Here is a 288,358-nt window from a genome sequence, read left to right on the forward strand (position 1 = left end):
GATCACTTCTAAGGAGGTGTTGCCATGGGGATTGCATTCCAGACTGGACACTCAGGCAATTTGCTTCCCTTTGCCATGGATCCTTTCCCTTTCCTCAACTTGGCCGCCAGGAGGCTTCAGGCCCCTTCTTGGAACCCAGACAGGGCTTCATGCTGTGAGAATTCTGACCTTCCCTTTTACTGACACCCATTTGCTTTTGTCCTGATTCCTTCAACTAGTTTATTCTTTTGTGATGCATATGCTTTTTCAAAGTTCCTGGAAATCCTCTGTGGATTGAGGTGTGGGTAAAAATAGGCAAAGAGGGAAAATGAATTATGGAGTTTCTTTCTGCCTGACAGTTCTGTGTAATGGAAGATCAGATTTGGGTATGACTAGGGATTTCTCTTTCCAAAGTATGTTGTAGCTTGTGTTATTGGTCCTTAAATTTAGATCACATGCTTGGACACAACGGCAATAGGCTGGGATATTTGGAATAGACCTGCTAGATGGGTCACCATAATTAAACAGTTTGCCAAGAGCCAAGAGATGGCAGGGATGCGTGGGAAGCAGCATCCATTCCCATGATAAAAAAGCTCTTGACTTACACTTGTAACCCTGGCAGTGGGGAGCTGAGGCAGGAGACTTGCTGAAGGTTTGTGGCCAAGCTGAACTACACAGTGAGCTCCAGGCTGAAATACACAGTGAACTCCAGGCTGAACTATGTAGTGAACTCGAGGTTGAAAATGTTTTATTTGGAGAGCTATAGATAACTTTATTAAATATTCATAAGACTGAAACTGTCATCCAGATTGTTATTTGTGTGTGTGTGTGTGTGTGTGTGTGTGTGTGTGTGTGTGTGAGTGTGTATGGACGTGTGCACATATTTGTGCAGGTGTTCACATGGGAGTGCCTGTAGAGGCCAGAGGTCAATGTCTGCTCTCCATATTTGTGATGTAAGGTTTCTCATTGAACCTGGAGCTCAAGATTCATTTAGGCTGCCTGGCTAATGTGTCAGCCTCCACCTCCCCTGCCTCCCTTGTACTGGGGTGACAGACGTGACGCCAACCTGGCTCTTAACATGAATGCTGGGGCTCTGTACCCAGGACCTGTGACCGCATGGCAAACCTTTACCAACTGAGCCCTTTCCAAGTCTCCCTAGATTATTTCTCAAATCATAAGTGAAACATGTTTTTTAGAAGGGAAAATTTAATGTATACTTTTTGGAGACAGGATCTCATGTGGCCCAGGCTGATCTCAACTTTTCTGTATAGCTAAGGATGATCCTGAACTTCTGATTGTCCTGTCTCCACCTCTCAAGTGTTGGGATTACAGGTGTGCCCCACCACGCCTGGTCGACGTGATACTGGGAACCAAGTCCATGGGTTATACATGCCAAGCAAACACTCTGCCAACTGAGCTACATCCAAGTCCCAGAGTTTAATGATTTATTGAAAAGAATTACAACGATCTTAATCCTTTCCTTCTGTGTTTGTTCCCTATTGTGGCTGAAGACTGATGTCCTGTGTGGCCCCTCATTCTCCTTCATTTTGCATTTCTGTGTGAGATCATGTGTGTATGTGTGTGTACATATGCATGCACATGCTGTGACACACATGTAGGATCAGAAGACAAGTTGTGGGAGTTTCAGGCTTGATGTCAAGGGGCTTTACCTGCTAAGCCCTCTTGCCAGCCCCTCATTCTCCTGTCCAAGCAGATTGCTTGGTGATACACGTGGTGTCCCTGGATGTTGATTGAGGCATCCTAACTCATACTTGGTCAAAAAGACATGTTTTGGCTTCCTCTTTGTGATGTTGTGTTTCTACTGTAATTCCAAGTTTTATGAAACATGCATGTTTTGGTTTTCTCTTTTGACATAGTTTGGTACCGAGCAGAGCAAGATAAGGCAGTATTTCTCACTACTGTCCCATGAATCTGGAGACTTCATGCAGCCAGACTGTGGGTGAAGTATTGTCACCCTGACAGATGACCTGGCATAAATGCTGTAAGAGGAGGGGCATTTGTCCTGCCTCACGGCTTCAGAGACATTGGTCCATAGTCAGCTCCTTCCTCCACTGAATTGACTCTGATCTGAGGCAGAAATGTCACGATGTTAGGAGAATATGGCAGAGGCTGTAAAACTCATGGTGGCCAGAAAGGGGGAGAGAGACAGAGAGAGACAGAGAGAGATAGAGAGAGAGGGGATTTTCAAAGACATACCCCCATAGTGACCTACTTCCTGGAAGCAGGCCCCATCTACTAGCAGTTTGTTTAACTATGATTTTTAATGAATTACCCCATTGCTTTGATCAGAGGTCCCGTGTTCCATTTATCTCTCAGGAGTCTGACTTGCTGGGGATCCTGTCTTTAATATGGGAGACTTTTCAGAGACACTTATTTCCAAGTCACAACACACTTATTCCAGGGAAGTGTCTCAGGTTTATCCCAAGGTTTCTAGAAGTTAATTAAGTAAATCAAGACCTCTGAGTAAAACCATTTCAGTCTCTGAGTGTGGAACGGCACACAGATGACATCCAGATAAGAAACCAGGCTCGTGTGTCCCAACATTGGAATTGCTCTGTTTCTGAGCAGGAGCGAGGGAAAAGGCCCTGGGAAACAGTTCCCTAGCCCAAGCAACTGTAGGCAGCATACTGGCAATGAAAATATCGGAGTAAGGATGATTGAATTAATCATGACCCACCCTTTCCAGTCTTTCGGGATCCACATGCATGAGGTTAAGCTGAAACAGACTTAATCTGATTATCCCCTGACTTGAGAGACAGGGTCAGGTTGGGACATGGTTTAGAACTCTGGGCTTTCTCTGCAGAACCACTTCTCTCTTTATTCCATGCAGTGAGACACATTACGTGCGTTTCTTTGGTTCTAAACCAGGTAGAAGAAGGAGGCAGGAATCTGGAGTCTCCTGTGGAGACCACCGTTTCTCAGCCAGCCCTGACGTACGGAGGCATGAGGTCTGCTGCATGCTTGCAGGGACCACACAAAGGAACAGAGAGCCGGCTGCCTTGCCCTAGCTGTTCCCTTCTAGTGGTGTATGTCTCCCTGACAACAATTACAGATGTATTAAAGGATGTGGAACAGAAGTTAATTAAAAACCAAGACCAAACTGTCCTTAAATAATAGCACGGAAGGTTCTCTTCGTATTATACATGGCTCTGGTCATTCTTCCCAGCCATGGGGCTGAGCCTCCAGGTTCAATGCGTGAGAGATGCTTAGATACAGGAGATCTCATCACACATAGCCTGATCTCCAGCAAAGAAAATAGAAATTTGCCACACCTCAGGAAAATGAGGGCCCAGTTAAGGGTGCCCACAGGCCTTGAGGAGTGTACCTAGGGAGGAGAGACTAGAGCTAGATTTCAATTGGGATCACTATGGCAATGTCTGGAGATATTTTGGGTCATCACATTAGTGGGGTAACATACCATTACCTGGCAATTCGAAGCCAGGGATGCTGTTCCACCGCAGAGACCTACTGGTAAAAATCCTCAGTAGTGTCAATGCTGAGGTACGTTGGTCCAAGGGGACATGTATTCCTTTTCTTACATAGAACATTTACTGAACCAAATAAATAAGAGAAGGTAGGGAGCTGTCTTGTTTTTCCTATATAAATGGTCTGTATATGATAACTGGGATATTAACATTCTAGACTCACAGAAGAGATGAATTTTCAGCCATACTTTCCACTATGGCATCGAGCAGCAAAGCCAATGCATCATCCTGATTTGGAGAACATTCATCGCTTCCCCGGGACTGGGAAGAAAGAAAAGAGAAATGGAAATCAAGTCCTGGCCTCAGTATGTGACAGACACACTGACATTTTCAATTTGCAGCAGCCTTAATTCTGTGTTTGTTGAATACATTTTTCAGGTGCTCTCACAACTATCGATGCAGTCATGTGTGCAGTCATATCAATACACAGAAGAAGGGAGCAGTTTTAGTGTGAGGCGGTACTGCAGAAAGCAGTTGCAGTACTCTGAGTTTTGCTAGACAGGTTCCCAATTTCCTTTGTGTCTGCTGAGACATGCATATTTCTTCTTCAGGTTCTGATTCAGTAGAATCTGACCTGCATGAGCAATCTCTGTGCAGCTGAGAAAGTTTACCCAAGCCTTCCAGCCATAACTAGGGAGATTGGTCCCTTCCTGTGGGTATGACTTCCCTCACTGCTCTGACAGAATCCCTGACAGAGACAACTGAAGGGGACAAGGATTTGCTCTGGCTGTGGTTTATCATAATGGGGAAACATGGCAGAGTTCATGGCAGCGAGAACAGGAGTCAAGGACTCCTCAATCTCCACACTCTGGAAGCTGGCAGCCCTCTGGCTTTCAACCTTTCCCCCTTATTGTCTGGACTCTCAGACTATGGGATGGTTTTCACTCCTCAGTTAATCTTCCCTGGAAACACCTTCATGGACACCCAGAAGTGTGTCTCCTAGGTGATTCCAAATCTAGCCAACCTTCACAACAAAGACTACCCATCCCAATATACAGTGTGTATAGTTGACAAAGTGGATGAGATCTTTTTTTCATTCATGTTGACTCTCATCTTGGTTATCTGAGGAATCACCCTGTTTGACAATGACAATGACCGCTGTGTGGTATAAATCAAGTAGGCGTTTGTGTGACAGTTGGCTTTGTTCTTTGCACTCATATTTATCAGCTTTAGAAATGTTTTTCATGACTGTAGGAACTGCTGTCTTCTTTTAGTCCTGAAGTCTAAAGTCCTGAAGCTGGTACTGGAAATCTCTGAGATGACTTAGGACCATACTTGCCATCCCAGGTGTGGGGCAGCTTGGCATTATTGTGGTAATATATAACTGAGCTCTGAGTTCTGTGAGACTGAGGGCTAAGTAGCAACTAATGAAATCTCACAGGACAGCACAGCACAGTGATGAAAGTTCCCACCTAAGAGCTGCAGCTCCATCATGTAGTTAACTGTGTGAGAACTGAAGAAGTTGTCCCTTTTAAGGGAGGTCAAGTCTTCATTTAACGCCAACTAGGCTGCCATGAAGCTTAGAAAGGGTTCCATAAATCACAGCTTTGAGAACTCGGGAGATACCCTTCCTTGTTTGTTGGTGATCTGCTCTACCGCCTTCCTCCTTTACATTGGTGAGAAAGTTGGGTAAGCAGTGAGAACTAGACACCAGTCCTCTCACAGCCTGACCATCTTTCCCCCACACCCACTGAGAAATTCATCAATTTCTGTTCTACTAATCTGTGTGTCTGTTGTCCATCAAATGGCAGAAATCCCAGGCCCTTTGAGATACCAAAAGGCTAATGTTTCTTCACTCCCAAGCTACTTCAGGACATACATGTTCTTTGGGTGACCTTAAATAAGTCACTTTTGAGCCCTATCATCTCTGTTCACAGTGTTCACAGCAGAGCAGTCCTGGACATGCCCATCCATTTTCTCCTCCTCCCAGTATTATTAGGATTCCGATGGCAATAAAGGGTCTGTTCTACAGTAGTATTTCCCGTCTATCTCGCCCTGTACTCCCCGATGGTTGTCTACACGATTTCCCGTCTTCTGTGGGTAAATATGCATGGGTTGGCCTGAGTTTGGCTGTGAGAGATCTTCAGAAGTTTTAATATTACTTTGTCCTATCACAGAGAACCAAGAGCTCAGCCTCTTTCTTCTTGGGGACTGGAAAGAAAGTGTATTCTGTGGTCTTCAGAGACAAAGCCTGACCAGATTATGAACTTTTGGATGGAAACAATGTTCTACTCATCATTTTCTCCGTGTGAGCCATGTAGAAAGTGTTAAACAGATGGCTGCTGTACAAATGAGGGACTGTGGGAAATGGACGTGTACGAACCCTCTGCCTTTTACCTATTTGAGATGTTAAATGTTCTTTGGAGGAGGTGTGTGATAGGGAGGTGTGTGAGAGGGATACCAGGCAGGAAGTACAGTCATCAAACAGTAGGCATGCATTCTGTGAGTCAGCCAGAATCTCCATGATAGACAACAGGAAACCAAAGCCTTAGATGAAGCATGACGTATAATTAAACAGTATCAACTTGTCTCTACTCTAAAATCTGCCTTGAATCCCTAAAAATACAAAGTCAGTGAAAATTAATTTAAGCTGACTTTTTCTTTAAACAGCCATATTCCTATAGCTGCCTTTCATGTCATATAATTAATGAAATCAAATCAAGTAACAAGGTTGGCTGACAACCACAGCTATGGATGCAGAAGACACCATATTTACCTTTCTCTTTCTCCTGATGTTTGGAGTTTGGGGTTATTTGCGAGGACCTAGGGATGACTGGGTTGTAGGAAGCTGAGCTTGCTCTTGGGAAGTTGTGGGGGTTGCACAACACAACTGAGGCAATTTGTTAACAGAGATACCGCAAGGCAAGAAGACTGCATGAGATCCTGCAGGGCAAGAAGACTGCATGAGATCCTGCAGGGCAGGAAGACTGCATGAGATCCTGCAGGGCAAGAAGACTGCATGAGATCCTGCAGGGCAGGAAGACTGCATGAAGCTGAAGATCAGTTAGTTTGGCACTTTGAGATTCTTATATGTTTTTGTTGTAATCCAGACTGTAGTCCATCTCCAAGAAGATGCAGGAAAAACATTGAGCAAATTCATACGTTCTTGTATTTTTTTTAGCTGTAAAATTGTCATTATCATATTTCATGCAGGGAGAACATATTACACATGTACATATATATGCATGCATATATCTCTACCTTTCAAGAATTAACAGTTTCTGGGAATAAGAGTTATTTTCTTGATACGAAAGCAGTATTAATGTTACAAGACTCTGCTCCTTTGCAATAACCAGTCTTGAGGAGAATTTAATTTCTATATCTCTATTTTCATATGGTCGGAATCTCAGGCATATGCTTGGGTGTGGTGGCAAATGCCTGTAATTACAATATTTAGGAGGCTGAAGCAGGAGGATTCCAAGTTTGACATCAGCCTGGGCTACATAGTGAGACTGTCTTAAAAACAAAACATTGTGAAGTAATAAGATCCATTGCTTTTGCCAATAATATTTTTTATTCAATTTGGCGTGGTTATAGGGTGGTGAGCTGGAAGCAGTCATTTTTGGTCACTTTTTAAAGGCTATGTAAAAGATTCTCTCTCACACCCAAACACTCACATACACACAACCACACTCACACAGAATAATACACTCACACACAAGACACATACACTCACACTAATATACATGCAGAGTCACGCACACACACACTCATACACACTAACACTTTCATGCCCCCCATACCCTGCCACACTCAGTCACAGACACACATCTGTGGGGTTTGAGAAGAGATATGGGACTTGTACCATATTTTAAAATCTTTGCTTTTTTTGTAATTTGCAAATCAACCCAGTAGGAAAATCCCTAAACATCAAAGATAGTTTCAACGTAACTGACCTCTAAAATGAGATTAAAGAAATATCTCCATGGAATACAGATATAATGGTACAAACGTTTTGTTTAAAGTGAGCTCAGTATAAGCCACAGTCTACACAGAGTCATCTAAGGCACTTCCAGGCAAAGTGCTCTTGCAACTGGCCTCTGGTAAGGGTTGCTGCCACACCCGTGACCCCTGGGACTGAAACTTGTCTCAGCTTCTGCTCCATTCTCTTGGCCCATGCTTCACATGGGTCAGCCACGGGCAGCACAAAATCCTGGCAAATTATATAATGAAAAGTGTGTGTCCTCAGTGTCTGCACTGCAGGGTGGAGTCTATGTTCACATAGTCCTTGATACTGTGTTGCACATGTGGTTCCTCTCACTGTCCAGTCTGTTTTACTTGGGGACACCGGAGCAGCTGGACACATTACCCACACTATAGTCTTCAGTGGTAACTCTGAGGTACAACCTTGGCATCCGAACTGGGCTGGAGGGTCGGGCTGTAGCTCAGTGATAGGGCCCAGGTTTAATGCCCAGTACTGTAAAGGTTAAACAGCTGCATAAGCTGGCTGGACTGACCTTTTGGGGGAGAAGACGCTTACAGAATCATTAATATAGTCCTTTGTTCATTTCTTCATAGAGTCAAAAAACATCTGAGCCTTGCTATGGCCAGACAAGGCAACTCTGGGATGCTTTTCTGCATTTCTGCCTTTGTTCCTGGTTCCCCTTCTCTCTGACTTCCCTTTGGTCATGTTCATGCCTGCCCTCACCCCTGTGCTCCTATGGAAAGTCACTGTTGGTTCTGAGTTCGCAGGTGGTTTTTCTGTTTTGTTTTGTAGATGAGGCAGCCAGGGCATCTTCTGAGTGGAATCTGTCCCAGATACCAAGGCTGCAAGCTGTAAGGCCCAGTGAAGTGTGCCTATCAATTGGAGGACCCAGCACCTGGGTCTTTTTTACCTCTTCTCCCTCCTCTCCCCTCCTCTCTCCCCTCCCCTTCGTCTTTCTTCTCCCTTTTCCTCTCTCTATCTTTCTATCTCTTTCCGCCCTCCTCCCCTTTTGAGAAAGGATTCTCACTCTGTAGCCCAAGCTTTCCTCAAATTCACAACAATCTTCTGCCTCGGCATCTTAACGTTGGGATCACATGTGTGAGACCCCACACCCGGCTTCAGACCTTTCTTGAGGTCCACCGTTCAGGCCCCCTGAAGCTGGTTTTCCTGGCCTAATTGTTTCCAAGTTTTGAGGCAACAACAAGCTCATCCATGTATGACTCAACTGGCCACTGGATGTCACTGTTGCCCCATGGATGCGCTCTGGACACACTCTGGCACCAGCCTCTGCAGGTCTGCTCCTGCGTTTTCAACTCTCTGGCTTTGTCTGGTTTGCATTTTGGACACCCCGGAGCTTCTGGAAACAAGGTTGAACTGTCAATGAGCAGATCAACGAGGAAATGAAATTCCTCTTACCAAGGAGTAACATGAGTGGTGGTCTGATTTGGACAAGGGGGTATGGGCACACCCTGGCAAACCACCCTCAGAATAGCCAGGGACAGCCATCCCTTTTCTTTGTTCCCACATCTAGATTGTTGGGAATTTCTGCTGCACAAAAGCTTAGCACCACAGGGTTGGGGAGAAGGGGCCCACAGGGTGCGGGGAAGGGGCAGTTCCTGGAGCAGACTGTGGGGACTTTGGCCTCTGAAATCTCATAACATCCTAGACTTTTCCTTGCCTATATGCAGACACCACACTCATTATGTGGTCCTTCTGGTAAGGCTGGGAGTCTGCCAAGTTCAACAGTGGCTGAATGTAGTAAATAGAGTGCCCTTCCTTAGAAATAATACGTAAAATGTAGTCTCATTATTGAATCTGGTTTTATACCTCCTTCCAGTGAGTGACTGCAGGGGCATGACCTTGAAAGCTCTACATTTTAAAGCTGGGAGGAAGTTCTACTTGGCATCATTCCTGGTCCACCTCTACACATTTAGTGTGGACTCATGTGGACTTAGGCTCACCCAGGATGGGGCATCACTCCCACCACAGGCTCACCCAGGATGGGGCATCACTCCCACCGCAGGCCTCCTCTTACTTAGATCCCCAGCAGGAGGTCTCAGGTGCCAACAATCAGTCACTGAAGACAGAGGGCCAAAGTGAGGCATCCTTGAGTTTCCACAGCCCCAAGGTGCTCAAGGCCAGATACTGCCATCTATTCCTCAAGCTCAGGCACTTGGCTTTTTCCTTAGGTTCATTTCTGACTCAGAATTCTTGTGAAATGCCTGGGACAAGCTGTCATCTCCGGAATCTACAGATACAAGCTTAGCTCATGGCTGGGCTTCCTTCCGGCCTTGTAACCTCAGGCAAATCACTTAGTCTTTCAACTTCAGTGTCCCCTTCTGTGGAAGGAAGACAATGAGAATCATTACATCAACCCTCAAAGGCACTGTTGAAGATGAAATGGAATACATACAGGGGGTGTTGCTATTTTGTACTTGGTTCCAAAATGCTAGCTGCTATTGTAGACAGGACAAAAGAACTCTTACGTTGTACCAGTTTCAAAGAGGCCTCGAAGAGCCTGTGATCAGACCATGGCATTGACTCACATTGTAAGCATTTGTTTTCAATTTTTAAAATTTTATTTCATTTATGTGTGTATGTGTGTGTTTGTATGCCACATGTTGTAGGTGTTTGCTGAGGCCAGAAGAGGACATTGGATATGGGTGCTGAGAACTAAGCTCAGGTTCTCTGGAAGAGCAGCAAGTACTCTTAACTACTGAGCCATCTCTCCAGCCCCATAGTGATTATTCTTTTTTTTTTTTTTTTTTTTTTTTGGTCTGGCATGAGACACATAGAAAGACTTTGCCTGTTTCAGAAGCTGGTCATGTAGAGACAGAGACACAGCAGTGTTACCCACATAGCGCCTGTGCAGTGTGGTGGCTAATCTTGATGGGATCTGGAATAAACGGAAAGCCCTGCCTCTGGGAAGGCCTCAAGGGTATTTTCTACTGTGTTTTGCCTGTTCCCTTCACCTCTTGTGGGCTGGTGCATATGCTCTATTGCTGCTGCTGTCAGTGCTGCTGCTTCCATCCTTCTCTGACGTTAGAACCTCGCTTCTTTGGCCTTCTAATACAGAATGAAGGCCAGCAACTCTCCAGGAATCCTCCAAGCCTCAGCACCAGATCAGGACACACCATCTCAGGCCTTAGCAGCTGTAGTACCCTCAGCCTCTCCAACGTGAAGAGCCACTGTTGGATGAAACTGTATTGTGTAAGCCAACCAAATCGATCCTCTTCCAGTACGTATTCATTCTATCAGCTCTGCTCAGAGGAGTGGGCTGAGCAGATAGAGAGCCCCGACTCATACATATGGATAGGTTAGTGTATTGTTAGCTTTAGTAACCACGTTGGCTAGTCTGTTGCTTTTAGGTCTGGGTGAGGCAGCACATTAGGAGAACAAGAAGAAACTGGCGCTTTGCTGTCCTTTTTGATGGCGGCCCCAGATAACCAAAGCCTCCCAGGAAGCCTTCCTTCTTTTTAAACATACGATGATGATGGCGATGATGTGTGGGCACATGTACCATGGCAAGTGTGCAGAAGCCAGAGTACAGCTCTTAGGACTCAGTTCTCTTCCTTTACTGTGGTCTCCAGGGATAAATTCAGGTGCCTGAGCTTGGATGGCAAGTACTTCTGTGGTGGACCACCTCACTGGCCTGAGAAACCCTTCTTAAATGTCCCACTACTCTCCGATGGTACCAAGCTGAGGATCAGGTCTTAATGTATGGGTCTTCATAGAACATTCCAGATCCAAATCATAGCAATTAAGTTGTGTGAGGTATAGAGACTCAAGTTGAAAGGATGAAAATTTAGTGTAAAGATGTATCTAACTGAAATTTTAACTTGTGTGTTTAAATTTATTTTGTGTGTTTTCCACAGTGCTCCTCTGGAGGAGAGGACAACTTGTAGATGTTTGTCTTCTCCTTCGGTATTTGTGCCCTGGGGACAGAACTGAAGTCACCAGGTCTGGCCACAGGTGCCTTTACCCCCTGACTCATTTTCATAGTTTGTTAGATTCTTTCCTTTAATAGTGCAGGGATACAGACTACAGAAATGCAGTGGTAGCTGAATAGCTATGCCGCTGTTTGTGGTCCACTGATAGATCTGGATTGTGGGGCCATCATATAACAACATACCTGAAAAGCAGTTTAAACAAATGGGACTTTTCAACTCCTTCATCACATACATGTTTATGTTTGGAGCAGAGCAATGAACTCAAGATTACCAGGAAGACGGAAGCACGTTCATAGTTCTCTGAGTGCAGCTCCTGTCACGCTTGCTGGGAGTCTGCATAAATCATCTCAGCATTTAAAGCCACTTAAACTTTCTATATGAATGCACACTGCGTAGATTAAAAAATATGCACAATCAATTTTCTTTTGCTCAACTAATTACTACAGTGGTGCTCTTTAAACAGTAGGCAGCAGCACCCCAGCCACATCTTTCTTAACAGACACTGAGCCTTGAGCTACCGCTTCGATCTCTCCTTCTAAAATGTTTACTGCAGACAGATCTGAAAGTTTGTTTACCAGCACCACGTTTTACAGCTTATTTAACCAGTGCTACCAAGACCCCACAGTGTACATAGCGTGTCAGACCCAGCTTACAGATAGAACCTCCCCTGCCTTTTTTTTTAATTTGACAGAAATCAGTATATTATCTCAGTGACTGGTTTGCTTGAGTGGAATTCCATCTGCAGAAATCAGGGCCCCGCATGGTGTTTCACAAGCACCGAAATGAACCATGTTCAAATTCTGTACACTAGAGAAATCCCATAAAGATAATGCTGGGGCTGGAGAGCCATCTCCTACGTCCATCTTCAGCACCTTGGGGATGGCCTTGGGGATGCATGGCCTTGGGGATGGATGGCCTTGGGGATGGATGGCCTTGGGGATGGCCTTGGGGATGGATGGCCTTGGGGATGGATGGCCTTGGGGATGGCCTTGGGGATGGATGGCCTTGGGGATGGATGGCCTTGGGGATGGATGGCCTTGGGGATGGATGGCCTTGGGGATGGCCTTGGGGATGGCATTAGGTGGCTGCTCTTCTGCCATGTGTGAAGCTGCTCTTACAGGTGACAGTTCACATAGTGGAGGAGTGAACATTCATGTAGCTTGAACAAGTAGACTGGTGCACTGGCCCAAACTCTTGGAACAAAATGCCAAGTAGCTTTGAGAGCTGTGACCATGCCCAGTGGCCTTCAAGGAAGTCTTAACTAGATGATCATATATATATACACACACATATATATATATACATATATATGTATATATATGTATACGTATATGTCTATTCTTTATTAGCTAAGAATGAAGTGATTGGGACTATAATAATTTTAGGTCATTTTTTAAAATTCACCGCAGTATTAGTTCACATGTTCTGTTGAGAACTTAGTAACTACTTGTGTAATTGACTCTCCCCCAAACCGCATCAGGAGTGTGTTTTGGTACTCAGCTGTATATGAAGCAGTACAAAGAGTGACATTCGATTCTTTGATTTCCTTCTTAACACAGACGTTAGTAGGCAGGAGAATTTATAAGACTCATTACCCCACTTCTTGTCAGTTTTCCTTGTTAGGTTTCCACAACTTTTTTTTAAACGTCTGGGTGCCAGTGCTTGCTTATTTTCAGCAGCTCCTACCCCAGGACTGTAGCCACCACCAAGCCAAACTGTTGGAGGTATCGCTCTGATTAACACCTTCCTCTCGGCCTTTTCATGCTGAAAGGCTGTGCATTTGGGAGGCCGTCCTGATGTTAACTAGTCGCTGGGGAGATGGGAAGGCAGTTCCCTGCAGACATTATCCCTGGAAAACACCAGAGCCGAGTGAAATGAACACGGAAAGTCAGTCAAAAGGGTCCAGTGAGTTAATGAGGGGTTAAATGGGCAGAGATTTAAACATGGGGGTTTGTGTTCTGAAAGAGCACCATCATTTTTCAGGTTGGTAATTGAGGAGTTAAGCTTTTAGGAGCTCAAAGAATAACAGTTAGAAACACGGAGAGCCCCACCAGCAGTTCTGACCTTTACCTCCAGGGCCCAAATCCAGACAAGGGTCTTAATTAGCTGCAGAGAAATCTAGAGCTTTGGCAAGAAACCAGCAGACATTAAAGAAACAAAGCAACCCGTCAATAAAGAGCTGTATCCCAACAGAAAGGTTCAGCACAGGGAAACATTTGTGTGACCTTGTGTGATGCTCTCCCTGCTTTCTCACTTGGGTTTCTTTTCTCATTTATTTCTGAGACTGTAATTACAACGTTCCTCCCTTCCCCTCCCCCTCCTTTGTTTTGTTTTTTGATATTTCCATTTCACCTAAAGTTTGCTTCTATTTTCCTCTTCAATTGGTCCCCTCCCTCCCTCTTTTCTTCTCTCCTCTCTGCACACCAACTTAACTTTAGTCTTTTCAGTGCTTTTCTTTTTCTTACTTTTTAGAGGGCCTTAAAATGCACTTTGCAGCATTTATCGTACTTTTCATATAAAATGAACGTATGCTTATTATACAAATAAGGTCAAACAGGACAAAGTTCACAAAATTGTAGAGAGCCTCCCTCACACACCCAGATTTTGTTTTTCTGTAGATTTTATAGTGAGTCTAATAACATACATACATATTTAAAATACTTTTTACATTAGTGTGTGTGTGTGTGTGTGTGTGTGTCTGTCTGTCTGTCTGTCTGTGTACACTTCTACCATGCAGGACCCAGGAATAGACCTTGGATCATTCATAAGGCTTGGTGGCATGCATTCTTGCCTGCTGGTCCCCACCGCTCCCAAAAGACTTCTTAACAAAGAGAAGTCACAAAAAAATTCTGTAATATGCCCCTTTTTACTCACTGGTACACCATGTTGTGTTTTTGTATTGGATTTATATAAGTAGCATGCCTTTCTTTCTGTATATTTTTCAAATTTTAATTAAGTTTTCATTAGCATATGACATACTGGTTTTAGAATTTCATTTGAAGAATTCCAGTACGAATTTGAATCCTCTGAAAAGGATATCTAAAGCCGATGAGTGGAGAGGCTGTATTCATAATATCTGATTTTATTTATAAGCATAGTGTGTCTGTGTTGGCTCATGTCTTTGTGAACTGTCTTGGGAACGTGGTGTAACTAGGACACTATGTTGATCCCAGGAGGGAGAGGAGATAGCCCAAAGAGAGACACTTGTCTCTCTCATTGAATTTCAGAAGTTACTTTTTTTGTTTTGTTTTTTCACTTCCAAAATTAGTGTGTTTAGTACATGCAGGAGTTCAGGAGTCTGAGTTCTTCCAAGGAAAGATCAATGGCTTCTTTCTACTAAAGGAATGGACACAGGGACAAAGAATTAGACCTGGGATGGGAACCTTGCTCTTACAACTCATTACCTGCCCCCCCCCGCCACGTGTGTGTGTGTGTGTGTGTGTGTGTGTGTGTGTGTGTGTGTGTGTATCTAGAGAGGGTCTTGCTATGCAGCTCTGGCTGACTTGGTATCCACTACACAAGTCAGGCTGATTTAACATCTCTGCAATACTTCTGCCTAAGTCTCCTGAGTGCTAGAATGTTTTGAAAAGAGTCATCATGATTGGCTCCATGCAATTCTTTAAAAAATGGAGGATCTTCAAAACTACTTTTCTTCATCCCAGATGTGAATAAAATCCTTGGTGTAGGAGAGACCAGAATGGAGACAGTTTGGGTCTTGTTCCCTAGGGAAAGGCTGCTTAGCCTGTCTTACAACTGACACAGACGCCAGCCTTGGCCTCACGGTTTTCCACAGGTTGTAAGATGGTCTTAGGCAGGGTGGAGAGGATATTAGACTCCTACCAAATTTGGCCAAAGTGTAAATGAAAGTAGTGACAGTTGGAACATATGTAGGCAGGTGACAGCAAAACACAGGCCCTCTGCTACAGGCTTCGGGTGCTATCTGCTGGCATTGTTGGTCTGGGGGCTGGCAGAAACAAGTGACCTGCTGAGTGACTACATCCTTGCATGTTTTGTGTGCTAGTCACAGGTACATTAGGTGAGGTGCAGAGGTGGGCAATGGATGACTAAAGATAGGTCAAGGGACTTCGGTTCTACATCAGACAGTTCCAGTCACCTGTATAGTCTTCACGTGGATGTGACTGTCTCCTCTCATGGAGTTTTCAACATGGGTATCACTGTCCTCCCCCTAGAATCTTCAACATGGGTGTGGCTCCCCCCACCCCCGCCACAGAGACTACAGTTCGTATTTGTACTTAATTCCACTTTTCATAACCCTAGGCAAAGAAGCAAACCTTTCCGTTTCTTTAGGTCTTCTCCATGAGGGCTCCCATGGCTGGAAATCGTACATTAACAGATGCAGAAGTTTTCCGCTTCCTCCTCTGCAGGGATAAGGAAGGAACTTAGTAACAGGTGAGGGAAAGATTGCCTTTTCTCCCCACAGAAGTTCTTTTCTTTCCTTTTTTCTTCTTTAAACAGAATTTCCTGTCCTTTAAACGCTTTTCCTTGAATTACAACAAGTGTATATAACTTAACATGGCATAAACTAACACATTAGCCATATCTGTTGTCTGGTGGGACATCCAAAAGCTAAGAAGACTAAGAAAACGAGGGTGGCCCTTCTGACTTCGAAGCTAATGCTCTTGATAGTTTCGTCTTGATTGTTTTCCAGCTTCCCAAGACACATAGTCTATTGTTTTCTGCAGCTAATGATCTCCCTCCTCCATGCCCCTCCCCCACCCATCTTTTTTTTTTTTTTAATGTGTGTTCCAAAATCCCAGATCATATGTTGGTGTGTTTCCTTTGTTCTGAAAGACCTGGTCTAGAGTTTCATTCTATCAAAGTCCAGTGATAAGAAACATCTTGCTTTCTATTCTTACTTTGGAGACTGTGTTTAATTTGCCTTTATTCTGGATCACTTTTAAAACTCAAGGTTGAGGGGCTGGTGAGGTGGCTCCATGATGCTGAACGGAGATGCAAGCCTGGAGACTGAGGCCTGTGACTGAGACCTTGCTGTTCTCTGGGACATCAGCTGTGGTTGGGGATATTGCTCATTGGTAGAGATGGCTTTTCTAATATGCACAAGGTGCTGAGTTTGATCCTCAGCAACACACACGCACATACACACATGTCTTTACATCAAAATTAAAATTGTTGTGTACCCAAGGACACCATCAATAGAGTTAAAAAGCCAACGCAGGGAATAGGAGAAAATATTTGCAAACCAAATATCTAAAAATAATTGATATTCAGAATATATTAATATTTCCTATAACTTAACAATTAAAAGGCAAGCAATATGATTCAAAAGTGGTTTTGCATAGACATTTCTCCAAAGATCTAATAAGCATATGAAAGGGTGCTCCACACCACTGATCACTAGGGAAATGTCAATCAAAACCACAAGAAGACACACTCCACACCCATTAGAATGGCTAATTAAAAAGCCTCCAGCAAATTACACCTGTTGGTGAGGATGTGGAGAAATGAGGACCCTTGTGCACTGCCAGCAGAGATGTGAAACAGTGCAGCTGCTGTGGGAAGTCAACGATAGCTTTTCAAAAAACCGAAAGTGGAGTTACCACCTGGTCTGGGCATACAGTCAAAGGAACCATAAACAAGGACTAGAGCAGGTACTTGCGTACTCATGGTCAAAGCAGTATTCCTCAGATTAGCCGGAAGGTGGAAGCGGCATGTGTTCATAACATGAAAAGATAAATAAAGTGAGGCATGAATCCATCATGGACTATTATCTGGCTTTAAGGCAGAAGGACATTCTGACATGTGCTACAACATGAATGAACCTTGACAACAATATGCTAAGGGAAATAAGCCTGTCCCTAAAGGACCATTACTGTGTGCTTCTGTGCATGAGCTGCCCAGAGTAGTCAAATTTACAGAGCAGAAAATACAGTGTTGGTGTCAGATGTTGGGGGGGGATGTTTCTTGCTTAATGGATATAGTTTCAGTTTGGAAAGATGAGAAAGGGCAGAGAGAGGGTACTGTGGGTAAAAAGGGCTTGTTGAGCAAGCCTGAGGATCTGAGTTTGGATCTTGAACACTCTGTAAAAGCTAGGCATGGCAATCTGTGGCTATAATCCCAGCGCTGGAAGAAGTGTGTGTGGAGACAGGAGGATGCTGGGGCTTGCCTGGCAGGCCGCATAGCTGGAAAGGACAGCTTCCTGCTTCAGCGAGAGGCTCTGTTTCAGAGAGTAAGGTGGAGAATGAGAGAGGACACTTGCCACTCTTGACACACACACTTGCCTCTCTCTCTCACAAACATGTGTATACCACACAGAATAGGTCCTAGAGACATGTGGTAGAATAACAAAGGGACTGTACTGAAGCCACTGAAAATGTAAACTTAAACTCTTTTTTTTTTTTTTTTTTTTTTTTTTTTTTTTTGGCTTTTTGAGACAAGGTTTCTCTGTGCAGTTTTGGAGCCTGTCCTGGATCTCGCTCTGTAGACCAGGCTGGCCTTGAACTCACAAAGATCCACCTGGCTTTGCCTCCTGAGTGCTGGGATTAAAGGCGTGCACCACTGTCGCCTGGGGAAAATGTAAACTTAAAAATGGACACAACTGTAATGTATTTTATATTTACTTTGCTACAATTTAAGAAGCAGACAAATACTTAACATGTTTTTGGTATTTTCCTCTGTTCAGTTCTAAGGCATCTAGTGCCCCGGCCAGTGGGTTCTTCAACAGGAACCTGAAGGGAGGGCCGGCGAATGAGAGGGACAAGAGACACAAAGAATGAGAGCAAGACAGGATGGCTGATCAAGCTCCAAAATTTTATTTTCCTCTTAAGGCATATATAGACGGGGGCAAAGGGGGGTGCAAGCAGGGAAGGGACTTTAATCATGGCTTGTTCAGCCAGCAGGGAATGTTGCTATGGGGATTATCTATCTACTCTTGCCTAACCGCCTAACTGCCTAACTGCAGCTCGGTCACCTGATTTCTGAGAAGAGGTTCTGGTATCTGTGGGAAGAGGTTCTGGTGTTATGGAGACTTAAGCAAGGCCTAGATCTAGAAAAAGAAGAGAGAAGCCCAAACATGACAGCATGTGTGTCAAGGGTCACTTAGGCTTATGGCTCTCGTCAATCTAGCCTTCCACAGTACTAGAATCAGACACCCCAGGGCCTGACTCCTCTCCAAGTTCACGATGTGTGCTGGCTGCTCAGCTTTAGATGCAGTGGTGAGAGGTGACTTCAGTGTCCTGGGTCACCAAGTGGTCTGTGCTGCTCCTTCCCTCCTACCAGCATCCCAGATCAGCTATTTATTTTACGTTGTGTTATTTTCACGTTCTGCTATGATCTTTGATATTACCAACTCTTCCTTTGAGCAATAGATACTTGTAATTTACATCAGAAAGCACGGACAATTTATGTCAAAAATAGTCTGACTTGAGTTCTTATAAAAAAGGTTTTTTAAGCTCTCTCTGTCTTTCTCTCTTTCACTGTCTTTGTCTTTTTGTCCTCTCTGTCTCTCTTTCTTTCTCTCTCATGTGTGTGTATGTGTGAGTGTGTGTGTGTGAGTGTGTGTGTGTGTGTGTGTGTGTGTGTGATTGTGTGTGTATGAGTAAGGTGCCTTTGGAGGCCAGAAGAAGGCATTGGACCCCCTGGAGCTGACATTCCATGTCGTTGTTAGCCACTCACCCTGGGTACTGGGAACTGAACTCTGTTTTTCGGCAAGGGCAGTATACACTCTTAATCCACTGAGATATTTTCCCAGCCCCTGACTTGAATTCTTTTTTTCTTAAATACTGGGTCTCCCTATGTAGCCTTGGCTGGTCTGGAACTTTCTATGTAAACCAGGCTGGCTTTGAACTGTGCTCTCTGCTTCTCTCTCTCTGTGCTTCATTCATCTATTTGTTACATAGATGTATTTAGTGTCACTTACCAGGCCCTGTCTGCACACCCTGAGTACAAAGTGAATAAGACAATTGTCCTGCTTGCGTTCTGATAGGAAAAGGGATAGTGTCCATATCAACACACAATGGAGGACAGGAAACAGGGAAGTGGCGTACAGTGTGGCATCCAGAATGGCCATGTCACTGAAGGATGGTTCTCAGAAAAGTTGTCCCTGGAGGTGACGTTTGGGCCTAGACCCAATGCTGAGAAAGCAATCCCAGATATCTGGGGAAGACAGTTTTATAGAGTGAGAATATATAGTAAGTATAGTATATAGTAAGGAGAAAGTATATAGTAAGGAGAAAGCTGAGGTGAAATCAGTTCAAATCTAAATGTTGTCAGAGAAACTCACACTCAAGTAGGTTGAAGAGTAGTTCAGCATATATCATTCCTCATCTGTGCAACTGCTTAAAAATGATTTGATGAGGGACGGGGGAATGGGTCATTGACAAATTGCTTGCCACTAATGCGTAAGGATTGGAGTAGCACCCACATAAAAGCCAGGTTCATATGTGACCCACCTCTAATTGTAGCACTCAGGAGGTAGAGATGGGGTCCCTGGGGAAGCTGGCTAGCTAGACTACCTGGAATTGGTAAGCTCTGGGCTTCAGCAAAAGACCCTGCCTCAATAAATACAATGGAGAGTGATAAAGGAAGGTCCCAATACCAACCACACTGCAGACACATATACATGCAAAAAAATAAATAAATGAGAAGAAAGAAAGATGAATGCAAATATCCAGACATCTGCTCAGACCAGCGCCATCAATCTTCAGCAGTGAAGTCAGGAAGCATCCCCTCAGACTGGCTGGTTTGGTCAGGTCCAGCAACTGGAGCACAAGTCTCATCCAATTTGCTCTGCACGTGTCAAGTAGGCAAATGAGGAGGGTTGTGACCATTTGCTTAGGACTTTATGGCCATGACTAAAATAAACGCCTTTGTGCTTGAATAGAGGACGATTTTCCCCACACACCCCAGCTTTCCTGAGTAGTCGGAGGGCTTGGACTTCCCAGTTAGAGCATATCAATCAAATTTTTCCTATATGTGCAAAATATCACCTGCTTTGTGTGCTTAATAGACAAACATCACATGAATAATCATGGAGATAGCTTAGAGAAAAGATCAACCCATCTGTGCATTCAGCTTTTTTTCATTGGTAACAAAGATCAACCTTGAATATGCTCACACTCCATGTTTCTGATTTATATACTACCCAATTAGTGCCCCATTTAATCTGCTCACCTGTCGTTGCTTTGTTCTGAATTTCATGGCTCTTTTGTTTTAAATGCACTCTTGCATACATTTTCCTAGTCAGGTTGATTGCAGCCACCCCTTGGTTTGACAGAGAGGTTGGAACATTGCCATGGTGTCAGAATTGCCTGAATAAAGGAAAAGGGGTCCTGTAATTATTTTATTTTCTCCCCAGCATGTGATTTGTTATTGATGACACACGGAGAGGGTGCTTTCTCCGCTAGGCTGGCTGAGCCCTGTGCAGTAGCATGAGTGCCCTGTCACTGTGCTTGGAGCTACAGCTTGTTAGGCAGCTAGCATGGGAAAAGAAACGTGAACTTTTTAATATGTTGGAAATGGCTCTGTACTGACTGGCGTTCCCACATGCTTGCTGAAGTCATGGCTGAGGCTCATGGGAAGATTGGGAAGCTGAAGAAAGAGGAACACCATTTGAGCCTCTAGAAGGAGTGACTACAGAAGCATACAGTGGGATTTTTCACAAAAGAGCCCACTAACCTACATGCTTCCTCTTTTGTCTCCTCCCTCACCTCCGTACCGCCACACTGGACACTGCTATTATATATATTTAATAAGAGAGCTGTTCTTTGAAGGCATCCACACCTACAAACAAAAGACCAAACATAAAGGAAGGGGATCTCTCCTTCTTTCCATAAAAAGAATGCATATCACAGTGTTTACATAGTAGGCCAATTATTTGAAAAACTGGGTTGCAAGGAAAAAGTCACTCTCTGGCAGGGACCTTACATGACAAGTTTTGTTCCACAGTGGATTAAAACAGTTGAGAGGAGATGCTAACATAACTTCAACTACAGCAGTGTGAACACACCACTGTAATAATTCATTTAGAATGATGACACCTGAGACCTAATTTAAAAGTCCTAGATGAATACCAGCCTCACATTCAACCCCGAGGGCTGCTGCAAACCTACCTAAGAAAGTCTAAGAACCATAGTGAGTCTAATTGAATTGGACTTAAACGGACCATTGAGATGGCCTCACAGAGCTCGGGGGAATTCATATTGTCTATACTGTATCAGAATCGCAGCTTGAGCTGAATAACTGGTTACATTCAATCATGTTACTGTAACTCACGCTTGAGGTAAAGGGGAAACCTTTTGCTATCAGCAAGACTGGATGGAAAACAATTTCAAATCACTTTAAACCCAGTTGGCAACTACTTTGCCAATTATGGAATCCAGTGGGAAAGGTGTGTGCGAGGGCTCAGGACTAAATGATTTATGTCAGGCATCCGGGCCTCCCGAGGCATGCAGGGGAGTGTGTGGAAGGAGGGGCATGTGGCTAATTATTTCTCCTAAGAATACTTGAGCGAGGTAATTTGTGCTTGCAGATGAGTCGCACTGCAGGCTGGATAAAAGGCAAGGTAATCACAGAAATTCCTAAGATCCCATTTAGAGGTGGATAAAGAGGAAACCTCAGGATTCAATTCCATTTCTCATCTCTTCATTCGGAAACATTTGGAGATATAAAAAAGAAAGAGCAAACTTAGTGCTCTGCTCGAATGGGCAAGTAGGGATCCAAGTCCGTAATTTGTGCTTTACTACTGCAGCCGGCTGCCTTCAGATGGGGACCTCTGCCAAAGATGATAGCTATCTTTTGTCAGATGGATGGGTGCCAATCTGGGGTCCTTTAGGACGACCCCAAGAAGCAAGCTCACTCTCTTTCTCTTGATTTTGAAGTCCCACTTTATTTTCTGATGACCTGGGTTGCAGACAGAGATGAGAGTTTCTACACTATTTGGTGTTTGCCATTTCCTGGGATTCCGTTATGAAGCTTTCCAGCTGAGAAATGATCCCGAAAGTTAGCAGAAGGCTAAAGATCACCTCCCAGACCCTCAGTGCAGGATTCCAGCATAGAAACTTACGACGGACAGATACACACAGATTCCTGCAACGGTCTTTTCAGATCCTTGTACATTTTGGGGGTGTTTTTGGTAATCTGGATTATGAACACCACTGATTATAGTAAGTACAGCACCAGGGTGTGTGCAGGTCTTGTTGAAGCCTCCCGTGAGTGTGTCAGTGGTAGCCTGGCTCTCTTGCTTTCCCGTTGTCTGTGTCTTTCAGCAGCTGCCTACCATCATTACGCTAATATAGTGGATTAAACTTCTGGGCTAGCTGGCAGCTCCAAAGATGTCTCTAATGGTTTCAAATGCACACATCTCTAGAAAACACTTCTGACCAATGAACCCCTAACTGCAAATGACACAGGCAAGCTTCATTGAAAATGACACCACTGGAGGGAAGCTTGCTATCATTTGGGATGTTTCCTCACTGGGGAAAGAAGGCCATTTCAGCAGTTACACCAAAGGGACACTGCCATGCAGCATTTCCCTCTGTAAGGCACAGAATAGAGCAGTGGGGGTAGTTAGCACTCCTGCATGCTAACTATGTACCTAGCTGTGAGATGCCCAAATAAGAATCGAAGCATATCCAGAAGATAGAGAAATTACAGTCCTTCTAATTCATCCTCACACAGAATGGGAATGTGTAGACATTTGATCATCTAAATAGTAGTTCATATCTGGAATAAATCATATTTAAATGAAGAACTTGTGAAAGTGGAAATTAGGGGCCTTCAGATAGAGATAGGTACAGTCTAGGGAGAATCTTCAGACTGGTCATTGACAGAGCCATCTTCTAATTCTTGGCTGCAACCATAGTGAGTTTTTCCTGTTGCTGGGTCTCCCTTCCTCAGCTTGCTCTCTTAACATGGAGGTAGACCAGATGGCTTAATGGAGCTTGGAAATCATTCCAAGGACTCAATTTGCCAATATTTGTGTTAGACAATGTTGAGATGATAAGAATATATTAGATTTGATCTGGATCCTTTTGACTTTTGTAACTTAGTAATTTAGTTTAACATTACATTAAACAAATAATTTTCAACTAGTACATTTTTTTTGTGGGGACAGATAGAAAGCACTTAGTGCCATGGGAAGATGTGAGCAAGTTTGAGCAGCCAGAGAAGGCTTTGTGAGGTTTGAAACTGTTTGGGCTGATCCTGAGGTATAAGAAGGGGCTCACCAGGGAGATATGGATGATGTAGGAGGATAGACAAGTAAATAGCATGAAATACTGTGTTACTGTGTAACCATGATAACCCCTATTGATGAAAAGACAGCTTGCACCTCAAATAGAAGAAGAGTTTATTCTGGAGCCAAATATGAGTGACCATGGCTTGGGAATACCAATTTAGATGACACCAACTATCATCTCCAATGTGGTAACAGGTCTAATGAAGTTCTTACGGTGACAGAGAAAGGAAGTTGAAACCTCAGATACTGCTCAAACACATTGGAGGGTGCATTAGCAGCGACTTTTGGTGAAGTGGGAAGTTATCTATTATTGGCCTCAGATGCTGTCTGGTGGCATTCTCAGTTCCTGAATTGGCGGAAGCTAATGGCTTGCTAAGAATACATTGTATAAAGGTTGTGGTAGCCATAATGATGCTATGTCAGGCACATCAGACACAGGGACAGATGGGCTTTTGAAGACCTTAAAAAGAGCCCTGGATTTTTTGTTTCTGGTCTGCCACATTTTAGGTTTTCATGATCGTCAAGTTCAGCCATTTGGCCTTGTAGACTCTTTGACACAGGTACAGCTCCCTACAATCCTTGTCCTGGATCTTCAGTTCATAACTTTTGCCTCAGCATGCCATGAGCTAGGATTACAGGTGTGTGCCCATACCATTTTAGTTAATACCATCTTTGAAGAGTCTTTAATCAGAAGGAGATTGAGACTGGATTATGGAATATGCAAATATGGACAAGTGGGAGGGTTACAGTGGATGTGCTGACATACCAGCCTCACTTTGAGTGCAGTGAGAAACCACTGAAGCACCCCCACCGCAGAGTGGGGCTGACTCAGAGGAGCTTTTCTCCAGACCAGGCATATTTAACCTTTGGACATTGCAATGACATTGGCGTCCACAAGTGTCTTGGACCATGTCCATAACTGTCCTCAGATGCATGTGGCCTGTAGACCAAGGTTGGATATACTTGTTCAAGACCTAATCTAGAGCTTTCTGTATGGCCGCCAGACCCCTTAGGACTTGCTAGATTGCTTTAGTACTCAGGTATGAGCTAGAGAAGATGACAACTCCAGAAATTCACCTTTAATATACTGCTTGTTGAAATTTGAAAATTAAAGATGAAATATTTATTTGGGTGCTCTGGTGCCTTTTACCTTGACTGCCAGGGCTCAGATCAACCTGAACTAGATGCTGATTCGTGTTCTTTACTTCTTTGTAGGACTTAACAGTGGATTATCAAATAAATTAGGGGCTGTTCTGTATCTGTTCAGAGTTTGCCCAGGAATTAACCTGCCCCCAGATTCACTAATTCCTTAGCAAATATTGGTTTGCCAGGTAATTCAGATCGCCCATTGACGGGAGTCTTGAGGGAACAGAACAGCAAGCATGGGTGGAAGGGAATGGTTGAAAGCCTAATGAAGCTTGGGAAAGACAGTAAGGGAAACTTTCCTGCCATCCACCCCTTCCCTTCTTCCTTCCCACGTTTTCTAACTCCTCTGCCATTTTTCTTTCCCTGTTGTTTTCCTCTGGTTGTGTATTCATTCACCACATTTTGACCTATATGCCAGGCATGATACAGAGCACTGGGACACAAATGTACCTAAGTCAGATTCTGGTCAGTCGACCACCCAGGAACTGGTAAGGAGGATTATCAGAGTGTGAGCTGAACACTGCTGGAGCCCAGAGGAGTCTCTTCACACCCAGTCTCTTGGGAGACATTGCCTGTTCTGTCATGAAAGGCAGCTGTGGGAAGCCTGCATGGTGTGGGCTGTGTTCTGGCAATGACACCACAAGAGAGTGGCTAGAGGAAGGGACTCTGTTAGTGAGGTTTCTGTTCCTGTGACAAAGTATCTGGGCCATCGAGCTAATAAGGGAAAATGTTTATTACAACTCATGGTTTCAGAGCTTCAGTCCACGGCTGTTTGACCCCGCCTGGACCTGCGACAGCACATTGTATCATGAGGGGAGTGTGGGATCGAGGGAAACAGCTCGCCTCATGGCAGCTGAGAAACAGAGGAAGGGCCAGGGCCCCAATATCCTCAATAGCATAGATCAGTCAGCCGACTTCCTTCTCTTAAGTGTATCCCCCCCCTCAACACCACCAAGCTGTCACCAGGTGCCTTGGGGAGCTAGCCAGGATTCAAATGACAGCAGGCTCCGAGGTTGAGGGTTCTTACTCCCAATGCCCCTCCCTCAGGCTTGTGGCACACACGGCAATCCTAGCATTTGAGTGGCTGAGGCAGAAGGATTGTGAGATTGAGGCCAGCTGGGGCTGTCGAGCAAGATTCAAACCAAGTTAAACCATCATCGGACTTGGAAAAAAATATCTTGTGAGGGCTGGTCATGGCTGTGCCTCTCTCCGATGTGATCTCAGCTTGCTCACATTGCCACGCCTGTACCACCTGCTTACCTACACCCTATATGCACACCTCTCTGCCCGAACCCTTCTTCCCACCTTACCCAGTGACTCCGAGGGGATCGGGGGATGTGGTGGCGAGTGCCAGCTTCTGTGTTGGCATCGCCTTTGGGACTCATGTTCTGGTAACTTTCCTGGCAGCAGTTTGAGAATGACTCTTGTTGAAACCCAGTTTCACAGTTTCCTTGCTGCACTTTGGAAAGAGAGCCAGGGCATTTTATTTGCTACCCACTGCTTAACTATGGCAACTCTCAGCACAATTAAGGTCTTATTGAGGGAGAAAAGGCTTTGATCACCTTTAGTGACTCTTGGAAGCCCCTCTAAGTGCTTCTGCTAATTCTCACCTCTTTTAATAGTGTGGATACGTTCAGTGACCCCTGTTCCACCCTCTCACAGATGCTGCCCACAGTTCCCCAGACACAGATGTTCACAAACTTAGTGATCTTTAAAGCTATTGTTAAAATAATATCTGGGATATGGATAGCACTGGGGATGTGGGTAGAGCTTGTGGGGAGACAACAGGACCAGAATCATGTAATTCTAAGCCTCATTCCCAGTTTGGAGTAGGAGTTCTTCCTTTACTCTTGCATGGTAGACTATGGACTGAGAAAGATGACTTCAAATGATGGTACTGAGCCCAGCGTTGTGACGCATATCTGCAATCTCGTCGACGGCTCTGGAGGCTGGGGCGGAAGGGATTTGAGTTTAAGACTATCCTGGGATACATAGAGACTTCATCCTGAGGCGGGGGTAGGAAGACAGGGCTGGGAGCTGGGATAGGGGAGAGAGGGCTTGCCTGTGTTTCTATATTATAGATCTGATTTCCTCAAGCACTGAAGGGTGTAGACACTCAGGAGCTTCCCTACGTTGTACAACTATGAACTGTAACATAAGTGACAGCTGGCCAAGACCCATCCTGTGTACCCAAGCAACCTCCCATTTTTAACATGATAAAAGCACAGCAAACGGTGCTAAGGAAGGTCATACTGTTTGTCTTCTAGGTGCACAACCCAAATCCTTCCATGTCTGCAAGTGAGTATACTAGTGTTTGCCTAGGAAAGAATGAAGTCTGAAGCTGGATTAAAGGCGTGCGCCACCGCCGCCGCCGCCACCGCCACCGCCACCACCACCCAGTCTGAAGCTGTTTTTAATGGACACATGCTGAATACGAAGTTTTTGAAGATGAGATGCTTACATACTCTAACACACACAGACAGCAACCAAGATTTTAGAAGATTGGCTCAATTTATATCAAGAACCACTGTCTAATCAGATATGGAAAGAAAGACCACTCAGGAGGCTGGGGCAGGAGGATTACCAAAAGTTCCAGGCCAGTTTGTACACAGTAAAATCTCCTCTCAAAAAAAAAAAATCACCACTGATCTGTAGTTTTCAGTCGTAACTAGGTTTTTCAAATGCTTGTTTTCTGGTAGCGTGGACTTAAAAAAAAAACTAAGTGCTCATCATGATGGCAGATTTTCTCATCATTTTATCAATGAAAAACCAATGTAGATGCTACAGTCCCTTGAAGCTTCTTTTGGGAAGTTGGGAAGGAGATGAAGGTGGGTTGAAGAGGCCCCAGTTTTCTTCCCAGAGGTCACACAGATCTTTGTAAATATCTGTTTTTTATTATTCAAGAAAGCAATACTCATGACTGAAGGGTTTGGGGGAAATAGAGAAAAGGATAAAGGTCAGGATTCTGCACAGAGCTAACATGCTAGCTTGTTTTAATGGGAAAGCAGGGATAGGGAAAATACCATGTGGGATAGAGCAGAATTTCAAACTGGTCTGGGAGTGATTGGGGCTTGGTACGTGCTGCACATGGAGGGTGGACGAGAGTCAAGGTCAGAGAAGCAGTCAGTGTGTGGAAAGTGGCTTTTGTGTGCTCCCGGCAGCATGATTCTCGCCTTTCTCTCCTCCTGTGTGTTCTGGGTCTGTCACTAATCTAATTTTAACCTTGGGTTAGTCATAATTTTTTTCCAAACATCATCTACAATTAGATGAATTCTGACTCTCCTTCCATTGTCAAAGTTCCTGTGAGTTTCTTGTCATGTGTCTTAGTTAAGTTTTCTATTGCTGTGAAGAGACACTGTGACCACAACAACTCTTATAAAGAAAAACATTTAATTGATGGTATTCACTTAGAGTTCAGTGGTTCAGTCCATTATCATCATGGTGATCATGGTGGCGTGCAGGTAGACATGGTGCTGGCTACATCTTGATCAGAAGGCAACAGGAAGTGGACTAAGATACTGGGAGGTATCTTAAGCATAGGAAACCTCAAAGCCCGCCCCCACAGTGACATACTTCCTCCAACAAGGCAACGCCTACTTCAACAAAGCTACACCTCCTAATAGTGCCACTCTCTATGAAATTATGGGGGCTAATTACTTTCAAACTACCACATCACATACTTCAATAATTTAAAGGATGCATTTTTGAGGAGTTGGACAGGGAGGCATCCAGAGGCTCATGAAGTCTAGAGAGAATTGGAGTCACTCCTTTGGATTGCTCTGTGGTCCCCCTGCACATGGACATGGTGGAGAGGTGGGCACATCCCCATCCTGTTTCCATTCTGCTTGTCTCTTCCCAGTCTTTATCTCCAATGTGATAGAGTGTCTCTCCTAGGACAGATCCTGAAGTTTCTGACAGGATTGAGTCTCCATCCTTCCCTCATAGTCGGTCAGGAATCACAGGTCCCCAGGGGCTTGGGAATCTGCTTTTATTCTCCTGATTTTGAAAAGTATGTCACTGTGATTTCTTTTTGCTGGTCAACCAAGAGGAGCCAGAAGCACAGGGTGGACCTCCTCCCAGAGAAAGCGAACCCACAGAGTATTGTTTGAAAATAGATTAGTCTCTCATACAATACATCCCTACAGCTTCTCCTCTCTCTACTCTTCCTAGACCCCCCACCTCCCCAGATATACTCCCCCCTCTGTCTCCCTTCAGAAAGGAGCAGTCCTCCAACAAACATGTCAAAACAAAATACAATAAGACAAGGTAAAAGCCCTCACACTGAGGCTGGACAAGGCAACCCAGCAGGAAGAAAAGGTTCCCAAGAGCAGTCAAAAGAGTCAGAGACACACCCACTCCCACAGTTAGGAGTCCCACAAAACACCAAGCTACAACATATATGCAGAGGACCTGGATAGAACCAGGCTTTCAGCTTTAGTCTCTGTGAGCCCTTATGCACTCTGCTTAGCTGATTCAATGGGCCATGTTCTCCTGATGTCCTCTGTTCCCTCTGACTTCTACAAGCTTTCCTTCCCCTTCGTCTTTGGGATTCACTGAGCTCCGAGGGGAGGGACCCATGGAGACCTCCAATTTAGACTCTTTCTTTATAATGTCTGGCTGTGGGTCTTTGCATTTATTCCCATCTGCCGCCAGAGGAAGTTTTTCTGATGATGACTGGATAAGGTACTGATATTCTGAGTATAGCAGAATATCACAGGAATCATTCCATTGATTTTATTTTTCCTTTTAGATCAATCATGTTTGGTTCTATTCTATGTCTCTGGGCTATCTGGTGTTGGGTTCCTGGTCATCTAAGCAGTGCTGGGCATGGACTCCCTCTCGTGGAGTGGACCTCAAGTTAAATCAGACATCGATTGGCCACTTCTACAAGTTCTGTGTCACCATTGTCCCAGCACATCTTGCAGATTGTAGGTCAAAGGTTTTGTGGCTAGTTTGGTGTCCATGTTTCTCTGTCCATAGCCCATAGAGTACCTTCCTGCATCAAAGAGACTAGAACATAGGGGTGAAGGGTCCATGCAGGTGCCAGCTGGACCTCTCTATGTTCAGTGAGCTGTGTGCATGTTGTCCTCAGCAATGCGGTCCCACTCTGAGTTTTCAGAGAGTGACCTTTTGTGATAGCATCAGCCTGGGTTGTTTGGGAATCTTCATGAGACCTCCTTGGCCAACAACTCAACCTAATACAGCCCAGTCCTGACGCTGGGAGCTTTGCCTGGCTGCAAGAGATGGATAGTTCAGACTCTGTATCCTCCATTAATAGGAGTCCTCACTAGGGTCATCCCCACAGATTCCAGGAAGTTTCCACTGCATTAGGTTTCCACAGCACCCGTAAATGCTCCCCAGTTTCAGCCGTCTTTACCCCCACTCTCTCTCTCCATCCCACCCCACTCCACACCTGATCCTTCCTGCTCCTGTCCCCACCTGTCACAGTCTACCTGCGAAGTCTATTCTATTTCCCCTTCCCAGGGAGATTCACGCATCCTCCACCCCACGAAACTTCTGTACCTAATCTCTCTGGGTCTATGAGTTGTAGACTGATTATCATTCAATCAATGGATAATATCCACTTACAAATTTTCGTACCATATTTGTCTTTCTGAAATTCTCTGAATTTAAAGGCACACTTTCTGTTGCTTTAGGGATTCAGTGACTTAATATTGTCCACACCCTATTCTTGGGGATCATTTATTTAAATAGTGAAGAGTTGGGATTTTTAACAGCACTAAAAAGAATGCATAATAAGCAAATGTTAAATTAAAAAAGCTTGTAATGAGCTCAACCTATGCCAGACCTTATTGCTGGGACAAGGAGACACACGTAGGACTCATCCCCGTCTTACATTGTCATGAATCTTTCATGGTGGCTGAAAGATAAATAGCCTGCCTTGAGACAGCAAGATTGACTAAACATTTTTCAGAGTGTTTTATGGAGTGTTTCATTTCCAGAGAAACTTGACATTGATCCACAGGGCTGCTCTACAAGTGGAGTTACAGCATCCAGTCTGTTTATTGTTCATGCATTTCTGAATTACAAGGCAAAGACCTATTTTAACCCAATTCCTTTCTACTCTTCTTGCTCTGAAAACACCAATCAAGAATGACCAAGGATCATGGCTGCAAAATAGTGCAAATGTTGTCATTGACAGGGGTGTAGTTTTAATTCACCTCTTTATCATCAAGAGGAGAAAAATGAAAGAGGTGTGTTCTAGAATATTCACGGTCTACTCTCCAGTCCTTGGCCGTTGTCATATTATCATTAAAAAGTTTTCTTTTCAGGTCTCACATAGTCCAGATTAGCCTGAGACTCACTCAGTCATAGCCAAGGATGACCTTGAATTTCTGATCTTCCTGCCTGCACTTGTGACTTGCTGAGATTACAGGATTGTGCCAGCATGCTGTTTTATGTAGTGTTAGGGGTCAAACATAGGACTTCACGGTGATTAGACAAGCACTGCACCAAATGAGCTACACACCAGCCTATGCTTTACATTTTCTGATAATAGTAATTGCAGTGGTGACCAAGGCAGCTTTTCTCTGTTATGTACAAGCTTCCTAGAGCTGCCTTGTCTGGCTTTGAATCCTAATATTTTGAGTCACTAATCTTGTGATCTCCAGGGAATTACATAAACCACCAGTGCCTCAGTTTCCCCCCTACGAAAATGAGAAAAATAGTAGTACTTCTTAGCCTAGCTGCAATGAAAATAAATTATCAGTTTTAATATGCTAATATTTCTGGATGTGTACATGTGCAAATTCAATAGATAAAGAAATACAAAATTCTTATACCCCCTAAAAGCTCTGCAGAACCTCTGGGTCAGTGGTTTGACCATTCTGAGTTGCAGCAAAATTCTCTGGGCTTTTATAGAGATGTCACATTTTAAAAATGGGTCTGGGGTATTTTGTTGTAAATCTTAATTATGACTATAAAGTAGTTGCTCTCCTTGTCTGTGATCTATCTTCCTACCCCTGAAGCTGATTAATACAGTAATTATTTCCCTTTAGAAAACGCTTCATCAACAGCATCGGAGAATTCATGAGTGCAGATGAGATCTTACATCCGAAAGCAGGAGGGGAAAGCTAGCACCATGCTGTGTGGTAGTGAGTGGCGGAAGCAGGAAAGACTGTTCTGGCTTGGATATTAAACATCCCTCAAAAGGGCATGAGATGATGACTCGGCCTCTAGAGTAGCAGTGTTCAGAGGAGAGCGTTGGGAGGTGACTGGATCATGAGAGTTCTGACCTCAGTTGCCTTGGTCCACTGGTGGATCAATTGTTTCATGGGCTATTGGGAGGTGGTGCCTAGCTGGAGGAAGCAGGTCCTCAGAGGCAAGCAAGCTCTCCAGGGAATGATTTCTCTTGAGCCCTTTCCATTCCTCTTTGTTTCATGTGCCACCATGGTGTGAGGAGCTCCACTCTCCCATCCACGTTTACTGAGGTGCCTGGCTTTGCCCCAGACATAGGGCAGTGGGGTTATTTAACCATGGGATCAAACCTCTGAAGCCGAGGCCCCCAAATTACCCTCAATGGCTTTGCTCTGTAGCCCAGGTTGACTGCAGACTCTTCATACTCTTGCCTTTAGCCTTACTAAAGGGATTATAGGATTATGAGATTATAGGGACAGGCCACCTCACCTGCCTTAGACCTTGCCTCCTTTTAAGTTATTCTGAGTTTTTAAATTGTATTTACTTTTGAGACAGGGTTTCACACTATAGCCAAGACTGGTCTAGAACTCACTGTGTGTCCCAGTCTGGCCTCACACTTTGGCTATCCTCTTGCCATAGGCTCCTGAGTAGCTGGGCTTGCACGACTGAGCCATCACAGCCTGCTTTATTTCAGATGCTTGCCACCCCGACAGAAAGCTGACTCACAGACACACAATGGAAGTCGATGGTATTTCAAAGCAAGATAAACCATTTCCAAATGAAATGGCCTGTTGAAGGCAGTATTTAAGCTAGGGCTGTAGGGGAGAGGTGGTTGGAATTTTCGTAGGTTGGATTTGGCAGGAAGGGATTTGGAGAGACCAGTTCTTGACTTGATGAGCTGGAGATGTCTGTGGAACATCCAACGGGAAGGGGCATGAGGACCTGGCATCTCTGAGAGAAGCCAGGCCAAGGGACCGTCATAAAGCAGCAGTGCCAGTTAGGTGTGTAGATGAGAACACAGGGCGGCTCTTCAGTGCTGCTTCTCTCCATCGCCAGCGCTCTGCCCGCTCTCGGTCTCTCCGTCAGGCTCTGGCACCAGCATCTCCCAGGGCTCAGACTCTTCTGGCTCATGCACCACAGATGCCTTGTCTTGTTTTCAGGAGGTAGTCTGTGGTATAGAGCCTTCTCTTTCCATACAGGGAAAGGGATGCCACGGAAAGGTGGTGCTAATTTTAAGCCTTAGTAAGTACAACTTGATGATCTACGGGTTATGCGGAGGTTTAGGTTCCAGGTAGACTCCTTCTTGTCACGCAGCAGAATTTAGTAAGGAGCAGTTTTAGTCACTTTCCTGGTTACTGTGACAGAATGCTTGGCAGAAACAACCTATGGGAAGAAGGCTTCATTTCGGATGCTCATGCATGGTGGCTGGGCAGCTTTGTATGGCACTGTATTATGGTACTATGGCGTTTGCAGCCTGGCTTGTTCACATCTTAGTGGAGAAGAGAGCTTGGCCCAGAACCAGAAGTAGCTCTCAGCCTGAAGTCCTGCCCTATTAAGACCTAACTCTGCTCATCCCACCTCCTGCTCCACAACCTCCCCTGACAGCTGCTAGCTGGGGTCAAGTGTTGAAGCACACATCTGTAGGGTGTATTTCACAATCACAACATAACAGGAACCAGTTACTTGGATTCTGTGCATGGATGCTGGAAGAAGGGAATGCCAATTCCTTCTGCAGTTGGAAAGACTAAATTTTCTTGTCTTGGTCTCCAGCATCCACACGAAGGCATTTCCAGGTAAGCATGTGCCCTACTGTGTAGCATCGTTTCTTAGTGGAAATGGTGGCCACAGCAGCACTTCTTGCTCAACTCTGAACTCTACAGGGGATGCTGCTCACACATGCGCCCGATAGTAGAGGAAGAACCTTGTCCTGCTTCCCTCCTTTCCATCTCCTCTTTCCTTTCTCCTGCAACGCGTGTGTGAATTCATCGCTCCCTCGTGTGTCTGTGACTATGACGAAACAGCACCGTCTTCTTGTCTAGAGCATCGGGTAATTAAACAGGTTCTGCTTGTGAGTTTATGATTTGCTAAGGATTGAGGTCATTCACGCTCACTAAGCAGTTCTGGTTTTATCTATATGGTGGTATCACTTCACATACAGGTTAACTCCATTTCAGTATTGAGGAGACAACTGCTTAGAAAATGTAAATAATTAGCCTACTGTCACACTTTCAGGTTAATTGATGCTGTTTTCTTATGCCACAGTCTGGTGAAGGTGGGCGGGTATTTTGATGTGTAGAATTCATCAAGAAGGCATTCTATGTTATAAAAGCAAGATAAACAGAGTCATAGACATGGGGTAAATGCTAGGTGTTCTTAAGAACTAGTCAATTAAACAAGTTCAAGGAAGATGAGGTGGGCAGCCAGGACAGGAGGGGACAAGGATGCAGCTGCAGAGTGATGAGAGAAGAAATGGACATTCCTGCCCTCTCTATTGCTACTTTTTAACAGATGAGTCAGGCCCTATTGTGTTGATCAAGATTTGGAAGAGCTTTTCTTTCTTTCTATAAAAGACAAACATGACCAAATGGTCTAAAATGGCAGCTGAAGAGTCTAGATGAGATGTTTACTCAAGGAAGTTACATGCAGAATTTCAAATGTTGAGGGAGCCACGCTAGATGATACTGAGGCCTGTCATCACAGAGCAAAGGTTCTAGAGATACCAGGAAAGGATGATGTGTTGGTAGAATGGCTTATGAGAGAATCAGTATCCCTTTCTCTGAGGACAGACTCATGTGTTTTCAAGAGTTCATTAACAGGCTTCCTTATTTTGGAAAGCGAAGTAGGAGCTGGAAAGGTGTTTAGTTTTTAAATGGTAAGTTAGAAGATGAGGCTGGAGATGGCAAGTGTGAGGACCTGCACTGGATTTGCAGAATCTTTGTAAATAGCTCGGCATGGTGATGCACACTTGCAAGTCCAGCTCTGGGGGCAGACACAGATGGATCCTTAGGGCTGATTACCCAGGCTACCTTGTCTAACTGGTGAAATTCAGGCCAATGAGAGAAACTGTCTCAAATAAAAACGGTGGGTGGCATGTGAAGAAGGATGCTTGAGGTTGTGTCCTGGCCTCCACACATGTGCACACACGGACACACACACAGAAACACATACACAAATGTGCTTATACACATGCATTCACACACATATGTGTACCTATGTACACATATGCACCTATGCACACATTGTACTTGACATGTGCATATATATGTTTACATGCACACACATGCACTCCATATAAATATGCACATACCTATACACAGGTACCTGCACACACATACATGTGCACCTGCACACATGTGTACCCATATGCACACACCATCCTGAGAGTGTGATGTGTATTTTCCTACTGTCATTAAGAAGAGAATCTGAGGCAGGGAAGGATTTTTCATGCTTCTGGAAAAAACAGTGTGGAGTAACTAAAAATCATGCAATTAGAGAGAGCAGGAGTTTTGGCATCTTGTTTGAAGCCTGCTGAGTAGTGAAGCATGTGACTGAAGGTCAAGGGGAGTGTGCAAGTAGATATGGATTAATAAACACATTGGAGCGTCTTACTGAGATAGTAATATTTGGATTATAAAACACTTTTAAGAACTATTTGAGCCCATGATTAATTGAGGCTCACAAATTTCAAGCAGTGAAATGTGTTTTACTGCAATTGCCATTAAGATCTCCTCTCAGCTATCCGATTCCTTGATTTCCCTGGTGAATTTTATAATCTAAATTAAACAGAGAATGGTATAAATTTTCCATTTTGGGGGGTAGCTGATTAAAACCAATATCATCTCAATATACTGTTGCATAGTAGTTATATCTGACTCTATGGGACAATTTATTATGGATCTGATTACTCCCAGTATTTTTATGAATTGATCATAAGCCAATTTGAAAACTTACTGATCTAAATAAGTTCGGTAATAGCAGAATATCCTGAATATACTGCCTTTAAGAATTAATAATGGAATAAATCAGGATCATAGAAATGAGCACCTCTCCTTGAATAAATTATATTGTCAGGAGACCATGAATCATGTCTTAGGGAGTCTCTCTAACTCCACACATAATCTGTGGCTCTGGTGCCATCACCAATTCATAAGTATGCCTGAGACAGAAAAATATTTTATGAACAGAACTTTTCCCTTAAAAATTTCCATAAGAGGGCTGGAGATATGTCTTAGTGGATAAAGCACTTGCCACACCAGTATGAAAACTAGAATTGAGATTCCCAGTACCTGTGGAAAGCTGGGGGGCTGTGGTGCCCGTGTCAGGAGCGGGGAGACGGGATTGCTGGAAGAAGCTAGCTGGCCAGACCAGCAGAACTGGAGACTCAACTAAGAGACTGTTCCTTAACACATAAAGTGTAAAGTGATCAAGAAAGACATGCAATACCAACCTCTGACCTCCACATGCATGTGTGCAGATCACCTGCACACACACGTGTATGCACACACACCACACATACAAAGAGTTCTGTAAAAGAGAAACAAGAGAATAAACAAATTAACGTTTTAAAAATGATTAAGTGGCCAACATTTCCCTCTATTTTTATGAAAAATCATCAGCTTCTAAATAAGCACGTATGTTTTTAGATAAGATAGAAGTTTACCACTGTTGATTTTTCTTAAGCCTTTCAAAAAGAAAATCCTTGCATACAAATACCCTGGGTATTCATCATGAAGGTCCTGCAGAGGAGAAGGAATGATGGAAAAAAACATTCATTCCTTGTAAGCTGTAAGCACAGTCGTCTCATGGCCTCGTGGGACAGAAACCAAGTGGCCCATGGTGGGGGCGGGGCGCACAAATTAGGAAATAAAACACAAATTTCTCAGAGGAAGTGGGGACTGTTGGCATGGACCCTCTTTTCCTCCCTGTCTCAAGGGCTGCTGGCTTCTTCTCAATGGGCTGGAAACACACCTTCCTCGGGAGGCAGGGGACGGTGACATCCGTTTCTCCCCAGTTGCCCAGGAATTTTTGTAGGTGCTGGAAAGCATGTATGTTCTATAAGCAAGAGTCGGGGGCTGGATTAACTTTATGAAGTGTGTGTGATGGACCGCAGAACAGTGGGAAGTGGGTAATTAGGGGCCATCGGTTTGGGGAGGTTGCTTAGTCTCCCTCTACCCTTTGGTCTTAGCCTCTGGGAAAGTACAGGATTCTAAACAGGTCCCGTCTTTATAACCTCCGTGTGAGCATGGAGACTGCTTTGACTTTGAACTCCATAGGTCCTGCCAATTTCCTCCTGGGCCTCATGGAGTGACCTTGAAGGCCACAGTGGCACTTCCCAATGTCTGGGCTCTTTCTCACTATGGTGATCTGAGCTGATCTTACTAGTCTCTTCCACTGGTTATTTAACAATGTTTCCATTTCTGTCATGATCCATAAGCTAAGTGACAGTTCCTGACTCCTTGTGCTCTCCTATCCTCACAAAGTGTCCTGCTTTGCTATGTTGATACAGTGAAGGCATCTAAGTTCATAGAGGTCACCCCTACTAAAGTGTTGCCTTTAAACAACCACTGTCGGTTATAATTTGCATGTAAAACGTCCCTTACAGGCTGTATCTGAATGCTGGTGGTGTTGGTTTTTTGAAGAGGGTCATGGAACTTTTGAGATGTGGGACCTCGCTGGAAGAAGTGGGTTTCTGGAGGTCAGCCATGAGGTGTACAGCCTGACTCATGCTTCCCCGTCTACCTCTGTTAGAGTAAGCAGTCTCACGTGCCTGCTCTCACGCCTTTTCTGCCATGGTGGGCTACACCAGAAAAATCCGAGTCTGAATAAACCTCTTCTCCCTTTGGTGGCATCTTGTCAAGTTTTTGGTTGCAGCAGTGACTTCGTGGTGGGAGTGGAATGCTTTTTTCCTAAGGTAGTGCTGAAGGGCAAGAGAACATGTGGGGAATGCTGTGTTGGAGGCCAGGCTTGAAATGTGTACCTTGACATGTCCGCCCACATTTAATCTGCCACAGCAAGGCATGTGATTTAACTCTAAGTGCAAGGGTGGGAAAGTATACTCCAGACTTGGAGGAGAGAGGTGGGAGAATTTGTGAATTTCCCCTGAAACTGTGGGCCAAAATACACCCCCACATATGTGTGTCATCTGTCTATCTGTCTATCATCTATCTTCTATCTATCTTTCTATCTATCTATCTATCTATCTATCTATCTATCTATCTATCTATCTACCTATCTATCTATCTATCATCTATCTATTATCTTTGAACTACCTCCCTAGTTAAGCACTAAATAAATATTTTTGAGCATTGATTTAATTCACTTCAAATGACTTTGTATGTGTTTTAGTTAATTTTTCATTGCTATAACAAAATATCTGGAGCCAAGTGTACTGTAGAGTAAAGAGATGTATTGGCAGTCTGAAGTTTCCAGCACATGGTGCTAGTAGGAAGGAAAGACCAGGGTGGGGCATTATGCTTGCTCTTTGTGTAAGAACCTTTTCTCTTGGAAACTAACTCATTCCTCTTGGACTTGACCTACTCATGCAGTATCGAAGCTCACTCACAGGGGTGGCACCCTATGACCTAATTATCCTTTATGAAAGGTCCTAATACATCAGCTCTGCCACACTGGAGACCAAGCTTCCAGCATAGCAAGGCTCTGGAGCACAGCAACGCCGTAAGCACTCATTCAGAGTGACAGCTTTGAACCACAAGACAACTTCAGTCTTGGCCACGGGACCAAGGACAGGCAGACAGACAGAATTCTGAATAGGATCCAGAGTTCTGAGCATGAGCACTCCCTCTGCATTCATTTCTTCCCCATGTTCTGGCCTCTCCATATTAATTCAGGTCACTTTCAGTTAAGGAATGAGAGGAGAATTTTTCAAAGAAAAATGTTCTCTATGAAATATTTAAACATGGTTATAACTATCAGCAAGGTAGAGTTGCATGTTTTATGTGATAATGGTCTCTCAAATCTTAGTTCCCTGCAGGTGGTAAAAAAAAGATCCATAGTGGCCAAGTCCTGCTAGTGTTATTCAGCCACCAAGAGGACTGGCAGTCTGGATTTCTTTTGTGTCGACACCCAAAACTGGACGCCCATGTTGAGGGGCTGAATTCTTTCAATTTCTTTATGGTGATGGATGGCAGCTCTCTAATACCCATTGATCCAAGGATCTAGGGGAAGAAGGAGCGTTGGTGGGCATGTTTGTGTTTATTGAGGATCTATTACGTGCTGGAGGCTCTGCTACCATTTTGGAGTGAGGAAGCTGTGGCTCGGCGTAGCTGAGGCATTAATGAAAGGCTGTGGTTCGAAGGGAAGGCTGGAGTCGGTTTTCCAGTGCCTGTCCTCAGCATTAGTGTATTCGGGTGTGAAGTTTCTTCTCATACTCCAGTGACTGAAATAATATGTTAATAGGGCAGGTTTTGTAAAGATTGGGTTATAACAATCACCTGAAGCTGACCTTGGAATCTTTAGAATTTCAAGTTACCAGTACTGTTCAGCCATCATTTGTATCTGATAGTTCAATTTTTTTCTTCTTTGTTCTTCTCTGGACAAGCTCCTTCAGTACTTTTTTCTTTTTTTTTCTTTAAAAAAAAAAACAACACAATACTGAGTTTTATCACCTTCATTATCCTTGTTCAGATGAACCCTCAATTTTCTTAGGTGACAAAGTTCCAAAAGCCAGAGGAATCCTCTTGGGGATAGGAGCTGCACTATGTCCAGGAGCTGTTGGACTTCAGCTCTCATATGGGTGTATGATACAGTTGAAATCATAGGTTCAGCTGTCACATGGTTATCTATGGTTATTTATTAGCCAGACTCTATCACACCAGTTAACAAGGACACAGAAAAGAAAGGACCTATGGTGACTGACTCCCCGTATGGCTTCCTCTCTGTGATAATATGTGACGGGAGGTTGTTTCCAACTGGTCAATGAGTATCTCAAGCCTTTAGAACATGCCATTTGCATTGCTAAATAATCAATCTGTTTGAAATAGAAGTTGTACTGAGTATGGAAGTAGAAACCACAAAGACAACTGGAATGAAAACCAGTAGTGTGCTTCATGGAATGCTTACCGTGTGACACTGGCCATCTCTGTGACGTGGTAAGTGGTACAAAACAAATCCACATCTTGATTGGTGATGAATTCTTCCTGCTTCTCTGGGTATTTCCATCAGATCCAGGTCCCCTGAATGTTCTGTATGGCGTGTCCACTTAGAAGTCTGAATTCTCTCCTGTGTATAACCCAGTCTTGATGAAACTGTAGCCTAAATGTACCAGTTGCCACTCAGAGAGGGGGTTTTGGCAAAACTTTGTGTTCCAGGTTGAATAGGTATCTCTCTCACATTCATGAAGTCCTAACCCTTAGCATCTTAGAATGTATTCTCGGAGCTAAGATCTTTACAGGGGCATGGAGTGAAAATGACAGTATTTGGTTGGCTTTAATCCAACATGACTGGCATTCTTAAAAAAGGGGAAATTCAGACATGCATAAGAACAAAAGAAGGCAGGCACCACATGCAAGCCCAGCCAGGGACTTGGAACACATCCTCTCCCTTGAGCCCACAGGAATCAACCTTGCTGACACCTTCAAGAAAAACTTACAGTCTCTGTAAGTAGGAGACACACACTTCCATTGTTTAAGCCACTCAGTCTGTGATTCTTTAGCATGGCAATCATAGCAAATGAACATATCTCACAAGTTTGCATGTATTGGACAAGAGGGACACATGGAGAAAGGGAGAAAGAAATCTGTTGGAGTTCAGTCTCACATTGAACTTTCAAAGGTGGCTCCTTTGGGGGTGGTGTCAGAATAACTGATGACATGTCCTGCCTGAGGTCAGTTTACTTCAGATAATATAAAAATGTCAATTGGCCCGAACATGATTCTAAAACTGAGATCAGTTTCTTTCTTTAATGAGGAATTTTTGTTGGAGTATTATAGTTTACACAGTGTGGACAGAGATGCCCGAGGGAAAAAAGGTCTTGTGTGGCGGAGGGAATTTGCACTGACTTAATCCTCCACCACAGGATGTCCCCAGCCCTACATTCTCTCACAGGACATCTGGCTGAAGGGAGCCTGGCCTTCCACAAGCAAGCATGGCGTATTCCTTCAGGTGGGTATTTGCCCGGCCTCTTTCCATTCACCTTTTGTTAAGATCAACTGCCATTTTGTGTTATGTCCAGACAACCGCCTCGTGGAAACAGAAAACCCTGCAAAATAGAAACTAGGTGATCTCCTTGAAGTGACATTCAAGGGCTTTCTCGGGTCAGTGGGGAGGAACTAGCTCCAAGGCGTTCCCAAGATCTGAGTGTGGCTGCTGGAGTGCCCAGCGCCTGCTCCCGCCAGCCTCCTCAAACACTTGGATATCATAAAAGCCTTTATGTCCACTGTGACCTGTGAACTGGCTTTCATCATTGGCACCAAAGACCAGTCACTCTTGAGGAATAAAGGACAGCATGATCAATCCCAGGGGAGACAACTCCAGTTCCAGAATGTTCCTTTGTTCAGAACCAGCTGTGGGGAATTCAAGACTAGCCAAGGATGTAAAGATCACAGGATCTCTTTCTTTCATTGTCTACTTGTTCGTCTGGGCACCACACTGTGCTTCTACATTCCGAGGAGCTGCCCACTACGGTGAAGGCATGAAGCCTTAGCTCAAAGACTTCTTCCTCTCTGAGAGTCTACAAGCAGCTGTTAACCCTTGCTGTACCTTCCTTTTATTTAAAAATTTTTATCTACGAAATTGTCAAAAAATGAATAAAAGATATGAAAACCTGAAAGCAGCTTTTGAAATACCTATTTACATGATACAAGAACATGTATATCATATAACTGTGGCCAATATAAAGAGCAGTGTAACAGCAGACACCCGTGCGTCCATCTCTAAGGTCATTAAAAAATGCTGTCTTCTTTTAGGGACCTCGCATTGACACTAGGGGACTTTACTTCTCGTTGGCACACTGTATTTTGACATAACTATGTTACTTGTTTAGCTACCAGTGTCAGAATATTCAGGTACGAGATTAATTATCATAGGTGTTGGACCAATTATTAACAAAGTCAGCATTGGTACACATCATGCTGTTAGCACAGGTAACTCAATCAAAGTATACTTTAAAGTTGGTAGGAGTGCAATTACATAAAGATGAACCCAGTCATCCTGATACTGATATATTTCATTAGTTCATACCACATGTTCATCACTCAGACACACCCAAAAGGGACAGGGTGAGGATGGGAAGATGAACAGCAGAGCTGTCCGCTGCCTGTTTCCTTTGCTGTGGTAGGCATCCTTGACTTGAGAAATGATAATCTTGTCTCAGAGGTCCTGTTAGCAGGTCAACTCTGTCACACTTTAGCCCTGTCCATTTAGGGTAGTTTGTCCTCTTAGAGTCCTGGATCATAACTTTCCTTCTGGATCATTCACTCTCAATCTAGGGTAAACTAACAAAACAAACCAACAAACCAACAAACAAACCCTCAAGTCCTTAACCCACATCTCGCCAAGATGGATTCTTGGGATCTCTTTTAGGGCAACACAAACACCTTTGCTGAAGAGGGAACCCCTCTTTCAGCCAGGCCTTGTTAATTAGCTGTATGAACAAGTATGCATCTATGCAGTGGCAATTCTTGGAATTGAGGTGACCATTAGCCTTTCTGTCAAGGTGGACCGTGGGGGTTGGAGCAGGCTCCGCTCACAGGGCAAGTAGAATGGAGGAGGGTTGCATATGATGAGCTCAGATTTCCCTCATCTCCCAGCTCCTCTCTGGGAATAATCATGGGACAGGAGACACCCACATATACATATTTGCTACCTCTCACATGTTCAGCTGGGTTCCGTGCCATTCCATTGTCTCAGAGCCCTCTGAGGTAGGTGTTTTTATCTTGTTATCACAAAGGAGAAACATGAAGCTTTGGGAGACCCCACATACCCAAGGTTTTGCAGTCCTGAGATGATGGGGATGCTTCTAAACTCCACCATTCATTCAGGCCTGGCCCTGAACACCCATCAGCTCAGGCCAGGCTCCCATTGGAAGGTTGGACACTGTGGGCAGCACTGTCCTAGGATGTGCCTGCCACATAAGCCCCCAAAGCTCTGCACTGTTCAGGTGTGAGACAGGCTGATTCAGGACAGATGGTGATGATTGGCTTCTGTTTTCTTACCACCTTCCACCTTTACCACCTTTTCCTGTTGGCAGAGAAGCAGCTGGACAGCGTGGAGTGTTTGTGGACTTGGGATTTGGACTTCCTCAGACTGAGGGATTTTGGACTTCCATTAAGTTACCATTCTTATCTGCAAAACCAAAACAAAACAAACAAGGCAAATGAACGAACAAACAGCATTGGGACTGGGGAGAGAGCTCTCTTGGGGTTGCCAGGATGAGGACCCAAGTTTGATCTCCAGCGTTTATATTAAAAATCTAGGTGGTTTTCACACTTGTATCCCTAGCATTGGAGAAGTGGAGACTGGAATATATCTGGGGCTCTCTGGTCAGCTAGCTTAGCCTAATCTGTGATTGTTGAGTCTCAGTGAGAGACCCTGTCTCAAAAAACAAGGTGGGAGGGTGCCATGAGTAATGACAGCTGAGGTTGACTTCTGGCTTCTACACACACACACACACACACACACACACACACACACACACACACACAACCTGCATACACATAGATACTCACATCCCACATACCTATAAACAACCCCCCAACACAACACAAAACAAAACAATGAAACAAACCAAGAATCAGGATATTGATTCTGGGTATCAAGAAGTCCTGTGGGGTTTTGTTGTTGTTTGCTTTCTAAAGAGAGATAGAACAGTTGGCTCATTCTGGAAGCATCATTGTATTTTAACAAGACTTCCCTCGTCTAGAAGCAGCGACTTCTAGAAGCTAGCAACCATCTCAAACGATGACTCTTTACTGGTGACATTTAACACAAACGGTGGACAAGGGAAGGGGCCACTGCTGAGCAAAGGGATGCTGACTGGATTCTGACATCTTGATGAGCTGCTGATGTTGGTCCAACATGTGACTTTCTCTGTCTTCTTTGGTTGGCGTCACATGGGAGAACGTTATTAGACAAAAGTTGAAAACACATTACCAAGAAATGAGGTTAAACTCAGAGCTGATCTGGCTTGCTTTTGTTTTCTCCTTGTTCCTACATTTATTGTGTGTGTGACTCTCACCGGATTACCAAAGATGCTTAGACACAAGCCCCCTAGTGCAACGGGAACCGTTGAACAGGGAAACGTCTTCCTGGTGACATAACGTGTCTTATTTATTTATTTAACATGTCCTTCATGGCTGTTGCTGTATTGTAGCTGATCCTTCAGCAATTATTGCATTAGGACCCGTAATGACAAATCTGCCTAAGTATGGATCTCTGTGTGAGATCAGTTAATATTTAATCTCACAGACTCTAAATCAATTTCATTTAAATAAACGAACAGTTTTTGTTAGTTTGTAATTTTTTTGATTGTGTGTCAGGGGATCCTGACATGACCCGGGAGGCTTCCTGTGGCCAGGAGTGGGAAAACCATACACATGTGTCTCCATTGTTTCTGAGTCAGGCTTTTAGAGTCTTCATCCCAGAGATGTCTGCACACGTGTGGTTTCAGTGTGATTAGTTTGGTCTGTGAAGAAGCTGGGTCTTATTTGCTAAGAATTTATTGGATGGGATTCTTTTGGTAAAATTATGAATAGAATGTGTCACGGGACCTTCCTAACACAGAATCCATGCTCAGCTCACGAACTGCCTTTTGAATGAATTTACTTCGAAGGGAAAACTCCACTCAACACGTCTCACCTCTCTGGAAGTTCAGTTGGAAGGAACAGTCAGCTTCCTCTGCAGCCACATGATGTCGCTGTTGCTTAAAAATATTTAGGAACAAAAGAAAGCTATTGCCAGGCCCGGTTTGAGAAGGAAGTTCCAGGAAGGTTGAGATGTTTGTTCAATAAGGGGAACATTTTTATATATGCTTAACAGCTATTTCTAAACACAACTGCAGCTTGTCTGCGCCCCGAGGTTTACTTACTGCTCTTACGTCATTCGGCGGTACCAAGTCTGTCTTGTTCTTACCTCATGCTTTCTTCTGAAGAGTCTAGAACCTTTGTATTTCCTTAAAAGTTTAAGATGCAAGTATTTCATTGGAAGAGCATAAAACGCAGGTGCATGAAGATAAGTGTCCTGAATAAAGGGTTAGGATTCTGCTGACCACAGAGCAGAGGAACCTTAGGCATAGTGAGGTACTGTGTGAGTTCACATCTAGAAAGCTTCCATGGGAAAAACGACATTTAAAATGGCCTTTCAAGGATGGTAAATACTTTCCCTGGTAGAGATGAGAAAGGGAAACATCCAAACAAAGGGTTTTTACTTGTGACACATTTGCCAGCTGACAGGTAAGGGGTCTGTGTTCCACGTAGAGAGAGGCTCAGGACTCAGGGACATTGGAAAACGAACAGACGACAGAATGACAGCCCCCAAGTGTTATTACTTCCGCCTGGGAGCGGCTGAGTCACTCTGCCCTAATTTCACTGGCTATAATCAATCCCAGGCCCTGGCTGATGCTGTGGTGTTGGGAGCTGAATGTTATCAGAAGATGACTTCTCTTTTCAAACTGTGCCACCTCCCTGAAGTAAGGAAAACGCTATCATCTAAACTGAATCAGCGGATAGCCTTCGGTAGGGAAAAAGCAGGTGACTCACTCTATGTTACAGTCACTTTCATAACAGCTATTGTAGTCACTGAGCCGGCGGAATGGGCAGCCATGGACATGCCATTATTTCAGGGTCCTCCCAGCATCTTTACTTCCTCCGATGAAAGATGGGAACGCGCCAATTCCAAATGATTTCTGTGGAAATGAAATGCTGGATGCTTTAAAAATGAAAACATTCCTTAGAGAAACAGCACATCAAGCCCTTTTGGGATGATGGGATGGGATGGTGAGTTCTGTTACAGCACAAAGAAATAAACAAATTAGCAAGCAAATATAATTTGAAAAGGACAGCCGTTCTCATTTCAGGCCTGGAGTCTCCCCCCACTTTCCAGGAGAAGGTCAAATTCCAAGCAGGCACATCTCTGTCATCTACCAGAAGCACCCCAGTGACAAGCCCATGGGCAGGACTTCGGAAAGCCATCTAAAGACTGACCCATTGTCATCCGTGGTGAATGGAGCAAACGCTCCTTTCAAATGACATGCCAGGCCACTCTCTCCCAAACAGCAAGGTGCTTCCCCATGTGAGGGAAGAAAATGAAAGGAACAGCCAGATTTGGTTACTGTCGGAGCCACATGATTCAAAGACATCCTTGTTAATGACAGTCGCACAGCTGGATAATTAATCAAAGTATGAAGAGAATATAGAGCACTCTAATGCACACAGCTCCAGCCAGTCTCGGCGGGACGAGGCCATCATCTGTTTATTCTTCTCTGGAATGGCTTGAGATTATTCAATTATTCAACAGCTCCCCTCCTTGCTGGGATGGGGTTGTATGGTTTTTAATTGGCACCAGGGTCTTTCAGCTCCTAGGAACTTTGCTCATCACTTGTGATGCGAGTCCCCCGGAAGCCTGGATGTTTATCTTTCTCCAGAGTTCAGCCCAAACAATGCACCTTGAGGCAGCCGTCAGCTTTTGCAAAACGGATCCACCACACAATTGACAGCAAAATCATGACAAAAGTCTGCCTTCAGTCTTGCACTTTGTCCCCCTACTTGTGTTAGTTTTTCTGTATAATCATAGGATTGTTTTTAAAAAGACGTATCTTGGGCATGCGTTTTTCTCCGTTGTTTTGGGTGTGCACTTCGTAAATGTGTACATGCTATCTCTTCCTTAGGAGATACTTTGGGTTTTATTACTATACTGGTGTATAAGTATTTGCCCATTGTGGAGTTTCTTTGATGGGTTTACTGGAAAAGCAATTCAATATTTCTAATGTATAAAGGCAACTTTTTTTTTTTCAAACTAGGCTGAAGAATTGCAATTGTTCATCAGGGCCTTTATTAAGACGTGGTTGCCACCTCTTTTAGGGCCTGTGGACAGAGTCACAATGCAATCTCATTAAGTGGGAGGCTCTGATTGTTCCCACCTGCCCAAACATTTGCCCTCTGTAGCTGAGGGTTTTTTTCTCCTTGAGAGTCAAATTCTTCCAACCTCCTGTATTAATTAACTCTGAGTGTTCTTCTGCAGCTTGGGCCCCTCACGGCTCTGCCAGACAACATTCTTAGCGCTTTCTCGATAACACCCACCATTGCTCTGCTGCCAAGCAGCTCGGGAGCAAACCCTCTCCCAGTCCAGCTCCTCAGCCTCGTTTCCAAGGCTCATTCCATCCACCTGACCCCAACAAAAGATTCTGCCCTTTCAAAAATTAATTTATAAAGTGAGCATGAAAAGTAAAGGATTTAAAAAAAATAGGTTTGAAGCTAGCACATCATTATGTTGTGGTATTTTCTTTCTTTTTGAAAAAAGGATTTGTTTCAATTTTAATTTCACAGATACGTGTTGTCAGTGTGTATACACCAGCTGTGTGCAGGGGTCAGCAGAAGCCAGAAGGGGGTGCCAGATCTCCTGGAGTTGGCGAGGCAGGCGTTCTAAATTGACCCACACAGATGTGGGGAAGGGACTCTTATCTTCTAGATTCTAGAGTCTAGAAGAACAGTAAATGCCCTTAACCACCGAGCTGCCACTCCAGCCCCTCTTTGTGGAATTTGCATACACACATTCCATTTCACTTTCCTATTCTTTGTCCTCCCCACACTGCTCGCCCCACCCCCACCCCCTCTCCTCCTCCAATCACTTCCCTCTTCTGCTTTCATGTCACGTGTCCCACAATCCTCTTTCTTCCTTCTTTTTACAGCTCTTCACTTCTTTCATAGCTCCCTTCATACACACACACACACACACACACACACACACACACACACTTATATAAATTCAAATCTAGATCCCACATAGGTGAGAGAATATGTGATTGTTGTCTTAAGTGTGGCTTGTTTTGCTTAATATAATGATTTCCAGCTCTATCCATTTCCTTGTGACTGCCATGATTTCATTCTTCTTCATGGCTGAATAAGATTCCATTATGTCTGACCTACTCTGGTGATGGGATGGCCAAACACCCTAATTGTCGTGCTAGTAACCTCATCCAACTACTGAGGGATCTGGATGCAGAGATCCATGGCTAGGCCCCGGGTGGATCTCTGGGAGTCCAATTAGTGAGAATGAGGAGGGTTTATATGAGCGAGAATTGTTGAGACCAAGGTTGGATAAAGCACAGGGACAAATAGCCAAACGAATGGAAACACATGAACTATGAACCAATGGCTGAGGGGTCACCAACTGGATCAGGCCCTCTGAATGGGTGAGACAATTGATTGGCTTGATCTGTTTGGGAGGCATCCAGGCAGTGGGACCGGGTCCTGTGCTCATTGCATGAGTTGGCTGTTTGAAACCTGGGGCCTATGCAGGATCGCTTGGCTCAGCCTGGGAGGAGGGGACTGGACCTACCTGGACTGAGTCTACCAGGTTGATCTCAGTCTGTGGGGAAGGCTTTGCCCCGGAGGGGATGGGAATGGGGTTGGGGAGGGGGGAAGGTGAGGGGGGGCGGGAGGGGGGAGAACAAGGGAATCCGTGGCTGATATGTAGAACTGAATTGTATTGCAAAATAAAAATAAAAAAAAAAAGATTCCATTATGTGCACATGCCCCCACTTCACCCATCCATCTGCTGATAAGCGTCTAGGCTGGTTGCATAAGCCGACCATCATGAAGAGTGCAGCTATCTCATGGATATGCAGGCGTCTCTGGGCTGTACCGACTGCTCTCTTCTCTTCACCTTGCAAAGCATCGTTTGAGCTGATATCCTGTGTATCCCTCTAGAAGCTTTGTAGTCGGTTAGGGTTCCAGGCTGTATCATCACCCCCCCTCCTCCTGCCCCTGGGAACTTGCTAAGGTGAAGGATCCAGGCCCTAGATTCCAGGGAGTGACCTAGATTCCAGGGAGTGACCGAGGCTGGATGAGAAAGGGAGCTTCATTTCGTGGTTTCTTTGTCGTTCCTCACATCTGTCTGAGAATCCCTTCCTCTGAAGAGTACTGCCCAGAGTATGGCTGTGTCTGTGCCTCTCTGCCTTTATTCCTACTGTTTCCTTGCAGGAAGGCTGCTCCTTTTTCCTGCTTAGTTACTGTGCTGGCCACACAAACCCAGGCACACCTGGCATGGGGGACTCACAACTGAGAGATCACCTCCATCAGATTGGCCTGTAGGTGTGTCTGTGGGGCAATTTCCGGATTGCTAACTGATGCAGGAGGAGGGTCCTTCCCACTGTGGATGGTGCCAACCCTGGGAAGGTGGGCTTGGGCTGTACAAGGAGGTAGCTGAGCAAGCCAGGGGAAGCAAGCCAGTAAGCAGCGTTCTCCATGGACTTGGCTTCGCTTCCTGTCTCCCGATCCCTGCCTTGAGCATCTACCCTGGCTTCCTCGAATAACCAACGATAAACTGTAGGCTCACACGGCTTCTTCCCAGGTTGCTTTCGGTTAGAGTGTTCCACAGCCACAGAGACGAGGATGAGTACTGAAGGCTAATGGCTCCAAAGCCTAACCTGAGCTAGGGAGCAGCGCAGGAATGTTGACGCACTGCTACCATCTGCAGGCTGATGAGGAGCCCCAAGGGACGATGTGACCTCCAAAGTTGAGGAACACCCACCCCTCCTGAGAAGACCACACCAACCACTGCTGGTGATGATAACTTTGAGCTTGCAGGCCAACAGACCTGCGACTCCTCCACCCTAAGAACTTCCTCTGCCCATAAAACCCCAACTTCCTGTGTCATGTGCACACGGTGCCTATTCCTGACGAAGACGGAGCCCTTTAGTTGTTCGAAGACAAGACTCCTCTGGAGATGTCTGTCTGCTTTATTTCCCTATCATCTCCATCAGTCCTGATCTAACAAGTACATCTTGTTCGTCTTGGCTTTCCATCCATTCCAGTACCTGAGAGTTCACACATCTACTGCAGACTGTCAGGACATCCATCCAAGGTAAAGCGGCTCCTCCGTCGGAACTCTCTCTGTCTCTGTCTCTCTCTGTCTCTGTCTCTCTGTCTCTGTCTCTGTCTCTCTCTCTCTCTCTCTCTCTCTCTCTCTCTCTCTCTCTCTCTCTCTCTCTCTCTCTCTCTCTCTCTCTGTGTGTGTGTGTGTAAAATCCACTCTACTGTGTGGCTTGCATTTAGGAATTGTGCCGAGCTGAGGCCTGTCTCCTGTCTGTCAACAATGTAGAGTTAACTTTGGGTAAGTTGAGTAGATGCCAGAGTAACTCCTGAGTCTGTCAGGCCAGATGTGTCCCCACTTAAGTTCTAACAGCCATGTCGAATTGGATTTAGTCCATGAGAACAAGTAAATTATTGGGACTATTTTCAAAGTATATTTTGAGTTCTTATAAGTTGATCATGAATCATTCTTTTCTCATTAAAGAAAGGATCCCAAACATTATATAAGATAACAAGAAAACATTTTCTATAAATTGAAGCAGGGCTTTTAAAAATATTAAAGCGTTTTTTTGTTGGTCCCTCCTTCCTCCCTTCCTCCCTTTCCACAAGGCTTGTCTAGACCCACAATGGATTAATAGGGATACAAAACGAAAAAGAGGAGGCTAGTTGAATTCTTCAGTATATACCTGCAATGTTGTTTTGTCCACCTTAGGAGTGGGATTATCACTGTTCATTCAGAGTGCCATCTACAGATGAAACCTCAGTAAGTGGCATATTTTTCTTGTTTGCACCTTCCTAAATATTTTCTTTCTCTAGTGGAACTCCGTGAAGAGAAAAAAAATCCTCCACATAGAGTTTAGATAGGAGTGAGATATGCATCAGGCGAGCATGCTGGTTAGGTGTTTTGTTTTGTTTTGTCAACTTGACCAAGCTAAGGTCACGTGGGAAATGCAAGCCTTAATTGAAGGACTGCCTCCATCAGATTGGCCTGTGGGCATGTCTGTGGGGCACCTTTTTTTTTGATTAATGATTGATGTGGGAGGGCCCAGCCTACTATGGATGGAGCCCACCCTGGGCAGTTGGTCCTGGGTTATATAGGAAAGGTAGAGGAAGCCATCTTGGGTAAGCAGTAAGCAGCAATCCTCCCTGGTTTCTGCTTCATTTCCTTCCTCTAGGCTCCTGTTTGACTTCATGTCCCAACTCCCCTCTGTGATGGAGTGTGAGTGTAGGATAAAAGAAAGCCTTCCTTCCCCAAGTTACTTTTCATCACAACAATAGAAAGCCAAGTAGGACAGTAGGTTACTGTTGTCTGTCATGGACTAAACTGGGTCCCCTCCAGTTCCTGTGTGGCAGCCCCAATCCCCAGAATAACTGTATTTGGAAATGGGGCCTGTGCCGAATGAGTGTTAAGTGAGACTGTGAGGGTGGGGCCCCAATCTGAGAGGACTGACATCCTGATATAAGAAGAGAAAGAGAAGGTGGAACTCTTTCCACCGATACACATCAGAAAACAGTCACTTGAGAACTTGGAGAGAAGGCTCCTGGCTTTCTGTAAGGAAGAGAGCCTTATCAGGGAGCCATTTTCCTGGGACCTTGACAATGGAACCAGGAGAACATGCCTGCTGTTCAAGCCCAGCCCCCAGTCACCGTATTTTGTTAAGGCAGCTTTTGTCGACTTATACATTGCTCAGCACATCACTGTCCCGAGGAAAAGAGGATCGGTGTTTGAAGCTGAGATTTAGTGATTTCGGTTGCTACAAAATCTGCAGTCGTCACGTCGGTCCATTAGTTCTCGGGCCTCCGTCCTGGCATTTGCTTCCAAGTCAATGGCATGCGAGATGAACGGAGTTGACTCGTTTGTTAATTCTCAGAACCACTCAGATCCCAACCAGCAGCTGGAGACTCCAGGTATTGCCCCCCCCCCCCATAGGATTTTCAGAGTGGTGAAGTCGCTAAGTCCTCACAAGAGGTGTGAGGGCAAGTGACACAGTGGCACTATGGTAATGAGATGTTGGTGGCATTCTCAAATGGCCATAACACAGCTTCCTGTGTGAATAGTATCTCATTAGCTGTGAAGGAATGTCTCTTCCTCTAATAGTCTTCTCAATGAGGGGGTGAAGTTCAATTGTGTCCCCCTTCCTTTAACGAAGGAAAAGGGAATGTAGGGGGTAAAATTCGAAGTGCTGAAATAGAAACTTTAAGACAAGTGGGAAAACGTGGACGCTAATGTATCTCTTCTCTGCTAAAGAGTCACACCCAACCTAGGACTGAAGAGGAGAGCTGGCGTCTGAGAGGCGTGCAGTGGCTTCTGTTGAATATGTTCACCTCTTAGTGATTCATAATGTCAATGTTCCCCTTCTAACACCCGAGGCTCTCCACGGGTGTCAACAATAATGTCACTGTTACTTTATGGAGAAGTTGATCTGGTGTTGGACTTTCATAGAGTTGGGGGTCTTTAAATTTGGTTGCTTTAAATATTTTGTTTCTTTCTTGGTTTTGAAATGTGCCCAGTGAGGCTTATGGCTGGGACATTCAAGTCATTCAAGAGCACAAAAGCAGACACACCGTTGAGTGTCACGTTTCACTGCCCCAGCTTCTTGCCCTGAAAACCTCAGATTCTGGAATTTGGTTGTTTCAAAAGCATGAAAGTTACTGGGACCACATGATCAAATAGAATGGGTTTAAAATCAGAAGATTTAGAGTTAATTCCATTTTTGATCCTAATTTTTATGTGCCAACCTGGCTGGGCCACATACTAGATGGGTGGTCAAGTATTCCTCTGGATGTCAGTGAGAGTGTGTTTGGGGATGAACATCTAAGTAAGTGGGGTTCTGAGCAGAGAAAACTGAGCTCCCCAATGTGGGTGGGTCTCACGTAGCGAGCTGAAAGCTTCGGCAGAAAGGAATGGTCTTTGAGAGCTAGAGAGAATTCCGTGACTAGGCAGTCCTTGAACCTCAGCTGTGGCTTCTGCCCCTCTCTGGGCTTCCTGTGGGCTTTGGTTTGACCAGCCTCCACAGTGAGCCACTTCCTTAAAATAAATCAATCTCTCCCTGCTCTTTCTTATACTGGCTGGCACTGTTTTTCTTCAGAGCCCTGATTCTTACACTGTGGAGTGCCCATTCTGTTCCTTCTCTGCACAGAAACTCAACTGCAGTGGGAAGAAATGGAATTACATAAACTCTCAGGTCTCCTAGAGATGAACTAGACTAAACGTCCATGACTCAAAGTCCACCAAAGTGGAAATGCATAACTTCATCAAGAGCCAGCTCCAAGAGTGTAGATCTGACTGAAACTCTCTCCCCACTCCTTCTTGGCTTGGTCAGTCTCTATGCTGCTGCTGCTGCTGGTGTGTGTGTGTGTGTGTGTGTGTGTGTGTGTGTGTGTGTGTGTCCCCAAACACAGGGAATTGTGGTTGGGCGCTGCTAGGACTGTCCTCCAAGGTCCCAGTCCAACCGTCCTCAGTACCTGGACCACTCTGCTGCCATGTCATTCCCTGCTGTAGACACTGGCCTTTTCAGGGTATGCTGGACCCTCAGTTCCTGAGGCAGGCACCCTGCAGGTAGAATTCTAGTTAACTCAGACCCAACTGGTGTCCAGAAGTGAGAAGGCATCATAGCTTTTTAATAGCCACTGCTGTTCGACCTTACGTTGTTGTTGTTATTATTATTATTTGATTCCTAATTGTTTTGCCTGTGAACAAAACACCATGAATCCATTGTACAATAGTTCTAGAAAGACAAGGGTCACCCATTGTAGCACTTAAAGAGAATTATTATTCATTTTCAGTGTTTTTGTTCTGGTCCTTCTCCCGCCCTCCCCTGACTGCAGGAATGTTTGGCCATACCTACTTTATGCAATGTAGAGGGCTGAGCCCAGGCTTTCCACATTTCAGGCAAGCTGTCTGTCAGCTGAGCTGTGTCCCGAGCCCCAGTGATCCACATTTTGATATTACTATTCCTCTTACATTCAGGTGGTCGTACAATTTTGCCTTCTTTACCCTCCCTCTTGAGAGCCACCTTGCTCTGACATAGTTTGAGACAGGAAGGTTTTTTTCCTTTCTGTTCCTGGGCTGGTTAGGGCCATGAGGTGTGATATGCAGATTGCAGACTCTGGAGGCATTCATCCATTTACTGTCCAACTTTTAAGTTTCTAGTGGTCCTACCCTGTAGGTTTTGATGTTGAATGGATGTCCCTGAAGGCTTGCAGCAAAGTAGTAGCAAGAGGCAGTGATTATAGACCTTTCCAGAAAAAAGAGTACACTACAATGGAAGATCACGCACTGCTGTGCTCACATATCTTCAGCCATCTGGATCAAGGGACTATTTCCCATAGTGCTCTTCAGTCTGATTGCGTCATATTCCTGAGCCGTTTTCCAAACCATAGGCTCCTTCTCCTCAGCCCAGAAGGACAAATCTCTAGCTCCCTAGGGGAGCATGACAATATACTCACTGTCCTCTGAATTCTCTTGTTTCACATCACCACCCTGGTACCTTACTTTTTCACATTGAAAGAAAGGACAGAAAGGTGTTTTTCTCGAAGACTGTATTGTCTCTTAGGAGACTTCTGTACTGTCTAACACATTCAAGTGTAGATAAACATGTTGACTGTAGAAATGCCTGGTGGTCTGGATTTTCTTTGTTGCTTTTCATTTTTCTCTGGTGTTTGTGTTGTTGAAGATGTTGTTTGTCTTCATGGTGGTTGGAAAGGGCCCTAGGCTGGTCCTTGAACTCTCCTGGGGATGCTCTTGGCTCTTTTCAAAGATGTCCACTGTCTGTTCTGATCTGTTGCTAACATCATGAGTTATGCATCTCATGATACACACACCTTATGAGTTTATGTACCTTACGAATGCTTCTTGGAGTTTAGTCATGGTCAGTTGGTCTGTCTCCTGGTGGCTCTACCCAACCCCAACTCTGCAGGTTACTGATACTCTGAAAGGCTTGGCACTCCTCACTCAGCCTTCAGTGTGGAGTCACAATGCAATTCCTCGTGGCAGGTTTGTTAGCTATCACCTGCATACAAAGACCCATGTCCTGCTCTTATTCCACAGAGGAACGCAGAGTGACATGGCATAGAGTGTCCCCAAGGGATCTGGGATATTAAGGGACTAGTGTTGTTAGATTCAGGAAATAAAAATACAGTGGACTCTTACTATCCACATAATATGGTTCTCAAGATGTTCCACAGATGTTGAAACTGCTGATGGTACTGAAATCGGTATATTTCTTTCTTATACATGTTTATTGAGTAGGTATAGTAAGATGGAATAACAGTAACTAATAATTGTTTATCACATAGCTCAAAATACTGTTTAGGTGCTAGGGAAGCAGTGGTGAGCTAGCTTGAAATGTGTTTACATCATAGACTCACATGCCAATCAGAGAAATAGCTAATTGGCCTACAAAGTTAATGAGTTTTCATCACAAAAGTGAGTATGTGAGGTGTCATGATAATCAGCCTTAGTCTATATATATATCAAAGCATCATGCCATACACCACGAATATGTATAAATTGTGTGTGCGTGCATGTGTGTATGTGTGTATGTGTGTGCGTGTGTTTGCGTGCACACGTGCATGTGTGCTCACCTGTGTGAACCCATGTGAAAGCCAGAGGTTGACACTGGGATGTCCTCCTCTACGGTGCTTCACTTTAGTTTTTAGAGAGGGTTTCTCGCTGAGCCTGGAGCTAGACTCACTGGTCAGCGAGGCCCTGGGAGCTGCCTGTCTCTGGGTGCTGCTGTACCTGGCTTCTCGTGTGGTGCCAGAGGTCAGAACTCAGGTCTTCAGGTTTGTGTGGCAAATACTTTGTTCACTGAAGCATCTCCCCAGCACACATACAGTTTTTATTTGTAATCAAAGGATAAAATAAACACACCAAATCAATAAATTTGGCTCTTTATGCAACTGTGGGGACCACATGTAGAAAGAGTGATGAGATGAGGTGGGGGGTGACAGTAGATATCACACCATGCTCCATCTACTGGGCCAGAGAAAGACACGTGATACAAACTGGGCTGATAATAATCTTCCCATCAGCTGAGAGAGCACTAGGAATCTTGAGAGCAGTGGTTCTAAAATGTAAACTCAGACTATGGTGGAATCAATGTGTTTATTTCCTCATGAAGGCAGAAATAGAGAGACAGAGGTGTATGGTTGACCTCAGGCTGAGAGATGGGTTCTAGAGATGTTTGGACTGTATGGTTCAGAGGTCACTGGTCTCCACCTCCATCCATGCCTTTCAAGTTATATGTGCATATGTGGGATGTGGGTGAGCAAGCACCAAGGTCAGAGGTCAGAGGACAACTTGCAGGAGTCTGTTCTCTCTTTCCATCATATGGGTCCTCGGTATCAAACTCGCTAGGCTTGGCAGCAAGTATCTTAATCTATGGAACCCTCTCACTGGCTCACTTTTCAGTTTTATTGTTGAGACCTTCCTAGAATCCTATGACCCAATGAGTTATATTTATGTCATAAGCTAGTATTTGAATTTTACAATGACTAACCTAGAGTCCTTACTATCATTCAAAGGCAGCGTGGTAGGGAAGCACAGTGATTGACAGCAGATGTCCACACATGGCCCCACTACAGGGCAGGTCTTAACCTAGCTTAACTCTGTGTCTACCTTGTACATGTCTAGCATCAGTTGGACTCCAAACAGTCCAACCTCTTCACACACTGTTAATCCAAGTGGAGAAAAAATAAGGTTATCTTTTTTCCCCCTGCATCATTTGACCTTAGATTGGCTGCCTCCTCCAGTGATCATCCATACGACTGCTGACTCTACTCAGAGTGTCACACGCCCAACCACAGGGATACGACCACAGCACGAAGAGGCCAACCACGTAGCAATCTGCCATCAGTTTCCCCAGATTTGGGTTATTCAGTGTGGAATGATGCCATACCTGAGGTACAGCAAGAAGGGTGCCATTTCACTTCCTCCCCCACAGAAGTTAAAAGCCCTGCGATTCACGTGGCTATGTCTGCATGGGGTGGGGAAGAAGGGCTTTGCTTGCCGACATAGATTTCTCATGGAAACATCTTCCTAGATGATGATTTAGCTGGTCACAGATTGTCCATATGGCTAAAAATCTGCCCTGCGTGGTGCTAGTTGCCCGGGGCGCACAAAGCTGCCGAATGCTATCAAGCTCCTGTCGACCTGACACCCACTGAGCTTTGAATCCGAATCCAACCGTCCAATCCTAAGGTTACCCTGAGCTCTTGAACAGCTTGAGTCCTGCGGTCTGAGCACCACACGGTTCCTGAATCCTGAAACTCCTGAGACTGGTTGCAGCGGATGGAAGGACCCAATGAAGGTTCCTACTTTGCTCTGCCGGCCTGGACTGTCTTTTTCCAATTCTATTATCTCAAAGCAGAATCCATTATTTCCTCATTACAGGCTAAGAACTCTGGTTTTTTGAGGCATTCCAGGGAAGACATGACACGGATCAATAATTACGATGTCCCAATTATCCCCAATCTTGTCTGGTTGGGTGTCTGTTATGTTGTGTTCTTTGGATTCATGGTTATAGGATTCACATACAAATGACGCCCATAAAGTCGCAGGTGTATAGTCCAAGTTGGTTTTCCTGTGTTTTGTTAGTGTAGAGAATCTAAGGCTTCCAAAGATGTTTATACTCAGAATCCTTTGGAGTTGTGATTTCTCTGCAAGTCACTTACCAGGAATACCTTGATGGTAATTTGAAACCAGATTTTAGTTATTTGTAGAAATAAGTTTTTCCAAGTGTTCAGCTTTGTCTTCATAGTGACAGACTCCTCTTTGTTTTCCTATTTGTCATGTATGTGGGGGATGTGTCCACGACACCAACAGGCTTAGGGACAATATCTTGCTGGATGTTCAGAGCATTTGGCCTTTGGAAAAATGTGGACACTTGACAGAAGAGTCATGGCGGTGTAGGAAGACTGCAGTGGCCCAGCCTGGATCTGAGCTCTCGTCCGCCTGCTGTCTTTGTAGCCTCCTGTGTGTGCCATGTGCAGGTCCGACCACTTCCCAGCCTTCCCCCTGGCCAACCTTCTCTTCTCTGCAGTGTGCTGAACTCGGTGCAGAGCTCACTGTCTCTGGACCAAGCACCTGCTGCGGCAGAGTGTCCTGTATTGGGACCCCAGCCCCTGTCCTACATCTGCCTTGAAGTCCACTATTTCTTAAACTAGACGTTTTGGATTTGGGGGGAAGACAGAAAGACGCAGAGTCCATACTTGAGTCTGATAAAATCGGAAGGGAGAGTGTTGTGGAATATTACTTTAACTATGTAAAGGTGTGTTGCATTTGTTATGCTTCATTGGTTTAACGATGTAAAGATGTGTTGCTTTGCCTGCCTAAGGAACCTGATTGGTCTAATAAAAGCTGAACTGCAAATAGCTAGGCAGTAGAGGGATGGCGCGGCTGGCGAGCAGAGAGAATAAGTAAGAGGAGGAGTCTAGGGTCAAGGGGAGAAGAGAGAATGAGGGAGAAAGAGAGGGAGATGGCCACGGCCAGCCAGCCAGACACAGAGCAGGACATACAGAGTGACAGAAAGGTAAAAAGCTCCGAGGCAAAACATAGATGAAGAGAAACAGGTTAAATTAAGTTATATGAGCTAGTGGGACAAGCATCAACTAAGGTCGAGCATTCATAAGTAATAATAAGTTTCTGGGTCATGATTTGGGAGCTGATTGGTGGCCCCAAAGAAAGTTGACATTGACACAGGAGAGTGTGTAGCAGATGTAGGAGTTGGGTGGTCTATGTGAGGGACTAGCTAAGCCACGGAAGCAGGAGCTGGGTGACATCAGAGAACCCAAGGGGTCGCAGGCAGACTGAGACAGTTTGTACTGTAAGGAGCTGGCCTTCATTCTCCATCAGATTTCTTTCCATTTTACTCAGGTCTGCAGTACAACAGCAAGGCCTTCCCATTGGCTTTTCCTACCTACTCAATGGCCAGAATACCAGGAGCCAGAAGCTGGTCTCCAGGGCTTGGCTAAGTGCTCCAGCCTGCTGGATAGGAACACAGGGTACTTGCTTTCTGCAGACCAGTCTCCTGCCTCAGGATGAGCTGCAGTGAGCTCACCCCCAAAACCCTTTAAGGCCTTGTCAGGAGCAGCCTGCTTCTGCATTTCTCAGTCTCTTCAGGATCTTTCAGGCCTGGAGCTCAGATACACACACCTGCAGTGTTCTCTAGAAATGGTGTCATGTATGCACAGAACTCCGGAGGCTTGTAACCACTAGAGCAAACTCTGGTGCCCTTGGTGTTCCGTGGGATGGTGACGCAGAGAGTGCAGAGGAGAATCTGTTACAGAGAGCTGGGCCTCAGGTTGATATAAGATGTATTTATGATTGGCAGGTGCTTATTCCTTGGATCAGTCACCACCAGAAGATGATGTGACTTAAAGGATGTCTGGATCTAGTTAGTGGACTTCCCCAGAGTAAAGTGGCCAGGAGGTGGGGTGGCTCCCTCCTCAGCAGAAAATTCCAGCACCCCACTGGCTGGTATTCCTGAGGAGAAGACAGTGATCTAGCAAGATTTTCAATGGCAGCGATGCCACAAATTGCTTGTAGAAGTTTTCCACGTAATTTTGGTTTACAATGGAGCTCTATCCTTTTCCTATTGTAGAAGTACTCAACCCATCTGGAAATCAAGGTTGATGCCTGCAAGGAATTTGAGGACATCTTTCTTCCTTGGCAAACACTGTGTGAAAGTGTCCCTTTATGTTATGACAGGAATCAAGAATAACATTGAACAGCCCTTTCCCCAAGTAGCCCAGAAAGTGTCAATCAACTTTTAAATTAATATTTATTATTATTATTTGTGTGTGTGCGCAACATGAGGGCCGTATTCTTGGATACCAGAAGAGGGCATTGGATCTCCTGCAGCTGGAGTTACAGATGGTTGTGAGCCACCTGATGTGGGTGCTGGGAACTCAGGTCTTCTAGAAGAGCTCAAGGCACTCCTGACTACTGAGCCATCTCCAGCCCCAGTACTGAATACTTCATAGGTGTGAAATGGGCTTTGAGTCCTTCGTGTCTAGTTCTTGAGAAATATGCAGACCCCAATAACAATTTGATCACACATGGGATGCATCGAGTTTCTTTACACAGTTCACTCTGTTTTCTTGGAGTCATCACTTTAATTTGGGTTTCTAGACTTTAGTCAGTTAATAATCTGAATCATTATGGCTATCTCCTCATTTACCCTTGGAGTAAAAATGTTTGTTCTTTCCAGTTAACTAAAGAATAACAATCCGTCCAGAATTAAACTGCAATCAGCAACAGTGTAGTTAGAATCAAGTTGTGTTAATGGGCTTATTTTACTTTATTAGTTCTTTGACTCCATGAAACTGCCCCCACAAGTGAATGCTGCCTTCATGTTTGAAGAAGGGATTGAAGGCAGGCATGCCTGTGGCTTGTGAGCAGCCTGGGCTGTGGTCTTGGAAATATCCTGCAGTCCTGGCTTGAAGAATGCATGTGCTTAATGAGCCCATTTCCTTTCACCTGATTGCACTGGGGCTGGACTCCTGATTCCCGCTGATACTCAGAGTCTTCCTTTGGTACCTGGACAGAGTTATTGGAAGAAAGAATGAGGACAGGCAGTGGAGGCCAAGGCGATACCGCAGAGAGGACCCGCATGGGTCAGAGGGGAGCAACGGGGAAAATTGTAGAAAAATTCTCAAACTAGAGAAAACAATAAAACTGAGAGTCAATTATAGGAGCAGAATAAATTAAAATTATTCCCACAATAGCCAAGTATGTGATGGGGATGACATATACAAAAATATTTAATAAGACAAAGTGAAAATGCTGCTTAACTATTTATTATACTAGATGCTACTAAAAAAAGCTTTAAACTCTAATACATATGCATATATCCACACATGTAAATGTAATATATATAAATGTGTGTGTGTGTATGTGTGTGTCTGTGTGTGTATTCAAGTGCTTTACTAATGAGTTGTATCCATGGCCTTTAAATAACATTGTTGTAGTTTTCTTTCTATTGCTCTGATAAAACACTCTGACCAATAGTAACTTGGGGCAGGAAGGGTTTATTTCAGATGATAGATCACAGCCCATCACTGAGGGAAGTCGGTGCAGGGAGGCAAGCAGGATCATGAAGCAGAATCCATGGAGGAGAGCTGCTTGCTGCTCACTCAGCTTCATGCTTAGCTAGGCTGCTTTTCAAAAAATTACTTATTTTTTATTTCATGTGCGTTAGTGTTTTTGCATGTATATCTACATGAATGTGTTGGATCCCTTGGAACTGGAGTTATAGACAGTTGTGAACTTACATGAAAGTACTGGAAATTGAACCCAGGTCCTCTGGAAGAGCAGCCAGTGCTCTTAACCACTGAAGCATCTCCCCAGACCCTTAGCTAGCTTTCTTATACAGCCCAGGGAATGGTGCTGTCCACAGAGGGTTGGCTGGATCCTCCTATAACCATTAACAATCAAGACAATCTCCCATAGACATGCCCACAGGCCAATCTGGGCAACCTCTCAATAGAGACTCCCTTCTAGGTGACTCTAAGCTTTATTAAGCTGACAGTTAAAGCTAACTATGACAATGTCATAAAACAATAGGTCCCCAAATTTCTAGAAGAGAACGTCTATTTCTATAGACACTAGACCTCACTCATGCAGTGACTTGCGATTAAATGACATGAGCTTCCATCACCCAGAGTACACGTGCCCTCCAGCCCAAGCATTGGCTGTAGGGTAAAAGGGCAAATGAAAGAAACCCATCCTGACCTTGAAACCAGAGCCAGCAAAAGAAACCTATGTGGTGGTATTGTGTTCCCCAAAATATTGTGTACCCTAATAAACTTATCTGGGGTCAGAGAACAGAACAGCCACTAGATATAGAGGCCAGAAAATGGTGGCACTCACGCCTTTAATCCTATCACTTGGGAGGCAGAGATCCATCTGGATCTCTGTGAGGTTAAAGCCACACTGGAAACAGCCAGGGATGGTGACTCACACCATTAATCCCAAGAAGTGAGCCTTTAATCCTGGGAAGTGAGGGCAGAAAGCAGAAAGGTATATAAGGCGTGAAAAACCACAAACTAGGCAGGTTAAGCTTTTAGGCTTTTGAGCAGCAGTTTGCTGAGATTCATTCTGGATGAGGACTCAGAGGCTTCCAGTCTGAGGAAACAGGATCAGCTGAGGAACTGGCAAGGTGAGGAAGCTGTGGTTTGTTCTGCTTCTCTGATCTTCCAGCATTCACCCCAATAACTGGCCTCATGTTTGGTTTTATTAATAAGACCTATTAAGATTTTTACTACAAACCTACTCTGACCCTGAAGCCACAGCCAGCAAAAGAAACACACTCTGGCCTTGAAATTAGAGCCAAAAAGTTTAAAAGGGCCAGTGAAAGAAACACACTCTGATCCTCACCAACTCAGGACAAAAACCAACCAGTCTCTGAGCAGGAAAACCAACCAATTCCTGAGCACAAAATCCAGCCAATCTCTGAGCTTGTCCAAGCTCAGGGGATTGAAATCCGACCAATTACCACCCTGAAAATCTCCACCCTGGAAAAACTCCACCTCTAAGAAGCCTTATATAAGCCCTGTGCCTGTTCAGTTGGCGGCTGTCCTTCTCCACCCCGGCAGGGGGAGCCACTCTCCTGGATTCCTCCTTCCCAAATCAAACCCTTCAAAGATTTTTGGGTGAAGACTTTCACTGGAGCAGAGCAGAATCTCTGCTGGGAATCTCTTTGCAGAGTGGAGCAGAGAAGCAATGGACACCTCTGCTGGGACACCTTTAGGGGAGCAGAGCAGAAGTAACAACTTTTCACCCAAGTCTGAGCAGATTGCTACATTTCTGCAGGGGTTTCTCCCTTAGCAGAGCGAAGCAGAGAAGTAATAAGTTGGGCCAGACTTGAGAAGAAATTGACCTTTCTGCTGGGAAACTCACTTAGGGGAAAGGAGCAGAGCTCAACTGTAGCAGACTCCTTCTTGGAGGGGAGAAGGAATTGCCACATCCTGTGGGGAGAGACCATTCCCCACTGGAACCCAGCTTCAGGTATAGCCTGAAGGGTGCCTTTCCCTCCAGGGGCCACACCTGCATTGGCCCCTATACTTACTTAACTCATCCTGGTCTACCTGATACTTCTTCAACATGGCATGTATTTTTGTTCTAGAAGGTGGTGGCTGTGGTTTGGATGTGGTTTATCTCTTCTACAACCGGTGGTGAAGTTTAATATCCAGTATAAATGGAGTTTAAAGGTGATGGGACCCTTCAAAGGTGTTTGGTTATTAAGAAAGATTAAGTTTTTATTGTGGGAGTGAGCTAATTGTTTTGTTCTTGTTGAAGCCCTCACCCAGAAGCTGGTGCTATGTTGGTGCCACAGTCTTGGACTTCCTAGCTTTCAGAAGTTGAATAAAGGGCTCTCTCTCTCTCTCTCTCTCTCTCTCTCTCTCTCTCTCTCTCTCTCTCTCTCTCTTTCTCTCTCTCTCTCTTCCTCCTCCTCCTCTCCTCTCTGTGTGTGTATGATAAAGAGATATATAGAGAGAGGGATGGAGAGAGATGGGTTTGTGTAATGGGTATGTGTGTATGTATGCACATGTTCGTGGGTGTGGATATGGATGCGTGCATACATGGTACACATGTACAACTTAGAAGACAACCTTGGTGTGGGGATCGGGTCCCTCCCACCTTAAGCCTCTCATTGGCCTGTACCTTTGCCACTTAAACAAAGCTAGCTGTCCTGTGAGCTCCCTGCGGCCTGACTTTGCCCCTCTCTTGCCATCACTGGTATTACAGGCACAAGCTTCTATGCCCTGCTTCTGTGTGGGTTCAGGTCCTTGCGCTTGTGAAGCATGCACTTTACCAACTGATCCACCTCCGCAGACCTAAGCTTCTGGTCCTCATGAAATTTCCTGATTGTGAACTGGCCTGGTGTTTTAGTTACAGCAGCAACAACATTAAGACAGTCATCTAGGGCACAGGCATGTCCAACCCGTGGTCCGGGGATTGCAGACACCCCATGCTGTGAATGCTAAAACACCAAGATTTTTGTGAAGTCTTTTCTAACTTGATGTCATGGTTCTCCAGTAGGAGCTTTGTAGATGACAAGACTGTGTTTCACTGTTGCAAGTTGCACATTCCTGGTAGAAAGGAAGATCCAAGGCTCTAGGCAGTGAGCAGACTAGTTACTTTCACATTGCTGTTACTAAAATATCCACCAGAATGGTGGAAGGGAAGAAAAATTTATTTGGGTTTCAGAGAGATCTAAGAGTGTGCTGTAATGACTGTTCACTGATGGCAGGTCAGGAAGCAGACAGGAGACAGAACTCTATCCCAGGATTAACAACCTTCAAAAGCCCCTCTAGTGACCTTCCCACCTGAAAGTTCCAGAGCTTCTTAAAACAGCTGGGGAATTCAGAACATGCGCTTGTGGAAGGCACTTCAGATTCCAAGTGTAACAGAGAGTTCATTTGTGGGGGGCACTTCAAACTGTAACAGTGAGTCCGTTTGTGGGGGGCACTTCAGATTCAGACTAACAGAGTCACAGGAGCACATACTGGTTGCTCAGTCAGAGCTAAAAGCCTGCCCAGCCCCTGGTCTGGGCTCAGTGGCCAGAAAGAAATGATTGGCTGAATGGGGAGATGTGGGTCCTGGAAGCTGGTGCCAGGCTGAAACCACAAAGGTACTCAACTATCCTTAAGGTTCTTTTCCTTCAGTAAAAGGAGATGGGGCTCTTTGCTTCATTTTGACTGTATAATCTCAATGCCAACACTGAGATATTTGTGCTTCTCCAGTCTACCATTGTCCTGGGTCTTTTGGTCAGTGCATGCAGTCGCGTCTACAGCTTGACTTTCATTTTTACTTAGAATGCTGGTGTTAATTACCCCATCCACATCTGTTTGTTCACTCTGAGCCTCGTGGGTGATCCTATGGAGTATCGCCTACCCTTGACCTGCTGTGCAGTGGCTGAGCTCTGCGGGCCTTCCCTTCCTTCTTTTATTTGAATATGTCTCTGCAGACACTTAAGTGGGGCACACAGTCCCTCCCAAGCTGTGTACGCAATTTCGAATTTCCTCCTTAACAGACACCCTCTCTGGGTGAAAATGATGGCCTGAGCTCTCAGCCTTCAACAAAGCCAATTAGAATTTTCAACAGAGCTCTCTACCAAGAGGATTCCTGAGTGCCGGTTTCCATTTCGGAAGAACTATTTACTTGTTAAACATTAACATTTGTAGTATTTCAGCCCCTAAAAGGAGTTGTATTCCAGACGCATATTAGAAAAATCTGCAAATTGTAATGTTGAGGCTGATTTAAAAATGAACGTATATTTTCAAAGGACGTGCGAGACAGCATGGAAGTGATTTATTCTAAAGTCCATAAATCCACAGTTCATCACATACTGCCTATGCTGACACTCATTTGCCCAATCCTTCATTCATTCACTCACTACCTGTCAAGTGCCCTAGGCACTAGGGATAAATTCTGGGCACACTGGGAGATAATAATGATGATAACTGATCATCGTGACAATAATACCAACAACAGCAATGGCATTATGAGAAGAGATGACAATTGTATTCTTATTCTGTGCCAGACATTGTGCTAATCACTTAAATTTTGTTTGTTTTTGCAACTCTGGAGATCAAATCCAAGACCTTGCCCATGGCCGGCAAGCATTCTGCCACCAGTCTGCATCCTAAGGCCCGCACTAATAATTTTAGGTGCTTTATAGCAATATATTCTTACAATAGGGAGCTTTTATTGCTTACATAGAGTTGAATAATGTGATGGAAGGCCCCACTGGTAGGACATGTGGGAGCTGGAATTTCTGACTGTGGTGCACACAAAGAGCTGGGCCAGCTCACAGTTGAGATAAGCCCAAGGCTTTTTCAGCACTTAGCCTGGAGCACAGAGCTGAGACCTGGTCATCGACTTCAGTGCCTGTGAAGTAACGGGAAAGTGTTTCCAGGCCTTAGCGCCTCTCTTCCTGCCTGCTTTGTGCTGGTGGTTCCTGGGAAAACAGAATTTGGTCCTGATATGGGCTTAAAAGTAATTTGTTGATGTTGCAGTCCATTTGGCCTCCTAAAGCAGAATACCATAAACTGGGTGGTTTCTAAACAACAGAAATTTATTCATCACAGCCAGGGGGACTGGGAAGTCCAAGATGCAAGCACCAGGAAACGTGTTGTGTGCTGGAGGTCATTTCCTGTCATGATACTGTGTGAGGCCTCACATGGTGTGAGGGTGAGGGTGAGGGAGTTCTTTGGTGTATGATCTGTCTATCTGTATGTATGTATGCATTTATCTATCTATCTATCTATCTATCTATCTATCTATCTATCTATCTATCTACCTATCTATCGATCATCTATCTATCTATCTATCTATCTATCTATCTATCTATCTTCTATGTATCTATATATTTATGTATGTATATATTTATGCATGTATGTACTCATGTAAGTATGTATGTATGTATGTATCTATGTTTTTATGTATGTATCTACCTATCTATGTATCTATCATGTGTGTGTGCATGCACACGTGTGCGCACATGTGCATGACTCCCTTTCACGAAGCCTCATCCTTCTGACTAAATCACTCCCCAGATTTCAACATATAGATCTCAAAAGGTCTACAGATCATTTGTCTGTTGTAGTTGATTTGACTGGAAAGTAGCAATTTGTGCAAATTTCCAGGTGGGCTTATTTATCCCGTAAGCCTTCCATCTTTTTCATTATTCCAGGAAATAATACTTGCTCTTGTATACCTGTACTGAGGCCACCGGCACCTGAAAAAGCACCAAACTGCTAGCTCAGGAGATCATTTTCAGTTTCTATTGAAATTCTTTTTTTAGTTCATTAGATCTGAACACAAAGAATTAGTGCATCAGGACCATGAGTGGTCAGAGGATGTTGAACCCTTGCCTTTTTTAAAAAAAAATACATTCAGGCAGATTTAGATATCCTTGTCTCTCCTCCTCAAACACATGTTCATCTCTCCATTCTTCTCTTAAAAAATCTTTCCTACTTAGAAAGAAAGATAGTGAGTCTTAAGCTGAGTGCCTATCCCCAAAGAGCACTGGGACTCCGCCTGGCTAGATGGAGTGTATCGAACCATTAGAGGGGTGTGTGCGGAAGATTCAATCTATTTTTAGTAGCCATGAAAGAAATACCAAATGACAGTTGAAAGGCTGTATTTAATTATTTAGGAAAGTGGAGGAAAAACTTAGGTCTGAATTTGGAAATGAAACAAGAAAAGATCCAAGAAACATTCTTGATAAATCCTCAAAAGAGAGTTGCAAATGGGGAGGATTTCCTCAAATTTATGTCCCCGAACCTGGGTGATGTGCTCTTCTCTCCTGTGCTGAGACCCTTGCTGCTGTGGGGACATGCGGGCAGTCTGTGTCCATCACTTTCCTCACTGCTGTGGCCAAAGGTCCGACAAGAAGGAACTTAAGGAAGATCTTACTTCTGTCATGATTTGAGGGGATTTGAGGAAAGAGCTTGTCAGTGGGGTGGAATAAAACACATCACACTTCCTCCATTCTCTCCTCATCCTCTTGCCGAGTTCAATGACTGCAGAGGACACAAGGTCTTTGTGCTCACAGACAGTACTAGGACAGTAGCGTTTAACCTTCCTAATGCTGTGGCCCTTTAATACAGTTCTTCATGTTGTGGTGTCCCCAGTCATCAAATTATTTCATTACTACTTCATAACTGTAATTTTACTTTACTGCTATGAACTATAATGCAAATATCTGATATGCAGGGTATCTAATATGCAACCCTTGTGAAAGGGTCATTCAGCCTCAAGGAGGCTGAGACCCACAGGTTGAGAAGCACTGCACTAGGAACACCTCCCCCACCCCCTGCCCAAGAACATTAAACTTACAGGCTTTTTTCTTCAACAGAAGGGGTTTATACCTGTTTCTGCCCAGAAAGCTGGGAGTGGCTGTAGTTAATGACCTGGTAATCTTCTGCTATCTGTAGAGCCAGGCTTCGCCTGAAACTCCCAGACTCCTGAGCACTGTTTCTCAGTCAGTAGAAACCGTTCTTGGAGAAGCAGTCACAGCTACTTTGCAAAGGAGTTTCGAGGTAATCATGCTGTCCTTGTTAGGGTCATTATTGCTGTGAAGAGACATCATGACAACAGCAACTCTTATAACAGAAAATATTTAATTGGGGCTGGCTTACAGTTCAGAGACAGCACTCAGTCCATTATCATCACGTGGGACATGGTGGCATGCAGGTAGATGTGGTACTGACTACATCCTGATATGCAGGCCACAGGAAGTCAACTGAGACACTGGGCAGTATCCTGAGCATAGGAAACCTCAAAGCCCGCCCACATAGTGACACACTTCCTCCAACAAGGCCACACCCACCCCAACAAAGTCACACCTCCTAATTGTGCCACTCCTTATATTATGGGGGCAAATTACATTCAAACTACCACATGTGCCTAAGCTTTGTTGTGATAATTGTCATGAGGAAACACTTTCCCAAAGTTTCACTGTGTGTAAAACTGTCAAAAACTGCTCAGGGTCAGACTCTAAAAGTTTGGCTACTGAGTTGTGCTGAACTGGATTTCCTTCTTGCCTCACACGGATAGTTTCTCTGCTGGCTGTGGCACTTGCAGGGACCCCCACAAATGTTTAACACAAGGTTCACCTCTGCTGTATGGGAGCCCAAGCTTCATTTTGCTTTTTCCTGGAAGAGCATCTTCATCCTCTGCACCAAGAGAGCCTTGCTTCCCATGTCTGCATGTTCTATTAAAGGAAAGATCATGCAGGCAGGATCAACTAGTGTATCATTGTTTGCCTACTACAGAGCCTTTCCCACAGTAGAAATTATCCCTCCTCCCCCCAATTTTAGATATGGTCACTGTAAAATATTTAAAAAATTAATACATGTTATAAAAAACAGTCTCCTGTCAAATTCTTACTCATCCTTCAAAACCCACCAGAAATACCCGTGAGTCTGTGAAGTGTGTGTGTGTGTGTGTGTGTGTGTGTGTGTGTGTGTGTGTGTACCTATGTGTTTATGTGTAGAGGCGAGGCTAGAGGTCGTCATTTGCCTTCATCTTCTAACTCTCTTAGTTGAGTTTCTTCCGTGAATCTGGAACTTGCTCTTTCAGCTGGCCTGGCACTTTATCCTCTGAGCCACCTCGCCAGCCCCTGGGCTCATCTTTGATGTGCATTTGATGTAATATAATCATGGTATATAGGCTCCCATGTTAACTGCGCTGTATAGAGAACTGACATTGTGAGATGGGAGGCAAATTAGTTAACGAGCTAGAGAGATGGCCGAGGGCTTAAGAGCACTGGATGATCTTCAAGGGACTGGAGTTCAATTCGCAGCACCTAAATGGTAGCTCACAACCATCTTTAACTATGGTTCTAGGGGATCTGACATGTTTTTCTGGCCTCCATGGGCACCATACATGTGTGTAGTACACAGACATATAAGCTAAACACTTAAAAAATCCCATAGCTATTCAGTAACACAGAAGCAACTTGGTTGAGTCTGTACCCTTTACAAGGGGTCCACTGTGTTACTCTGGATCCTTCACTGATAGCTGTGGTAACTAGTTTTGTTGCATGGCAATTCCTTACATTAAACCAGTACTGCAGATGGCTTGGGAATGGAGCTTAGCCTGGAGCCAGCTGGATAGAGTTCTCTGTTTTCCACTATTCTGCAAACGCACAAGCATTCAAAATAGAATTATAGCAACAACAATCAAAAAAGGCCCCTTTGAAAGTATTCCAAGTTACATCTAAAGAGCCCTTTGGTTTAAAGATTCAGTTCATGGGTTATATGTCTAATATGGTGTTTAATTAAATTGTTCTCAGTTCCTGATCACATAGGCCTTGTCCAAAGAAGGATTGGGGTGGGGCTGGGAACAGAGCTAATCCAGAGAACATGCAAATCCAAGTGCATGCCAGGCAGTGTGTGTAAACCGAGCAAATAACATGCTCCACGTACTTACGGCTGTGTGCTCTAAATGTAGAAGTACTTAATGTCATCAGAACAAGAACTTCTGTCACCTAGTTGAATCCATATGAGTCTTTCATCAACTATTTTCTTTAACTTTTACATTTTTCTTTGTGAATTTCACACATGTATGCAATGTGTTTGTATCAACCCCACCCCACCCCTGTTCTCACCCCTCCCAGATCCACCTCATCATCTACTTTCCTTTTTGTTTTGGAATTTAAGTTATGAGTATTGTGTGTCTGTTTGAGGTGGGGTTATGCATGTGAGTGCAGGTCCCTAGCAGATGCTAGAAGAGGGCATCTGATGCCCTGAGCTGGAGTTACAGGTAGGTACGAACTGCCCACCATGGGTACTGTGAATGGTACGTGGGTTTTTCTGCTAGAGTAGTGTATGCGTCTACCCACTGAGACAACTTAGCCCCTCATCTATCTTCTTAATCAACAGAAACTATGCAGCTATATGAAGATCTACTTACTTTATGAAGTTTAAAGTAGATTCGCATAATCAAGCTTGAAGGCCACTGCTATAAATGACATGGAAAGGGTACTGAATCTTTATGATGAGAAGGCAGATATTCAGGACATTCATTTACCACTTACCAACAGCTTTTGGTGGACACTTGACTTCATGCTCATCAGCATGAGCAGGGAGCCACTACCACCCAATGGCATTATCATGTGTGATGTGGGCGTATCTTATGGTAGTTTGGATCCTTAATGTCCCTCAAAGGCCTAAGTGCTGTGTGCAGAGCCAGGCCAGCCCAGGACTTTCCCAGAAGCCCTGATGAAAGGACCATGGGAATGTCACTTCTGTGTCCTAGGAGCAAACTTGGCAAGGCCAGTCTGGGTTGGGGTCAGGGCCTTGAGAGAATTATGGCTTTGGTTCTTGGAAACTTGGCTTTCCTCCTGATGAGATTGAAGTTATCAATCCCGAGGCAACTCCGTGCTGGTCTGTAATGCTCCTGAGACACCATGTGCAGCCTTGCTGGAGCAGCCTCTTGCTGACTTGGTCTTATTGTGTTATGGATTCTGCTGGCTCTGCCTCATTTCTCCCCTGGAAACAGGATAGAAGGTGCTGTACTTCTTAGCAGGTTGCTTGATATGAGCCATTAGCTTATGAAAGGCCTGGTCCCACCTAGTGCTTTTGTGGCCTTTGTTTCTCATTCCCAGCTCTCCCACTCAACACCTGCTGTTCAGGACCCTTATTCCTGCAGGTTCAGGGCAGTGCTGAAGGTATGGTCACCAGCTGCTCTATTGGCAGACCCTTTGGGATGCGGGCCTGATGGGAGGGAGGTCTTTTGTCATTGTGGCATCCTCTCGCAGGAGATCCTTGCTCCTTGTTCTTCTTTTGCTTCATGGCTACAAGTTTAGAGACTTTGTTCCCACCATCCATCCTGCCTTTGTGTACCACCTTGCCATGGGCCAAGCAACAGCTATCGTGACTGGAACTTCCAAAACTATGAGTCAAAATAAACCTTTCTAGCATTTAAGTGTCTCCGGTATTTTGTTACAGTCACCAAAAACTGACAAACACAATCTTGTTCAGAAAATGTAGCACTCATGTGACCAATGCACATTTACTGTATTTTCAGGGCCCAGGAAATGTGTAAGGGATCAGGAAATTAGTCTTATGTGATGTGTTCTTTTTATTTGACTCTGCATTAATGTTCTGAGTTCATCAAATCCGTGTATTATTCACTTAAGCTTGGCAAATGGGAGAAATGAATCTCACCTCTGTCTCTGTCATTCCTAAACTGCGTTGCTGAGCTGCTGTGGAGAGCAGGTTGTTGAGGAAGTCAGTGCTATGGCATAATTGAAATTATAAGTCCATTAAGTCCCCAAGCAGAAGATCCCTCTCCCCCTCTCACACTCCCAGTTTTGGCTTATTATTCTCATCTTATTTAAAAATAGCATGAAGTCTGAGGCAAGATGGTGCAGGACTCTAGAGACTGACTTGCTAACGACCCCCATCTTCAAATGGTCAGTGATAATAAACAAGGAGACGGGATCTCCAATGGGGCCGAACATTAATAAGGGAGGATTTTAAAATTAATTTTTCAAGTTAATTAAAATGTCCAAAAGCACAATAAAACTGCAGAAAATCTGGCAGGGGAATGGCAGTGGGTCTGATTAATGCAAGTCAACTGTCTTTCGAGGGTAATAGTAATAATGATGAGATTATGGATATGGAAGAACCTGCTAGAAAGATGTGTGATGCGAGCGGAATACAAACTGCATCCCAGTTACAATTTTATGGTGCACAATGGATCTTATTAAGGAGGAACAGCAGCAAGAATTACCACCAAATTGCTCAATAAAAGTGTTGTGTAATTACCAGTGTGCAGCAGCTGGAGCAGCAACACCCCCTGTTGATGTTCTGGGTACGTTCTGCATCTATTTCCAGCTTGTTGAGGGCTGTGGGTTCTAACACACTGTTCGTCTCATTGCTGAACAGTAAGTGTAAAGGCAGAAAACTCAGAAATATGTGAGTGCGGCATGAGGAAGGCCCTGCCTTGGCCTCAGGAGCCTCTGTTCAATAAAGGGGTTCAGATATCAGTGCAGCTCACTCTGACATGATTCACACTGTGCTCAGAGCTTCCACAGAGGTCAAAGGAGAGAGAGATAGCTCAGTGGTTAAGAGCAGTTCCTGCCCTTACAGGGGACCTGAGTTTGGTTCCTAGCACCCATATAAGGCTATTCAAAACTATAACTCCAGTTACAAGGGATTTGGTGCCCCCTTCTGGCCCCCCAAGCACCTACACACAATGGTCCAAAAAGTGGTTAAAAAACCCCCTTTTTGGTCTAAAAAGGACTTACTTACATCAAGGTGGCTGGAGCATACATTGAGTTTAAAATCCAAGTGATTTTGTTGTTGCTAAGATTATGACTGATTGAAGTAGAGGCTTTCTACTTGTGAGGTCTTAAGCATTTGAACAAACTATGTTATACTTAATATAGTCAAGGCACATAGGCGGTAACGGAATGCCAGTCAGTGTGCATGGTGGGAACTGTCACCAAAGGAAGTGAAAGCACCTACTGGGTGTGGTGGAGCATACCTGTAATCCCAGATGTCATGAATCTGAGACAGGAGGATTGCAAATTTGAGGGCAAAATAGGATACTTTGGAAAATCTGCTTGAGAGATAGAGATAGAGATAGAGATAGGGATAGAGAATATGGAAATGAGTGGTGTTTAATGTTATTACACATATCTCAGGTCTCATGCGCATATCTTGTACACAGGGTATCTTTATTTATATTTTTTAAAAATTTGTTGTCTTGCTGGGCGGTGGTGACCCACACCTTTAATCCCAGCACTCAGGGAACAGAGGCAGGCAGATCTCTGTGAGTTCAAGGCCAGCCTGGTCTTCAGAGTGAGTTCCAGGATGGGCTCCAAAGCTACACAGAGAAACCCTGTCTTGAAAAGCAAAACCAACCAACCAACCAACCAACCAAACAAACAAACAAAAGATTTGTTGTCTAGTGTGTGCTTGTGTAGAGTACATATGCATGCAGGTACCAGAGGTCAGAAGGGGCATCAGAGCTCCTGGGGCTGTAAGTGGTTGTGAGCTGTTTGATGTGGATGCTGGAGGCTGAACTCGGGTTCTCTGCAAGAGCAGGGAGTATCTCTCCAGTCCTTCTGTGAGGTACACTTGGATTTAGCTATGCCTTAGGAAAATGCTCTGGCTATATATAGTAGACTTGTAAGACAGACCATAAAAAGAATTTTAGGGTGCAATAGCATAACTTGATAGAACTAAGGGGGCAGCCATTATGTGAATGTGGTGTTCTTCAAAAACAGTAGGGAGAAAAGACCTTCAGTATGGAATGAGGTGGTGTTTAGGTATGTGTGGAAGATTTAAATAGCACTCACTTGCACACCAATGTGTGAAGGCCTCTCTGCCTCTGAGGGGGGATGGTAGCTGATTAGTTTAGTTCTGAGTACCTGGAAAGATTCTGGGCTCATGACTATGGGATATAGCTGGTTTATTGCTGTGAGTTATCTTACTGTGTGTGTGTGTGTGTGTGTGTGTGTGTGTGTGTGTGTGTATGTGTGTATGTGTGTATGTGTGTGCATGTACGCACTTGTACACATGCATGTGGAGGTTAGAGGTTAATGTTAGTGTTTTCTTCAGTGACTCTATTTTTTTTTTTTTGACAGCAAGCCTGGAGCTCACTGATTGGCTAGTCTTGTTGGCCAGCGGGCCCCTGGTATCTGCCGATCTCTGCCATCCAAGTGCCAGGGTTACAAATGTGAGTGGTAGCTAGGTTTTATGTTTGGGTGTTGGGATCTGAGGGTAGGTCAGTATGCTCATGCGGCGGCAGGCACTTTACTGACAGAACCAACCATCTTCTCTACCTCCCCCCCCCCCCCCCCCCCGTGCTCTCCCCTTGCTTTTTGAGGCAGAAACTCCCAATCGAATCCAGGGCTCCTGGCTAGTATTAACAGCTGGCTTGCAGGAGCATCTGAGGTTGGGATTACAGGAGGCTTGTGGGACAACCCAACATCTTCATGAATTCTGGGGTCTGAACTCTACTGTCTTGCTTGTAGGGTAAGAGCTTTAAACACTGGGCCATTTCCCAGTCCCAGTCCTCGATGTTTAAATGAACATTAGTAAGCCCCTCTGGGTGGCCTCGACCTCAGCACAGTCCACTTTCACCTCAGGACACGTTACTTCTGTTTACCGACTGCTGCAGGAGGGATCAAACTGAAGCCTGGTCTTCCAGGTACCTCCTTGGCTGCCGCCGTGGCCCCGCTGCTGTCCCCGCTGCTGTCCATGGTTAGCTTTGGTTGGCCAGCACTCAGCTTCCTTGCCCTCTGCTTGGGACTCCTGGAGCCACACCTGTAGGCAGCCCCCACCCTCTGTCGTGTGGTTTCTCTTCCTCTCTACCACAGGTAATTTGGGTGTGTTTTGCTCTTCCTTCTTGAGGTCTTTTGTTGTTGGTAAGTTTGGGTAGGGTGTTTTTTCCTTTGTAACCTTAAATGCCAGGGTGCCTAATGGAGGCCACCACACCCTTTGCTCTCCACAGGCTGGGAGACAAGTCTTATGCCTTTCACAAAGTTTGCCAAAGAGCAGTGGGGCCTTCATGCATCCTCTCAGACGAACCGAGGAAGACCCGGTTCTTCTCTTTTGCTTGATTAGAGAATTACTGCGCAGCTCAGCTAAGATTCCTGCTTAACGGAAAGCCAGAATTAAGACATGCAAAAGACTGCTCTTTCCCAAGGGCAGCTGGATTTAAAAAAAGAGTTCTATTTTTCTACATAAGCATGGGAAATCCTGGATTAAGCATTTACATGCATCTCTTTCTGGAGAGCTGCTTAAAGATTGTAATAATGTAGGTTATAGTTCTCCAAGAAGGGATGTTTTATGATTCATCAGAATTAGGGATAACTCTCATCTCTGGGTCAGATTCTCTTTTGATTTCTTTTTTCATTACAATAAAATGTAAATTTCAGGGCATCAAGGGGTAGCGACCAACTGAAAGAGATTTTATTGTCTTTTTATATCCTATGCAACTCAGAATGAAGTTCCACCTGGGCATTACTCACCCTCTGCCTGAAGGTGAATGAATCCCTTCAGTGTTCACAAGTGTCAGGTTCAGAACCGGCTCAGTTCAGTCTGCTCCTGGGAGAGGAGGAGGAGGGGGTTGCTTGTGACTGCCTTGCACCAGTCAGCACAGGAGAGCAAACCATCCTAACAGGCACAGGGCCTTAGCTCTCTTGTCGTTCTGCCTAGGACAGAGATTGCCAGCCAGTCGGTGACACCCAGACTCAACACCCCCCTTTTTTCTTCCCTCGAGCCCTCTTTCCTTAGAACTTGCAAACTTCTGACCAGCAAGGAGCCTTCACAGCTCCATGTTTCCACATTTCCTCCCCTGAATTCTCAGGCATGGTGAGGTTCTGGTACCTGCTTGTTGGGTTCCAGCTTTCTGTTTCCTCTGCCCCGTACCCCAGAGACTCACTCTTGCACACACTCACCGTGCACCCCCGTCCACTAACTTAGTGTCCTCAGCTCGCCTCTCTGTTCTGCCGTGTTTCCATAAGTGTCTTGGTCTCACCTTTTCCGTGTGTTTCTCCTTCTCCCTATCCTTCCAGCTGTGGAGACTCTGGAACCTTCCAGGTTGGATCCCGTGTTCTTGTAGATGGACCCTCACTAAATCTGTATGTTTTGGTGAAGGCTCACGGGTTCTTGTTGCAGCTCAGATCTTGGGCCCAAATGAGGTATCTTGCTTGGGCCCTTCTAAGCAATTTGCTTCAACATTTTGTTCCTGCCCAAGCTTCTGTGGCCTCAGAAATCTTTTGGTACCTATGTATGTCTCTAGGAACTTGTACCCATGGACCTATTTTTCAGATTCCCAAAGTTGGGTGCATTGCAGGGGTGATGTGTGTAGCGCTTCAGTGGTTTGCTGAGGATAGGTATTTAGGAAGCTGATGGGACTCTGGAGATGCATCTGGAAAAGACCCCAAGTGTACCTCAGTAGAAGTACTCTTGACCTCCATTCTCTTCAGCAGTTGTAGTCTAGCAGTTCCTGCCCAGGTTGAAACATTCCATCTCCCAGGGAAGCTCCTTAAGACAGAAAGTCAACAGCTCAGAAGAGCTTCAGGAAGTCTCTGAAACTGACCAGATTCATTAGGTCCCTCCCTCCAAAGGGTAAATAATAAAGACTTTGGAGATTCATTCTCAGATTCTCAAGCTGCAAAGAAGATTCAGAGCAGATCAGCTGGCTAAAAGAACCAGAAACCAGCCTTGCTACCTGGAGGGGCTTTTGGTCAGCAGAACTACCTGGAAATGATACTGTTTAACTTGTTGAGTTACCTGCAAGCTGTGCAGTGTGTTTCCAGTTCCCAGAGCTGTCATTTGTAGTAGGACAGGCCTATAGGGTTGAGGAAATTGCCTCAGACCAGTTGCCAAGGCATGCACATAACGTACTTCCTTATGAGCCAACCTGGAGTCTGCCTGAGGGCCTAGCAACAGGAGCTGTCAGAGTTCCTGGTTGCTGTCAGAGTTCCTGATCATACCCAGCCCATGAGGGACAACCACACAAAATGCCACCAGGTTGGGACACAGCTTGGGTTCTGGGATGAGGGTATATAAGGCCTTCCTCATTACTGAATAAAGGAGTTTGCTGTTTGCCTTCAGCTGACTCCTGGTGTCTGTGTCATTGATGCTGAGCCTTCTCACACCCTCCCCTGAGGGAGCGGTTAGGATCAGGCAACAGTCACTCATGATGTGGTGGATTTGTGATGCTCCTGTAAGAAGCCCCTCACCTGTACTCTTGTAAGTAGTCCCAATAAAACTCATTGGTTCACCAAGTTGGGCTTTAATGGTATCTATACTTGGTCTGTTATGGGCCACCTCTCTGGAGTGAGTAGATGTGTGAGCATGGTGTCTTCCCAGGAAAGGTCTGTCATACAACAGCAGCATGTAAGCAAACTTTTGCTTGATTGGCAGAGGGAGGTGTGCTGTGGTTGTTTCTGAACTACAGTTCCCAGGAAACTCTTTCTTCCTCTGGAACTCTGTAGTCCCTAGAGTGACAGGTCTATTGTCCTTTCTGCTCACAGGGGATGGAAGGGCCAGCTCCCCATCTTACAAAGTACAGATAACTTGTGAAAGTGTTGAGTAAGGTAGGCATGTTGGGGTAAAAAGACCCTGTGAAGAGGTCTTTAAATTCCCGAGCTTGTTTGTCCTCCAGGAGAGTTCAGTTTGCTCCTTCAGCGTTCTGGAAGTCAGTGTGTAATGTCAGAGTCTGGTGGCCTCTTCAAGGCATCACAGAGGCAAGACACCACGCACATGGTGGACAGTAGCAGTTCTTAGTCAACAATGGGTGCTGTGAACTCAGATGGAGCCCCAGGGAAGCTCATTCAGATGCTGCTGTTGGCTCTCACATGGGGCTGCTTACTCTTCACTCTGGCTCTGTTCAGCCTTTGACAGGTCCTGGTGCCCGCACTTCTGTCCCATAATCCCATTGTGGAGGTCCCCACTTTGTCTCCATTTTTTTCTGCACACAGAGGCCTCTTCTTTGAGATTAGGCTACTGGAAATTGGATTTGAGTATGGTATGGGGCTATTCATGCAGCCCTCAGGCTCCTCCAGGACCTGCTGGGTACTCAACTCATTCTAGTAGGATAGCTGTCTTCTATTAGGCAGCACCGAAGCTTTAAAGCTGACTCTGTGGCTCCCTTGTCACAGACAAGGCCTGGCTCAGCTTCTCCTGTGAGAAGGGAACAGCAGGGCTCCACACTCACAGTATGTGATTCCTCTTTCTGCAGCTTTCAAAGGGCTCCAGTAACTCCAAAAGCAGAGGGTGACCTAATGCAAACCCAGTTCAAATCCCCAACATTACCCTTTTCATCTCACAAAAACCTGGCAGAAAGGGTGACCTGTCTCCTACAAATATGCCAGAGTTTGATTCATTTTAGACAGGGTCACATGTAATCCATCTGGCCTCAAACTCACCATGTACAGAGTTTCTAGCTGAAGATGACCTTGAACTTCTAATCCTCCTGCCTCTGTCTCCCAAGTGCTAGAATTAGACGTACATGGCACCATGTTTAGTGGTACCAGGGATCGAACTCAGGGCTGTGAGCATGCTAGGCAAGCATCCTGTCAACTGAACTACATCCTCAGCCCCTGAGGATTGTTAGAGCCATGTTCAGGCTTATGCCTACAAACCCTCACTCCAGGCTAGGGAGAACATTTTTCCCCCCTGGTTTGAGCAGGATTTTCCTGATTTCATGTCCCAGGAGATTTCTTAGTCCCAGTTAAGCCAGATGGTTGGTCTCTTCCCTCACACCCTCTTTCTTTAAGTGTTCTCTCAGAACCTTTGATCCATTATTGAACATTTTACATTGTGTTTGGGCCTTTCTGTTGGAGTGAGGACCCCATGAAGGCAGGGCATCCATTTTGCTCATCTTATCTCTCCTCATGACCATGTTGAGCAGGTGCCCAGGATCTTGGCTGGATTTGAATTGCTGCTTAAGGCTTAGGCACTGGATAAATGTCTGTGCTCTTAATTTAAAATTGTATTTAACATTTAAAATTTGAAATATGTAAGTATTTCAAATAAATAAGTATATATTTATTTATATATTCAAGTATATAAGTCTATATAGTCAAGTAAAATAAGTATATGTTTATGGGGTACAATGTGATATTTTGATAAGTATGTATTGATTATAGGACGATAGTTTCATGCTAGACAACATACCCATTACCTTGTAGACTTCAGTAACGAGAACATTTGAACTCTGTTAGCAAACTCAAATGTATGTTTACCTCACTGTGCGGCTGCTCCTCTCAGGCCACGGTCATGAGTGCTGTCTTCCCTACGTTAGGTTTAGCTTACACTAGTTTAGTTTTAGCATGTAGATGAGATAATATGTTATTTGTGCCCCCCAGCTCTGCAGACTGCTCATTCCTGACAAGGTCCCTTTGTGTTCCTGGAGAAGACAATAGGAAAACTCAGTCTTTGCAGTGAGTGTAAGTGAAAATTTAAAAACTGCTGACTTCTTTGGTTTGGTTTGAGGATTGAGGGACATCCTGAGAGTTGAGCCCAGGACCTCACACATGCTAGGCAAACACTCTACCACTAGTATCGCATATTCTCAGCTCTTTTTCACTTTTTAATTTTGAGACGGTCTCTAAGTTGCCCAGGCTAACTTTGGACTCAGTTTATAGATCAGGCTGATCCTCCTGCTGGAATTTCAGGTTGGTGCCACTTGGCTCACCCTGGCAGTTTTCTGAAATGCTTTTGGTAGCCAATAAGAAAACATTGAAGGGTCTGTATCGACTCATGTTTCCTCACTGGGGAGAATCACCAACATTTACACATATTCTGTAAAGAATAAACACTAAATCATAATTTTGTGGTTGATTTTCTTTACTAATATAAAGTAAACATTTTTCCTTGTCAGGGGTCTTCTCTAATGTAATTATAAATGAATTTAAACATTTTCTTTTTATAGATTTATTCTTATTTTAGTTTTTAAAACCTGTCTCTCTCTGTGTGTATGCCTGTGTATGTGTGTTTGTGTGTGTGTATCTGTGTCTCTCTGTGTTTATGTGTGACTATGTGTTTCTGTTTGTGTGTCTGTGTGTATGTGTGTCTCTATGTCTGTGTGTGTGTGTGTGTGTGTGTGTGTGTGTGTGTGTGTTGAACGCAGTTGTGTGGAGGTCAGAGGACAGCCTCGGATGTGTCTGTCTGTGTTTTCCGGATGTGTTTCCCGCCTTGTTTGAAGCAGGTCTCCGTTGTCTGCTGCTGCTGTGTGTAGATCAGCTGGCTCTTGCACCTCTGGGGATTCTCCCGTCTTTTCTCATTTTCTCACAGGAGTGATGATGGGATTATTGACACATGTCGTATCGTCTGGCTTTATGTGGGTTCTGGGGATTTGAACCCAGTTCTTCACACTTGCATGGCAAGTGTTTTTACCCATCAAGCAATCTCCAAGCCCTTAAGATTGTTGATGAAAGCCAAAAGTAGATTTATTAGTTTCATATGACTATTTCCATAAGCTACATGATTTAGCCATGTAAATATAAAATGAATATATATGGCTAAGCAAAATTAAGACCATCTCAAATGGGAGGCAAAAAAGAACACCCTGAAATCTCACTAGTTATGTATTAGTGTCTGTCTCTCTGGACTCTGTTCTGTATGTCCATACATAGGCTTTGGGGCATGTTACTAACAAGGCCAGGGATCTCTTACTTTCTGACCGTTTATGGTTTCCGTTTCTGAAATGCTCCATGTATTTTGTATGTTTCTCTGTGTGGGTTTCAATTCTTCAAATGAAGCAATATAACTTTAGCATATTAAAGCTACTAAATAATTCTGTTATAAAACTTTAGCAATATCTTCCCCTGAATTTAATTTCTTTTGGTTGTGATTTTCTCTCCAGAACTTTAAATTTTAATGGAGTCTAATATACCAATATTAGCATTTTAGTTTCTGCCTTTGTCTTAACATAAGAAAGGCCTTGGCCACCCCTAAACTATATTTAAAAAAATCTATAGCTAAATATGGATTTCCTTCCTTATATTTTAATTTTAAATCTGTCTGGAATTCATCTGGCACAAGGAATTATGTAGTAAGGATACAAATTTACTCTGTCCCCCCCCCAAGGCTAGCTAATTATTCCAACATCTTTCCCCCTTTAATTAGAAATGCCAGCTTTAGCATATATGTATATATATTTCACTGTTATTGTTATTTTCTAAAATATAATTACAATTTTGAAGGTTGTTTTTTCCTTTAACAGTGAAATTTAGAATGGTGTAGTACTCCAGGAGCCGATTCACTTTTTTTCTTTTTATGATGTTATCTGTCACTCTGCTCATAGCTGATCCCTGCTGCAGTCATGAGTGAGCACAGGCCGGGGAGGGGCGCAGGCTGGGGAGGGGCGCTCACACCTGGGATTGATTGCTTTTCCTCTGTCATGCAATGTGCTTTAATTTTTGTCTGGGACTTTTTTTTTAAACACTGACAAGGAGATAAAATCTCAAAATAGTGCAGACCTCCAATTTAGATTTCATTTCTACTATTATTGATAAATGAATGTTTGAAGTTTTAAAAAGGGGGATTTTAGGGATGTAGCTCAGAAGTAGAGTGCTTGCCCAGTATACAGAAGACCCTGAGTTCAGGCCCTGTTAGAAAGTTGAAAGGTCTGGACATTGGCTTGTCGGTGAAGGAGACCTTCTTGATGATTGCCCAGTTTGGTAGAATTCTGCATAGAGTTTAAGAGTGAAATTTTTCAGATAATAATGGCGACCTTTGTTCTTTTCCTTTCAAGCATCCGCATTATTTTATCTCAGATGTGTGTGTTATACAGAGACAGGTGTTTGGTTTTCTGATTTATTTTGACAGGTTTTCTTTTTTCTTTGCATTTGTTGTTCTACCTTTTATGTCTGTATGACAGTTAATTCTTGTTGACTTCACTAAAAAGTACCTTAGGGTGTGCCTATGGGGGTTTCCCCCAGAGGTTTAGGAAAGGGGGAGGCCTCTTAATGTGGATGACTCCATCTCATGGGCTGAGTAAAAAGGCAAGAAGAAGGAAGCCAGTAGGGTATGAGCATCTTTTGTTCACTTTCCTGATTGGCCTAGGTGTGAACAAGCAGTTCTTCATAGCTGCTGCTGCTGCAGCCTCAAGCCCCTCTTGCTGCTGTGCCCTCCACCCCTGCTGTGCCCTCCACCCCAGCTGTGCCCTCCACCCCTGCTGTGCCCTCCACCCCAGCTGTGCCCTCCCTCCACCCCAGCTGTGCCCTCCACCCCAGCTGTGCCCTCCACCCCAGCTGCCCTCCCTCCACCCCAGCTGTGCCCTCCACCCCAGCTGTGCCCTCCACTCCAGCTGTGCCCTCCACTCCAGCTGTGCCCTCCACTCCAGCTGTGCCCTCAACCCCAGCTGCCTGCCCTCCCCATCATGAAGGACTTAAACCATGAGCCAGGAGGAACTCTTGCTCTTTTAACTTGTGTCTTGTCAAGTGTTTGGTCTCCATGATAAGGACAGTTGCTGCGGCAGCCTGGCTTATTCAGTTTGTGTGGGGGTCAGTCACATCCCTTGCTGCTCATCACTCCCCTACTTGGCCTTCAGAGCGGGAGGGGGTGCTTCCCTTTCCTACCTCTTGACTTTGAACTCTGCTTAGATTGATTTGACCAGTGCAGTGTGGATGTGAACAACAGTGGCCTGGTTTGACGGAGGCTTATGGAGCACCATGAGTTAGGCTTGCCCCCTGAGCTACTGTCCCCTGGCCTAGGCAGCTCCAGTGACAACTGCCTGCTCATGAAAGGGAATGTGGGATGAGAAGATGCAGGGAGCCAAGCAGAGACGAGCTGAGACCGGCAAAGCTGCAGTCCACCTGGACACATGAGCAAGTGATGAATGTTTGTGTAGAGATGGGGAGTTGTTCGTTACTATGGTTACCACATTTCCTTCCCCTTTCCCATGCATTCTTAAAAATAATGCTTTTTCTTCATTCCTCCACTGCTCATCATCAAAAGCCATCAGGAGGCTATAATGAAGGTAGCAAGCCAAGGAAGATAGAGGTCTGTGTGAGGTGGTGATGGCCGTGTAGGGCTGAGGGGTGAGGTATGTCCTGGGGGATGGAGAACTATGGTGAAGATAGTGGTGGCCATTTATCCTTTTATTTTAATTAATTAATTAATTAGTTTATTTATTTATTTATTTATTTATTTATTTATTTATTTATTTATTTGTATGTGTGTGCACATGCTCATATGTGTTCCTATGGAAGCCAAAAGACATTGTATCCTCTGGAGCTGGAGTTACAGTTAGTTGTGAGCTCCCTGATGTGGGTACTGGGAACTGGGCTCAGGTCCTCTGTAAGAGCAGCAAGCCTCTTAACTACTGGGAATCTCTCTACCGCCCTCTGGCCTTTTAGTGTTTCTGTGTGTGTGTGTGTGTGTGTGTGTGTGTGTGTGTAGGATCCTAGTGTGTGTATTTATTTGTATGTGGAGTGTGGAGGTCAGAGGGAAACCTTGGGTTGCCCTCTGTTTGTTTGAGGCAGGTATTTACTGCTCTATGCACCAGACTGTCTGGCCCACAAACTTCTGGGGTTCTCCTGTCTACACCCCCTTTTCTCTATAGAAGTGTTGAGGCTATAGACATACGGTGACATGCCAACTTTACATGGCCTCTGGGGGTCTTAACTTAGGTCCTTGTATTTTCTGCAAAAGCTTTACACACTGAGCTCCCTCTCCAGTCCAGAGTAAGTTATCAGTCTGTGGGAAAGATGGGTAACAGCTAGAACTGAAGTTGCCAAATAAAAACACAAGCCATCATTAGAACATACTTATAGGAAATATTATTCATTGGTTATCTTAAATTAAAAAACTTTTATATTTATTTTGTATGCATACATACATACATACATACATGTTTTGTGTGCATGGAGGGGTCAGAGGACAGCCTGCTGGAGTCACGAGTTAGTTTTCTCCTTCTAATGTGGGTACCAGGGATAAAACTCAGTTTGACAGCAAGCAGCTTTACCTACGGAGCCATCTTGCCAGCTCCTTCATGCGTATGAATTCTAATTTAACTGGGCGTTTTGTATTTATCTGATACCCCTAGATACAAATAACCCTGCCATGGCAGATTGTAGTGGGAGGTACGAGCATGAACTCACATGGTGTGTTTGTGTATGATGTATACACATGTACATTTTTGTAGCTCTGTCCATCTTCAGGGTTTGGGGATAGCAAAGCTCAAGTAGCTGTGAGTTCATTTAACATCTGGCTGTCAGATTCTCCCAGGGTTCCAGATTTTTTTTAGTAGGGCTGGTGTTTGTACCTTAATGCCAAGGCTTGGGACGAGAGCTGGGGAATGACAAGAGCCTTCTCTGTCAGGAATTACTCAAGGAATGATAGGGACACAGGACCAGTTTGCAGTGGCTCCCCCTGGCTGGCTTTGAGATGGTGTGAGCCTCAAATACATGGTAAGTGGGCATCAAATTAAAGGACAATTTAACATCACCAATTACATAGAATGGGTGTGTTTAAATCTATCCTGACATAATAAATTAACGTAGAGGAAGAAGGGATTTTTTTTGTTTAAATAGAAGGTGTTAATAGAAATTTACTATTTAGCCATTTTCATAGTGATAACCAACACAGACAAGAAATGCATGGATGAAAAATTTATTGTGTGATTTGGGGGCAGAGGAAGACAAGATTTGTAGAGTATCTTCCCAAAGACACATATTTATCACAAAGAGAACAAAGTGTCTTGCAATGGAAAAAGATCCACCATACTATGGTCATCAGAGATATGTCACTAGTAACAACACAAAGGGTTAGTGAAGGCCATCCAGGAGGGGTTCCTAAAAAGAACGTGTTCTCTGTGACATTCCCAGTCTAACTATGAGAAAAAACTGGACAGATCCTTACCAAGAGACAAGTTATAGAATGACCAACTTGTAATAAGAAAGAAAACCATCGAGGCCATGGAAGCAAAGGAGATCAGGAATTATTTCCAGGCAAAAGGAATTAGAAACTGGGGAAGATGGTATGGACCTGGATTCAATCCATGGCTGTAGACATTATCATGACATGGGATTCTGGAAATTCTCTGCATTGATCTTTCAACCTTCAATAAAACTAGAAATTCAATAAAAGTTAACAAATATTGTGGACTGATTATACATGTTTTATTTTGGCTTTTTTAAAAAAAATTGTATCTTTCTTGAATTTGTTCATCCTGTATGTTTTAGGATATTGTTTCCTTTTCTTTCTGATCTAGGTGATGGCGATGGGCTTTGGTCAGAGAATAAGGAGTTTGCCGTCTATGTGCTCCTACATATTTAACTCTTCCATTCTGATGATCCTCTGAGACTTTTGTCCTGCGTTAGATAGATGTTTCAAGAAGAAATGCGAGTTTTGTCTCTTTTGAACCTTCATAGTTGCAGCTTCTTAAGTAACAGGATGTGTTGAGCTGCCTTCAGACTTATTCCAATTTCTCTTAATTGGCAGACGAACTTCCTGCTTGTTTTCAGGGGGGCGCTGAGGTGACCACGCTCCTCCATCTTTCTGTGATATCTTCTCCATTTCTGCTCTCACACACGTGTGCTCACTCAGCTACGTGCATGCGTTCTGTGGACACTGTGATGCCACCTTTTACCATTTCATGCTTCTCCTGAGAAATCATGTATTTATCTAATTTTTTTCTTATGCTGAAAAGTTATTACTTTTGCCTGAATTCTTATTGCATAATTCCTTCATATTTCAAGTGTAAAAACTTGCCAGTGTCTCTTTGTTGCAGGATGATGAAACTGGTGGTAGTACTGTTGTTGGTGGTGGTGGTGCTTAGGGTGATTGTGGTGATGGTGGTGGTGGTGGTGATGGTGGTGGTGAGTTTTTTTGCTAGCATAAAAATTGAGCCTGCTGAGATCTATATCTCTAGATGCAAATCTTCCTTTATTTCAGAAATATTTTTTCCACCATGCATTTTTAATATGTTTGCTGCTTCATTTTCTTTAGGCATAGGAGTTATTTATGTGTTAGCTTTTTCTCTTCACCCACCACATTAGCCATATGTCCAGTTGGTTTCATATCTATAATCCCTTTCCTATTGATTCTAGGTTATTTCTGCAAACTTCTGTAGTATTTCATTTTAATTTAATTTAATGTGCATGGTGTTCTGCCTGCATGTATGTTTGCCCCATGTGTGTGCAGTGTCTGAGGAGGTCAGAAGAGGAGGTTGGATTCCATCAAAATCGGGTTACAGTTGTGAGCCTCCATGTAGATGTTGAAAGTTGCATCTGGGTCCCCTGGAAGAATAGTCAGTGCTCTTAACTGCTGAGCCGTCTCTTTAGCCAGTATTTGTTTTACTTTTGAGATGAGGTCTCTTGCAGCCCTTGCTCACTCTGCAGTCAAGAGTTGAGTTGACCTCCTGATCTTCCTGCACACCTCCCACACCTGGTTTTTATGCAGTTCTGGGGATAGAAACTTGGCCTTCCTTTATACTACGTAAAGTGAGCACTCTACCAAGTGAGCTACATCCCCAGTCTCCCTCTGCATGTTTCAAACAGAGGTTACATGAGCAGTGAAGGATCTGAGAGGGCCAACAGGGGACACTGAGGTAACCCAGAGATGATGGTCAACCTGGAAGTCCCCAAACTTGAAGCTGAGGGTCAGGAGGAGGTGTTATTGCAGCTAGTGTCCCATGGCATTATTTGTTGGGTTTCTCCAGTGGTGACGGGAGCCATGAAGGAAGCACAGTCACTATAGAGTGAGGAGGGGCAAAATACCCCCCATTTCTTTTTTCTCTTACACTTTAATCTCTCAGGGATGCCTCCCATTTAACAAATACTGCATATGTAAGCTTGGAAAATGCAGTCTGGAGTTGTCAGTCTTTATGCTACACACCAGTGCGGAGGAGTCGGGACAGAAGGGAATGGCGTCTTTCCTCCCTTAGAGACCCTGGAGAAGCATAGATGCATTTTGCTAAGTTGTTTTCCAAACTCCATGTTTCCCTGCCCTGTGCACACTTCTGTAATATGAAGAAATCTACTTTCTATGTTATTTTAAAGAGCATTTGGGAGTGCTGCTGACTTTTATATGTTTACTCAAATGCACTCTCGGAGTCCACCATGCTTTTAGGCTTTTAGGTGACTCTTTTAGGCTTTTAGGTGACTCTTTTGGCTGTGGGTAGGGTTTCTTTCTGGGGGCCATAGAGCTCATTCTAACCCGTGAGTCTTCCTCCTCCTGAGAAGTCTGGACTTCTCCTCTCAGAAGGCTTCTGGGTGGTGTCTGGATTTGAGAGTGACCTGTTCAGTATCTCTTGGTTAAAGAGGAGCCTGCTGCACCCCGTCTCTGTGGGTCTCCTACTTACGCCATCTTAGTCTCGGAAGAGCCGTTCTGCCTTGCTTCTAACCTTTGCTTCTGCCCCAGTGAGACAGAGTGCACTGCCCCTCAGAGTACCCAGTCCAGTAGCAGTTACAGTATTCACCATGATAGCTTGCTCTGCTAATGTATTTCTGGATTGTTGACTTATAGAATGTGCTGTGATGTGCAGGTGCACATGTACATGCTTATGTCTGCACGTATGAGTGGAGGACAGAGGACAACATCAGCTGTTATTACTTAGGTGCTATCTGCCTTGTCCTTTTGAGACTGGGTCTCTCACAGGCCTGGGACTCACTAAGGAGGCTGGCTAGGTGGCTAAGCAGAGAGTCCCAAGGATCTAGCCGTCTCTGCCTCTACAATGCTTGGATTATAAGCGCGTGCAAACATGTCTAGATATCTTTGTGGCTCCTGGGGATTGAAATCAGGTCTCTTGCAAGCACTTTTCTGACTGAGCTAGCTCCCTAGACTGACTCATGAAAGTCCTAGAATAGTTATTCAAGTATAAGTTAGATAAATGGTCACCAACACCTTACATCCTACTGGGAAGTCAACATCATTTGACTAAACTTGCTTACTTAGTTGACTAGCACCATCCCTTACTGTCTGAGGGGAAGTGTTTTAGGACACCCTCCCGGATAGCAAACTCTGAGGTTGCACATCTATCTCATATAAAACAGCATAGTATTTGTATATCATCTACGTACATCTTCTCACATGTAGTCATGTCTTGCTTAAAGATGGAGATACGTTCTGAGAAGCATGTTGTGGAATAGAATAATTTTTTAACTACATAAAGATGTGTTACATTTATTTATGTTGCATTTGTTTAACTATGTAAATATGTCTTACATTTGTTTTACTTTGCCTGCCTAGGGTACCTGATTGGTCTAAAAAAAAGCTGAATGATTAATAGCTAGGCAAAAGGGGGATAAGTGGGGCTCGCAGGCTGAGAAAATAAGTAGTAGGAGGAATCTAGGTTTGAGAGAGAAGAGAACGAGAAAGAAAGAGAGAGAGATACCAGGGGCCAGCCAACCAGTCAGCTGCCAGCCAGCTAGACATGGAGAAAGCAGGAAAGTAGGACATACAGAAAGAAAGGAAGGTGAAAAGCCCCAACGCAAAAAGAAGATGAAGGGAAACAGGTAAAATTAAGTTATAAGAGCTAGTGAGACAAGCATAAGATAAGACTGAGCATTCATAATTAATATGTCTCTGTGTCGCGATTTGGGGGCTGGTGGTCTGACAAAGCCTGCTACAGAAGCAGGTTATTACGAATATGTATACACATGTGCGATCACTTAACACCGATGAAGGCACACTTATTACTATGTGACATCTTCTGGGACTCCTGTTGTGTGTGCTGTTTGTCACTGCCTGAAACATGTGGCATGTGATTGTACTTTCAGTCCTCTCTGGATACCCCTCATTCTGAGCACAGTGTGACTGCTACAGTGTGACTGCAACAGTTATGCATCACTTAGGGGTGAATGACAAGAAGGAAATCAGTACATGCTAAGTACAAATCTAATTAGAAGAGAGGTTTTTTTTTTTTTTTTTTTTTTTTTTTTGATCTGTGGTTGGTTGACCCCAAGGACATGAGCACATAGACCCAGAAGGGTATGTTTAATTAATTAGTTGATTGATTTAATTGCTTGATTGATACTGCTAATTTTCTGATTAATAAGAACCTAGAAAACCTCTTAACAGTTTTACTGCTAGCCTTAAATGGGAAGACACTGTACTTGCATCCCGGACTTCGTTACATAATCTAAACGCCATCAACTGTTTACAGATAATGGCTCATCACAAGGCAGTGGAATCTCTTCACCTATGAGATGTTGCGTGGTTCTACTTTTGCCATTGTTCTTTTTTTGAAGGACATCTTAGCAGGAAGCATTAAGAACAACAGTAACATTGAAAAGCAATAAAGATAAAAAGGCAGAAAGAGTGAGATTAGGAATTTCACTGGATGCAGACTCAGCTCTGGTTCCTTGGAAACCAACTCAGAGATGGAGCATTTCATTACTGGAGAATGCTGGAAGACAGTGATGGGGATGGGGATGTGGAGAAAGGGACCCAGCGGATGTGCACTGCCAAGTGGACTTCAGCTGGGTCCCTCTTTCCCATAACACTCTGCAGGGGGTGGGGGACTCTTACAGTGGAATGTTCTTCAGAGTTTCCCTGAATGAGTAAAAGGGCTGTGCCTTTATGCTGTTGCTTTTACATTAGTTTTGGGCTGTCTCTGGGCCTGTGGGAGTGTAACTGTGCCTGAAGTAGGTCCAAGGGGGCACTTGGAATAGTGTTTCCTGTTTGTTTTTCCTGTCACAGATAATGTACTGTATCTTCTGGCTAGTGTAGCAGTGCCAGCCATATTGATACAGTAATGTTCTTTAGGAGAGTAGTAGTGTAAGATGCAGTAATTTGCTCTTCCTTTTGGAAGGTGTATTAGCCACTTGTATCATTGTATCAAATGATACAAAGCAACTTCATAAAGGAAGGGTTTCTTTTGACTGACAGTTTAAAGGCAGGGGAGGCATGGCAGTGGGAGTGGGAGGTGGCTGGTCCCAGGGCTCACACAGTCAGGAAGAGACATGTGAATGCTGCTGCTTTGCTTGCTTTTTCCTTTTTTACTCTTTACGTCTTTCACATCGTGCATCTCGATCCCACTCATTTCCCCATCCCTTCCTGTCTGCCCTCTGCCCTTGCAACTATCTCCCCCGACCCGCAAATAAAATAAAATTTAAGAGAAAAAAAAAGAAAAACGAAAGGGGAAGAAAAGCGATCCTCTTCCGAGCCCTGGAGAGCTGTTGGTGAATCACTCATCATTGGTAGCAGTGCAGTGAGTCAGCCGCTGTTACCAGTATCTGGGCAGAGAACAGGGTCGTCAAATTCAACAGCATAGTGTGGCTACCACCTTCGCTGCATTCTGTAAAATTCTGCTGATGGGACTTACCCTTGGGTGTGTGACGTTATTTAATATGTAGTATTGTGGACTGTCAGGCACTATAGGCATCTTAGAGGCTCCCGTAGACTTTCTCCAACTCCTACTCCACAAATAATGAGATATCAGAGTTGTGGGATTCGTCGTGTGTGTCCCCTTATCCTCTAGTACAGGGACGTGATCACTGGATGGATCCATGAACTGGTGACCCTTAGAGAATGGGAGCAGAGTCATCATTAGTCTCAATATTCACTATTATAATAGGGGGCAGGACAGGGCTGTCTGGGTACAAGGTCAGTTCCAACCTGGGGATAACAATTCTTGTAAATTTTGAACGTAAATAAATGATCACTGAGTGGATTCATGGGCCCGACAGAGTTTTTGTGATCTGGATAAGCATTGTGACCAGTTACCAGGTTTCCATACCTTTTTTTTTGTTTGTTTGTTTGTTTTGTTTTTTAGCGACAGGGTTTCTCTGTGTAGTTTTGGTGCCTGTCCTGGCTCTCTCTCTCTGTAGACCACGCTGGCCTCGAACTCACAGAGATGCGCCTGGCTCTGCCTGCCAAGTGCTGGGATTAAAGGCGTGTGCCACTAATGAAGGGATATTTTGGGTTCCTAGGAATCAAAACCAACTTAGACTGTGGGCCCATTAACCCTGGAAGTTTTGGGTATTTCTAATTATTTTGCTAGCAAGTTGTCTGGGTAAAGAAATTGCTGTGGTCGCTTTGGGGAAAGAGTAGGAAAATATTGTTGGATTCACTGGTTGTGATTATTGCAAAGTCTGTTATCTTGGGGACCTGGCCTCTCTTTGAGCTGTTGTGGGACTAAGAACTGGCCTCTGTCCAGAAGCCTGTCATTCAGTTATGATATCATATTAGGATAGTTACTGGCATAGTTTTTTGTTGTAGAATATTATTTTAAGGTGTGTTACTTTTGTTTATGTTGCATTTGTTTAACTATGTGAAGCTGTGTTACTGTGCCTGTCTAAAACACCTGATGGTCTAATAAAGAGCTGAACAGCCAATCACGAGGCAGGAGAAAGGATAGGCAGGGCTGGCAGGCAGGGGGTATAAAGAGAAGGAGAAATCTGGGAGAGGAGAGAAGAAGTATCCAGAGAAGGAGGACTCCAGGGACCAGCCACCCAGCTACACAGCCAGCCACAGAGTAAGAGTAAGATTTACAGAAGTAAGAGAATGGTAAAAGTCCAGAGGCAAAAAGACAGACAGGATAATTTAAAGTTAAGCAAAGCTGGCAAGAAACTAAGCCAAGCTAATGCCCTGCATTCATAATTAAGAATAAGCCTCCATGTATGGTTTATTTGGGAGCTGGGTGGTGGGCCCCCAAAAAACAAACAACATTTTGGCATTCCAACATGGTGCTCAAATTTCCATAGTGCCTGAGAAAGCTTAAAAAAAAAAAAAAAAAAAGAGGATTCAGCTCCTTTAAGAGTTTGTGCTCCTGGTGAGCACCTGAGCCGTCAGTAGGTTAAGTAGGAACAAAATAAGTAAAAATGCTGCCACAGTGCAAGCATCGGCATTTTAGAGCTCCAGGAAGGTTGAACACAGTTCCTGGTCAGACACACCTCTGACTGGGTTCCTAAGTTTTCAGCTTGACTTTCACAGTCCAAGAAGTGGGCAGAGCCATCCACCAAAGCTGGGGGTGGAGGTCCACACTGCTTGGCAGTTTAAAGTTTGCTCATGTGGTCAAGAAAAGGTTAAAAGATATGCAATAAGAGAGATCCAGACAGAAAAACCTCTGACAGGTTACAATATACATAGGTTTAATGTAGATGTAACCAACTGTCTTATTAAATAAGAAACACAGAGCCGATTCAGAGAAGAAAGCCAAGAGGTCAGAGCTAAGAACCTCACCCTTCCTGCTTCAGCAATCCTCTTCAGTCAAGAGAGCTCTCCCAAAGGGGCCTACTTCCTGTGTGTATGTCTTTATATAGTCTAGCTGTTCTGCCTTCTCATTGGTTGTAAACCCAAACACGTGACTGCCTTGTCACTGCCTGTATGTACTGCCCTCCAGGTCCTTAAAGACATGCGCCACCAACGCCACGCACTTGCTATGGCTCTAATAGCTCTGACCCTCAGGCAACTTTATTTATTAACATACAATTAAAATCACATTTCAGTACAAGTAAAATACCACTACAGCTTAAGAAAAGAAAAAGGGTATAGTCAAGAAAAAAAAAGAATGGTTTATAAAATAAAGTCTTTAAAGAGAGAGTAAAAGCTACATAAGATGAGAAATACACAAGGAATCTGGATCCTGTATCGTATTGTGTTGATTTTGAATTTTCAAAAGAGAAAAGAGAAAAAATGAACAACTCTTCCTCATCCACTCTCCCTTCTGTTAGTTAGTTGGGCAGCAGTGCGCCACCAACGCCACGCACTTGCTATGGCTCTAATAGCTCTGACCCTCAGGCAACTTTATTTATTAACATACAATTAAAATCACATTTCAGTACAAGTAAAATACCACTACAGCTTAAGAAAAGAAAAAGGGTATAGTCAAGAAAAAAAAAGAATGGTTTATAAAATAAAGTCTTTAAAGAGAGAGTAAAAGCTACATAAGATGAGAAATACACAAGGAATCTGGATCCTGTATCGTATTGTGTTGATTTTGAATTTTCAAAAGAGAAAAGAGAAAAAATGAACAACTCTTCCTCATCCACTCTCCCTTCTGTTAGTTAGTTGGGCAGCAGTGCCACTTCCACAGTGATGATCTCCACTCTCACTCTGAGGACCACACTTTGTTTGCCATGTCTAAAGCACTCCGAGGGCTCTCGGCTGCCGTTCTGACCTTGCTATAAAGGTAAATGTTGTGCCTTCCTTGCCTTTGATGACAAGGTGTTGTCACCAAGCCTCTGCTATTTTAAGATTTTATTGTTCCAGGAACATTTAGTTCTGTAACAGGGTTCCTTCCTCAGCCTTGGCCCACAAAGGATGATCACAACTAAGTTTCTCAATAGTGTCAGTGCCTCTTCCTTCCTGTAGAAAAACACCCATTGGACCTCTTGTAGTATATACTACTGACTGCTCAGGGTCTCTGGATTACCTAGGATGTTCTCTGAACAAGTTCTCTGAGCCTTCACTTCCTTTTCAAGATCATTTAAGATCATTTGCTACCTCAGTTGCAAAGTTACCTCAGTTTTCAAGATTTTTTTTTTTTTTTTTTTAGTTTTTTCAAGACAAGGTTTCTCTGTGTAGCTTTGTGCCTGTCCTGGAACTCACTTTGTAGCCCAGGCTGGCCTCGAACTCACAGAGATCCACCTGCCTCTGCCTCCCGAGTGCTGGGATTAAAGGAGTACGCCACCGCCGCCCGGCCAGTTTTCAAGATTCTAAGAGCTGCCTCCTTTCAGTGTGTTACAGCTACTTCCAGGGTTTTTCACCCCACCTGAAACCAAGGCCCCTGTCCCAAAACCCTGTCCCAAGGCCCCACCTCTCGGTGTCCATTCTCACGGACACATTCCCCACCTCTCGGTGTCCATTCTCACGGACACATTCCCCACCTCTCGGTGTCCATTCTCACGGACACATTCCCCACCTCTCGGTGTCCATTCTCACGGACACATTCCCCACCTCTCGGTGTCCATTCTCACGGACAAATTCCCCACCTCTCGGTGTCCATTCTCACGGACACATTCCCTACCTCTCGGTGTCCATTCTCACGGCCACATTCCCTACCTCTCGGTGTCCATTCTCACGGCCACATTCCCCACCTCTCAGTGTCCATTCTCACGGACACATCCCCACTCGTTAGCTAGGCCTTGAAGCCCTCTTGCTGCACGTTCTATGTACTCAGTATAATAGCAGCTCCCCGGTGCAGCATCACACTAAGATTTACCTCATTATTTTCTTTCCTACAAGGATCCACAGGGCAAACCCTGTCCTTTCCAGCGTGGCATCAGAGTCCAAACGAGAGCCAGAAGCTGTCTCGACAATTTGGGTAGAGAAAAATTCTTTATCCCAGAGAAGTAGGAAGTGGTAAAGTATATTTAGGTGTTTAAAACAATAACAAGAAGAAGAGGGGTCTAATAAGTGCAGAGATCATGAAGGTAGTATCTACTGATAGTCCCAAATAAGACTGAACATAGAGAGGACCGAGACCCCAGGACCTGACATGTCTAGCCTCTTTATCTGAGGCTGAGGTCTAGATCACCTTAGAGAAGATGCAGTTGCCATGGGAACACATAGAGTGCAGGTAGTGGAGAAGCTGACTAGAAGGCACAGATGGAGCTTCTCTTCAAGAGTTAGCCCACTGGATGGTACAGACAATTGCTGGGAGATGAAGGTAGCCTGGACCTGGTCCAAGAGAGCAGGGAAGGTTTGTAGGACCAGACCTCCTGCATGCAGATCTACTGGTATTTATGCCATAAATAAACAAACAAATAAATAAGTAGCTCAATGGAACCAATCAGAGAAGCCTTGAGCTGGAGCCGTGTGTGGATATGCAGTGTCACTCCAGCATCTTTTGTTGATAGAGACGTTACCCTGCCCAAAAAGAAAGGGCTAGTGACAAGGCCTAGCTCCAGGATAACAGACAAGAGTGACAGAAACATGGCAGGGAACTCAAAAGAAAGACATTGATGACTGGAAGAAGCAGTGTGGTGGTTTGCAAAATATCATACCAAATGCCTCCCATTCTTGCTTGCCATTTCCTTCCATTAATATGTAGTCTGCTCTTATCCTGCTGAACCCAGGATCATCATATAGCTTGCTTGGAACAGGAAGGTTAGAAGTGGTATTTTATGACACAAACCAAGACTTTTAACTCCATGCAACATTCCTCTGTCTTCCTTTGGAATCTAGTGCCCACTGAGGACCTTGAGAAACTCGTGCCTGGATTCCTTGGGGGTCCCTCCATGCTCTGTTCCCTTTGCTGATTTTGCTCTGTATTCTTGAGCTGTAATAAATCACAGCTGTGAGTAGGACCATATGCTGGGTCCTGTGAGCCTGCCTAGCGAATCATCAAACTTGAGGGTGTCTGTGGGGACCTCTGACACATTCTTGCTGACACCTGCTTCATCTGAGGTCTCTGAATGTTCTTCAAGCAAGTTAGGGGAATCACAACTTCTAGTATAAGGGAGTGGGCCTCTTCTATGAACCCAGAAGGCTCCAGAGAATCTGGGAGTAAAAACTGCCAAATTTGTCACTCAGCTACTCCAACTAAAGTCTCAACATCTTGTACTTTCCCTATTAGGACCTTGATCTTGATATATGAAACATTCTAGGGTGAGGGTTTAAGTTTCCTTTGACACTCTTATAATTCTCCAGTTAACAGTGCCATCTTTTGCTCTGTTCATCCACCAGCTCTGAGAGATAGCATCTCCTTAATTGTTGCCTAGAATGCTCTCTGGCTTCCAAATATTTACTTAAATTACCAAAAATCCATTTGGATGGTCATACATAGTCTTGCTTCAGTAAGTCACCAGTCCTCAGCAGCTACTATCCAGTTCTCCACTTTTGACACATCTTTTATAGTCTCCAAGGGCTAGAGTATTGCATGCACTGGCATATAGCCTTCCACCACAGCCTTAACAATTGCATCCGAGCATCCCAGGGTTTGTTTTTCTCTTCCCCACCTACCATTAGGATAGCATTCTCCTTTTCATCTAACTGGTGAATGATTCAGCGTGCCTGTCAATCCTGCCACAGTTCGATTATGTATGTATAAACATCTTAGGGCTTACGATGTGATTGCACATAAAATCTCACTTATTTCTGACCTTTGAGATCGACATTGATGCAGCTGTCCTCTTTGTGGTGTGTGTGCAGCTCAGAAGACAATCTCAGGGGTTTGTCCCCCCTTCTTTTGAGAAGGGTTTCTCATTGGCTTTGGACTGGTTAACTAGGTTAGGCTGGATGACTAGTGAGCCTCAGGTATCCAACTGTCTCCATCTCCCAGCATTGGGATTTCATACTTAGACCAACATATCCAGGTTTTTTTTTTTTAAACCTATGTTGTGGGTACTGGGGGTCAAACACAGGCCCTTGTGTTTGCCTGGCAAGCACTTAACTCACTCACTGAGATATTTCTTCAGCCCTCTTCTTTAAATAAAGAAACTCAGCCCCGGAGGATTGACTAGTTCAAAGCTGAGATCCTCTGGAGCTGCGGGGTCATGATGTCAGCGCAGATCTCCATGTTCACTCTTTTTCTGTCTCGATGTGCTGCATCTCAAAAGAGCTCAGGAGGAAATTGCCTAGTTTGCATGTTCTCATTTGGATTCTGAGGATTGCTTCAGTATTGATGTTGCTGGTGGCAAATCTCTATCACATACTTTTGACCTAAAAGAATCAAGGACACGGGAGAGCAGGGCTTTGTGAACCTTTCAGTGTGCATGCAAGTCAACTGGGACCTTAAATAGTAAAACGTGGGTTCTGAGTCTGGAAGTCTGTGTTTCTGATGAGCTCCCTGGGTCCTGCTGGGGCTGCTGGTCTACCACACATGGCTCTTCATAGAAAACGTCCTGATATGTTAAAGAAAGGAAGATTTAAGAATATAACTATATCTTCACTTTCCAACTTTGCGATTTGGTAAAATATGAAATGTTTCCTCATGTCAATCCAATCCATGCACAGCTAAAAACAAACAACAAAAATAGGGCTGTGAAGACCAGAATAGAATCAGCCATATTGTAAAATAACCGTTTCTGGGGCCTTCATTTAAATGTGTGATTGATGAAGCTGGTGAATGGTGAGGTAGATACCTGATCTGTCAGATGCAGCCATCGACAAGTCAAAGACAGCTGAAATTTGATTGACAGGACTAGAGTAAGCCATTTTGTAAGATACCAGGGATTCTTTAGTTGACTCAATTTAAGTAGGCCCTGATTTCATGCCCCTGTATTCATCCACTTCAATTCATCATTCAATTTTAGCAAATCCAGCTGCTGTGTTTAGATGTGGTTCAGACCATGCAGGTCTAACCTGGGGGCTTGGTTCCAGTGTCATGGGATAGCGGTGCTGTGGCCCTTTAAGAAGCAAGGCCTGAGGGAGGTCTGTGGTCATTCAGAACTCTGAAAAACAGGGGAATGCTGTTTCTTGCAATGAGTTCTCGGTGGGATGACTTCTCAAAGCCTGAGCCTAGCCTTGCTCAGCTCTCCCTGGCTTCCTGCTGACAACTTGATCACTAGGTCCTGCACATGTCCCTGCTGTGATATGTTGTAGCAAGAGGGCCTTCACCAGACCCGAGCTGATGAAGCTCCATGCCCTTATTCTCCCAAGATATGAGCTAAACAAACTGATTTCTTAAGCAGATGTTTCATTAGCATGATGAAAAACTGGTTTATATAGTTGCTAAGTCAGTTTTGTTCATATCTCCCAGGCTATACGCTGGTGATTGGTGTCTGATCACCTTCAAACATGATTACATCCCTTTCCCACTACCCTTCATCCATCTGTGATGTCTGATTACGCTGGCTTCCCCTAAGCAAGGATCCTGCAAGGCCAGTAGTTGAGCTCAGTCTCCCTCCCTTACTACCTGATAATAGCAGCTCACTTTGAGCAGAGTCTATCATTCACAAACGTCGTGTATCCTTTCTCCTTTAATGGGGTCATAGCTGTACTGGGTGATGCTTATAAGAGTCAGCTCCACATGATGAGGTTTCCATGGAGACTTAGAGAAGTTTCTGGCAGTGCTAAAAATTGAGAAGTCTTTCAGGATGATGCCTTGCTGAGCACTCATACCTCTAACTTTCTTTCTTTTTTTTTTTTTTTTTTTTTTGGTTTTTCGAGACAGGGTTTCTCTGTGTAGCTTTGCGCCTTTCCTGGGACTCACTTGGTAGCCCAGGCTGGCCTCGAACTCACAGAGATCCGCCTGGCTCTGCCTCCCGAGTGCTGGGATTAAAGGCGTGTGCCACCACCGCCCGGCATACCTCTAACTTTCTATCTCTTTCTGTAGTGTCAAGTTCTGCCACAAGTTAGTGAAGAACTTGTCTTCTGTGTCACCCTAGCATGTGCTCATCTGTGCGCACAGTGGTCAGTTTCTGTTTCGATCACCTGGAGCCTTTCCTCAGATGCTGGGGTAGGGCAACAGCTCATATTCAAGGTCAAACTTTTGTATAAAAGTTACAGACACAGTCACAAGCGCAGGCACACTATTCAGAGTCACAAACATGCACACTGGTCACAGTCACAAACATGCACACTAGTCACAGTCACAAACATGAACGAACACTAGTCATAGTCACAAACATGAACACTAGTCACAGACACACACACACACACACACACACTAGTCACAGTCACAAACATGAACACTAGTCACAGACACACACACACACTAGTCACAGTCACATACACACACACTAGTCACAGTCACACACACACTAGTCACAGTCACACACATGCACACTAGTCACAGTCACAAACATGAACACTAGTCACAGACACACACACTAGTCACAGTCACACACACACTAGTCACAGTCACACACACACACACTAGTCACAGTCACACACATGAACACTAATCACAGTCACAAACATGAACACTAGTCATAGACACAGACACACACACACACTAGTCACAGTCACAAACCTGTGCACTAATCATAGTCACAAACATCAACACTAGTCACAGTCACACACACACACTAGTCACAGACACAGACACACACACACTAGTCACAGTCACAAACCTGTGCACTAATTATAGTCACAAACATCAACACTAGTCACAGACACACACACTAGTCACAGTCACACAAACACAGTCACAGTCACACACACACACACTAGTCACAAATATGCACACTAGTCACAGTCACTCACATGAACACTAGTGACAGACACACACACACTAGTCACAGTCACACAAACACACTAGTCACAGTCACACACACACACTAGTCACAGTCACACACATGCACACTAGTCACAGTCACAAACATGAACACTAGTCACAGACACACACACACTAGTCACAGTCACACACACACTAGTCACAGTCACACACACACACACACTAGTCACAGTCACACACATGAACACTAGTCACAGTCACAAACATGAACACTAGTCATAGACACAGACACACACACACACTAGTCACAGTCACAAACCTGTGCACTAATCATAGTCACAAACATCAACACTAGTCACAGACACACACACACTAGTCACAGTCACACAAACACAGTCACAGTCACACACACACTAGTCACAAATATGCACACTAGTCACAGTCACACACATGAACACTAGTGACAGCCACACACACACACTAGTCACAAACATGCACACTAGTCACAGTCACACACACACACTAGTCACAGTCACAAACATGAACACTAGTCACAGACACAAACATGAGTACTAGTCACAGTCACAAACCTGTGCACTAGTCATAGACACAGACACACACACACACACACACACACACACACACGTCACAAAGTTCTGACAGCTTTGGAGACAAGGATCAGCTTCTCTATCCAGGGACATCTGTCTACCTCCACACAGTGTTCCTATGGCTTTATCAGATAAGATAATGGAAAAAACCCAGTGGGCAACTAAATTCAGACCCTCGTCTCCCATTCTGTACCAGCCACACTGTCAGCTGTGAGCACGTCCCTTTGTTTACTTTTTGATGGCCTCGTTTGTCAAATGACAGAATACTTCCATTCAAAGTTTTGTGCCTTTCCCCTCCCTTCCTTTCCTTAAAGTGGACCCATAAAGTTGCTTATTGTTTTTCTAAAAATAGGCGTTTCCCCTTCAGGTAGCAATGATTCAGAGCTGACAATTCAATTTATTTATTTGTCTACCCATCCATTCATTTATTTATTTATTTGCTGTATAAGGTAATAGCTTATGGTACTTACTCAGAGCCAGCTGTTTGCAGGATGCGGTGAGCAGGTGGTGTGGGAGGCCTCTGATGAATTGCAAAAGACACTCACCAGCTGCCGACACTGTGTGTAATGAGCGAACCTGCAAAAATCTTTATTTTCAATTGGATTGTACCTTTAAGTAAGCAAGGGAGACAGCCAGTATAACTACAAACCATGACCAACAACCCACATAAACAGTGTGCAAACACAAGTGATTAATGTACCAGTATTTCAAAACATTCAAAGCTAATGAGTCAGATTTACTAGGGTGCACAGGAGATGGGGAGAGGGATGTGGAGGAGGAGAGAACAACTTAATGGGCCTTAATGGCCTTTAGTTGAAGCCTAGGAATTCTCCTGCCTTCCGTCCACCGTGCTATCTGAGCTGCTAAGCAAACTCCCTGCAGGCCCACGGAGACCATTTTTTTCCTGGTCATTCCAAGAGGGGCGGTCCAGTTTTAGGATAGAATTAGAGGCCCAAGCTGGCGACCATTGCACCCTTCAGTGATCTCTGACAATGTGCAGGGATAATGGGTTACAACGACAGACATTAATAAGGTAAGATAAGAGGGGGGAGGTTTATTAATTTTTCAAGTAAGTTAGGATGCCCCGGGGCATGGTAAAAGTGTAAAGAATCTGGTGAGCAATGAGCGGCCTGGCTGATTAATGCAAGCCAGAAGTCCTCCGAGGGCCATAGCGATAATGACGAGATTATGGACGCACCCACCGAAGACGGATGAGCTGCTCGTGAACAAGAACAAAGTGCCCTCCTTCTTTGGGAGTGCACCTCGGATTTTCTTTAGAACGGTGCAGACGTCATCTTGCAGAGCTGAGCAGGGAAGCCACGTGCTTTGTCAGCTGCTCTCGGTCCACTGTTCAGGAATTTGGGGCCTGACTGGAAGGTTGTAGAAAGAAGCCATCCCGGTAACCCTTCCTGCAGAGCTGGGACGGGGTTTGGCACCTCCACTAGCCCCCCTGTGCCCCAGTACCTGTAGACTCATTCATTTCCTGCCCTGCAAGACCCTCCTCTTCCTGTTATATTCCCCAAGGTATGCAAGGGGTTGAGCTTCCTCTGGGTTCATGGTTTCCCTAGCTCTCTCAGGTTTCTGCCTTGCTCCTGCTGACCAACCAGTCTAAGGCGGGTGAAGAGAGACGGTCTTCTCACGCTGTTGGGGATCCCTCGCTAGGTTTTCGGTCATCTTTGGGGTGTTTGTCATCTTGCTTGTGTGGTTTCCAAGCTTACCTCGTCGGCTGTGTCTTGTGCAGGCGAAGGGAATGAGTTCCCCTTTCAAGCCCAGCTTCTGTCCTGGGGACTTCAGAGAAGGTCAGCATTACTTGAGGAATTTGCTCAAGGGATGGCTTTGGGTCTTCACCTACAGAGTTCCAGTCACGACTCAGGAAGCTTCCGTTTCTAGTAAGTGTGTTCATCGTGTGAGAGGGCGAGATGACAGGGAGCCCCTCCGGAGACCCTTCAGGTCCCAGTGACGTTTTATACCGGCTCAGTAAGACTTGAGGAAATCAAAATTAGATGTAAATCTGTCCCTGTAACACAGCAATGGCCTCTTAGATCTTTTGTATGTAGGGTCACGGCAACACGAACCTGTTGATTAGGGTGGAAGGGGGGCAGCCAGAGCTGTAGGAATCATGGTTCAAGTTTGAAACAAGTAAGGACAATCAGAGAGAAGACAGAGGCAGGCGTTTGGTCCTCCCAGGGCTGAACCTGAAGTGGAGACACAGGGCAGGAAGGTACGTGTGATACTCAGGGCTCTCAACTGGAACTTCTGGTCACAAAGCAATTATTTTTAATATAAAACTCTCAACATGTAAAACCAATTAAATAATAATTTATTAATGTACATTTTATTTATAATTTATAACAATTATCTTTACAGAGTTGATAAATGACACCAATGAAGTTATTTCAATGAACACAAAAAGTTGAAATCCGGAACTATAGACAATGATTTCTACCTTAGCTCAGTGCCTGCAGCTAGCAAGTTGGCTGAGATAAATGATACATCAATGATAATGGTTTGTTGATAGCTGGATTTGCAATGTGAGGCCACCTCCTAATCAAATTGATTTGGATTCCTGAGTGAGGAGTTGCCGGAAAATTTTATGTTAAAGTTGGATCAATGATGATAATTTAATAAGGGTTCAAATTCCTTTTTTTTTTTTGACACAATCTCATTTATCTCAGGCCTCAAACTCCCAAGTAGCTCAAAATGGCCTTAAACTTCTGGTCATCCTGCTGTACCCCCAGTGTGCTAGGATTACATGTGTGCCACATGTCTGGTATTCGATAGAACTTGGGGCTTTGTGCCTGCTGGCCAGCACCCCTATCAATGGAGTTATAGCCCCAGATCTTTTTATAAAAGTCACTTGGAAAGCAACCAGGTCCATTAAAACGAGAGCTAAAACCTCTCTAAAATGGAGTACGCTACATTACTATTGCCCCAAGCATTTTCTTGGCAGTTAGAGGATGCCCTGCACTTAGGAGGACCCTTTGCTGAGCCCCCAAACCAGCCCTTCACTCAGATTTTCAAATGCGTGCAGGGGCACGTACCTGCACTCCTAACACTTGCTGCTGAAGCATGAATACTGCTGAGTTTGAAGGCAGCTGAGAAACATAGAGAGACCTTGTCTCAAAACACATAAAAGCCTCAACTAATAAAAGGAAACTAGTAAAAGGAAAAAGTGATGGTGTACTTTCATGCTGTTTCAAATGCACAATGGTACACAGCCTGAATTTGTAAGACACCAGTATAGTCCTGTGATGTCCTTACTCAACACTGCAGTCCTGTGATGTCCCTACTCAACACTGCAGTCCTGTGATGTCCCTACTCAACACTGCAGTCCTGTGATGTCCCTACTCAACAGTGCAGTCCTGTGATGTCCCTACTCAACAGTGCAGTCCTGTGATGTCCTTACTCAACACTGCAGTCCTGTGATGTCCTTACTCAACACTGCAGTCCTGTGATGTCCCTACTCAACACTGCAGTCCTGTGATGTCCCTACTCAACAGTACAGTCCTGTGATGTCCCTACTCAACACTGCAGTCCTGTGATGTCCCTACTCAACACTGCAGTCCTGTGATGTCCCTACTCAACACTGCAGTCCTGTGATGTCCTTACTCAACAGTGCATTCCTATGATGTCCTTACTCAACAGTGCAGTCCTGTGATGTCCTTACTCAACAGTGCAGTCCTGTGATGTCCCTACTCAACACTGCAGTCCTGTGATGTCCCTACTCAACAGTACAGTCCTGTGATGTCCCTACTCAACACTGCAGTCCTGTGATGTCCCTACTCAACACTGCAGTCCTGTGATGTCCCTACTCAACACTGCAGTCCTGTGATGTCCTTACTCAACAGTGCAGTCCTATGATGTCCTTACTCAACAGTGCAGTCCTGTGATGTCCCTACTCAACAGTGCATCCTGTGATGTCCCTACTCAACAGTGCAGTCCTGTGATGTCCCTACTCAACAGCGCAGTCCTGTGATGTCCCTACTCAACAGTGCAGTCCTGTGATGTCCCTACTCAACAGTGCAGTCCTGTGATGTCCTTACTCAACACTGCAGTCCTGTGATGTCCCTACTCAACACTGCAGTTCTGTGATGTCTTTACTGAATGGTGTAGTCCTGTGATGTCCTTACTCAGTGGCTTAGTTTCTGAAAGATAGGAGAATCTCGTTTTCTAAATTTATATACAGTGACTTACTTGCTTGGCCAGAGTTTATAGTGTGTTAAAACTTGGTAAGATTTTAAATTTATGTAAACTACAGTATTAAATGCACATGTATGGGCTGGAGAGATTGCTCAGCAGTTAAGAGCACTGACTGCTCTTCCAGAGGACTGGGGTTCAATTCCCAGCACCAACATGGTGGCTCACAACTGTCTGTAACTCCAGTTCTAGAAGACCCGACAGACTTACACAGGCATACACATGGGCAAAAAACCACCAATGTCCATAAAAATAAAATAAAAATAAATAAATAATTTAAAAATGCACATGTATATGTGTGCTCTGTACATGTATATAACAAAACTAAAATGTTTGAGAAGTCAGGGGAGAAACTATGAAGTAGTTGCTACACACTGGGAAATAGATATTTGAGCAGTAGATTGCCAATAAAATATATGTGCAAGTCTTGGATCCTCTCTGAGGAGTGTTGGGTTTGGGAACAACAGGTCTAGGCTGAGATTGCTTTTGTTGACCTTGTTGTGGAAGCCAGAGGCTGGCTGCAGGGATGTGGACATTAGGGCTCATCTCTAAGTTTTGTTTTGTTTTTATAGGTTGGGATACTCCTTCTCCCTGACTTCTTGTTTGAGAAGCCAGGTGCGGGAGAATGGACAGGGGCTTGGAGGGGTGGTTCATTCATTACAAGCTCATGTTCAGCCCCCAGCACCCACAATGGGTGGCTTACAAACTACTGTAATGCCAGGGAATCTCTCTTCTGGACTCCTTAGGCACTGCATGCATGCATGTGTGCATACTCACACATGAACATACATGCATATAAATTTAAAAAAATCTTTAAAAAGAAAAATAGCAGGTGGTAAATGAAGGGATAGAAGTGTAGAGATGAACACAGAGTAAGGAATGAGTCACAGCGAAAGCCATCTCCTAGTGTACATAATCACGGCAAGAAAATGGAGTCCCAGCATTTTCTGGAAGGAAAGCTGAGTCCGTTTTCTCATACTGTAATCGCAAAGAAGGGATGAGATGGCTGATGATGAGGAAGACCAGCAAGTGGACTTGAGAAGAGTCGGTTACAAGGAACGGTGGGAGGCCTGCGAAGAAGCAACCAGAAAACTGCTTCTCATCGCGCTGGCCAGAGAGTGGACTGCTCAGTGGCTTTGTACTGAAGTCCGCAGTGGCACGAATTGGCTCTTTACAAAGCCCTGCCTTCCTCTTTGTTTCTCTTTGCTTGCCTTCCATGGACTCTGATCTCGTCTCGCTCCCCCCGCTCAGCCCACCGCACCGCCAGCCTACCCAAATAGGAGGGACCTGCTTTTTCTTCAGGTTCACACTGTGCATACTGACTAACCTACTCGCCGAGACCCTGGCAGCCTCTCTCTGCAGCTCCTGGCACCTCTTATCTCTATGGTAACGGAAGGCATGGTGATGCTGGGGATTTGCCTCAGAGAGTTGGCCTGAACAAGCTGCTTTCCTGGGATAGCTTGTCCTTTTGCAGTTAAGGGAGCTGCCTGGGGAGAGGCTCTTCCCCCAGCAGGACGACACGCAGCTCCAGATGCGGGCACTTGGCAAGTCTGAGCTGAATGTCTCCGGGAAAATATGATGTAATTAACAGAGCCTCAGCAGCTGGAACGATTCAGCACCTCGCATTGATTTTCCATGTCTCCTATTTACTTTCGCTTTTTTAAACCATCCACAGTGACAGGAAATCAAAGCATTATAATGGTGTGCAGGAGGGCCACAGTGCTGGGTCAGCATTTCCTTGAGAAATTCTGAAATTAATCAGTTGGCGATCACTCTGTCATCCCTTTCCACTCCTAAATTAAGTTGGCCTCTAAAATGCTAAGAAACAGTAATGTGTTTTTGGATATTAAAAGAATCAATGGTACCATTGTAAAATTTGCGAGGACTGTTGGGGGTGGGAAAAAGTCATCCCAAAGCAGTAGTGCCTGTGTCTTTTCTGTTTAGGCTCAATACAAGGGTGGGAAAGACATCTGGGGACAAAGAGACACTGTGTTTACTCTACCAGAGTTTCCAGCGCTCAGAAATGTTACCAGGAGGAATTAGAGAGAGGACCCTTCTTTTGAGTTTATTTTTCTTTCTTAAAAAAACCAAAACCAAAACCAACCAAAACCAACCCAAAAAAATTCCGTTTACCTGTGTGTGTGTGTGTGTGTGTGTGTGTGTGTGTGTGTGTGTTCATGTGCAAGCTGTAGCACAGGTGTGCAAATCGGAGGACAACCTGCAGGAGTCCGTGGTTTGCCACTGTGTGGGTTCCAGAGATCAAATTTAGGTAGTGAGGATTGGAGGAAAGCTCCATTACCTGCTCAGCCATCTTGCCAGCCCTGTATCTTGTCAATCACTAAACTAGGGAAAGTAAGATTCCCCCTGCACCTATTCAGGAATGTCATGCAAAGCTGGGTTGGGTTCTGTCACTATTACTACCCATCCCAACAGGTGAAGAACTATTGGGTTAATTTCATTTTCGATTCCTTAATATGCCAGGCAAGGGGGAGAGCTGGCTCTGCGGATGAAGGCAACTGTGCCTGAGGATCTAAGTTCGATCCCCAGGACCACGTGGTGGAAAGAGAGAGCAGACTCCTGAAAGTTGTCCTCTGACCTCTGTCCCTTGTGTGCCCACACACATCCACATAATTCATAAGTGGTAAACATATAAGGTAAGTATAATGCTAGACAAAGTGGGCCCAAGGCTGTGCTGGGGAGATGCAGCGGTCGGCTGAAGGCTGCTAGCTTTGGATCTGACTGGTACTCCATTAGATTTGATTTAGTCTTGGCAGGTGTCAGGTCTCGGTCATACTGTACCAACCCACTTTTGTCTTTTTTATTCACTCAAATAATATAGTCATTCTGTAAATAATTAGGAAAATTGAGTAAAGAAGAAAATTGCCCATGATTGCACCATTCAAACACAACAGCGCTATCACGCTTCGGCTGCTCCTTGAGGTCATTTTCAGGTTCTGTGTTTTGACAGGACGCATGCACAGTGTGCAAACAAGTTTGCTATTTGGTTTTTCACTTGCTGGATGTCAGGCCCGCTCTCCCAGGCTGCTCTTAGCTTCAGCAAATGTCCTTTTAATTGCTGCCTGAGCAGCTGGAACAGTTCAGTCCCTCACATGGATTTTCCATGAGTTCTGTGGAAGTAGAGACACCCCATTATTTTAACTATTTCCGTATTCGGTACAATCAATCAAAACCATTTTTCAACATAATTAATCCCATGATAAGCATATTTATATGTAACACTTTTCCATATAGGAGATTATTTCTTCAGAATAAATCCCAGATATTATTCAATGTCTGTGAAAATTTTGTGGCTCTTCACACTTCTTGATGCTCTTCACAACTCTGACATGAGTGTGTTAGTCATCTGAGATGTTTCAAGGACCGTGCTTTTACAGGGTGCAGTGTGGGCCATGCAGTGTAGGTCTCGTGTGCTGCACTGGGAGAGCTTTGTGCATGCAGTTTTGTGACGCAAGATCACCATTTTCAAACTTAAAGGTGACCCTTGTGTTTGACACCGGAAATCTCTGCATTATAAGCCATTTCTTTTAAGTGTGCTACAAACAATGCATTCTTTGTCTACTTATAATGTTATATCTCGTCAAGCCTCAGGAAAATAATTTGTATCACAGGCCCTTGGTTGGGCTGAGTTTGAAGGGACTGTAGACCTCTATTCCATGCTTCATAGAATTTTGTGGGCACGCCTTTGCTGGGAAAAACACCTTTGGCAACTAGAAAAATTCTGAGTGGAAAGAAAGTACACTTTCTAGGGAGAGAATAAGAGCCTGGAGAGATGGAGTGAAAATGGTTCCACAGAGTCCCAGCAGCAGATGTTCCGGGTGTTGAAACTCCCACCAGAACAGCTGCGCAATGTAGAATCACATCTGGGTGTGTGACGCGGCTGCATCATTACCTACCAGCAGCAAAACAGCCAGATGCTTCCAATTCATTTTAAGGATCAAGCTTCAGGTCGGAACCTGTGAAAAGTCCCACTTCCCGACCGACGGGCAGCTTATCAATTGCCATGGCAGTTCCTGCAGACATCCTCACGGGCGCCTTAAGGACAGAGCTGGTTACAGCAGGTAGAGACAGGGCACAGCTGCTGTGCACCCAGACCCAGGGCTCCAGGTTCCTGCTGTCTGGCTGGAGAATGAAGCTGTCAAAGCCCTTCCACACAATGGCCGCAGAGTGGCTTCACAGTGTGGGACGCTTCCTGGGGCGAGTTCTGACTTATTTCTCCTCTAGATCATCAAGCTCTCTCTCTCTCTCTCTCTCTCTCTCTCTCTCTCTCTCTCTCTCTCTCTCTCTCTCTCTCTCTCTCTGTATGTGTCTCTGTCCCCCCTCTCTCTTCCCCCCCTCTCCCTCTCTGTCTCGGATGGAGGGAAGACATATTTCTTTCTTTCACACCTCCCTTCTTTCTCCAATCTCCGACTTACAAATTTCTTCTAGGCCAATTGAGCGTCTAACTACATGGCAGCAGAAATTTCTCTGGCCTCATGGGTGGCTACAGTGGGTTTTAATGCCTTTTTCCCTATGTCGTTTTTCTAATATATGGATGCAGAAGTCAGTACCGATGGTATCTGGGGGTCTGGTGGATAGTTTGCTTGGCAATGTGTTTTCCTTGAGAGTAAGCAGACCCAACTTCGTACTCTAGAACCCATGAAGAATTGCCGTGGTGTGGCAGCATATGCTAGAAAGGGAGGACCCAATCCCTGGGGCTTCTCCAGCAGCCTCTTTAGCCTGGTCATTGAGTTCCAGACCAATGAGAGACCAGGTTGTGAAGGAGGTAGATGGCATGTCTGAGTCAAAGCATTCCTTCTAAGTGCCACACATGGGCACTCATGTGCACACAGACATTAAGGAAAAAACAGTGGCTCTTTGGGCCAGGGCTCCAGGCAGCAACCTGTGACTGGGGTAGCTTTCAACCATTTCTCTCATGCCCCCAGTGAATGGCAGGAAGGCGGGCCCTTGGGGGAACCCTTCAATATCTGTATCTCCCACATTTCCATGTGGGCCAGTCCTTCCTGAGGCTAGAGGTTTCTCTCAGGAACAGCCTGTACACCTGTTACCTCTAATGGTGTGAGGAGAAGCTGACTAGAAACATTTGGTTACAGGATTTGGTGACAGGAGAGTTGTTCCCCTGAGTGAAGATTTGGCGGTCACAGGTGCCTCAAGAAACAAATAGTCACAGAACTTGAAACTGCTACAAAACAGTCCCTAGAACCATTGATATTTGAGATCTCTCATTCTTTTATGAGGTTCATTTTTATTTGTTTAATTATGTATATCTGTTTGAGTATATGCACAGATCCATAAAAAGATATCAGATTCTCTAGAATTAGTGTTACGGGCAGCTGTGGGCTCCCTGAGGTGGGTGGTTACAGTCAGTTGTGAGCTCCCTGATGTGGGTGCTGGGAACTGGACTCTGGTCCTCTGCAAGAGCAATGTGAGTTCTTAACCAATGAACTTCTTCAGCCCTTCTCACATTCTTAAAAATGCCATGCCTCACTTAATTATTACATTCCTGCAGCCATGTTCCTGACGACAGCAGCTTTTGCTATTGGAAAGGCAAAACCCTTTACATGAAGCTTACACACGAGGGGGGCAAGGCCTGGTCTCCTCAGCCCAGTGGCTTGGGTCCATGTCTTGGCTTGCTGGTCAGAGTCCTGCCCGTTGGGTATTTGGCCATCCAGGAAGAGTGATGAGTGATGGAGAACCAAGTCCTAAGAGAGCTCTCTGGTGGTGCAGGTCTGTCACCCGAGCTGCGGGGAGGCTGGAGCAGGAGGCTCACAAGGACCAGGCAGGCCATCCTGGGCAACTTAGTGAGACCCCATCTTCAAATAAAAAACAAATGAAAACCAAAGGTGTAGCCTCCTGCCTTAACACTTGCTGAGCATACATGAAGCCTTGGGTTCAAGCCCCAGTATTGGGGTAGGGGAGAATACCAAAGAGATTTAAAGAGATGTGTGTGTGTGTGTGTGTGTGTGTGTGTGTGTGTGTGTGTGCGCGCGTGCTTCCTTTTCTTCATTTTTTAAAGAGTCCTAAGGGAGCAAACAACAGTCAAATTAACATAGAGTTGTATCCGTGTACAAAAGAAAAGGTAATAATATCTTCTGACAGCTGTGAACCATCACAAGCTGCCCCATGCTCACAGTTGGCAGGGTTCTGAGTTTCACTTACGTTCAAGTTCTAGTACCTTTGGTCCAGGTCGCCTCCACTGAGGTTTTGGATATCTACTTGTTAAAGCAGCGTCCACAGCTCACCAGCAGGGCTAACCAGGATTTCAACCTAACTCTGGTTACATGCTGCTCACTGTAGCCACTCTCTGAACTGACTCATCTTCAGGCTTTTCCTCAAAACTCCAAGTCCTTGGGATGCTTCTTCTCGACTCTATCTGGAGTCTTTTAAATCTTTCTAAATACACCTGGACTCCCCACTCCTATGCCAGTGTATTACTGACTGTTGAGTTTTAAGGCATACTGCAGCACTCTACATTATGTATCAAATCACGTATAAAGTCTCAGAGTTCTTCTCTCTTGCCTGAATGCCACTTCATCAGTGTCCCTAGCTGTTGGTATACAGCTGCATAAACACTCCTTTCTATTTTTAAGTTATTACTACCAGTTAATAAGAGAAGATACTCACTGTGGGTAACGTCATGTGTTAATGTTTTAGAAGTAAAGTTTTCAAGACTAAGCAGCCAATGCCATCCCTAAGAGTACCACAGTTTCTCAGTTCTCAGTCTGCAGACCTCACAGATACAGAAGCATGCAGGCAAGTAGCCTAACAGACATGTTTAAGAAGTAAAACTTCAGTTCTGGCTCTCAACCCACCTGGCAGGCTGCATGCATCATGTCTTTCCAGGGATCGCCAGTGTAGAGCTGATTTGACTCATGTCGCCTGCAGTTGGTCGATGAGAACTGGCTTGTGACCACCTCAGGTTCTTTTTACCCCACTCTTCCAGAAGTGAAAATGTTTTCCTTAGTTTTAATGTTATTTTTCTGGGTTCTGAATCTTCTTTACATTATCTGGCAAGCAATTTCTTTCATCTGTATTCTCCAATACGCATCTTTTGGCAATGGAGCACCCGTGCCTAGATTGTCTGTGGCCTTCCTTCATGGTTCTGAGGAAGCTCCACGTTGTCTATTCATCGGCTCATCTACCCATTCCTCTGTATGGCTTCCCTTTCCATATACATTTACACATTTACTATGTTATTTTCTGTTGGGGTGTGTGTGTGTGTGTGTGTGTGTGGTGTTTGTGTGGTGTATGGGTGTTGTATGTGTTGTATGTTGTGCACAAAGGTATGTTCTTTCCTGCAGAGGCATTTGGAGGCCAGAAATTGACCTCAGATTCTCTTCCTCAATTGCTTCTGCCTCAGTTTTTTTTTTTTAGGAAGGTCTGTCATTGAACTTGCCATGTTGGCTAGACTGGATGGCCTGCAGGTCTCGCAGGTCTTCTGTCTCTTCCCATCTACCTGCAGTAGGGTTATAGGTCCATAATGACCTACAGTGTGGGTGCTGGGGATCTGAACTCAGGTTGTTATGCTCACACACTTTCACCCACTGAGTCATCTGTTCAGCCCTTCTTTACCTGTTTTCCATATTCATGTACTTAGTATGGTGTGATTTTTCCTAAAGTACACTCATCCATCATGTTCCCTGATTACACACACACACACACACACACACACACACACACACACGAATGTATGCCTATATATATATATATAGGCATACATTCGTGTGTGTGTATATATAGTCATGGAATAAAATATTTTAAAATACTGTATGTACAGAATGTATATAGACTTGTACCAAACAATACACAGCATCTAGTATTATAAGGAATGTAGAGGTGGTTCAGATGGGAAGGCATACATAGGACTCACTTGGATACCTTTCTCCCAGAATTCTCTAAACGCCTGTGGTCTTCGGGTCCCAGGACCTGACATCTGGGCTTCATCTTGCCTTAGCCCGGAATTTATTTCTTCCCCTCTCATTTCCAGGATTTCAGCTTTGTTTTATCTTGTTCACTAATGGGGTTATGGTTAAAGCACTAACTCTAGTTAGCTTTGAGAATAAGGGCACACGGAAGGGGTCTCCCCTTAATCTTTGCTTATCTGAAACATTCCTTATCTTGTTATATTGGGGGAAGGGTTGGCTTGATGGAGGCACAGCTGTCTTGTATTGGCCTCAGTGTCCTGGTTAGAGATGTGGTACCATCTCTAGTCTTGGCTTTTGTGACAGGCTCCCCTTCTGCCGACCAAGGAGCCTTCCTAGCTTTGGGGTTTGAGATTTCACAGTGTTGCCTGGGTGTTCCTGTTTTTTTAGTGGGATGTGCCAACCTCTCTAAAATGTGTGCCTTTCATGTCTCAGAAATTAAGCAGTGCTTGGATTATTTTTCCTTATGTTTTTTTCTCAGTTCTTTCTTACTACAATTTTTTTGAGTCATGGTTTCATTATACAGCTTTGGCTGGCCTGGAAGTCACTGTGTACATCAGGCTGGCTTCAAACTTACAGAGATCCACCTGTCTCTGCTTCCTAAGGGCTGGAATTAAATGCTTATGCCACCACACCCAGGCATCTTTCTAGAGTTTTAGAAGTTGAGCACATTGGGTGGAGCCCCTAAAGTTCCTTTTTTACCGCTGGTCTGTTTCTTTGACTTTTTAAGGAAAGCTGGTAAATCTTATCTTCCAAGTGGTCTACTGAAGAGCATTTGCACCTGGTTGTTGTGTGTGACTCCTGTGCTCTCTCTTTCTTCCTCTTGCTGTGGTTTAAACTGTGTCCTGTTTTTGTTTCATGAAGATTGTGTACTCTCAAAACTTGCTGATGATGAATGCTATGAAGTTTTTTCTGTTCCCTCTCCTGCTTCTGTCTTCTTATCTGCTCAATGATAGATGATAGAGAGATAGATGATAGATAGATGATAGATAGATGATAGATATAGATGATAGATAGATAGATGATAGGTAGATAGATGATAGATAGATGATAAGTAGATAGATGATAGATAGGTAGATGATAGATAGATAGATGATAGACAGATGATAGGTAGATAGATGATGGATAGATGATGATAGATAGATAGATATGTAGATAGACAATAGATAGATGGTAGGTAGATAGATGATAGATAGACAATAGATAGATGATAGATAGATGACAGGTAGATAGATGATAGATCATAGATAAATAGATGAGATATGACCTTGTTTATTTTTGCCCTTTGCTATGTTTGATGCCTTCTTCAAATGTTGCAGTACGTGTATACTTGTCAGTGTTTAAGAAATGGTCCACCACTCAGTGCACAGGAGACTGATTGCCCACATAGCTGGCCTCTCAGTAGGTATTGTCAGAATGAGCTGACTGTGTGCATGAGGCCGCTGCTCTCACAGAAGGTATTGTGAAAATGGAAACTGCCTTATTTGATGAAGATCTGAAATGGAGTCTTCACAGATTTTTCCTTTAGGACCAATCTGTTCCTTTGCGGATTTACCCTTCTTTCTGCCTGGGACATACGTATCTGAACTCCTTATTCAGGAGCATTTGGAACCAAATTTTACACAAGGGCTTCACTTTGAGCCCAGCATCCATTTGTCAGCTAAGCCCGTATCCTCTCTGGCTCAAGTTCTCTTTACTGTTTGTCCTTGTAGGGATGAGGCAAGAGACTAACTGAAGGCTAGAGTCGGCCGAACCATGTGTGAATGCAGACTCTCCACAGTACCTCTGATCCAGGTCCTGCCTCACCTACCTCCCAAGGGATGCTCAGGATCTGAGGACCCATCACCTCCAAGCTCTGCGGGTGAACCGCATACACTTAGATCACAGGTTCTTCCTCTCTACTTACACCATTATTCTTTCTCCATCACTCTTCCCCCAAATGTTCTGACAGCTGCCCGCTGCTGTTAACCTCTCTGGTGTACGCATCTATAACTATTTAATTTCTCTGTTGTCATTTCAGGAAGGTTTTAGATGTGGGACAAGACGAACATGTACACTCAGTCTAACACATTTAAGCAAAATGTTATTCTTTTTATATGACTGTCAGAAGTGGTTGTGCGGTGTGTGTGTGTGTGTGTGTGTGAGAGAGAGAGAGAGAGAGAGAGAGAGAGAGGAGAAAGAGAGAGAGAGAGAGAGAGAGAGAGAGAGAGAGAGAGAGAGAGAGAGAGAGAACCAAAGCACAGAAAACACTATAGGGTTTAGTTAGGGTTTTATTGCTGTGAAGAGACACCATGACCACAGCAACTCGTACAAAGGAAAACATTTAATTTCTGGATGGCTTACAGTTCAGAGGTTTAGTCCATTATCATCATGGTGGCATGCAGGTGCTGGAGACATGGGGCTGGAGAGGTACATAAGAGTTCTATGTCTGGAGCCACAGGAAGCAGGAAGAGAATGAGTCACAGGATGTGTGGCTTGAGCTTCTGAGACTTCAAAGCCCACCCTCAGTGACACACTTCCTCCAACAAAGCAACACCTACTCCAACAAGGCCACACCTCCTAATAGTGCCACTTTCTATGAACCTATGGGGCCATTTTCATTCAAACTACCACATGGTTCATATTCAGTTATAGTAACTAAAACTTCATAAGCTTCTGATTCACCATGCAGGGAGCAGCCATTTGAATCTTTGACTTCTGTGAATCCTTCATGTGCTGGGCTCCAGTGAGGCCGGGTTAAGAGCCCTGAGAGAATTGTCTCCCCTCCAGCAGCTGCTGCAACATCAGGGCCTGGGAGGCCAGGTTCTGGGAAGGCTTTGCATAATTAATTGAGGTCTGGAGCCGGCCTCCTCCTGTCTCTCTGCGATGTTCATATGCACTCCAAACTGCTGGTGACGTTCTCAAAGGAAGGAACTGAAGAGAAAAAGATTCTGTTACCTAGAAACCTCGTCGCACAGGACCAGCCTCGGCAGGCCTTCCTGCCCTTATCTACCAGATATGATTTGAGGAGTCTGTGAATAGACAATATTTCTGAAGTTTTCAAGACTGCCCTGAAGAGAATAGAACTTGTTAAAATTTAAGAATACTTGTTAAAAGAAGGTGATTGGAAAATACAAATAATGCAGCAAAGTATCAGGCAAGTGAAAAACTACCAGACACACTAGAATAGCTGAGCTGTGGAATCAGCCCAGGATAGAGAGGAAAAGCTCACAAAAGTGAGATACACAAACACAATGAAATATTTTTCAGCACCAAAGTAAAACTAAATCACACAGTTTCGGTAAAATGAATGTGGCTGAAAGACAAAATGTTGAGTAAAGTAAGTCTTACATGGAAGGACAAGTACCACATGTTTCTCTCACATGGGGTAGCCAAAGCAGTCAGCTTGGAGGTAAAGTAGTGAATGCTGATGAGATTGGGAAGTGGGGGAGCAAAAGAAGACAGGATGGCGTTGATCAGGACTCACTGCATGCGTGTGTGGAAATACCACACTGAGCCGCATTAGTGTGTGTGCGTGTGTGTGTGTGTGTGTGTGTGTGTGTGTGTGTGTGTATGTGTGTGTGTGCAACACATGTTAATTAAACATTTAAAGTGCCATATAAAAATATCGTAAGAAGAAAATGACTATATCACCCCATTTAAATGGAAATCACCAGACCCCCAAACTACCGCAGACCAGACCCCTTTCTCTGTTTAACTTGAGTGGAATCACCTTGCTTGCTTTTAGCTGGATTTCAAAGACTAATTAAGGATGCATCTGGAATTGACTTGTAACCACCATACACTCTTGTAACTGCTGTACTATTAACCGCCATTGTTGCATTGTGGGAAACACAGTGACATCAGAGCATCAGGGTAAAGACTTCTGTATTGGTTCAGGCAAAACGTGGCAGAAATCCAGATGCTCCTGGAGATACAAGGGTACCAGTTGCTGGGTCCCCAAATTTCTAACTCCTAGTGCCTCAGCATGTGACACTCATGGAAGGGAGGTCTTTAAAAGGGAAATTGTGTCAGTGAGGTCACATGGGTGTGGACTTCATGCAATCTCTGCCCATAAGAGGAGGAAATTTAGACACATTCTGAAATGCCAGGGCTGCACACACAGGAGGCATGTGAAGGCATGGGAAGGAGGCAGCCATCTGCAAATCAGACACAGAGATCAGAGGCCACAGAGGAGACGGGATCTGCTGACACCTTGGACTGGATTTTAGCATTTCAGCACTGATAGAGAATGAATTTCTGTAATTTAAACTATGCAGTGTATGATATTTTGTTATAGCATCCTGGGCAAATGAATGCACTTGTTTTTTTTCATTTACATTTGATTTTTAAACTGCACATTAAAAGCCTATATAAACAATATGGATAAGACACTTCTTAACCCAGCTTTGGCTAACAGTTGCAAATGCGAACATTAGACCCTTGCTGAGAACCTTAACCACAAGTGGCGTTGTTTGGCAGTCACTGCGAGCAGGTGATCTGAAGCATTGACTTGATCTCATCTTGGGCTTCCAGGTGGAGCTCAGAGCCCCATGCTCTCCTGTGAGGGTTCCTCTACCTCAAGGAAGCCTTACCTGACATGCAAGGTCTTAGAGAGGAAGAGGAAACTGGAAAAGAGGAAGAGAGGAGGAGTGGGGGCACTTCTGGTGGGCAGTGTACTTGGGAGTCCATTTCCCCATTTATCATCATCCTGGACAGAAACAACCTTGGGAGAAGATGCTGCAGTGGACATCTTGAGAAACTGCCTCTCACAGCGAAGGTCTTTCACTGTCTGAGCCTCCTAGGAGGGCATCTGAGTGGCTGACCTTGATAACCAGGCTGAGAAAGAAAACCAGTAGTTTATTCATTTAGCTATATGCTAAAAATGCTTGTTTTCAGGCCCCTGACTGGGCTGAGGAAACACTTGCATATTGGTTTGTCTGCAGCCCGGACCTGGAGTTTGCCAGTTATCACAACACACCAGAGACAACGAAGAAAGCCAGAGGATGTTCAGATCGTCACCGTGGGGTGTCCTGCTGTCGGTTCGACTTATGCTAACCCAAGCCTCAGATCCAGTCAGTGAGTGATAAAGAACGGAACTGAGGCTTGGGAAGCGCTTGCTTTATGTGTGGAAGGACCTGAATTCCATCCCTAGTGCCTGTGCAGAAAACGAGGCGTGGCCGTCGCACAGTTTTATTCTCTGCAAAATGCTGAGGCGGGAGGCAAGGACAGGTGGGCCCCTGAAACTTTCTGGCAGCTCGTCTGGCCTACTGTAAGTTCCAGGCCCAGAGGAGACCTTGTCTCAAACAAAAGGTGTCTTCTGGCCTCCACATGTATACACATGTGTACAAGTATACCTTGCATCCACATGTATGCCCGTACACACATAGTCTGTCAAACACAGAATGAATGAAACTGAAGGAGAATTACAGACTTAGACTGAAAGGAGAAAAGATATACTAGCACACACATGCACACACATTCACACATGTACATGCACACACATGTGTACACACACGTGCAATGCACTTACACATGTGCACACATATACACACATGTACATGCACACATACATGCACAGACACAGACAGACAGACAGACAGACAGACACACACACACACACACACACACACACACACACACACACAGAGATGAGCTGTGGGTATGAGAGAAAGCAAGAACCAGTAGGGCAAAGGAGACGGTCACAAGGGTCGCCCCAGGAGAGCTTGGGTCCCGTGGGATTGTCATCCATGGCGCTTTGGCTTTTCCCTCACTTCTTCTGGTTCTGTTTAAACCCGGAGACTGTGTCAGACCTTTAGGAAGCCCACGCATGCTTGCAAATGTGATATGCTTTCTAAAGGGTATTCATGGATTCACTGAAATGGAACAAAAAGTAATGGGGACAAGTTGATATTTTCATGTTTGATTTAACTAGCAGGTTATGCCTGAGACTTACTGAGCTATGAGCTGGAGGCTTCATCCAGGTGGAAGAGTCAACGCAAGAACGGGTCTGGAGGCCACACTGGAGCGGGGGATGCTGGTTCTTTTGGATGAGTCTTTCCTGCAAGCACGAGGCTGCTTCTCTGGTGCTTGTTAAATACTGTATTTATACCATGTGTTTGTATACAGTGGGATTAGGGGACCAAACCGAATCACTGCTGATAGTTGCTTGAAGGGATGTTTGACTAGGAGATTTACACAGTGTTCTTAATAATCTTTTTTATTTATTTATAGAATGTTATCATTCCGAACATACAGAGCTACCATCCCCAAGGAGAGACGCTTTCTATTTGAGGATCACCAGCTCTGCATGTTGATTTTCAAAGAGATAAAAAGAGCATCTGGCCACCACAGTGCAAGCTGCAGTCCCCTCCCTCTTCATTATGCGGAGAGCGGATGAGATTTTTGCTTCATTCCTATTTATACAAATAAAGACAACAATCTGGGAGATAAGTCACGCTGGCATGGAGCACCACCGATCTTGCTGGGTTGAAATGTACACGTTCCATTAACAACAATTATAGTGTATAATTAAGATTTGGGTTCCCAAGTGGGACTCGGGAGCTTCCTCAAATAGTGATGGGTTTAGGAAAGACATGTTAAAATGAATATATGCCTTCCATCATCTTCCCAATAGTCCCCCCACTCTTTCCCGTCTCCCCAAAGCACCACCAGTGCCAGTGTCCAGGATGGTCTACACAGAATGCAGTGTTCAAGTGCCCCCTAGTGTAGTCAGGCATGTGGTTGCTATGATAATAGACGTGACTTTAGAAGATGCTGGCAAGCAAAGCTATCTGTATTCCCATGCATTTATGGGGTTCCTATGCAATGGGGTCCATATAGCAGAATAGGGTTCAGGTTAAGATGATTTCAAATGGCCCCTCCTGGATAAGACTGTCTGTGGAAGAAGGCTTCTGTAGACCTCCACCTTTAGACTTAGATGGAAATTTCCTGAGGCATTTGTAATCTTGGTGTGCGCACACACGTATGTAAATAAGCACAGAGAAAGGGCTAATGACGCTGAAGCCCTCTCATCTGGGAGGGGTCTGGACACCACCTCTCTTCCTGCAGATTGCTTCATCTTCTAAAGCAGTGATTATCAACCTGTGGGGCGTGACCTCTTGGGGGTGTGTGTCAAATGACCCTTTCACAGGGGTCGCCTGCAACAATCAGTAAACACAGATATTTGCATTTGCAATTCGTCATACTTGCAAAATTGCAGTTATGAAGCAGCAGCAAAAATAATTTTGCAGTTGGGGTCACCACAACCTGAGGAACTGTATTAAAGGGGTTCGGTGTTTGGAAGTCTGAGAACCGCTGCTCTGAAGAGAACTCTGACTTGTCTTGCATCAGTGAGTGCTGTTGTGGCATAGTACCTTTCTAAGAGCAGTTACCACAGTGACAGGGTTCATGAAGTCTAGACTGTGATGGTTTTCCCTAATATGAGGCATTTTCCTTTGGTGACCAAGTGGCTACCAATAACAGTTTCACCAGCCAAGTCCCAAATTTCTAACTGTATTTCAGAAACAGAGGAACAACCCCACCTCCCCAGAGAATCCTATAGCAGCTCCACATGACCAGGGGAATAATTGTTGGTTCAAAAATTTCAGGGCTGAGACAGGCCGGGTAGAGAGGAGGGGGGCACATTTGTGTCGCCTGTGCTGGAGTGGGGCATATCCTCTGGTGTTCTTTGGTAGGCATCTATGGTTATAGCAAGGGTGGGTTAAGGAAGCTGATTCTTGTTACTCTATGAGTATGCATTTTCCCAGGAAGGCTGGGATGGGAGGTTGCACTAGATTGCTGCTGTATCTGGACAGTTGAGGCACATTGATGTGCTTTCATGCTGAAGATCCAGATGGAATAGATATTTCCTACAAGAGTATATTACTTTAAAGAGTTAGGTCTGCAGATAGCACATGATACTGGAGTTGCTACTTTTCAGAATCCCTGGGAGAAAAATGGCTCTGGAAAGAACAGTCTGTTGATGACTTGAGTGGATTTCTTTGATACCTAGAAGCACAAGTGTGGTGTGTGGTAAAAAGAAAACAACAAAAGAGACTGAACAGGTATAAACAAACTCCTGAATTCTGATACCAGTAGTAGGTCATGATGGAGTAATTTTGTTGAAGTCCTGGCATGGAAATTATTGATGACTTAAATCAGCCATCCTCTTCCCTTTTCCTGTAGAGAACTTAATTTGTTGCAAATATGGATTCCAGGTGGATAACAAGTACCTTTCTCTAGTTGGAATGGTCATAAATATTCAAGGAAATACCTTTCTTTGAAATACGTAGAGAAGCATAGAAGAATGTCTCCATCTTGCTGGAGGCTACATTTGTGTGTACCTTGCTGCAGTTGCTGCAGCCGACTGCCACGATAGGAGAGGGCTTACCCAGTGATGAGAACGAGAGACTCCAAGTCAGCCAGCGATCAGGAGCTGGCCACTTCAGACTCTCTGATCCATCTGAGCACATCATATACATGTATGCGCATGCAGATGATGTAACACACTTTCCTCAATCTTCAGCTACTTCCGGTCAGATTTTCTGTTGCTCTCAGATGAAAGCAACAAGAATAGCACGCTACTCTTCAGAACAGTGCACCACAATGATGCCCTTGAACAATCAACACTCCAGAGCACAGGTACTGATGAAGCAAAGAGAGAAAATTTGGTGGTCTTCAAGACTTAGTTCTGACAAGTGCTCCAATGCCTCTGTTCTTCTCTAACTGGAGACACTAGGATAACAAAGTCTATGAAAATTTAGTAAATATTTTGTTCTTTGACAATTTCATATATATAAATAGTATATCTTAATTGTCTCTACCCCAACACCCTCTGCTCCTTTAGGCACCTATAACATATCTCCTGAGTCCAAACAGTGCTGCTTCTGGGGATGTTAACTGATACTGTAGGCTTGTTCTTGAGCAGGTAGCCACAGCTGCATTGAGGTCATAAGAGCAGTGGCTGTGTCGTGTCCAGAAGACACCTTTCACAGCGTCCTCCCCATCCCCAGCTCTTACCAGTTTTCCTTGATGTTCCCTAAGCTGTGTGTGTGTGTGTGTGGGGGAGTTGACATAAATGTCCCATTTAGGGGAGAGTATTCAGTAGTCACTTATTTTCAGCACCGTGACCAGTTATGAGTCTGCACTAACTGCATGATCTCTGCAGAGAGAAGTTTTTCCAGCCATGGTTGAGGACAGCACTAACCTATAGGTATGAACATAAATATTTAGAAGTTACTTTGAAGGTGTATCACAGTCCAGCGGTGTTCTCTGGAGCTCTGCTTGATCCACCTCCACCATCCAGGGTCCCCGAACGGAGAGCGCGCCCGCCGATCCAGATCTCGGGTCCCCAGGTGCCTCCCTTGGCCCCGCATTGTAGGCGTGACAGTTGCCGAAGTCTCAATGGGGGTTGGAACTTCCAGATCAAAGCTGGAATGGCTACCCACTACATCTCCCCTTTTTGTCTAAATAAGAAAGTTCTAACCTAATACAAGACTATATACAAAGGAATGGTTATCAAATATTGTCCAGGAATAATGAGGGATAATGACCTAGATAAGATGGAACTACAACCAATGCAAACAATATCAAGCAAGAAACACATACTAAAATCCAGAGAAATATAGAGCATAGGTAAATGGCATGTTACAAAGATCACTCCAAAAGTTGTACTATCCTAAAGAACCTGAATCTAATACTTAATATGTTCTATCTACTAAGTTGTAACTATAACTGCTAGTCTTCAATCCCATCAAAGACCTGAGAAGAAATATAATGGTACCTGAGAAATGATAGATGCAAGAAACTTTTGGGAGTCTTGCAAGAGTAGACCGAGACAGCTGATCCCTGCCATCCTGACACTTGGAGAGTTCTAACATCATTCTGTGATCACAGACAGTACATGGAAGAATATTCTGAGGGAAGCAAATCTTCCAAGAGCTCTTGAAGTGATTGTCTTGAAATGCATTCCCAAGAATTGAACTGGGATACTTTCTCATGTCATTCTTGGACATTTGGAAGAAGAGGTTGGAGTCAGGAGACATTTCACATGGAGAATGTGACACTTTGCTGAGAAAGAATAGGGTTGAGAGGTAGACAGTCCTACCTTTAAATGCCTGGTTGTGTGACCATGACCTGAATAATTGAAATCTGATGACAAGGTTGTGTGTGATCTTCAAGGATGGTGTCTGAGGAGGAACTCAGCACAGTGCTTGGTTCAAAGTCAGCATCCAATAACTGCCAGAGAAGAAGCCAAGGGCATGCTTCAAAGAACATCGTGGGAGCCCAGCTGGGAGACCGGCTCCTACATTTTATGACAAAGTACTCTTGAGGAGAGAGGGATAAGAGATATTAGAAGGATAGAGAGGAGAGAAACAGATAGAAACACAGGATAGCCTTGAGAGGGCCTGGATCATTATCCACCAGCCCCTCCTGTCTCTTCTAAAGGGCTATTTATAGGAATGCCAAGGGATGGAGCAAAAGACCTCCCCCTAGGTCAACTAAGTGTAGACCTTCCAATCACTTTGTAACCACGTATGTGGTCAAGCAGTCCTCTAATGCAGCCCTGCTGGATGAAGCAAGCTCAAATCTCTCTAGAAAACCTTTGTGGGCTTCCACAACTCCCCCTTCTTGATATAATAAAGGGACCCCAGGTCCCTCAGATAGACTGTGCCCGTCTTAGGTCATTATTCTTGATTAATTTTGCATACATACATTCAGGAAGTTATCAAGAAAAAAGTTGCCAGTCTTTGTCTACCAGCCTCTGGCAAGAGTGGTTACAGAGCTCTGACCAAAGTCCCTACTAAGAGCTTGCAGACATCCACAGTGATCTCCATAGCTGCCACACCTCCCAGTAAAGGGGTACAGGATAACAAAGATGGAATATCCTTTTTGGAATGGGTCTAAGATGACTAGAGCAGTCTCAGCTGTAACAAAGCCCTTTTCCTGGATCAAAACTCTCTCCTAACAGATGTTCAAAAAATTTTTTTTAAGAGACTGTTTTAATTCTCAGGAGAAAACAATCATTTTAAATCACTTTAAACTATCCACTAAAGTGAACAAAACCCCATGCTAATTATAAAGACACTATTAGCTGTTTAAGTGGCTCACATATGTGTGTTCCTATCACAGCAGTAGAATTTCTGTACAAACTAAATTGATTGTGGGAGGCCTACCCCTTTCTGAATAGAAACAGAAAAAGAGTGGAAACTTCTAGGAAGAAGACAGAAAAGCTCCCCTTATTATGACACCTTCACTTAAGTTTTCCAGGGGCCACTGAAACCATAAAATTGTATTTTGAGCTATCATAAAAAGTGTTCAAATATATCTGAAGGTAAAAGAATAATAAAAATAATTCTAGTATGAACATCACTATACACTTTTTACAATCTTACATTCAACATTTACAATTTTTACAAACTTACATTCAACATTTACATTTTTTACATTCAATATTTACACTTTTTACAAACATATTCAAAAGGAAACTCTATGGAACTATTTTACAAACCTATCTAGAAGAGTCTCTTAACAGAAATTAAAGCAAATTCTATAGGACTACTTTACAAACTTTAACACACATCTAGAAGAGATTTCTTAACTGAACTATTATATTTTCTTTCAGCAAGATAGAAAGTACACAAATCACTAGTTACCATAGTAAAAATTATAGGTGAACTCAACACTGCTTTATTTCTGAAAGTTTTGAGTTCATGGTCAGCTTTGATACCATTCTGAATGTTTTCCTGACAGTTTGGAGTCAGAGCCTCTCTGTTCCACACATTGTACCGAATGCTAAGACAGCCATCAAGCTTCTGAGGGTACAATTTCCCCCTTCTTAATTTTTTTAAGCTGCATTTTAAGACTGCTATGAGTTCTTTCAATGATGCCTTGTCTTTGATAGATTTTTTATTAGCCCAATGTTTCTGACAAGGTTATTTGTTCACAACAATTGCTATTGTTCAAAGGAGTCAAGAGCATAGGTGTGTTGTTTTATTTATCATGAAACGCATTAGCTCACTCTGAGGAAGAACATTTTCATGGTTTAGTATTTTCACTTCACTTACCAGCTTCTCAATCCCTGATGCCAGTGTTTTCTTTCTATATTTCAAGCACAGCCAAAGCTTTTTATTTGCCCGTAAACTTTTTCCATACCTAAAAGCAATTTCCCAGTGTATGGACCACTTTCCCTTGTTTTCTAAAGGGTTTCAAAGTGACTTGTTGACAAACAGTATTAGCATTTAATTGCCTCCTGACAGGCAAGCTGTTTGCCTAGTTCTAGTTCTCAAGAGGCAAGGTAACAAAGCTTGTGGAAAAACTAGCATTTTGAGCTGAAAACAACAACAACAACAACAACAGAGTTTGGGGGCAGTGCAGTACTGGTACCTCTTTTACAGAATACATTTCCCAAGCTGCCTTTCTCTATATTGTCATGCTGCTATGAACAAACTACATTTCCCATGCTGCCTTTCTGGGTCTGGGAGAAAACTTCTGTTCACAAGGTCTGTGTTCTATCAAGCTTTTGCTTTTACCACAGGAGGTTTTTGAGTCAAGATTTTGCTCTTTTACCGTGGGAGATTTATGTTCTCCCTGATAAGTGTGTTTCCTTCACCTGACACATTTCAAAAGAGTGGGCTGCATCCATCCACACGTGCGTGCGTTTGGACAGGCGCTTTGGTACCAGAAGCAAAAACCCCTCAGGGCTTGCTCCCCTGACTTACTGGATCAGTAAAAGAAGTGAAAGTACTTGAAATAAAAGCCTTTTCAGAGAGCTTTTTTCCATGATAAATCTCCTGCTTGTCCCTTCTCCCAAGATGCAGAGTCTCTGATGCCTTAACCAAGGCTCAGTTTGTCTGCTAACTGCTTTCTGTTCTGGGGGTAGGGGCTTGAGTCCCTGATCTAGGAACTTAGACCCTGCCTCCCTCATTGCAGGGAGGATTTCAAAGCTTCCATTGCTGCCTTCAAACCAGCAGTCCCTTTCAGGATCCCACCCCACCTCTATTGTGGCTCCACCCTGGGGAAGCTGTCCCTACTGGGCTTTCCACCTGCACTTTATCTGGCATAGGCTCTGGCCACAGGGGGTTCTGGCTGCTGTTTTTCTAATACTGTCTTGAAGGAGAGATAGGACTAGCAGAGAGGATTTGCCATATTCCAAGAGGTTTTTTTGTTTGTTTTTTTCTAGGGCCATTACAGGTGATTTTCTCGTTCTGATAGATTTTTCAGGTGAGTTTAATTTTGCCCTTTCAGGAAGAAAAAAAAATCTGAGAAGGAAAGTCCTGAAGAGCTTCCAGTCTTTTAGAGAGAGATTGCTAAGTTTTTCACAAGAAAGCTTTCAGTTTTTGAGAGAAAGATTACTAAGTTTTTCCCAAGACTTGTGTTCCCTAAACTTGGCTTCAGGGCCAAGGAAACTAATCCTGATGGTACGATGTTATCATACAGTAACAACGTCAGCAGATTGAAGAGTTTTATTTCATCCACATCTGTCTCAGGGAAAATTCTTTCCTCTGCCACTCAGGATTTAAATCTAAGCTGTTCACAGGTCAAAAGCTTCCCCAGGAATCTTTTTCTGCCCATTCTTATCATCTTTGATAGATTTTTCTCTGATTCTTCTCTAGGAGTTTGTGTTCATAGTCCCAGAGTTAGAAAATCAAGGACATAATTCTTCTGTTTTGTTGCTTATCTTGTCCTAAGTTTTTTCTACACTATTCCTACATTCTCCCTTATATTTTTTCTTAATTTTTATAGATAGAAATTGAGAGAGAAAAAGAAAGAAACCTAGACAGAGAGAAATTCGCTACAGCCTCGCTCACTTTTATTTTCAACATTCAGCCACTTTACTTTCATTCCAGAGAATAAAATACCATCACCTTTATATTTTAATTCCTTATTGGGCATGCCCCCTTACAACTGCGATGCCCCCTCTCTCCTTTCACCAATTCCCCATCCCTGTTCCTGGTGCCATCTGTGGGAGCCTAGCTGGAAGACTGGCTCCCACATTTTGTGACAGAGTACTCTTGAGCAGTGAGGGATAAGAGATATTAGACAGAAGGATAGAGGGAAGAGAAACAAATAGAAACACAGGATAGCCTCAGGTGGCCTGGATCCTTATCCACTGGCCCCTTCTGTCTCTTCTAAGGGGCTATTTATAGGAATGTCAAGGGGTGGAGCAAAAGACCTCCCCCAGCTCAGCCAAGTGTAGACCTTTCCAATCACCTTGTAACCATGCACATTGTCAATCAATCCTCTAATGCAGCACTACTGGGTGAAGGAATCTCAGATCTCACTAGGAAACCTTTGTGAGCCTCCACAGAGCATAATCCCTGGAGAACTGAGAATGACATGGAAATTATTCTTGAAAGGAGTCATAGAGTGAGGAAAAGCTATGCTCTTATAAAACACAATCTAAGTTCTGCTGGATAACAAAATGAATTAGAAGAGCAAGGCCAGGAATCTAACCACCATTAGAAACGGATGAACTTTCACACCTGTGTGTGTGCCCTGAATTGGGATGCTTCCTTGATCATTGTTGGGAAGATGGCTTTCTGAACCCAAGTTAGGATTTCATGGCAATATCATGGAAATGTTACTGTGCCTTCACCTTTTGCTGTCCCAGTTGGACCATGAGTTCTACACTAAGAATCTCTCAATTGGAAAGCACCTTTTCAGTGTTAAACCGAAGGCCTTTCCAGAGCCGGGCGGTGGTGGCACACGCCTTTAATCCCAGCACTCGGGAGGCAGAGGCAGGCGGATCTCTGTGAGTTCGAGGCCAGCCTGGGCTACCAAGTGAGTCCCAGGAAAGGCGCAAAGCTACACAGAGAAACCTTGTCTCGAAAATAAAAAATAAAAAATAAAAAACAAAAAACAAAAAAACCGAAGGCCTTTCCAGATAGTAATACAGAAGGAAGATGGGCCCCTGCCCTTTTTCAGTTTTCTCTTCGACAGCTTTGTGGAATTGTGTGTATTGATCTATGTGGTTAGTTCCCTAGCACTGACAAAGTTCTTTTTTTGGTTCTTTCTGCTCTCATATTAGATCATTTTAGGAAAACAAGGTGCTTTAGATGAATAGCTCAAGCTGTATTTGTGGTTTCCTTATTCTTACAGAACCCATGTCACAACATGTCAAGTGTCACTTGAGAGAGAAGATAAAACTGCCTGTGAGATGGTGTTGAGACTCACCCTGAAGCCACAGGAGGTGACAAAGAGTGACACTCCTATATGTGAGCCAATTATGATTTGCATCCGTATGTGTGAGGTGTAGCAAGAACATTCTGGCATCCTTTTTGTTCCTATGATGGCTTTTCAATAAAACAGGCCTTTCCTAGTTGAGTGTTAGAAGTGTCTAATTTATCAGAGATACAAATTTATTTATTTATGGATGAGGTTTCACCATGTAGTGCAAGCTGGCTTTGAATACATAGTCCCACAATCCTTCTGCCTCAGCCCTGGAGTGCTTGAATTGCAGGCGTGTATAGATCACCATACTAGGCAAGGAAGAGACTTGGATTAAAACAACATAACAGGTGAGGCCAAGCAGAACTTGGCCTCTGAGGCAGACTACTGAGTCACATAGCTTCCCATTTGGTTTTGTACTGCTACTCCTTGAACTTCCTCATTGCTTCACTGATGTTAGACTTCTGAAATTGGACCGTGTATTTTCAAAGTTCCAAGAACAGTAGGTAGTATTAGGAGGAAACACTTCATATGTAAAATTTGAATTCAATGAACACAGTTACGTTTTGCAGCCAATCCCTATGACTGCCAGTTGCTCTTTTTGCTGTTCACCCACATGAACAGAATGTTGGGTAAACTCATCCTGTGATGACTTTCCATGACATCTCCCACAGCACAGCTGTGGGTGGTAGGCTGCAGCTGCTCCAGGTCAAAGACGTGCCACCTGGAGGTGCCCAAGTTGCCTCTCCTATAATTATTTCTGCTCTGAAGGTGTTTGGACACCTTTTTTGATTTTGGGAAGAACTTCCAGGTGTCTTTCACGTGATTAAGGGTGTTTGAGGAGGGTGCACTCAGTCACAACAGACTGAGGGGAAGAGGAGGGTGACAGTATTTTCTAGACTGGCATTTACTTGCTGCCCAAGTTGTCATTGTTTTTGGTTTTCTGTGAAGGCAATCACTCTACCGGTGTTAAATACTGAACCGTAACTGTAGTGCTATTGCTGAGTTTTGTTCCCATTGGCACAAATAGTTGCCAATACTCATAATCTTTCATTTAGATGTTTACCTAAATATTTATAATTACATATTCTAATAATGTGCTTAATGTTTCTGAAGAAAAACTAATGCCATAGGATTCTGAGAATACTTACTTCTAACTTGGTTCTCCAGGAATTAAAATAAAATTTAATGACTGAAGACACTATTCTGTCTTTTGGTGAATATTTATGGTGTCCCAGTCCCATTATATTTCATGTACTATGCTGTGGGCTGCAGACAAAATAGGAGAATGGGTAAGGCATGGGCAACCATTAAGGCACTCACAATCCAAGAGGGAAGTGGACCTAGTGTCATAGAATTACGGCCAGTTGTAGAAGGTGGCAATGGGACAGTCATAGAGTAGGGCACGAAGCCTTGAGGATGCTGAGTATAGTCCTGCTGCTCATAGGACTCCAATTCTGGAGGGAAGGAACACTTGCTGTTATTCAGTCCGTTTGAGGGCCTCAGCAACGCTCTTATGTGCTCCCCGAATACTGCCAGCTTCGGACATTTCTAACTAACCATCGAGCTACTCACAAAAAATAAAAAAATTATAAGGTGATATGCTTTATTGTTACCAAAGCATTCGTAGGCACATTCAGATGAGAGGTTCACCCTGAAAGAGACTGAGGAGCACGTCCTAAGTCACGGAGTATGTCCATTGACAGATGAAGGTTAGGAAGGCCTTCCTCACTGCTTGAGCTATGAGTGTTTTTCCACATCACCATGCTGAGAGGCCTCTTGGTGTCATTTAACATGTGGATTTTCTAGGGATACTGCCTTAGGCACTGAGGCCTTTGGATCCTCATTCTACACATTCCTTGCCTGTTACAGACCACCCTCCCCTGTGTGTTTCCTCTATCTCTAGGTAAGAACTGCTGTCTCCCAGCTCTTCTCTCTCCCCAATCTCTCTGGGCAGTCACACTGGTGTTCAAGCCATGCCTTTCATGTAAAAGAGGCCTTTCCTAAATCTACTTCCAACTGTAAACTCTCCCAGTGGCAGCATCTGAAAAATATACCAGCTAAATGGCTGGGCTCTCTCCTGGATGCTCACTAGTACCAATAGGCTCAATCTGCTCTTCCCTCTCCCACTCAAAGCTGGAATTGTCCTTGTGAGCTTAACTCACTTGACGTCAGCACCATCTGCCCAGACAAGCAGGATTACAGCCAACACGTTTCCTTCTTCTCTCTACACATCACCTTGAACTGGATCAACACATCTTAATTTGGTCTCCTAAATCTATTTTTTGAATTTTGTTCTCTCTCTCTTGTTATTCTTGCTGCCTACACTCTGTGTATTTAAATAGTGTCTCCAGTGTGAATTTCTTGAGAGCATATTGAAGAAGTGGGCAAGTGATATATCCATGCATGCATTCACTTACCACTTAAACTCTACAAAACTTACCAAGACAAGATTTAATAACCCAGAAAGAGGTATGCTAATCCTTCTTTGAAAATTAAGTTTGACCTGGAAACAGCCCCTTTCTTTATCATCTAGATTAATTCATCAATACTGCATAGCTCTCAAGCCATAGAATCTTCAGATTGGACATTTAGTTGTTATCTAGCTGAAATGCAAAGATTAAATGATGAGTCTCATCAATAGAGCTAACCTCCCCCCAAACTGCTACCTAAATGCTTAAAGTTGGGATTTAAAGGATGTCTGGGGCATTTGCATAGACATAATTTATCAGACCTTTCTAGAAACAACTGTAGAAATTCCAAACTATCGTAAGGTCTTAGCAACAATATCTGTGATAATTTTGGTAGAATTTTTACTTGTGAACTAATCATGTGAAATATTTTTAACTTATAAAAGGAGTTCTTATTAAATTAAATATTTATGAACATATTTAGTGTCCCACTTATCAAGTAGCCTTTAATGAAATGAGTAAAGATAAGCAGGATAGGAACAGTCTTGAAAATTAACAAGAAAAAAATCATTGCAAAAAGAACATATTTCTTTTATATTTGTGTGTATATGTTGTATGATGTGTATATATGTTTTTTGTGCATGCTTGTACATAAGAGTATGGTGTGTGCATTCCTTGGTGCACCTGTGGAAGCTGAGGATTGCCTCAGGTTGGTCTTCACCTCCACTCTGAGGCAGAGTCCTTTATTGTTACTGCGTACAGCAGGATAACTGGCGTGGAACCTTCTGAGGAGTCTCCTGCCTCTCCTATCACTGCAGAAGTTCTGGAGTTACAGAACTCTAATTCTGTCTGTCAAACTCTAAGAAAGCGTATAGCTTGCAGAGACCAAGAGGGATGTAGATTAACTACAGAGGGATGTTTGCCCTGGTCCCAGAGAAGAAAGCAGAGACACTTCCTAAGATGCTCAGAAATGTTTTGATTGTGGAGAAATCTGTAGTTTTTCTCAACCTGTGTTGTGTGCCAGGAACAATTACATATTCTTCCAGTAACAAGTTAAGCACGCTTCTTGGCAAGTGTCCCCTTTTGCTTGATTTTGTCTACGTGGAATTCTCTGAGGTCTTAGTAAATTGCATTTCCTTAAATTTCTGAAGGATGAAGATTGACAGAAGAGCTCCTCTCTTCGGCTGTGTTTTCGTGTGAGGTGCTAGGAGGTGGACAATGAGGCCAGTTGCCTGGGCTCTGTCACTGTCTGGATGAACTCTTCACCTCTGTTGGATAAAGCATTGATCACATTTGCAGCAGACCCAGGGGCTGACAAAAATGAAGGGCTGAGAAGGAGAAAGACAGAGCTGTAGAGAACCAGTGGAAAGATCCAGAGTCTTTATTCAACATGTAAGCCTATAACTTGTCTTCTTGTCATAATAATTTGAGTTTTCATATAATTATATGCTGGCTTTGCAAAGTTATATAAAAACTTAAAAATTCTATCATGCAGTATTTTGCATAAACACAGGTATTAATCTCTTCCATGTATATATGTGTATAGCTGATGTGGATATTTTATGAGTCTGGTCTGTTTGGAGATGTTGTCAACAATCATATTGTTCCCATTTCTTTATAGTTATTTGACTATTTTGGTCTTCTGCCTCTTCCTAGGGAATCTAATGTCTTAGTTTTGTATCTTGTTGTTGTGATAAGAATACTTTGACTTGAAGAAGAAAGGGTATATTTTAACTCTTATATCCAAGTACAGTCCATGTGGCAGGAAATTCAAGGCAGAGGGAAGTTGAAGCAGCTGGTCACAGCACATCCGTAGTCAAGAACAGAGAAGAACGGGCCCACACATGCCTGTGTTGAGCTGCCTCTTTCCATTTTAGTCTTGGATACCAGGCTTGGGAATGTGTGTCACCCATGGGGACAGCTCTTCTCACTGTGATTAATGTAATGAAGACACCTCCTCAAGAATGCCCACGGGCCCTTTTCTAGGTAATTTGTGGTTATAGATTCTGTCAAGTTGGCAAAACTAACCATCATCACACTTGGCAACTTATATTTTCTTGAAAATTGGCCATTTCCTTGAGACTGCATGGACATCTTCTGTATTTGTTACCTCCTGTCTAAGTCTTGATTTCATCTGTTTTAACATTTTTTATTCTTCTTGTAGCTCCAAGATTTAAATTTTATTTACTTTGGCATACTTTCGAATTTTTAGATTTTTTTCTTTTTATGCTGTTGGGCATTAAACTCAGGGTTTTGCACGTGTCAGGCAATAGCTCTATCACTGATCTATCTCCTCAGCACCAGATTTATTATTTAATAATTTCTGTTTTCATAATGTATACATTTTTATTCTGCTCTTTATTAATCCCTGTGTTCCTCTCTTGTTGGAGTTTTCTAATATCTTGACATGAATGCTTTGTAAATGCTTGCATTTCTTCTTGTTTATTAAGAAAAACATTTTACTGGTTTTAACACAAAACTCCCTTGTGTTTAGCCTGTGTCTTTGGTTAGCAGAAGCTTTCTTCCAAGCATTAGGGACTGTGTCCTCTCCATTATGTGCTTCCCTCTTTTCCTAGGGACTTGATGTTGTTTGCACCACCTAGGTGTGTGTGTGTGTGTGTGTGTGTGTGTGTGTGTGTGTAGAGATGGTAGTGGTGGTGACAAATTTATACATGTGATACACAGTCATGTTTGCTTAAGTCCCAGGACTGGAAGGAGCATATTCATTCTGCTTACGTTGTCTTGACTGGATTCAGTCACATGGCCTTACCACCCTGCAAGGGAGGCTGGATAATGAAGTTTAGTAATGATCTCAGTGAAAAACAGAAATAGGTCCTTGGTGGACACCAAAGAGTTCCTCCGCATCCTCAAACACTCTTATCCCCCCATATTCATTTATCAGAACACACGACTTTTCTTACAAGCTTTGCCTGTAATGTCCTACCCTGTCCTCTGTCATAACTTCCTTACATTCTTCTGTTGTGTGTGGAGATTTCTTCCTCAGAAGTTTCCTTTCAGCACTCTGGCATTTCAATTGGAGAGTTTTACTTACAGAAACTTCTTACGATCATAGTTGTAGGCATTTTCTAGCATTTTATCTTATATTGGTTTTTGTTACCATTTTCATGTTTTCCACTTTCCTTGACTTTTAATAATTGATTGAATTTTTATTCACTGCCATAATTTGGACACAGCCAGTTTTTCTTCTGTAATTATAACTCTAAAAATTTCACTACATCTAGATAGCTTAACAAGCTCAAATATAGTGCATAAATCTTCCGTTTATGAAACATAAGGACTTTAGAATTTTTTAATTCCAATCATACTAACTATTTTTTAATTTATAAATTTATTTGTTTATTTATTTTACATCCTGGCCGAAGTTTTTCTCCTCTCCTCTCCTCCCAGGCCCTCCCCCTCAAACCGCTCTGTTCCCACTCCTCTAATCCACTCCTCCTCCATTTCTGTTTAGGAAAGGGCGGGCCTCCCATGAATATCAACAAAGCGTGGTATATCATGTTACAGTAGACTAAGCACCTCCCCATGCTAAGGCTGGGCAAGGCAAGCCAGTGTGAGGAGTAGGGTCCCAAGAGCCAGTGAAAGAGTCCGAGACAGCTGCTGTTACCATTGTTTAGGCTATTCCCTACTTTCTCTTCTATCAGGTCCAGTGTATCTGCTTTTATGTTGCGGTGTTTGATCCACTTGGACTTGAGTTTTGTGCAGGGTAATAGATACTTTGCCTTGTTCCTTTCCAATTTGTATCCCCTTGATTTCCTTTAGTACTCTTAATGCTCTAGCTAGAAATTCAAGTACTGTATTGAATAGTTATGGAGAGAGTGGACAACCTTGTCTTGTTCCTAATTTTAGTGGAATTGATTTGAGTATCTCTCCATTTAATTTGATGTTGGCAATTGGCTTGCTGTATATTGCTTTTATTAGGTTTAGATATGTTCCTTATATCCCTGATATCTCCAAGACTTTTATCATGAAGGGAATTTTGTAAAGGCTTTTTCATAGTCTAATAAGATGATTCTGTGTTTTTTTTCTTTCAGTTTGTTTATATGGTGGACTACATTGACTGATTTTCATATGTTGAACCACCCCTGCATCTCTGGGATGAAGCCTACTTGATCATGGTGGATGATCTTTTTTATATGTTCTTGGATTCAGTTTGCCAGTATTTTATTGAGTATTTTTACATCAATGTCCATTTCTTTGTTGAGTCTTTGTGTGGTTTGGATATCAGGGTGACTGTGACCTCATAGAAAGAATTTGTCAATGTTCCTTCTGTTTCTATTTTGTGGAATAATTTGAAGAATATTGGCACTAGCTCTTCTTTGAAAGTCTTGTAGAATTCTGTGTTAAAAATGTCTGGCTTTGAGCTTATTTTGATTGGGAGACTTTTGATGAATGCTTCTATTTCCTTAAGGGCTATAGGTCTATTTATATTGTTTATCTGATCTTGATTTAACTTTGGGAAGTGTTATCTCTCAACAAATTTGTCCATTTCTTTTAGGTTTTCTAATTTTGTGGAGTACAGGTTTTTGAAGTATGATGTAACGGTTCTCTGTACTTCCTTGGAGTCTGTTGTTATGTCCCCCTTTTTGTTTCTGGTTTTGTTGACTTGGATACTCTCTCTCTGCCTTTTAGTTAGTTTGGATAAGAGTTTAGTCTCTTTTGTTGTTTTTTCCTGAACAACCACTTTTTGTTTCATTGATTCTTTGTATTGTTCCCTTTGTGTAAGACAAATTGCTTAACGGTCTTATTAATAAAAAACCTGGAGCTAGATATTGGGGTGAAAGTCAAAAGATCAGAGGAACAGAACAAGCCACTGCCACAAGTTCTTACCCTAGGAAATCCTCAGGCCAAAGAGAGACCTACTTCCTGTATACCCACACCTATATGCCTTTCTGTCCCTGCCCTCTTACTTCCTCTCTCCACCCAGCTACATCACTTTCCTTTTTCCGCCTAGCTCTATCACTTCCTGTCTGTCTGTACAGACCTCCAGACCTTTATGGTAAACTAGTGTTGGAATTTAAAGTTGTGTGACACCACACCTGGCTCTGTTCCCAGTGTGGCCTTGAACTCACAGAGATCCGGGTGAATCTCTGCCTCCCGAATGCTAGGATTAAGGGCATGTGCTACCACTGCCTGACCTCTATGTTTACTCTAGTGCCTGGCTTTTTCCTCTGGTCCTCAGAAAAGCTTTATTGGGGTGCACAAATAAAATATCACCACATCTTTGTTTCTATTTTATTGATTTCAGCCCTCAGTTTGATTATTTTCTGCAGTCTACTCCTCTTAGGTATGTCTGCTTTAACAATCTGGAGAGATCTCATACTAGCAACTTAACAGCATACCTAGTATGAGATCTCTCCAGATTCTTCATGAAGGCGCTTAATGCTATGAACTTTCCTCCTAGCATTGCTTTCGTTGTGTCCCATAAGTTTGGATATGTTGTACTTTCATTTTCATTGAATTCTAGGAAGTCTTTAACTTCTTTATTTCTTTCTTGACCCAGTAGTAACTCAATAGATAGCTATTCAGTTTCCATGAGTTTATAGGCTTTCTGTTGTTTCTGTTGTTATTGAAATCCAGCTTTAATTCACAGTGGTTTGGTAAGATACAGGTGGTTGTTTTTATTTTTTTGTATTTGTTGAGACTTGCTTTGTGGTTGAGTGTATGGTCAATTCTAGAGAAGGTTCCATGTGCTTCTGAGAAGAGGTATAATCTGTTTGGGTGTAATATTCTGTAGGTATCTGTTAAGTCCATTTGAATCATAATGCCCATTAGTTGAGTTATTTCTGTTTAGTTTCTGTCTGGATGACCTGTCCATTGGTGAGAGTGGGGTGTTAAAATTTCCCACTATTATTGTGTGGAGTTCTATGTGTGATTTGAGCTTTGGGAATGTTTATTTTATGAATGTGGGTGCCCTTACATTTGGAGCATAGATGTTCAGAATTGAGACATCATCTTGGTGGACTTTTCCTTTGATGAATTTGAAATGCCCTTCATCTCTTTTGATTAATTTTGGTTGAAAGTCTATTTTATTAGATATCAGGATAGCTACATCAGCTTGCTTCTTAGCTCCATTTGATTGGAAAATCTTTTTCCAACCCTTTACTCTGACATCATGCTTATCTTTGATGTTGAAGTATGTTTCTTGTAAGCAGCAGAATGTTGGATCCTGTTTTTGTATCCAATCCATTAGCCTGCGTCTTATTATTGGCAAATTGAGTCCACTGATATTGAGGAATATTAATGACCAATGGTTGTTAATTCCTGTTATTTTGTTGTTGATGGTGGTAGTGTGTGTGTGTGTGTGTGTGTCTGTCTGTCTGTCTGTCTGTCTGTCTGTCTCTGTGTGTGCTTCATATTGTGTGTTTCCATTCTTTGGGGTTTGTTGGTGTGAGCTTATTTATTGCCTATGTTTTTGTGGGTGTAGTTAACTTTTTGGGGTTGGAGTTTTCCTTCTAGTACCTTTTGTAGGGCTAGGTTTGTGGATAGATGTTGTTTAAATTTGACTTTGTCATGAAATATCTTATTTTCTCCATTTATGATGATGGACAATTTTGCTGGTTATAGTAATGTGGGCTGGCATCCATGGTCTCTTAGAGTCTGCAAGACATCAGTCCAGGCCTTCTGGATTTTAAGGTCTCCATTGAGAAATCAGGTGTGATTCTAATATGTCTGCCTTTATATGTTACTTGGCATTTTAACCTTGCCTATTTTAATATTATTTCTTCGTTCTGTATGTTTAGTGTTTTGATTATTATGTGGCAAGGTGATTTTCTTTTCTGATCCAATTGATTTGGTGTTCTGTAGCCTTCTTGTACTTTTATAGGCATGTCCTTATTTAGGTTGGGGAGATTTTCTTCTGTGATTTTGTTAAATATATTCTCTGGGTTTTTGAGCTGGGTTTCTTCTCCTTCTTCTATTCCTATTATTCTTATGTTTGGTCTTTTCATAATGTCCCAGATTTCCTGGATGTTTTGTGTTAGGAATTTTTTAGATTTAACATTTTCTTTGACTGATGAATCTATTTCCTCTATTGTGTCTTCAGTGCCTGAGAGTCTCTCTTCCCTCTGTTGTACTCTGTTGGTGATGCTTGCGTCTGTAGTTCCTGTTCATTTACCCAGATTTTCCGTTTCCAGGATTCCCTCCATTTGCGTTTCCTTTGTTGCTTCTGTTTCTATTTTCAGCTCTTGAACAGTTTTCTTTATCTGTTTGTTTTTCCTTGGTTTTCTTTTAGAGATTTATTGATTTCTTTTAATTTTTGTTTGTCTTCTCTTCAATTTCTTTAAGGGATTTGTTCATATCCTCTCTCAAGACCTCTATCATCTTCAAAAAGTAATTTTTAAAGTCATTTTCTTTAAATGTCTTAGCAGAGCCATGACAGAAAAGGGAATAACAAGGTAACTTTGTGCTTCAGCTGTTTGGGATTGTTCAGGTCTTGCTGTTGTAGGATAGCTAGGCTCTGGTAATGCCATCTTGCCTTTTCTGTTATTGGTTGTGTTCTTACATTGGCATTTAAGCATCTGGATTTGCAGATAATTATGAGTCTAGGTGTTTCCTGCATTTGTCTTATGTTAGATGGGTGTTTTCTTCCTCGGTTTCTCTTCCCTCTCTGGTCTTCTGACCTAAATGGCCAAGGGAGGTAGTGACTAGCATGTCTTCTTGTCTAGTAGGGTGCTCTCTGGCATTTTTATGGCTAAGAGGTCCCTAGATCCTGCCTGGCCTCTGGTAAAACCAAAGTCTTCTTCCAAAGTTTTAGACCAGGATATGGAGCCCAGGTGAGGGGGTGCAGACTGGAGTCTTTAGATCTGGTCCTGCCTCTGGGGTCCCTAGGACCAGCCTGGCCTCCAGTACAGCTGCCGGGTCTGGAGTTCCTAGATCCGGCCTGTGCTCCAGTAAAGCTGAAGTCTTCTTCTGAAGTTGTAGGCCTGAGGTTCCTAGATGCAGCCTGGTCTTCAGTAAAGTGGAAGTCTTCTTCTGAAGTTGTAGACCAGGATATGGAAGCAGGGGTGGGAGGGTGGGAGGTGTGCAGTCTGGGGCTGTTGGACATGCTTAAAGGGGTTTATTGGGTGGTGGCCAGTGCCTTCTCTGGGGTCCCTAGGACCACTTGGCCAGGGCTGTGGGCCCTCCTGTGGAGCCCAGGGTAAGGGGTGCAGTCTGGGGTTGCTAGGAGGGCTTTAAGGAGTGTTAGCGGGTGGTGTCTTATCTGGGCCATGCTAACTATTTTACATTTATTTTATTTGGGAGTGAATTCCATACAGGAATACTGTATTTACATTATTTCACCCCAACAGCTCCTCCTACATCTCTTCCATCCCCTCTCAAATTTACAACAACCTTTTCTTATTTAATTTTTGTTACATGTATACATATATGTGTATATAAATGCATCTTGCTGAGTCCATCTAGTGTTGCTCATATGTGTGTTTACAGCTGGGGATTGGATATCTATCAGGAGGCTTGTCCTTGATTTTCCCTTTCTCAGTAGCCATTAAGCTCTTTGCCTGTAGCTATTCATCTAGGGGTAGGCCTTATAAGATTTTCCCCATCCGTGCTGGCATGTCAACTGGTGTGATCATTGTTCTGGTCTTGTTTAGGCTACCATGTTGTTGAGATTTCATGTATACAGCTTCCTGTCACATGTAGAAGATACTATCCCACAGCAGATATCCTGGTCCTTTGGCTGTTACAATCTTTCCACCTCTTCTTCAGTGTCCCCTGAGACCTATTTTATTAATTCTTTGAGAATTCTATACATATTTCTGATGTATTTGGATCATAGTCACAAATACACACCCCTCCCTTCAATACTGTTGATCAGTAGTGATGAAAAGATTTATAAGCACAGAGCCCCAAGGTTGCCTGGTGACTCTGTACTTCCTCCTTAGATTTCACACTGCTTTCTGGGCAGGGATGCTGAAGGTCAGATCTAGCACATTCTGTCCTCTGCTCCCTGCTGTACTGTGTCTGTGAACAGCTTCTTTCACCTGCTGAGATTCATCGGTAGGTTTTCCTCATCTTCCTATCCCTGTGATTTCATACTGATGTGCAAATGTTCCTAGAGGAGAGGCCAGGTCTGTTTCACATACGCTGCCCTTAGCAGAGCCATGACAGAAAAGGGAATAACAAAAACTGTGTAAGTAATCTTTAAAATTCTCTATGAAATGAAAAATATTGACCCAAAGAATTGAGCTGTGACCCTCCTTTGGTTAAGATTGATGTAGGCCAGTAGGTGACAAACGTGAGATTATCCAGAGTGTTCATTGACATCGTTATGTAAGGAGGCTGGCCGGCTTTCTGTATCTGAAAGCTAGTTTAACAGTGTCGAATCATGATGTGGTCTTCTTCACGACAAAGGCCGTTAAAGCAGTTTCACCAGTGAAACTCTCAAAGCACTACAGTGCACCTTTACTTAGAGACTAGTTTGTCAACCACTCCTCTGAGCAAAAATGGGGGCTACGGAAAAATAGGAATTAAGAAAACCTGTTACATTAAAGCTAATTTTAATAGAATGGTTTAAGTTCAATCTCACACTTTAAGTGAACAAAATCTTGAAATCAGAGATTGGTTCACAATGGCCTTATACAAAACCTAACTTATGAAATCAGAACTTGGCACTGACTTGGTAGTACGTAGACTACTACTCCTGAAAAAATGCATAGAGAGGTTCCAAATGGGAAATAGCATGGGAGGGTGGACTTGGGTATTTCCACAGCTTACACTTGTCCTCTTTTCCTCGAGGGAGGGTATGCAAGCTAAATTGTTTTGGTAACTCCTCCAAGAACTGTCTGGAGGTTCCATTGGCTGCACTCTGATGGCATCTGTGAGCCTTGCCTTGTAGAACCTGTTTCCTCAGCTAAACCTTGTGGATAGATGACAGGCTTTGTCTTTCCTCTTTCTTTCTGTTGACTGAGTCTCTACCATCCCTAAGAGCTTGCTGAGATCCCACCACGATGAAGGGGGAGGTCCATATGATGCTATATTTTTTCACAGATAATGTCAAATAATGCAGGGCTTACCAAGGAAAAGCAAACTAAGAATGCACCTGTTTGGAGATAGGATGTTGGATGTATGATCTTTCATAACCTTCCTGTATTCCATGGACAGAAACTGACCAGTTTTCTGTCTACTGTAATATTGGTAGGAATGTTGTCAGGGACAGTAGAGATCTGTTTTCTAGGAAGGGCACCAGCTGAATGTAAGGTCCATTAGAACATTTTTCTCATGAGAAGACTTCATGGCGATGTAGTAGAAAGAGTCAGAGTTATGGTCACAAGACTGGGATCCAGATCTCACTTCTATCATAGATAAACCTGTGACTATTGGCAAATCACAGATTCGATATCTCTAAATTAAAGATAGCAGCATCAGAATCATTGCAAAGGTATAAGTCAGTGAGATTGAATGGAAAAAGGAGGTAAATTGGCTTGCAGACTGTGAAGTAACTTGACAGTGAGCATTATTCATGGAACAAGCCTTTGTTGAGAGGCACATCAATTGTATTAAGGCTTATAGTCATGTGCCAGACATATTCTTCAATGTTACATACCTTTTCAATCTACCAGTTGTGAAGTTTCTAAGAGAAAGCCTTTACAAAATTCATTTTCTGTAATGATACTTTCTTTTCTCATTGTTAAGATTTTAAAAAATAAGGTATTCTAAAAGATCTGTTTGTGATATTGTGTACCCCAAGATACTGTGTACCCTAATAATCTTATCTGGGGATCAGAGGACAGAGACAGTAAGTAGATTAGACATAGAGGCAAGACAATGGTGGCACATAACCTTAATCCTATCACTCGGGAGGCAGAGATCCCTCTGGATCTCTGTGAGTCCAAGGCCACACTGGGAACAGAGCCAGGTGTGGTGGCACACACCTTTAATCCCAGCACTTGAGATCTCATGCCTTTGCTATCAAGTGTTTGGGAAGCACACACGCCTTTAATCCCAGCACTAGGAAGGAAGGAAGATGGCAGGGCACAGAAAGGTATATAAGGCGTGAGTAAACAGGAAGTCTCACTTTGGAGGCTGAGGAGTTGGTAGTGTGAGGCTGGCTGTTGCTTGTTCTGTTTCTCTGATCTTTCAGATTTCACCCCAATATCTGACTCTGGGTTTTCTATTAATAAGACTGTTTAGCAATTCGTGTTACATCTGTTTTTATTTTCAATTGTGTGCCTATGTCGCAGGATGTGAGGGTGGTATGTGCATGTGAGCTCAGGTGTCTTTGGAGGCCAGAAGAAAGTGTCAGCTCTCCTGGAGCTGGTGATTTATGAGCTGCCTGACCTGGGTGCTGGGAACCAAACTCCAGTTCTCAGCAAGAGCAGTACATGCTCTTCACTGCTAAGCCATCTCTCAACCCACATAAGCTAGGATTTTAAAAAAATAAATCAAGGAGCATGGAGATTTTTCAACACTTGCTTCTTGAGTTTATTAATAAAGAGAGAACTGTGCCAAAGGTGCATGCTTCAGTTAGAAATAATGAGAGAAAATTGTTCACAAGGTCTACTTGGTTAAGTGCAATTAAGCTAGCCTGTAATTTTTGTATTAGACTGCTGGTAGTTGGAAACCAAGTATTTGGAGCTACTCATTAAGTAAATTACCCAGGTCAAGGAGTTTTCCATGATTGTAAACATAAGGAGGGAAAGACAAACAATCAAAAGGATGTTTAGTGTGGTTTAGGGAGAAAAAAGAATGGTCCAAATGCAATCAAAAAATGAACCTGAGGGATTGTGGGTAAAGACCACCAGACCCCCCCTCTCACTTCTCATACCAACCGTAGACTTCATGGTTTCCTAAGGTCATTCTCAGTTCTACTAATTCACTAGAACTCCCTGAAAGCTGCTACAGTCATGACTGGTTTATTATAGAATAAAGTAGGGTGCTCTGGGTTTCCAGAAACAGGGCTGCCAAGTCTCCTCTTTACAGACTGGTAAACAATGTTAACTTTCTTGACAGTAACATCAGACAGTAGCAAAATATAGGCTGTACAAGTTGGTTGTCTTCAACCCTGTCTGCAAGTCTCGCAGGAGCTGTTCCTCAGGCTGTTCTAATTCTGGGAGGGACTACTGCAGGGTTTTTAGTCAGGACAATGCTATTGCTCATGCCTCTTCTGAGTGGGTGACTACTAGATAGCATGAAAGTCCTTGAAAATCAGTTCTTCACATCTAGAGAGTCTGAGCTGGGCAAGGACGGTGTGGGGCCAGATGCAGGACAGAAGTGATGAGCAAAGCCAGAGAAGGTTCGTGAACTCACAAATGACTAAACATTGTCTGGGGACTTTATTCAAATATACACTCTGATCCAGGAGGAACTACAGTGTGCTCTGCAATGTGACATCAGTGCTGTCAACCTTCATATCACACTGTGTGCTGAGGGCATTCAACAGTAAAGAAAATACCAGCCCATTCAATTAAAACAAACAAATAAACAAACAAGCAAAAACAAGACAAGTATTGGTCTCAGGTAAGGTTTGTTCTTATTGTTTGTCCAGTCCAAGTCAACATTGTCAAATTGACACAGCCTAGACCTGCCTGGGGAAAAAGCAGTCTTCAATGAATGATTGTCGTTATTGGGTTGGTCTGTGAGGGATTGTCTTGACTGCTAACTAAGCAATGGGCCCAGCCCAAAGGGAGCTTTATCATTCCCTAAGCAAGTGGTACTGGGCTATGTAAGGAAACTAGCTGAGAAAGAGCTTGAACATGAGCCTGAGTAAGCTGGAGAGTGGGCTGGTTAACTCCTGCCCTGAGTTAACTCAATGATGCATGGTGACCACAGAGTGTAAGCCAAAGCCAAATAATGCCCACTCAGTTGCTTTTGTTCCTACTGTTTTATCACAGCAATGGAATGGACAAGAGAGCACTTCCCAAGAGGCGAGACTATAATGCCTCCCTTTGCATTCTCTTCTTATTGTTAGTGTTGGTGTCACCTTGAGGCTGGCTGTGCTTGGTGTGAAGACAGCCACCTGCAACTCTTGGGTCTTATTTCATACTTCCTTAATATTCCTGCTTCAAACAGAAAAAATTCTTCCATTATTACATGGAAAATTCTTAGGATTTTTTCTGACTAATGTAGATGAAAATTAGTGACTGGCTTAACAACAAAGGATCCAAAAAAGTAGGTGAAGTTCTCACAACCATCAAGGAAAGTGGATGCTAGAACAGAGACCCAAGGATGCTCAGGAAGGAAGTAGGTGAAGTTCTCACAACCATCAGGGAAAGTGAATGCTAGAACAGAGACCCAAGGATGCTCAGGAAGGAAGTAGGTGAAGTTCCCACAACCATCAGGGAAAGTGGATGGTAGAATGATGACCCAAGGATGCTCAGGAAGGAAGATATCAATCAAATCTACTTTCTGAAATATGATGTACATATCTTTTCTGTTGTAAATTTCTTTGTCAATAAAGCAAAGTAATGTCAATGTTTATGAAAACATTGGTCATAACTGGGTGCAGGCAGGTCTCTCATGTACTAAACACATGAATGTGGGTGCTAGACTCTGAAAATTCTAAGAAAACATTTTATCTGATTTATTGTCAATAGTTTCAGATTACTCTCCAAATAAAATCATTTTATTGAAATTGAGTGTGGTCCAGAGAACACCTGAACTTTTTTTTATATAAAAAATGAGGATAGTCCTGTGACTTGACCTTCAGAGTTGGTGTTAAAAGTGTAACTCTATAGGATTACCTCAACTCACTGCTCTGTGGTTTATAAGGAAAAGGAAAGAAGGTTGTGGTTGATGAGCCACGGACTCTTAAATGATGAGTTGAGCACTCAAAGTATAATTAATGTATAGGTTGGCAGGATCATCTTCACTTAGGGGATTGTCAGCAATGCAGAATTGGGACTATACTGGTATCCATCTGCAGGTGGATAGCAGTTACAATAAGTAAAAATTGTCAATGGAATTTAGAGATGGAGCCAGTTCTCAAGGAGTTAAGATTTTTAGGTACATAGAAAAGGTAAAAGAATAAGCTATAAGCTAAATACAAAAATCTCTTGGCTATTGTTATCTTAAATGGCTAAAACACAAAAGGGTAGAGAGAGCATACAAAAGAATGTTGGGGAAATGTTGATTCCATACCAAGGTCAAGATCTTTCTTATTTGATCTAAACTTCCTACCAAATGAAAGTATTGGGACATTAGATGGAACCTGTAGGACCAATTGTCAGTGGGAAGATCCCATGTTGGGAGGGGCAAAGTAAAAAAACTTGAAGAACCAGTGATGTACCATGAAGAAATCACTCATTTTCTTCATTGGTATCACCAGCCTCTTGAAGAATCTTTACTAAAATTGCTTGTGAGTGACCAACTTAAAAGATGAAGGTTTGGTTTTGGTTTTGGTTTTGAATGCTGCAGAATGAAAGAGCTTGTGTGTGTTCATGTAAGACTCAACTGATGGCTGAACTTTTGAAGGCAAGTATGAATGATCCAGATACAGAGTAGAGAATAGCTTTCCTATGGACTGAATAAAAGCCACTGAAATATTAGCTTTCTCCGAGAAGGGGGACTGTCCCCTTTATACGTCAAATAAAACACTTTAGGGAAAGCTGTTGTGGTGTATATAAACCCTGCTGGATTGCATTTATCATGACTAGAATGCTCACTCATTGACTATGTGCCTTTTCAATCTGTGGTAAATACTGTGGCTCAGGGGCTCCTCTGGCGTTGGTGTTCTATCTAACATTACAACCCAGTATCAATCACCAGTCTGAGAGTATTGATCAGATTTGTGTTTCATCTTATCTTACAGGTTTTCCAGATACTGAAAAGTTGGGATGATTCATGAGAAAATGGGAAAGGGCAAAGGAAACTGAATATCCACATGAAAACTGTCCCAGATTTTAGGAAACTGGATACCTCACCCAAGGCTCAGGAAGCACCATGGAAAAGGGGTGGAAGAGCTTGTAAGAGGATCAGAGAGTTTGCTGCGAGATTGTGTCTTCTAGTAATATGGAAGCTACACCATCAAGTCTCACCAACATGAGATTGTGTCTTCTAGTAATGTGGAAGCTACACACACCATAAAGTCTCACCAACATGAGATTGTGTCTCCTAATAACATCAGAAGCTGCACCATAATGTCTCAGCAATATGACTGCCTGAATGTGAGCTGAACAAGGATGACACCAACAAGCACCTCAAACTGGGTGGACAGAAGCCCTACGCAAAGAACTATAGGCAAGTGAGGAAAGCTGGTAAATGACATGTGGCCTTTCTCAGGGAAGAGCATCCCCACTGATTGCCCAGTGCCAAACTGTCAGCCCTGAAAACATACATATAGGTAGATTGCACAGATGGAACAGCTTATATTTGGGAGTATATGTGTATATACGTGTGCTTCTTAATTGCAGGTAATAACAGTAAAAAAATAGAAGTCATGAATTTGAAGAAGAGTGGGGAGTTATATATGGAAGGTTTTGGAAGGAGAAGAGGAAAGGGGAAATGTAATCAAATTAAAATCTTAGAAATAAAAAATTCTGAGAGAGAGAGAGAGAGAGAGAGAGAGAGAGAGAGAGAGAGAGAGAGAGAGGAATTGGAATGAATAGAACAGGTATTAACTGATTGAAACAATGACCTTCAAGCAGCACAGTTGAAGGTCAGAACTCCCATGGGAGTTCTTACTGCTTCTCCAATATTAAAAGGTCCCAAACATGTCTATTCTCCCTGCCATATCCTGGCTACCCTTAATTGTCAACTTTACACAGCATAGGGTCATCTGAGAGGCCTCAGTTGAACTGCCTACATCAGTTTGATCTGTAGATATGTCTGTGAGGGATTTCTTGATTGTTAATGCAGGAGGGCCCAACTCACTTGGAGCCACACCACTTCTTAGACAGTTAGTCCTAGGCTGCATTCAAAAACTCCCCAACGGTGAGTCCAACAGAAACCCGGCATGTAGTGCTCCTCTGTGTGTTCTGCTTCAGGTTCCTGCCCCGACTTCCCTCCTGGATGAATTGTGACCTGGAAACATAAGCCAAATAAACCCTTTCTCCCACAAGTTACTTTTTGTCAGAGTTCCAACAGAAAAGCAACTAATACCCCCCCACTTTTAAGGGATCAGCAAAGCTGGACGCAAAGATGACAATCAGAATTCCCTGAGTGGTGGTCCTTCACAATAACCAAGATGAACATTTATGGGAGAAAGTAGGATCTTCTTGGTGAATCCCTAGCTGAGGACCCAAGGTCATATTCATACTGTGTGTAAAATAACCCCACACTTGGGGGGTTATCAGTATGTGGATCGTGTTTCTGAGTCTGTTGATGAAGTTCTCCTGGGTCATCACTTATACCGGGGAGATAGAGGCATGCAATGTCCATGGATGGAAGAGAAAATCTAGACTAAGTTGGAATGTCTGAATAGATTTTGTGTGAAGTGATTATGTGCTTTTCCTAAACATTCCTTGAAGTAGAAATCATGGGTAAAAATAAATGGCAAATGGAGAGAAGGTGAAATGGCAGTGGGGTTATAAATGAACAAATGATTTATGTTAATGAGGAAAATCTAGTTATGTACCACACAGCAGCACGTTGGACGAGGATGGAGTACCTGTACTGTGGTCATCCATACAACAGACCTAAAATACTCCTACCACCTTAACAGTGCTGCAGCCATGGTGAGTTCCTGCCGCAACAAGAGTCCTTATATGTATGGGATGATGCTGGTGGAAGTGAACTTGGTGCTTTACCACTCAAATAAAAGTACAGAATGTACAGATAGGTATGGGATGTAATATTTGATGAAGTTAAGAAACAATCTATCTTGTTTATGCATTTATAGTACTGTACTTTACACGGTTATTTTAAAGTGTACTTTTTTTAACATGTTAAAAAGTTTACTGTCAAACAATATTCTGTTTGTGCTAGCAACAGTCTCATATATCTGTTTATCATATCTTGCACCAGTTTATTTTGTGTTTAATTTAATCTCATGTTGTGTTATCTTATATGTACAATATGTAATGTATATGTGGCACACTGTCTATACGTTAAAAGTATATGTATACCATTAGAAGTATGTGTGTACCCAGAAGGTTCAGGTTTAAGTTTGTCCTTACCACCTTATCTTCAACAACTTGACAAAGCTGAATATAAGCTGCAAAGCTGAGTGTTTCTGCTCCGGGAAATGCTGGTCATACCATAAGATGATGAACAGAATGAATGGTAAATGAGTGGGCAGAACTCTACTCATGCGCAAGCATCTTTGAATTCTCATTTTTCAGATTGCATGTACGACACAGATTATCTTTTGGGAAGGAGTTTCTGGGAACTCTTCCCAATTCTGCTGCAGACCATGTGATGTACAAGCCCTAGCTGATGGATCACTGTGTACATAAAAATTTGGTTGATTGGATCTTTAGAAGGATTGCCTACTCTAATGGATAAAAGATAGTGGTGGTGTTCCTGATGCACCACAGCTCATTATGCATAAACACATACCATTCTTGTTTTGTGAATATAAAGTCCATCAAATAGAGTAGGAAAGGGCAATGGATTCTTGATGCTATCAGGGCCATGGGTACCAGAAGACACTCCATTGGGAACAGCCCTTTACTTCAATGAAGAGGGCTATGGGGGGCCCCAGGCATGCTCAAATCACATTTTGTTTAGCTGTGACCACCACTTCAACCTGTGTGTGATGGATCCAGCATTTCTGATTTGAAAAATGTATCCTGACTGTATCCAGGCTGTTGTACAATGACAATGTACATGATGGGGAAATACCTTTGACTTACAAAATAGAAAAGGGGCTTAACAGAGAGAGTTTCTGGTCTACGTCTCCTGAGCAAGCTAAGTTTATTTTCATGAGCAGTGGCACTGGGAGGAAAACCAATTTAGAATGAGAAGATTGGAGAAAACATTCTTATATACAGAAAGCAAAAGATAGGAGACAGGTGATGGGTGTTTTGGGAAACGGGTCAGGCATACTCACTCAACAAACACTGCTAGACAATACTGTATGGTCTGGATGATCTGCAATAGTGAGTTTATTAAGGACACAGCAAGCCAAAATAATAGAAGAAGTAGAAAGTGTCAAAAATATAGCAAAATCTTATCAAATCTGGCAGGAAACATCCAGCAGAAATGGACCAGGGAAGCCCCTTTGAGACAGCCAGCTGGAGTTCCCAGACAGAATGGAGTTCCCTATGGTGAGGCTTCTAAGCAAACAGATGGCAGCAGACAGAGATAACATCGAAGTGGGCTCTCATAACATCTAGCACAAACCAACTGGGGAAGTTGAGGCAGCCAGCTAGAGTTCCTGTGGAGCTTTTTCTCCATCAGTGGGGCTTCCCATGGCTGAACTTGGAGCCTTTCCTTTCCATGGTAGACACTTTTATGTCATGGGATGAACAAAAGAATGGGGATGACTTACCTTCCAACTGTCCTCAGGGACACAATATAGTTGCCTCTCGGACTGTTTCATTGTTCACTCCTCTCCCTGTCACAGAGTTAAGGGGGGGGCATTCCCAGAAAAGGGGCTTTGGTGGACACCTTGAGACAAACATGCTTGGGTCTGAAGTGGGGCCTAGGGAGGGACAGGAAGCCTGCTTCTAGGGTCAGCTTGTCAATGAGCTCACACATCTCATGGCAATTATGAGTATAATGTACATTATGATCTAGTATTGGGAAAAGGTTGGCTCCTAACCCAACACGTCCTCTTGAAGGTTTTAACAGAAGGAACTGAGTAGCCACGGGAGAGTGTTGGGACCCAGAATGCACACCCATGAGAATCTTAAGGCTTTTCAGCCTATGGAGATCCTGTAGAAAAACTTGTGGTTTATATCAATGTACCAAAACTTCCCTTGCTTCAAGAATAGGTCAAAATAAGATATTCTGTAATACAGTTTCCTACTGGACATAGGAAACATTCTTAACTGTACCCACGTCCTCTGTACAGGAGGAAGGGGGGTCCAGCTGTTTGATAGTGCACTGTAGAAAATGATCTTAGTAAAAGCTTATGAAATGAGGTGGAGAGATTGGCTTTGCCCCCACTGGACTGCTTACTTGGGTTCTAGAATCAACTGTGGTCAACTGTAATGCCAACTGTCCATAATAAACATACCATATGGGCAAGGGTCAATTGTGTTTTGAAGGACAGCAGATATTTCTGTAGTTTTATGGATTTGTTCTGTAATGGAACAGAGTTATTCCATGGCCATAATATGGTATAACATGCTGATCCTGTTCCAATATTTAAGTAGGTCTTATGATAACATTGGTATTAGTAATCAAAAGTATGAGAAATGGACTTGAAGTCTCCTTAGAATAAATATGTGATGGAGATTGTCAGACCACATGATGGAGGCTTTGAGTCACATGGATTCTGCTTTTCCTCTGAAAGGACTGGAGACCCAAGGTCAGCCATGTGTGCAGTAAACCATGTCCCCACAATAAAATCTCACGACACCAGGACTCAAAGGGACCTCCAGACTGGCAGTACCCTTTGCTACTGTCTGAGGTTAACATTGTTTACCAGTCTGTAAAGAGGAGACTTGGCAGCCCTGTTTCTGGAAACCCAGAGCACCCTACTTTATTCTATAATAAACCAGTCATGACTGTAGCAGCTTTCAGGGAGTTCTAGTGAATTAGTAGAACTGAGAACGACCTTGGGAAACCATGAAGTCTGCAGTTGGTATGAGAAGTGAGAGGGGGGTCTGGTGGTCCTTACCCGCAATCCCTCAGGTTCATTTTTTGATTGCATTTGGACCATTCTTTTTTCTCCCTAAACCACACTAAACATCCTTTTGATTGTTCCTCAGATGCCATTCCAACTGTATCATATTCACAGTAAAACACCCTTAAGATCTTAATACAGATATATGCATGAAATAAAAAGTGACTTTAAGTGTACAGTAACCAATTTGCTTCACATTAATAATTCAGCTATTTTTATTTGTTTCTAAACAAAAAGCAAAGAAGATCCATTCCACAGAGCAATATGCAGTTTTTATTAAGCCCCAAGAAAATCTCTTAAGGTTTTTGGATTATGAAAGTCACCCAAATTCACGTCTTTTTTTTCCTACCAAATTTCTCTTTAAAAATTTTTTTTTTCACTAAACTCAAGCTAGATGCAGACAGGAGATGTTTCTTGCCCCCATGGAGCAGAAGCAGGTGACATCATTTGGTACCCTTCAACACTATTTCCATCAGCTACTTTTTCTGTGGCTGTCACATGAACCTGATAAGAGTAGCTTGTGGGAAGGAGGATCTTTTTGACTCACACTGTCTTGGGGTAAAAGTATGGTGGAGGTCACACTTACAGGAGCAGGTCCTAGAGGATCATGAGGCTGCTTGTTCACATCTTGGCAGACTGGGGAGTGGGAAGCCCAGGCTGGAAGTATTGCTGGACTATACCTCTCAAGCCCTGCCCTCTAAGTGAGCCACTTCACCTAGATAGGTCCCACCTCCTCCTGAAGGGCCACAAAAAAACAATGCTATCAGCTGGGTCCCTGAGCAGGAACAGGACAGTAGGAGGAACTCCCATCCAAACCATTACTACTAGTGTGTGTGTGTGTGTGTGTGTGTGTGTGTGTGTGTGTACATGCTCACACGTGTGTTTGCGGGTATGAACGTGGGTATGCATGCCAGTGCCAGGGAATGTTTTCATTAGAGGATGGTCTGAGGTATTGGTCCCTGCTTCCCACCTTGCTCACTGAAGTGTAAGCCAGACTACCTGGCTTGTGAGCCCCTCATCTCATTTGGAAGTCCTAGGATTACAGATGCACTACTGTGTCCATTCTGGGGTTCTGCACTAGGTCTTCCTGGGTGTGTGGCAAACATTTTGCCCACTGAGCCATTCTCCCACCCTGTAATGTAACACTTTTTTCCCCCATAGGAAACCACACACACTCCAAACTGCAGTACTATTTATTCCAGGCCATCTGTTTGGAGTAAGTACCATCAAGTGACAAGCAAAGAAAATGGCAAGGGCACTGCTCTAATGATTGGCAGAGACTACACATTACTCATTTCAAAGTCTTCATTCTGGAGAACAGTGGCAATCAGTGATTCGCCAGGTACCAACAAATATTCTTGGTCTTCATTTTGCAACTACCCCCTAAAATCAAACTATAATAAAAATTAAACCCAGACAGAAACAGGGCAATCATAAAGTGACGATTCAGATTCATGGAGAAAACCACAAAGGGATCAGGTCCTGATGAATTAATTGCTCAGGCATCATTTCTGTCTTTGCATTTTTCTGCCTTTCCTGCTAGATCGAGCTGTGGACAGTGAGCTCACAGGCTGGTGGGGTATCTGGCTTTTGCAGCAAGTTGCAGGCATCGGGCTATAGTTTTGTCTCCTCCTAAGTCTCTTAACCTCACTAGTTCAGGAAACTCTGGTTCTACAACTGTCTAAACAGAGAAAGAAGGCAAAGCCTCCTGATGGCCAGCAAAGTGAGGAAAAATACAGGGGCACACACACATACCCTTATAGAGAGAATTCATGAAATTCTCTTAAATTCTCAAGGTTATCACACATGATTTAATGAGCCGTAAATGTTTGACAGACCAATTTGAACATTTACGTGTCAAAAGGCAATGTTTGCAAATACAGTGATCCCCATTTTAGTCCAGTTTTATGTGTGATTACATGAAAATAATTTAAAGATTAATTGTATGATAAAATATTTTCAAAATGTAAAATACAGTATTGATTTTGATGCTTCTGATCACAGAGCAAATAAAGTTTTATATACACTTTTTCAAAACACTCCCCCAACTGAATATGGTGGCACATGCCTTTGATCTCAGCACCTGGGACAGAGAGGCAGGTGGATCTTTGTGAGTTTGAGGCCAGCCTGGATTATAGAGTGAGTTTCAGGACAACCAAGGCTATGTAGAAAGATCCTGTCTCAAAAATAAGAAAAACAGAAACAATCCCCTCAGGAAAACCCTCCCCCAAATGAAATTTAGTCTGACCTCTTTTTTGTGTCTGATGGTTTTCCTTGGAAGTCTGTTTGTAAACAGTCATGACGCAGTTGCTATGACTTAGGGTCCAGCAGTGCATGCCCATCCTACCAGTGTTTGGGGAGCAGAGGCAGAAGGGTTGTGAGGTTGACCAGCATGTGTTGCATAGCGAGATGCTGTCTCAACATCTGTCCTCCAATAAAAAGCAAAAATAAAATGAAATAAAATAAAATCCCAAACAGGAGGGGACAGAGAGCAAAAGGAGAGAAGATGGATGTAACTATTGTATGTTGTACACGTGTGGAAATATCACAGCAAGTTCTAGTCATTGGTATAAATAATATGAATCAGTCATTTTAAAGTTAAAAACGAAACAAAATAAACCAGAAAATGGAGAAAAGTATTGAAAACTTGTCTGTAAACCTATCTCATTTGGAAAGAACCACTTTTGTTTAGCATTTTCTGTGGTCATACTATGTATATGTAATAAACATGCATTTGTATGCATGAGAATATAGTCTAATCTCCATCCTATTTCCTGTTTTTAATATTTTCACTGTTTTTAGTGTTTTCCTGCATGATGAACACAGTTCTTCACAAAATCATTTGAAAGGTGCACGACCTTTGATGAGAACCCCTTAGCTGGTGTCCTTTGTCTAGGGGAGCCTGCTTGCTTCCAGCCTTTTGTTCTGTTAAACACTGTAATGATCACCCTCACATAAAGTTGGGTTCCCATCTTCTTCCTGAAGTTTGTTCAGGAGATGTCCTGGCTCTTGTTTCTAGTCCAGTATTTCATTTCATCTTCATGAAGTTCTGTTTTCTGAGGCCCACTCCAAATCCAAAAATGCAAGAGCCGTTTGCTCTTTGCTACATTTCTATCCACCAATTATCCCCTCAGCCCCTTGCTTGGAGACTGTTGGGAAATGTCTCTGCAACTAGTTAGCAAGAATAGAAAAACTCCCATTCAGTTATTTAAATCAGTTCCCTTAGAAGCAGCCAACAGATTCTCCAAAAATTCATCCAAAATGAAGGTCGTGTCAGCAATTCAGTTTTGATGTTATTTTCGCATCTGGTCATACCTCCCTCTTGGTATATTGACAAGGCCTCAGAATTGTATAGAGTCGGATACTAGGACCCTTGGAAGGCAGTAGAGGGCACTTAGGGATCAGTTCACTGGTCATGGCTTTTCACTTTTCTGGAGGGTGTGTAGTTTGCTTATTTGGAGCCCTCAAACATCCAAAGTGTCACGGGTTTCCTCCCCATAACCAGCATGTACACACCTACCCCAAAATGCTACCCCTGTCTCCCATCTTAAGTGCTCAATTTATGGTTCCCCAGCAGTATAAATTTTATTACTAAGGGAACATGATCTCAGTGGATCATGGCCCAGAAGTCTCCCTGCTCCTCTGTGGCTGCCCTACTCATTAGTGTTTAAGGAGGAAGCTCTAGTTCATCCTTGTCATTCAGCCTGCCTCTGTGGCAGCCACGGCAACCACGCTCTCCAGACTGAGTGAAACAGGGCTTTTTCCTCATGGCTGGTGAAAAATAACAAGGCCTTTTGGTGTGTGGGATCTGGATGAGGGTGATTCTTTTTGAAGCTTTCACAGAGCCAGCAAGAATTTCACGCCATTTTGAGAGCTTTGGGTAAAGAATTTAACAGCTGGTGGGGGTGTAAATTAGAGCCAATTATAATTTGATTGACCTGCCTTGACAATAAAACTGTCTTCCCTAATTTAAAATGCCTAGCAGGAACCTCTCTGCCCCTGTAAGGTGGTGATTTCAAAGGAAGAACTAGGCAATTCTTTAACAATGCTGACAGTAATAAAGATTTATTTATATAGTGCTTTTTTCCTGTTGGGTTTAAATAACCACACTCAAAGTGAGGAATAGTAGTGTGTACAGGAATGAAAATGTCAGGGCTTCATAGAAATGTGTCTCTAGAATGGTGGTCGCAGGTGTAGAAAATACAGGAATGTTCTGGGAAGTTCTGAAGAAAGGGAAAAGTATCTGAGTTCCAACCTGGAGCGCGAGTTGTCATAATATTTTCTTATAGTTTATTTTTTGTTACAATACAAAACGAAGGGTTTTATTTAGGGAGATCACACATGTGTGTCACGGTACCTTGCTTATACCCTGTGCTCCCTTCTGTCCTTCTCCCCAGCACCCTTATTAGTCCAATTGTATTATTATTTAAAGTAAATATAGAACTTTAAAAGCTGTTATTTGAAATGGGTTTAAAATGGCATGAGAAGAGAACTCATTTTATTCTTGTTCCTGACCTTGGAAGCTAGTGTATCCTCTTGCCCCATATAAACAGTGTGGAGAAGGTGTACAACTCTGGGTCTGCCCATTTCCTACTTCTTATTCACAGTAGCTCAGCTTAATGAAATTCATCAGGAAGGGAGCTGTGGGTCTCCACTTCCCATTTCATCTTGAATAAAACCTCAGGGCCGTTTACATTGGCCTTAATTCTGGTGAAGGTGAGCTGTTGGTCTTGCAAGGTGATGCTTGGAGTTGTAGCCAAGAAAGGACTGAACAGATCAACTCTGTCAACTCAGCTCTGCCAGTTAGATGGTCCTGATCTTGGGCACATGGTCCTCTCCGAGTCTCGAGCTCAGTATCTGAGCAATGGAAACAGTGACAACCTAATGGGGTGTCGTGGTATTTACTGACATCAGGAACAAAAGAGCTTGATCAGAGTTGGCTTAGACTCTGAGTCTTGGATTGTCTCTGGGAAAATGTCCCTATTTCTCTTTCTTTCAAGGTCCCCTTCCCCTCATCTCTGGGGTTAACTGACTTTCCTTCCCTTTTGTCTCCCACAGAACCTTCTGTGATGACCTAGGCTGAGACGTGGAGCAGAAAGGGTGGTGGAGGAATGCTGTGTCCATCTCCCTTAAATGGCACCATGTCCTCCATTATCTCAGAGTTCGTTTACAGACATTAATGATGCATAAGTTTAAGTAACTTTGATCATGGTAGGTTGTTAAATGGTTCTGTTTTGTTATAATTTGGTGCTGTTAATCTCTTACTGTGCCTAATTTATAAGTTAGATTCTGTCATTGGTATGTACTTAAGGGGGAAAACCTATGGCCTCTCTGTGGTTTCAGGCAGCTACTGAGGGTCTTGTTGTGTGTCGTGGTAGATAAAGGGGTGCTGTACTTGGACTAGGCTTCAGAAGTCACTGGCAATGATTTTCCTCTTGATTTGTTCTATAACCCTAATGTTGTTTGGTCCTATTTTATGTTAAAGACACATTTAAAAATCATATGGTTTATATAAAAGTAAGCAAAAAAGTTAAGATGATGGCTGTGGCAAAGGCTGTGAATTTTATTTCGTAAACAAGACATGAAAACTCCAGGATCTGTACACACTGTACAGGCTTGGGTAGAACCAGAATCTCACAGCCTTATATATCACGACAAGTTCCAACACGGAAACATCAGTCCTGAGTCCTGGACGATCAATTTACTGCTCAGTGCTACAAATGGTACAGAGCATGGATCTGAGCCTTGTGCTAATAGCTACAAATCATTAGACATCATCTATTTAAGGAGCAGGAGAAATTGTATGGATTTTTATGACAATGACATTGCTCCTCTGCTGAAATCAATTCTGAATGAGGGTCAGGGTTTCGGAAAGTCCAGCCTTCCTATATAATGAGAACATCTTTATTATTATTAATGTGATTTCTTTTACTGCTTAAAAAATGACAGCTGATGAATATCCGACTGTTTGCATCATTGTACACAACCTTGAAACTGAAATTCCTTGTGGCCAGCACATCTGCTTTTAAAGAAACTTATCTATGGGAACAGTAAACAGTGAACAAGGACCCCTGTAACCAAGCTCTGGAGTTCGGCCAACCCTCAAGCGATGGAATGATGATTTCTGCAACCAGGCTTGACTGGGTTGGACTTGCGAAGCTGATGGAGGGGGCAGGGTGTGCAGGCAGCTGCTGCCTGGTGGACTGAAACAGGGCATCCACAAGGTGGGCAGCCAGATGCCGTAATGACCCACTGAAGAATAGCCACATGCAATACAACAGAGCTGTGAAGTGTGGGGAAATAATGGCAGCAGATGGACAAAAACCTGGCCCACAGCAAGCAGGGAGAGGGAACTCATTTATAGCACAAAGCCCTGCATGAATTGAGAAGAGACAGTGTTTCAGGCCCATCCCAGGCCTGCAGAGAGCAGCAGGCCCTGTAAGCAGGCTGCATCCTTTCCCTGTATTTACTGACTGCTTGCTCTGCATAACCATCTTGGGTAGATACTGCTCTGCACAGGATGAAGCCAGGCTTGACCTCCAGGAGCTGAGAGTCTGGTGGATATTCCCTGGATTTCTGCTTGGGATCATTCGGGAATTATGCTGCAGTTCCCGACATCACTGGCATTGACGATTCTTTAAAAATTGGCTTTTCTTTCCCCAGCCTTTGAATGGCATAACTTGAAAACTATAGGGAATGGAGCTTCAGAAGAGCAGAAAGCTGCGGGCCAGATTTGATGAGCTGTGTGTCCTGCAACTTGCCCCAGGATTTCTCACAGCTGTCTACAGAGTGAGGCCACTTTCCCTAGTTTATAGCTGCAAAGTACAAGGCCATCTCTCCAAAAATGCAGTGTGTGAGGGATGGCTAGTCCTTCCCTGAGTTCTTTTTCAATTAATTAATTTATTTAACAACCTGACTGCAGTCTTCTCTCCTTCCTGTCCCCTACCTCCCCACTGCCTCCTCCTGTCCACTTCTCTGTTTCTGTTTAGGAAAGGACAGGCCTTCCACAAGCATCAACAAAGCATGGCGTATCAAGTCACAGTAAGACTAGGCTCTTTCCCCTGTATTAAAGCTGAGTAAAGGCAACACAGCATGAGGAACAGGTTACTAAAAGCTAACCAAAGCATTAGAGACAGCCCCTGCTCCCACTGTTGGGGGTCCCACAGACAGACCAAGCTATCCAATTCTCACACATAATTAGGGGGCCTGGGTTGTTGGTTCAGACTCTTTTAGCTCCTATGAGCCCAGGTTAGTTGTTTCTGTGGGTTTTCTTGTGATGTCCTTGACCCCTCTGGCTCATACAATTTTTCCTCTCTCTCTTCAGCAGGATTCCCCGAGCTCACCCTAATGTTTGGCTGTGAGTCTCTGCATCTGTTTCTATCAGTTACTGGATGAAGGCTCTCTGATGACAATTGGGGTAGTCCCAATCTAGTCACAGAAGATGGTCAGTTCTGGCTGCATATCCTCCATTGGCCAGAGTCTTAGCATGGTAATCCTTGTAGATTCCTGAGAGTTTCTCTTGCATCATGTTTCTATTTGATCCCCAAATGTCCCCCACCCCTTTCTAGTCATCTCTTTCAGTACTTTCCCCCTCCATCCACCCCCAACCAGATCTCTCATGTTTACATCCCCACCTACCTCGAGTCCACCCACGAGATCTCTTCTATTTCCCCTTCCCAGGGAGATCCATGCATCTCCCCCCTTGAGCCCTCCTTGCTTCCTTGCCTTTCTGGGTCTTTGAACTGTAGCATGGTTATCCTTTGATTTACAGCTAATATCCACTTATAAGTGAGTACATACCATGTTTGTCTTTCTTGGTCTGGGTTACCTCACTCAGGTAACCAAAGAAGAAATGACATGATAGTATACATAGGTGACCCCAAAATCTAGCAGGGAATTCCTACAGCTGATAAACACCTTCAGTGAAGTGGATACAAGATTAACTCAAAAGTATCTGTAGCCCTCCTATATACAAACAATAAACTGGCTGAGAAAGAAATCAGAGAATTAACACCCTTTATAATAGCCACAAATAACATAAAATATTTTGGGGTAACTCTAACCAAGCAAGTGAAAGACCTATATGACAAGAACTTCAAGTCTTTGAAGAAAGAAATTGGAGAAGATCTCAGAAGATGGAAAGATCTTCCATGCTCATGGATTGGTAGGATTAACATAGTAAAAATGGCAATCTTATCGAAAGCAATTTACAGATTCGTTGCAATCCCCATCAAAATTCCAACACATTTCTTTACAGACCTTGAAAGAACAAAACAAAAACAAAAACCCCAGGATAGCCAAAACAATCCTGTATAATAAAGCAACTTCTGGAGGCATCACCATTCCTGATCTCAAGCTCTACTACAGACCTATAGTAATAAAAACCGCATGGCATTAGCATTAAAACAGACAGTTGGGCCGGGTGGTGGTGGCGCACGCCTTTAATCCCAGCACTCGGGAGGCAGAGCCAGGCGGATCTCTGTGAGTTCGAGGCCAGCCTGGACTACCAAGTGAGTCCCAGAAAAGGCGCAAAGCTACACAGAGAAACCCTGTCTCGAAAAACCAAAAAAAAAAAAAAAAAAAAAAAAAAAAAAAAAAAAAAAAACCCAAAAAACAGACAGTTGGATCAATGGAATCGAATTGAAGACCCAGATGCAAATCCACACACCTACAGAGACCTGATTTTTGACAAAGAATCCAAAATTATACAATGGAAAAAAGAAAATATCTTCAACAAATTGTGCTGGCATGTGGATGGTGGCATGTAGAAAAATACAAATAGATTCGTATCTATCACTGCACAAAACTCAAGTCCAAGTGGATCAAAGAGGAAGTGGAACATAGCCTTGAACTCAGTGGCACAAGAGACAACTTCCTGAACAGCACATCAATAGCACAGACACTGAGATTGACAGTTAATAAATGGGACTGCATGAAACTGAAGAGCTTCTGTAAGGCAAAGGACTCTGTTATCAGGACAAAATGGCAGCCTACAGAATGAGAAAAGACCTTCCCTGAATTCGAACTTGAAATAAATTTGTAGAAGAGACATCACATTTCTGTATTCAAAGTACAAACCTGGTCAATATGGACATGATTTTATCTCTCTCTCTCTCTCTCTCTCTCTCTCTCTCTCTCTCTCTCTCTCTCTCTCTCTCTCCTCTCTCTCTCCTCTTCAAAATTATTAGCTTCTTGAGTAAACACTCACTGTCTTCATCATCATCGTCACCACCATTTTTGTTTCAATTAAAAACTAAACCGAGGGGTCTGGGGATGGCTCAGTAGCTGGGAACACCTCTTGAGGAGGACCCAGGTTCAGTTCCCGGCCCCCACACGGTAGTTCACAATTCCCTGGAACCCTCGTTCAAGGGGCTCCAACCTCTTCTTCTGGACTCTGAGAGCTCCAGTCACACAGTCATATACACATACGTCGGTACTCAAACACACAAAATGAAAGGAAATGCGTATCAAAAGAGAAACCCATTCCTAACAGGAGAACTCTTTTTATAACTTAAACCCAAGTTTTTCTTCATAGTTCCAAGGAGCCTTCAAAAGAAAGGGAATTGAAGTGCAGTGTCAGGCATTTGAAGATGCAGTTATCTTGGATTCTGGAATGGTCTGTAAGGGAATGAGGAGCTGAGCTGCGGAATTGCCCCCTCCCTGCCTCACTTCCTGCTTCGCTGTTTTGCACACTAGAATAGGCTGCAGGGGCTCCTTAGCCTGCAGGCCATAGATAGAACAGAGCCTGTCACCACCAGAGGGTGACTGAAAGAGGGGCACTATCCGTGTTGTTGATTGACAGAGTTGTGCCTACACTAGTACATCCACACCAGGTCCCATCATCCCCAGCAAATACAGACGACTCGGATATATAGGAAACTGTACAATATGATGGCTCATAGCTGTTCATTCAAATAGCAGAATTGAGCCATATTCAAACCTGCAAATGAACAGTCTGAATTCCACAGCAGAAACATAGGATTATGAAAAGATGAGAGATAAACTTTTGTTCATGAGTTGTCTTATGAAAAATTTAAATACAGCATAATGGCATGTGCCAAATTTCTTTATCATAGACAAAAAAAAAGAGGCAAAAAATGATTATTTTTACCCTTGTCCTGGGAATAAGTTGGCTGATAGAAAGTATTGGGCATAGAACCCTGGGTGATGGAGGCAAGTCTTTGGGAGATCCTCTTATGTGATGGAGATGAGTACTATGCACTATGTGGAAAACTTCTGAAACGACTTAGGAAGCAAACATTGGCCAAACTATGGATGTTCTTAAAAGGGAGTGTGGCAATGACAGTAGTGTGACCATTGGAGCATCACCGCGGTGAAGTGTACTGAGATAGGACAGGTGGTCATGTGGAGAGAAGTAGGTGGATATAGCCACATGTAACCATATGCACATACTTTTATCTGTACATATTTATGTCTATCTAGATCTATGACTATGATTAAAACTATACTTACAGACCCTCACTTGTTCCATTGTTCAATAGCACAATGGAGAAGTTTAGGGTGTTAGAATCTACAGAACTTTCTATTGCTCTCATTTCTGTGGATGGGAAAGACTATGTGCCTACGTAGATTTAAGTGTTATAGCTTTAGTAATGAATGGTGGCCAGCAGACTGTGTGAAGAGTGTTCACGATGAGAACAGCATGAACCATCATGGATTAGTGAAGACAATAATCTTAATGTGCTAGCACACAATTAACTGGCTGGTTTGCAGAGTAAGTTTTTCCTGCAGAAAAGCAAAAGATGAATAGTCCTGGCTGTGGGAGGAAACACAAAATTTTCTCACATTTCTTGACTTTTTGATAGCCATGCTCTGAGCTAATTTCTTTCCATGCTTAGAAAAAGTTGCAGACTATCAACTTTATTTGAAAATTAATTTTGGTCTCTGTGCTGGTAGTTTTTTGTCAGCTTGACACCAACTCACATGTATCTGGCAAGTGGGAATCTTGAGACAATGCCTCCGTAAGATTAACCTGTAGGTAGTAAGTCCATAAGGAATTTTCATGACTAATGATTGATGTGAAGGACACAGTCCATTGTGTGAGGTACCACTCCTGGGCAAGTGGCACTAGATAAGATGAGAGAGCAGGCTGAGTAAGCCAGTGAGCAGCACCCCTCCAAGGCTTCTGCTAATGGCTTCTGCTCAGTTCCTACCTTCAGTTTCTACCCTGACTTCCCTCGGGAATGGAGCATGACCTGGCAGTTGTAAGATGAAATAAACCCTTTTCTCCCCAGGTTTTTAGTCATGATGTTTTATCATAACAATAGAAAGTCTAAGACAGTCACCTAGTATACAATATAAGTCCATGACAGAAGTTCAGCATACAGTGCTGAAGTAGCACATTTCTCTGAGAAATAGAACATTTATTCCCCACCCATGTTTCTCCCTTTCCTTCCCTCTCTCTCTCTCTCTCTCTCTCTCTCTCTCTCTCTCTCTCTCTCTCTCTCTCTGTGTTTTGATTCAGAGTTTTGCTATTTATCCTTAGTTGACATAGTAATTTCTTTATATTCCAGGCTGGTATTGAATCATGGCCATCCTCTTGACACCCAGATAACAGGTGAGAACCACTATGTCCAGCTCATTCCCCTTATTCCATCCATTCTGCTATCTACATCTTCATTAACCACTTATCCAGTATGTATTACATTTCAAATATCACTTTCAACAGCCCTGAGAAATAGATGCACAAAGAAAATCTATCCTTTCATCCTACATACCTCTTATTTATGTGTCCTGTTTGTCTCGCAGTACTGGATAGAATGAGTAAGGGCCTGTGTCCCTCCATAGTTTCTGATCATAGGAGGATGCATTCCAGTCTTTAACTACTCAGTGTGATGTTAATTATAGATTTTCTGTGCTGCCATTTACCAAGTTGAAGGGTAGTCATTAATTCCTAAAGTTTTCACAACTTAAATCATGATGATCTCATCATATGATTTTTCTGTATCATCATTTGTTATACTGATAAGATACTTTGCATTAATTTTAGAAGGTCAAAACCTTGCAATATGTTTGGCTAATGCATATAATTTTTTCAATATGCATCTAGATTTCTTAAGGAATTTTCCATTTCTATCCATAAGTGCTTCTGGTCCCTGGTGTGTTTTTATTGTAGTACTTTTTCTTGGCTTTAGTAGATAATACTGACTTCATCTAGAATGTTTTCCAGGTGTCCCGTGGTTACTGTTTTCTGCAAAGGTCTTTGTAGGATGGGAATTATTTATTTTTAAATGTTTTACAGAATTCAGTAATTTGTGCTTAGACTTTGTGAGGAAATTTTGCTTTAGCAATTTACTTTCCTTGTTTCCTATAGCTATCTTTAATATTTTAATTTATTTTTGTCTGGCAATTTGTGTCTTTCTAGGAATTTGTTTCTTCTAAGTGCTAAATTCATTTCCATGAAGTGGTTCATACTCTCACAAGCCTTTTATCTTTTTTGAAAGGTTATTTATTTATTTAATGTGTGTATGTGTGTGCCTGGGTCTGTATGCCATTGTGTGCAGGTGCCCACAGGGGCCAGAAGAGGGCGCTAGAACTTGAGTTCCAGGCAGTGGTAAACCACCTGCTGTGGGTGCTGAGAAAATGAGCCTGGGTCCTCCGGAAGAGCAGCGAACGCCCTTACCCCCTGAGCCCTCTCTCCAGCTCCTTTTGTTTTTTAGGGAATCTACAGCCATGTCTTTTTTTTATTCCCATTTTTGGTGAAGATGTTTTTCTTTCTTTGTTTCTTGGTCAGGTTAGCTAAAGGGGCTTCATCTGCTGACGATATGAAGGAGCTAATTTCTGCTGCATTGGCTTTCTTATATTGCCTTTATTTTATCTACTTCATTCTTCTACGCTCTAATCCTTTTCCTTTTATTAATTGCTGTTGATTTGTTGCCTCAGTTGACACAAGATGGAAGCTTACATTACTAAATTGAGTTCCCCCCCCTTTCCATTGCATATGTGAACGTGTGTAAAGGCTACAGATTTCTCCTCAAGAGTTGTTTAGGCTGGAAGACATAATATTACTACGTAGTTTACTTGAGTTCTCCCAACATTACTGTGTTTAAGGGGTATGACTTCCCATATATACAAACCGAAGTTTTTGTCTTAACGAGTAGGCATTTTTATTCAGTTTGATTATTTCTGTGTAGTGACTGGAACCTTGAATTGATCACAATTGTAATTATTGCTATCATTGAACTTATGCTTATATTTTTACAATTTCCCTATAAGATTCTTGTTCTAATTCTCATTCCTCCATCACTGTTTTTGCTACAGAAATTATGACATATATAGATATTGGTGTACCCTTTGAAGTTGTTGATTTTTATTCATATCTTTTACAACATCTTTAGTGTGGTTCCCTCCGGGGTTGCAGTACTGGTCTTTAAGTTGTCCCAACCTTAGGTGAGTACTCTTTAAGCACAAAATGGTGAGTGATGCAGCTGCATGGCCTCGCTCTTTTGCAGCACTGTGTCTGTGTCTGCCCTGCTGTGCATGTTGTAGGTATGCACTCTGCATGCCACTACTGCTCTGAAAAACCTCACCAAGACGTTAGCAGAGAAAGAAGTAGAAACATGAATTTTAGTCTCCCACGTGTATCTACGCATTACACTGTTAGCTCTTCATTTAACTCCATGGTCTGACCAATGAGACCAGGTCCTTCATCTTAAAGGACCTAAACTTTCTCACAATGTTAGGTTTGCTGTCAAAGAACTTTCCCAATTCTGGTTTCTCTGGAAGGGTCTTTGTTTTCTTTCTGAACAGTGTTTTTTTTTTTTTTTTTTTTTTACTAGAGACAGGATTTCCCGGTAGGATTTTCCTTCACCTTTGGATGCTTTGAACACACCATTCCCCTAGTTTTGGGGCTACATTGTCTCTAAAGAGTTATATTAGTTGCTTTTCTATTGCTGTGACAAAAGACCATAACCAAGGCAACTTACAGGAGGAAGAGTTTCTTTGGTGCACTGTCCCAAAGGTAGTATAGTCCGTGACGGTGAAGAGGAGGCAGCAGGGCAGCCGCAGCCACATCGTGACCCACAAACAGGAAGCAAAGAGAGCAAACGCAAACGGGCAGAAGTCCTCAACTCTCAAAACTTGTTCCTGCTTACATCCTTCCTTCGGGAGGGCCACACCTCCTCAGCCTCGCCAGACAGTGCTACAAACTGAGGACCATGTATTCAAATACCCGAGAATGGGGGGCACTGAGAATGGGAGGCACCGAGAACGGGGTGGCGCCTCATCCAAAGCACCACAGGCATCTCCTCTTCACCATCACAACTTTCTCGTTTCTTCATGTCGAGATCATCTCCTCCTGCCCGCCCGGGTTTCCCGCAGTTTTGAATCAACGCGTTTCATTGGAGTCTTCTTGTGTTTATTTTATCTAACGCTTCTCATCAGGTTCTGGGAGATTTCAGATACGAACTTGCCGCTGTTTCTCTGTTCCTTTTTCACGGCTTCTGCCAGGCCTCTCCTTACACCGATGTTGAATTCTTGACCTCATTCGAAGAGGCCCCAGAATGTGTCCTTTTACTTCAGTTATTTCTATCTGGTCTTTGGATTTAATCATTGCTATCCATCTGTTTTCAAATTTCCTCATATTTGGCCGACTCAAAATTTCAGTAGAAAAACTTTCAGCTATTTTCTTAAGCTCTAGAATTTCCATTTTGTTCTTAGTTTTTATTTCTCTATTGAGACTCTTCATTTGTTAAGAAGTCATTAGCATATTTTCATTTAGCCTCTTAAACATCCTTTTCTTAATCACTTGAGCATGTTTACAGTACCTCTTCTGAAGTCTCACTGGTTAGCTCACTTAACCTATAGGTCGCTCAGAGTCAGCCTATGACTGCTTCCTCCCTCCCGAGAGTGTGGATTACAGGGTCCCTTTTCACGTGTGTGTTTTTACACGTCTAGTAAGTTACACAGTGGAATTAATTCCCCTCAGGTTATAGCCAGTGATACCTCTGCCTTCTGATTTTCCAGGTCGTGTGTGTGTGTGTGTGTGTGTGTGTGTGTGTGTGTGTGTGTGTGTCTTCATTTGGATTGGTAGTTTACCTCCAATTCTTTGAAATAGTCTTCATTTGTAACCCGGGCTGGCCTGGAACTCACCATCTTTCTGCCCTTAGTGATGTGGTGACAGATGTGTGTCATCATGCCTGGCTATTTCTACTTTTTAATCTTGTCATCTAGAGGTCATTCTTCCACTGGTATTATTTAGTGTTCAGTTAATGGCTTAGGTCCCCGTTTGGTTCAAGCCTTCCGTACTGTCCCTGTTGAGATGTGTGTGCTAAGTCACAGCCAGTGCTCAAACGTCTCTTGGCTTTCACATTTCCAAGCATCCCCAGGCTCTCCCCGCAGCGTGTGCCCCTTAGCCGGGGTGTGCAGCGAGTGCTATCAGCCCTTTTTTGATGTTCTGAACCCAAGACCTCCCATTATGCTTCTGGCTGGTTGGCTGCCCATCTTGAGGGCTGTGATCTTCATGGAGAAAAACAGGTGTCTAGGGTCTATTTTGGATGAACTTTCTATTTCCAGCCTCAACTGCCATGCTTGTGTGTTCCTCCTTGTCTCAAGTCAAGGCAAGTCTTTCTTTTTGGTAGGGAAATGCCGTTTGGACGGCACTGGCCTGAGCTGGTGTGCCATCGTTCTTGCCAGCTCCGGGGAGGGGCGCCTCAGCCACACATCTTCCCATCATCCTTCCTTCCAAGCTCAGAGAGGGGCGCCTCAGCCACACACCTTCCCATCATCCTTCCTTCCAAGCTCAGAGAGGGGCGCCTCAGCCACACACCTTCCCATCATCCTTCCTTCCTAGTTCTGTTGTTTCTGAGTACAAGAGTGAACAAATTCTTAACGCATCTCCCACTGTTGGTAGGTTTTGCACACTGAAATAAAATTTATAGAAAAGACAATCTGGAGGCCTGGCTATAGCTCAGTAGCAGATTGCCTGCCTCGAACAGGAGAGACTCTGAGTTCAGTCCCTAACATCACTAAATGGACTTTACTGAAGCACGTTCTGTAACCCAGCCTCTTCATGGTGCTGTTACTAAGAAATTGATTCTGCTTAGACAATAGAGCTGTTAGAGGATAGCAGTGAATAAATATGCATCAAGCATATTTTAATTTGGATTTTTTTCCTGAGGCTGCTGACCTTGAACTTGCTATGTGGCCAAGGATGACCTTGAACTTCTGGTTCTCCTGCTTTCACCACCTCCAGACACCGGGGCTGTAGGCATGTGTCTCCATGCCCTGTTCTTGTGGTACTGGAGATTGAGCCCATGGTCATGAGTGCTAGGCAAGCCATTTAACCAACTCACCCAATGTCCCAGCGTGGTGGCTTACCGACAACCAGGCTCTGTGCCGAAAAGCTTTCAATTCCGTACCTCAGAAGGCCAGGTGGGTTGTTTGTTTGTTTTTGTTCTTGAGACCCATAGAATAAATGATTTAAAGGGTCACCCAAGTTCTCTTTGCTTTCAGAAGAGAGAGGGATAATCTAGAATTTTTTTCAAGCTTTGCTTTGGCAATAAGAAGACTTACTTGTTTGAGTTCTTTCTTTCTGTCAAGGTAATGGAAGTCTCTTAACTTTCCCATCTCCCAGAAGTCCTTAAGGAACACAAACTCACTTATTTTCATCTACATAAAGGAAGAAGCAGAGATTACAAAGTAGCTAACCTGTCTCCCCCTTCTAGTTCAGATTTATGCAAAAGCTTGTCAGATTGGGGGGTACATGCAGAGACTCGGTCAGCAGGATGACGACCCATTCCTTCACCAGATGTTCCCACTCAGGGATTGAAAGCGCTAGCTATGAAGGAAGCCGTTCCCATAAAGCCAGGCAGCCCTGAACTATTTTGGTGTGTTATTCTCTCGAGAAGGTGAAGTTAAACCGAAACTATACATCTACATCGCTGGCGGTCTGAGATTGACAGCCCCGAGCCCAGCCCACAGACTTGCTTCGCTGGCCCTCACCTGGTGGAACGAAAGCTCTTATTATCAATTGAACTGGAGATTTCGGGGCTAGGGAGATGGCTCTGTCGGAGAAATGTTTCCCTGGGGACCTCAGTGCCACCCCCAGAACCCACGTTAAAAACAGCACACTTGATTTTGTAGTCACAGCTCTAGAGAGGCAGGCAGGCAGATCCCTGGGGCTCCCTGGGATGCCAGCCTCATCTCCTGGGTAAAGCACATGCCAATGATGTTGGACATGGGGGCACAGGATTATAATCAGCACTGTGGTGGGAGAGACAAGCAGATCGTTGAGGCTTCCTGGCCAGCTAGTCTTGGCTACTTGGTGAGCTCCAGGCTAGTGAGAAGTGGTACCTCAAAATTCAAGGTGGATTACCCCTGAGGGGCAACAGCTGCCGTCATCCTCTGGTTTCCACAGGCTCACACCTGCACTCATGGAAACACACACACACACACACACACACACACACACACGCACACGCACACGCACACGCACACGCACACGATCAAGTAAAGTTAGAATCCAGGGTGTAGAGTTGTCTGCATTAACCTACCAATGACATAAATTAAAATCACCACACATGAAATTAATTATTATTAATTAATTCACTGTTCATCATAGTATACTTCTGGACTGAGAGGGTTCACTCTCACCTTCCTCCAAGAGCTGGTATATAACAAGAGTCCTACCCACAATTCAACAGGTGCTCCCTACAGAGTCCACAAACCAAAAGTGGCTCATATACTGGCTAGTTTTGTTTCTCTGAAGGTTTGAGAACCCCATTCCTCAATCCACCTACCCACTTCCTATCAACACTCAAATTTCTATTTAGTTGATTTAATAGCAACTAGTGGTATTTGTAAAGATTTTCACATGTTGTTAATTTAAAATGAGTAAGAAAAAGCATGAAATCTGAGACAATTTTCCTGCAATTGGGCATCCTGCTTCTCATAAGCAGAAACTTCCAAATTAGTGGGATCAGGCAGCTAGTTCTTACGGAGAGGACTGTGTTGGGCTGTGGTGCCATGGGAGGGTATTATTGGAGACCAGGGTGGACCTTTCGACACAGACACATGTTAATCCTTCAGTAATTAGGGTATTGCATGCCAGGTAACCTAAACTGGACTAACCCGGACTCCAGGTTCACAAGCCCGGCTGCTAAGACCTGAACCACGAAGGGAAGCGCAGGTTTTTATTTCATCTGGGCCCATTCCTGCACTCCCAGCGTATGCCTGTAGTGGACAGCATCAGTGCCCCATCACTCTGCCCCACGGCCAGGCTCTCAGCAGAAGTCAGGGGGAGATGAAGGCATCGGGACACTTCAAAGGGAAGAACTGAGCAGACCGTCCAGGACTGCCGTCAGCGCCCTGCCTCCTGGGAGGCACATGGCAGATTTTTGGAAGAAGGATCTTCCCTGGCCTCTCAGCATCCTGATGAAGGCAGCTCTGGTGAGCCATACACTTGGTGGTTGATGTTTTGCCAGAGGTTAGACTAGCACTCCGCCTCAGACCCATTAAGGATTACAGATATCCAGTTTTCAAGCATCAAGGACCATGAGTTATCCATCCGGCATGTGCAGATACCCGAACTTAAGGAGACAGCAGAGTGTCGTGAAAACAAGCACGCCAAAGGGAACCAGGAGGCCCGGGTCATCCCTGCGCTGCGACTCCGCACGCCACCGTCAGTGCGGCTGCACGGCTAAGACGCTGTGGTCTCTTCCCAAGGGCCATCGCAATCGTCCAGGGGAGACCACAGTCTGGTTCAGGGCCAAAGACCCACAGCAGCGAGCTAAGGTTTGGGCTGTTGAAGAGGTCCTGATTTTTGAGGAGGAAAGTAAAAAGAAAGAATTGAAAAAAAAGAAAGGAAAAAAAAACATGGGTTGGGGCAGGACACATACACACATCACACACACCACACACACACCACACACTCACGCACACACATACATACACACATACCACACACACACTCATACACACCACACTACACACACACTCACTCACATATACCACACACTCACACACACCACACTACACACACCTACACATACACACACACACACACACACACACACACACACACACACACCCCACCCACACACACCGCGACACAGAAGTCTTATTAATGAATTGGAAAGGCATTGGAGATCTGTATTAAGAACGAGTCTTATATCGTGAATCAAAACGAGCTAGTCCAAATTGAACAAGCATGCGCACTGCTGACCACCAGTGAGGCTAATCGCGCCACTTGCCACGGAGAGGAATAAAATTGCGGGAGTGTGAAGTGTGTAAGGGATTCTACCGCTCTCCCGGGGCGCAGAGACCCACAGATTGAAAACAGTGAGTGCCTTTCTGACCGTAGAAATCCTTGCTCTCATTGTAAGTTAGAAAACTCCAAGGAGGGTTTTAATGACCCCGCGTCGGCCCCTCCTGAATGCGACAGCCTGGCCCACAGCGCCACCTAGCGTCCACGTAAAAACTCCCTGGCAATCATCTTTGCAGTAATTGGCCCCAGCAACTTCTATGAAGTAGGGCAAAGAAAATAAATCCATCAAAGCTGACTGAATAACAGAGAGGAATGCCAGCTGCAAGCAGTTTTGACTCTTGATGCCTTCAAAAGCCAGGAAAGTTAATCCTTGCCTTATGTTTCGTTCTCCGTGCCCAACAGACAGTGGAACTAGTCACTAAGCCCAGGGCAGTGAAGCAGGTCACTAGGTTTATAATGGAGTTGGTAACGGCTTTTCATTTTTTCTCTGCATCCTGGCAGCGGGAGATAGGCAGCTTGTTATAACTGAGAGGGGGCTCCTGGCAAGCCTGCTTGCTGGGTGGATTTCTGTAGGCGTGGGCTCGCTGGGAGTATTATTACCTCACGGAGTCACAGATTTAATAGCATTTCTTCCGCTCCATTCAGCCCAGCGCTGAGTTGCAGTAACTCTGGCTCCAGCACGCACACCGCAGACATGCTTTGTTCCCTGTGAGCTTCGTGCCTTCATAGCCCCGCTTGGGTCCCAGCCCCGCTGCCTGCTCACACAGACCAGGCACCCGCTCCTCCTTCCCCTCCTGGTTTGTGTCTCCCTCTCCATTTCTTCACCCCCTCCTCTTTGTTCTACACAATCAAGATAGCTATCATTTTGGAGCACCTACCATGTTCCAGGCACGGGGCCAGATGCTTCACACATAATTTGCCATTTGAGCTGGTTCTCTGTGTGTTGGTGGGTTAGGAGCCCGAGCTGCATGTGGAGCACAATCAGGGTTGGAGTGCCCTCTCTCTCCCGCTGTTCGCAGTCTTCCATGGTGCGCCCCTGGCTGCTCCCTCGGTCCTCTTACTCCCACGAGAGGACTGAAGTGATCATCAACAGCCAGTGTCCTAGTTCTGTCTGTTGCTGTGATAAACACCCAACAAAGGGCAATGTGAGGGGGAAAGGGTTTGTTTGGCTTACAATTCCAGGGTACATTCCATCACAAGGGGGTCGAGGCAGGAACCGGAAGCAGCCAGTCACATCACATCCACAGTCAAGAGCAGAGAGAATAAATGCACACTGTCTAGTGCTCAACTTACCTTTTCTGTCTTTACACAGTCCAGGATCCAAACGCAGGGAATGATACCACCCACAGTGGACTGGATCTTCCCACATGGATTAAAGCAATCACATAACCCTCCATAGGCATGCCCACAGGCCAACCTGGTCTAGACAGTTCCTCACTGAGACTCTCTACTCCGGTGAACTTTGAGTGTGTCAAGGGTGTCAAGTGATTCTAGGTTGTGTCAAATTGATGGTTAAAACTACCTACCATAGTGAGTTCCAGGAAGAACTGGGCTCGGGTACCCAGGACCTCTGCTCCTCCCTTTCCCTGCTCAGACAGAGGCAGGGACATGCACTCTGGCTTGTTTCTCTGTTTTCCCAATTTCACAGAGCTGGATCTGCCCCTCATAAAGCCAGTGACAAAGAGGGCTTGTTCAGACGTGAGGCTCATGGCAGGCTGTTGCTTGTCATAGACCTGACCCACAGCCTCCACCCCTGACACTGCTCATAATGAGACAGTAGCTTCGTCTCTCCCTCTTCTGGCTTGGAACTTCGATGTGCTCTTCTTGATTTGCAGCTTAGAGTCCCTAGAGCAGAGCCTGTGTTATTAAGTACCAAGTAGTGCTCTGGGGATATCTGAACCGCAGCTTCAGTCCATTCAAACTCAAATGAGGTTTTGTGAGTTCAGATCCAATTTGTTGTAGTGTAAAGAATGTTCTGGATTGGCAATCAGACAATATAGGCCTTAGTGTCTTCAAGCCTGGACACTTGGGAAAGTGACCCTATTCTTTCGTTCCTCACTGTGTGGTCTGTGATTCCAGATCAAGGGGCTGTAATCTGAAGGCCCTAGGATATGACACTTCTATCCACTGCAATGAACTACTGGTTCCTTAGTTTTCTCTCCTTGAAAAGCCCTTGCATTGTTCAGAGACAGTAAATTCATGGAGCATATGCCTGAGCCTCCCCCAACCTCATCTACACCCCTGTTAGGAGAAGCGTTATGCTCTACAGGCAGTGGACAGCCAAAATGCTGGGTCTTATCATCACCATCACCACCATCACCACCACCACCACCACCACCACCACCACCACCACCACCACCACCACCACCACCACCACCATCATCATCTTGAACCTAAAACTGGGACTCCTGGGTTGACAATTTATTTTCTTCTTGATTTTTGAATTTGTTGCAGTGTCCTGTTTTGAATAACACTTAGGAACATACCAACTAAGTTGACTTTCTGGAGAAGAATGACATCCTGCGGGCGAGAGATGGTGGAGCTTCAAGTCAGGTAGAGGCAGCTTTGCCCAGCAGGTGGGGGGCCTCCGTTCTGAAGGTGCGAAGGTCTGTTTCTAGGGAAACAGATGTAACATGGCCTTTTCCATTGCTGCCTTGGGCTTCCCCAGACCCTCTTCTTAGGTTCAGGGTGCCCCGGCACCACTTTATGCTGCTGTTTCCTTGAAGTGGTTTCTTGTTCCTGAAGGCTTTGGTACAATGAATACTCACTACTTTGTCTGGACACTGTCTACACTCTGAATGGCCATCACCTTCCTTCCAAGCTCAAGTTCATCCTTGTCTTCTAGGGAAACAGTAGGATCCGACTTAGAGTTATAGGAAGGATATAATTAATGGGATGTATATGAGTATCAGCAATAGTGCTAGAAGCTTGGAAAATTTTAAGTCTCTTTAGTTTTTATTCACTTTTTTGGTGGGTTAGTCCATCTTATATACTATGATTTATGTGCCTAGCCTTGTTTTACAGGATGTTTATTGAGTACTGGACCTGACACTGTGCTGGGGCATGTAGGCACGGACATAGTCTATGCTCTTGTGTAGGGTAGACGTTGGTAACTAACTTGCCTACAAACAGAGGAGTGTGGTGCTTATGTCTGTCACTTAGCAGGATTGCAGACTCCTTGGTCACTTGCATTCTGGAATTTTCATCATATTCTATAGGGTGTGCTTTGATGGTGCTGTGGGATAGTGCTCTTGTACATTGTAAAGATTTGTTGCTTGAAGTGGTTTAATAAAACACTGATTGGCCAGAAGCCAGGCAGGAAGTACAGGTGGGGTGACCAGATTAGGAGAATTCTGGGAAGGGCCGAGTCAGGAGTCGCCAGTCAGACACAGAGGAAGCAAGATGACAAGGCAGAACTGAGAAAAGGTATCAAGCCACATGGCTGAATATAGATAAGAATTACGGGTTAATTTAAGTGTAAGAGCTAGTGATCAGCCTACACTAATGGCTGAGCATTTATAATTATTATAAACCTTTGAGTGATTATTTGGAAGCTTACTGCGGGATGGACCAGGACACAGAAAAGCTTCTCACTACAGATGGTCAGGGTTAGCAGAGAGAACTTAATATGCCCATGAAACACATCATAAATAAGAGCTTTCCAGCAAAAAATAAGTCAAGACAATCGTTGCCAAATGGTATTTTGGTGGCCCGCTTTCCTGTACTTGAGGACATGCTGTGGACTTCCATATTTTTGTGAACTTTCAGCACATAACAGTTTCTCTCTGAAAAGGGCCTTACTAATCCTGGTCTCTGGGAGGAGTAGTGAGTGTGGAGCGTGACTGGACAAGTCACGTCTTCCGCGTGATCCTCCTGGACAAACAGCATGTCATCATCACAAACCCTGGTGTTCGTGGCACCACTTTGAAGCACAGCTGACTACTGTGTTGCCAACACTGCTGTCTTAGAGCTTCCTCAGTTATTTAGTTTTTGACGTGGAGCATCATGGGAAACTTCCCAAGCAAACCCAGAAGCATTCCTAATACTTGGGATGTTGAAAAAAATGACACTGATATGCCGAGGACTAAACAACCTCTATGGAGATGAGCCTACTTTTCGTTCTGTTTTGTCTTTCTTTCCTAGCAACATATTGGTTTTAGTGATATACTCCCTTTTAAAATTTAATGTGTATGTAGATACGTTTGTGTGCAAATGTGTTTGTGTGTGAGGTTATATGTGTGAGGAGCATGTGTGCATGTGTGTGCATGTGTGTTGGGAGGACAGAGGTCAGCAGCGAGTGTTTTCCTCCATTGTTTTCACCTTGGTTTTGGGTCTCTGACTGCCCCTGGGAGAAGTGCTTCAGTTACTTCAGGTCTGCGCTACTAACCAAGCCGTCTCCCCGGGTCCAAATGGACATTTAAAAAGACTTACCCAGAGCTCAAACGCTTCTTATTTTAACCAGGTGCCAGGTGTCTTCTCTCCCATCTCATCCCATGCAAAGTCTGGTTCAAGAGCCCTTTCTTTAGTGTGTCCACGGTACTCCACATCTTTGTTACAGATGCACAGAGTAGAGCTAAACCTAATAGACTGAATGAGGTCCTCCAGAAGACCAGTAGCTGTAGGCCGAGGACCTTGGAGGTACCCTTGCTTCAGACTAAATTGGCACAAACTTAGGGGTCTTCAAAGACCCCTGCAGGTTTGATCACTCACTAGGAAGAGTCATAGAGCTCAGTGACAGTGCTTTCCTGAACCAGCCGGAAGCAGAGACTCACTGGGACTCCAACATCTGATACCATCACAGATGTGGGACCCCTGGTACATGGAAGAGGGAGAATATGCACATTATTTCCAACTAGGAGAAATCACCTGAGAGCTTAGTACCCCAGTTTTTTTTTATTAAAATATATTCTCTCTCTCTTTCTCTCTGTCTCTCTGTCTCTCTCTCTCTCTGAGTGTGTGTGTGTGTGTGTGTGTGTGTGTGTGTGTGTGTGAGAGAGAGCTTGTGCATGCTTGAGTATTTGAGTGTGAGTGTGTATGGAAGTTGGAGTACATCCTCAGGAGGATTCTGATCTTCCATGCTGTTGGAGACAGAGTCCCATGTTCACTGCTGTGGGTATTAGGCTATCTGGCCCAAGAGCTTCCAGTGATTCTCCTGTTCGGCTCAGTAGTCGAGGGTTGCAGATGAGTGCTACTGCATCCAGCTTTATGTGAGTTCTGTGGGTGTGAACATGCCTCCACATGCCTGCATGCAGGTGTTTTACCTCTTGAGGTATCCAGCCCTCAGCGAACCAGTTTTAACTGAGACTTCATCATGCAGGCCTGGCTGACAGACTTGCTGGCAGGTGGTGGAATGTAGTTCCCAGGCTCAAAGGCTAAGCTGATACCTCAGGCTGGCTCACATACCAGCCTTTTAATGATACCACTGATCTTTCTGGCAGAGCTAGCCTCCATTTTGGGTCATGTTTTCAGCATACACTATCACATTGGATGTGGATCCTAATATGGACAATAAACTTTTTACTCACTCAGAAACTCCAGTGGTTTAGGGGTTAGCTTCCAGTCACTGGGACAAAGGGCAGCTGATTACTACACACATCCTCGTGACACTGTGCATGGCTGCAGATTTATCTCCTTCCCTCAGCAGTGTAGTGTGGGCAAGGCACACACTACCTTGTCCGTCATCGTCTTTACATTTAACAGAGGAAGTGCTCAAGACGATGTTTGCCATGTGAGTACAAACCAAACTGCACTTGTTGGATGTGGTCTGTTCAGGCACTAACCCAAGACTATGTCCAGCATGGAGTCGCTCAAGTTCTAGGTCATGTGTAGTCAAGGCGACTGGTCCAGTGTGGATTCTGCTTGGGCGTTCCTTGGTTCCTTTTAGCCTGCTGGTGTTCTCATGTTGGTCTTTCTTTGCAGTGGTCCAAGCTGGTTCAGTGCAGGGTCATGGCTCTCTCAGCCTGAGAGAGGTCTGCAGAGCCTGTCAGTGTGGAAGTCAGTTCCCCATCAAGTGTACCTCTGCAGCTCTGGCCCCGGCTTCTGCACAGCTCCTTACAAACGCTGGAGTAGTACGTTCCCTTGGTAAAATTTACACTTACTCGGGCTGGAGAGATGGCTCAGAGGTTAAGAGCACCGACTGTTCTTCCAGAGGTCCTGAGTTCAATTCCCAGCACCCACATGGTGGTTCACAACCATCTGTAATGAGATCTGGCTCCCTCCTCTGTGGACATAATAAATAAATAAATCTTAAAAAAAAAAAAAAAGAAACTGAAATGGTTAAAAAAAAATTTACACTTACTCGGCCAGCACTGCTTCTAATTCTTCCTGTCACTGTTGTGTGACAGAATGGGGTGACAGGTGGCTGGGGCTTCCCATGGCTGTGACTTTGATTGACATGAAAGCTATTCAAGACTGATGTGTGAAGTAGTCACTTAAGGCTCTTTATGTCAAGTACCGTTGTTTTGTGATAATTTTAAAGTTGTATTATTAAACATCTCTCTGACGTTACTGAAAATGTCCATTACTACTGGTTATGCAAGTCTAAAATGTTAGCTCTGGCCGTTCTGTACCAGTGGCCATGTGGAATACACACGGAGAGCAATGGTAGAAGATGCAGACAAGTTGAGCTGTGGGTGAGCCCTGTGGTAGGCCACCACTCGGAGCTCTGCATTGAGGAGGAAGAGCTGGCAGCCACAAACAGGGGATTCTCCTGCTGTAGCAGCAGCGACTGGCAAAGCCCCCATAACAATCTGACATGCAATAGCCTGCCAGTGTGGAGCTCATGTGCTTCCCAGCCTGGGTTTGCCTGTGAGTCTAGGGGCATCGGAGCAGAGCTGGCGCAGGTTGCTTTGTCGGGCTGAAGGGAAGTGTGCTCAACTAGAGCTGTCCTCTCCTTGACTACAGAGCCGCGTCCCTGCAAAGAGGGAAAACAGTCTAAGCATTGCTTGAACAGCTCCTGCGCCTTTCAGACATTTGAGAAAATAAAGATAAGCAAGATGCCCTCATCCGTACGTAATGCAACACTGGCTTTATCCAAGGTCATGAAATGTTCCAAGTCCACCCTGCAGCCACGCGATGTGGGGGACCAGGCCGAACGCGTTTTCTTCCTTCTCTTCTGATCCCCCTTGATACAGAACAATAGGAATGTTGAGACAATGGGCCAGGCTCTGTTAGCTTGGGACAATGCCACCTGAAGGGACAATGGTTCTGACAAGAGGCTAAGTCTGAGGAAGCCCAGGTACCAGCCAGAGCCAACCCCTGCTGGCTCCACGCTGGTACTATTGTGTGTGTGGAGTAACAGTGACATCCTGTGGCCAGTCTGGTTGATCTAAGTGTCTCCTATACAAGGAAGATGCGATGGTTTTTATTTTATTTTATTTTATTTTTGTCTGTGCTGCAACGTGAGCTCACACTGGCTCCTGCTTCACACAGTACACAAAGAACGAAGCAGCAGAGTCCCCACAGGACTCCCAGGGCTCTGTTCCACAGCTGGCTCTGAGCTGGGTAGGGGACATTCTTGGGACAGAGAAGATTATATCTGTTTTTATGCTCCATCAATTTAAATGTTGCCGTTTGAGTGTCGAGTGAGCCGTAGCGGCAACCACGAGGACAGTGTGGGAAAACAGTGACAGGAGACGGGCGCATCCCCTCTTTGAAAAACACCCCTGGGGCTCACGGCAGAATTGATTTTAAAAATGCCTAAATGTCATGACAATTGTCATCGTTTTGTTTATTTTTAGTTTATGGTTTTGGGGGGCACTAACTTCATTTTGATCTTAAGTAAAAGTAGAGAAAGGAAGGGATGGACAGAAACAGCTCTGCTCTCTCAGTATCCTTTCATCCTCCAACAACCTGACTTTGCTCTGCCAGCCAGAGCCTGGCTGTGCTGGCCTGGGCCTTGGAGCTCTGAGAGTTCAGAGGTTCCATGTGCAGCCTCCCCAGGGTGTTCAATGGAGGCACGATCCTACTTGGTGACAGACGAACTCTGGTCTGTTCTCCAGGAGGAATTGTTTCTAACCGAAGGATGTCATTGCCTGGAGATAACCTGCAGCTGGACTCTGTTCTAGGTGTCCCCAGGGTCACTGGCTGGGGAAAGAGGAGGTGCTCAGATGCTCCTCAGACTTGGGTCGTAGTTCCAAATCTCCTCTACCAGTCCTTTGATATTGTGCGAATTCCTTAGTGTTGGAGGTCTGCTTTCTCACAGACCTTTGCAAAAACCAAAGCAGACAGTTTCTGACCATAAGAATGGCAAATTACACACGAAAGCATGTTACATCACGTGGGATGCACTAAAAGTTACACATGTAGGTCTGCGGCCCTGGGAGTGAAGGCAGTTCTTGGGAGAGTTCCTGTAATTGCCTAGGAAAGGGATAATCATACCAGCTCCATTCCTGGCGTGTGGAGATGCATTCTGCACTCAGGCAGAAGTGCAGAATGGTCACCAGCACATGTATTTGGGGCACACTGAGAGCTCACAGAGGTGACCTGGGCCGATGCTGTGACTTCTGAGGACATGTGTGTAACCGAAGCTGAAGACGCTCAGCCCCCCAACTTCTCTGAGTAACTACATAATATCTCTACTTGTCAGCTGAGGTTTGAGTTGAGGGCAAAAGAGTATTCACTAGTGTGTGTGTGTATGTGTGTGTGTGTGTGTGTGTGTGTGTGTGTGTCTATGTATGTGCATATGTGTGTGTTTGTATACGTGTGTATGTGTGTGTTATGTGTGTATATGTGTTATGTGTGTGTATGTGTGTATATATGTGTGTAAATGTGTTTGTATGAGTTTGTCCGTTGACCCATTCTTACTAAAGCTCTGCTTGAGCACTCTGCCCAGGAGGGTCAGATGTAAGGGTTGCCTAGAGGTGATGTTCAATGCTTAAGACAGGAAAGAAGAAATAAAAGAGGAAGGGAGGGGAGGAGGGAAGGAGCCAAGAAAATGCCAATAAAGGAAGGAAATGTAGGGATCAGCAGAAAGGAAGACTCTCAACGCTGAGTATTCTCCTAGGCCATTTTAAAGTTCTCTAAAATCATGATAACTTAATTCCTGTGTCAAGAAAGGTTTCACACACTTGTCTAGTGGCGGAAAAAAGGACCAGGCAAAGATTCCTCCACAGGGCAGAAACCAGGCTTTTTCTTTTCCTCTTTTGCTTCCTTGGGTGACTTGAGCGAGGTCATTGAGGAGATGGCTTGGAATTGTTCAGTTCTCCTAGTTGTCAGCTAACTGTGTGAAAAAATACGGCAATGCTGGCCCTCCCCGAAGCCTCTTTTCTAAACTTCTCTTCCCCTCTCCCCCCTCCTCCTCTTCTTCCTCCTCCCCCTCTCCCCCTCCTCCTCTTCCTCCTCCTTCTCCCCTGTTCCTCCTCCTCTTCTTCCTCCTCTTCCTTCTCCTCTCCCTCTTCCTCCTCCTCCCCCTCTTCCTCCTCCTCTTCCTCCTCTTCTTCCCTCTTCCTCCTCCTCTTCTTCCTCCTCCTTCTTCCCTCTTCCTCTTCCTCCCCCTCCTCTCTCTCCTCTCCTTCTCCTCCCCGTTCTTCCTCCTCTTCTTCCTCCCCCTCTTCCTCCTCCTCATCCCCCTTTTCCCCCTCCCCCTTCCTCCTCTTCCTCCTCCTCTTCTTCCTCCTCTTCCTCCTCCTCCTCTCCCTCCTTCTCCTCCCCCTCTTCTCCCTTCTCCTCCTCTCTCCCCAAGTCCTTCCATCTTAGTGGACTTTCCAGTTTTTGGAATGATTCTTGGCCTGTACAGATGGCGTTTCCTGATGCTGTCTCCAAGCCGGTTTTGCCCTCCAACTTTCTCCTGTGGTTCTTTTGCTTTGCTCCAGCCATTCTCCTTCATGAGTTTCATTCCAGTTTCCAGCTTCTGAGTGACAGATGGATTTCCCACATCCTGGCTGTAAAAGCAAACAAATTTATGGAAGACAGGTTTCCTTAGGTATCGACGACAAGAGGGAAATAACTGCCGCAATGCTGCGAGGGGACTTAGAATGTGACATTATCATCTCTGTAACTACTAGAAGAAAAAAGAGCTGGATTCCTTTCCATCCTTCCAGGGTGCTTGTGGGACGTCTTGGCTTGAAGACGTGATGACTTGGGAAGGCAGCGCCATAAAGCAATCCAAGCGGCTTTACTTACTTGGATGAATCCTTGTTTATCTGCACATGTGAAGTCTGAGCAATCAGTTCTCACGATTTTGACAGTCCTCCATATTTCTCTGCATCGGAGCAGAGAACATATTAAAGGACAGATGTGACATGTGCAAAACACAGATTTCTTTTGGGAAACAAACGCTGGAAACTTCTGATAACAGAAATCACTATTTATGAAAATACATTAATCTCAGTGAGCTACAGTAATGTTCGTTCTCTTAAGTCTACGACCCAGACGAGTGACGGCGTCAATCCCATGTACTCTAAGCTTTGTTTTAGAATACGGCATGGGCAAGTCTGAGCAGAGTTACGAAGTGTGGAGGAAGAGCAGAAGGAGGGTCTAGCAGTTTCTCATACTCAGCTTCTGCCCTTACAGAAGGCTCTGGCGGGGACGATGCTAGAACCCTCCAGTCGGCACCCGTTCTCCAGTTCCTGCCCCCCACTCTCCTCTCTGTTCTCACCCCCACATCACTGCTCCCATTTTAGTAACAGAGAGTAGGGGAACCGGTGGGTTCCCCACAACTCTCTCTCCCATTCTCCCTCTTCTTTAAAAAGATACAGCCAGCCGACATTAAAGGGTATGAGAGTGTTCCTCTCATATTATCCCTAAATATGTATCATTGTAACCTATCTCCTGAGGGGTGATAAAGCCATGTCTGGTCCTAAGTTCCCACTGGATTAAACAATACATGACAAATTTGGCTCCCATAGTCATTCAGTTCCTACGTCAGGAGTCTTTGACATGTCTCCAGTCACCTAACACTGCAAAGTGGAGTCTCACTTCTTTCTTTTTCTGCCTTAGACATTGTTGTCTTCGTCTTCAGGCTAGCCCCGCACACTCTCACCTCCTCCTGCCCCAAAGGCAGCCGGTAGCTCTTAGATAACCGTGCAACTCATTATCTATGAGCACAGTAAGAGGAGAATGTACTCTTTAGTCTTTTCCCGTTTTCTGGGGAGGGGTGCATCATGACCCAGGCATCCTCCTAAGCAGACAAATGAATTCTATACTGTAACAGATTGCTGTTATAGCTAGGGGATGCTGGCTACCAAGTTGTGTATGCCACCTCTACAGTGCTGAGCCTGACGCTGTCATGGCTGCCCTGAGTAAGGTCTTGGTAACTTGGTGGAAGATCAGAATTAGTTGTTTGTGTGATGTGGTAGTTAATCTTGGTCATCAGCTTGATTGGATCTGGAATCAACTGAGAGGTGGGCCTATGAGGTCATTTCCTGAAGTGGTCAAGTAAGAGAGGAAGTCCTTTCCAGAGTGGGCAGCACCTTCTGGCGTGGCCCAGAAAGGAGGAGATCCACGGGAGCAACTCCTGGTTTTTGCTTATCCGCCTCCACCCCTTGCTGGTGAGAACATCTGCTCGGCTGCAGACTGCTGTCGTCTACCCTGACAGCAGAGCCCAGCTTCTTCAGCCTTCTAAGCAGAGTGGAGACCAGTGGCTCTCCGGAGGGTTTCCAGGCATTCAGTACCATATTGGGACCACTGAGACATCAAGCTACCTGGTTCTCGGCCTCTCCAGTATACATATGGCCACTTTGAACTACCCAGTTGATTTTGTGTTAGCCAATCTACTTAAATCCCCTGTGTAACATGTATTCATTCTATGATTCTGCTCCTCTAGAGAACTGTGACTAACACATGTGGTCATCTGACTAGTGATTACCTTCTGCAAACAAAGATGGCTCCTGGAGAATGAAGCTCATTGGATGCTGGCAAGTGAATAAAGTCATATATAGGCGGCATTGGGAACTTCCACTAAATGCGCTCACTTATCCGCTTGCAGTCTGAATCACTGGCAGAGCACAGCTGGTTCTAAACAGCTGGTTCCCCAAGTGGAATGGTTCTTTCCTCGCCATCTTCTCACTTCCCCTCCACTACTTTTCCTCCGTCCTAGGAAAGAGATGGAACCCAACTCGTCAACAATCTGGGCTCAATTAGTTTTGGCTGTAAAAGTTACCGAGTTATCGTAGCTACTTCCTGTGAGGAGGCAGAAGAGACATTCAGAATCCTAAGAGCAAAGAAACAGAATCAGATTCTCATCCCTATCACTGCTGAGCCAGCGCGTGGAGAATGCTGTGAGCTCTAAGCATGGACAGGTTGGGTGGTGGCGCTTTTGGAGCTGTTGAAGAGGCAGGTGCCTGTCAAAGGGCTGTGACATCAACTGCTCCGTGTTCAAGGGCACAGAAGAACCCCGGGCCTACCCATGGCTTTGAGACACTCACATATTTATTCTCTGGTCAGAGGAGAGTTTGAAACGCCTGCCATTGAATTCTGATCATCATTCTCTGCTTTTCCACCAGGACAGAGAAGCGGGTCATCAGCCTGAGCAGCTCCACTCAGAGCTCAGGGGCAGCCCTTAAGGAAATGAATGGCTACTGCATGGCTGCTTAGTTCTAGCCTGAGTCGTCTTCATGGCAAGTTCATGTCTGTAACCGTGTGCCTGGGTCAGAGCAAAACCAGAGGAAGTTCAGTCACGAACTAACAAGGTGAGAAAAGTCCATTACCTACAACAATTAAGGAACACACGGGAGTTCTTTCCAATGCAGCAGTTTTATGAATTGAGGAAGAAGTGGGTTTTGTTGGGTGGTCTGCATATTCATACAGGAAGCAGTTATAGGGCTGGGCTTCCTCTTCCCCTACTGTTTCTTGCCTTTTTACCTATGGCCTGACACCCTTCCCCTTACATTTCAATTCCCCCATGGTGTCTTTCCCAGTGTTGGTCGCCCTCTATATCTACTTCTGCCTTACAGATGGGCCTCCTTCTGCCTGGTAAGTGTGTCTTTGAGAAGGCCCTTGGCCTTTCTCTCAGAAGCACATGCTGGCCCACAGTCTGACCCTGCTGGTGGTACTGGGTTATACTGCCACTAAATATGCCACATTTCCTTAATGATTCTTTTAGTCTAAACAAGGCCCTGCAGACTCAGACACACCTGAGGACCTGCAGACCCAGCTCGTTGTCTGCCCGTGACTGTGTGAAAATAAAGAGGAAGTTTCTCTTTATTAAAGGAGATTTCCATTCCAAGGAAGTTTCCATTTGTAAAGCTGGCTCCATCCAGGAAGACCCTACCTCAAGATCACTCACTGCCGGAAGAGTTTTCTCGGCATGACATGTTGATGCTTAATCACTACATGTTCCTTTCTCCTCCCCCTAGCTTGTCTTCCTTCCCAGAAGCCCTGAGCTTCCTTTGTTTAGCTCAAGACATTATACAAACCATAACCAGTCTTGAGTATTCTCTCTCTCTCTCTCTCTCTCTCTCTCTCTCTCTCTCTCTCTCTCCTTTTTTTTTTCTTTTTTTTTGAAGACAGGGTCTCATGTAGCCTAGCCCTATCTGAAACTTACTGAGCAGAAGAGGATTAACTTCCGATCCGCCTATCTCCACCTCCCAGTGTTGGGGTTTGAGGGCTATCTCTTTTAATGGGGATTGGACCCAGAGGTTTGTGTTTGTTGGGGAAGTTCTCTACCTGCAGCTCCCAGCCAGCCCTGTGATCCTGAGGGAAAGGAAGAACACAGTATGGTATGCTGTGTGACTAGGCTGGGACACTCAGAAGGTGAGGGTTTCCACTGGATACTTGGCAGTATATTCTGCTGGCCATAGGTTTACCCCATTGTCAGTCCAGAAGCGTCTTTACTAGATGATACAAAATGTGGTAATTCTGCAAAGGCAAGAGAAATCCTGACTGAGTTGTAGCAAGAAAACAGCTTGTTAAACACCAGCCGAGGCAGAAGGTTTCGTCTCATCGGAACCCTACTTATTCAATGCTTGAACAGCTCTTGGAGCAGCAGGACCCGACGAGTGCCTCTGTGTACGAGAGGCAGGCATGTTGGATGTTAAACTGGCATTCATTTATTGGAATCCATTTTGGGTACTTTCTTTATTTCTCTCCCGGGAAAGCATCGTTGGTGGCATCTTTGAGTTAGACAGAGTCATATTTCAGACACTTGCCTCTCTTGCTTAGTGGGGAGATCAGCCAGACTTGAAAATAAAGTTGATATTCCTGTCATCGGACTCTAACAAAAACCAGTCTCTTCCCCCCAAAAAGAGTTTTGTGTTGAGACTTGAGAAAAGCATGTCCAGTGTGTTTGATCCTGATTTCAAAGGGCTGCAGAGCAGGCCCGGGATGTATGCATCAGTCGGTGGAAGAGCATTGCAGTCAACAAACTAATACAGCCCAGGCCTCCCTCCTCTCCGTTCTGTTCCTCTTGTTGTGCACGCTATTGATTGATTTACCTTGGGGAGGAGAGTCTTCTGACTCGGACACTAAGCAAGTTCCTAAAGAAAAGATCAGCTTTCTAGGGGCACAGAGAAGATAGGAGGAGGAACAAAACCCACTAATCTTCCATTTATAAGAGCTAGAGAACATCTGGAGAGCATCTGGAGCCCTTAGCCCCCAGAGTGCAGGGACAATGAGCGCTAACAGGGATCCCACCCCCACCCCAGCCCTGCTAATGCAAGGCCCACGACAAACATCTTCAGACCAGCTGGGGCTCCCTCTGCACCTGACTCGGGACACTGGATGCACAGCTGGCCTGGACAGGAAGCTCTCTGGAGACGCAGGAGCGATGAAGGTGTCTTTAAAGCAACACTCATTTTCTCTGCTTTTACAATTTAAAGAATGTGCGTCACAAGAGTGGGTTCCGGTGGTAGTGTGCATGCCATGCAAGCATGAGGAACTGAATATAGACCCCCAGCAGTCATGTGAAAAAACAGGGTTGGTGGGCTCCACTGGTAATTCTAGTCCTGGGGAGGTGGAGACAGACGGACACCTGGAGTTTGTTGGCCGGATGACCCCCCCCCTCCCGTCAATGAGCCCCAGATTCAGAGAAAGGTCCTTTAAAAAGTAAATGTGGAGTGCTAGGAAAGGACCAAGACATTGACCTCTGACCTCCATGTACATGGTACACACACACACATACACACAAATAGGACACACAACATAAACATGCATATAACACACATATACATACAAAAATATAGTATGTACCATGATAAAAATGAAAACAAAATCCAACAGTTCATAGGAGAATATTATTTTAAAGTGCCCTGTGGAGAGGTGATTGAAGTTTGTATCTGAGGGGCACTAATGGCATCTTAAACTAAATGTCTACATGCATGGGAAAGAATGGAAGGAGCCATTTCCGTCAGAAATGGCTGGTGAGGGAGGCCTTCACAGGTGGAGGAGACTCCAGGCCTGGCCTTGAGTTGACATTGACATTGTTTTATCACCTTCCTTGGGTCAGGCCATCTGAAGACTCTTTCACTCCATTTAAGTAATATGGGAACACAAATTATAATACCTGTCTCTTGCCCTCCTCTCAGAGGCCTCAGGGGACAATGTAAACATGCTGTGAGTTGCTTTGTGTAGAAGCCTGGGACAAGCAATCAATGTAAGAATTAATGGTGTCATGTAGCAGTTGTAGCAGCCGATCCAAGATTAGGAGGAGGGAAATATTTCTAAGTATACCCTTTCTTTCGATCCAGAAAAAGATTTCCTCTTTCCTCCCTAAAGCAAAGACTGCTGACTGCCAGTCAGGAGCCTGGATCTGGCCAAAAGACAGGGCTTGTTGGCACACAAAACAATTTCAACTTTCTTCTTTGATGTGGTCACCAATATTGACAAGAATATCCAGATTTTTAATTTATTTTTAAAAATAGAAAAATCCTGCTATGATGGTGCTCTCAGTCCAACACAGCACAAGACAGTTTGAGAAAAGACTAGGTGTGGCTGGGATAGTTGGCCTCCTCCCTCAGACTGCCCTATTTCTGGAAGTTTGTGTATAGACATTTGATTCACTCCCCTTGCCTACAGGGAGGCACTGGAGGCAGTTTTCAGAAACTTTGAGTAGAATATTGTATTAGGGGTGTGTGTGTGTGTGTGTGTGTGTGTGTGTGTGTGTGTCTGTCTGTCTGTCTGTCTGTCTGCCTGTCTGTCTGTCTGTCTGTCTGTGAGTCTGTGTTAGTCAGCTTTTTATCACTGTAAATAACCCAACACAGGCTGCCTATGAAGAAAAGAGAGATGCATTGGGCTCATGTTTCTGGAGTTTTGAGTCCAAATCTGGGCAGCTACATTGATTTTTTGCTTCCTGCAAAGGAGGTGTATTATGGTGGGTGTCAGGGTGTAGGCTCATATTATGAGCCAGGGAAGGGAGGAGGAGGGTAAGGAGAAGACAGATGGGAGGGGGAACAGGAAGAATGAAAAAGAGGACAGGAGAAAAGAAGGAGTATTTTGTCTCTCCTAAGGACATGCCTCTGATAATCTAAGGATTCCTATAAGGTCCTTCCTCCTGAAGGCCCCATCAGCTCCCAGGGATCACATCTCCATATATTCACTTTTGGAAGTTATCTATCCAAGCTACTCCTACACACACACACACACACACACACACACAGAGAGAGAGAGAGAGAGAGAGAGAGAGAGAGAGAGAGAGAGAGAGAGAGAGAGAGAGAGATTGACTCATGAGATAAAGGATGCTAGAAAGTCCAAACCTGAAAGATGTATACTTCCAAGATGTATGCCACTGAAGCCCCGAGACCCAAGAGAGCTGAGGATGTAAACTCTTCCTAAGCCTGAAGGCAGGAGAAGGTTATGTCTTGACTCAAAGAAAGCCAGACAGTGGGAGTGGGAGTTGGGGTGGATTTCTTTCCTTATTTAGCCTTTTGTTCTATTGAAATCTTTGATGGATTGCATGGAGCCTACACACATTGTAGAGGGCAACCTATTTCACTCAGTTTATTGCTTTCCAAGTTAATCGTATACAGAAACACCCTCACATAGACACTCAGAATTTTTACCAAATATCTGGACCCTTTGTATATTAATCAAGTTGAAAGCTAAAATTAACCTTCTGTGGAACAATCTTTGTGCACTGTAAATATGCGTTACTCTCATTGGTTAATAAAGAGCTGACTGTCCTATGTCTAGGCAGGAGAGATTAGTTAGGAGAGACAGACAAGGAGAATTCTGGGAAGAAGAAGAGCAGAATCAGAGAGAGTTGCCAGTCAGACACAGAGGAAGCAGGATGTATACAAAATGAGGTAACAAGCCATGAGACACATGGTAGAACTAGATAAGAAATATGGGTTATCTTAAGTTGTAAGAGCTAGTTAGTAATAAGCCTGAGATATTGGCCAATTATTTATAATTCATATTGAGTCTCTGTGTTGGTTATTTGGGAACTGGTGAGTGGGAAAGAAAAGTCCGCCTACATTAACCATTATAAACTTTTTTCTTTTTGTCATTTTTCCATGTGGTGTTTTTATGTGTGTGCTTGCATGTGTGTGGGTTCATGTGCTTGTGTGGATACATGTGCATATGTGTGTACATGCATGTAAAGATTCAAGGTTCATGGAATCATCCTTGATCATTCTTCCGCCCTGGGCTTTGAGGCAGTGTCTCTTATATTTTTGGTTGTGAGCCTAGCCTTTAACGGCTGAGCCATCTCTCCAGCCCGAGGCAGTGTCTCTTAATCAAACTCAGAACTCACCAATATGGCCAGTCTTGTTAGGCTCTGAAGGTTTCCTGTGTCTTTGCCTTCTGAGGCTGGATTATAGGTAGGCTGTCATGCCCAGTGGACATTTAGGTGGGTTTCTGAGCATCCAAACTCTGGTTTCACACTTGTTTAGTGAACACTTGACTGCTAAACCATCTCCTGAGCCCAAACCATTACACACTTCTAATGACCATTAGCTCAGCTAGTATAGAGCAGATCTCCTACACGCCATTTGTCTAAAGCACTGCTAAGACTACCAGGTCAAGAAGGCCTTCCAAAAGACAGGTAGGTGTCTGATGAGAAGTGTGAGGGCCGCAAGAAAAGCTTCAGATGGTGGACAAAGTCCAGAATAAGAGTTTTTTTCTCAGGCTTTCTAGGTGCCTTCACTTTTCATGTCATAAATAGTCACCAAAACATTCAGAAAAATCAATGTTTAGCCATGAAATTATGTAGTCTACCCAGAGAATTCCTGCAGATCCTAACAGCCTTTACTCCCTGGGACCCTGGACAGTTACTCTCTGCCAGGATCTGAAGTGCAGGTCTCAAGGGAGTACCACCAGAGGCCTTTCCATGGGCACCCTAGAGAAAGAGAGAGATTGCCCTTTGGGGACACACCGATTATTATTTACACTAGCCAATGCTCTGTGGATGTCAGGAGTATTAAAAGGGAATGTGAGGGAACAAAATAGACCAGCCAATCTTGCAAAACCAGCTGAGACTCAGAATATTGTTCTGGCATCTTTTTAAAGGGTTTATTTTGTTTGTGTGCACATGTGTGTCTGAGTGAAGGTATGCACATAGATGTGTACAGGTTTATGTGCCTTTGTGCACGGAGATCAGAAGATGGCATCAGATCTCTCAGAGCCTAAATTAGGGGCATTTGTGGGCTTCTGGGCTTATGTGGGTAATGGGATCTGAACTCTTGTCCTCACGGTTTCATAGCAGCCACTCTAAACCATGAAGCCACCTCTCCAGCCTCTCGAACTTCTTAAAGACGGTGGCAGTGATTTTCACCCAAAGGCAAATTTAAGGGTAGAGGTAGCATCCCTAATTCTCTACTCACTGTGAATGAGTTGCAAGTCCATAGATCTGTTAACGTAATTCCTGATCTTAAAGCCTTGGAAAGCAGCAGCCACACACAAAATCCACCCACCCTGTGATACCTTAGGCTAGCATATGTCAGGTGAGCTCTGTTCTTTGGACTATTGTTTAGTAACATGGACATTTTCTTCACTGACAGTAAGTGGCTGGTTGGTGGCTGATTTCCAGCAGCATGATTCTGTCATTCACTGCAGATCTGGAAATCTCCGCCTTATTTGCTTCTGTCTATCCTGGTCTGTGGAAGTCTCTGCAGGACTAGGACCCAGAAGAGCCGTTCCATGTCTCTCAATGAGAAGTGCCTCTCCTGGGCCTTGCTCCCCCCCTCCCCCGCCCCCGCCCTTCAAAAGGGAACGGCAACCTGTCCAGTGGGCGTGAGTGGTCATGACTGAGGCAGTGCCAAGTGCTGGGCTTTCCACTGGGAATGAGCTCTCTGCCTCGGAGCATTCCCAGCCATCTGGGCTGAGAAATGGAGACCACCTTGCACTGGAATAACCTTGGCCAGTTCTTTTTGCAACTTCTGCTTCAGGATTTGCTTTGTCCTGGGCTATGGCATGCCACCCCAGAAGCACACCATGTGACCCGAGGGGCGCTGTGAATTCTTTTGCCTCCGTTTGCTCTCTTTCCTCTTCCTCCCTTACATGCTTAACATTCTATCCTCGACAGTGTTGGGACACTTGCGTCCTTTCCTGGATTCAAGGTGGGCTGAGCACCTGCACGTGGAAGTATGCACATATTCATGTACACACACACACACACACACACACAGAGAGAGAGAGAGAGAGAGAGAGAGAGAGAGAGAGAGAGAGAGAGAGAGAGAGAGAGAGAACTGACTATATATATTCACAGGAACAAAAGGATTCAATGACTCCATGTGACGCCAAGAGAATGCTTCGGCTCACTCTGGCTGACTGAGATTGTGGGTATCGGTCGGTCACGGGAGAGGACATTTGATGAATCCAGGAAAAGTATTCTGGGGTGTATTTGGCTGAGCCTGGAATTGTAATGGCACATGTCTCCAACTGCCAGTTCTCTCTCAGTCTTCATGAGAAAGTCTCTTCAATCAGGCTCACTCATGGCTAATACCTTACTGGATGGCATTACATGTTACATGAGCTACCATGCAATATGGTGTCTTTTGTTACTTTACACAGAACTTGAACGTTCTTAATGCTTTTTCCAGTTGCATAGAATCCTAAGGATTAACTAAACCAAAAGTGTGTGTGTGTGTATATGTGTGTGTGTGCATGTGTGTATGTGTGTGTATATGTATGCGTGTGTGTGTATATGTGTGTGTGTGTATATATGTGTGTGTGTGTGTGCATGTGTGTGTGTGTGTGTGCATGTGTGTGTGTATGTGTGTGCATGTGTGTGTGTGTGCATGTGTGCATGTGTGTATGTGTGTGTGTGTGCGTGTGTGTGCGTGCATGTGTATATGTGTGTGTGTGTGCATGTGTGTATATGTATGCGCGTGTGTGTATATGTGTGTGTGTATGTGCGTGTGTGTGTGTGTGTGTGTGTGTGTGTGTGTGTGTGTGTGTGCACCTGTTTTATCTTTCCTGCCGCCATGACAAGGTTCTGAACTGGTTGCTATCATGTGCAGTGGCTCCTATCCTGTCTTTTCATTTGACTTCATTTCCTTTCATCTATTTTCTATGTAATTCTTTTGCATCTTAAATGTCGTCTCTTCCGTCAGTTAACTGAATAAATACTTACTGAAGTGATTAAGACACGACTGAGCATGGTTTGACCTCTGCTCACATCTCCAGCTTCGTCTTACACTCCCCCCTCAGTCCTCTTCCTTGTCACGCATATGCAGAGACCACTGTTGTGGTATATTACTCTAACTAGGCAAAGATGGGTTACATTTGTTTATGTTGTGGAATATTACTTTAACTGTGTAAAGGTGTGTTATATTTGTTATGCTGCATTTGTTTAATGATATAAAGATGTGTTGCCTTGCCTGCCTAAGACACCTGATGTGTCTAATAAAAAGCTGAACAGCCGACAGCTAGGCAGGGCTGGCGGGCAGAGAGAATAAGTAGGAGGAGAAATCTAGGCTCAGGGAAAAAGAAAAGAGAGAATAAGGGAGACGGAAAGGGAGATGCCTGGGGTCAGCCAGCCAGGCAGCCACCAGACAGACAGACAGACACTATAGAGTAAGAAATACAGAATCAAAGAAAGTAAAAAGCCCTGAGGCAAGATGTAGCTGAAGAGAAACAGGTTAATATGTTATAAGAGCTATCAAGAGACGAGCCTAACCCAGGCCAAGCATTCCTAACTAATAGTAATTCTCTATGTCATGATTTGGGAGCTGATTGGTGGCTTAACAAAAAAAGCCTGCTGCAGACCACTTTGCCTAGGATGTTGGCTCCTCACTGTGTCACCTAGCCTATTTCATATGCCACATCCCAGTTCACTTAGCCTTCCACACTGACATCTCTTCTGACCACTCCATCTAAGTATGGCTCCCTTTTAACATTCTTCCTTTTTTTTCTCCCCCTTCTTTGTTCTTCATGACACTTATCAAAGGATACTATCTTTGTCAGTGTTCTATTGCTGTGAAGAGACACCATGACCAAGGCAACAAAGGAAAGAATTTAATTGGGGCTCCCTTACAGTTCAGAGGTTTAGTCCATTGTTATTATGGCAGGAAGCATGGTGGTGTGCAGGCAGACAGTGCTGGAGAGGTAGCTGAAAGTTCTAAATCTGAATCCACAAGCACAGATATTCTGGGCTTGGAATGGGCTTTTTGAAACCACAAATCCCATTCCCAGTGAAACACTTCCTCCAACAAGGCCACACCTCCTAAGCCTTTCAGATAGTGCCACTCCTTGGTGACCCAGTGTTCAAATCTAAGAGCCTATGGGGCCATTTTCATTCAAACCACCACAGATGCACTCTATATCCTGATACTGTCTGCCTTCCCACCACACTACAATACCTGGCAGGCAAAAATAGGCTTTGGTTTTGTGCTGCTACATCACCTTTAAAGGCACATTTGATAAACATTTGAAAATAGATTAAGAATGGAAGAAAGAAAAGGTAGAAAGGGCAGATGAATTGAAAATAGCTTTGTAATTATGCATTGGAAACACTTAGATTCCTATAGGAACTGTAGGATTCCTCAGTTATTAATATCACTTTCTTTCACTTGGACAGAAAGCTTATCCAATCATTCATGATTGTCAGGAGTTGGGAAGGGTCTAGGCACCATCTATATGTGAACCCACAAATTAGCCTCCACAGTTTCAAGAATGAAGACAGGAGACTCAGGTCAGACACAATGGATCCCATTACTCATAGCACAGCCAGTAACGTGCACATTGATACATCTGCCAATTTCTCTTTGATTCTTCGTCCCCTAGGAGTAATGAGGACCAGCCCAATGGACATGCTGCCGAAGATTCCTGAGGTTAGGAAACCTGAGCATTTCATAACGAAGGCTATTGGCCATCTGTGCCAAAGAAGACATCACCGCTCTCTTCTAAGACTGCCCATTAATATGCCCTTCATTCTATTGGAGACAATAGGTCTATTTTTCATGCATGGTTGCTTTAAAAATAGCCTAGGACACACAGTTCTGAAGAAAGGCAATTTCTCTGTACTACTCAGAAGTGTGTGAATCCATCAGAGAACCATGAGGAATTTCCTTTCAATAATGGCAACCCCTATGAATATGACCAAAGAATGTTATAGACATGTATGAAAATGTCATGGTAAGTCCAATTAATATACTCTAATAAAAAAATCAGCCCCTCTTCTAGCTTTGGAAAATCTACTGTATTGATTTGCGATTAATTTTCCATGAGTATGCAGTCCCTCTAATTAATCTGATTGACAGAAACTAGAACAAAATCCCATTAGCTTGTCTCTTGGAGTTTTTTATTGTTTGCTATCAACAAAACAACTTTAAACAATAGGGTGAGAGCAACCTACAACACTGACCTCAAAACATGGCCCCAATGTTCTGAGTCTCACCAGCTGAACAAATCTCCGGTGCCTAGAGTATTTAACTCAAAAGTTAGATAACTTTCTCTTCTGAATCCATCTTTCATGTGGCACAAGGACTTAATCCAGAGTGTAGTAGTAATTGCGTGGACTCCACCTTGACTCAAGAGGAGGAAGCCTAATGGAATGCTCTTCCAAGCAATATTCCTGGCCTTTTTATTGATACTGACTCCAATGACTTCAAGACCCAAAGTGGTGTCATTGATTTCTTCAGCTAAAGTCAGGGACACATTTTATACGAGTTTTCTAATTGGATGACTCCCATTGGAGAGAGAGCTGCCCCGGGGTGTGCATAAATAGCATGTCTGCTAGCCTCCCAGGAAGCCTTTCCCAGAAACCAAATATAGGCTTGCTTTTGCGAGATCTCACTGTCATCAGAGGGCTGCATAGTTTGCTACTGATGTTTGCTTCAACATCTGACCCCAAGTCTTTTGTGACCACTGCTGAGGCACAAGCTTCCACAGAACTGGACTGAGATTTAGCTGTCTTCTGCATCTGCCATTCCCACTGAACAGCCTGTACCTCCAATGCCAAACACCTTCAACACACCTCCACGTTTTTCTGCCTCTCTGTCCCTAACTGTTACTATTTTTAATCCTGACTTCAATACCAGAGGTAGTCCCGGGAGTGTTCACTGCCCTCCCCACTGGAAAGACAGTATTGTTTTGATGGACACCCTTAAGGTGGGACCTCTCTCAGTTAGCACTAGCTGATAGTGCTTCAACCTGGCTTCTCAATGAGCTTGTACGAAATAAGGTTCCAAGTCAGTTTCTAGGTCTGTGGTTTGGCCTGAAAACACTTAGTCCAACCTGTCCCATTTGTCCACACTGCCAGACTGGAGGCAATTGCCTGCCCCATTAAGTGACTGAGGGACGTCATGGAAACTGCGATGGGGAAGGTGTCCAGAGGCACTGGCAGGTGTTCAGCATGGCGGGTGCAGGACCTGGGACCATCCCTTGCTATTCTACTAGACTTGGTAGGACATCTGAGAGGATCGGTGCATGAGGCAACCTCCTTAGAATTCTAATATCAATTTGATAGGGTGTCTAGAGTTTTCTAAACAATGGGCTAGAAGAGTCGATGAGACAAATATTGATAGTGTGTCTTGGTCCACTTCTGTGATGATTAATCTTAGTTGCCAACTAGACTCAACCTACAATCTCTTAGAAGATTGAGGCACACCTCTGGCTCTGCCTGTAGGGGCATTTCCAGATAGAAATAATTCAGGGAAGAAAACCCATTCTAAATGTGGGTGGCAGCATTCCACTGAAGGGGGACTGAACCGGATGGAGGGAGAGAAGCAGCTGATGCCCCTTTCTCTCTACTTCCTGATAGTTGTGGCATGAACTGCTTGGCCTCTCATATCCTCCCTGCCATATAGGATTGAAGTCACTGAGACCAGGAGCCAAAACAAATCCACCCTCATTAAGCTGTTTCCATCAGGTGTGATCACAGCAATGAGACAAGCAATGATTTGTCTTCCTTCTGGGTTCCAGTGTGTCCTTTCTTCCCATGATCACTAAAGTGGTGAGTCTCATTTTAGGAGCTGAAATATCATACTTACCTTGATCACCTGCTTTCGCATCTGGGCCTTTCCTTCAGAGGCACTAAATGTGAAAGGGATGGGGTACCTGATGATGCATCTCGTGCCCTGCTTTGGCCCCAGTAGGCCACCATAGAGGAATATTGTAACCAACCAAGAACTCATCCTGCTGTGCTATTATCAGGTTGGGCCGGCCAGATAATCCAGGCAGCTGGACTGGAATCAAGTTTGGGTTCTCAAGACATTTTGGCTGTGCTTTTACAGAGAGGATAATCCAACCAGGTGGATCCAGGGCTACTGTCAGGGCAAAAAAAAAAAAAAAAGATCCAGCTAAAGGATTATCAGGTGAAATCTAGAATGCAAAACAGGCTTATGCAAACCCCACTCCTGGAAGCATATTTATTACTTAGGGAGGGGCCAAGAGAGAATATTCCTCTTCTAAAAAGAGATATAAAATGTCCAAATTGCTTTGGAAGTATAAATTCTAGGAAGAGGTGTTACTGTTACAGACAGACATCTGAGAAGGCCATTCTAACTCTCAACAGCACCCTATGCCTGTGGATGGTCATGTCTATATGATGATCATTATTGTGGGGTGTGTGTGTGTGTGTGTGTGTGTGTGCGTGTGCGTGTGCATGTGCATGTGCATGTGCGCGCACGCGCTCTCATGGGCTCACACAGGCAGAAGAGGATGTTCTCCTCTGCCACTTGGCCTCATTCCCTTGAGATAGGGTCTCTTACTGATCCTGGAGCCAGGCTTAAGGCCAGAAAGCACCGGTGTTACCCCGCCTCTCTTCATGGCCATGCTGAGATCACAGACATTCTTGTGACTACACCGGATTTTTAATGTGGGTACTGGGGATTTGAACTTATGTCCTCATACTTGTTTAGCAGACACTCGTACCTCCTCAGCCCCAGCTGTGCTGGCTTTGTAATAAGAAGTTTACCGTTGCAGGTGTCAAAATGAACCAGAAAGCCGAAAACATGGTCTCTTAGCTTCAGCGGTTGTGTGGGAAATAAACAGATATCTTTTTGATAGGAACAACACATCTGAGAGACAGTGGGATTCTCTGCATCAGAAACATGGATCCCTCTCTCCTTTTCACAGTCCATCATGATAGACTAATTCTGCTCTGGGACCGTGAAGGATACAACAGTAATGATGGCAATCTGGCCACTTCTGACCCTGTCACGAGCTTGGTTCCAGCAGATCTTCTAGGATCACAGGCCCTTCCTATGTATCCATGAGGACAACCCAGATGGTCTGACTCGCAGCCATGATACACTTCTACATTTCACAGCCCCCAAGCAGAGTGCCTTTAATCTGCCAGTCTGCAGTTTTCCAAATGGCAGACCAAACTGCTACCCCACCAGCGAGAGTCCAAGAGTCAAAGTATGATATGGTTCATCAAAGGGATTGTTGGCCAGAGCTGGGAGGGTGGCTTTGAGCCCTACCCACAGAGCAGAACAACTCCAACCCCAGCTTTCCATGGCTGGCAGCGAAACTGAAGAGCTACAGCCTGTCCGGAAGACCCCATTAGTTCAGTGCAGCTGAGCCATCAGTGACCTAGGCCCAGGCATTTGGGGAAAATTCTGAATTAAGGGCCTCCCTGAGCCGTGGCAGATGAGAAGTAATGTTTCCTCCAGGTGTGGCCACACCTTTTTGTATAAAGTAAAGACGCAGCTGGGACCAGGCTGGCTCTGTATTTTTGTTTTATTTTATTTTTGATGAGAAGGGTATGTTGGGGTCTTCTCCTTTTTTAATCAATGAGTTCTAAGCTGACATGTGCCAAAATAGGGGTACGAGTGTCGCTAGGCTCCCATGGGTCAGGTGCTCAGTCTGAGTAAGAGCCCCGTAGCAAGCTCAGAGCTGCTTCCCCAAGTGGATGCACATGTTCATCATGTCAAGGAGATGACAGGTCTAAAGCCCCCAGGGGCATCTCAGCATAGACTCTGCTTTGCCCTGTCAGAGACTCCACTGGGTAAAATCATCTGTCACAGAGACCGGTAGCTCCAAGTGGGCATTCAGGTTAGAGGCTCCCCAGAGTGCCACCAGTTCTCCCGATGGCCTTCTTCCTGGTTGAGAGACTCCCCTTGGCACTTCCAAGGTTGCTGAGTACAAGGACTGAACACAGCCGAACAGCCAAGGTAGAAGAACAGTAGTGTGTCTGTCCAAAGGCCCCACTTAGCTTCTCTGATCCATTCAGAACCCTGACTGCAGAGGACTCTGACACACACATGGAACCATGTGTCATGGTGTCCCAGGTGCTGGTGTTCAATGGTGTCAACAACATCCTGACAGTTCTACCCCCGCAAACATTTTTCTGTATTCTCACATGGACCAATATGGAGTTTTCTTTGCTTGGAGAGAGGGAGATTTTGACACCATCTGTAATCATTTTCATCCTTAAAACACCCAAGGTAAGAAGGGGGTGGGGTATCTCAAGGGTATAGGGAGACATGTCTTTACATGTCTCATGTATTTTCAGTCTTGAGCAGCCGTTTGATCCCTGGCAACTCAACAGACTTGTAGTCCTTTTGATCCCACCTACACAGCATTGCCGCCATTCATCTGTTGGCTGGGCCCATGAGCTCACCTGCCCATGCTTAGCAGTTCTTAACTCTCCTCTCTTGAAGGAGAATGAACAACAATCAAGGTTCTAGTCAGGAATATTTTCAATCTCATCTCCTCTTCAAGACATCTCCAATCTTAGCTCACAAAGTTAGCTATGAATGTGGCCCGATACAAACACGTTAGGGAAGGATTTGGGGAAATGGCTCATTCACTAAAGTGCTTGCTGAGTAAGCATAAACCCTTGAGTTTGACCTCCGGCTCTCACGTAAAGGCCTGCAGTAGTAGAATCTCAGCACTGGGGAGGCAGAGACAGGAGGCCAGGAGTACGGCTGAATCAGTGAGTCCAGGTCCCAGTGACCAGGTGACTAACTGTCTCAAAAAATAAGTTGGATGGCTCCTATGGGACCATACCTGACGTTGACCTCTGGTGTGCATGTATATGACTGACCATAACAGGTGTGTGCACGCATGCGCGCGCGCGCGCGCGCACGCACACACACACACACACACACACACACACACTAAAAAACCATGTTTTGTTTTATTTTCCTGAGTTCATTGTACAGTTCTTAAGCATGGACTTGTGGAAGACAACATTGTGTCCTAGTGTCAAAGGTCAGTCACTGATGGATTCTAAACATTCATTGATGTCGACTGCTTCATGTTCCCAGATACGCCAGCAGGCTCTCCTTCCCTCTTTCAGAATCCACGTCTTTGGTCGCATCCCAACCTCATGACTGGTCCATACTTTCAATACCTGGAAGAGTATACAATTTCACTTTCTACTTGAGCATGCATGGCAGCTTGCCAGAGCTCTGTGAGTGCTGACAGAAGACTCGAGTTCACTGCTCATAGTATGGCAGCGTCAATATGCATGTTCACTTTGCCTTCGTACCTCATAAGGGTCAGGGACGACTGGAGAGAATACAGAGACTGGGCAGCCCAGCATGGATGCCTGTGTGTCCAGTGGCTTGTATTTCAAGAAAGAGACCACATGTTATGATAGATGGGAAGTATGCCTACAGTTTGCTCCTGAGGGAGATGTTATCTCATTTTTAAAAAAATCTCTTTGCATAATAAAATCTCTTCAGAGGTTGAGGACAGAGGACAGTTGAGGTGCAGAACTGCAAGGGATCATGGGGAATTATATCAGGTGCACCTAACAATGGGTAAGGCAAAGAGGCCGGTGAACAAATGAATGAGCAAGCCAGACCTGCATCAGGATCACAACTGTGTTGTAACATCAATGCAACCTTGACGATGACTGCATTTCAGCTTTTTCTTATATAAAATAATGCAATAATTATAACCAGCATTTTTCTGAGTGCTTACTCTATGCCAGACATCAAAGTGCTTCCACATATTGTTTAATCTCTATGGTAGACAAGAAACAGAAGGACCATTTCTGCAATTAAAATATTTTTAAGGATTTATTTTTATTTTTATGTTAGTGTGTATGTGCAAGTGTATGAGTATATGTATGTATATGCATGTGTAGCATGTGTATGAATATATGTATGTGCACGCATGTGTAAGAGACCCTAGAACTGGAGCTACAGGTGTTTGTGAGCTGACTGACCTTGGGTGCTGGGAACCAAACTCTGCCTTGATGCAAAGCAGCATGTGCTCTTAAATTGGAGCTACCTCTTTAGCCCCAGTTAAAAAATGTAAAGTTATTATTACTATGTGTGTGTGCATAATGAGCTGTGTGAGGAGGGCGTACGTGTGCCATGGTGCATGTGACGAGGTCAGAGGACAACACGCAGCTGTCGTTTCTCTTGGTGCCTGTTTGTGTGCCTTCCAGGGCTCGAACTCAGGTCGCCAGGCCTGCATGGAGAGCACCTGTCCGCTAAACCATCTCACTAGCACCTGTTATTTTCTTTCAGTTTTTCAGGTAAGGGAACAGGACACGGGCGCTGCTGAGTTACTTGCCAATGCTACCCACCAAGCTAGGTCAGTACCGAAGCCAGGATTTGAACACATGCAACCGAATCCAGCTTCCATGCCTCTCTCTGCACCCTGAATGAGCCCCAGCTGCAGTAGCAGCCTCAATGCAGTGCTGTGTTGGGCTGAAGGATTGTCAAGTACTATGTTAAGGACGGTCTTCATTCTTTTACTACAGAGGCTTAATTGAAACTTAAAAAAAAAAGTCCAGCTTTTTGGAATCTCCATTTTTAAAACAATGGTGGTTATTATTTTACCAAGTAAAAGTGGAAAAACATGTTTTGCCCCAACAGGAAGGGAGAAAGGCTGAACCAGTGGGCCCAGGGTGGCGATGAGAAATGGAACCCAGCCCTCTCCAGGTTGAGGAGGGAGAGCCACCCACATGGTGGGTAGACCCCCAGGTGTCTGTGAAAGCTCTGCAGAGCAGCAGCTCCTGGCTTGTGAATAGTTCTTCCTTCATCAAGTCCAGATGAGGCAGCCCACAGGAGAGGAGCCTGCAGGGTTCGCCCAAGAGACTTTGAGAAGAAACAATGGAGCTTCTAATTCACTGCAGCCTAGAACACCCTGGCCGTCTTTGTGCTCTTGTCTGACGGCTGTAACTGTGGTAATCCGAGCTCTTGCTATCATCACGGATGTATCTTTCCCAGTGTGGGGCTCCACTTATCTCCTGCAAACAACAAAACTAGCTTGTGGTTTTAGAAGAGACTTGTCCAAAGATGTAACATTTCAAAGCTGATGCTTGGTGAGTGGGGAACAAGCAATCTGAAGCCTGTTTAGTGGAGATTTATCTATGTGCCATTAATTCTCTTGGAGGCTAATTTATGCATCCCTGTGTAATGTTGCCATTCAATAGATATTGACGTCACAATGCTTATAATCATTTCAGACAGACACTTGGGCAAGATAAATAAAATAACATTTGATGGAGCACATTATTAATTCCCAAGGTATGTATTTTCTTTGTAATTACATACTTTTGAGATAAACAGGAAAGATTTTTTTGGTGTGGATTCAGTAATCTTAAAATTCCTGTTGTGCTTACTTGGCAATATCTCCCACTGGGACAGAGGGATTGTAGCATATGTGAGTGTCTTTGACTAAGGCGAAATGAAAGCTAAAATGAGGCAGGATGAGCTTTGCCCACAATGCCATCAAGTTGCGGGTCACAGAGAACTCCAGCTCCCCCAAGTAGATGTAATGAGTAGACAGCACCATTGTCCTGGGAGATATACTGCCAGTCAGTCAGTCAGTCAGTCAGTCAGTCAGTCAGTCAGTCAGACTGAGGATCCATGGGGAGGTTGAGCTTATAGTTTCATCTGAAGTGGCTCTTACATGCTCAAGTCTTGTAGGCATGGTTCCCAGTGTTCAAAGCATTCATGTTCAGAGGTGGGGCCTTTGGAGGTGACTGGCTCATGAAGGCTTTGACTTCAGGAGTGGGTTGTTCCGTTCACAGATCCATAACACTGTAGGCTATTAGGGAATGGGGCCCAGTTGGAGAAAGTGAGTCATTGGAGCCATGCCCTTGAAAATAATATTTTCCCCCTGGCTTCACTCCATCCTTTCTCTGCTTCCTGGCCACTGTGGGGTAAGCAGCCTTCTTCCACAGCTCACTCTCCAGCTAATGCTCTCCCTCAGTGCACGGCCCACCCCACACTGCTGCTGAGTGATCACGGACTGACAGCTCTGAAACTATGAGCCAAAACAACCTTTTAAGTTGATCTTGTCAGGTGTGTTGTCACAGTGATGGAAGGCTGTTGAGAGCTATCCTGACACCTTTTGATGATTTAGTTCTCTATCTGGACATATCTCTTAGTACTCTGGTTACTCCAGGGCAATGGGCCTATTTAATTCATCCCTGCCTTTAGTGCCTGCAAAGGCAAGGCTTGCAAGACACTTCCTTCCTTTGATTCTGGCACTTCTTTCCTTTGTTTTACTATGAAGTACATTGTTTTACTATGAAGACACACACCGCTAGTTATACCATTTCGTGAATAGTTTGCTCATGCTATTCTGTTTACCTGTGGTGCATCGTGGTGACTCCCTGTCTTTCAGAATTCAGCCCAGAAAGAGCTTCAGAAGCTAACAGGGGTAGTGGTGTGACAGAGAAGAAAGGCACTCTCGGTAAAGCAGTCTTAAATGAAAAGGAAGAGCTGTGTCAGTAGAAAAGAGTGCTTGCTGAGCAAACACAAGGACTGAGTTTGAATCCCCAACAATCATCTAGAAAGACCACACACGTCTATAAATCCAGTGCTGGGGTGGGGATTAGAGACAACAGGATCACTGAAGCTTGTTGGCTTGCTAATCTAGATCCAGATTCAGTGAGAGACCCATTCTCAAGGGAACGAGGTAGAGACACTCAGCATCCTCCTTTGCTCATGGGTAGAGGTTCACACAAACACACATGTATAAACACCACATACATACTCACAGAGGCACACAAGCAAAAAAAAAAAAAGGGTGGGGGAAAGGGTGAATGGATGGGAAAAGAGATTTCCTTGGCAAAAGCAAACCTATGCAGGAAGATGGAATCTCATACTAGTTAATGTTGGAGACTTGCTTCTTCAAGTCACCAAGTACCTCTTCTGATTCTGATGATACCTATTTGCATTCTGACCACATGGCTTCCATACATTTTAAGTGTAGAAAATACTGGAAGGCTTATAGTAGGCATCTAATTCATATCTGTATTCTACATAGTGTGTCTCTGGTGATTTATCAATCTCTGGGGGCTGGTTAAATGTGCTTTCCTACTCTGGATGAATGCTTTGTCTGATTTGTCTGTCCACCTCTCCAAATCATGCTCTACAGGCTTGATTCATGGAAGGGGTGTCCCAAGCCATCTAGCTACACTGTGAGCATTAATATTTCTGACAATTAAGTCTTGGTCCTTGGAGACTTCTATTGCTCTGGGGTAGATGGTTGGGATGAGCAAATGGCCTTCTCTACAGGCCAGACTTCTACAGTGCAATGTGTTGTGCTTCTTTCTTGATCAATGCAAACCCATTCTTACACATAAAAATCAAAGCACACAAATATTTGAAATTATTAAGCATTTTACAATTATCACAGATAAAATTAGCTTTGTGAAATGTGTGGTTCTGTGTGTTCTCTGTGTTGTAATCACTCTCAAGGGTGTGTAGTGTTAGCCCACTCTCTTTTTTACTAATTTCTCTAATGGTTAATGACACCATGCAATTTTCCAATGCATATTCACCATCAAATTTTTTCTTTGATGATGTGCCTGTTTAGATACCTTGCCCACTCATGTATGGAAGTGGTTGTGGTGTTTCTTTGCTGCTGTTGAGCTTGGGGAGTTCTTTATGCATTCTGGATACAAATAATTGCTAATAAGACCCATGAATTTCAAATAGTATTCCTGGTAGCTTATCTTCTGTTTCTCTTAACTGTTTTCTCCACATTGCAAACATTGCTTTCACTTACTGAAGTATGTCTATTCTTGTATGCCTTTGTTGTTGTTGTTTGGATGGTTGGTTTTTGGTGGCCAACCTAATAACTGCATAATACCAAAATATTCATTTTCTAACATATAGATTTCGACTGTTTTAATATCACTTGTTGAAAATACTGTGCTTTCTTCAACAATTTTCTTTACATATCTGTCAAAATTCAATTGGAAGGGGCTAGGAAGATAGCTCAGTTGCTCAAGTACTTGCCACACAAGCATGAGGATCTGAGTTCAGATTTCCGTCATCCACTTTTAAAAAAGCCAGGTGTGACAGTGCATGTCTGTGATTCCAGGGCTCAGGAGGTGGAGAAAGGCTTCCTGGGCTCACTGCCAGTCAGGCTAGGCTCAGTGAGAGATCCTGCTCAAAAGATCAGGTGGAAAGCAGTTGAGGGAGATACCTGATGTAGACCTCTATGTGCATGTATACCTGTACACATGTGTACACACACACACACACACACACACACACACACGCACGCACACACACACACGCACACACACATACATGCACTCACACAAGCACAATCAGTCCATTGTCCAGGCCTGGGAACATAGCTCAGGGATATAGCATTTGCCTTGAATGTATGAGGCCCTGAGCAAGTTCAGTCCCTACATCAATTCTTTGCTTTTGATGACTCTCATAGAATAAATTGAAACATAGAAGTGTGTACCTTCCTACTTTGTTTTCTTAAAATTATTCTTGTTATTGTCGTCACTTCAATTATTTCATACATGCGTATCAAATGGAATATGATATATGGAATATACATGTGATGTGGAATAAAGTGTATTTTGACATACTGCTCCACACAGTGCTGGGATTATAGGCACATGCAGTCAAGCCTGGCTTTGTGTGTGGATTGGATTTGAACTCAAGGCCTAAATGTATATACCTGCTCAGTCCACATACTGTTACTTGTATGTGTATGACTTCAGGGCTAGCCCCTGGAATCTGATGGCCAGTTGGCAGGCTCTTCCCTGGGAGGAGTAAGTCTCCTACGCTCAGCATTCCTTAGTTGCCAGTAGTCCTTTGTTTCGGGTCGGGGCCTCTGAGATCCCCCTTCCATGTCAGTGCGTCTGCTGGTGTCAGCCTTGTTCAGGTCTTATTCAGGCAGCCATGTTGATAAGATTCCATAACAGAAATAGAGGAAAAAGCAGGGAGACTGGAGAACTGTAGGAAGAGAGGGTAATGGAAGGGAAAGATGGTGTAATTATATTTTAATTTCAAAAATATAAAAATTGCAGTTATGTGACTAGCAGCATGTACTCTGCACAGTAGGATGCCTATGACATACTCCTCTCAGGTTTTGAGCTAAGTTGTGGAGCAATAATTTGTTTGTTTGTTTTCACTGCTAAAAATAAACAGAATTTTAAATAACATACATTGGCTTATGTGTGTATTCTGTTTTAATAAGGAATTAGGATACTTTCTAGTTTGGGGCAATTAGAAATAGTGCATCTAGAACACACTTTAAAAATATTTTTATGTTATGTGTATGAGTGTTTTGTCTGCATGTATATCTGTGTACCGTGTGTGACTGGTGCCTACAGAGGCCAGAACAGGGTGTCATCCCCTGAGACTGGAATTACTGCTCGTTGTGAGCCACCATGTTGATGCTGGGAACTGAACCCAGAGTGCTCTGGAAGAATAGCCAGTGCTCTTAACCTCTAAGTCGTCACTCTAGCCCCTAGAATACACTTTTAGACTTTGTGGGAAGTACATACGCATTTCTCCTGTCTTACCTAGGAGTAAAACTGCTGCTTCATCAAACATGCTCACACTTGCCTTAGCAGTGCTCTCCAGAGATTTTTAGGAAAGTGATTGAGAATAGTGAGTGAGGGGTTGTAGTTGCTCTGTGGCTTTGCCAGGGCTTGGTCTTGTTTCTTTCTTTCTTTCTTTCTTTCTTTCTTTCTTTCTTTCTTTCTTTCTTTCTTTCTTTCTTTCTTTCTTCCTTCCTTCCTTCCTTCCTTCCTTCCTTCCTTCCTTCCTTCCTTCCTTTCTTTCTTTCTTTCTTTCTTTCCTTCTTTCTTTCTTTCTTTCTTTCTTCCTTTCTCTTCCTCCCTCCCTCCCTCCCTCTCTCCCTCCATCCCTCCCTCTGTAGTGAGTAGCTGTTCCAGCTTTGACCTGGAAGTACTACCCCCATTGAGGCTTCGGTAACTGTCATGCCTACAAGGCGGGGCTGAGACAGGAGCCCTTAAGACCTGAGATCTGGATGTGCCGGCTCTCTTGGTTCCTGGATCCTGGACACTGGAGGTAGACCGAATAGAGTTCTCCAGAGAACACCACTGGACTGTGCTTTACCTTTTCCAGACTCTGTTACCTATCCCTTTACTTGTAAGTTACCACACAAAATAAACCTCCCTTTAAACTATGTGGAGTTGCCTTAATACTACAACCAATATCTGACACCCAACATGGGGCACAAACCCATTACCCTGAGATTAAGAGTCTCATGCTCTACCGACTAAGCTAGCCAGGCAATACAAATACAGAACTATATTTGTTGTAATGTACATATATTTCTACTCTTATTTGAAATATTTTGTATATTGATACAAATGTAAATTTATATGTCATACTGTATGTATGTTCTACCTCTGTTTAGGATATTTTGTATATTGATATATATTTAGGATTATTGTCATATTGCATATTGCACTATACATTCCTACCTCTGTTAAAGATACTTTGTGTATTGTCACAATTTTGAAGTCGTCCTTTTACCATACATTTGCTTACAGACTGTTTACCTTGTTTACATGAAGCCTTAGTCCTTAGGTTATTTAGGTAGATAAGACTTATAGATTTATAGTCACCTATCCTTGTCATCTCTATAGTTATGTTAGTTAGGTTATCCAGATTTATAGATACATAGGTTCAGATGGACAGGTAATCTTCAAACACTTCATGGACCTAGAGAATATGGCATTTAAATAACTTAGAATTCTGTTGACATGAGACACAACTGCTCCTGGCAGCACCAATTTGATCCCAAGAGAATGATGGGCTTCTAAGACATTTCCATTTGGAAGTTTGTCTTCTTGGCACAAAATGGCCTACTGGGCAAAGAACTGCCCTTGCCTCAACTGCTGACAATGTGAGTGCTGTCCTTCTGGACAAGTGGGACACAAGGAAAAGTGACTTCTGAACTCTGCCAAGACAGAGTAAGATGGTCTTTCAGAATTTCTGCTTCTGAAGATGGTCTGTCAGATACTCTAGGTCTGTAGCCAATTTGAATGCACCAACAATGCTGAGAAACATTAGGTGACTGTCCAGGCTGCCAGCTGTCTCTGTCTACTCTTGCAAGACTCCCCAAAGTTATTTGCATCCATCTTCCATTTCTCAGGTATCATTATATTCCTTCTCAGGTCTTTGATGAGATTGAAGACTAGTAGTTATAGTTACAACTTAGTAACTATAGAATCTTAGATAGAACATATTAAGTATTAGATTTAGGTTCTTTAGGATAGGACACCTTTTGGAATGATCTTTGTAACATGCCTTTTACCTATGCTCTAGACTTCTCTGGATTTTAGTATGTGTCTCTTGTTTGATATTGTTTGTGTTGGTTGTAGTTCCATCTTACCTAGGTCATTATCCCTTATTACTCCTGGACAATATTTGATAATCATTCCTATTGTATATAGTATTGTATTAGGTTAGAACCTTCTTATTTAGACAAAAGGGGCATTTGTAGTGGATAGCTGTTTCAGCTTTGACCTGGAAGTACTACCCCCATTGAGGCTTCGGTAACTGTCATGCCTACAAGGCGGGGCTGAGACAGGAGCCCTTAAGACCCGAGATCCAGATGTGCCGGCTCTCTTGGTTCCTGGATCCTGGATGCTGGAGGTAGACCGAGTAGAGTGCTCCAGAGAACACCACTGGACGACTGCACTTCACCTCTCCCAGACCCCATAACCTATCCCTTTACTTGTAAGTTACCCCACAAAATAAACCTCCCTTTTAACTACGTGGAGTTGCCTTAATACTACAACCAATATCCCTCCCTCTCTTCCTTCCTTCCTTCCTCCCTCCCTCCCTCCCTCCCTCTCTCCCTTCTTCCCTTTCTTCCTCCTTCCCTCCCTTCCTCCCTTCCTCCCTTTCTCCCTCTCTCCTTCTCTCCCCCTCTTTCTTCCTTCCTTCCTTCCTTCCTTCCTTCCTTCCTTCCTTCCTTCCTTCCTTCCTTTCTTTTTTTCTGCTCTTGCTTTGTTTTCCATTCTGGTGATGGCATTTGAGTGTCTTTGTGATCAAGTTTGTGACTCACGGTGACAAACGAAGCTGGTTTTGTCTGAGTGTCCATTGTTCTTGTGTAGTACCTCTGCCCATTTAAAGAATCAGGGAGTTTGTTTCTGCTTTTAAAATCTCTATGAGCTGTTCCACTTACATCCCTGCTTTGTGCTCCGTTCATAGTCTCTTTTCCCAGGCAAAGCTTTTATGCCACTGACATCGAGTGCAGCAGTTATGTCCCACACAGTTGTTTTCTGTGGACAGGTTAGGATGTCTCCACTCGCCTCCTATTCCTGGTTGGGCAGTTATTCGCTGGCACTCCTCTTAGTAACTTTATTGCCTTTGCTCTTGCACTTTAGGCCTACCATCCATCTGGAATTGATTTTAGGGTTTGGTTTGAGGCATGGATCAAGGTTCATTTTATTCAGATATAGAAATTCAATTATTCTAACGCCGTTTATTGAGTAGACAATTTCTTCTCCCTCTGAATCCAATCGGATACTTGTTGTAAATCATGTGACTGCTTCAGTGTGGCTCTGTTTCTAGGGTATTCTGTCCTTTAGTTCCTATTGTTAATCCTTGTACCAACTGTTACTTTGTCTCAGTTATTAGAGCCCTGCAATACAGCTTGTTATGTGATGATGTAATGTTCTTCAGAGCTGATCCCTTGTTACGTGGTACTATAACTACTCTTCAGAGCTGATCCCTTGTTACGTGGTACTGTAACTGTTCTTCAGAGCTGATCCCTTGTTACGTGGTACTGTAACTGCTCTTCAGAGCTGATCTCTTGTTACGTGGTAATGTAACTGCTCTTCAGAGCTGATCCCTTGTTATGTGGTACTGTAACTGCTCTTCAGAGCTGATCCCTTGTTATGTGGTACTGTAACTGTTCTTCAGAGCTGATCCCTTGTTATGTGGTACTGTAACTGTTCTTCAGAGCTGATCCCTTGTTATGTGGTACTGTAACTGCTCTTCAGAGCTGATCCCTTGTTATGTGGTACTGTAACTGTTCTTCAGAGCTGATCCCTTCCTTCCACACTCACTTCATTTCCACAGCAGTTGATGGTTTTTTATTATCATTGTATTAAAACTATAAAACAATTTGGGGAAAACTTATATCCTTATAATATTGAGGTTTTCAATTCAGGAATGTATGTGTTCCTTCATTTATTTTTTAATTTCTCTCAAGAGTATTTTCTAGTGTATGTACAGTTTTGTCCATGCTTCGTTTGGTCCCCCTGCCCATATCAGACAGTTTTCATCCTATTATAAGTGGCATTTTAGGGTACATTTGTTATATGCAATATTATAAATGGCATTTAGGGTACAGTATGTTGCATACATGTTATTAACACATAGGAATGTATTTGTATATATAGTATATAACAGCCTTGCTAGATTAACTTAATAAATATTTTCATATTTTGAAAAATTGAGGATTAGTATTGAATTTCTGAACTTACTGAAGTAAACTTTCTATCCTATATTTTTGTAGCATGGTAGATGATAGTTTTGGCTGCACTTGGTCATGATAAACTATTCTTTTTAAATATCACTTGCACATATAGTTCTAAGTTTAAACTTAGGAGTTCATGGTTCCTGTTCATGATAGATATTGCTCTTTCTTGCATTGTCTTTGTCCAATTTTGGTATAAATATTATAACAACCTCATATGAGACTGGAGGAATGGCTTAGAAGTCAACAGTGTGTACAACTCTTCCAGAGGATCCACATTCTGTTCCCAGCACCCATGCTGTGTGGCTCACAACTTCTGGTTCCAGAAGACTCAGTGCCTTCTTCTGGCCCCGTGGGCACTGCACTCATGTGTACATACCTGGATACAGACTCAAACACATATCTAATAAAAATAAAATAAATCTTCCTGAAAAATGTCCTCCTATAATGAGAAGGGAAGGATTGCTCCTTTATTTTTATTCTTCATAAGCCTTTCTATAAGATCAAAGATAGGACTCAACAGGCTACATTTAGGAATATATATGTAAATACAAATATGCATGCAATAATGACTAATGGGGAAAAAAGAGACCATGAATTTGAAGGAGAGCAGGAAGGGATATATGGGAGGGTTTTGAGGGATTTCAAAAATAAACAACAATAACGAACGAAAGAAAGCAAACAAAAAAGATTAATGATAGGGATGGTGAGAGTGGGTGGGGGTGTGGTGGGGGTGGGGGTGGCTGTCCCTGCCTAGCTTGTAAGAGGCCATGAGTTGAATCTGCAGCACCAAATGAATAAATATTAGAAAAGGAATTTTCTCAGTTTTTATAAGGAAATACTGATAAAACATGAATCATCTGATTTTATTTTTGTATGGAGTTTTTTTTTTTTTCTGGTACATGTAGGTGGAGCTGGGAGTCAGACGTCACAGAGAATTTTAAAAGGGAAGGACTAATGTGAAAGGTCATAGAATGCTTACTTTTTTGCCTATTAAGAGAAGAGAATAGATTAATGCTGCTACCTTGTTTTCTCTGCGTGCATCTTTTCCTATGTCAATAAATTCTGACTTTCATCTTCAATTTCTCTCACCAGCCTTTTTTCTATTGGCTTGGTTTATAGTTCTGTCACTGACCACTTGATGTGTGTGCACATGTTGTGGGCTTTTAACCTTCTTATTTCTTTCTAGTTTACATGTTGCAGGGTGCATACCTCCCAATAAAACACCTTGACTTGCAGTGACGTGTTTCTGAATGTTCATCTAGGGTCATTTTCTTCTGCCTTAAATTTCTGTTTCTTCCAGTTATGATATTTTTAACCACTTATTATTAACTTTCATTTATTTTTATATAATGTTTTATCAATTCATTCTTATAATGTATTTCTATCACATTTACCCCCATTCATTCTCTCCAATTTCTCCTGGACTCCTCCTTATATACTGCTCCCAATTTCCTGTTATCTTTTTCTTCATCGTAACTCACCTTGTTTAATTACTATTGCCCATACATGCATGGGTGTGGGGCCATCTCCTGGAGCATGATTAACCCACTAGGGACCACATCCTTAAAGAAATGTGACTTCTTGTCCCCTAGCAGCCATCAGATGTCAATCCCTTCTCAGCTAGGAGTAGGTAGGAGTAGGGCTGGGTGCCCTTCCCTCACCCACGTTGGAATGTTGACTAGCTCTGTCTTGCGAAGGTCTTGTGCAGGCCACCACAGATGACGTGAGTTCATGAGTATCATGGCCTGTCATGTCTGGAGAGCTCTGGCTCTTACTGTGTTTCTTCACCTCTTCATGATGCTCCTGAGTCTTGGGGCAGAAGGCATAACATAGATATCCCATGTACGGCTGAGCACTCCACAGCCAAGCTTTTTGTTTTTGAAAGCTATTTTTCTAGTTGGTAAATTCTTTTAGTGCTTAAAGACATCTTTCTATTATCTTTTCTCTTCATGGTTTCGATTGAGAAGTCAGCTATAATTCTATCACTGCTTCTCCAAAAACCACACATCTATTTTCTCTGTTTATATGATGCCCTTTTCAATCTTAGTAAATCAGTTATTTTTGTATTTATTCTGGTTGGAATTAGTATAGTTTCTTCCACTTATTTATACCTTGTGTTTCTTTTAGAAAATTCACAGAACATCCCTCTGGTTTTCTTCCTTTTTTCTGTTGTAGATTGAAATTACACTCACAGAAACTCTTTTCATCATATCACTTGTATCTCCTCAACTTTTTGATACCATGTTTTCTCTTTTATCCCTCTAAAGAAATAAAAACTAAATATTCTCTACTAATTTATTTCTATATCATTAATCTTTACTTTTTCTACTTCCTATCTGTGTGTACACACAACTATTGAGTTCTTCGGTTGTTATCATTAAACTTTTTGTTTGCTAATTATGTACAAAATTTTCTTTCTTCTATTTAATTATATTATTTACAGTTGTTTTAAAAAGTAACATCTATCAATTCAAATATTCATCTTCGAGTTTGTCTTCAAAATTAGTTTATTTTTTTAAGTTGGTTTTTGCGCATTTGATTACATACTTTGAAATGCTTGATAAAATTGACCTAACACAGACATTATGAATGAACCAGTTGTAGATTCTGTGATGATATCTCCCCATAGAGAAGATTTAATTTTGTTGTGACAGAAAGACAGACCTTAGAAGACTATCTTGAGCCATTGTACTTGGTGTGGGGGCTTGCAAGGCTGGCCTATTTTAGGCTTGTCTATTCTTGGAGACTACTCCTCCAAAGATCTCAAGGGTGAGCCTTGCATGTTCATTAGGGATCCTCTTCTTGGCAGACCATGCACTTTAATTTTTGTGTTCCTAGTACCATGAGACTCCTGAAATGTCTGCTTTGATTTTCTGACTCTTAGCAGCTGCTTTTTGCCGATTTTCTTGGCACCTTGCCTCACATGTGCAGCAAGAAATTGGAAAACACCTCAAGGAAACATTGTACAGAAAATATCCATTCACATCTCGGCAGTTGGCTTTCCCTTCTGATCAGGACTCTTCAGGTCCTAGAGAACTTAGCCCTGTGTACCAATTCTGAATCCCTTGCAAGTGAGTCCGTTATAAACTCTTGGCTGCTGATCTCTGTTCAGCATCTATGTTCCATGAAGTAAATTGGAAAATGCCCTGAGGAGGACGATTGGCAACCAGTATAGGGTTCACTTTGATCTATTTCCCTTCTTTCTGCATTCTGGCCTTTCGGGCCTGAGGATATTTGGAGGGTACAAGGGAGCTCCCAGGAAGGGTATTTAAATAGACTGCACGAAACCAGAGGATGTAGGTAATGTAGGCATGAAGATTAGAAGAAAACATTCTAAAGTCACAGAACTTACAGTTGGGTGAGTCTTAGATGGAGCCTTTGTGAACCCACAAACATGTCCATGAGAAAGAAGGAATCAGCTGTAAACACCTAAGTCTCTTCTCCCAAAGAGTAGTAAACAACGTTGAGGCAGCCCTCACTGACCTAAGGGAGCCTTTCTTACTGCTTTCCCACTCCAACTAATTCTGAGTTACCAAGAGCAAATGGACAATGCTGATGACAACAGGAAAAACAAGACAATAAGGGCCAACTCTCTCCCCATGTGGAGAGGGCAGTCAGCATTGTGTTTATTTGCATTGCCTGGAATCACATGTGCTCTTGAAATTGCATATGTTCTTTCGCAATTCACTAAATTTCATAGCCTTTTAAAAGTTTAATTCACTAGTGTGTGTAGGTATGGCGGGGCGGGGGGCGGGGGGGGGGGCTCAAGGGCCACAGTGTGCATGTAGAGGTCAGAGGACACCTGTCAGGAACTGATTCTCAGGAGTCAGTTCTGACCTTGATTGGGTCAGGGTCGATCTTGTTGCTGTGTTGTGTACTTTGGGCTAGTTGACCCTCCAGCTCCTGGAAGATTCCCCGTCTCTGCCTCCAGTCCCTCTGTAAGATGTAGGGATTACAGATGTATGCTGTGTTGGTTTTGTTTTGTACTTGTCTCGGGAGACCGTGCTCAGGTCTCACACAGCAAGCACTGTTAACTGCTGATCCATTTCGCCAACTTGATGTTACAGTCTCATTTCTGACGGATGAATCTCTGTGATGGTGACCTCTGGGTTCCAGTTGGCTCTAGCCATGGACTCCTCTTAGAATGAAGTATGAAGGGAAGATTGGGTTTGAAGACTGAAAGCAATCTTCCCTGAAGAGCGGAACTGAACCCAACATGTTGTTATCTTTATTTTTTCCTCCGAATTCCACCTCATTTCTCAACATGAAATAAATATAGCACTGAAAAAGGTGTTTGTGTCTCAGATATTAAACGGGAAATTCCAGAATCCTCCTGTGGCCTTGCCTCCTATTATGCAGGAAGAAGCTTTTTCCCCAAAGACAAGAGCTGACGGAGTCCCTTCTCCAGGGAGCCTCCCTGGAAGCTGGTCTCTGGAAGTTCTAGCATAAACACTCCCACCCACCTGGCTCCCGTACAGACCACGAACAAATTGGTTCCTCTTCCCAGAAGAGCAGTTTTCTGTGTGAGTCACTTTTGTCTCTTTGCTTTGGACTTCGGGCCTCAGGGGACTCGAGTACACTTCTAGTGGTGTACCGAGAATGCTCTTAGCACCAGCAAACAACGAACGATAGAAGATCTGCCCAGAAGGCAAAACCCATGTTCAGTGGACGTGGAAACCGAGGGCCCAGGCTGAGTTAACATGCTGCTGCAGATGCATTGAGTGAAGAGACTGAATCAAGCGAGCACAGAAAACACAGCATCCCAAAGCTGAAAAGACATAGAATGCCTATCTCTGAGGCAGTCACAATCACTAGACCCAGGCATTCATTCCAGAGCTGCTGTAGATTTGCCTCGCTGATAGCCTTGGCCCACTGCGAAGAACCATCACCTGAAAAGAAAAGGCTGGGAAAAAGACACAAGATGGCGCACGGAGGGAGACAGAAAGACAGAGCCAATAGTTTCTCTTATCAAGTCCTTCGCTTGACCCCTATTCCTTAGTGGGGTTCCAAAGCTTTGTCCTGATGGATCTACAGTATTAACAGTGATCTGGCTTCTTTGCCTGGTTTTATGTCAGAACATCACTGGATAAGAATTCTGTGCACTGCCAGAATGTACTCCCAATGACAAAAGAGGTGTGTGCGTGTGTGTATGTGTGCATATATGCATGCACACAGGTGAGTGTAAGTGTATTTTGAAGTCAGAGGTCAATCTCAGATGTCATTCTTGATGTGCTGTGTGCCTGCTGTTTTCAGACAGTGTTTCACTGGCCTAGGTCACCACCAAGTAGGCCAGGCTGGCTGGCCAGGGAGCCCCAGTGACGCCCTTATCTCTGCCTCCCTGACACTGGGATCATAAGTGCATAACTGACTTAAATAAAAACCAAAAGAACCCTATGTGCCCTGGAGCTCGAACTTGGGACCTCCAGCTTGCAAAACAAGCACTTTGGTAAGGATGTTTTACAGTTGAGGTATGATATTTTAAATGTGTGGGTAGAAAATGCCTCTTCTTTTCTGTCTTACTTTTAAGACTGTGCAAAGCAGTACCGGATCTTGGGGCCCTTGGAAGTATCCAAAGTCCCCACTGGAGCCTTCTCGAACATAGACTCACTAACATTTATCTGTCTAAAGCAAAAGGTGGCCCTAATGACCCCTGCTGACATTTATTCAGTGCCTTCACTCAGAGATTCCCCAAGAACTCTGCTCACTGATTTACAGACTGTCCGTGATGCCCACGTGAAGGGTAACGGGCACCGTGGTGAGGATGGTGACGGATCACCCAGGCTCTGGTGTTTGATATGTCATGTTGTTTCTGGGGCATTTCCAATTCCTGAGCTTTCTGGTGATTAGAAGCACGAGGATAAGAGATTGCTCTGTCCATATCGTCCCGTCTCTCGGTGGACATGGCTCTGATTGGAGCCCTGGGACGCCTTAGTTCTCTGTTCCTCTCACACAAATTTTAGTAATGAGTAGAGAGCAGGCGTTTGAAACGCTGCAGCGGAGTCCATGTGCTCCCTTCTGTATGGACATGGTGACTTCCACTTACCTCTCTTCTGTTTTAAAATTAATTAATTAATCAATTAATTGTGCATGTGTGTCGTACACATGCACGCACGCATGCAGTGTATAGACATGCATGCCATGGCTTTCATGTGGTATCAGAGAACAACTTTGAGCCTTGACACTTGCTTTTTGTCGTGTTTGAGATGAGCACCTTCCCATGTATATAAGCCAGGTTAGCGGCTCCCTAGGTTCTGGCAATTCTCCTGTCTCTGCCTCTCATTTCCCCACATGGGCACACTGGGACTATACTAGTTTGCACTCCTGTGTCTGTGTTTTACACCGGTCCTGTGGATCTGAACGCAGGTCACCAGGCTTGTGTAGCAAGCCCTTTACCAAATGAGCTGTCTCCCCAGTCCCGCATGTCCCTTTTTACAGCATTCTCAGCCTCCCCAAACTAGTAGCCTTTCTGCTCTGTTTGGGAAGGAGTCAGGATAAACTGTCAGTTTAGGAGGATTATGAGAACATAATTGGGCACAGAGCTTTGTGATATTTTTCTAAGCTATGCAAAGTCCAGCCCCAACCCCGACCTTCAACCCCCCATTCTCTCTTCCTTGGTCCAACACCCCCACCTCTTTCCCTCAGCAGGGTGTTCTGCAGCCCTGTCTGGCTTTGAACTATGTTGGCAAAGACAACCTTAAGCTTGATCCTCCCGCCTCCATCCTGACTGTGCCACTACACCCAGTTTATGTGGTGCTAAGGATTAAACTCGGGGCTTCATTCACGCTAGACTCTGCCAACTGAGCTGCATCCCCAGACACCTCTCTTTTCAGAAATAAAATCCTACCAACACATAAATACACTGAGTAGATGAAAGAGAGCCGTCCTGTTCCGGGCCTTCACTGTCCTCCCTCGTGGTGACCCTTGAGATCTAGACTATCAGCGTTGGCTCCTGGGGAGGTGTGCTGTGATCTGTGCAGGACATCTGAAGTTCTGTCGAGGGCCCCCGCTGATGTTGAGTACATCACCAACTGTTTTTGTTTCCTCTCTAAAACAGAGGGACTGCTCTTCACTGACAACTTTGGACATCAGACCTCTCACCTCATCTCTGAAATCGACTGCAGCCACTGCTACAATTGTAGCTTCGCATTAGGCTTCGCCTGTACCAGAAGCTCAGGTTCTAGGCATGGTTTTCGCTCTCTAGGGTAACTTCACTTGATTCTCATAATTCACCTATGGAGTATGGGGTCCTAGTTTTCACTCCATCCCCGGGAGAAGCTAAATCACATGTTAGTCAGATTTGTTATGATCTTGTAAGCAGCATGGGTACAGTCAACACCAGGCAGCCTGACTCCGAAATCCTTGATGTGAACTTGAGACACAGTTCTCAACTTCTTTCTGCATATTAGAATTGTGTTGCAATTTTAAAAAGTGAAACTCAGGCTGTATTCCAGGCCAATAAGGTCATTTTCTTTGAGAGTGACATATGGCTGCCAGTGTTCCCTAAGCTGGATTGAGTTATGTCCTCCAAGAAGAATGTGTTGGGTCTCTAATCCATGGTCTCTCAGCACGTGACCCTTTTTGGAAATAGGATGATTGCAGGATGTAGATTATTAAGTAACACATTCACTAGTGTTCTTAGAGGAAGTTGGTCATGTGAAGACAAAAACACACAGGAAGGGTACCATGTGACAATGTAGGCGGGGATAGTAGCTACATAGCTGTAAGCCAAAGAATTCATAAAATTGACAGAAAGAACCCAGGAACTAAGAGATGCATGGAATGAGTCTCCTCATTCTGCATCAGAGGGAATATGGGCCTGCTGACACCTTGATTTTCCATTTCTAGCCTGTGCGGGAATGTGTTTCTGTTGTTTTAGGACATCCATATTGTAATACTTATGTATGGCAGCCTTATGAATGAATGCAGTTGCTGGAGTGGTTTCACTGTACAAGTAGATTTGAAAGCCATTTGTCCATGCTAGCATGTCTCCTGAAGTACATACTGTATAGAGTGTGAGGAAGGACTCTTGATGGCTAGCGTGTCTCCTGAAGTACATACTGTATGGATTGTGAGGAAGGACTCTTGAGGAGTAGCTTGTTTAGTCTTGGCAAAGGTCACTTATCCTCCTGTGCCAACTCTGGCTGTCCCTTCTTGTAAGGCATGGGCAACACTGATGGATAGAGATGTCTGAGAAGGAAGATGGTCGGCATGAGGGGAGATTCTCGGCATTGGTAGGCATGAGTGTGGACGAGGTAAGAGATGTCCAGGAGAACGGCACATTGAGAAACCTTCACTGTGGAAACAGAGAGTGCTGGTAAGTAAGAGGCAGGCACAGGTGAAAGAGAGTCCGGAGAGGCAGCCAGAGGGTCTGGAAACGGCACCTCAGAGAGAAGGTGGGGTTCAAATACAAGGGGCACTATTTGATGGGTCATATGAGTGAACAAAGGTGTAGGTGAAGTGGGCAGAGATGATGGACTCAGAGTAAATGGACTCAGTGGGATCAGCATCATGTAGGTGGGGAAGAGAACTTGGACCCAAAAAGAGAAGTCCAGGGTGGTAGGTTAAAGCAATGGTCTGTTGGAATTTGAACGCCGTGGCTAGAAGTCCTGAGTGAGCAATGGGGACTTTACAGAGGCGTGTGGCCAGGGAAGACATCCCATCATTAGCAACATTATGAAAGGTCCTTTTTCAGCCTTCCATTGAAATGTTTCATTTGAGTCCCCCAAAGAGTTAATGGGACAGGTGCTATCATTACCCTAATTTAATAGATTTAGTATATGAAACTAAAGCAATTTCAATTGCTTCCTAAAACTTATAGTTGGTTAAAAAAGAATAGAAACCAGGATTTGAACTGAGGCTCTCTGACTATCTGATTCCAGAATCCCTGGGCTCAGCTCATTTGTCATCAAGGAGTCCCATCAGTGGTACACATTTTTTAAAAAGAAGTTTCATTGGTTGTGAAAGGCAGGTAGACAGTGGATTACAGGGGGGGGAGAATGGGAGTGGGAAAGTCAGCTAAGAAAAGGCTTAAGAACTTTATGAAACAGCTGAAGAGAAGGCATATATGTTTAGCTGCTAACTGAGTATTGGTTGATTGTTGATTGAGTGAGAAACGTCCCCCACAGGTGCCTGTGAACATTTGGACCCCAGCTTGTGGTGCTATTTGGAAAAGTTGTGGAACCTTTAGGAGTCTTGCTGGAAGAGGTCACTGGGACTGGGCCTTGAGGTTTTATAGTTCAGCCCCACTTCCTGTTCCTCACTTTCTGTTTACTCCCTGGTTCTTGCCTGCTAATGCAGTAAGACCACTGACTTCCTGCTCTGCCACCATGCCTTTCCTGCCTTTATGGAATAAATCTCAAGTTGTCAGCCAGTACTGACTGTTCTTTCCTTACATTTCTTTCTGTTGGACATTTTGTCATAGCAACCAGAAAAGTACCTAATACTGAGATATGAGACCGATTAAAGGCAGATGAGTAACTGGGAGAAAAGGGGACTTTTTTTTATTAAGTCAAAGAATGTTGGATGAGGAGCAGATAGTCATTGTTGGACTTTCAAAAGGAAGTTCTTACTGCAATTATCCAGAAGAAGAGGTTTAAGAATCTCACAGACATGCAATTCAAGGGTAACTGCAAAAGAGATACATAACCAGATCAAACCCGAACAGTTTAGGAATAGCTAGAGGGAAGACACAGTGCATGTGTGGTGTAAGCCCACAGGCCATGGAGTTCAATTGTTTCTTAGCTCTGTGTCGTTGGCTAGCCCTCAGTTTTGTCATCTGAGAAATGGGGATATTAATAGGGCCTATTTCACAATATCATGTGGGGGATAAAATAAGAAATGGGGACTACTTGAATAAAGGGCGGTGCTTAGGAACCAGCTGGTATTTTTTCTTTGCTTCTTGTAAACAAGAACGCCTCCCCTTGACAGTTTACCCCACCCTTCTTGTCTTCTATTCTTCCCCTGAGACCTCATTATGTCTACACTGGCATTTGGTGTTCCTTGTTTGATCTGTCAACTTGGTGGATTTTTTTCTTAAAGTCAAGTGTTTCATTAACCCTAGAGTACCTATTCACTCTTTTCTTCTGGACTCTCTCTCTTCGTTGTTATGTGCCTTAGATCAAGAAAGAGATCAGACAGTGTAAGTTGCTAAATCTGTCTTTGGTGGTGCAGTGCCCATGTTCATGTCCCTGTTACCTCTGAGCATCCTTAGACAACATTCCTGCGACTTCCTTTGCCTTGTGGTGTACAGTATCTGGTTCTTGTTCCTTGGTTTACCAACTCAAATATTATATCTAAAACCACCTAGAAACTAGCTGGGAGGATGCCTAATGTTTACAGCACTTACCACGCAAGCTTGGAGATCGGAGCTCTGATCCCCAAAAACCAGGTAAATGTTGAGTGGGTGTGAGAGCCCACCTGTGAGTCTAGCTTCAAAGATGGAGACAAGGGATCCCTAGAGTAAGCAAGCTGCTTAGTTAGACTAGCCACATTGATACACTCTATGTTTGATTGAGAAACCCTACCTCAATGAATAATTAAGTGGAAGAGTAATGGAGGATGATTCCTGACATCTACCTCGGGTTTCTAGGTACACGTACATTCCCCCTTACATATATGTATGTGTGCGCGCGTGTGCGCGTGTGTCTGTGTGTGTGTGTGTGTGTGTGTGTGTGTGTGTGTATGTGTTCACACATGCACATCACAGACACACATGAAAATAGAAAAAACAATGAAGGAGGAGAAGGAAGAGGAGAGAAACACCTAGAAACATAACCAGGCTAATGTGAAAGCAAATATCTTCTCTCACCAGGGTTCAGTCAAATTGGCACATGAAATCACAGGTGCTCGGTGCACAGATGTGAAGGGGAGCTGCTCTCTTGAGGCAGCTGAGTGGAGCTGGGTAATAAGGACAGCCAGAATGGTTTCTGGTCTTTCAGTTCTGGAAGGAGGTGTCTGTCACAAAGGAAGTGACTCACTGTGATCAGCCCAGCTCTTAGTGCTTAAAGAAAGGAGCTTTTTTTTTTCTCGGGAGAAAATAGAGGATGTGCGTGGGGTGAGGTCAGCTGTCACTGATGACTTGGGAGATGGGAATTACAAAACAGCTTAGAAGAATGGCCGTGGAGCTCCATACGGTAGTGCAGCATCCTTCCCATGGTTCTTCCTGTCCCTTCAACATTGTTTTGGCTTTTTTCTTTTAAAAGTCTGCTCTTACCTAGTCTCTTTCCAGGTAAAAACATTTTGTCCATGTCTCCCCTGTGCCTAGAACCCCCGTGAGTGTATTCCTGTAATCCTAGTACTTGGAGAGCTGAAGCAGGAGAATTGTGAGTTGGAGGTTATCCCAGGAAACAAGTGAAAACTTGTCTCATGAAAACAGGGGTGGGAGCAGGGGTGTATCGAAGTGGTAGCGAAGGACCTAATGTCTATCCCTGGCACTGATAAAAAGATTTCAATAGCTGATGTCTTTACAGTGGCCATTGAAATCTGTTCTCATAACAAGGTGTTCAACACAGAACAATAGAAATCCCTGCTGTTCTCGGTGCCCCCTTCATGACGGCCTTTGTACTTATGTTACACACAAATATCCCTAGAGTGAGGGTCCATTTGCTGAGTGGCCACCCACCCTTAGCTCTCTTGTGCACTCTGCCCTTGGAATTGCCCCCACTCTTCTGCCCTCCTAGACCCTTACTTCTCTCTGGCTCACATTCTACCTGCACACACAAGTTAGAACTGAGGTTATTTACCAAAGATCGATACAAAAACTAATTAAATACATGTAATTGAAAAGAGAGCGTGCTCTGCAATGTTAAACAGTGAGCTGAGAGAGAAAAGTGTGGCCTTTGATGTGCAGCGCTCTCTAGTCACTGGTTGGAACACAATAGACTGAGAGCTACAGAGTTCTTAGAAGCCGTACATTCCTGTGATAGTTGAAAAGGCTTCCCAGAGAGGACACAGTCTGGAGAATATCCGGATGACTCCATGGAGTGAGAAGGACCACCTGAATATTTAAGCTGTGAACAGGATGGAGTTGGGGAGAATCTGGTCCAGGGATTCTCTGTATTCTGACTGCCTATTGCAGTCCTCCTGTCCACCTGTCAACTGGAATTCGCCAGGTGTCTCTGATCTTGATTGAGTTGACTCATGTAAACTATGGCTGGTTTCTCCTCATACTTGGTGCTCCATGGAATTAATCAGACTCTTGGTTTGTCTCCCGTAATCAGTTCAACAGTTGCTCTTTGCTCATGGATGACTCCTCGCCTTCATTAAACCTGAAGGTTTCAGCTTTTGTTCACACACACCACTTCAATCAATACAGCACAAGCAGCTGCCTCCTAAATGAGGCTGTCAAGCCAAGGCTCTGATAACCAGTGGCTCCTAAATACTTAATGATCTGCTGTGTGTCACAGTGCCCACATGGCCTTCTTGGCCAGGACCTTGAACTAGCTCTAAAAAATCCTTTCTTAAAATTTGGTTACTTCCCATTCTTTATTTTTCTGACTTAACATTTTATAACACATCAATAGAGTGTGTCAAGAAACATGAAATGGGACCCAGAACCTGGCAGAGCTAAGACTCATAGCTCCATGACCCCTGATGTTCTCCAAGGGGCAGCATCTCCTTGGTAGGGTGCTAATTAGTGCTGTTGGGCAAATATTCCTGTCTCTCCCCATCCCAGATATGTGATGGGACTGTGTTTCCTGACCTCCTTGTTGGTGGAGGCAGGTGATGAGTTCTGGTCAATGAATTGAAAGCAAAAGCAATGCATGTCCCCACTTGGCTGGGAATTAGTGTCAATGTGAAACTCTTCAGTGCTCAATTTCCCTTTGCTACTGTATGAGTCTGGGTCTCCAGAGAAACAGAACCAATAGTGTGTGTGTGTGTGTGTGTGTGTGTGTGTGTGTGTGTGTGTTTGTGTGTGTGCATGCTCATGCTTCTGTGTCTGCATCTATTCTGTATTGTAATATAAAGAAATAGGTTAATTTACTCTGGAGAGTGACAAGTCCTGGAATTTCTAGTTGGCCATCTGTAGAACCAAAGAACTAATAGCTCAAGTTACAGTATGAGTGTTAGGTAAACAGCCTCACCATAAATCATAGGAGAGAGAGAGAGAGAGAGAGAGAGAGAGAGAGAGAGAGAGAGAGAAAGAGAGAGAGAGAAAGAAAATTTTCTTTACCCAGACTTTTGTTGTATTTAGTTCTTTAACAGGTTAACTGATGCTGTGGAACAATCTTTGTACACTGTAAATATGTATTGCTTTTATTATTAATAAAAAGCTGATTGGCCAATGGCTAGACAGGATGTTTGGGGCAGAGAGAAGCTGGAAAGAAGAAAGGCAGAGTCAAAGGAGTCTCCAGCCAGATGGAAAAGAAGAAGGACATGCAAGAGAGGTAAAAGCTATGAGCCTTGGGACAGCACATAGATGAATAGAAATGGATTAATTTAAGTAGCAAGAGCTGACTGAAGACAAGCCTAAGCTATCAGTTGTGCATTTATAATTAATATTAAGTTTCTGTGTGGTTATTTGGGAACTGACTGATGGTAAAGAAAAGTCCAACTGCAAATGGTGCACCTACATCCACATAAGACCTGAAAAAGCTTTAAAAAGTTCCTAAACACACAAAACCAGGGCCAAACATGGCTTCCTAGTCTCCTGTCTCTCATGCCAGCCACAGTATAGAGATACATCTCTTGGCAGCTGCCTGCACACAGTCTCTCACATGGGCTGCGCTGCAGTAAAGAGAGGCATCTCCCACCTGCTGCCTGTGGACTTGAGCCGCCAGCTCGAGCTCCACCAATGCACTGCATGGTAGGTTGGGGGTTTTACTCATGCAGATAGAAAAGGTTACAGATGCTCAGTAAGGACAGATCCAGATGGGAAAAACAGATGGGTTACTGTGTGTTTAAAAATGTACAAAGGCTTGGGAGAGAAAAGAAAAAGGGTATAGATAGTAATAAAAAAATATAGTTTTAAAATTATAAAGTAAAGTCCTTAAAAAGGGAATAAAGTAATATAAAAGAAAAAGCAATGTAAAGATGAGAAATACACAGAGAGTCTGGGTCCTGTATGTTATTGTGTTGTTTTTGAGTTTTTTGACTGCTAATGAATGATCAATAACTGCTAAGAAATATTGGATTATGGAAACTGCTAGATTAAGCCAACCTATATATTTTTAAAATGTCTTGACATCAAAGTGGAAGTCAAAGATGTGTTGCTTTGGGAGAAAGTTTATGCTTTTATTTCCACAGGAAATGAGAGGCTATGGATTCATTCCAGGTTAAACATGATCAGGTTTGATAAAGGAAGACTCCCAGAAAATCCTGATTACAAACATAAAGAAACAAACCTAAAAGAACTACAAGACATGTGATGGATATTTTACCTGCTCAAACATAAAATAAAAAGAAAACATCTTTGGCTGACTTGTGAACAACGCATAGTCAATACTTGTATTGATGTAGATATGTATGTTACCGTTGAAAGTTTATATATTTTTCAGAGCAATAGGACCAGACACCAATGAAAATAAGTGGCTCAGGTGATCCAGGATCTCAGAATGCTTCTGTTGCAGTTTCCTCAGAGTTCTGCATCCAGAACAGCTTCAAGGATGCTGGCCAAGATGGTCCAGCTTCACAAACTACTTCAGCTAAGACTTATTTATTATATTAATTTTTCTCAGGGTCCCTTAAAGATGCCTCCAGACAACAGGAAGCAGTCTAGAAAAAACAACATCCACATTCCCAAAAGTTTGGTTATGGATGTTTGCCATAATTTAAGAGGGGTTGTTTACAAGTTGTCATTGATCATAGCCAGAAAAAAAAAGCTGAACGAAGGAGTTAAATTCAAAGACCTCTAAAAGGGGGATATAGTATAGAAATGATGAGATACAAGGGTAGATTATTGAATCTGCCCTAATCCCCAAAACAACTATTAGTCTCAAAATATTTTACATTGGTGTGGATTTTAGTTTATTGATACAAATTTAAAGTTATTTTTACACTGAATGTATGTTTCTACTTCTGTTTGGGATATTGTGCTTATACAGCTCATTAAAAAAATACAATGTATAATTAAAAAATACAGTAGGATGCCAAAAAAAGTGACTGCCAATCTCTATCAAGACAAGGTGGGGCAGTCCTTAAAAATTCCCCGCTTCTCAGAAAAGTCTGTCAGATATATTAGACCTGTAAGGCAAAGATGAATGCCCCAACATTACAGAAGAACTTTGGGTGACTGTCCAGGCAACCAGATGTCCCTATGGTTAGGTAACATTTCTGAGGTCTTGATGGAGTAGAAGACTAGATAGTCCTAGTTAAAGTTTTCTTTAGTTATAAAAAAAAGGTAAATTAGGTATAAAACTTTAGAATCACAAAGATAAGGTAAATAATAGAATATTTTCTCTAATTTTTGCCAAATACAAATGAACTAGGTATTGTAATTGTAATTCTTACTTGATAACTGTTTTTGTTGTATATAATTTTACTATGTTAAAATTAAAACTTCCCTTTTTAATTAGACAAGGAGGGGGAAATGCTGTGGAACAGTCTTCGTACACTGTAAATATGTATTGCTCTCATTGTTAATAAAAACCTGATTGGCCAATGGCTTGGCAGGATTTTGTGGCCAGAGAGATGCTGGGAAAAAGAAGGGAAGAGTCAGAGGAGTCCCCAGCCAGACAGAGGAAGGAGGATATGCAGGAGAGGCAAAGGCTACGAGCCTTGGGACAGCACATAGATGAACAGAAATGGATTAATTTAAGTTGTAAGAGCTGGCTGGAGACAAATCTAAGCTATTGGCCAAGCATTTATAATTAATATTAAGTCTCTGTGTGGCTATTTGGGAGCAGTAGGTGGGACAGAAAAGTTGGTCTACAGGCTGAAGCCCATCTACATCAAGGAGAGGAATGTACTTTATTCAGTATACTAACTCATTTTTTTTTTTCATTTAGAAGTATTGGAGAAAAACCCTAACAGGCATAAACAAAACTGGTAGACTGTGTACCCAAATGCCTTGATGGCCTCTGGTTCAGCCAAGCGGACACACAGTTGGCCACCACAAGCCTATACCACTTGTCAACTTAGCATCCACATCATCTCCACTAAACATACTTAATCTTCAAGTAAATTCAGTAACAGTTTGGCATGATATAATCCTTCTGCATGGGAACAAAAATACAGTAGCCCCTTGGATTAATCATTTTTTTATTGCTGCGTTACTATGACCAAGGTAACTTATAGAAAGAAGAAAGAGTTTAGTTTCATTTATGATTCGGGAGGGTTAAAGCCCATTATGGCAGGGGCATCATGACAGCAGGCGGCATGGCTGGAGCAGCTGAGAGCTCACATCTTAAACTGTAAGCTAAAGCCAAGAGGGCACCTGGAAACGGCATGAAGCTTTACATTCTCAGAGCCCATCTCCAGTGAAGTACTTCCTCCAAAGGGGCCATGCCTCCTAAATCTCTCCAAACAGTGCCATCAGCTGGGGACCAAATGTTCAAATACATGAGCCTATGGCAGACATTCTCCCGTAGATCATTACACTCCTTTGACAGATTAAATCAAATCATTTAGAGATTTCTCCATGATGCACTATACTCTAAATGTAGCATACAATTAGCAAGACCTTAATGTTGTAGTATAAAGTCAAACCATCTTATGTTATTGGAAAAAAAGAGAGAAAAGAAAACAAAAATATGTGCTGAGTATGCACACAAATATATTCACAACCTAAAAACAAAGAAGCCCTTATGAGAATTACAGTTCTTGTTTCTGTAACTGATTGTTATGCTCTCTTGTGCCACTCATTCGGAGTGTTCTTTACCTCCAGCAAACATATTAGATGATTGCAGTATCATGACTTGCTGGGTGACCCAAACTTCATTTCTGCAGATGTTGGATTAGTGGTCCTGGCTGGGTTATATTGAGGTTTTCCATTAATCTTAACTCTAAGTCATAGAAATTCTTTAAGATATGCCTAAGATCTCTTATACTCGAACTGTACCTCTATTTACCTACCTTCTACAGTTAGGATCAGCTGATGCAGCTGTATGGCAATTCTCTTTTTTATCTGTTGATTCTGAGGCATGCAGAATTCTGAACGGCCAGGTGGCAGTCTTATCTCGCAGTTCAATGAGACCTGCTTAATCTGCTGATTAAATGTAGCTGTCTTTGGAAGCAAAACCTGTAAGCAAACAGAATATAAAGTAGTGAGAACAGGAAGTAAAATTTGCTAAAGGGTCACTAGGAATAACCCTGAGTGGTTCCATTTCATTCCAAGTGGTTCCTCCCCCTTGATTGCTGGAATCAAGAGTCTTGGCTGTGGAAGAAACAGCACCGTGGATTAGAAATTGATTCATATCATGTACATCCCTCTGGATAATCTTGTTCTAGTCTTTCACAGTATTACCATCTAGCTGGTATCATAACAGAGCCTTCAAAAGACCATTAAATTAGACTATATGCTTCATAGATAACAGAGAATCTTATAAAGCCAATGAGGGAACACGGTAAGCCAGTAAATTGATGGAACGTAGGACCTTTGTTGTACTGGGAAGTGAGTTCTTTGATCTTGCTATATCTGAACAGTGAGATGGAAGATAAGGCCACAGGTGATAGTTGCACCTGAAACATTGTGTGCAGATGAGAGAAATCTACATCCAGAATCTTCCACTAAGAACAAATGATAAAAGAAATCCATTTAATCACCTGTCTGCTAGTTACTCCATGGATCATACCCGGGAATATACTCAGGACTATTATTCATAGATAATGATCTATGAATGTTTGTGTGCATTATTGGCATATATGGCACTCAAAAGTGGCTATAATGAGATCATGTTGGTGAGTAGTTAATGTGGCTGAGTCTACACATGACCTCCATTCATGCCTGGTTGGCGCTTTGTTTATAAACCCATTGGGTGATGACAGAGATGGCTGGGGAAGCAGGCTGACTGGATCCATAAAATGTATTATCTTTTCTATTGATTATCAAAACCCTTCTTTTTTTGAATGAAAGATACAAATATCATCATATAATGTCTTTTGTCAGTTAGAGAGACACATCCATATACCTCTTCCCTTTGTTACTATTTCAAATCATTTTTCCAACTTTCCAGCCAAACTATTGGCTACTACCACTGAGCATAAAATTACATATATAGCATTTTCTCCTTCTAAGCAAAGTGCTCAGTCCTGAAGTTGTGCCCACTGTGGGGAAGAGTAGCTCTCTGCAGAGAACAGATGGGCCTTGCATCAACATCTTAAGGGTCTACACTGGCCTGCCAAAGGCTCCACACATATCTCCTACCTGCCACTGATACTTCAAGAATCAAATCTGCTAGATCGTGTGGCTTAAGGGGCAGGGCAGTTCACAGGGCAGCCTGGACCTCCTGAAGAGCCTGCTATAGGCCCTGCTAGAAACTGGTTGTGTCACCAGTTACACACACGTGTGGTCTGTGCTCCCTCCACAAGTCCCGAGCTCTAATATATATAGTGGTTATAGGAGGGATGGGATACGACAACTTAGCCTTCATTTTAAAAGAACATCTCTACAGGTCCCACACTATCAGACCTCTAAGCATTTAGCTAGCATGTTTATCTATCATTTTACTTGCTGTTCTCTGATAAACTAATGTCTAGAGTAGTTGACATTTGGTTTTCATTAGGTCTAACCAGCATAGTGTCCTTAGTATAGAGGACCAATGTGGCAGCTCATGATGTGAAGAATCCAGTGAAGGACATCAGGCTGGAGAGCTGTCTCTGTGTTATGACGGTGTGCTTGTGGCTTTATCAACTGAAAACAAACTGATTTGGGTGAGTCTCGTGGACAGGTCTGAAGAAAAGATCCAGAACTATGTATCAAATACCAAGGGATGTGTTAATTTGCTCAAACAATGACACCACATCTGGTACAGTGGCTAAACTGGAGTCCCCACCTGGTCAACCCTACAATGATCCACTGTCAGTCTCCAGTACAGATACATCTATACTCAGCCGAGACCAAATATGTGAACTCAATGATGTGGTGGGAATCACCCCACGCATTGTTATTAGTCTTGGTCTTAGAGTAGCAAAGCCAATATGGTATCTGTATCTTTAAACCTGTATCTGTATGCTTATGATAAGACATTGCTCATGTGATTAGGGAGGCTGGAAGCTGGGAAGTGCTGCAGTTGGCAGGCTAAAGACTCAGAGGAGCTGGAAGCACAGTTCTGGACTCAGTCTAAAGACATAATAACCAGGAAAGTTGAGATTATAGGGTTTGGTCTGAGCTGGAGCTGAAGGCAGGAAGACACTGATGTCCCTGATTTGTCAGTGAGACAAGCGTAGTAAGACTTTGCTTCACTCAGTCTTAGAGGTCTTCAATAGATTGATGATGCCTCCTACCCACATTGTAGAGAGCTTTCTTTAGTCTACCAATTCGAATGTTAATTTCTTCTGGAAACATCCTCATAGACACACACAGAATAGTATTGACACAAATTCTGGGCACCTTTAGTTCCAACAAGTTGTACATGAAGTTAACCATGGCAACCACCACAACTGACAGTTCTCTAGACTGACTATCTGTCAGCCTAGGTCTGAATGATGATAACAGGGACATAGGACACAGCCACCAGCAACCAGCCATGGGCATGCAACATGAGCAGGAAACCATCGATTATGTTTAGTCAGTAACAGTATCAAGATTTTGTTACCACAGCATAACTTCAAATAAAAAACCTGTGAGACATGTATGGATACATTGCCACAGTTTGTTCTTACTGTGTTGCTAATTGAGGACTCCAAATTCCCATCCTTAAACCATGCTTTTCCTCCGACTCACCGTTCTGTGTCTGTCTCGTTTGACTTACTCACTTGGAGGTCTCAAAGGAACTTCAAAGTCATGTCTAAAGTGAACTTGTGAATGGTGCGCAGACGTGTCCTCAGCTCAGCACCATCTGTTACCATCGGCACACACTGTTATTAAAATCAAAACCATGAAAAACTGCCTTTCTCTCATGGGAAATGTGATGGGACAAATCCTCTACCACTGTTAGCTCTCCAGTCCTTTGGTGGATTCTGTGTGGTGACCAGAAGATCTGTAAATCATGTAAAATCATGTCAACTCCCTATTACATCTTCTCACTAAAACTTATGAATATTAAAAAATCTTATATTGTGCGTATAAGTTCTGGTGGGGCCTGGGTCTTCCCATATCTCTAGCCTCATTCCTTGCCTCCTTGACTACCCAGACACTCTGAACTCCATTGCTCCTTTCAGGAATCAGGAGGCCATGTTCTTGCTGTTTTCAGTAGACCTTTCTTCTGTTGGTCTTTCTAAATTTTCTGTTTCTACTCGTTTCTAGGTCTCAGCTTAATTATCACTCTTGGACAGTTCTCCTCTAATCTTCATATCAAAGCAGAACGAGATAAGCACATGCTAGAATACTATTCAGACTAGACAATAAGAAGTTGTGACAGCATTCTTAATGGGTAAACGTGGAGGGTGGTGCCAATGGGCATAAGCAAGATCCAGAAGGAAAATTACTGCATGATCCCATTTATGTGCAGGGTCCCAAACTGTCAAGTTTATAGCATCAGAGACCTCGACCGGGGCTGCCAGGAGGGATCCAGACTTGAGGACAGTGAGGACTTAATAGATGTAAAGTTCTAGTCCAGACGAAAAGGCTGTGGACCTCTGCTCTACAACACGGAACTTCAGCCAGCTGCACCGAATTACACCCTTGAAAGTTTGTCAGAAGATGGAGCTCAGTTAAAGGGTTATCCCAAGTTTTAGACCGTGCTGGCCTTTCTTCTTCCCATCTTTCCTATTATTCCCCTGAGAATGCTGAGAAGATGTTAACATAGATTTTCGTGTGTGTGTGTTGTTACTCCCTGTGAAAGGGCCAGAGACCCAGGATTTTGTTACTCTTGTCATTGTAATACTGATAACTACAAGAGAAACACAAAACCGTCAGCTGTAGTCACTAATAACAGAAATGAAGGTGAGACCTAGGGACACATGACTTGTCTTAGTCACAAAGGAGGGTGACAGGGTAGGGTGCAAGTGACGTCTCCTGTCACCAGTCAGGAGTGTGTGGGTTCCCTCATGTCCTGAAGAGTCTCTCCCTCCCTGCCTCTCCTCCACCCCCACCCCCTCCTCCACCCCCTACCCCTCCTCCATCCCCTACCCCTCCCTCCACCTCCTACCCCTCCTCCACCCCTAACCCTCCTCCACCCCACCCCTCCTCCACCCCCACCCCCTCCTCCACCCCCACCCCTCCTCCACCCCCCACCCCCTCCTCCACCCCCTACCCCCTCCTCCACCCCCACCCCTCCTCCACCCCCTACCCCTCCTCCATTCCCTACCCCTCCTCCACCCCCCTACCCCTCCTCCACCCTACCCCTCCTCCACCCCCTACCCCTCTCCACCCTCCTACCCCCCCTACCCCTCCTCCACCCCTACCCCCTCCTCCACCCCCCACCCCTCCTCCACCCCCTACCCTCCCTCCACCCCCTACCCCTCCTCCACCCCTACCCCTCCACCACCCCCCACCCCTCCTCCACCCCCACTCCTCCTCCTCTTCTGAGGCCTTAGAAACCAAACCCCTACTTGATAAGCATGGCGGGGAAGCACTATACCAACTGAGGTCCAACTCCAGCCCCTCCAACCACATTCTCCACGCCTACAGTTTCTGTTCTGATACCACACTGTGCACATCTTCTTGTTGCTACCTGAACAGCAAAAGAAGTGATTTTCAAGGCATTAATTTTTTTTAATTTAACTTTATTTTTACCAGAATCTTATGGACTTTTTTTTTTTGCCTTCCCACCCCGAACAGAGTGGTTTTGTAACCCCAGCAGCATGGCTAACATCTCCATTTTTCATATTATAAAATGTTAAAACACTACACCACACAGATAAGCACTAGAAAAAATTGCAGGGTTATTTTACTAACATAAAATGAGCCAATTTGCCTGTGTATGGGATTGGAAAGGATGCCCAAGGTATCCCATTCAAGTGATTAACCTCTTGGTTAATAAAAGCAACAATTTCATGTGTATAAATAATATAATAAAAGGAGCATTTATACCAAAGTCATGTAGGCCCTCCCCTTCCTCTGCGTCTCCTTAATTAGTAAATAATTCATCAAACCCCTGAAATGAATTGTGTTCCCACCTACATTCCTTCATCCAATTATCATGAAATAGGACAGGCAGGCCCTTCCTCCCCCTCGGAAGGCGTAACGATAATGGAATTGTTCAGGGGCTGTCTGGAGCCTGTGCTAGCCTAGCTAGAGAACACAGCTGTCTCCAGGCTTGCCGGGTGACTTCAGGTCCTGAGGAATGGCTTTTGTCTTTTATGTTTGACCTCTTTGTAGCTGAAGGTCAGCTAGTTGTCTTTCCACCAGAGTCTGTAAATATGACCTGTGAAGAGAGAGACTCCTGTGGCGGGAGGGGCAGAGGTGGCCGAGGGCTTTAACATGGCTTCTGCTCAGGTCCATTTCTGTACTGCTCATCAGCCACAGTTCCTGAACACAGAAATGTCCTTTCACGTTGTAAATTATGTAGGATTATTGCCAGGACTTTCTTGTGGGAGCTATAATTTCCCCCCCTTTGGACTTTTTCATGTGTGGAAAAGCCCCTACATTAGATATAAATTAATATACTCATGGGCTGATGACCTTTGGTTTTTTTGCCTTTTACCTTTAAATTGAGGTAGAATAATGCCCAACATAGTATAATTTGCCTTTGCAAACCTCTGCTTTGTATGTCACTATAATTCCCCGGGGATGGTCGTGCTAATAAATCCCATTAAAGCCCCCTCTCAGATCGTTTGGGTTCCTCTCACGATTTCTGTTTAGAATTTTATCATTATCCACATTCAACAGACTCAACTTTGTTGCAGACGGATCTGGGAGGTTGTGCACTGAACCTACAAGAGCACTGTTTATTCCTGGGGTGCTCCCTCCAAGGCATCAGAGTTTTATGGGAAAAGATAAAACCGTTACAGCCTCCTTTACCACAGCTTCTCAAACAGCCTCTTCAGCTTGAGGTTTACGGGTGCCGAAAAACCATCTTAATTTGCAGATTGTTCAGGCCCTGTTTACCAGGTCTTTGCGTTATTGTCAAGCGAAGGAAGCAATAGAGTATTTATGACCGCGTCAATGGAAGAAATTGCCAGAGCAAGCTGGTGAAACCTGTGAATGGGATTCATCTATGAGATTCCAGTTTTTCTTCAGTGTGTCTCTGGTCAATAGAAACATTTAGATTTACCTTTTGCATTTTTCTCTCTCTTTATGTGTGAGTATGCACGGCATGAGCGTTCATGGGGGTCATGAGTACAGGTGCATGTGGGCCACGGTCGTAGGACAATCTTGGATGCCATTCCTCACCTTTCACCTCGTTTGACATGAGGCTCCTTTCACTGTCCTGTGTTCTCTTGTATTCCAGCTGGCTGGCCCCAGGAGCTCCCTGGGTATGGTCTCTACTGAAGGAGCATTAGTATGACAGGTTCACAGTTCTGTGCCTACCTTTACGTGGATGCTGGGGACTCAAACTCAGGTCCCCACACTTGCCGGGAAGTGCTTCATCCACTGAGCTCTCTCCACGGCCCACCTTTTGTATGTTTTAAAGTTATTGCACGTGCTTTGCGCTTAAAAATGATAGCTTGAATCTAGACAACTTAATCCCTTCCTAAAAATCTCCCCTTCTCTTTCTTTAATAATAAATAAGTTATTTTCAGCTCTTCCTAGAGAAACTGTGTTGTGAAATTCTGGTTCTTTTTACACTTGCAGCTCCTCCAGAGACAAAGGGAGTTCTGTAGAAATGAACAATGGGAAAAGAACCGTACAGGAAAATGATTGACTGGACTTGCTAAAGAAAATAGGTCTTAATCTTAATTAACCAGCTTTTGACATCTGGATGAGGGAATTGCTGGCTCTGCCACAGGAGTACTTTATAATCAGCGTCCTCAGGGTGACTACCCTGAGAAATTTCCCCACAGAGCAAGTGCTTTCTATGAGACACTGGTCGGCCACATCCCAGTACGTAGCAGTGAAACTTTGATCAAGGTCAGGACAAACAGACTTGAGGAATTCTGGTTAACAAGCCATTGTCTTTTTCTAAGCCACTGGGGATCTGCTTCTCTTGGCCTTGGTGGGTCAAGTGGGGGTGCAGATCTGGGGGTGTCTGTTCAGGGCATACTGAGAAGGAAGGATGCCTGCTTCATCAAGATGGTGGGTAGGGCTGGCTGCATCTCCGTGGTCCATTACCCAGCTGCTGACTCAGCTGTGACCAGGAAAGAAACGCTTGCCTACAAAAAAGTTTTTTAGCGAGCATGACCATGAAGCAGCACTTGTGACACGAGTCTGCCATGCTTCTCCTTGACCTGGTTCTTTCCTCCGGGTCTCCACCTCTCTGGGTCCTTTCCTGGCCTTGGCCACACTTTCATTTCCCTTCTAAACACTCTATCTGTCACCGTAGAGTGAGACGGGAGAGGGAGCTTGTACTGACGGATGAGGTGTGGTGACCAGATCTTGTTTAAGGAGAGACAGATGTGGACTGGGTGTGGTGGCACATGCCTTTCGTCTCAGCACTTTGGAAGCAGAGGCAGGTGGGTTTCTGAAAGTTTGAGGCCAGACTGATCTACAGAGTGAGTTCTAGGACAGCCAGGGCTACATCATGAAATTCTGTCTCAAAAAAAAAAAAAAAGAAAAAAGAAAAAAAAGAAAGAAAAAAAGAAAGAAAGAAAGGAAAGAAAGAAAGAAGCAAAGAAAGAAAGAAGCAAAGAAAGAAAGAAAGAAGGATAGAAAGGTTATTCTCTACTTTGAGAGGAGGAGAGCTGCTGGAGGAAAAGAACTGGGCTCAAGAATTGGAACTGCAGACCTGTGCTACTGTAGCTAAAGTTTTCCTGGTTCTGTTCAGCTCCTACAGCCCTGAGGCCAGCCGCTTGGACCCAAATAAACACACAGAGACTTTTATTACTTATAAACGGTATGGCCATGGCAGGCTTCTTGTTATCTGTTCTTACATCTTAAATTAACCCATTTCTATTAATCTATAAGTTGCCACGTGGCTTGTGGCTAACCAGTACTTTTACATCTTGCTTCCTCTGTGTCTGGCTGGCGACTCCTGACTCAGCCTTCCTGTTCCCAGAATTTTCTTCTCTGCTTGTCCTGCCTCTACTTCCTGTCTGGCTACTGGCCAATCAGCATTTTTTTATCAACCATTCAGAGCAACACATTCACAGCATACAGAACATATCCACAGCATGCTACAAGTGCTGCTTCAAGACATTTGCATCCCAATCAAGCTTGGAAGTTAGCTTCATTTTACAGATGAGAACACTGAGGTCCCTAGAGAACACATGCTTTTTCTAATAACACACAGCAAGTTAGAATTACATACTCTATTAGACATATTGTGACAAAATATGTGAGTTAAGACTTGAAAGGAGGGAGTATTTATTTCATCCTGTGGCTCCAGATTTCAGCTCTTAGGTACTTAGCACCTTTGCTTTAAGGCCTACCTTGAGTGAAGCAAGACATCATGGTAGAAGCCTTAAGAGAGAATTCATACCTCATGGCAGCCAGTAAAGGGGTGGAAAGGGGGAGGAAGGGGGCTGGGGTGGAAGAGGGAAAGAGAGAGGAAAGGAGAAACAAGAAAGGAAGGGAAGAGATGGGAAGGCAGGGGAGGGGAGAGGAGGGGAGGAGAGGAGAGAAGGGGAGGAGAGGAGAGAGGAGGGAAACAGGAGGGAAAGGGAAGAGGCGAGGAGAGGAGGAAAGGGAAGGGAAGGGAAGAGAAGAGGAGAGGAGAGGAGAGGAGAGGAGAGGAGAGGAGAGGAGAGACTGGATGCCAGTGTGTCATATTCTACTCAAGGGAATGGTCCCCAGTGACATCATTTCTTCTACTTGGCCTCCCTTCCTAAATACTGCATCACCCCTAAGCAATACCACAGTTACGGTGATAAGTTAATACCATAAACTTGACATGGTCCAGAACCACTGAAGAGACAAGTCTTCTGACGTTAGTTTTAAAGGTATCATACTTATGTTGAGATGGGAGACTCATCCTAACTATGGGTCACATTATTCCCTGAGCTGGAATCTTTGAATGAATAAAAATGGGAAAGCTATCTGAGCTCCAGCATTCTGTTCTTTGGTTCCTGACTGATGATGCACCATGACCAGCCATCCTCCTGCTCCTGTCTCCATGATTTCCCTGCCATGATGGAATGGTCCCATTAAGCTGTCAGCCAGATAATTCTTTTCTAACTGATTCTTCATAGGTATTTGATCACAGCAAAGAAGAAAGTAATACATACAGCTACAAAGCCTTTAGTATATGACTTTAGGGGACATTCAGAGCCAAACCATCCCCAGGGCCAGAATTGAAATGTAAGTATAGCTGACTTCGAGGATCTGTCCAATGCACTCTCCTTAAGATTAACTAGCCGGGCGGTGGTGGCGCACGCCTTTAATCCCAGCACTCGGGAGGCAGAGCCAGGCGGATCTCTGTGAGTTCGAGGCCAGCCTGGGCTACCAAGTGAGTTCCAGGAAAAAGGCACAAAGTTACACAGAGAAACCCTGTCTCGAAAAACCAAAAAAAAAAAAAAAAAAAAAAAAAAAAGGAAAGACTAAAAATAAATAAATGAGTAGAATTTAAAAAAAAAAAAAAAGATTAACTAATTTCTTAAACTCAGTTAAAATCCTCTAAGTCAGTGGTTCTCAACCTGTGGGGTATGACCCTCACAGGGGTCACTTATCAGATATCCTGCATATCATAGCAGTAGCAAAATTATGATTATGAAGTATCAATGAAATAATGTTCTGATTGGCAGTAGCCCCACCATGAGGAACTGTGTTGGAGGGTCGCAGCATTAGGAAGGTTGAAGACCACCACTCTAAGTCACTACCACCTCTGTAGGGTCAAGTTTTTGTTCTGAGCCTTGTTCATCGGGAAGATCTTCCTGAGGAGACTGGGACTCTGGACGTGGAGTCCTTCCACTCTTTTGGCTAGCCTCATGTATCCCAGTTCTGTCTAGGACCCAGTGAAACGGGCTGTAGCTGGTTTCACATGTTCCGTCTGTTTTACTGGGTGTCTTTTTTGTGACCACTCTCCTCATGCTGTCTGCTTTTTGTGACTCTGGGCTTTGTGTAGATTTATACGTTGCCTTTCCAACCCTGGCCCTATTCCTCTATCCCAGAGATCACCTGGACTGTCCTCTGCTGACATGAGACATGTTGGTTAAAGTCAGTCAACGTCTTTGTCTTCATTCTCCCTTCTGTGGGTAGAAGGTAGAGGGGGTCTTGTCTTCTTTACTAAAAAGCCACATGAAGGATGCAGCAAGCCAATCACTCACTGCCGAGGACTGAAGTGCTTTAAGGAGGGTGACTGGTACCCAGCCCTGGCTGAGGACTTGCCCAGCCAGCCCTGGTGCTTCACAGTGGAAAGGCATCAAACATGGTGAGAAATTTCTGGAGAGAGTTTATCAACTTTCCTGAAGTTTAAATGTACTTATGACTCTAGGGTCAGAATTTTGATTTAGTGAAGACGCTTACCCACTTGAGTCATGAAAAACCAGCAATGAGACGCTGTGGCAAGAAAACCAGGTTACGTTCCAAGTGTTGATGTTCTGAAATCCTTGATGGACATGGAGTCTTCTTGCTGGATTTTTATTAGAAATGCACTCCCCACCCCAGGCTTAGGTTTTGAGTGCACGAGCCCCAGTGTACAGTGATAATTTGAAGGCTGTGGTATGTTGTGGAGGTGAGGTCTGGCTGGCTAAAGTAGGGAAACATTTAAAGCTTGTGCCCACCCCCAGTTCTGGCCTCTTCACTCTACTTCTTGGTCTCACATGGTCTGCCACCACGTGAACAAGCTCCTAGCATCTCTTGGTCCTTGTCATTATTCAAATGACCCCTTCTAGACTTCTCTTTTTATGGCAAGGAGGAAATGACTCATGTTAGCTACCGGGTTGTATTATGACTCATGGATTCTTTATAATCCGCATGCCTGGTCACTTGAGAGCTCAAAGCAATGGGGGCTGTGCTGGCTCTTTTGTTCTCCTGTGACCAAGTGCCTGGCAGAAGGAACTTCTGGGAGGAAACATTTATTATGGCCCACCATTCCAGAGGGTTTCATTCCATCACAGGAGAGAAGGGGTGGAGCAGCTTCCATCCACAGCAACTGGAATGAGAAGCAGAGCTTGGTTACAATATCAGGCTACCCTGAGCTGAGCATTTTGTCCTAGAAATGCCTGGAAAACTGTGAGATTTCCTGGGATCTGAGGGATAGAAAAAGAAATTTGACATCAAGGTACAGGGAGCAATCAGAGAACAATAAAAGCATTGTATCTAAATACTTTCAGGCTGTTTGACCATAAATTGCATTTGATTTATGTTGAAAAGCCACAGTAAGTGTTATTAATGTCTGGCAAGGATATCACCCTTGCTTATTTCAAGTCACTGGTTAGATTTTAGTTACAACGTGATTAAAATAGACAGTTGGGAAACATTCTCATGCTTTAGAGTGAGCTGATTTGATCAAGAGATTAGACTGAAAAGCTAAGGATTAGATTGAAAATTAATTCCTTATTTTACTGCCTTCTCTCAGAAACTGGCAGTGAGGAGGCACCGGAAGGCCCGGTTCTTATTGTTGGCTCCACTCGTGACCTGTGTCCAAGCAGTCGAGTCTTTGGAACTTAAATGCGTCTTGAATTCTTTCTGTTGTTACTCTACTCAGTATTTACCAAATCTCTTGTCAGGACAGGGTGGGATTCTGAATGCCACCTTGTGGGTGGGGATGCAGGCACTAACACTTTCTGGCCATGTGATTTCGGTCAAGCTACTCTTCCTTTGGAGGCACTCTGTTTCCTCACCTTTAGATGTGGATGTGTCGATTGAACTGGGCCGCAAAGCCTCAGTGGGCTCTCTCTTCTGTAAAAAGCAGCATTTGAACTGAGCGATGCTTAAACACTCGTCAGTCCTGAGAGTCCATTCTACAGAACCCCACAGGGAAGAGAATGATTTCTACAGAGTCCTGGGTTCAGACTATAAAGAAGAAAAAAGTCCAGGTTGGATACCAGATATAACACTTGACAAGGTTCTGGATTTTCCTCCTCATTAAAAAAAAAATAGTGACTTGTCTGGTTGGATGGTTTTAATATGCTTCTGCCGAAAGGCATACATGAAGTCAGTCCACAGTTTCTCTAACATGAATCCAAGAAGGGACAGCAGTGCTCCACGTAGAAAGCGTTTAATAGTTTTATGAATCCTCTGTCTTTGTTGATTTCTTATCTATTTTTTTTTGTCAATTGCTGAGTATTATAACCTCCAATTATAATTCTTGATTTGTCTCTTATTTCTAATGTTTCACTTGAAGAATTTTGACACTCTGTAATTGGGAGTGCATTTACATTTAAGAATTTCATCTTAATGGTGACCCTTTTTAGAGATTTTATTTTTATCTTTAATTATGGATATGCATGCACATCTGTGTGAGGGTGGGTGCACACGAATGCAGGTATCCATGGAGGCCAGAAGAGGGCTGTGGATCCCTTGGAGCTAGAGTTAGGGGAAGCTGTGAGCAGCTTGGTGTAGGGGCTGGGAACTGAACTCAGTCCTCAGCAAGACCAAGTGCTCTTTGTCACTGAGCCATCTTCCCAGTTCCCAAAATGACTCTTTTAATGATACAAAGTGCCCTAGTTTATGGCTCTCTTGTCTTGAAGTATGGTTTGTACCTGTATGGACACTCCAGCCTTTCCATGGTTAGCGTTGTGTAATAATTTTCCTGTTTTAAGTAGTGTGCATCTATTAAAATTCCACTTCCTCTAAGCATTGTGGACTTAGGCTTGTCTGCATGTGACAGTGTTTGTCCTTCACTTGCCGTAAGAAGATGTGGGTTTGAGTTGGTCATCTCTCTATTTGTCTTCTCTCTTTCCATCTGGTTTTTCTTTTCTGTCCTCCTCTCTTTTCCATCTTTACTTGGAATTATTTTCAATATTGCATCTTATTTGTACTGTCGATTAGTCTTTGTTTTATCTTCAGAAACTGTGATTTAATAGGATTAGCCTGTGGGATGTGGTGAGTTTGGTGGCACGTGCTCCACGGCAGATGTGGGAGGTCAGAGGACAACTTTCAGAAGTAGTTTCTCTCCTTCTGCTTTGTTAGGGAGTCTTACTTGTATCTGAAGATGCGCAGACTCCAGGCTAGGCTGGTCCATGAGCTTTTGGACATCTTCATCCCCACTGCCCTCTGGGAGTGCTGGAGTTACAGATGCCTCCCTCTGCATCTTTTACATGGATTCGAGGCATCAAACTCAGGTCATCAGGCTCGTACAGTAAGCGCTTTGTTGGATGCGTCATCTTACCAGCCCCTACAGGTTTTCGTTTTAAGGATGTTGCTCGGGATTATGACAGCATCCCCAATTTATCAGGCTCCTCTTTGAAGTCCAGCTAACATCACATAAAAACAGCATTACAATGGAAGATTTAATTTGCTTTATTATTACTATATGTGTGTTACAAATTCTAAAGTGCTTTGTTAAGATCATTGCCTTGGAAAACAATTGGATCCTGGAGTAAAAAAATAGCAATTTTTTTTTTTGCTTGATATTATTGTTTTCAACATTTTTAGTTTTCTCAGGTAAGATTAGGTTCAAATGTCCTTCCCCATCATTCTACAGAAACACCTTTACCTTTTGTGGCCAGAAGAGCTGTTGATAAAGTTTCCTAGACATTGTTTATATGAAATTGGTTTTCTTTCCTTTATCTTTTGAAGGATAATTGTAGCTAGCTACAGAATTCTACATGCATAGCTACTCTCTTCTCCCTCTTCAGTCAGCACCTCCTTTTCTGCCTCGGGTTTGAAGAGAAATCACCCTCCATTGTCGGCCATTTTTAAGATTTTCTCATTATAGTTGCCATTCAGTAATATCATCATTTGCCCCAGGAAGATTTCCTTTACATTTATTCTGCTTGGGGTTTGATGAGGTTTCCTTCATCTGTATATAGGTATGAAATTTAAAAGATACTGGGCTATTATTTATCAGAAATATATTTTTTCTCTTTCAATCCCCCTTCCCCGCCTTATTCTGCTGCTCCCTGCATATGGAGCCCTTTGCCGGTCTTTATTCAGTCACTGAGGCTCTTTTCTTTCATTTTTTTCCTTTGTCACTATTTTTCTTTTAGTATTTCAGTGTGGAAGTTTCTACTCACCTGCTTTAGATGCTGATTTAAGACATTTGCTACATCTACTGGGTCTCTACTGTGTGGCCAAGCTACTATCCCAAATTCCTGGCCCTGTGCAGCACTAAGTTTGGAATTCCTTTTATGGTTTATGCAGCTCCCCTGAGAGGCTATACCTCTTTTTAATGTTTCTTTTCTTTCCATTAAGTTACCAAACACAATTATAATAACTCTTTAAAGTAAATGCTGATGCTTCAATAATGATCTACACTCTATCGAAGCTGTTTACATCCACAGACTTTTTTCTTGAATATGAGTAACATTTTCCTGCTTTTTGTATATCTAAGACTTCTTTTCTCCTAAGTCTTATTTTTATTTATATCTGTAACTCTGGGTATGTCTGTGCCACAGGTATGTAGGTCCTCACCAAGACCAGAAGAGGGCATCAGATCCCCTGGAGCTGGAGTTCCTGGCAGTTGAGTTACCTGATACTCCTGTTGGACACCTAAACTCCTGTCCTCTGCAAGAACAGGGAGTTCCTGAACCTCTGAGCCTTTTCTCCAGCCTCTGGCATATTTAATTATGTGGTTAAACATTAGATTACTAGATTGTTGAAAATATGTCCTCCCCCCCCCCCCCCCGCGCCCTCCTTGAAGGGTACGGAATTTTGTATGCCAAACCTGGAACCCATGGCACGTGAGTGTGGTCATGTTGAGTCTTCATGATAAGAGCCTGCAGCAGCTTTCCCACTGAAGTGCACTCTGGAGATCTCGGTAGGTGGCTAAGGTGTTCAGAGCACTCTGAATGATTGGAGCATCAGCACCTGCCCTGGGTGCCTTCAAATGTCCATCCTGTTTATCTCCCCAGCTGTTCTCCAAAAGGATTTCCTGAGTTGTCCAGTGCATGGTTGAAGTGCAGATTCATTTAAAGGGACCTCTCTGAGATTTTTAGGGTTGTTTCTCTGAGAAAAACGTCACCTCTCTACTCAGTTCTAGCTCACTAGTTTCAGTTGCCTCTGTGACCCTGTATTCTAGCTAAACTTAGAAATAAAAGATCCCCCAAATAAACAGCTCTACAGCAGTCAAAGCAAGATGAACTATATCTTTTTAGTTAGAAAGATTCGACAATTATTTCTGTCTCTCCAGTAACAATATTCAAAATGCTACTGTTCTTTCTGGAAAACCCTTAATTTCACAGATATATTTTAAATAAAGGAGCTACAGTTTAAAATCTCAGTGTATAACACTCATGATATCACTTAATTGTCATGACGTGTCCCAGTACGGCCTGTGATGGACTCAGTTCCTGTGCTGAGCACGGAGCACTTGGCTTTGTTTCTTCCTCCACTCCGTGTATTCAAACTGCTGACAGTGGTTACTCACACACACTGCCCAGCTTTACAGCTGACTGAGTGGGTCGCTAAGCCTCACACTTGTTGCCTCCCTGCTGCTTGGATCCTAAGGAACTTTTTGAGCAACAGATGAATCCAAGATTGCTGGCAGGCCACACACTGATGCAAAGTGTCCATCTTTATTCTGCTGTGCAATCGGGATTTCCACCCACTGATGCTTAGGAGCCTTCCAGTGAACATCATGTCCCATTGCTGCGTCTTTAGAGCATTCTGACTGTGCTGGCAGGAGAGTGTCACCTGGTATGTGTTTAGCACATCATTCTGTTAATCATGAGCCAGCCTGACTCCTTCATGAAGTAGTCCTCAATTTTCATACCATTTTAAATCTTTGGATTTATTTCTTTCTGATCATTTTTTTCTCATACATTTGAATGAATAATCCCTCATATTATCAGAGTTCACAACTCCAAAGCTCAGTAAACACTTACTAAGGCTCGCCATTCATCACTTAACCAGGTTATCCGCATCTAATTGTTTTAAAATGTCTCCACAGATTGACCTCTTGAACTCCCTAGTCATGCTGGCTCTGGTGGGATGTCTTCTCTCTGGGTACAAATACAGCAGGCAGAAGCAGGTTATTTTTCTTGTATTCATGTAGCGCTGAGGAATGGAATTCATGCCCCATCTTCTCCAACCACAGTCATTTGATCTGAAATACTCATTCAATAAACATACTATTTTAATTATACTGTAAATAATCTTAAGCTCTTAGTCTTACTGCTTTGTTATGTGAACATATTTAAGGTTTTATTTTTAATTAAAAAATAAAAATTGCATATTCTTTAAGTGGAATGAATCCATTAAAAAAAACCCAGTGTGTATAATTAAACAATCTTAGTATCCTGTCCCTAGATTTCTCTGTCGTTTCCGGCACCTGGCATTTCTTCCTTAGAGGGTTTTCAACTGTGGACTGTAATACTTTCCGAATAATGAGAATTCAGATCCCACCAATCACCCAAAGCCAACATCAGTTTCTTTGGCCAGTAAAGCATGCCCAGTTAGCTGCTGGCTTTCAGAAGGCTGACAAAGAGCCCGAGACAATGCACCGAGGATGGTAGTGTTCAAGGCCATCACAGTGTGCTGTAATTATTGTGGCAGGCTCCTTCCTGTCTAGAATATCTCCCCGAACAGTCGGTAGTGTGTCTTGGGGTTGACAGGTGGCTAGATTCCCCTCTGTGTTGGTGAGGACATTGGATGTTGCCAGGAGAATTTAAAGCGACATACAGAGTGTCTTAGCACTTGAATTGCTCTGTCTCCCCTTAGCTCTGCACAATATGCATTTCTTAGGCACATGCAAGGAAAAAGCCTGCTTTCCCCTTAACTCTGCTCCTCACCAAGGCACATTCTCCAATTTGCTGGTTGCCCCCAGGAGCCATCCTTACCGCAATCCCCCCAACAGCCCTGTGCCCATGTTTTATGCAAAGATGTGAGCAGCTGGCCACCAAACCCCCGAGAGTCTGGGGCTTTTGTGTTCCAAAGCCTCTCCTCAGCCCTCTTCCCTCCCTCCCGGCTTCCAGGCCCTGTGATCTTCCCCTCACTGCTCTCTGGTGCTGCACTCGCTCGATGTGCACTGTGCTTTTTACATGCCAGGCATCCTTGCTGAGGAATACCGAACTTTCCTAAACAGTGGCTGATAAACATAGGGATTGGTGTCAGAGGATGTCTGCTGTGTAACAGGTCCTCCTGACGGAGCCTTTGTTCAAGCCTTCTAAAGAGATGCTGTGTTGCCAGGCAGAAATCTAAGAGGTTAGTGTAGCACAATGGATAGAAGCCGGGGTCGGAGGCCAGAGCTGTGAGGAGGCTTCAGTCAGATAATGTATGTGGCATTCTAAATCGGGGAGAGCTTCATGGACGAACCTGGGCCTTGGAATTGGAACGCACAGACTGTAAGTGTGGATCTGTCACTCCCCATCAGTGTGACCTTGGGGAAGGTGACTTAACTGTTTCATCTGCACCCTCTCTGGGCTTGCAGTGATGACTCAGAGAGTTGGTAGATACTAAGTGCCTTAAAAATTGCCCAGCATGTACTAAATGCATAATAAATAACAGTCTATTCTGTTAAGCTGTAGTAACCCTCCAGCATCATAGCTGACATACTCTGGTGATGTAGAGTAGCACCTAAAGTTGCATGCATAGAGAACAGATTCAAAATTCCCGTGCAAGCTCTGGTTGGCCACGGCACTTGGCCAAGATGGCTGAGCCTCTCCTTCAGTATGAACAACGGCAAAGAGTCCCAGACACAGGGTGTGACTAACATCAGGCATGGAGACCTCCTTTCTGCTCTGATAACAGTAAATGAAAACCTTTTCAGGTTACTGTGAATAATTCTGAGGAACAGAGGAAAAAGTACAACCATCCTGTTATGTTTCTCTTTTGCTAATTTCATGAAAAGAAAATCCCAAATCCACTGTTTGAGAATGAAGTGAGGCTGTGTTGGCATGCATTCAGCAGGAAACCAGTCTTCTCACTGGGAAGCACAACAGTGGAAAAACCCACAGTAAACGAAGCAGTTGGATAGAACAGGCATTGGCAAGTGTTTCTGAAAGTCTTCCTGGACCCCTGGGTATTTCCGTCCTGAACCTTGTACAGGGACGCTTGCAGGTGACTTTAACCTGAGCCCCTTTTTAGCTTGTGCCCATTTTGGGGATGATATCCATTACTGTTCCTGCTGTTCATCATGAGAACTATGTTCTTTAATTGAGTAGATCACTACTGAAGATGAGTCCCACACAAAGCCACACAGGGCTGCGTCAAAGTTAGCATTCCTCTTTGGAAAGAGACCTGGTGCTCCTCAAAACACAGTCTGCCTTGAAGAAAATCTGTGTGGCTCAGGTCAGGATTGGCTGATCTCCGAAATGCCTCTGGTTTCATCCAACCCTAGTGAAAAGATAGAGATGTGCGACTGTCTCCTGTTTATCATTCTCAATGGGAACTGTGTGGACAGCTTCCATTATGCCAGGCCAAATTTAGACAAATGAAAAGGTCGACTAAGTAATTATTGATTTTATATGTGTGCATAAATTAGAGTGTGGAGCCCTTTAGTCACTGTTAAAAATAAGCCTTGTATGGATTGGACTGGAGAGGGCCGGAGCAATGGAGATAAAGTGGTGAGCCTGTACAGTAGACAACTATTTCCTTATGGCTATCATGATAGTTCAAGACTTATGTAAAACATTAGCAGGGAGCATTTTGGATCTGTGTGAGAGGAAACACGGGCTATACTTTCTCTTTAATCATAAAGATGATATTGCCCATAATCCTTTTAGCAACAAGCTTCCCTCAGGCAGCGGTGACTTATGAATGCTATTTTGAGGAGAAGTAGTCAATATATTAGTTTTCTTTTAATTACGCAGCTACAGCAGCGAGTCATGCATGAATTTTATGGAGCTCTGAATTTGCCATCAGTTCTGGGAAGTGGAGAATTTATTCGTATACGAATGGGGCAATTTGCTCTGGTTAGAAGAGAGGAATCCGACCCTTCTGGCATGTGAAGAGCTGGTATTTAAGTGGTAAATTCCAAGAATCTAATCATCAAATCGGCCAAGGCTGTTAATTAAAATTGATGAGCAATAAGCCTTTATGTAACACTACAAAGTGGTGTTGCTGGAGAATAACCAACTGCCTGAAGTTTACAACTGTTAACATGCTCACAAGAGAAGGTGATGGGGATTAGGGGAGAAAGTATTTTGTTAGCCAGTGTGCTAAATGTGTGTGTGTGTGTGTGGGGGGGGACTATGGCTTTGTAAACTTGGAGCTGAGTCTAACTAAACTACAGGATGACTTTACCCTGTGTAGCTCTTGGTGGTTCCACGTGGTTCATGCATGATGTATGCGTCTTTAAGTCTAGATTACTGTAATTGTGTATCATCTTGGTTAGTAGTTCCTGTAATGCTAAGAAGCAAACTGTCTCATTTGGGTTGAACTTGGTGTGCCTCAAAAGCAGCCTCAAGGGGGAGTAGATTGCTATATCCTGCTGATCTAATGGGCCACAGCAGCTCCCAAAGTGAAGAAATGAGTATTGGCATGTCAAGAAAGAGGCTTTGCTAGAAGAGGGTGGTGGCCTGAGGGTGGAAATACTGATTCCTAGCCCCTCCTGAGAGCTGTGTAGTGGTTAGCTCTGGTCTGGGCACCAGATCCAATCCTGATCTTAAGCTAGGAGGTTGGCATCCCTGTGCTATGTGACTCAGCTCTGATAGTGCATTCTAATTTTCCTAAGGAGGTGTCTTCTATCTACAAGTTTCCTTCCGGGCATCATGGTAGCTGGACTTCGCCTTCCTCCTCTGGGCTCTTATCCAGTGACCTTGTCCATTTAGAACTGCTGTCTCCCATTGCTGTTTCATTTCCAAAAGTCAGAGTCAAGAGTTCTGCAGCCTTGAGTATCACTTAACTCCCACTAGCCCGGATGTCACCTGCTTCTAGATTTTCCATGTCATCTCTTGAATCAATGCTGGGACGCGCTCTGCTCCTCTGGGCTGTCCATCTTCCCTTCCCCAGACAAATTTGATACTTACATTACTCATATTCAAACAGCACATCCAACGTCTAGCAAAGTGCCTGGTTCAGAGTTGGTATTCAAGAAATATTAGACAAAGGAATGAGTTCATTCTCTCCATAGCTGGGACTTTATTCCAGTGTTTACTAGAGATTTATCTTCTCAGGTGTTCTAAGTCTCAGCTCAGCCAGGTTGCTTCCCTGAGCTGGGACATCACAGCAAGCTGGCGTGCATCTTAGGTAAATGGGTGTCATCAGGAAGATGCAGCTTCGATGCCCCATTCTTCTCTCTGAGCTTTTAATTGTGTTTTCCCCAAGGAAATTCATGAATCTTTTTATTTGATGAAATTAGTTTATACCAAGGTGCCCATGACTAACAACTGAGGGCAGTTAGCCGATTAACTTCAGGGGTTGGCCGTAGGCGCCTTATTAGACCAGGAGAAGGTCAATCTTAGGTATTGCAGGAATTAGTTTTAGAAATCTTGGTGGAATACAATCTTAGGAAGGCCACAGCAGATAGATATAAATATATATGTATCTGTACCAATATATGTGTCTGCCATGTGGAAGGAAGAATATACATATGTCTTGAAAACAAAAATTATGGTCTTCTCTGAGTGGACTAAACACTCCTTGGGAGTTGGACCCTTCCTCACCTCCAGATGCGGAGAGCCTGGTCATGATGAATGGTGTGTATGACAACGTGAAGACACTTAGGAATGACCTTTTCTACCTCCAGGGGAACTGCAAGCCAGGCTGACGATTATCAAGTGTTTTTCCCGCTGGCCTTCGTCACGCTCCTGCTACTTCCCGTCGGCTGTTGGAGTGGAGTTTTTCTTAGGGTTTTCATACAAGGCAGATGGAATGTTCTAAACATGGTGGCCTCAGCCCTGTTCAGATATGACAATTCCATTCTTCTGGCCAGAAGTTGATTTAAGATATTGTGGATATGTCTGGGGAGATGGCTCATTCAGTAAGGAGCTTGCCTTCACAAGTGAGGGGACTTGGGTTCAATCCCCAGCACCTGTGTTTAAAAACAAAAACAAAAACAAAACAAAAGAAAAATGCTGAGCGCAGTAGCTTCTGCCTGAAATCTCAGGCCTTGCTGTCAGCAGCCTGGCTGTAGTGAGCCCCAGGTTCAGTCAGAGACCTGCCTCAGAAAATAAGATGGTACATGATGGGAAAAGATGCCTGATGTTGACCTCCAGCCTCAGCACACATGCACGCATGCGTACACAGCACACAGGAACATAGATGCACACATGCGTACATGTACACACGCATGTTTACACACACACACATCCATACATGTACACCGGTTGGGTGCAACATTCTAAGAATGAGAGAGGAAGTCTATTGGTGGGGAGAACGGCAGTTCTTGAAAGGGTTTTGCTTTTCGTAGGAAAGGACAACACCACCACATTACTGCCCTTGAAGTTGCTGTCAGGTTATAATGGCTGACATTCATGAATTGTTTTCCTTGGACAGCATGAACCTGGAGCCTGGATCCTGGGATCTCTATGATGAAATTCTAGAAGCTGCTCTGATTCACTTGAAAATGATGAAAGGAAGAAAGCCTATTGTAAGAATCGAGCACAAGTTTTGAAAGAGGTTTGTTTTAATCATGCTATGACTGGTCAGTCTTACGTTGCCTGGGAAGATGATATTTTTACTTTCCTCTGTGGAAAACATCTTAACTCATCTTGAATTTATTGTACTATTATTATGATATGTGCTTCCAAGAGTTTCCTTTTATTCAGACTAAGATCAAAACAAAATTAAGTCCTATGAAACACCAAATGCAAAGTAGCTCCTCATCAAGGTGCCTATGAGCATCGGCCACACATGGCCACAGCTGGATGGCTCTTCTCTACTACAGAGATGGCCTGTGATCACGCTGGTGTCCTCACCCAACATAAAGAAAAGTTCCAGGGAAAGAAAGACACTACTCTCTGACCATTTAAAATCAGGGCGACAACTCAGCTGGACCCAAGTTCAATCCCAGAACACATATACAAAGGGCAGGTGTGGTAGCATACTGCGGTAATCCCCATGCCGGGGAGCTAGGGGCAGGTGGGTGCATGGGGCTTGAAGGCCGGGCCACCCAGCCTATGACTACTTTTAAACCACTGAGAAACCCCGTGTCAAAAAACAAGGTTGGTGTGCATGAGGAATAACACTAAAGTTTGCCCTCTGACCTCCATACACTTGCATCAACCCACATAAACACACACACACACACACACACACACACACACACACACACACACACACAAATCAGATAACCCGATGTGGCAGTCTCTGCTGAGGTTGGACTTCTAAGAGTGTGGGATATGAATATGATAGTGAATTTGAAAGTACCTTGAAAATGGGAATGTTCTAGACACTTGAGGACATCACTGCTGACAGTGTCTGAGAGAAAGAAAATTCTAGAGTGGGCCCAGGATAGCAGAAGCAGCTATATTTAAGGAAGGGCTCTAGAGTCCTGTGTCTGGTGACTTGGGTAAGGACGATTTCGGCTAATGGAGTGTCCTTCCTGAGAGGGGACTTTGACACCTGAATTAGCAAGGTGTTCCCAGGAAGGTGGGTGGCTGAGCTCTGCTGGTACATCTTTATACAGGGCTCACAATCCCACTGCATCATGTCACATTGGATATGGTGTAATGCAATGTGACTAATGTAATCAGATGTGGAGTGCGCCGCAGCAAGTTGGACAATTTGAAAAGAGAAATAGACTTCTCTCTGAATCATGGTCGAGTACTTTTCTAAGTGGAGGGTGTGATTTTTAGACTAGACAGCTCTCTGTGCCAACCTTCTAGTGAGGAACATATGTTGAAAAAGGCTAGTTTTTCCCAAAAGTGGTGACCCTGGAACTTCACAAGTTGGCCTTTACCTGCCTTGCAAATCAGCACACCTCACCTCTTTCCACAGCGAGTGTGCAAACAGTTTTCCAAAATCATAAGTCCTAGGCACTCATGAATTTTGCTGTATTTGTTCAATGATCTGTCCACTTCCATACAAGCTTCCTGAAAACAGAGGGCGGGTGATCTCTGTCCCCCTATCTCATTTACAAGTACAAGTTACTGGAAAAGCTACTCTGTGGCTTGCTTTGTGGAGACAACCAGTCTCTTCAGTCCCAGGTGGGCTCTAGTGCTGAGTGGTCTCGCTCCATGTCTCCTTCCTCCCTTTGCCTCCTCTCTTCCTGCACATTTAACTTTCTAACATGTATGTGAAGGTTTAAGAGTCAGAGAAAAGCTCCAAGGCAGTGATACAGTCAGTTCTAACAAACACACAAACACAGCATTATTGGTACAGCAACAGCATTGTTGATCCAGTCAGTCCTAACAAAAACACCATCATCATTGCTACAGTCAGTCCTTACAAACACAGCATCATCATTGCTACAGTCAGTCCTTACAAACACAGCATCCTCGTTGGTCCAGCCAGTCCTAACAAACACAGCATCATCGTTGGTCCAGCCAGTGCTAACAAACACAGCATCCTCATTGCTATAGTCAGTCCTAACAAACACAGCATCATCATTGCTACAGTCAGTCCTAACAAACACAGCATCATCATTGCTATAGTCAGTCCTAACAAACACAGCATCATCATTGCTATAGTCAGTCCTAACAAACACAGCATCATCATTGCTATAGTCAGTCCTAACAAACACAGCATCATCATTGCTACAGTCAGTCCTTACAAACACAGCATCATCATTGCTACAGTCAGTCCTTACAAACACAGCATCATCGTTGGTCCAGCCAGTCCTAACAAACACAGCATCCTCATTGCTATAGTCAGTCCTAACAAACACAGCATGCTCATTGCTATAGTCAGTCCTAACAAACACAGCATCATCATTGCTATAGTCAGTCCTAACAAACACAGCATCCTCATTGCTATAGTCAGTCCTAACAAACACAGCATCATCATTGCTATAGTCAGTCCTAACAAACACAGCATCATCATTGCTATAGTCAGTCCTTACAAACACAGCATCATCGTTGGTCCAGTCAGTCCTAACAAACACAGCATCATCGTTGGTCCAGTCAGTGCTAACAAACACAGCATCATCATTGCTATAGTCAGTCCTAACAAACACAGCATCATCATTGCTATAGTCAGTCCTAACAAACACAGCATCATCGTTGGTCCAGCCAGTCCTAACAAACGCAGCATCATAATCACTGGGCTACGGAGCCTGATCTATGAACAGATGGAGATGGAGGTGCTCTGTGTGGAGAAGGTGAGTGATGTGTCAGGCTCCACTCTTGCTCTCTCTACCCTGGTTTAGGAAGCGCTGCCTTCCACCGGAGAATCAGAGAGACCTTTGTTTTTCTTATTATTCAGTTGTAGGATAGAGAACACCAAGAGTCCGAAGGCTCAGCTGGCAATGGAATTTGCCCTTGGCTTCTCCTGTGATGTTTTCACTGTTCTGGGGATCCAGCCTAGGAGACAGAAGCCCATTCTGTCCAGGGACCCATGCACCTGTTCACCCCATCTCATATTTGTGTCCTTCCGTCAGAGGTTACAATCACCATGACAGAAACTTGATAAACACAGGTTGAGCAGATGCCTGTGGCTTCTACAGGCAAAGAAAGTTGACCAGTCACCTCCATCCACTTCCCTTTTCATCCCATTTTCTCTGTCTCTGTACCCCTGCACTACTCAGTGTCTTTCCTGCCGGGCCTCTACCTCTCTCTCTGCAGGCCTCTCGTGTCTTAGCCCTCTCTGACTCACCTTGGCCCCCTCGCTTCCATTAAACGCTTCTTCTCCCATGCACTGTTTTCCTGGGCCCTGCCCTTGGCTCAGCAAAAGCTGGCTAGTATGAGAAGCTAATCACGTTAACGTTTTAACCTGTTACCACTCGCTAGCCACTGCCGTTGACTTAATGAGATTCTGAGTTCTACGTGTCTCGTCACAGGTCTTCTCTTCAATTATAACCTCAGTGGGTGGGGCACAGAGAGAGGATCACAGAGCTCAAGAAAGGGTGAAGGAGGGGCCAGACCCGAGGGAGAAGATGAAAACTTCACTCAAGGGCTCCAGAAGGGCAGGTTGGCAGGAGAAACTAACAAACCTTTCTGAAAAGGAAGTATAAGAGTAACCAGAGAAGGTAAATAAGGGAACACACCTTCAGTTAAGGCTGCTTTAACCAAGACAACAGCCATTAGCAAAATGATAATATAACAGATCAATGCCGTGGATCCAAGGTGGTTTCGAAGTCAAAAGCTTCTGGTAGGTGTCCCAGCATTTTCTGGGAAGAAGTTTGCCTTCCAAAGTCAAAAGCAAAAATGCTTATAAAATGCATGTGTCATTAAGGCCCCTGGGCACTGCAGAAATGCATTAGCTATGGGGTTGCTAAACGTTTCTTGCAAACTGAAGTACAGGAAATGAAGGGTGTGGTGCAGCACAGCCCCAGGAGGACCTTCAGGGTTGAGAGTGTTCTGTACCTTGCAATGTCAGGGATGTAGCTCCTAGCCACGAGTGGACAATGAGTGCCGATGCAAGGCTAGCATTCAACTTTACTTCATAACGTGAACCAGCTTCCTATTTAAATAGCCATGTTATTTAAGCAGCTTTCATATTTGAAGTGTGAGCTGTGGATCAAGAATTCTTGTTTGGATGGAAGGATTCAACTTCTGCAGGGGTGGGTGAACTTCTGCAGGGGTGGGTGAACTTCTGCAGGGGTGGGTGAACTTCTGCAGGGGTGGGTGAACTTCTGCAGGGATGGGTGAACTTCTGCAGGGGTGGGTGAACTTCTGCAGGGGTGAGTGAACTTCTGCAGGGGTGGGTGAAATTCTGCAGGGGTGGGTGAACTCCTGCAGGGGTGAATGAACTTCTGCAGGGGTGGGTGAACTCCTGCAGGGGTGAGTGAACTTCTGCAGAGGGGGGTGAACTCCTGCAGGGGTGAGTGAAATTCTGCAGGGGTGGGTGAACTTCTGCAGAGGTGGGTGAACTCCTGCAGGGGTGAGTGAACTTCTGCAGGGGTGGGTGAACTTCTGCAGCGGTGAGTGAACTTCTGCAGGGGTGGGTGAACTCCTGCAGGGGTGGGTGAACTCCTGCAGGGGTGAGTGAACTTCTGCAGGGGTGGGTGAACTTCTGCAGGGGTGGGTGAACTTCTGCAGGGGTGAGTGAACTTCTGCAGGGGTGGGTGAACTCCTGCAGGGGTGAGTGAACTTCTGCAGAGGTGGGTGGATTTTTGTAAAGGGCACTGGGTTACCACTCTTTTTACCACCAGAGCCTTTTCTTAGATTTCAGTTTTCTTTCCTCACCCGAAATGAACAGTCGCCAAAGGACTACGAAGTAGTTTTCAGTTTCCTTTGCCAGGTCTTGCTCGGTGGCCTCAATCTCATTCTATAATAGGACATGTGTTTGGTGAGTCGACTCTGGTGGCCTCAATCTCACTGTGTAATACGGCACGGGTTTGGTGGGTCAGCTCGGCTAACTACCATTTGATGTTAACAGGGTCTTTAAGGTGTCTACCGTAGGGAGTGGTGATGAGTATCCTGCTGACTTCTATACACGGGGTATCTGGTCTTCTTTGGGGATCACTGCCTCTGCCACTCAGTGCTTAGTAAGTATAGTTCTAAATTATTTGTTCTGTTTAATATTCAGCTATGAAGTCATATACCAATAGACTAGCCATAAAAGTATTTAAAATACCGCATCTACTATTTTGCTAATCTTGGTTATCAGCTTGACATACTTGGGAACAGAGAGCCTCAACTGAGGGACCACACCCATTGAGTTAGCCTGTAGGTGTGTCTGTGGAACATTTCCTTAATTGTCAACTGGTGTAGGCGAGTCTGGCCTACTGTGAGCCGTTAATCCCTAGGTAGCAACAGAAAACCAACCAGAATTCTGTTGGTCAATGGATGGTCTTCAGCAGGATATTAAAAATCATTATTTTTATGTAATTTTGTTACTTGAGGTTTCCATTTGTGCCCTTATCATGTGTGGTGAGAGTCTAGGTCCTCAGGCTCACAGATCACAGCCTTTGTAAGTACCTGATCATTCCAGTGTGCAGTGTATTGTGAAACTTGGTAAAGAAAATGGAATGCGTTCTGAGATGACTAAGTACTATGACTAGAGAGGTTAAGAGTTGAAGTCATACTTTAATCCCATCACTGGTCTATGTGTGAAGTTATGTAAGTGAAATGTATAAAATATTTGCTACTATTCTATGTCTTGTTGGTCTTATAGCTAGCTGTTTATATCTTAGATATTCTCCTATAACTCAGGGGCACTGGTATTTTAGTCTTGGTCTGTAATCATCAAAGAAAAATTAAACATTGAAGCTGGCTTGAAAATGTATTTTCTGCTTGTGCTTATACATGTTAGGTTCTGATTTATGAAGAGCTTGGCAGGTGTTACTCCCACCCTTTTAATAAGAAACACCCAATAAACAAGAAAGCAACCTTCCTTTCATTCATCTGAGAGCCATGCTGAAGGTATAACCACACTCAGGAAGTTCTGCTCACCGGAGTTAAACTTGCTAGGTGAGTGGTAAGAACACTATGGCGGTATTTTTGCAGAACTGGAGGAGCTGAGTATGTGCCAGACACACAGCGAGACACCGCCGGACACCACAGTCTTGAGGGAGGCTGGCAGTTCTCTCCAGAACACGTTCCCTTCTTGGGCTTATTGTTTGAGAAAGATTTCTTTGTAGGTTCGGAAGAGGAGAACCGTCCCTGTGGAAAGTGTACGACTTTCCTAAGTTGTCATGGGAAGGATCGGGGTGAGGAAGGCATTCCCCTCACCCCAGCACCTTCAAGCCATCCTCATCAGACACCAGGTGGTCTCATGAACAGCGCACAGATGATGGGTTTCCAGGGAATAGACTGTTAGACAGCCTCATTGAGATCAAACTAGAATACCATGGAACACTCCCTCCCACAGTTTTCACCACAGAGATGGGCTCTACCATAGTAAGAACAGCCATGGAAAGAGTTGTGGAGTGTAGCCTCCCTGTGATGGGTCCAAATCAAGACAGAAATCAAAGGCACTCAAGGAATTTGAGTCTCTGGCATCCCAGCTACTGAAAATGTCCCAGCCAGATTAACTTAAATCCTCACGTTAAAGTCCAAGTTGCCCAATACACCAAGCCCTGTTTTCAATGGAAAAAAAAAATTCACAAAGCCCTCCAAAGCCAAGAAAGACAAAAATCTAAAGAGACAAAGCAACCATTAGAACCCAACTCTGATACAGGGAAGGCACTACAGTGAGCAGTGGGAAATTTAAGAAAGGACTCAAAGAAAAAACCCTATCTGTGGAAAGATGGATAATGCTAGGAAAGAGATAGAAATTCCAGGAAAGAATCAGAGGGATTGCTAGAAAGAAAAAACATGGTAAGGAAAATAAAGACTGTTCTCCATGGACCTGCCAGCAGACTTGAAGGTGAAGAAATATGACAGATATGTATGCGCCTGCACGAGTTTATGTATACAACATGTGAAACAGGCCCCTCCGAACCAGAAGTCCCAGGTGGTTGTTTGCTGCCGTGTGCATGCTGGGAATCAACCCCGGGTCCTCGGCAAGAGCAGCACTTGCTCCTAACCTCGAAGCCATCGCTCCAGCCCGATCAATTGTGTTCCTTACAAGCTTGTAAATAGTGAAGGGGAACTCGGAAGAGGTCCACAGACTAGTTTGAATTTGCAGTTTAAGAAATCTGTAGTTCCTACTACAGAGCAGACATCGACTGCACACGCAGGTGTGCGTTAATCTAGTGAGATAATGGGAAAGTGATGGCCGCGCTGGACGGTATAAACCAGGGGGATGCTCTAGTGAACTCCGCCGTGACAGAGCTTTGTTAAACATGGTCCTGTGCATTCACAGGGGGGAATGCTCTAGTGAACTCTGTCGTGACAGAGTTTTGTTAAACACGGTCCCGTGCATTCACAGGGGGGAATGCTCTAGTGAACTCTGCCGTGACAGAGCTTTGCTAAACACGGTCCCGTGCATTCACAGGGGGGAATGCTCTAGTGAACTCTGCCGTGACAGAGCTTTGCTAAACACGGTCCCGTGCATTCACAGGGAGAAATGCTCTAGTGAACTCTGTCATGACAGAGTTTTGTTAAACATGGTCCCGTGCATTCACAGGGAGAAATGCTCTAGTGAACTCTGTCGTGACAGAGTTTTGTTAAACACGGTCCCGTGCATTCACAGGGGGGAATGCTCTAGTGAACTCTGCCGTGACAGAGCTTTGTTAAACAGTGTCCCTGTGCATTCACACACTATATTGAGTGCTTCACATAAGACATTAAAAAAAAAGTAGTCTCACTGTGTAGCCTTTGCTGGCCTAGAACTCACTGTGTAGATCAGGTTAGCCTCAATCTTGATCCCCCTGCCTCTGACTCCTGAGTGCTGGATTTATAGGTGTGTGCTGTCATGCCCAGCACACAGAAAGCTTTTAAAGAAGACATAAATCTCAGCTAAAGAGGTTCTGAGGTCCTTCTGTGTGCAAGGTGGCAGAGATAGCAAGGTGACCAAGCCCTGGTAGTGGCACGAAGCTAATATGAAGGTTGCATTTGGTGCTGTACAGAACAGAACGGCTTCTGGCATTTTCAGCTGTGACCTGATCTTCTCTCCGCACACTGCTAGAGGCTCTTCAAGGAGAAGTTTCTTGATGTCGGGAACAGTCCATCCATTTATAGAGTTCTGCTCTTTACACAATACCCAACACATAGTAGGTCAGCAACGAGTTTGTTCAATAGAGTTTGCAGGGTTGGGAAATCACTACTCACAGGGCAAATCTGGCTTACAGGTCAACTCCATCTTGTGACCTGTTTTGTTAAGACTCTGGAGTTGAGAATGCCTTAGACATTTTAAAGAGACTAAATACACACACACACACACACACACACACACACAGAGAGAGAGAGAGAGAGAGAGAGAGAGAGAGAGAGAGAGAGAGAGAGAGAGAGAGAGCATTTATTATGTAACCACGACAAAAGCATTTTCTGACCTTACTATGCTGGGACAGTCCTTTTAACTTTTCTTAAACTTAGTCTTATTGTGAGGTTTCCTCGTGGGTAATTATGCCACTCTTTGGCATTAAGGTTTGCCAGACTGCTTCTTCTTGGCAGTCAGTGGTTTGACTCCAACCTTGTGATAAATGGCTGGCACTCCCAGCTCGCTCTGAGGTCACTGACCAGGACCCTCTGAGCTGGCCTGCTTCAGTGATACCCGAGTCAGCAAAAGGCTGTGCTGCTCTTTTTGGCTTCCTGGAAACCTCTGCTGGGTGATCAGAGTGGAGTGGGCATAACTAGCCACATACTACACTGATGCCCCTCATGTAGGCCTGCTCATGTAGGAGGTTCCCTGGCTGCTTCCTCATCTTTCCAGCTTGGTTTGTTTTGTTTTGTCCTCTTACATTTTCACAATGCACACACCTGTTCTTCCCTCACGGTGCTCATCTTCCACGGCCCCCTTAGCAACAACAGTTCCCTGACTGTGGATATCAACAACCTCCGCTAGAGACTGTCACAAAGTGCACCAGAAAAAGCCCACACTGCCTCCAAGACAGCAAATTAAACAAATGGAAAACTTCAACAAGTTCTGTGAAAAATAACTTTACAAGACATGCATTGTAGTGTGGTAATGTGATGTGTTTAAACTAAATGTTTTGAACTGGGAGGGAGGAGATTTCTAATCTCATTTCCTAATTTGACCACAATTGGCTTGGGGCTGGAAAGGTTGCTCAGTGGGTAAAACACAGGTGTATGTTTGAATCCTCACTAGCCACGTAAAGTTAAATGTGTGCGTATGTACACCGGATGTATACCGTATGTACAGGAGAACTTCCAGAAGCTTGTGGGCCATCGAGGAGGCATGTGCTTCAGTGAAACATGAGATCTGCTCTCAAAACATTACACAGACTGAACAGATTGTGTTTATGTACTTAAGAATATATACAAACATAAATATATGTGTGTGCATGCGTGTGTGTGTGTGTGTGTGTGTGTGTGTGTGTGTGTGTACAACAACAATGAAAGAAAAAGAGGCTGTGAATTTGGGAGAGAACCGGGGGGAGTGCATGGGAGGGAGAGGGGGAGGAAAGGAAAGGAGCAATTTATGTAATTATATTAAAAAAAAAAAACAAGGTGAAAACTGACATTTGAAGTTACCCTCTGACCTGCCTAATTACCTACCTATTTACCTACACACACACACACACACACACACACACACACACACACACACACACACACACACACACACACACACAAATACATGTATATTGGCTTAGTGAAAAGGAAAATGTGCTGGCCAGAGCCTTGAGTTGTTCAAACATGGGATCATTGAATCATTGAGTGGCCAGTCTCCGGCTTCCATGTGGGTGTGTCTAGGCTCTGAAGGGGAAACTGCTTGTCAGTCCAAGACAACCAGTGAATTAAGAAATGCTGTCTTTTGGCATCTTTGAATCAGGATTCTGGAACAAGGCGCCTGGATATAGGAGTGATGAATATTTAGATCTGAACTTTGCACCATAGTCAATAGGGGAAAATTTGCACAGTGGGTGTATTACTGAATTTTTATGTGTCCCTGGAGCATTGCTCATTCAGGGGATATGCGAGGAACCTCCAACTCTTCTCAGAACTCGCCTTTTAGTTCACTTTCTTTATTTGTTTTTCTGGGAAGCAAAGGTCAAACTTGTTCTGTTTCCACCACGGCACCTACACGGGGGATGTCAGAGTGCTACAGAGCCCAGGACCTTCCCTGTACTTCACCAAAGCCTGGGGGATGCCAGGCAGTCCCCTTTGCACAGTGACTTTGGAACTTTTGTTAGGGTTCTCTGTGTGTATGTTTGCGGGGTGTGTGTGTGTGTGTGTGTGTGTGTGTGTGTGTGTGTGTGCATATCGCCAGCTCTTTTTCACTCGGTCTTTATTTTAAGACCACCTATTAATTCCCCCCTCAGGATCTGCAATGGTCTCTACTCCACCAAACAATGTCTTACTGAAGATAAAAGATGCCAATGTAGTGTGAAAAAAGAAGAGCCCTGGTTTCTTTTTCTTTTCCCCCCAGAGGCCTTATTTATGGGTTTCAGATGGTGGCAGGGATATTTATATGAACCTTACCCAAACTGCCTGAACCTCCTGGGTCTGCAGCTATCAGGCTGCGAATTTCACGAGAACGGAACTTTTCTTCCAGGATGGAGGAGGGGTAGCTGAGATTTCCTGTACTTCCTGTTTTAACGTTGCTGGAGTTGAGACAATAACTGTATTTCAGGATTTCAAAACCTGGTCGCTGCTGGAGTCTGGACACGCAGATGTGCACAGAGAAGGAACATGTGTGTTCATATGGTCACACATACACCAGTGAACCTATCATGAGGAACATGCCATGTACTCACAAAAATAATACTTAAACCAGGCACCCAGGACTTTCCATTTCAAATAAATCAGGATCAAATTCCAAAACATTTCATAAGTGCATCGAAGTTTCCAAACCAAACCAAACCAAACAATGATCTGATTTGGGGCATTATTATTTTATCCAGATCTGTCTGCTCATCATACCTAGAGACCTTGGGGGGCAGAGGCTGAAACAAAGAAAGTGACCCCAGCTGACCCACCTGTAGACGTAGCCTGTGAAGGCCAGAGGTGGTGAGGGCATGAGACTTTCAAACATACTCTACAGCTTCCCATCTTCTTCTACCTCTTCTGCCTCAGGTGGTGAAATCCACCCTGGAAGCTGCAGTGGGATGCGGCGGTCACTCTTACCTGGGCTGAGGCTAGGCTACTGCATTCATTAAGAACACAGACACTCTGCCTAATTTAATACAGAAATAGTCCATGGGGGGGGGCACAGGAGGTGGGGAAGAGCGGGACGCAAGCGGAAGCAAAACCCCAAATTAAGCAACGGTCGTGATTAGCCTTCAAGTCCCTGTCTGGCTGTCAGAGGTGGATGGTTATGATGTGACTTTGATCCCAAACAGGTCCCTGCTCGTGTCCAGCAGCACCCTCAGACATGTGCATCCTAGCAAGGACGGGCCTTTGTGTAACCAGTGAGCCAGCAGGTCATTAACATGTGGCGCAAACAGGATGGTGGAACCCAGCAGAGGCAGGCTTGGAGAATCAGAGTTTCCAGTAACCAAGTTCAGTTGGCAGAGCTCTGATTGGAACCATGTGACAATTTTAGGCGATGTACCACAGGCAGCCAATTTATTACATATGGCAATATGATTAATGGTATCAAATGCCTTTTTTTGGTAACATCCAAGAACACTCTGCCGGCCAACTGCGTGGAATCCAGGGCAGTGAAAATCTGTTCCATGAATTTAAAGTCAGGCAGATGAGGTTAAATGAGAGGGCTGGATGCCAAGGCTATGATTGCAAAGTAAGTTGTTTCAGGGAAAAAAAAAAGCAAAATGTTTTAAATCTGTTCTTGAACAAATTTCATCTAGTCCCCACCTACCACAGTCATTTCTTCTTCCCTCCTCTCCTAGTTCTTTATGTGAGAACCTCAGTAGTGACCTTCTGGAAGACGTCGCTTTCTTTTTAGTTCTGTCTTTCTTCCATGTGTGTGTTGCTGTGTGTACAGGTGCAAATGTGTGTGTGGCTGGGTGTGGGTGTTACTCTTCAGACATAGTCTACCTTTTTTAAAGTTTTCTTTTTTAAAGATGGGGGTCTCTCACCAGCCAGGAATTCACTGAGTCAGCCAAGCTGGCTGGCCAGTGAGCCCCAGGGACCTGCTGGCCCTAGCCCTGGGATTATAAATCTACATAACCACACTTGGATTTTTTTTTTTAAATGTGGGTTCTGAGGATCAAAGTCAAGTCCTTGTGCTTGCCAGGAATCCTACCAATTGTGCTGTCTCCCAAGCCCTGGAGGACATTTCTGAAAACTGGCTGTCTGTTCATTTGCTCACAGCCTTTTCCAGGCTCAGGAGACTTGGTCCATTACTGCCGACTAGATCTGTGTTCCCCCGGAGTCTTCTTTGGGGTGGCAGCAGAGACCACTACACTCACTCCTAGGTCCATCTCAGCTGCTTTGGAACTGGGAGGTTTGCTCTGCTCCCTTCTCTGTTTGAGTATGGGTTCCCTGGACATCCAATGTCATCAAAACGACGAAGAAGAATCTACCACTCACATAGAGAGATCTGTAGAGAGAGTGAAGCGTGAGAGAAGCCCCTTGTTATTTAGAGTACGAAGAATGAACGTAAAAGTGGGGAGGACTGTTGAAAGGCAGAGACACTTTGAAGACATGACCCACTCCGCAAAGTATCTCCACAGAATACACAGCAAGTGGTGCCTACTACACAGGAATATGAAATAAAATGAAATCCAAACATTTCGGACACTCAAGTGATGCCATAAATGACAAATCTATTCCATAAAACTTCATTTCATGCACAAAAGTATTAAACATAGTGTAGAAAGTTATGTTTGGGCTTCTATAGAGATGCAAATGAGATATCAGTCAATTTCATTAACCCCCCTCCCCGACAATGTCACAATATAAACACAAATACTCTAAAGTACAAAGAAAAAACATTTCTAGTCTTGACCATTTCAGAGAAGGGATGCTCACTGTCTATCTCTCCAATAAATCAGCCCGTGTGCATCTCACACATTTTCTCACCAACACTTGCCCATTTTGTTAAAGTTGGAAATTGCTTCCTTTTGAAAGGATGTTCAAAGAACCCAATACATCCTAAGGGCTCTGCAGGTGTGGAGTGCTCTGATAGGTGGAATTATTTATGTATTTGTAGTTGGAATAGTTCATTGGGCCACCAACCATCTCTCAAATAAAGATACGGGAACTCATAATTAATTACGAGTGCTCGGCCTTAGCTTAGGCTTGTCCAACTAGCTCTTTTAACTTAATTTAACCTGTTTCTATTCCTACATGTCTTATTTCAGCATTTTTTACATTTCTTTCATTCTGTAAGTCCTACTTTCCTGTTGGCTCCATGTGTGTCTGTTTGGCCTCTGGTGTCTCCCTGTCATTCTCTCTCGAGCCTAAATTCCTCCTCCTACTTATTCTCCTTGCCCAGAACTTCTGCCTATACCTCCTCCCTTACCATCGGCCATTCAGCTTTTTATTAGACTAATCAGGTGCCTTTGTCAGGCAAAGTAAAATTCTGACATATACCAGGCTTTTTCTTTGGGGTCACAAACAGCTCCCTGTTGTAGAATATTATTTTAACTATGTACTGATGAGTTACATTTGCTTATACTGCAAAATATGACTTTAACTGTGTAAAGGTGTGTTACATTTGCTTATGCTGCATTTGTTTTATGATGTAAGGATGTGTGTTTAATTATGTAAAGATGTGTTACATCTGTTTCGCCTTACTTGCCTAAGGCACCTGTTTGCCTTAATAAAAAGATTAATGGCCAATAGCTATGCAGAAGAGGGATTGGTGGGGCTGCCAGGAAGAGAGAATAAATAGAAGTCTAGGCCAAGAGGAATAAAAAGGAATGAGAGAGAAGGAGAAAAGAAAGAGGGACATGCCTGGAGCAAGAAGCCAGGCAGACAGACACAGAGACAGCAAGAAAGTAAGAAAAGGTTAAAAGCCCTGAAGCAACAGGTAGGTAAAGAGAGACAGGTTAATTTAAGTTAAAAGAGCTAGCCAGTAACATGCCTAAGCTATGCTGAGCATTTAGAATTAGTAATAAATCTCTGTGTCATGATTTGGGAACTGGTTGCTGTCATAAAAGAAATAGCCTGGTATATTTTTGTGTTCCAATGTGAGGTCTGATTTCCACATAGGGCCTGAGAAAGTTGAAAAGATAAAGAAGACAAACAAACAAAAAACCAAAAACAGATATGACTTCTTTAAGAGTCTCTGCCATACAATGAGCCCTTGAGCAGCTGGTACATTAAGTAGAAACAAAAAGCTAAGTAAAAACGCCTGCCACAGTGCAGGTACACTGGCATTCTAGGGCTGGAGGTTGGCTACAGTTCCTGGTCAGATACCTCCCATCAGGCCCAAGAGCTTTAGGCTTGGCTTTCACAGACCGGGGGCGGGGGGAGGACCCAGGGGTCACTTAGCAGTTTAAGATTTTGCTCACACAGACAAAAAAGGCTGGAGATACTCAGTAAAACAGGTTCAGATGGGAAAAAACCTCTAAACAGGTTACAGTGTGTTTAAAAATGTTCATAGGCTTAAGAAGGAAAAGAGAAAGAGTATAGACAGTCACAGAAAAAAATAGTTTAAAAAAGTTTAAAAGTAATAAAGTCTTTAAAGAAAGAGTAAAATGGTATAAATAAAATAAATCAAGCCATGTAAAGATGAAAAATACACTGTGAGTCTGGATTCTGTATGTTGTTGTATTGGTTTTGAACTTTTTGATTGCTGATAAGCAAATAATAGCTGCTGATAGACATGGGAGTATAAAAGGGACTGCTGAAATAAACCAGCCTAGATATCTTAGGGATGCCTTAACTTTAAAATAGAACTCAAAAAAATGTATTGCTTTGGGGAAGAGGTTATACTTTTGTTTATACAGGAAATGAAAGGCTGTGGATTTGTTCAAGGTTAATAGGGATCAGGTTTGATCAGAGGGGACAGCCTGAAAATCCTGGACAAAGACATAAAGAAATAAACCCAGAAAAACAACAAGACAGGTGTTACATATTTTACCTGCTCAAACATTAAAAAAAATTCTTTGGCTGGCTTGTATACAGTGCACAGTCCATACCTGTGTTAACGTAGATATGTATGTTACCTTTGAAAGTTTGTGTGTTTTCAGAGCTAGGGGACTACACATCAATGAAAACGGTGGCCCAGGTAATCCAGTCTCTCAGAGTGTGCCTCTGCTGCAGCTTCCACAGAGTTCTACACCCAGAACAGCTTCAAGGCTGCTGGCTGAGATGGCCCAGCTTCACAGGCTATTCTAGCTAAGACTGTAGATAAGCCTTGTGTTTTCCCATTGCACAGAATCTGGATAACAAATTTTATAGCTAGTTTTCCCAGGACTTGACCATTATCTTAATTTTCCCTGGTCCCTTAAAAAGATGCCTTCTTCTATAGACAACAGGAAACAGTCTAGAGAACATGATGCCCACATTTCCAAGAGGTGGGGTGGGTGGTTTTTTGATCATTTGATAGATTATGGATATCTGTCATCATTTAGTGGGCATATAGAAATATAGGACAAAAAGTCAACTATTAACCTCAAATATTTTACATTGGTATGGACTTTGGTATATAGATACAAATCTAAAGTTATTGTTATACTGAATGTATGTTTCTACTCTCAGTTGGGGTATTGTACCTATGTATCTCATTTAAAAATGTAATGTATAATTAAGAAATGCAGGTTAGTAGTTAGTCATTTATAGTAAATCAAACTCATAATCATATTAGGTGTGTTTTCAAGGTTAAATAGATATGTTTAGATAGATAGATGATCTTCAAAGACTTCAAAGACCTACAGATTATGATATTTAAGATGTTTAATAACCCAATAACCCAAGGCTTTTCATGATAAGGAGACACTTCTGCTCCTGGCAGCATCAATTTACTTCAGAGAAGATGATGGGCACTGAAGAAAGTCCACATGGAGTTTGCTTTCTTTATGGCAAAGCTAGCCATTTGGGCAAGATACTGCTTTTGTGTTGACTGCTGACAGCATGCTGTACAAACTGGACAAGCAGGACCCAAAAGAAAGTTTGCCAGGATAAGGCAGGACAGTCCTTCAAATTTTCTGCTTTGTAGAAAAGTCTGCCAGATATTATAGGCCTGTAGGCCAAAGATTGGATGCCACAATGTTGCAGAGGAGCTTTGGGTAACTGTCCAGGCAGCCAGATGTCTCTGTTGGTTCTATAGTTTTGGAAGTGGCTTGCACTGAACTTTCTGTTTACTCGGATAACATTATATTCTTCTGGGGTCATTAATGGAGTTGAAGACTAGATAGTTATAGTTATACTTTTTCTTAGTTGTGATAGAAAGTAAATTAAGTACAAAACTTTGGACTCACCAAGATAGGATAAATAATGCAGTATTTTCTACAAATTTGCCAAATAGAAATAGACTGGATATTATAAATGTAATCCTTACTTAATAATTGTTCTTGTTGTATATAGTTTTACTATGTTAAATTTAAAACCTTTCCTTTCATTTAAACAAAAATGGGGAAATGTTGTAGAATATTATTTTAACTGTGTAAATATGTGTTACATTTGTTTATGTTGCAGAATATTACTGTGTGAAAGTGTGATACATTTATTTCTGCTGTCTTTGTTAATGATATAAAAATGTATTACATTTGTTTGTGCTTCATTTCTTTAATTATGTAAAGATGTGCTGCATCTGTTTCATCTGCCTAAGGCACCTGATTGGTCTAATAAAAATCTGAATGGCCAATAGCTAGGCATAAGAGGGATAGTTGGCGCTGCCAGGCAGATAGAATAAATAGGAGAAATCTAGGCTTGAGAGAAAGGAGAGAGAAGAAGGAGGAGAGACAAAGAAAGAAGGACATGTGTAGTTGGTTGTTTTTTACTCTTTACTCTTTGGGGGGCCTGCCACCCAGCTCCCAAATAAATACACATGAAATCTTATTCTTACTTATGAATGCATGGCCTTAGCTTGGCTTGTTTCTAGTCAGCTTTTCTTAAATTAATCCATCTACCTTTGCCTCTGGGTTTTTGTCTTTCTCTATTTCTGTATACCTTTCTTTATTTCTTACTCTGTGGCTGGCTGTAGAGCTGGGTGGCTGGCCCTTGATGTCCTCTCTCCTTTTTTCATTCCTAGATCTCTTCTTCCCAGATTTCTCCCTCTATATATTCTCTCTGCCCACCAGCCCTGCCTATCCTTTCTCCTGCCTTGCTATTGGCCATTCAGCTCTTTATTAGACCACTCTTTATTAGACCAATCAGGTGTTTTATACAGGCAAAGCATCACAGCTTCATAGAGTTAAACAAAAGCAACATAAAAGATTGCCCCACATCTTTGTATCATTAAACAAACACTCCACAGCATAAACAAATAATATCTCACAACAGACATGCCTAGGGCAAGAAGCCGGGCAGCCTCCAGCCAGACATGGAAACAGCAGAAAAGTAAGAAAAGGTAAAAAGTCCTGAGGCAGAGGTAGATAAAGAAAGACAGGTGAATTTAAGTTAAAAGAGCTAGCCAGAAATATGCCTAAGCTAAGCTGAACATTCAAAACTAGTAAGAAATCTCTGTGTCATGATTTAGGAGCTGGTTGGTGGGCCAAAAGAAAAAGCCTGGTACAGCTCCCAAATCCTGACATGGAGACTTCTTATTAATTATGAATGCTCAGCCTTATCTTGGGTCTTATTTTAAAATATTTTTCTTCATCTATGTCTTGCCTTGGGCTTTTTACCTTCCTTCCTTCCTTCCTTCCTTCCTTCCTTCCTTCCTTCCTTCCTTCCTTCTTCCTTTCTTTTCTTTCTTTCTATCCTACTTTCACTGCTTCTGGTGTCTGCCTGGCTGGTGGCCTGGTTTCTGGCCCCAGGCACATCCTTTTTCTTCCTCCTTCTCTAGAGCCTAGATTTCCCTTCCTACTTATTCTCTCTGCCTGCCAGCCCTGCCTATCCCTCTTCTTACTAGCTATTGGCTGTGCAGCTTTTTATTACACCAATCAGGTGCCTTAGGCAGGCAAGGCGAAACAGCAACACATCTTTAAACAATTAAACAAATGGAACACAAACAAACATAACACATCCATGCATAATTATGAAACAAATGTCGCATAAACAAGTGTAGCACACCTTTACACAGTTAAAGTAATATTCTGCAGCATAAACAAATGTATTACATCTTTACATAGTTAAAATAATATTCCACAACACTGACACACCGTCAGCATAAGGCCTGAGTGACAGATAGGGATCAACTATGTCCTAGTAATTGTTTCCCTTGACCATCCCTGTCTACTCATTGGAAATGACATGAAAGTCAAGGTTGGCTACAGGCCATCCTCAGCCCTACCGCTGTCCTTAACCGACCCCAGGCAGTGTCCTCTGTCTTTTCTGGCTTTCTGGTTTAACCATGGGAAACGTGGTGCCAAGGTAAAGGCCTAGGCAGGAGTGGAGCCTGCCAGAACACTAGCATTTATCTTTCCCCTACGAGAGGAACCCGGTACAAATACACACTCCATGGCCCTACTTCATAGTTGTCTCTTTGCTTCCAACCTCATCATTTGTCATAGGATTTCCTTAATTTTGACTTCTATTCAACCATTGGGTCATAGATTCTAAATGGGCTCCTGTGGTCTTGCTCTGAAAGTTCTGTCATTACTGATGCTAAAAAGCCAACCAACCAACCAAACAAAAAAAAAACAAAAACAAACTACAGAAACTCAAATCAATAGGAGTTCCAAACTGATAAAGCCTTCCTATGGATCAATGTATACATCTAAATTTCTTTCTGCCCTTATTATCTTAACTCAGTTGTGATATTAAAAGTGAAACAAGAAGAAAAATGTATGTTTAATCTAAATGGCCTCATTACAATCTAAAGTCACCAGGCAAAAACAAAACGTCTCTGGCTGACATGGAGGTAGAGGGGAGAGGGGAGATGGCCGGCCATACCTACGTCAATGTATGTTAGATTGCCATTTGGAGACATTTTAATCTGGAGAATTTTAAAGGTGAGAGACAAGAGTTCAGTCCCGGGACCTGCCCTGCTAGCCAAGATTTGCCGCCATGAGGCAGTCACAGCTTGTAGGGTGTAATAGAATTGACAGATGTCAGATCCTGGTGAGGGAATACAATTGTTGCCAAGCCTTCCTGAGAGGAACTTTTGCTGTAAGTGTTGGGTACAAGTAATTCAAGACGGAAAGTCTGTGGATAGTCCCAGAGTGAGACTGGCAGCCTCAGGCCCCATGCTATTTCCCTTTCTGGGAAGACAGGGTATTAGTTTTGCCTAATTATTAAGATAAATATTCATTTATTAACAATGATAATGACACAAACAAGACTCTTACAAGCAGAAAACATTGAGAACAAAATCCTGACCCAGGGCAAATTGTTAGTTCCATAGACAGAAAATCTCCCTCCCCCCTCCATAGAAGCCCACAAACACATGCAAGACAAAATGCTGCACTTTGGTGGAAGGATATAATCCATTTAGTGTGTGTATGTGTGTGTGTGTATGTGTGTGTGTGTGTGTGTGTGTGTGTGTGTGTGTGTGTGTGTATGTGTGTGTGTATACACGCACGCATGTGTGCACACAGGACAGAGGACACAGTTAGCCACTGTTCCTCAGGAACTGTCTACCTTGTCTTTTTGAGACGGTCTCTCACTGGCCTGGAGCTGGCCCAGCAGACCGGGCTGGCTGGGCAGGAAGCCCCAGAGATTGGTGTGACTCTGCCTTCCCAGCACTGAGATCACAAGCAGGCAGAACCACACCTGCTCCTTTTATAAACATGGTTCTGGGGTTGGAACGTAGGTCCTCCTGATCTCAGGGCAGGCACTTCACTGTCTTCCCAGCCTGCTTTGATCTTGTTCCAGTTTGCTTCAATGTTGCTGAAAAAGAACACTGACCAAAAGCAACTTGAGAAGCTAAAGTTTATTTGGCTTGCAGGCTGCAGTCTATCATCTAGGGAAATCAAGGCATGAACTTAAGCAGGAGCCTGGAGGCAGGAACTCAGGCACAGACCCCAGAAGAAAACCATTTACTGCTTTCCAGGTACATGTTCAGCTACCTTTCTTTTCTCCTTTCTTTCTTCCTTCCTTTCTTTCTTTCTTTCTTTTTTTTTTGGGGGGGGGGGGTTAGAGACAGGATTTCTCCTCTGTGTAGTTTTGGTGCCTGTCCTGGATCTCGCTCTGTAGACCAGGCTGGCCTCAGACTCACAGAGATCCACCTGGCTCTGCCTCCCGAGTGCTGGGACTAAATGCGTGTACCACCACCGCCCGGCTTCAGCTACCTTTCTTCTAGAGCCCAGACTATCCTGCTTAGGGTTAGTACTACACAGCGGGCTGGTCTTCCTACATTAATTAGCAATTAAGAAATGCCTGACAGACATGCCCACAGGCCAGCCTGCTGGAGAAAATTCTTCAGTGTAGCTTCCCTCTTTCCAGATGTGTCAGGTTGGCAACCAAGATTAGCCACCACAAGTCTGCTAGTAAGGTCCATGTTTTGTGCTTTTCTATAAACTCTGCAAAACGTTTACAAGCTGGAACAGACCACAGTACCCCCATATTTATCCTTAGTACTGTTGTGGTAGCTTGAATTATAAATATCCCCTATGGGCTCAGTTAGTTGAACATGTGTTTGCCACCTGGTGGTGAGTTTGAGGAGATTTGAGAGGTATGGACTTGTTGAGAGTATATAACTGGAGGTGGGCTTTGACTCACAAAGCTTCTCCCCATTTCCAGTTCTCTCTCTTCTCTTTTGCTTTCATTTTGAAGATATGTACTCTTAACTTCCTGCTGCCATATCTGCCGCTTGTTGCCATGTTTCCTTGCTGTGATGGACTGTAGCTAGAGTTTTCCTGCCTGGCCCACAGTCAGGACAAATCTCTGTCACCCGCCAGTCCCACAGGCGCTCAGACCCAACCAAGTAAACACAGAGACTTATATTGCTTACAAACTGTATGGCCGTGGCAGGCTTCTTGCTAACTGTTCTTATATCTTAAATTAATCCATTTCTATAAATCTATACCTTGCCACGTGGCTCGTGGCTTACTGGCATCTTCACATGCTGCTTGTCATGGCAGCAGCTGGCAGTGTCCTCCTCCCACCTTCCTGTTCTCTCAATTCTCTTCTCTGTTAGTCCCTCCTATACTTCCTGTCTGGCTACTGGCCAATCAGTGTTTTATTTATTGACCAATCAGCAACACATTTGACATACAGACCATCCTACAGCAATGGCCTCTTGTCCCTCTGGAATTGTAAGCCAACATAAGTTCTTTCTTGCAGAATTTGCTTTTGGTCTTTATGACAGTTTGAATGAGAACAGCCCCACTTCATGTTTGAATATTTGGTCACCAGTTGGTAGAAAAGTTTGGGAAGGAGACTTGGCCTTGTTGAAGGAGGTGTGTTCTTGTTGGAGGAGGTGTGGCCTTGTTGGAGGAGGTGTGGCCTTGTTGGAGGAGGCATGGCATTGTTGGAGGAGGTGTGAACTTGTTGGAGGAGGTGTGGCCTTGTTGGAGGAGGTGTGGCCTTGTTGGAGGAGGTGTGGTCTTGTTGGAGGAGGTGTGGCCTTGTTAGAGGAGGTGTGGCCTTGTTGGAGGAGGCGTGACCTTGTTGGAGAAAGTGTGGCCTTGTTGGAGAAGGCGTGGCCTTATTGGAGGAGGTACGGCCTTGTTGGAGGAAGTGTAGTCTTGTTGGAGGAGGTGTGGCCTTGTTGGAGGAGGTGTAGTCTTGTTGGAGGAGGTGTGGTCTTGTTGGAGGAGGTGTGGCCTTGCTGGAGAAGGTATGGTCTTGTTGGAGGAGGCTTGGCCTGGCTGGAGGAGGCTTGGCCTTGTTGGAGAAGGTGTGGCCTTGCTGGAGGAGGCATGGCCTTGCTGGAGGAGGCGTGGCCTTGCTGGAGGAGGTGTGAACTTGTTGGAGGAGGTGTGGTCTTGTTGAAGGAGGTGTGGCCTTGTTAGGGGAGGCGTGGCCTTATTGGAGGAGGTACGGCCTTGTTGGAGGAAGTGTAGTCTTGTTGGAGGAGGTGTGGCCTTGTTGGAGGAGGTGTAGCCTTTTTGGAGGAGGTATGGCCTTGTTGGAGGAGGTGTAGTCTTGTTGGAGGAGGTGTGGTCTTGTTGGAGGAGGTGTGGCCTTGCTGGAGAAGGTATGGTCTTGTTGGAGGAGGCTTGGCCTGGCTGGAGGAGGCTTGGCCTTGTTGGAGAAGGTGTGGCCTTGCTGGAGGAGGCATGGCCTTGCTGGAGGAGGCGTGGCCTTGCTGGAGGAGGTGTAGTCTTGTTGGAGGAGGCGTGGTCTTGTTATAGGAGGCATGGCCTAGCTGGAAGAGGCATGGCCTTGTCGGAGGAGGTGTGGCCTTGTTGGAGGGGGCGTGGCTTTGTTGGAGGAGGTGTGTCACTGGGGGTGGGCCTTGAGGTTTCAAAAGACTTTTGCTGTTCTGAGCATGCTCTCTCTGCCCTCTCCCTGTAAGATGTGAGCACTCAGCCTCTGCTCCAGCCTCCTGCTGCCATGTGCCTTTGCTCTACCATCATTGACTCTAACCTCCTGAAACTGTAAGCCCAATTAAATTGTTTCCTTTATAAGTTTCCTCAGTCATGGTGTTTTTCACAGCAATAGAAAAAGTAACAAAGACAGAAGTTGGTACCAGGAAGTGGGTACTGCTGTGACAGGATGGACCACGCTGTTTGGGGGAGAAACGTGGACGACTTTGGGACTTTTAACTAGAGAAGCAGGTGAATGCGATGAGCATGGCTCAAAGAGCCATCCTAGCAGATTCTTAGAAGACAGTTATGCTGAGAGCAATGTGGAATGTGGAGACCAAGGTCAAGAGATTTGAGAGGGAAACAGTATTAACAACCAGGCTAGAGATCATTCTTGTGGCATTTTGCCCAAGAGTGTGGTCACTTTCTGTCTTTGTCCTAAGAATCTGCCTGAAGCTAAATTGAAGAGTTTAGGACTAATTTCTTTGGCAGGGGAGATTTCAGGACAGCCTAATACTCACTCTGTCCCATGGTTACTAGTGATCACTGTGTCCCATGGTTACTAGTGATCACTGTGTCCCATGGTTATTAGTGATCACCGTGTCCCATGATTATTAGTGATCACTGTGTCCCATGGTTGTTAGTGATCAATGTGTCCCATGGTTGTTAGTGATCACTGTGTCCCATGGTTATTAGTGATCACTGTGTCTCATGGTTATTAGTGATCACTTTGTCCCATGATTGTTAGTGATCACTGTGTCCCATGGTTGTTAGTGATCACTCTTATGTAGGTCTAAGAGCAAGGAAGGCAAAAAGAAATACAGAATGTACAGTTGAAAGAGAAAAAGAACACCAGGAAATTTGATGTTGGAGTCAAGGCTTGTGCTAAAAGAGAGGCCGGATGTAAAGGGGAATAAAGGGAATGATATGTGCAGGGCAAGAACCCACCCAGCAAGTCCTGAAACATGTGAAAGGAAAAGATCTAAGGAACTTTATGCCCCTAAAAAGTAACAACGAAGGAATGCTGTTATAAGTGTAATCCAAGGAGCGGGCCCTGCTCCAACCCAAGCAAGCAGCCAACCTGGCAGTGTGGGCCATGTGGTTCCAGCTTTAGCATTGTAAAGGATACAAGAGAAAAGAGATTGTAGAATCTTCCTCTGAAGTTAAGGATATCCACTAAAGGCAGGCGTGTTACACTGAGCCCCCGAGAGAACACCATGTGAACAATCCAAGTGGAGCCTGGATTGCAGTGGAGACCCCAAGATGCTGGAGATGCCAGAGCCCTGGGATGTCAGGATTTGACGTTTATCCTGCTGGGTTTCCGTCTCCTTTGGTTCCGTGTTTCCTCACTGTGCTACCATTCCTCTCTGGAAGGCTCTGAATGCAGGTTCTTGGGACCCGGGATGATTTGATGTCTGGTTCTAAGCTGGGGGTCACTTGTTTCTGTGTCTGTGCTTCAGACCCTAGCCTTCTGTCTGTCTCCAGCTCCCACCTTCCCTGGAGTGCTGGGACTGCAGTCCACCACACATTCTCTAGCTCGTGACTGTTACTGGAGTTCTGGAGGCTATGGTTCCTGGGATCAGATGAAACTCAGGTTAGCCAGTCCTGTGAGACAAGGGCTTTTACCCCTGAACCATCTCCCCCGCTCTGGGGGTTTGTTTTTCTAAGTTCTTAATATGATGATTCTAAGTAGCTGTACTGAGGACCTCAGTGGGTGAACCCATCTACAGAGAGTAAATATCCATTTAAAGACTATTTATTTAGAGATTTCATAATAAAATGAGGACTAAACAGGAATTTTAAGTGGCTTTGGTGTTAGGAAGTTTTAGTGTAATTGTGTGTAACCACCAATGTGTGCTTTGTGGGGGGAGTTATTTTTATTACCTCCATTGTACAGATGGAAAAAATGAGGCGATTTAAGTGTCTTGTTGGGAGTCATCCAGTGGGACCCTAAAGGATAACACTGAAGATGTGTCTTCATGCTCCAAGCCTGAGTCCCCAGCCCTTCCCAGGAATAATGCCTCCTGGCTCCTTAAAAAATCTGACACGTGTTTCTATAGAAATAAAATTCTCACCCTGAACAAGCCCCTCTCTAGCACATGGTGCTGGTGTTGACTAAGCTAGAAAGGGGTGGAAAGGGTGTATTTGGGCGGTGTGCAGCCTCCCAGAGTCAGGGGCTGGGAGAAATATTTCCATAACAAAGGCGGGCTGGGAATTGCAAGTGTCTGCTTGTGATGTGATCCACATTTAATGCTTATCTGAGTGAGAGGGAATTTGATTAGAACGAATATAAAGCCCAATTCAGAGAACAAAACCACTAATTCAAAGGTGGTTTTCCTATGGATGTAAAATGCTTCAAGCCTGTTAAAAGGGCTGACGCAATTCCCCGGGAGGAGGGCCTTGTATTGTGTCTGATTTCTCGATCCAGAGCATAACCAAGGGATGCTGCTTGGGTGTGTGCTGGGGTGGGAAGCTGGCACTGTGAGAAGCTAGCAGGACAAGCAGGCAGGGCTAGTCCTAAGGGGACACAGGTACAAATGTGCGGGTCAGGGACACTCCCCACCCCCCAGTGAGGAAGCGTCTCTGAGTATCTTAGCGTCTACTGGCTTCCCAGCCTAGAAGCATGCAAACACTGCAGCGTCCTGATTTGTTTTGTTTTCCTTTTGGCTAATTTTATCAAGGTCTGGGGTCATTATTAGCCAGATCACAAAAGTAAGAGCTCATTAATATGGATCAGCTCTGAAACCCTATGATTTCATCTGTTAATTTGATCTTGTTTTTCCTTGTTTATGGCAATTAAATCAGACCTTGATAAATCTAAAATGAAAAACAGGAGCCACCAGCAAGCACAGCTATTATGATCACTCATCAGAAAGCCAAGCAGACGCTGATAAATCGTGCCAGGGTTTTTAAGGACTAGACGATTACCTGCTTAAACAGCATGGAAACCACCAGTAAAATGCAGCAAATGATTAGAGCAAGAAAAAAATAAGAACACCCCCATTACATCCAAGTGGAACAGATGGACAGTTGTACTTTGGGGAATGTTCATGAGGCCTGCTTCCTCCCCTTCAAGCTAGGAAGGGCAGAAGCTGCAGGTCCTCCTGGGCATAGAGGAGAGACAGCTTCCCTCCCTGACCCTCCCCTGCATCCTCCTGGCAACGGAGGGAGAATTGCTCAGCTGCCACCAAGACCTCACTCCAAATGCAGTGATGGCTAAGAAAAGTTCCAGACACCATGGGCCGAGAGGCGGGAGGAGGAGGGGCACAGAACTAGGGAATGACAGCCAATGACAAGGTGGATGTGACCTTTGCTGTCACAGGGGAGGCTGAGTGTCACTGTGGTAGGATGCTTGTTACTTTTCTTGGCCTGGCCATCGTCTGGGGATCCACTACCTTCTAGGTCCCCTAGGGACAATGGGCTGTCTTCTGCAATTGAAGTTGAACATGGTAACGCCTGTCTTTCACTGCTTTCCTGAAAGGACAAGAACACTGCTCACTCCAAATTTCCAAGTCCCTGGTGAACCCTAACTGGGCTGCAGGCTGCTGGGGCTTTCTGGGGCCACTATGGCCAGCATTTTGGGGGTCTTTGTGGTACTTGCTACGGCATGTAGGTTGGTGGTAGCGGCAGGGTTTCTTGCTAACAGACCCGGTTGGGCTCTACTTATCTAGATGCCCCAGAATGTCCGTCAAGTGACCAATATCTCAAAAACAAAACCTGCTTCATGTGGTCACATTGTTTTCTGTGGCTTGCAGTTGAGAGCCTAGCAATCAGGAGGCAGCATGCTTTCACCCAAGGGACTGGGTAGGGCCTGTGCCCAGGCAGGCAGCCAGGGGCCAATTTCTTATCTCCAGAGAAGTAAACTTTAATTCTGTGAGGACGGAAATGGGGCTCAGACTCCTCTCATGCTGCCTCGGGCACAGTTTGCCTCTGAAAGACTCTCAGCTGAGCTTTTCTGGGGAAAGTCTATTTGTCATTTTCTGGGAAAGCTGTCTTTAAAAATTTGTCTCTCTTCTCTGCACATAATTGCACTATTTCTTTAAGCTTTTCTGTAGCAATCTGGCCCTATTTGCCTCTCAGGTCTCTGCAGGGATCTGTGTGCAGCCAGCTTGGCACCTGCTGTCTGCTGGTCCCCTCACACCTAGGGATGGCTCGTCCCGGTGCCTGCAGGTCTGTTTGCTTGAAGAGTATCCAGCTCCTCCGATCCCTTTGTCTCTCAGCCCTTCTTCCCCGATTTGGTCTTTCTGCTGGTTAAAACGGGTCTCCTGAAGATTGCTGACTTCTTTTCTTAAATGTGGTGTCTGATTTTTCAGATGGCAGCTTCCACACTGGCTGACCCTCCTTCTTCGCCTCCCTCTCTGTCCACCAACAGCTTTAGGTCCTTGACTGGTTTCTATCTGTTGTTTGCCTTTCTCTGCCTTCTGTAGTAGAAAACCTCCCAACATCTTCCAAAACAGACCTGGAAATTTGGTCTTGGTGATTAATTTTTCCCTCAAAAATATTTAAATTGACACAAAATAATTGACTGTATGCATAGATCTACAGCACAATACTTTGATGTGGGTGTATATTATGTGATAATGCTCTAGTCAGGGTAATTAGCCTATTCATCTCCTCACACATTTAGTGTGTGTGTCCACATGGTGTGTGTGTGTGTGTGTGTGTGTGTGTGTGTGTGTGTGTATGTGTGTGTGTGTTGGGAACTTTCAAACTTCTCTCTTGTATCCATTGAAAACATATAACAAATTATTGTCACCAGTAGTCGTCCTATGTAATAGATTTTTTGGAAAGGGAAAGTCCTAATCACTCCATAATTCTGACCCAAAGATGCCTTGTGAGGTTGCCAACGAAATTCCTGTTGACTTTCTTAGCTTCTAATTCCCTGGGTTTTGCTGGTGTTCATGTAGCACCTCCACTTACTATTGTAGCTCAGTCAGTGTCTCACACTGATCCCTGAAATTATTTTTAAAAGTCTTCAAACGATTGCACTCTGCTCATGAGTGGCTTGTGCCAGGTGCCAGGTGGTCTCCATCAGTTACTTTCTTATCTGCTCTGGCCCCTTCTAATGGTGTCTGTTGCCTGCCAGGAGCCCAGATCTTCCCTGGTGATGATTTCAAATGACTTTGGCATCGCCCTCAAGAGGTCCCGATGTTTCTGGGCCTTGCCATGGTCACCAGTCACCACCTCATCAAGCCTTTGCGATGTCACAACACACTGTGCCCTCTTCCAGCACTTCAGAGGGCAGGAAGGATGCCTCACTCCCTTTGCATTAATGCTTTATCGGTGAGACATTTATTAAGAACAAAAACTACAATTGTTGTTTATACTTACAATTTATCTTTTCCTCTAATTCTTACTTCTCTCTTACAATGCTGGAAGCTTTGGAAAAGCCAACCAGTGTGTATGTCTGACTCTCTCCCAGTAACAAGTCTTCTCAGAAGGCTAGGGCTTGGTCACTTTCTAAGGTCAGGCAAATCAGTTTCCAGGGGACTGTCCTGTCAGTCATTTCTTCCTTCCTGAATCTGCCCATGTGGACATGGAAGGTTTAAGCAGGAGCTCCTCCTATGCTGTTAGACCTAGAATTTGACCATGAAATTGCTAGTCTTTCTTTCCAATTTGGGAGAGTCTGGTAATGAGGTGACAGGGCTTAGACATTAGATAGTGTAGGTGCCCAGTTTTCTACATGTAAATACCCTAGTGGGACAAGACTCATCCACTCTTACTCCTTTCTACCCTGCCCCCAGCTTCTCTGAAAAACCAGGTTTATTTCAGGCAGAAGTCAGCTGTGTCCCATTCTGCCAGGCTTTGTGGACTAGACTTGGCAAGGCCCTGGTATCAGTTGGGGTTCTCTAGAGTAACAGAACGTATAGAACAAGTCTCTCTATATACAGAAAGGGGGGTTGTGGGAATGATTTATAGGCTATGGTCCAGCTAATCCAACAATGGCTAGCTGTGGATGGAAAGTTCAGGAGTCCAGCCCCCAAGGCTAGATGTCTCAGCTGGTCTTCAGTCTACACTGGAATTCCAAAGAAGCAGGCTCTAATGCTAGTGAAGAAACAGACTTGCTAGCCAGGCAAGGGGAAGCAGGCAGCAAGCAAAGGCTTCCTCCTCCATGTCCTTAGACAGACTTCTAGCAGAAGGTGTGGCTCAGATTAAAGGCATGTGTCTTCCTACCTCAAAGGTTGAGACTAGAAGAGGATTCACTCACTTCAAATCAAGAAAAACAATCACTCACAAGTGTGCCCTCCATTTCTGGATTGCAGTTCATTCCAGATGTAGTCAAACTGACAGCCAAGAACAGCCACCACATCCTCCTTCCCTCTGCCTCCCACTCTGTATTTTCTGTTATAGCTTCTGTCACCCTTTTATCTTAACATAGATGTTCTGTGATTCATTACTTTATACTTGTTTTCCCTAGGATGGCAAGGAGAGGAAGGAATACCTGCCTGCCTATTGCTGCATTTTCAGTATCTAAAGCTCTGCCTGCACTTGACATGTGATAGGAGATCAATACCTCCTTGCTGAATTATTCAATGAACATCAAAGATACCATAATTATAACTGTTATAAGACTAAGACTCCAAAGTTGATTCTTTTCCTACTAGTGGGTCCTTGGGGGTAGAGAGAAGATGTGAATCTTTGGGGATAGTGTCTTCAGCATATGAGTCATCTGTCTCTAATCAGGATCTCCCCCAATCAGGACCATTCTTGGGCAAAATTATGAAGTTGGCAATATTTAATTTTGAGATTATAAGCCTCCTCGCAGTATTAAGCAAGCTCTGGATATTGTCCTCAGGAGTTTAAAAGCCATAGAAACCATAACTCTAGTAAGTGGTTCTGTAGGCATGGTATCACCAGTTACTAGCATGTTGCAAATGGAGTTATCTTACATAAATAACCTGTGCTCATAAACATGAAAAAGTTGTATGTATTTTTGATTTGTGTTGCTCCAAATCCTCAGAAGATGTGCTTTTAATCACTATTGCTCTGTGATGGTTATTGTGAACTAGAATTACCTGGGAAAAGAGTCTCAATGAGAGATTGTCTACATGCCTGTGGGCATATCTGTAGGAGATTGTCTTAGTTAAGTTAATTGATGTGGAAGACCCATCCCACTGTGGGTGGCACCTGTAACATGAATTGTTAAGTGGTGTTATTAATAAAAAAACCCAGAGCCAGATATTGGGGTGAAGCTGAAAGATAAGAGAAGCAGAGCAGCCAGCCACTAGTTCTTACCTCAACAACATCTTCCACCGAAGGGGAGCAAGCTCCTCTCTACTTTGCCTTATCACTTCCTCTCTCTGCCCAGCTCTATCACTTCCTGTCTGTATGTACAGACCTCCAGATATCTATGGTTAACTAGTGGCTAGATCCTTCTGATTTTCAGATAAGCTTTATTTGTTAGAGCATAAAATATCACATAAAATATCACATAAAATATCACATAAAATATCACCACATATACAGCTCATTTAACAATGTAATGCAAATTTCTAGTCCTTGAAAGTTATTATTACCAACTATTTAGGATAATAAGGAATGCAGGTTAGTAGTTAGTCATTACAATAGGACTTGTAGTTATATTAGTTATGTTTTCAAGGTCAGGCATAAATATATTTTAGATAGACAGGTCATCTTCAAATACTTAAGAGATCTACAGAATATGGCATTTAAGATGTTTTAGTAACATAAATTTTTTTTCTTTATGACAATGTGACATGTCTGTTCCTGGCAGCACCAATCTACTTCAGAGAAGATGATGGACATTGAAGAAACTCTATATGGAGTTTACTTTTTTTTATGGCAAAAGTTAGCCACTGGGTGAGGATGTGCCCTCACATCGACTACTGATAGTATGCTGTCCAAAATGGACAAGCAGGACATAAAAAATGTACTGCCAATCCTTGCCAAGACAAGGTAGAAAGGCCCTTTAGAAAATCCTGCTTCACAGAAGAGTCTGTCAGCTATGCTAGGCCTGTAGGCTGAAGATAGATGCCCCAACATTGCAGAGAAACCTCAGGTGACTGACAAGACAACCAGCTGTTTCTGTTACTTCTCATGTTTTTTGGAAGTCACTTGTTTGCACTTCCTGCTTACTCAGTTAATATTATTTCCTTCTCAGGTCTCTGAGGGAGTTGAAGACTAGATAGTTATAGTTATAGTTTTCCTTGTTAACAAATTTAGAAAAGAACCCACTAAAGAGATGTAAAGTGGATAAGTGTGAAAGACATCAAAAGATAGTTTTCAGTTGGTAATGCAAATTAAGATAAAAGGTGAATTATATACAATCCTTTGGAGTCACAAAGATAGGATAGATAATGGAGTATTTTCTCTGAATTTGTCAAATGCAAATGGACTAGACATTGTTGATATATTTATTGCCTGTATTTATTGTATATAGTTATTGTACTTATTGTATATAGTTTTTCTTATATTAGTTATAAACTTTTTTATTTTAGACAAAAAAGGGGAAATGTGATGATATTTTATTTGTGTTCTAACAAATAAAGCTTACTTGAAAACCAGAAGGAGGAGCTAGCCACTAGTTAACCATAGAGGTCTGGAGGTCTGTACATACAGACAGGAAGTGATAGAGCTAGGTGGAGAGAGGAAGTGATAAAGCGGGGTAGAGAGAGGAGCTCGCTCCCTTTTGGTGAAGGATTTTGTAGAGGTAAGAACTAGTGGCTGGCTGCTCTGCCTCTCTGTTCTTTCAGCTTTCACCCCAATATCTGGCTCTGAGTTTTTTTATCTGGGTCCAGACTCAGGGTTTATCTGCTAGAGCAGGAGTTCTACCCATCCCTGCAGCCCTGCCCTCAAAACACCTGTTGTGCTGAGTCATCCAGATTAGGCTAAGTCACCTCTTCATTAGGGATTGTTAGGGGCTTGACAGCAGATGGGTTCATCAGCAGATGGGTTCCTGCAATCTTTTGATATCCCTGTGATGTAGCTCAAAATTACAATGTTGAAGCTCATGGCCGCATTCCTTCTAGGAACTGAACCAGGTTGTCATTTGGAACATTTCAAGATCCAGGTAATAACTGACAGGACCAGGGAAATCTGTGCCTCAAGCAATCTTGTTTATTCTCCTAAGATTTTGATCTTCCGGGCAGTAGAAAACAAAACCATTAATTAGGGCGAATGTATAGCATTTTTGCTGTGGTTGGTACATGAGTACAGTCAGAAACAGAATTACTCTCTGAGAATTAATACTGAACTTCAATATGTATTGTGAGGAACAAAATCATGTGACAGAGACAAGGGTCTCTGGAGCCAAAAGTGAAGTAGAGGATGCTGAAGTTTTTATGTAACTATGTGTTACTCTTTGTTATCTGCTGAGGTCATTGGCTTCTAAAACATTACTAAAATGGCTATCAGTTCCCCATTCCACATCCTGTAGGATTGTGACGCTTACCTCAACTATTTTGAAGATTCCCAAGAGCTTGGGTTCTTGTGGTCACTCTGGCTCTACATTGTCCCCTTTCTGAATGCTATCGGTTGGATTTAGGATGTTTTCCAAAGGCCCATGGGTTGAAGGCTTAGTCAATGGCCTGGCACTATTGGGAGGTGGTGGGACTTTGAATAGGTTGGGGGAAGTTAAGTAATTGAGGGACATGCCCTTGAGGAGCATATTGAATCCTGCCCCCAACACCACCCTTTGCTTCCCATCCATCAAGGGATGAGCAGCCTCCTCGGCTGTGCCCATCTGTGATGGTGCCCGGCCTCTTTACATCTTCACAGCAACAGGGCTGAGCAGCTATGGGCTGGAATCCCGGAGTCACGAGCCAAAAGAAACTACTCTTCTTTCTTTTTTCTGGGGAGTTTTGTCTCGGAGACAGAAACCTGGCTGACTGAATTATTGACCCTATTCTGACTCCATTCTAGGGCTTTCCTCTGCCGTCTGCCATCCAAGGAGAACTGTGGAGGCCACTGTGAGGGGTAGAATCTATGCTTGGAGGTAGATAAGAGGGCTTAGGCGGAGACATGGAAACAAATTGGATTCCACATGTCCACGTTCTTAAAGAGTCGTGATTGGCCTGCCACAGGGCACTTATTTGTCCCTGCTCTTTCAAAGTCTCTGTCCCATTGTTCTGGCTCTTTCTTTGTTTTTCTCATGCTCTTCCTTTATTTTTCTCTTCACTTGGACTCCATATTAATTTTTTAAATTTATTCTTTAATTTACTTTGCCCAAATTACACATACATGAATACAATGAATTAAAATACCAATTCATATAGATCTTTTACTGAAATTCCTGTCTTTCTCTTTCTAATATTAGCTATTATTAATATTTTGTGTCTGGTGTTCTATGGTGTGTGTAAGTGCACATATGTGTGTGTGTATGTATGTGGAGACCATGGGATGACCTCGGAAGTTGTTCCTTAGACATCATTTGCCTTTTGTTTTTAATTTTGAGACTAAGTCTTTCCCTGGCCTGGAAAGCAGCTAGACTCGCTGTCCAGTGAGCCTCAGGACTCCACCTGTTTCTGCATCCCGGCACTGGGGTTTCCAGTGTGTGCCACCTGCCTGGTTTCTTTCTTTCTTTTTTTTTTTTTTTTTTACATGGGTTTGGGGATTGGACTCAGAAAAGCAACATCCTGACTCAGCCATCTCCCCAGCCCTGTTGCTAACATTCTGAACTGTTTCCAATCCTGTTAGCATACAGCAATATCCCATTGTTGATTAGTATCCATTCTTCTGATGATTCCTGAGGACAGTTTGTCCTGGATTCTCTGTTAGCTCTTGGATACCTTCTGCAAGTAACATCTTTCTGTCTTTGCCTTAGAGGATGATACTTTTGGTTTCACCTGCGATCTTTTTTTTTTTTTCAAAGCTCACAAATGAGTACTGAAGCCTTGACTGACCATACAAGAAAACCTACTGGGCCTGTCCGGTGCCTCACTAACCCTCATCAGGGGACATTCTCCAGCTTTTTTCTGCCACCTTCAATAATTATCATGTCCTTCTGATTGGGCCCGTAATCCTTCAAAGAAACCTTTGAGACCAGCTTCACTGTGTGGAACAGGACCACCTTGAACCTATGATCTTCTTTTTTCGACCCAAGTGCCAACATTACAGGCATGTGCCACCATACCTAGTCTGGCCCTTAAATGTTTGCGGTCCCAAAGCAGCATAAGTCTATACAATGTATCAGCCTGGGGAACATTCCAGGCAACACGGATCTTATCACATGAAGGTGTGCTTGGCACTGGAGAATTGACACAGAGTTGAGTAAAACTGCCATATTGGTTGCTGTTGTTTCCACTGGAAAACATCTGGGTTGCTAAGGACAACCCTGTTCTTAATACGGTAACTCAAGGTCCCATCCCATGCAAATAGTGTCTTTTTTAATTTCCCAAGTTCTTGGAAAGGATGATAAACTAAAATGTAACCTTAATATTGTGGGGCCTTCAGCATGTTGCTTGAGTTAGGAACTAAATGCCCATCCCAAAGAAAGAACCCCAGACTCTTAGATGGCTTGCCACTAGTTTTTAAAATGAGCTGTCTGAGCTTTATGCTAAGAATACAGAAGTCTAGAACTGAGAATTTACACATAGACCTGATATGTAAAGAACTTTTGATCTGATATTAAAGACAATTCAACTGTATTTATTTTATTTTTTAATTTATTTATAAAAGTTATTGGGCCTCTGGAAAGCTTCTTCTGGGAAGATGCACACACACATGTACACACACATACACATGTACACACACATGTACACATACACACATACATATGCATGTACATACACGCACACACATACACATTCATGTACAGATACACAAGTACACACATACACACGCATGTACACACATGCATATACATACATACACACACAATTCACACATGTACACACACCTACACACATGTATACATATAAAATTTGTTCATCATTTTAGGTTACTCACAAGCCCCCTGAAACTCACTCAAGAGACCTATATTAAGAACTTCGAATCAAATTCCTGAAGAATCTAAGATTCAGAGAGTCTAAGCAACATGTCAAAAAATAAGAAATGTGCCTAAGACCCCATGATTCCTGCTGCATGCCCCTCTTTTCAAGTGTGTCCCCCACCAGCCGAGGCTACTGAGTCAGAAAAAGAAAGCTGTAGACAGATTTTGACTGAGTTATTACCAAACACCTGGAGAAATCCTGCTTTTTTATTTTTGAATGATTTACTCATTGATTTTGTGTGTGTGCAGGCATGAGTGTGTGTGTGTGTGTGTGTGTGTGTGTGTGTGTGTGTGTGTGTGTATCACATGTGTGCAGGTACACAAAGAGGCCAGAAGAGGGTGTTGAGTCCTCTGTAACTAGAACTACAGGTCATGAGGACCCCTCTTCAGGGCTGGGAATCAAACCTGGGTCTTCTAGAAGGGCAGCAATTGCTCTTAACCACAGAGCCACCTCTCCAGGCCCAGATTTCTTCTTTTCTAAAGGATAAGGTAGCAGTTTACAGACCAAACAATCCTTTCTTTCTTTGGGGTTAAATCAGAAAACCCTTCTCTCACTAGCTTGACCAGCAATGCTTACAGTCCACAGTTTGGGAGAGAGTTAAAATATTAGTATAAATTGCCATGTGCCCCAGAGAGAAAGCTATGATATTGTTGCCAGGTTTCTATGGCCCGAGGCACCACAAGAGGTCTGGTCTGGTTTGTTTGTTTGTTTTTTTTTTTCTTATCTCGGGTATTTGTGTCAAAAAGAGTTTGCCAAGGAGCCAAACCTGTTTATGGCTTCACAGCCGATGAAAAATGCAGGATCATTAGAAGCTAATTACTGGTTTCATGGTAATATTTATCACAAAAGCTAATATGATCTTGCAGAAGTCACTCTGGGGGCTTGCCGAACCCGTCACTGAGAAGTATTATAAACTTTTCTTTTGAAAGCCCTACAAGCACTTCACTAACAAACCAAAACCAGTTGGAAAGATGACAGATTGGCATGGCCTGACATCTCGATAGTTTCCATGTGGCGTCGTCATTTCTGAAATTCTGTGTTTCCAGAGCATTCCTTTCTGCTTAGGGGAAGATGTTTCCAAGTTTCACATATGGAAAGCTCAATTGAGCATGCCTTTCTGTGTATCCCGAAGACTGAGTATTTTACAGTGTGGTTGAATTGCTTACACAAGACATAAAGATACATTCAAATAAAGCCGAGGGGTCCAAATTCCAAGCTTTTGGGACTATCTGCTGACCCTTGTATTTCTCTGCTATTGCTTTTGCTTTCTTTGCATGTTTTAGTGCCTTCTGCATATGAAGTGATTTATGCCTGTGTTTTCTTCAGTTATTACTGGGCATACGAAAGATTTTTACTTCACAGCTTCTATTTCCTTTTGGAGAGAAAATACTTGAGAAAATGACAGAACACAATGCAGAAAATAGCCCTGAATGGGGATGTGCATTCAAAGAAGAAGATGGTGGCAGGGTCCCAGGACAGCAGCATGGAGCCTCCAGGAAGAAAGCCCTCCATTCTGAGCCTCAGTTGTATCATGTGTAACCTGGCGACGAAGCCCACTCTGCCGCTCAGGGAGCAGCTGTGAGTCACTCAAGAGCGTTTTATAAAGCATGATGCACTTGCACCTGCAAGACAGTGTGGTTCACCAAGGGAGCCCAGTGCTTTCGGGGTACCCCCTTTGCTCGTTCGCTTTTCTTGTGTCCTCTATGCATAAACCTCAAGCCTTTTCCATTTCAAGTAAGCACTTTTGTGCACCCACCCGACTTTTAAATTTTAAGACACGAAGTGAAACTACCATGAACGTTCCTTTCCTTCTCCATGCTTCCTTGATTAGAAAGGTCTTACTTTACGCCCTAGCCACCTCCACTTACGCTTGTTTTGTCCTTATTACGTCAAGAACTTGCATGTAAGTTAAGCATTTTCCAGTGTCTCTTGGTACGTCTGCATTGCCACCAGGTACTTTGGGGCAGTTAGTAAGAAAAGTAAGTTGAACAGAAGCATGCTGAAACCGCAGCCCCCCATGTGATAACCAAGATGGATGCTAACATATGGGCAGGTAACATTCCCAGTGTGGATCTGCCAGACAGGATTTACCCTGGCCAGCATGAGATCTCAATAGCCCCTCAGAATGGCGTGTGGTTTAAAACGTACGGATTGTTTCTTTGGGGGAATTTCCTACTAAATTTTTTTTGGGGGGAGGATGAGAGAGAACACAGATGCTGAAGCCACAGTGTGATACGTAGGTGGGTCGGGAACAACTGCAGAAAACCTGCTTCATCACTGTAATGTGCTCCTCTCCATCTTCAATGCACTGGTTAGTCCACAGGGGAAGGCTTTCTGAAGGAAACAGAAAAGAATGGGAATGCGAAACACAGCAAAAAAGAGGCAGGGTTAGCTCCTTACACATGTTATAAGGGAAGTGATCCACTGTACACGTTGGGGTGGCTGGGGATGGAGCAGGTGAGTGTTAAAAATACATCTGACAAAGATGTCCACGGTGAGACAGGCCTAGCCGTGCCTGGCTAGGTTTTCTCAGCTTATCCCATGATATTCCTCCTGCTGTCTACTTTTAAACTTTACACTAGCTTTGCTGCATCTGGTGACACCAGAGACAGGTTACGTGAGCAAACGCAGGTGGGGGGAGGGCTGATCTAAGGCCACTTGAGGACTTGCCACCAAGTGTGTGGCCGTGGGCCCCCGTTCAGTTCCTCGGGGTCGTCTACTTATCTAAGAGTGTGAGACCATGGGAGTTCGGGCCTCTTTCTGGTCCAAGCCCCATCTTAAGCCTTTGTTAAACAGCATTATTTAAGATAAAAGAAAGCCCCGAGAGTGTATTTTAACAAAAAGGCCTGAGGTTGCTTTGCCCTTCCTCAGACATCAAGGGGCTTTGGATGTTCACCGGTAAAACCTTGGAGGTCAGGGTCCATGTCTTAGTATCTTAGACCCCCGACTGTGCCCAGCAAGGCGCCCTACACTTAGCAGACATGGCGTCTACTGAGGTTGGGATGAAACAGCACGTCTCCCTTTCAAAGCAGCCACCTCTGCTCCAAACTGTTGTGTGACGTTGGGAAGGCTGGCCATTGAGACCTGTAAAGAGAATGTGTGGTGACTGTACAGTGTAGGACAGCAAGGATCACTTCTTCACATTTTCAGACCCTTCAGTGTCTCATATGGGGCGTTGCCAATGGTAGGTTCTCAAGGAATCAGTGTTTGGTTAAATTCAGTTAACTCCATGAAAGTCATTTGCTTTTTAAAATCCATTCACTCTCTCCATTTATTCAGTCTTACAAAAGTGAACAAAGGGGGGTAGGGTAGGGTGGGGACAGAAGTTCTGAGTTTTTGTTTTCATTTGTCAAAACCCATTGATATGATGGCACTTTAGTGTCCAAAAACCCGTTAACTCTGAGCTTGTACAGCTACTCAATCCTTTTCAAAATGACTCCTCTTTTTATAGTCTAATATCACAGGGCTCCATCTCAGAAGTGTTTCTCAGCTCTTTCTCACGTCCCTTCGCCAGGCATCAGGGTGGCCTCCCTCACCACCCCTCTCTCGAGCTTTGAGCTTGTAGCTTTCATCCCTTCTCCTCCCCCACTTTGTGTCTTGAGACACTCAGTCTCTCTTCTTCTCATGGCTCATCTTTAGTCCATCCCTCCCTGCAGATGCTCACAGCCTCCAAGGCACACTGCAGGACATCTGTAAATGACTCAGTTTGGGTGGACTGAAGTGGACGGTCTTGCAAATCAGGTCTAAGTTTATGGCCTCTTATCTCTACCCCCAAGGACTCAACTCAGCAGGGGTCTTGCATATAGAAGATAATAAGTAAATTGATCAGTCCTCAGATGACTTGGGGTGCACTGGAATAGGGGATAGGGATGATCAAAAACTGAAACAGAATGGCTGGAGCAAGGTGGGCATGGCTCCTCTTCAGTGATTTGTATCTGTTTTTTCTTAACTGCAAAGAAAAAATCAAAACAAAACCTAGTGTAGCTAGGGATGAGTGGAGAAGGTGGAGAGGAAAACCCTCTCCACACCTGCTCACAGAGCACCTGATACTGAGAGAGAAAGAAAGAAAACTCCTTTCTTGTTTCCCTTGCAAATGCTTGTTTTTTTCTTTCTTTTTCCATAATCCTTTGCCATTTGGAGGACACTCGTTAATCTGCAAAGCAAGCCCCCTTTCCAGGCCATTAGTGCCAGGACGATGTGAAATAGCAGCCAGCCTGGGCCATTAGTGCCATGGTCATTTAAAACACCAGCCCATTCAGGTTATTAGCGAGCCAGGGCAATTTGAGTGAACAACCTGTCCAGGCAATTAATGCCAAGGTAATTTAAAGTGCCACACCATTCGTGGGCCTGTCAATTAGCAAGGTGTCTTCCATTTTTACAGATGGGGCATGCAACTCCTTGGGCACATTGGGGGACCTTCCTTAGAGGAAGGAGGATGTGTGGCTTTCTCCTTCTGTGCATGGGGTTGTACTCCCCACTTGGGGTAGGCTTCTGGACTTCAGACCTACGGGCGGAGGCAAAGCCACACGTCTTAGCGACACCGGTTTCAGTGCCCAGTGGCATCTTGTACAAAGTGTTGGGCCACAGTGAGAGCCTTGCCCACAGCCTCAGAGCGCATATTGTAATGCAGATTGCACAGCCCCCAAGAGAGCCGGGGCACCATTCACCGGCTTCTGTGGTGGTCCCATTGAGTGCCAGAGTGTGCCAGCTGCCTGGGTATCACATAGACCAGCCACACTCTTGGCAGGCCGGCGGGGGTTGGGTGCCATCTCCCATTTTCTACAAAATCCAGCCTAGAAGCACAGATGACTCTGTGTTCTGGGGTGTTCCTGAAGAGATTAGTGCTGTTGTCTGTCACACACATCATGGTTGAATCTAGGGAAGTCTGCGGAAGGCCCTGGGTTGTGCCAACTGGCTCAAGAGCACCGTACTCCCCTGCCTGTCTCCAAGTGGAGCTCTTAGATGGCTTATTGGTGATGGCTCCCAGAACCCTAGCCCTTCCAGGGCATCTGTGGAATGTGGGGTCAGGGCCGTAAACTGCAGTGTGAGATGAGAGCTGTCCGATCCGCGGAAGGCAGAAAGCGTCAGTCAACTTTAGGAGGCGCTTTGACCTTGGGGGTGAGCCAAAACAACTCCATAGACACTAAAATATTCTTATGCTGCTAATTATTATTCTGATAACTGTTCAGCATGTGCAAAGCACCGAGCCTGTCTGATGAAGCACATCCTGTATAGTCTTTTCTGAGTTGCCTTGATTAATCAATCTCATTCAACAGTGAAGTTGAATCTGTTAATTTAAAAACTGTTATCAAGCACATGTTCAAGCAACAGCACTAGGAACCCTACACCACCATTAAATAGGAAAGTCCTCTATCTCCAAGAATTTACAAGCTAACTCTCCTTCTCCATCAAACCCTCTTGTGGTACTCATCAGATGTTCAGTAAATTCCACCGTTTCTGAAGGAAGGCGTTCAAAGGGGACATCTGGAAGAAATGATAAGAATGTAAGTCAGGGATTAGGCTAGAGAACGAGCTGGACAAAGAGTCCTTTGGCTTCCCATGTGATCTAGAGAAAATTGAATTTTCTAGGATGTACTGAAAGCCCAGGTGTTGGAGCTCCGATCCAGAGTGACTGTGGCTATCCCAGGTTGCTATGGTGAGAGGAAGGCCTCGTGTGTTGGCCTCACCCTTTCCTTATCTGAGACAGGGTCTCTTGTTCACTGCTGCCTATGCCAGGCTAGCTGGTCCTCAGCTTCCCGGGGTTCACCTGTCTGCACCTCCCATGTCACTACAGAGGTGCCAGGATCACAGACAGGTGCGCTACACCTGTCTCTACTGGGTTCTGAGACTCCAAACTCAATTCTCATGGTTTAGGAAGTGCTTTACCATCTGCACTAACTCAGGAGAAAGCAAACGGTGAAGACCGTGTTTCTTGAGAAGATACCCAAAGCCTTGAGAACTCTGTCCTTACAGTGCTTAAGTACTCTTTGCTAAAATCCTTCATGGCCAAATCAAGCATCATCCCTTTCCAGACAGCTTCTTCCAGTCTCTCCTAGAAACCAAAATTACTTCTTAATTCCTTTACAACAATTATTTGTTTCTGTGCTGCCTTGCTGATAAGATTTGTGGGAAGCAAGCTGCTGTGGGATGGTCTGTATGTCAAATTGCTCTCATTGGTCAATAAATAAAACACTGATTGGCCAGTGGCCAGGCAGGAAGTATAGGTGAGACTAACAGAGAGGGGAATTGAGAGAAGAGGAAGGCAGAAGGAGACACTGCCAGCTGCCGCCACGACAAGCAGCATGTGAAGATGCCGGTAGGCCACGAGCCACGTGGCAAGGTATAGATTTATAGAAATGGATTAATTTAAGATATAAGAACAGTTAGCAAGAAGCCTGCCATGACCATACAGTTTGTAAGCAATATAAGTCTCTGTGTTTACTTGGTTGGGTCTGAGCGGCTGTGGGACTGGCAGGTGACGGGGATTTGTCCTGACTGTGGGCCAGGCAGGAAAACTCTAGCTGCACAAGCGGATTCGGATATTCCTTACCATTTTATCTGTAAACCACTGAATTCTACCAAAATTCTGATATTCTCAAGCACCCACGTTTCTCAGACTGACTCTTAAATTTTGAAATTACACTTGTTCATCATTTCTTTGTGCGCACCTGTGCTACAGAACAAATCCAGAGGTGAGAAGACAGCCTGGAGGCATGGATGCTTTCCTGCCTCCCTGCACTCCCTGGTAGTCAGGCTTGGCAGCAAGCTGTTTTATATGCTGAGCCATCTCCCTGATCTCCAGACTGATTTCCAGATAAACATATAACAGAACCTAGTTAAGATATGTCTTGGAGCTGGGCAGTGGTGGCCCAAGCCTTTAGCACTCGGGAAGCAGAGGCAGGCAGATCTCTGAGTTTGAGGCCAGCCTGGTCTACAAATGGATTTCCTGAACAGCCAGGACTACATAGAAAAACCCTGTCTGGGAAAAAAAAAAAAAAGACAAGGTCTTGGTTTCCTATTTAGACTCTATGATGTATAACTGTAGTTATTTATGACCATGGTTCCACTTCAATTGTAACTTCCATAAGGCCTATTGTAGATATTTTAATCCTTTCTTATATCACAATATCCCAGCACATTGCTCTACAAAATGCTATTAAGGAATTTTTATAATACTGAATTGAATCTGTTTTTGTAACTTGTGTACTAAACACATTAAAACTCACTGGGGTAAAAGCAGGAAGTGGCTTCATTTCTCTTCAACCACCGCTTCCTAATATCTTTGGACAATATCCCTTTACTGTGTCTTTGTGGATTCTCTGATTAAATATCTTCAAAGGCATTCTCATTGACAGGAAAACTCCCATTTTGATAGTTAAGATTCACACTCAGTTATTAAAAAATCCAGTGTAGTCACGTTTGCGTTTTCAACCCCAGGTTCAATTAAAAACTCCCTTGTGCTCTACGCTCTGTCCTAAAGCATGGATGGGGAGCCTGCAAAGGCTTTGAAGGGCCTTAGTCTAATTTCCGTGACACTACAATTCATATGGAGAGATAAGAGGTGACTTGGGCACATTGTATATGTTTGGTTATATTGACTTCATGGAAACAGAAACCAAGATGAAGGTTTGGTTTGAACTATTTTGAGTTGTCAAATTCTTCATGTGCTTATAGTGTTTTGGCAATGATGGAAAGTTTTAAGACTTTAATGAAGCAGGCATCAAATCCAAATATTATTGCAGCACAGAGCTGAAGTATCCTTTGCAGGGAAAAGGCTAATAAAAATTTGCTTTGCGTTCTGAATTTGGAATTAGCATCTGACAATCCCCTTGGAATTATAACTCTTGCATTGTTACACACTAAATAGCTACACTTGTCTTGTTAATAAAATCATAGTAATTGAGTAGCATTTTCATTAAGATGGGAGTATGGTTCATTTTGAAGACAGATGAAAAAAGCAACCTGGAAATGTCATAGGAGTTCTGCTCTTCCGTTCAGGTGCTACAGGATCCATATTAATGGAAGTTGTTTTGAACAAACATAGCAGCAAGCCACATGCTGCTGCCCCTTGGGGTCAGCACTCAGAGTATCTGCTTTGGGGGTTTTCTGGTGTTCTTTAGGCTCGGAACTGCCTCATTAGCTGGCACAGTGGCTGCACATGTCTAAGTTGGGGACCCACATAGCATTTTCCTGTAGGTGGAACTGCCTCAGATCTGACAGATCATGCAGTAGTAGAAGTGGACAGAGATTCAGTAAAGAGGTTACCCCCTCCACAGTAAAGAATTAGAGAAGCTTCACACATCACACCAAGCAAATCAGTTAGCAACAGATCCTTCATGTTGTTAAAAGCCTGGCATAAAATCCAGAACCCAGGTTTGGAAATGGGTTCTCCCTCTCTGCAAAAAAGAGCAGGATAAGGGTCCTTGTTCTGCAAAAAGGTCATCAGGAGGTGACAGTCTGATAAACTGCATTCATGAAAACCATTTTCAGAGTATACTCAAGTTTGGTATGTATCTTCTAGACACGGGGCCTTAAAGGAAGTGATTCTGGTTGCTGAGGAAGACTGGAATATCTTGCTATCTTGCTGAGCTCTGTACATCTGAACATCAAGTGACCCCTGCTCTGAAAAGTAGAGAAAGTTGAAGAGAAAGTACCACTTTCAACTCAAAGTAAGAGTCCTTGTATTTGTTTGTACAGACCCTCTCCTTAGAATGGGGTGAGGCAGACTGAGAGGAAACTGGATACTGAGCAGTTGGTATTTCTATAAAGACCTAAATACTACTCCAGGACTCCCACACCATGGTTATTTAGCTATCAGAGTATTTGAAGATGCCTGCTGATCAAGGCACTGAGCACAGCATTGATTAGAGGTGATATTTTATACAAGTATAAGCTACTGTGTTTACATCACAGAATCTCAAAAATTTTAGCTGTTTCCTTACAAAGTATTTAGTATCGTAACTGCTGTTGCCTGACAAGGATAGATGTACTGAATATTTATTCCAGGAAACACTCAGATTCTGAGATTAATGTCCAGATGCATGCTGGGTAGGTTCTCAGAGGAAGGAGAGAGAGAGAGAGAGAGAGAGAGAGAGAGAGAGAGAGAGAGAGAGAGAGAGAGAGAGAGAGAGAGAGACTTGGCTGAGAGATGAGTTGGTTTATAACAGAGGGCTCAGCTGCTCCCATGGGGGTTCCTATCTTGAAGACCCTTCAAAGGCATCCTGAGTCAAAGGAGTCTTCCATCCTTTGTCCTACACTGATCTCCCTTCCC

Source organism: Peromyscus eremicus, chromosome 19 (assembly GCF_949786415.1).
Source record: "Peromyscus eremicus chromosome 19, PerEre_H2_v1, whole genome shotgun sequence".
Classification (NCBI taxonomy): domain Eukaryota; kingdom Metazoa; phylum Chordata; class Mammalia; order Rodentia; family Cricetidae; genus Peromyscus; species Peromyscus eremicus.